At 39.1% G+C, this 249477-nt stretch overlaps 3 protein-coding genes across 3 annotated transcripts; 1 reads left to right on the top strand and 2 right to left on the bottom strand.

Annotated features, from left to right (window-relative positions):
- Nucleotides 1-15411: 15411 nt before the first annotated feature.
- GPD1L (glycerol-3-phosphate dehydrogenase 1 like) lies at nucleotides 15412-40687 on the bottom strand. Its single transcript, XM_058033391.1, has 8 exons — nucleotides 40619-40687; nucleotides 35794-35971; nucleotides 34922-35062; nucleotides 31101-31239; nucleotides 29806-29918; nucleotides 21733-21966; nucleotides 21252-21358; nucleotides 15412-18381 (listed from the first exon to the last, which is right to left on the bottom strand). Exons 1-8 carry the CDS (start codon nucleotides 40669-40671, stop codon nucleotides 18285-18287), a joined length of 1062 nt encoding a protein of 353 aa, XP_057889374.1. The 5' UTR covers nucleotides 40672-40687; the 3' UTR covers nucleotides 15412-18284.
- Nucleotides 40688-64386: 23699 nt separating this feature from the next.
- On the top strand, nucleotides 64387-177811 carry OSBPL10 (oxysterol binding protein like 10). Its single transcript, XM_058035797.1, has 12 exons — nucleotides 64387-64682; nucleotides 95098-95279; nucleotides 96994-97073; nucleotides 108155-108346; nucleotides 127584-127794; nucleotides 136214-136374; nucleotides 154521-154667; nucleotides 161185-161668; nucleotides 170236-170422; nucleotides 171846-172028; nucleotides 174188-174341; nucleotides 175046-177811. Exons 1-12 carry the CDS (start codon nucleotides 64387-64389, stop codon nucleotides 175088-175090), a joined length of 2322 nt encoding a protein of 773 aa, XP_057891780.1. The 3' UTR covers nucleotides 175091-177811.
- Nucleotides 177812-179969: 2158 nt separating this feature from the next.
- STT3B (STT3 oligosaccharyltransferase complex catalytic subunit B) lies at nucleotides 179970-231023 on the bottom strand. Its single transcript, XM_058032208.1, has 16 exons — nucleotides 230776-231023; nucleotides 208644-208752; nucleotides 206633-206920; nucleotides 204851-204916; nucleotides 201175-201274; nucleotides 196607-196705; nucleotides 194949-195095; nucleotides 193005-193053; nucleotides 191157-191311; nucleotides 189317-189528; nucleotides 189039-189226; nucleotides 188372-188543; nucleotides 185864-186037; nucleotides 184785-184898; nucleotides 183567-183779; nucleotides 179970-181620 (listed from the first exon to the last, which is right to left on the bottom strand). The coding sequence occupies exons 1-16, from the start codon at nucleotides 231006-231008 to the stop codon at nucleotides 181540-181542; spliced, it is 2400 nt and encodes a 799-aa protein (XP_057888191.1). The 5' UTR covers nucleotides 231009-231023; the 3' UTR covers nucleotides 179970-181539.
- Between the last annotated feature and the right edge of the window lie 18454 nt (nucleotides 231024-249477).

Genomic DNA, 249477 nt, shown 5'->3' with positions numbered 1-249477 from the left:
GTGCTGTGTCGCAGGTGGCTGTCACCCCTGGCTGGTGGCACAGGTGGCTGTCACCCCTGGCTCCAAAGGCCCCAAAGGCCCCAAAGGCTCCAAAGGCCCCAAAGGCTGGCAGGGGCCGTGCTGTGCTGCAGGGGGCTGTCACCCCTGGCTGGTGCCACAGGTGGCTGTCACTCCTGGCTCCAAAGGCCCCAAAGGCTCCAAAGGCCCCAAAGGCTGGCAGGGCCGTGCTGTGCTGCAGGGGGCTGTCACCCCTGGCTGGTGGCACAGGTGGCTGTCCCCGCTGGCTGGTGCCGCAGGTGGCTGTCCCCGCTGGCTGCCATCGCCTGCGAGAGGAGAGGAACAGCCGCAAAGTGCCGCGGGCGGGGAACAGGAGTCTAGGAGCTAACACAGCCCTCCCAGAGCTGTAAATGGGGGTTGGCTGGGGTCCACCAAATAACCAAGAGACTAAACAGAGCAAAAGACTTTTAAAAGCTATAAAATCACTGGAAATGTAAAGTATGAAGTCATTATTGACCCATGGCAATGCTGAGCTGTCCCTTAACCTGTATTTTTCAGTACTCCAGTCTGAAGTGTCATTAAAAAAACCAAATCCGAACACTTCTGGATCTTTTAAAAGCTTCTAAAGAGATCTTCCATTCCACAAAAACCATGGGGTTTCAACAATAAGCAAGCAGGTTATAGTTATTTTCAACGTTCAGGAACTGTAATTAGCGAAGGATTTTGTGTCCATTCAGTAAAAATGAAGTGTTTTCCACATGTCTGGAGGCTATTGTCCTTGAATTGTTTACTGCTGCTCTCCCACTGGATAACAAAGGCTGGATTTTGTGGTATTACCTTTCAGCAAGGGACTGAAGCAGCTGGGGAGGGAGGAGGAGAAGTATGGGCGAGTTTCTCCCAGAAATACAGGAAACATGAATTACCCAGAGGAACTGTTCTTGTGCGTTATTGTGCCTCCACTCACAGTGTGTGTCTGTCACAGTACAGGCTCCATGGGCTCCTTGGAACGTGTATCTTGGCTCAGGCTCTGTGGAGCCTTCGTGCCCTCTACACTCTGACTAGGAAGAGAAGTATTCTCTGATTAGGTCAAAATATGCAATTTGGTGAAGCCTTTCAATGTAAATGTTTTAGACGCTGGTGACTTTTTAATTTAAGATGGCAGAAGAAACGTGGCAGAGTTTTGCAAACATGAACTGCAGGTCATCATAGCACGATGCCTGTCACTTGACACGATAAGATATACAGATAGCATCTTTTTTCTTTTGTTTTTCTTTTTTTTTTTAAGGAAAAAAAGAGACCATTAATACACACTCAAACCACTGAACACAACTCCTTAATCATGAAACAAGGAATTTTATAGTTTTTGGCAAAACGGGTTATTTTTGGTGACATTAACAGGATTATGGGCTTTTTTGTGTTGCTATTTTATCTCTTTCTTTTATATAAGAGTTGATATTTAAAGGAACAGAACACACCTGTGCACTGGTCTGTCTGGAGGCCTGCTTCAACTGGCTTGCAAGTAAAAAATGCTTTATCTGATTGTTCAGCACTGCCAAGGTTCCTTTCAATGCCAGAGCTGCTTTGCCATACCCCTGTTGCTGGTTGTGAGGATCCATTGTAACTGCATCGATTTTCCTCTCTGAGAGATTCCTGTTTTTCAGTTTTCCATCTAGAAGATCAGTAAGCAAAAGGGAGGAAATGTGGGGCTAAAATTCATGCTGCTATCAAAATTAACACGAATTTCAGAGTTGTTTGAGTCATTCACATAACTTTCCTTTTGAGAGCTGTTTATTTTACACTGGATGTATATTCTCACCATGTTTCCAGGATGTGATGAACTGGTCTCAGTGTTCATGCATAATTCTACAACTCATTATTTATACCCTAAACTCTCGGGGGTCAGCGTTGGTTTTCTTTCAGCCATCAGAATCAGAGCAGTAAATTTCATTGCTTTTTGGTCTGCACATCTGTTGTTTGAGCATCCCACCTCCTGTAGGGGAGAAAAAAAAGTAAAATAAAAACACAGATAGGGAATCAATTGTTTTCTGCTTCAGCTCTATTAATATACTGTACACTTTCAATGTCTGTTGTAGAGGTCTAGTATCATGATTAATTCAACAAGAACTGGAGGGCTACACTTGTGGGCAATTTCTCTGAACACTGGCTGCCACTCTGACTTCCCTGGTTAGCTTATTTTTCTCCAGCAAACATATTCAAAGAATGAGTTTCATTAAAAAATGAGTAAACACTCCAGAAGCTTTTCTGTATCTGATATTCCTGGAAGCAAATTTCATTCTTTAACTTGACAACATAATACTTGACATTTTGAATGTTAATTGTGAGCCTCTAATTTTTTTGTTTTGCATCCTTGCACTGAGGGCTAGAACTGGAAAGCCTTCAGGGACCAGCTAAGCCTAGCTCGATTTTTTTACATGTAGATAGCATCAGAAACAGAATAATTGAATGCTGCTGCTTGAACAATCAACCTTTTATTACAGAACTACCAAGAGAGAATAAGGTGGCCCATTTTCTTTATTTTAAATTTACCTTTCAAAGGTTAGGATCGGCAAGGCTTTTAAACACCAGTCAAGACTGTAACCTCTTATTTGTCAACTGCTATAAGGAAGTGAACTCTGATCAGGAAAAAATATGCAATTTGGTGAATGCAAATGTTTTAGTAAAAGCAGAATAGTGGATAAAGGTATTATCAGGTTTCTCAGTAAAGGGATTATTCCTGAATGTCTCATTATCTAATTAACAGAGTCTTCCATTTAAGCTGGCTTTGTTCTCAGATCCTGAGGTATCAACATTTTTAACACTACTGATCAAGCTCTCTAAAACTACTTTCTTAGCAACAATCTGGCCAGCTGGAAGTGCTAATTAAAGTAGACTCACAGGCCCAAGGAGTGGAGCTGACTGGAATTTCCTGAACTGTTTTTCTGGTTTTGAAATAGAGCTTCCCTTCCCCCTTCCTAAATCCTAGAATTTTCAAATGTCAAAATCATTCTGACTATTTTTTAGGTAAGTAAAACATGTTAACATATAAAAGATGAGTGAGATTTTTCAGTGGTTATCAGCAGGTTTCAGCCCAAACAAAAAATTTACTGTATTTAAACCACCTAAGTGAGCTAAGAAAGCTAAGGAAACTTAATCTGAAGAGAGCAAGAAAGGAACTGTACTTTCCATGAAGCCCAGGTCTCGCACAAGGAATGGGGATTTATGTCACATGTCCAGGATAAATACTATCACCCTTGACATCCTACTGTGCAAATAATCTGAGGATGAGATATTTTTAGTTTGCATTAAATCAAGAAATGATTGGAAATTTCCTGATGGCTTTTCAGAATTAGCAAAAGTGTAGGCTTTGAGCTACAAAAGTATTCAAGTAAATAATTTATAACATATTTTACCCTTCAGCAGCTTACAACCGTATGGAAAAGCTGATTTATACTAACCCAAACCAGAAATACTTGATTTGTACTTTGGTAGTAACATGTGCCATAGGCACATGATCAATCAGGGCAAATGTCTCTGTGTAGGAATCCATATTTCACAAAGAAAAGATGGTTTTCATGACTGAGATACCTGGATTTTCCAATGCTGCTGCAACAGAGAGAGAATAGGTGAGATGCTCGTATTTTCGAAACGGCCATTATTTGGTGAATCCACAGAGAATCCTTGTGGTACATGGGGTTACTGAACACAAGGCTTGTTTTGTTTTGCAGCTTGGGTGCCTAAAATTAAAGAACATAAAATCAATACCAATTGAAGCAATAATCAAAGTAATGACAGTGCATGAGATTTTATCAGCAGGTGTTTGTTACTACCCCAGTGCTGGAAAAGGCAGGACTTAGCTGTATATGTTCTGTACTCCTCTTATCACAAATATTGCTTTTTTTACGTGAAGTTTACTTGAATTATATGCACAAAGTCCTGACTGTAGACACACAGTCATTTTACCTGCCAGAAAGCTGTCTTACAACATATTTTGCCATACAGATAATTAACTCTGTGCTGGGAACAGTAACATACTGACTTTAGATTTTATTTTTCAGTTTTGAAACCCATGACACTAAGTAAACTGTGTGGTGATAGAGACTGTGCTAAGAAAAGAAAGCACAGAGACCATAAACCTTGTATTTTCTTTGCATTAGGCTTTCACCAGCTGTTTTATCTGCTCTGGGAATCTAAAGATCTCTCCCAGCCCTGCAACACAACTATGTCACAGATATTGTACTGAGGAAAAATTGCTTACTTCTTTCAGAGCTGGCTTGTACTTAGAACACACTGTCCCTAAACACTGAATATATGTGCTTAACTTCAGGGCAGAGAGCACATCTACTCAAATTAAAAAGAGTTTGTACTGAGTAGTGGGAAGTCTACATACAAATCTCAGAACAGGAATTGTGGTTTTCATCTTTAGGGGTCTCAGCTCTGTAATGCACCTGCTAGAGATGTCTGCATTTCATTTCCCAGGCTGCTTCCCAGCTGCTCTCAGCTGTCCTGCTCTCCAGCGAGCCCGCAAGCACAGCTCCAAGCACAGCTGCTGGCTGTGCCTTCTCACACCTGCAAATCAGAGGCCACCCCAACACTCGGGAGTGTCTGGTGTCGTGTTGTGTGAGGAAGGAGCTGATTCTGCCCCTGAGCACGTCCAGGCAGGCTGTCCCTGAGGCACACTCATAAATACTTTCATTAGGGTCAGCAGTCCAGACCTTAAAATATTATTATGTCCAGCCACAGACCTTTAAATATTATTATGGAGCAAACACATACTAGTGATTGCATCATTGAGAATATAAACACTTCCACTGAAGACATGTGCATTTTCTACCTGCTAAGGGTGGTGCTTGCCTAAGTGTTTATGTAAATCACAGCAGGTAATGTTTATACAGCACCCAATCCCAGTGCAAAACAGCTGGAGGAAAATACCACCTTCAACAATTGTCAATGCCATATTTGTTTTTAGATAATTAATGAAAGACTGTATAATTCTACTGTGGTTTCATCACAGCACCATCCAAGTTTAAGGAGAGAGTTCACAGCCAACTCAGTTTGCTTGAAGGCTTAAATAAAAGATTAAACAGTCAGCTATGTTGCTTTGCTTTGGTTAATACAACACCATGACAGAGGCCTGAGACTTAAAGCATCCCTCATCTCAAATTATGAGGAGGCCACTTGAGCTTGCTGTGTGTGTATGTACACTAAGAGAAGACATGGATGGCTGGTAAAAACCTAACCAAATACTATGGCTAAAAGCTGAAACTAGACAAATTCAGACTGAAAAGAAATTGGTTTTGTTGTTGGGGCTTTTTGATTGTATTTTTTTTTCACATAGCATGATTAGCTATTTGAAGGATTTATTAAATAAAACATTAAACTCTCCATCATTTTATAGCTATAATTCCAAGCTATAGGTTTATTTGAAATGTACCCTTTACCAGACTTACATTGACAAATTTGGTGGTCTTTATTATACAGAACATGACAAGAGATGACCCAAATGATTTGAGAAACCACAGAAATTAATTCCAATTATTTCCATAAAGTATCAGTCTTGTTAACACTCTAGTAACCCAGCTGTACAGTACACATGCAGTACCAATGCCTGACACATCTCCTGCAGTGGCAGCAGAATAAAGGATCTCATGAATCTTGCTCTGTCTGGACAATGAAAACTGGTGATGAAACTGCTGTACACGGAGAATCAATTTTATGCAGATGGACTGCAAGGTTTAAGGATGGAAAAATTCTCATCCAGAGAAAGTTAAAAAGCCAGTGGGCTGACTGCAGGACCTGCAGAGAAAGGAGCCAGCTGACTGGGGAGAGCTGCCAGAGGGTACATGCTCTGTCATAGGGGGCTGAAGGGCAGGAGAAGAGAACTGAGCCTGGCAGGCACTGACCTAAATCTTGGGGAACACAACAGTGGAAGAAAGCATAGGAGTGCAGGAAGATGTTTTACTGCTCCTCATCCTGGTTGGCACAGTCTTTCTGTTAGTATGGAGTACAGACATTTGACATTTATCCATTAACAGGAGAGGAAAATGTTAACAGAGGACACAGTACACCACGTAGTGGCCTGAAATCTGCAAGCAGCTGAGCAATGTAGCATTGGTATTTTCAAATCAGCACTTTATCTCTGCATTTAGACAAGTGCCAAAAGACTTCTGAGCAACAAAAACCAAAATGACCCTGATGTTTGTATTTACAGAGCAGTCTTAGCCCTGAAACAAAACAAAAGCAAATAAACAATTCTCCCTAGTACAAAACACAGTCAAGTTCAATTCAAAGCAGGGCACAGAGGTGCAGGCACCAGTGTTTTAGGATATACAGGATACTGCTCATGACTGTAAATCATTGGATGCTTTCAGAGCATTAGTGTTACAGATATGCAAAGAACCAGCATGCAAAGCTCCTGATACCTGGTAGGGCTTGTGTCAGTGCACCAAAAAACCCCTGCAGTGATGCAAGGCACTTAATGAATCCTCCAGTTCTAGCTTCCAAAAACATCCTTTGCAAGACAAGTGGGAGTTTGAAGAAACAGGGGAGAGAAAAATGTTTCTGTTATGACTGCATGTAGTTATGGGGAACAGAGTGAGTGTGTTTTCTGCTGCTGGCCTAATAAAACCTGCTGGGATTTTTAAATGAATCAGAAAGACAAATTTAGTTAAATTTCTCAATTCATTTAGTTTTCTACGAAAATTGCAGGCTTTGGGCTGTGTGAGAACAGTGCATGGTGTGAGACTATAGGACTCAGGGGGTGGATGATGGGCTGCCTTTTGGAGGGATTGGGATTTCCTCAGAACAAAGGCTTATTCCATTTATGCCATGTCTTGAGAAAGCTTATCCTGTCAAGTCATTTATCACCCTGTTAACTAGCTACTGAGCCTGGATAATGCTTCTTCCCTAGATCAGTGAAGGAAAAGAGAATTTTAGAAGAAAGGAAAGTTTTCATTTGGGGATTTTAGGAGATTGGGAGAAGAGCTGATAGGAGTTAGGATATCTAAGCTCTTTGAACGATGAGAAAAACATACCAGGAAGGATTTTTCTAACAGCTCATAGTGCAGCTAAAATAGTCTTTTTACTGAGGGCATCCCTGGTATTTAAACTATGTGAACTGGCACAGCCCTGTGCTTTGCAGTACTAGATTTGGAGTAAGTAGAGGATGCTCTGTGATGGATGTGGCTCTAATTACAGATATCGAGGTGAATGAAATCCATTTGCAAATGTCTGGCTTAATGCTAAATATGAGACAATTATGATGTGGGATTTTTAATTATACAGATGTCCCCATACAACCCTACGATGAAAAAGCTTATTTTCCTATAAACTTTGAGGTTGGCTCACCTTAATGATCAAACAAAGTACAGACCCCATTGGTTGTGCTGGCTGCAGTGGGGATATTTGTAAGAGCAATCTATTCCACATAGATTTTTTTACAGAGAGCATATCCTCAGTTATCCATGTTCTTGGCATTTACAAGAATTTGATGTCTTCTGGTAATCTTCCTCTGTTCACCTGGAATTGACTGATCAGTTGACACTATGAAGATGAGGCTGTGACAGCTTCATCTCCTCAGAATATCAGAAGTCTGATTTTTTAGAAAAATAGATATACACACACAGATGCATACAAAAGCATGTTTCATAGATCCAGACAATTATTTTAAAAAAACAATAGTGGTCACTAAATATATCAAATCTGTGATGTTACAAAAGCAGTATGATTCTCTGAATATACCAATCAAGTAATTACTCACTTGCCATCCTCACAAGGATTCAATCAGGGGCCCAGGAAACAAGCTGCATCAGTGTGTGCAAATGGAGGTCATGCATCAAACTGCTGGGCTTTCTTTTTAAATGATGCTATGATTGCTGTTTCAGTGAAGGAATAATCAGGGAGGTCATCATTTCATGATTCATTGTTCCAGCAGGCAGTGCAACAAAAAATATTTAAGTTAGCAATGATGTATTTAAACCAGGTATTACTTTGATGAAATCTCATTTACTCCAAGGGAAGTTAAGATTTGATATTAGAAAACATTTCTTCACTGAAAGAGTGGTCAGGCATTGGAACAAGCTGTCCAGGGAAATGGTGGAATCACCATCCTTGGAAATGTTCCAAAAAACATGTGGCTATGGCACTTGGGGGCACAGTTTCATCGTGAAGATGGCAGTGCTGGGTTAACAGGTGGACTCAATGATCTTAGAGATCTTGTCAAAACTAAATCATCTATGATTTCTTGCATGCAAATATCCTTCTTGTGCTAGAATACTTCTTTTATGGGCTGTCTGAAATTACTAGTGCAGGTTTTCTTCATGTAATTCACAAGTAAGGGAAATATGAGTGAGTGGATTACATCAGTTCATCAGTGCTGAAATGTAGGATGTAACAAATTATCTTCATCAACAGCAATGAACAACACTGGGGTACCTTAATGGGTATTTCAAGGTATCTATCTAACCAGCAGCTGATTTATAGGTGACATCCTCCAGCCTGCAAAAATACTCTAATAAAGCAAACCAGTGTAAGGCAACCAGTGATAAGAAAAACATACACATAGAAAAGGGAAAAAAAATGCTGGTGAAGACACCTGTACTACAAGGACAAGTATTCCACAGTGTTTGTATAAGGGCACAGAAAGGGAGCCATGAAAGGGGGGCCTCTGTAGGAGAAGGGAATGGAGGGTTTGCAGATCCTCAGTCTCCCTCATTTGCAGATCCTCCCTTCCTACAGTTCAAGTCCACCTCTGAATCTGGGGAAATGAAGAAGAAGCAGGACTTGAAGTACTACACCCCTCCATATACTTGCTCTCTGTGGATCCCTGTCTTGAAAAAGAAGCCATTATTTCCCAGTTCTTCTTTGATATGATTGAAAATAAATTTTTAAGATGAGTGACAAAGAGAGGCATAGAATCTCCACGATCACTACACAGAGGAACTACCTTTACCCTGTGTGTTGGTGGTAGTGAATTCCCTGACTTAAGTTGTTCCAAAAAAAGCTACCAGTTCATTATAATCAGTCAATAATATTGGATTAAAGCAGATGCAGGAAGTGTTGTTCATTCAAAGGCAGCACAGAAAATAAAAAAATTGCCAACCCAAATCACCAGCAACCCCAAACACTCTGAATCTGTATTAAATTGAAGATCAGGTATTTCTTGAGATTTGCCTACTGGATTTCAAGATATTTTACTAATCATCTCAAAATAGATAATTCCTTTAAAAGCAAAATAATCTTTCCAAAGCTCTGTCTAGTTACACAGATACTCGGAAATAGGTATGCCCAAGAAAACTGCATTGAACAGAGATAAATCATATGATAAGACTAATACTACAAGCCTGAAAGCAGACTTGAAAATTAAATATTTTTCCTGTTCAAGTGCTGTCTGTGCATGAATTTCCTTCTTAAAAATATGAATTTAACACACATAAGCAGGTAGACAGCAAGCAGTCCCAGGGAATGATGTCACTGGTTCCTTAAGGTATGTCCAGCAAGGTCAGCAATCCAAGGAACTGCCTTCTATCAGTCCAGTTGAAATGCTTTTATCCTGACTCAAGCAGGTTGCCTTGAATAGTTTAGATTCCCTAACTAGTTATATTCACCATATAACCCCTGTAACAATAAACCACATTCCCATTTTTAGTGATGCATTCAAGGACTCGTGTGAAGCCTGGTTACCTGGTGCAGAATTCCCAGTCATTATAACACAATGAGTTTTAAATCAGTCTAGTTTAACTCAGTAATTAACACAAGGTACCTTGGGCTGAGTTTCTCAAGTGTTCCCATTGTGTTTCCTGAAATCTGCCTGTCCATTAGACTCTGGGCCTAATTACTGTCCCAACATTACAAGAACAGAGATGTTCAAACCTCCCAGTATTTGCTCACTGCTCCTTGGATGCTCTCCTGATCCAGCGCACATGCTGACATGACAGGTTCTAGCTAAACGTGGTCATTTCCCACTAATGCCTCTTCAAATGTCATGTAACCACATCCACTACTCTTCACTTTAGGTTTGATTACTGTAGCAATTAAAAAGAAAAAAAAAGCCCAAACCAGTGATGCTGGCTTTGTGCTAGGGAAGAGAGCTTGGGTACAACATGCAAGTTCTCAGATGGAAGCAACCAGGAAGATTTCTAGCCCACCTATATTAGATAAATGAAATCACATCTGGAGTCAGGAGTGTCCCTGGAGTGCTCTTGCTCCATTATTTTCATTTAACCTCAGCCTCTGGTGACAATAGGGCAGAGCTGCTGTCAGCATTATGCTTATTTGGTTTTAAGATTACAGAAGAACGTTAATAGCCAGGGTTATGGCTACCTTGCCATTACCTAGGGCTCCTGCTCCTAGCTCTGAATCTGCAATTGCAAGAGAGAAGGAAGATAATTCCCTCAGAAACTCAGGAAGAGCATCTTGAGGAGCTTTGCTTTGAGGGCTTATCTCTAACTACTTAGTCAGACCTAATCCTGCTTAGCTTAGCTCTGAGAAAAATCGCAAACTGATGAGGAGGTAACCAACACTTCTGATTACTTCTCACTTGTTAAATACAGTAAATGCAGCCCCGAGGAAGTTGCAGCTTTTTCTCTTGCCAGCTTTTCTCATGACCATCAATCACATTTTCATGAACTCTCATGATCCCACAGCAAAGAGAGTGAAGTGCCTGTTTCCTCTGTATAAGTTGTCTATAACACATGAACAGCATATTTTTCTCATCTTAGTTTTCTTGCTTGTAGAAACAATACATGGAATAGAAAGTGAACTTCAACAGCAATGGTTTTATCTCTATGCATTTTGATAACACCAAGTGTGCTTGTGAAATCTCTCTTCTACTTCAGCAATTGTTAAGTCCTCTGAGGAGACATTTTCCAGGTTTTGGTTTTGAAAGGAATGCTGCTGCACTAAACTGTTACCATGAAGCCATGCCTGGTACAGACTGACAGGCCAAAAGGGGCTTCAATCAACTCTCAACAGTTTTGTCTTCACTCTTTCTGTATTGCAGGGCATGTTCTTGTATTACCATTTCTTGCACTGGTTAAAACTGACTAAGGCTCATTCCTAATGTTCCAACAAATGCATTACCTTGCATTCTGTCCCCTCTCTTCTCCACACTTAGTACATACAAGTTAACACTTAAAGCAATTTACCTGTAGGGTTTGCAGTGCAATCCCATTCCACTCTAATCTGATTGCTTTCAGAAAGCTAATTGTGCCTGCTAGCAAACACCTCTGCTGCTCTAGCCTTGCCCAGCCTTGTCAAGGCAACCACATTGTATTTTGGAAGAAAAGCCACACCTGGAAATTGTCATACCTGGAAACTGTACATTCCTCTGTCAAATGGTTTCAAAGAGTTGAATTACCAGTTTTTTAATGCATCTGTGAATAATGTATAGTCATTCATAATGGAGATAACACTTCTGAGGGGGAAAAATTATGTGAGTATAGTAAGTAGGTAGACTACACCTAAGTGTAGGATACTCTGGCTCCAGAGCAGGAATATATTAGAATCAACATAAGCAGCTTTTGTCACAAAGCTTAAGCAGTGATGGGTTAAAGATCATTGCTAGCTACCAAGATCTTGGTGTGATAACCTACTCTAGAGACTTAAAGCAGACTGAGCAACTGCACCAGGAAACACCACTAAGAAACAACTTCAGCTTCTGCTATTTTAAAACAGTCAATATATGAATAAATATGGGAGTGACATAAGGATTAAACCCAAGAGTATGAAAGCTTGTAAGACCTTATTCCACTTAACCTCCCTGCTGGGCATCAAACATAAGACAAGGCTAAATGCACATGGCAGCATGCTGATCCTTTTTTTCCATGCTGGCTAAAGCTCTGGGAGTAATGAAAGGTATTCCTTATCTGTAGTAGCCTACAGCCTGAAAAAATGCAGATAAAGAAAACAGGAGGGTAAGACTAAACAAAGACAAGGGGAGAGTGGCACGACCAAGCGCTGCTGCAATCACCACCTGGCTTGAAGCTTGAAGAGAATGATGTTGATGACACCTACTTTAAATTTTATAAAAGCCCAGAAACAACAAAATACCCAAAGCATCTCTGTCACATTCCATTGCAAATCTGCACGGTAAGTGGGAATTAGAAAAAAATATAAATTTGGTTTAAAAATACCACTCAAAATAGTTCTATAAAACCTGGGCTTTAATCCAAAGCACAAGCACAGCCAAGGCTGGCTCTGCTCAGCAATCACAGTATAGAGCAGCTTGCTTTGTGCTCACTTTGCTTTCAAGTATTTTGAGCTTCCTAAAGCACGGATCACAATACATGTAGGTTTATTTCCTGATGAAACAATAAAGGAAGTGGGTACCATAAAAAAAGAACAGCATGTTTAAAAGAAAAAAAGCCTCACAGTCCTGAGAAGCTGTGATGCTAGTGCTTGTGTTTGACTTTGCATTTCAAATGCTAGTATTTAAAATGATGTAGATCAGGAACCCAGCCAGTGCTTGCTAACAGATTTGGCTTGCTTTCCAGCTCTCTCCAGCCTTTAAATAGCAAAAGAGCAAACTGAAAATCCCCAAGGCTGTACTTTCTGAGCCTACCACATGCCTGTGCTCAGTAATCATCAAACTGAAAGATACTCACCAGGTCCTCAAAAACACAAATCATACAGAAAAAATCTATCATGCTGAGACCTGAAGTATGGTCCTATGACAAGAATTCAGTTTATAATAAACCTGGATTTGGAGAAAGAAAGGGCAAACTAGTTCAATTAATGTCACTATTACTTTCACCTCAATGTGAAATATGCACTATTCTCTACAAACATGGCATTTCAGAGCTTCAGGGACTGGCAGCATGGATGTGATACTGCTCCCCTGAAACAGTAGCAATGTTTTCAATTACCCCAACCTGACTTATTGCCATCACAAGCACCGAGGACAGGCTGAAAGAAATCCATGCACTAGCTTCACAGCCAGACAGCTTTAAATGGATAGACAGACATTAGCTAGTGCAAAGGCAGCTGAACATTAATCCTCTTGGTAGCCTTGCTAAAATCCTGTGCAAAATTCCCAGCACCTTACACAGCTTATTTGTGCACACAAACATTCAAAAGCAAGGTAAGTAGGGGTTTACCTGTGTAGATGAGCACGTGTGAGCATGTACACACGTCCACCTTCTGATATGAGGAACTCTTCTTAAGGGTCACTACAAAAGGAGCACACACAGGTGCAGCTACACAGAGATGAGAAGGAAGCTGGAACAGGCACGAAGAAAAGCTGTAGGGTGAAGGACACTACATCACTCTCATCCAGGTGAGAAAAGGAAACGTGCACTGTAGCAACAAACAGCAACACTAAGATCAGAGGGCAATGTGGATTAGACTGAGCAGGCTCTGGCAGCGACATCCACCTAAATGATCAGGACTGCTCACACAGGTCAGAGCAGTACTTTATTTATCATTCACTGATTCCTCCAGCATAACTTCCAGGAAGAGCATACTTTTAAAATAGTAATTCACACAGAAAATCAGAAATTCACACAGTAATTTACAGAAATAACCAACAAATGGTTCCCAATGCCCCTACAATTACCCTTCACTAAACCTAAAACAGATACTGTTAAGTAACAGATAAATATAATAGGTAAATTCAGTTTAGACATGGGGAACTCTTGACAGAGGTACCATTATTCTGGGTGCCACCCTATTGTACTCTTCTTAAAATCAAGTTCTGCAATTGTTTTCAGTAAGAGCAGGATTAGACTGACAGATCAAAAGTCCTTACCCAAAGCAGGGATCTAAAATCAAGTTAGAACAGACGGAGAGAGAACCATATTTCATTTAACCTGAATGCCAAACACTCTCCTTTGCACATGTTGGGATTGAAGGCAGATGCTCTTCTCATCCATTATTCAAAATAGAAATGTTACCTTTTAGTGCTCAGATTTCTATCAGCTCATGGCAAATCACAGGAGAAAAATCCATGCAGCCAGGAGACAGGCAGAAACTAAACAGTTTTATACTTTCTAATAATATGACGTGCCATGTGTTCCAGGACATTTTATTTCAACTTTATCAAATTTCACTGCTGTGAAATCTATGTAATTCATTCATATGACTCCAGGCTTACAATGAAGTCCAGCTTGGGAGCATTATGAAGAACTCTCAGCACAGACTGGCTTCTTGTCTGCTGTGTTTCTTGTACAGCCTGGCTGTTATTTGCAGTCCGACAACGAGAGACACCCAGCCTGTTTGCACTGATTTAGTGAGAAAGCACCCCCTTAAGAAGATACATAAAACAAGGGTGTCCATCCTAATTCTCTTGTGATGGCTTTTTACTTTGCTGCTGACTCAGGCTAATTAGAATTTAAGCCCTTTTGGATGGTATATTTGAGACACATATTTATTCTATTGATTGATTTCATGTACTCTTAAAATAAACATAACTTTGAGGTAAAAGTACCACAAGAAATGACCTAATGGCTAAAATTCTGTCTTAAAATTAGGAATAAAATGCAACCAGGTACAGATTTGCTGGGCAACCATCTTTGCTCCTCTCAGTATTCCTATGTGTAAAGGATGGATTCAGACATTGCTTTCATTTTATTAACTGCTCTGAGGCTTTCAGTAGACAATGCATTATTCTGGTCAGCAAGAAAACCATACTTGTTTTACAGTATGATGTCCCACACTAAGTAGCAGCCCTTTCTTTCTCTGGATAAACACTTGTGACACCTCCCACCCCTTTGGCTGAAGTACAAACTGACAAACCTGAGCACAATGCGCTCTTGTTACTTCCCAAAGTCTTTCAACTTCAACACCCAAGAGAAACAAACATTGTTGGGTACACAGTTCAGGAACCCCAGTGATACTGGAGGATCTCACTGACCATGCTGTCCAGCAGTTCAGGTAGTGGCTGTTGCCCTGTACTTGGGAGGGTCTCCGATGACAGGCAAGGCAGTGCCTTGGGTGGAGGTTATAACACGTTGGGCATTTTGTACCAAGCTCCTTCCCTCAATCCCAGTGGTCTACAACACATGCATCTGGTGCTGAACTACAACCATCTCCTAAATACAAAGAACACACTGTAAGACAGGTGCAGTCATAGAGGAGCCTCGGGAAATTCAGAAATGGTCAGAACAGTCATTCCACAACAGGTGGAATCAGCCACTTAGCGACCAGTGCCCTCCAGTGGCTCCCAGAGCAACTGAAGGAACTGAAGACAAGAACCTGTTTTCAGAGGTCAAAGACAGTACAACTGAATCACTAATGGAAAAAAAGAAAATCCTGACAATCTGGATGCCAAATAGCTCTTTTTAAAATTTATGTTCTTGCATGGCAACTTCCCATCTGCTGTCATTACATACCACAACCAGAAAAACCTACATTCCATCAAGAGAATAAAATATTAATTGCAAGCCTTGTAAAATGAGACAAACAGAACAGAAACCAAAGTGATTCCCAAGACAAAAATGTTTATTTTTGTACTAACTTTTCAAACAGGTATACATTCAACATCTCTAAACAAAATCAGTACATACGATGAGGGCAAGTTGAGTAGGTATCATTAGAATGTAATACCTTCCTTAGCAAGTAAAGTTCATAACCCAAGAATTAGTTACAAATTTATGACCCCCTTACACAGGGGTAATGATTTCAGTAAGACTATCCCAGTACCAGGCAAAACAGAGTGTTTGCAGAGCAGGCTCATTCAGTTCCAGTACCATGTCACAGTCTTTTAATGAGCAGTAAATAGTGGGGGAAAAAATACATAGTGCCAAGCTGAGTGTTCTCCAGCACTGAAAAGCAAATGTAAATAGTGAACTATCAATAGAATTTAAATAAACTATTTTAGTTATTTTAGTTACTGAAACCTCAATTTTTGTCTGAAAAAAAGAATATCATAACAGACTGGCGAAACGAATTCCATAAAAACCTTTTCTCTGGATTTGCCTTAGAATATAAGCTTCTCTAAAAAATAAGAACAATGAAGATTTGAGACTTTCAGTGGTAGAAGTAGTATTGGAATAATAAAGAAATAATTTAAAAAATATATATTAATTTACCACATTTAGCTCATATAGCCCTTTATGTATCTTACAAAAAATGCTACTGTCCTACATACTACATGTAAAAAAAAAAGTTTATATATATAATGTATATGTACACATACAAAGCGAAAGCCACCAATTTGGTATTAAAAAAACAGAACAAAACAAAGCATAAGCAAACACACTGGAAGTTATGCAGTAATGAGGAGTGTATGCTCCATGTGTGCGTTAGCGTAACAGTGCTTCCAACCTTAAAACACCCTCTTAAATGTCTAAGCAGAGTGCTTGCTCCAAGTCAGCTCTACCAGTGATGCTCCCAATTGCCACAAATGTCTGATGTCACTTAACTTCTGGCCATCTCCCATGTTTAGCACTAAATCAGAAGTAAGGCAAAATAACTTTTCACATCCCTGGATATCTAAGGACATTCATGAGATCTTCCAAATATTAATTCAAAATAATACAGGAGCACAAAAAAATGGTACCCCTAAGTGGAAGGGTCTTCCTGTCTACACAAAGTTGCCCCAAAGCTTCCCTATTTCAGAGTAATCCAGGTTAGGTAAGTATGATAATTATTCCCAGGCATCCTCTTTGTTTTAGCAACTTTTGAATGACAACCTGAAGTTTCAGGATGGGTGTGTGCTCATGATTCCTGGTCTAAAACCACCACTGAGAACAGTGAACAACAGTTCTGATACTGCTCAGATGTTAGGTGTGGATATTCAGAGCAGATGGACAGTCTTGTTCTATAAATTCTAATGCCAACCCTTGTCTCCCAGTTGGAAGAAGGAGTCCACCCTTAATGTGCCTAGCATATATTTCACAAAAAAATCCCCACACTTAAGTATACAAGAAAAGCAAAACAGATTTTACTCATCTATCTTCTCTTGCATCAATCTTAAAAAAAAAATCTAAAAAGACCAACCAAACCAACCACCCCCTGCCCCCCGCCTTAAACTTCATAAAATCACAAATTTTCCAATAACAAATAAAATTAACCTCCCTGATAAAACCAAGGTTCCTGGAAAAAACCTAGTTGACACCCTGGGGAATAAAAGAGATGGATGCCTTTGAGAAGCTTTCTGGGAGATGAGTTGTAAAGGATTTGATTCAGCACCCATAAAAGTTTTGTCCAGTGAAAGAGTAACTCCAGAGCTGGGAAGGCTGGACCAGGACTACAGCCCAGTGGACGTGCCAGTGACTGGCAGGCACTGAAATGAATGCAGTCATCGTACTGGCAAACAACCCTGCTGATGACACAAGTGTGTTGCACCAGGGAATTCCCCTGACATTCCTTGGAGTGTTGTGTGGAGCTCAACACATTGCAGCTAAGCTAAAATCACAGCAGAACAACTTGGAGCAGTGGATACCCAAGGCTATTCTTCATCAAACAAGCAACAACAGCAGTGAAGAACAACCACAGGTAAAACAATAAAATGAACTGTAGGCTCAAGGGCTCAGAACCCCCAGGTGAACACCTCTGGCTTGCTTTGGGGAATGGGATTCTAGAAGAGCCTAACAAAGAGGAACAGTAAGGGAGAAATGGAGAAATACAAAAATGCAAGGATTAAAAAACAGAAGGGGAGGCAATGATCCCCCTCTAGAATATTCCCTTTAAAACAGTGTAATTAAAAACTTTAAATTCATTTAGAAATTGGTTTCAAAGTAGCTTGACAATTTCAACAACTTTCAAAAATCAAAATATTCTTCACTAGAGTTCATTGAAATATCCCTGCAGCCCCTTGAATAACTGCTACAACTTGTTTTGCATTAACATTGCTTAAATTAATATAGTCATAAGCATGCAAAATGTTAACATTTAATTGCGCATACAGAATAAAACAAAGTTCGAACAGATTCCTAGTATTTCAAGGTTACACGCTTGATTCAGCCTCTGATCAAAACCACTGGGATTCTTCCCAGAGTGCCAGCAGATTGTGGACCAGGCTTGAATAGAAGACAACAAAGCATTGTGTTTTATGGTGCAGGAGCAAACTCAAAGTACACTTGTGTATACATAGCAGGAAGGCAGTGCAACTTTTGTATTGCGGATCTTAGAGGAGTTGCATGTTAGCCAGTAAAAGGACAATCACTGAGCCAACACGGCGTGCTGTGTCACACAGGCTGGGGACAGACACCGACAGCCGCTCACAGACACTCGTGGTGCTCCTGGAGCCTAAGAGCAGCTCTGAACAAAGCTCAATGACAGCTACATCCACTGGAACCCGGACACGAATTGGAAAGGCAGAAAGCTGCGTTAGTACAACAGCCTGATGGATTTTACTTGTGCTGTGGATGATTCTGAAGGCAGGATACTATGTCTGCAACAGGTCTCCCTTCATAGCAGATTTCATACACAGCAGTGAAGAGTGGAAACCTGAGGAAAGAGGGTGGGGAAAGTGAACACAGTGTAAATTTATTCTGTAACATTTTATTAAATGAAAGAAATATAAAGGGATGAGGAGAGGGAGGGGGGAAATGGAGAGATGGAAAAAATTATTTCTTTTTTCTATTTGCCAGGTGCAAATGCTAGGCTGAAAAGCAGGGCATTAACTACAGAACCTGCACGCATCTCTGAAATAGAGTGACTCTCAGAAGCCTAGCTATAATGGAGCCTGAGACATTCATTATGCATGGCACAACCATAAAGTGTTCTAAAAAATAAATTTAAAACATTTTTCCTGGCTGTTCTCACAGCAGTACCCATCTGTGGTTAAAAAGGATGACTGGCACATCTGTTACGCAGTACTTCTCAGCAATAACTTGATAATAAAGTATATGACCAAAAAAGACCCAGGAAAACATTGAAGGTCAAGTTTTTTAATGAGAATTGAAAAATAGACCTGGATTTTGAAAGACAAAATTCCACATCTGCTTTTTTTTGCCTTTTTTTTTTTAGATTGGCCACATCTCCAACAACTTTCAAATTAGTCAGGCTTCTCTGATAATCTGAAGGTTTGTTACAGCCAAGATACTTTACAAAATTTGTATTTGCTTTCTGTCCATCCCAAACAGTAACAGCCAGACAAGTTCAATTTTCATACAAAGCCTGGTAAATTTTGGGGGTTGATTTGTTCATCAAGTACATATACCCTTTCAGCATGGCTTTTTATTCTGCTGCATTTTAACCAATGGAAATAAAAAACAAGGGTCATTGGAGATGGAGAAATAGTTAATTTCTGAGTGATTCAGAATACATCTGTATTAGGACTTTCTCCTTAGGAAATGTGTCCCAGCAGTCACTCTAAAGCTTTATGGGCTCTAATGCCCATTTCAGAGTTGAGCAGCCCTGAGCACCATGTATGATGGCCTATACATTCTGCTGTCACTATTACATTGCAGTAATGCTATCAGCACATCACCCTGAACTAGACCGACCTGAGTTTTGTTTCTACTTCATTGGTGGAAAAAAAAATTACCACACAGCCACACAGCTGCTCTCTCAAATCCAATGCTAAACTCCTCAGATGGCAAAACCCTTACTGGGAAATCGGCAGAAGGAATTTATACAATGACTTCCGCATTTCTAAATGAACCTCACTCACCTTGTATGATGTACTAGGCTGAAGGGGGTTACATTTGCTGTTGCCATAAAAGCTTTTGTTAGCGTAGGCACTAACAAAATTTGCTGTGACTGTGTGAGAGGTGGCCACAAAACAGATGAACCTCTCAGAGCAAAAGCAGGTGTCCCACAGGTTTAGGTACAATACTGGCAGGTACTGCTCAGTGAAGAAGCACCACTACTACAAGCCACAGCCTGATACCTAAGTCCTGCTGCTTATCCCAGAGAACATTACTGTGCACAGGTCTGCCACACTTCATGTGGAGAAACCTGTACCAAGGGTGACTGCAGGCTCAGGGCCAGCAAACTCCAGCTGTATCTCAGGCCTGAGCACATAAAGACAGCAAAGACTACAACAAAAATTGCACCATGAGTATCAACAGGAATCAGCCCTGCTACCAAGGCTCTTCTGAACTTTGACTTTTGCACATTTCTACATAGCCTTGGGAATAGTTTTGCAAGACCAGAGTATGAAATTCTACCCTTATGAGACTCTTTCCTCTTCACTTTGAAACCATGGCTGCTTCACTGTGTTTTATGTTTTAAAGCAGTAGTTTTTTCAAAACACTTTGAAAGTTGTCTTCAATAGTCTTGTTGAATGAGACCTTTTAGGAAGAACTGACATATATATGTTGGCATGCCAAAAGGAAATTAGCGACACTGTTTTCATGTCTTTTATTAAAAGCACAACCCAAAGTCATCTCTAATGCACTTAATTTGCTGTAAGATAGAACAGGATACAAAACAACCCTCAAACACAGCATCCTGTTTCATTTAGGGAATCATAAACAGTAAAGAATGAAGCCAACATTTTAATTAATTTTTTCTGCAGTTAGCTTAATTACTGTATAGTAAGGAGACAAACTTAGGTACCTTAGATCCAAAGATAATATTAAAACATTAATCATTTAATGCAGCTGATGCATTAAAACTGAACTTTAAAAAATGCTTTTGAAAAAAAAAAAGTAACAAGGGTTGGTCTTTTGCCTGGCAGTTTTTAAATTTCTGATTTTTCCTCTTTAACGAACAGCAACAGATAAATGTATCCCTTAATTTTGTTAGAAGACAACTGTGTGTGTGGCTATAGGAATCATTCATGTTCTGACTTGAATACAAGTGAACCAAGCCAGGACAATCTGCTTAATGTCATACCACAAAAAACCACTCTGACCTACAGAGGCAGATGGGAGGTTTTAACCTACAGCAAACTGGAAGTCACATTAAGAAGGAGAACTGCAGTATCTAAGCTAGTATCCATGTGGTGGAGGCAGTCACTCTATACAGATGATCACCAAGCTCCTCTCCTTAGAGGTAAGTAATGAATTTACTACAATGAAATGAGATGTAGCAACTTTTCACAGTCTCTTTAAGAAGCTCTACTTTCATGCATTTTTTTCTTTCCACATATTAAAACACACTTGCTGTGCTTTTCTGTAGTAGCAGAAGGCAACAAAACACTCTGCAAATAGGACATTAACAAATGTAACGTCACACTAATAGCTCTATCTACACCAATATTATTTTCAGGTTCTATTCACTTCTCTTTGATTTTAACTTCTAATCTACTGTTATTACAGTGATTTTCTTTTTGGCTATTACTTTTATGAAGATATCAAAACCAAATATGCAGAAAGAATTATGGAGATAAAAAAGGGGTATGTGGAAATTGTTTCATCTGTTCTTACTTGTCCAGTATTTCTTGCTTCTTCAGGATCTGATGCACTTCTGCAGAAGTCTGTGGCCCTTGGAGTTTCTGACCACGCAACATTTCTTTCTCTAATTCTTCAAGAGACTAAGCAGCAGAGGAAAAAAAAAAGAAAGCAAAGGAGAGGTATGATAAACTTTTCAGAAGCTTGACAACATAATATGGATGAAAAAAAATAAAGGTTACTGAGAGTTTTTTTCTTTTTGAAAAGTAGTCTTGAGTGAGCATATAGAATATTCTCCCATATTCTTGTTTGTAGGTATTCTCTTATCTCTCAATCTTTTTTTTTAAATCACCACCCGCCCACCTTTTAATACCTTTACACTCATTCTAGCCAACAGACTCAGAAAACACGAGGAAAGAGAAGGGTGCTACCATGACTCAGCTAACTCTACTGTTACTCCAGCAACTGAGGAGTGGCAGTACTCATAGGAACAGATTCCAGCCAGAGAATGAGGTACCTTTCCAGATGTAGCGAATGCTTCTGCTACACGTCGATTCCGGCCAGCGTAACACGTTGTGATGAGATCAGCAATGCCACAGCTCTCCAGGAAAGTGGCAACAGAAACCTGTCCCGTGCAAAAAATTTTGGCGAAGGCGATCATCTCCATTAGGCCAAGGCGAATAACAGCAGCTTTGGTATTGTCACCGTAGCCAAGGCCATCACAGAAACCAGCTCCCACTGCTACTACATTCTAGTAGGAAGAGAAATGGGAAATGACTCAATTACTGCTTACAGTTGTCCTCAAGAACAGCAAACACTTTACTACTGAAAGACTAGGTTGCTAGTTTGGGTTATTTTGGTTTGGCAATTTTGATGTCTATGGGATAACCTAAAAAAAAAAAGAAGAAATATAAGGCAAAACATTTCCAAGGATAAAAGCATAGTTAAAACTCTGACATAAGTTGCCCCTGAGGCTGTGGAGCTATTATTATTGACCATCTTTAAGGACAAACAGGTTGCACTACACCCAAACAAAGTTTTAGCTAGACTGAGCTACTCCTGCCCTGAGGTAAGGGTGAAGTTAGACTGACATCCTACAGTCCCTTTATTCAGATTTTCTTGATGATTAAAGCACCAATACAGCTAAAAAGCATTTAATGACGTCTATGATGGCATGCTACAGGACCAAATTCAGCCAAGCCAATAGTACCCAGCCCTTTTAAGTGTGCAGAGTTTCTATGACCATCATAGTTCATAAAGGATTCCTAAAAGGTTCAAGATACAGGAAGACATCCCTTAGCAAAAAAATGGTTTGCTTTTTCCTTAGACCTGGTGATGACCTTCTACAAAGAATGTGCTGTTAACATTCAGCTACATGGTCCCTGCTTTGGTTACAGAACATAGACATTTGATGGGACACAATTGAGTGAAGCAACTATAAAAACTATTTTCTGGCTTGGGAGTCAGAGCAGGCACTAGCCCCGGTTCCACTATCCCCACTAAAACAATCCATCTTACACAAAAAAAACCCACAAAAAGATGACATCCTGACATATAGATAAAGAAAGCAAGGAAATAATGAATGTTAATATCTTCCTGCATGAAACAGCAGCAGCAGCAGTGATTCAACAGAATGCACAGGAGAGCCAACATTATGACTCCTAATGTAGCATCTGATGTAGGGAAAAAATAAAATTAAAAAACCAACTTTAACTGTTGATGAAGAAAGATCTATAATCAGAAGATGCTACTGAAAACAACCACTGATTAACAGCTGGTTTGGTTTTGGACTGTAAGAACCACAAATGCCAGGCAGCTGTAGAGCTGTGTGGCTAGTAATGGCTAGGTGACTCTGAATCACATGAGGCCAGAGGATCAGTCATTGCTTTTTGAGCAGCTAGATGAGGTCTAAGGTGATCCTAAAAATTGCAGACAGATATCCCAACATTAGACCTGAAGCAGCCCAAGGCAGTCAGCTTTAAAATTTGGTTGTTTAAATCATCTTGGCTTAGATCTTAGCTGTGGTGATTCAGTCAAGGTACACTTCCATCAGGCACCTCTTGCAGAGCAACCTTTAATATTTTTTCATTTGATGCCAAAGCAAGAGGAAGTCAAACAGATATTTAAGAAGTTTTCAGATGGGATAACCCATTCAAATGGATTTTACATGTATGGGAAATCTCTAAGTATTTATCACTCATCTAAAAACACAAACATGACTGAGCAACCTTTGGGTTTTTTCCATATACTTCTTGAACACTCCCATACTAAAGCTTCCCCTTCCCTCCAGTTTTGTCTGCTTGACTTTCCACTTTGAAGCAGTCTGCTTGATCATAATTTACAATACATTTTGGCCTAAAGTATTTTGTTGTCTATTTGTACCTTTTGCAGTGTTTGTCTTTGGAGCAACAGAAATAGCCTTTTAAGTAAGTCATACCAAAACTATTTACATCTGAGGAAATGGGCTAGGGAACAAGGGAAGTAGTGAGCCCAACTCTAAAACATGAGCTCCTCATTTGTACAATGTTCCCATTGAATATTCTTACACAGTTTGCAAATAATGAGGAAACAAGACAACAAATTATGCTCTAGAACACACTCCTGTGCCTAGGAGACTGTTATGTGCTGGCACACATATCCCTCAAGCCACAGCTATTAATTTACAAGGTCTACCATCTGGTTTTATTTAAATCCTTGAAGAATCTCTGACAACTGTCTGGTACCTAATATACTGTAGAGAACTAATTATACACATTGAAAATTATACCTTACTCAAAGATGAGCCACCCCTTTAAAAACAACAACAATGACAAAAAAATCTCCCCAAACTTACAACCCAGTTATCTTTCAGTCCCAAACAAGATCAAAACAGTTAGTTTGTTACTTGAAGTCTCAGGCTGTAGGCACTAAGCTGAGCTTGTTTCAGGGAGATGCACAAGCAGAACACAAACTGACACACAAGAGCCTAGTGGCACTATCACTATCGTGAGATTGTGATATTGTATGAGAAGTACATAAGGCAGGAAGTGTGACTGACCTGGCAAAAACATCCTTCTGTATTTCATATGGTTGATTTTGAATGTTGCCACTGACAAAGACTACACCCGAAGTGTCCTGGTTTCAGTTAACTTCCTTCTTAGTAGCTGGTACAGTGCTGTGGTTTGAGTTCAGTAGGAGAATAATGTTGATAACACACTGGTGTTTTGGTGGTTTGCTAAGTACTGCTTACTTCAAGAAAGGAACTTTTTAGGGTCTCATGCTCTGCCAGTGAGGAGGTGAACAAGAGTCTGGGGAGGGAGCAACACAGCCAGGAGAGCTGATCCAAACTGGCCAAAGGGATACTCCATACCATAGAATGCCATGCCCAGTAAACAAACTGGAGGCATTGGCTGGGAGCCATCAGTCACTGCCTGGGGACAGGCTGGGCACTGGGCAGTGGGTGCTGAGCAACTGCAGTGTGCATCACTTGTTCTTCTTGGGTTTTCACTCTGTCCTTTGTTACAATTTCTATTACTACTGCTGATCTTGTTGCTGTATTTTCCTTGATTTCAATTGTTAAACTGTTTGTATTTCAACCCTTGAGTTTTACTTTTTTCCACTTATTCTCCTTCCCATCCCTGACAGGGGGTAGGGGTTTTGTGAGCGAGCAGCTGCACAATATGCAGTTGCCAGCTGGGATTAAACCACAGCTTGAAGTTACAGGAATTCCTGCAAATACCCACATACAAAGAGCCCACATTTCCATGAGATTAGAAACTGACTGCATTTGCATGCACACATGGGAGTCTGAGAGGCCAATAAGCAAGTGCCTACTGACAAACACGTTCCACAGGTTCAAAGATACTGTCACAATAACCCCAAAAGGACTGCAACACAATGTTCCTCTTGGCCTGAGGCATTCAGAGCTCTCAAAATCACTACATGCTTAAGCAAACACACTTCCCTATCTTGGCATTAACAGCTTTTTGCATGAAAGCACACATCCTGACCATGATTTATAGTGTGGTTTCATATTGCACTTGATTTTAAGCTACTAAAATACTTTGCCCTAACAGACGAGCTGTTCTGCTATCCTGGTGTTAGTCCTGGTTATTCTAGAACATGAACAAGGAATGGATTTAGTTATTTTTTCGCTGGGCTAGTGAAGCTATGCTCCAGAAAAGAAATGCTGATCTCAGGCAGTGCTCACAGTGTGTGTCAGAACAAATGAGAGAAAGTGTCCTTTACTTGTACACAACCTGCTGCAAACATGCAAGAGGTCACAAATGCAAGGACAACAGATGACCAAGAAAACAAGGACAACAAGTCTGCAGACTTTGCTGACAGATTGTTCTCCTACAGAGTCAGTCCTCAGAAGTATCCAATATCCAGTGTACAGCATGTTTGTGGAGTGCCCATGCAGACAGCTTCAGCAGCCATTTCTGAGGCAACCATTACTTCTCCATAATTAAATGGATCATATTATTTCACCTTCCTTGAGGCAGTGTCACAGCTCAGCACAGCCTGCTTTCTCTCTGTTTACACATGAACCTGGAGAAGCTCATTGCTTCCCCTGATGGCTGAGAAGAGGTCAAATGAAAAGACTCAAAAAATCAAACACAGTATCAGCAGGACTGTCAGAGAGGTTAAGTATAAACTGTTTGCTTGCTCCTGGTGAACTTGAATTTCATTTCCACTCAATCTCAGGAAGAAGAAAAAACCTCTCACAATCAACTTCTAGAGTACCTACACTGACTATTCAACACTGACTGCCCTAAACACACTTTGCAAGTAACAATGCTGAGTTACATAACCTGGTAAACAATAAATCCTCACCATACTTCTTTATTAAAGGCTTAGCTGAAGCTGGAAGGTTTAGATGAGCCTGAAGCAACCCGAAAGGCAACCCCAGCTGCTGCTTGCTGCTGCTGCTTCCTACAGTAACTCACATCTGTCCTTGGCTGCTGCCACTTGAGGGTTTTTAACTCTCTGGATCCCTGATCATCAGGCAGCTGGAGCATGGCTGTTTTTCCATATCCAGAGGTTAGATTCTCAATCCTCCTCCTCTCAGGCACCCCTTGCACTGCTGCACTGGGTAAGTGAGCTAAACTGGGGTATGGTTTACCCCCGAGACTGCAACTACAAGCATCTAAATGGCCTCTCAAGGATGTGGCCAGGTTCATACCCCAGCTCAGTCTGGCCTCACATCTGTGCTGCTTCTAGCTCCACACTGGCACACGTGGTGAGGACTCTAAGAACACCTCTGAGGTGACAACCTTGCGTCCATGCTGCTCTGCACAATCACATCCATCAGTATCCAACAGCACCTCCATATGTGAGCATAGCTGCACATACTATTTTTAGGTGACATAAACTTTAAGCATTTTCTAGGAAGGCCCATTCATCATCTGATAAATGGCAGGTGTACTTGTAGGTGGCCTTGAGTCATGCTGCCTGTAAAGCCAACTGGGCATCTTGAAACAACTATCCAAATTTCAACTTCGTCAGTTTCTGTCCCCAACTCCTAGAAAAGGTCAACAGACAAATGTGAAATGTTCATCAGCCCTCAAAAGAAAAAAAATATCCTCACGAAGAACATGCCAAGCACTTTTGTTCCAACAGCCAGGTTACAGTAGAAAGCTGTTCCTCCTCAGTACCATCAGATTTTGTAAAGTCACTGCCACTGTCTATTCAGTCAGTGTCCAAGCTGGCACAAGACTGCTTTTTCATGGCACTGATTTCTGCACTTCACTTTATCTCCACCAGCCCATTGTCACAAATCTAAATACAGTAAATGAAGTGGATATTCTATACATATCCATATATAAATAGCAATCAAACACATGTTTTCCTATGATCACCCAGCTGCACTACCTAATATTACAGTCTGAACTCAAATAGGCTTCCAAAACCAAATTTCAAACCTGTAATTATCATTGTAAGGGAAAGCTGTGCTCAGAGCATTCTTTGTTACCCTTCTGTATTTTTCCCAAGCTTTAGGCAACCACCCACGCTGAAAATCTTCCCTGCATAGAAAGGCTTGCAGAAATAAAAAGAGAGGTAGAGTACAGGCTTTTAACAGCTAGTCCATTATGCCAGTAATAACAGGAAAGTCTCCTTTTCCTAAGCTGGTATTTGCAGGAAAGTGCAGAAGCTGGAAAAATGTAGTTTTCCATAGTGTACTCTTTCTCATCCTTCAAACACCAACACAGGAACTGGTTTTACTATTTCCACATCTAAAAAGACAGTCTGGAGTGACATTTTGAATTGGCACTGCTATAGAAAGAGGGTAGAGCCTCTCTTTTCATGCCAATGTCTCCATGCAACATGACAGTGTCACCTTCTGAAATTGGAACTTCCTCCTTCCAGGAAGTTAAACAAAGCTAATATTTACTATTTTTTACTGAAGTAACTTCCCAAGTTTAACAAACTGTCAGCTGACTGAAGCTACACATTAGATTTTACTCTGAAAAAAAAAGTCTACTTTTCAAATTTTTATTACAAAGACTATCAGATGAATGATAAGAAAGCAAAGCTCTTTTAGAAAATATGTACAGCTTCTAAGAAAAAACACTATTCATATCTGAGTTTTGCATTTTGCTTTGCACTATGGTAATAAAACCTTATCCACAGGTTTAATTTTAGCTTCTTTATTTTCTTTCAGAGCCAGACATGTTCCCAATGCATTAATAAAAATTTTCAATCTTTGAGAGTAAAACACCTGAGGACATTATTTACATGCTGCCACCACAAGATTTAGGATAAACTAGAAAGGGTTTTAAATTAAAAACTACTTTAAAATACCATTTTATTAATATTTTCTTTTAGATTAAGACAGACTTGTATGATTAAAGACATCGCCCATACTAGAATGATGGGTCTATGCCATCAGTTTTGCCTTTTAATTATGCAAGAAATCCACAGTACTTTTAAACCAGTTAATCTATCTTTAATTCACTTTTTGTTTAGACCTTATACCATGCATTTTTTGGAAATTTCAATTCAATTATAAAATATACTGCAATCAATATGAAATTACTAGAGCACACAGAATATAAACACCTTTTCAGAAATACAACTAGACAGTTCAGTCTGCAGGATGCATGACGAATAATGAAGCAGAAGAGAGCAATAAAGCAAGGTTACAAAAATCCCCTAAAGTCTCACCTTAGTATCTTTCCAGGTCAAGAATAACAATCTATTTAAATTCTACTGCAGTTCCAAAGAAATATTGGTATCTTGCCTGACTTAGACCTTTTCAGTGGAGTTCTGAGTGTGTGCTGACTACCTGCCCAGTTTGACGGGCATGCTCATCTCTAATGCCCTTTCACAAGATTTGTGTGAATGAAAATTTCCTGGGACAGAACTCCTCTATCAGACAAGGATTTAAGCTAGTCAGAAAACATCCTGCTGAGCAGGTTTCAAAGAAAAATAAATCTGCAAAACTTTTTCAAGGGTCAGGGATTTCTTTTCTGGTAACCTTCCCACATCACCCACATCATTTTAAAGCAATGGCTGTGGAGCTGAATTACAAGCTCCATAATTTCAAGAAATTTCTCTCTGTACAGTAACTCCAAAGCATGCTGCGACAAAACACCTAATCCCATCAGTGCACAGACCCATTACCTCCTCTTTCTCAGGCCTTCCAGTATGACAGCTGTCAAGACAAAATTAAGGAAATTAATATGCCAAAAAATGCTATTATATCTATCCAGCTACTTTCACTAAGCAGGAATCAGAGTTCCTTATCTTAAGACATCATTGCTTGGTGTGGTAGCTTTGCAAGCCAGTTAATTTAGTTCAGACAAAATTTCAACAGCAAAACCAAAGGCAGACAAAATAATTATTCAAAACACCAAAAATAAATAAGTAAGCCAAAATAATTATTAAACCACTACACCCATCAGAAATTATTCAGGATAGGTATCAGATAATGTGAGTTACTGTACTGTTTGCTATGGTGCCAAACAATTAATGCCTCCCTTTACATATGGCCTGTAAATGACCTGAAAAAATAGCCATTAAAAATGTTTAAGTTAGCCTTTGCTTCCTGTTGGCATCAATTTTGTTATGAAAAAATTTTGGATGAATTACTGTCCAAAATAACTTTTTTCCTATTCAGGTAATTTCTGCATGTGATTATCCACACAAACCTTATGTAGTATACGTCCATAAAACATGAGTGCTCACATTGCTTCAGTCAATGAAGAGGGAGACATTTTTGTCAACAGATACGAAGCATTAATGCTAATTTCTTTCTCCCTTTCTATTGGTGAACACATTGTTGCAAAAAGAAAAAGGGAACTAAAATAGACTTAGAAATATATCAGCCAGTTAGATGAAATCAATACTTGCTTCATGACTGTGTGTAAGTTAAGTGGAAGATGTAGAAAGAGAACCTGGCAGATGGTGAGACACAGATCTAAAAGCCAGCTCTCAGAAAACGCTGCTCCCTCATTTCCCCTCTGGCTCTTCTGGAAATGTTGTGTTGCAGTTTTACATATTATAAAAAATACAATGAACTTTATTTTTAAAATGGAAATACCCTCATTTCTTTTCTAACAAGGATCACTATTTCATCTGTGTGTCACCTGCAGCCTGTTAATCTTACCTTCAGAGCACCACACACCTCAACTGCATCTGCATCATCTACTACAGTTATTCGGAAGTTTGGAGTCTGCAGGAGTTCTTTGAAGAGAAGGCCATTTTCCAAAACTTTGCAGCCTATTGAGAGAGAGAAAGGAAAGCTAAAAAAAAGGAATAATTTATCTGTATGTTTTTTAGCCTTTCCTGTGCAAGCCAAAATGCCTAAAAGCAGAGATAAGGTCATTTTATTTCAATCCTAAATAGAAACCCTGTTCTAAAGGACCAATCATGGTGACATCGCACTTAAAAGCTCTGCACTGAGTTATTGAGGACTTTCACCAATTTATTGTCTGCTCAGCAACAGGTTCTAAATAACAATTCCATTAACTCACTGTCCATTTTTTGATCACTATCTTTAATAAGAACAGCAAATAATAAAACAGAGATGAATTAAGAAGGAGCAATTCTACCAATTATTTCAAAGCGAGCACGCCACAAAAATACCTACTGATAAAGGTATGTCAAAGCTGCTTTATTAATCAAGCATGCTGCCCCTGACAATTGTTTTTGAACACTAAGATGCTGTTCAACCATTCAAAATTAAGTTCAATGCAAAAGCTGTGAATGAGATGTTACAAAGCTAGCAGTGCACAACACTCTAAAAATTAACACTGAAGAAAACCATAATATGAACTCTGTGCCATAAAGTGTGAGTATGTGTAAGTACCTGTATACATATACACACACACATGCCTTTCTAGGAACCGTAAAATCCAAGACTAGGCACATCCTCATGCTGCAAAGGTGTGCAAACATCAACACAGAAGTAAAACAATTACTAGTTCTTGTGGGAACAAAGTATTTTGAGGAATTAAAAGAAGATACCTTAAAAAAACAAACAAAAAAGTCAAACCAAAACAAACACATGAAGGTACTATCTTTGACAATAGCACCTGAGCTGGAGTACAGAATTTATAATTGTTTATCCATGTAAAGCCATTCAGACCCAAGAAAAAATCTTAAACAAAGTAATAAAATGAAGCAGTTTGTTATATGAAGGGTGATAAAAAACATGCTTGTATTTCACATACTAAGGTAATAACCCTGGTAAGAATAGGTAAAATTGTGGTCTTCTCTCTCCCTCTATTCCCAGTATTGTCCTAGTACTTTTGGAAGCATAAACATTCTAGGAAATCCAACCAACAGCTTCTGGTAACAGTCAGCTAATGTCGAAAACAGTGACATTCGAGCTATTTGGTGAGCGCCTGTGAGGACAGGTGCATGTTTATTTTTAAATATTCTTACAACTTGGAACAGTACCTATTGTGGTTTCACAGAATTTGTCTGCTGCCACCTCATTGGCAATGTTAGCTCCCATCAGCACACTGATGTCTATTCCCATCTTCTCTCGAATAATGTCAGAGATCAGTTTGAGTCCCTCCGGGCCTTGATCTATTCCCTGCAGCCAACATTAAATGGAATTACTAAACAGTCATTCATTAGGCACAGTAGAGATGCAAGCAGAACACAATTAGTCTTGTCCACAGGTGAGAAGTGAAACAAGGACTATTCAGAGACTAAAGATGACAGGTGTACTACCACAGGCACTTATGCTATTTTGACCTCTCCAAGATGTCTTAGAATTGTAGGAGGCAGCACCTTAAGACTTAGGACTAAACTCTAGATGATGAAACCAGTTTTTATTCCATCCTCAAAGATCTGATTCTAAGAAGTGCTGAACATTCTGCTTTTTTAGTTCAGAAATCAAGGGCTTATTATCAGTATATCCTTAATCAGTGAAGCATAACCAATCCATGAGTTATGAACCAGACCTGAACTTGGATTTGAAATTACACTGAAACTCACAAAATGGCATCTGAATAATTTGTTTTGTGAAGAGATATCTGAACTGAAATATCAGAGGCAGGTTCCCCAGTGTATAACCAACAACAGTTTAGTAGTAGAAATACAAAAGGAACAGCCATTCACAGATAAGTAGAAAGCTGAACAACTGAGAATAATTTAACTTTTAAGGATATTTTTAATCTGTATTTATAATGCACTCTTTACAAAGTGTGAAAAAAGGGCAGAAATAGGGCCTTAGAAAAGATCACCCCACATATTAATGCTGCAGAGAAGAGAGTCTGGTACCCTGAACTGCCTGAACTAGAACTTCAAATAAGATCACCTTCTTCCCATAAAACTCTTTTCTCCCAGCCTGCTAAATGCAGAATCCTTTTCAGCTTTTATTACAGGGGTATGCAGACCAGCTATTGAAATAGCCATTCTTTCCCACAATATACCACAATACTTTATTTTAAGGCTGAGGATTTGATACTTTTGGAATTAGTAATTTTGAGTTATGATTTATAGACAAAAAGTGTGATCCTGTATTACTTCCATATATACATATACATACACACTTGTATGCTGCCAGTAGTGACATTTCAGGCAGGCAGTAGTTTCCACAGGTTAAAGGTGCTGCTCCTTAAATAACATGGTGCAATGAAAAGACATGCAGAAATGCCTGTATAAAACCTGCCAATTAAACTAATGCTTGCATTTCTGCATTATTTTTCAATTTGTATTGCTTAATGCACAGCTCTGCTTTCTCATCTTTAATGAGCCATACAGAAACAACCTGAAAGCAAGCATACAATACATGTTGCATTTTTCCCCCAGAGTGCCAAAAATGTCCCCACAAAATAACTGTAAGGCCCCTCTTCCTAAGCAGGCAAATAATAAACAGAAAAGCATGCACACATTGGGAACAGCTCCAAAAATGTAAACACCTACACAACAATTATTCATGCAAGTGAAAGGAGACCAGAAAGGCTTAGGTGCCAGATTTTGCTCCATTGTGAAACAGACATAACTCCTGACAAAGTCCAGGAGAGCTGCACCTGTTTCTTGTAGCATTAAATCCAATACTGAATGACAGAATAAAAACCAAACACCCCTTCCTCCCTGCAAAAACAAGGCTCCACCATTTTCACCGGGCAGCAATGGTCTGCAGGCAAAGCAAGCAACCTTACTGCTTGCATCCTAACACGCCTGTCAGAGCAATCCCTGGAGCCAGTTACAGGGAAATGGAAATGAGACTGATGTTGATGTTGCCTGAAGAGTATTTTGAATGACTTTCAGCTAGCCTGCAACTTATGCTCACTGCTGTACTGCACTCCAAGTTTTATATGGTTCCTCACCCCACAGCCACACAGTCACTTGTAAGGTTTCCATCGACAAAGAGCTAATGTAAAACAACACAGATGCAAATGTTTCAACAGAAACTACTATTAACCAGCAGATAAATGTCTTTATTTCCCAAAGACTCAGTTTTATTGTCAGACATTAGGCTCTGCATGAAGATTAGACTGTCAGAAAGAAAAAAAAAAAAAAAAAAAAAAAGAGACTAAAAGATGACACGCTAACTTGACAGCCAATTTAGAAAGCACAGAAATGAGATGTCCCACGAATAATAGTTTGCAGAGCAGAACTGCACTTTAACTATCAAAGTTAACACAAGCCACTTTAACAGCATTAGCATTGAGCATGAGACTCAAAAATTATGACACTGATGAAAACAGCATGCCTAAAGAATATGTAAAAGTGGAGGAAAGAATGTGGTGTTAAATCTCTACCCTTTCTTCTCAAATGACACTTTTAATGATGCTATGTTATGCCTTTTTAGTTGCGCCTTTTCATAAATACTGGCACGTACTTCGCATTCTCCTGCAAAACATTAAGGGGCCTCACAGCATTTCTTTGGAAAGGCTGCCTATGGATGCAGTGCTGCAAAGTGACAGTGGGAAGCTGCCCAGTAACCAACCCTGCACTGCATGGCAAGTGCCACAATTTCATTTCCATCACTACACTATGCGTGGACTTTTTGTTTTGCTGGGGGTTTCTGTCTGTTTGGAGTTTAGCTTTTTTTTTAGTGTAAGGATTTCTTCCCCTTCCACACCCTCCCTTTTTTTCTTTTTTGTTTTTGTTTTGCCAAATATAGCCATTAATCAACACTCCATTAGAGAACTAGTGATTAGTATCCAGAACTAATTCCAAGGGAAAATAGGCCCAGGGCCTATTTTCTTCACATATGCTGACTTAAACCTCATTTAATCCAGCAATTTCATTAGTTATATTAGGAGAATATAAATCACATTTAGCAAATTAAAGGAGAATAAATATCTTCAGTATTTTTAACAGTGCCTTATTTTACCTTTCTACGTTTAAAGAGTTTTTCTACAATTTGGAGCAAGAACACTTTGGAAGCATTACTTTTTCATACCTCAGAGCAATATACCAGTCAGCACTGACAAAACAATAGATTTTGTGGGCTTTGTTAGCCAAACTAAAGAGACAAGCTTGCAGCATGCAGTGATTGAGGATTTTTCTTGTTTTTTTTGAGCACAGATCCATATATGTATGATTTTTCAGAGATGACAGGAAACAAGGGAATGTGTGCCAAGAAAATGGCCTACAAAGCCACAACAAACCACAATCTTCCAAACCTCTTGGGAATTGCTTATTATTTCCAGAGGAAAAAAGCCCACCCACCCAAAAACAATCCCAAAAATAAGCTAATCCACATTTTTAAATTTTTCTGCCAGCAAAACTACAAACACTCCAATGAAATGCCTCCCACACCTCTGCCCTTTCCTATTTCCTATGCTCGAACTGTCTTTGGGCGATGCTGAACAGACTCTCCTGTTGCAACATAATATTTGACATGAACAAGAGCACTATCCTCTCAATCACATGAAATTCTCTCAGCAGTTCTTGAAATGATCAACTCAGCATGTGGGATGTGCATTAACAATCACAGCATTATGCTTGTGCTCTGCTCTTCATCTAATGCTGCTTTTGGAAACAACAAATAAAAGCCTGGAAAGCTTAGCGGTGCAAAACATATCATCTCCCTCTTTCTTTCTAGAAGTCTTGTGAAGAGCCTCATTTTCCCCTTCCTGCAAGCCTTGCGTAACAATCCACTAATGACCAAGACAAATTCTAATCTTACATCTAGAAAGGTTTAATGGACCAATCAAGCGAATAATGCACCGAGACTTTGCATATCAAAATATCAAGTCACCTTGTCTCAGCTCCATGACACATTCTCAGTTATTAATGCAGGGTATTTATTGTACCTTTATGAGACTTATGCCGAGGGCTGTACTGGGTACGTGTCCTGTGATTTCATCGCAGACCTGCTGGATGAACTGATGAGGAATGACAAAAACCAGCAAGTCTGCATCCTGTACCGCTTCACGAAGGTCTGGAATAGCAACCTGTGTAGTTATGGGAGAGAAAGGCTGCATAACTTCTCAAAATTAACACTACACACAAGTGGTATCTAATAAAACTAAAATCACAGAATCAATTAGCTTGGAAAAGACCTCTGAGATTATTGAGTCCAACCTTGGAACAAACACCACCCAGTCCACTGGGCCGCAGCACTGAGTGCCACATCTGGTCCTTTCTCAAACACCTCCAGGGATGGTGACTCCACCACTTCCCTGGGCACCCCATTCTAATGTTTAGTCACTCCTTCTGGGAAAAAATCCCTCTTAATTCCCAAAATGAACCTCCCAGTTGGGTCTTGAACCCGAGCAGTTTGGTCTCATGCTGAATGCCATAAACTACTGCATTTTGTCACTGAAAATAAGCAGTAGCATAGACTTCCCAGACCAACAGCTCCAATCCAAGGTTGAGGCCAATTTTTTTTTTATGGGTATAGTCAAAGCTATTAATCTTGCTCTTGTTCTCACACTTGCTTTCTTGTACAGAAATTGAAATAATATAAAAACCAATAGTGATAGGAAGAAAGAGTACATTGGATTTACTTAACTGCAAAATTACGTAATTTTACTCGTTTAAATTTTTGATGTCATCAGTAAAATAGCATAGTCTGAAATATTATAGACCCTAGAGGTGTTAACAAAACAAATTTCTAGCTCCTTTTACAGCATAAGCAATATTTCCTCTGCTCCATAACTACAATTTAGCTTTTGAGCCTTACCACATTATCAGGCAGCTTGCATCCAGGGAGATACTTTACATTTTCATGGTCAGTATTTATGATTTCTGTCAGTTTTCTCCCATTAATATCCTCCTCGAAGACCCACATGTTCACTGTGGGATCAAACTTCTGCAAATGTTTTACATTATTACCTATTATTCTGGCAACTGCAGAACCCCTGCACAAAAGAAAACAAAATCAGTTTTAAAAAATTATGATTTCGCTGTAGGAAAAAGAAGACTTTATTTTTCAAACAATCACAAATTCACACATTATTTGACTAGCTACCATAAAACATTCTGATCTGGTAAAATAAGTGGAAAAATACACTAGTCATTCACATCTGCTGCCTTCTCTCAACTACAGCTAAAGTAGGTTGGACTGAAGCATTTACTGAAACATCCTTACTTATTTTGTTTTCTTGTTGGCTATCCACTGAGAGTTTAGGTTACTGTACTTCCCCAAATCAAATTAACTGTGTCTTCAAAGCCGAGGTAAAAGTGACATATTAAATTTTATTAAATGTGTCACTTTCACCTCTAAAAGAGATGAGAAGCTTCTTTGCTGAGATGACTGACTCATAAGTTCTTGTACAATACCAATAGGCATTGAAAGCCAAGAATCATTTACATGTTGCAGAAGTTGTGAGCTTCATGGCTGTGCAGCCAACCTCACAGACCTGAACTATTGGAACAGCATCCTCTGAAACTGCATGGAGACAAGTCCATTACTGTTATCCTCATATTCTCCCCAAGAACAGCATACAGTGAGATCTGCATTACAGTGATCAATTTTAATTCTGAAATCTCTAAGCAGTAACAAAATTAATCACAATTACAAGAGGAGGAACAAACACAATCTTCCCTTTCATCGTTTTATTAAACCTGTTAACCTAAGTTCCTTTCCTGGGATAGGAGGTAATTTCATAATTACTGATAACCTACTAAGGAGACACAAAAAATTTTAAGAGATGTGATAAAAATACAGAGTAATGATCTAAAGCTTACATATATGTGTGTGTGTGTGTGTGTGTGTGTGTGTGTGTGTGTGTGTAAACCACACACTTTATTAGGAGGTAAGAACACTAACTTTTCCAATCTAGTTATACTCACACGATCCCCAAATTTATATTGCACATTGCTTATAATAAACCCATAGCTGGCAACTGAACAAAGTGGGTTCATTCTGCCTCAAGATCTTATGATATGGCACAACTCATTGGGCTATATTAAAGATGTGTGCTAGCACTTGCCTAAGGTCACTTTCTAAGTAGCAGCAGAAAAAGAATTTAGTACCCTAAGGAGACCTTTCATAGTCAAACCATAAAACTGTGTGTCAAAAAGACTGGAATTTACTTCTCCAATAGCACTTCACACACTAAAAATGCCCCCAGGTTCAGGAGGTGATACAGAAGACAATTGCAAACCATCTCTATCAAGCTTGACCAACGTGGTTTCTGCTGCACTGGTACACAGCTCACCAGCTCAGCCTCCAAATGTCAGATCCATACACACAGCAGAGCTCACATTCAACACAGCTCAGGTACGTGTTCTTCAGACAGTGCTTTGAGTTCCTTGAACAAAAGCACATTTACTCCTACAGATTTATATACAAAGTTGGGATCCTGGCAAACCCACTGCCTTCTGTTTTCAACTTCACTGCATATTCTCTGTGCTTGCTGGTGACAGAGCAAGACAGAAATAACTGATTCAGCAACTCTCTGACTGGGATTTTCAGTCTGCCAACAGGTCTGGCAGTGTGTACTACTTATGTGAGACATTAATTCTATTACTATTTAACACTTAAATGCCTGAGCTGTCTTTTTTTTTTCACCCTTTGAATGCAGTATTAGGAAAGGTGGAGATTTGCCTAGTCTTAGTTTCTGAATTCAAGAGACAAGAAGATTCTCCTGACTGGCATCTCTGGTTCATCATTTCCCATGATGTTGCAATCACTCTTTCAGTACCATTTCACAGTTGGCCTGCTGTCCCCTCACCACTTTTTAACTAAAGCACAAAGCCAAAAAGCTCCTTAACTTGCCCTGATAACAGCAGCAGTGGAGGTCACAACATGCAAGCGCAAATGATATAATTATCTTGCTCTACCACTGTCCCTGTAAAATCACCTCAGTTAAACCACAGTTCCTCCCAGTTTTCCACAAGCTCCTAGCTGCATAAACCCCTCTGTCCAGTAACTTCCCATCTCCTCCCAAATTTTACAGTTTCTGTTCAACTTTGGCAATCAGGTTACCTAAAGACTGGTTCCAAGAAAATGATGAGGGATAAATTGTGGCTGTGCACACCTCATTAACTTGCCCTGGGAGTGTTATCAGAACAGGCTACAGAACATGATCAAGGCAGGCTTGCAGTGCTTTAAATGACTCTGGGCACTGTCCTGGAATCCCAGGACTCCAAGGTGTACTCTCTCAACACTCCAGACACCTTACTTTATTCCCTGTCTTAAAAGATGCTAACAGAATCACTGATCCAGCCGCTGAGCAACCCTAAAAGGGCAAGGCCAGCAGACAGCACAGCTCCTGCTCTCCAGGCTGAGCCATCTGTCCTGTCCCGTGATCTTCCATCAGGTGTCAAGTGACCCCTGCCAAGTCAACTTCATTGTTAAGGTGACCTTCCATTGTTAAGGTAGCAAACCAGCCAAACAGGTCTGACTGGAAGCAGTCAATCAACCAAGGCAACTGGCTTAACCCTTCTAAAGCTACTGTCCTGCCAAGCTCCTGCAGGGCGTTTTTCATCCCAGATATAGGTTACAGGGCTATGAGAAGAATTGTCTGACGGAATCACCTCACACAGAACTCCAAAACCCACTGTCTCCAAACTGCTCAAGAGGCCAAACCCCACTCAGATCAACTACTTACATGCCTACAATTTAGGCACCACCAATCACACACTCTTATAACTCAGGCTTCAAAAGTAGATAATGCCAAATATCAATGATCAGATATTTACAAATGCTTCAATTTCTTTCTAGTTACCTGCTTTAAAGCATTAAATACTAATATTTTAATTAAGTATTTTAGGACTGCAGGCCCCATATCAAAAGGCGCTTTCAAGGTTTACAAATTCAGTCCAATTTAGTTCAATGATTACACATACACAGTGCTCATACACAGAATCACAGTGCTCTTTGCAGTCAGGGTCTAGTGTCTGTCATCCCATGGACTTTGAGGAAGAAACCACCGACCTCTCCAAAAATTACTATTTTCAATTTTTGATTACTTTGGTTTCTGCTTTACTCACATGAAATTACATGTGAAAGAAGCTGTAAGTTATTTACATACATTTATCCCCAAAAGGAAGAGCGAATGCTGCTACCAGGCAGCAGCTTTTTTCTTTCTCTCAGCACAGGAGATATGGGCATTTTGCCACCAACTCATCCCATTAGGCAGGAACTTTTCTTATTTATTAAGCTGATCCAGTGAGGTGTAAACAAAACACACTTGCTTATGGTTATTGCTAGTAGGTAATATCTCCAAATCTTTTGCTTCTGTAAGAGTTTCACAGTGAATCAAATACAAATGGAGTCAAACTTCCCGTGAAACTTTTTCCAGACTTCAACTATAGAACAACAGCCACCATATTCCTAAAAAACAAGCTCCAACTGCGTAAATTCCTTGTGATATAAAATGCAATGCACACATTTTACAAGCTGGTGCAAGGAAAGCAAGAGATGCTGCACTGAAACATCAGCCATTCCCTCAAAAAGGGGATCACAAAGAAAAATAAAACTTGGCAGCTGCTGGTGTTTTTAATAGCAGCAAAAGCCAACTGCATGGAGTGGGCAGGCAGGGGATGAGCAACATGTCTAAGATCATCCTGACAAAAGACAGGCAAATTTGGTTTAATAAAACACAGTGGCTTGCTCTGCACGGAATTCTTTTGAGTTTAATGTCTTAAAAGCCAATGGTACCTGAATAATTTTTAATTAATTTTAATTTAATTCCAAGTAATTGGAAGTGACAAACTGTGAAGCCCTATTTCTATAACACATTGTACTTAATTTATTCACTGTAAAGAGGGATCTGGTGTAAGAAAGAGAAGTAACTAAAGAAGACAAAGGGTTATTAACACGATACTCCTCTGGAAGAATGATGTCAAGTAAGTCTATTGCTTTCAGTGGATGAAGAAGCAAGTTTATTTAAGTCTAATTATAAACTAGAGAGAGGGACAGCAATAAAACCTAGTCTCAAGCTCTCAGTGTGCTTCAGCATAATCATTTTGGAGGGAAAAGAAAACGAAGGTATTTCGAATAACCCAGTGTCTCGCAATTCTTTTTTGAACTGTCTTTGGCAATAGGCATATAAGAACACAGAAAACCCCGAACAACACTTTTGTAGACAAGTGAGGTTGTTAGTGAAGCTCTACAAGCAGGGAGTAAGTTGGGGAAAAAAATTTAAAATGTACAGCATCTTTAATGTCTACGTCATCTGCTATCGGACAATGCGCCCAACAAATACCAGGTTAAAAATATCCTAGAACAACTTCTTCGCAGGACACGCGGGTGTTTACAGGCACTAAAACCGCGGGCTCCATTCTGCCGCTTCTTCCTCCGAGTAGGTCACGGCAGCACCTCTGCTCCGAGGGAGCCCCGAGGGGCAGGGCAGGACGAGCCGTCCCGCATGGAACCAGCGCGACCCAGAGCCCGCCACGGTCCGGCCGCCGGCACCGGGTGGCCTCACGGTCGCCACCCGAGGGGAGCGCGGCCGCGGCGCCGGGCGGGAACCGACAGCAAGGCCCGGGCGCCTCCGGGAAAGCCGGGCCGCGGCGGCCGCCGAGGTGCCCGCCTTGCCAGGGGCCGCCGCACTCACCAGTTGCCCGAGCCCACGATGCAGACCTTGAGGGGGCCGGCGGAGAGCGCCATGGCAGCGCCGCCCGCCCCCCGCCACAGCGGCCAGAGCTCCGTGAGGCGCCCGCCCCCCGCTCCCGCCTCCGCCGTCAGGGCATGGCCCGCTCTCCCTCCGCCCCTGCGGCGTGACGGGAACTGTAGTTCCGCCCCCCGGCCGCCCGGACCGCGGTGGCTGAGGGCGAGGGGGCCCTCGAACAAAGCAGGCGCTGTGGCGTATCGCAGAGCCACGGAATCATTTAGGTTCGAAAAGACTTCTGAGAGCATCGAATCCAACCTATGCCGAGCACTACAACCAGACCATGGCACTGAGTGGCCATGTCCAGTCTTTCCTTAAACACCTCCACCGACGGTGACTCCACCCCATCCCTGGACAGTCCATTGCAATATCTAATCACCCTTTCTGTGAAGAAATTCCTCCTAATGTCCAACCTGAACCTGGCATAGCTTAAGACTGTGTCCTCTTGTTTCACTTGTGACTTGGGAGAAGAGGCTGGTCTTCACCTGGGTACAACCTCCTTTCAGGTAATTCTAGACATCAATAAAGTCTCCTCTGAGCCTCCTTTCCTAGGCTAAACAACCCCAGCTCCCTCAGCCACTCCTCACAGGACTTGTGCTCCTGACCCTTCACCAGCCATGCTGCCCTTTTCTGCACACACTTAATGTCCTTCCTGAATTGAGGGGTCCAGAACTGGACACAGCACTCAAGTTGTGGCCTCACCACTGCCAAGTGCAGCAGAAGAATCCGTATTGTCACTATTATCTGCTGAACTAATATACATTTCAGCCATATATGTAACAGCAAAACTTCTGCTCTCTCCTATGTAGCTTTGGAGTAAGTCTGTGATCACTAAGTCGGCTCTCAGTTGTGGAGGAACCGACGTATCAGGTAATAAAGCATGTTAGGCCTGGAGAGATCTTAGAAACAGAAATATGATTGTTTCCAAATACTCCTTTGCCCTCAGCCTTTAGCCAAAATCATATTGTTCTCTATCCCACATGCTTCTCCAGGGGGAAAAAAAGTGGATGTGTTGTTGGTCTGATAGATGGGTGTGAGTCATCTGTGATAAACTTTTCCCTCATATGTGTATTTCTACTGACTCTTTTAGCTGTATTTAATAATAAATTACCAAGGAAAGACTGAGAACCGATCTCATCATGGTCGGCAACTTCCTGAGGAGGGCAAGTAGAGGGGCAGTATTGATCTCTTGTCTCTGACGTCCAGTGATAGGACCCAAGCAAACAGTGGGAAGCTGGGGTGGGGGTTTAGGTTGGGTATTAGAAAGAGTACTTCACCCAGAGAGTTGCTGGGCATTGGAACAGGCTTCCTAGGGAAGTGGTCACAGCACCAAGCCTACCAAAGTTCAAGAAGCATTGGGATAAAGCACATAGTGTGACTTTTGGGGCTGTCCTGTGCAGGGCCAGGAGTTGGACTTAGTGAGTCCCTTCCAACTCAGCATATTCTAAGATTCTATGACAATGCTCTTGTCCGTGTACCAGAACAGCATCCCCCTCTCTTTATTAAAATCAACCATGTATCAAGACCTTTTGAGCTTTTCATTACAGCACATTTCTTCGTTTGTACCTCTTCCAAATTGCTTGCTGGGGGTTAGCTGTCAATGAAATTCTCTTTCAATTAGAGGATATAAAAGAAGAAAAGTTGGATCAGCTCTGTTGCCTTTTGAGCTATCATTGCTGAAGCAGTGTGAATTGCTACCTGCTGTTTTCCTTTTAGTTTAAAAGCATGGTTTTCATTTACTCCACTGCCAGTTTGCTATCAAATTAAATCATAACAAAAGGGAAAAAAGCCCCAAAACAACAACCAAAACCAACATGTCTAAAATCTAATCTGCTGGCACTAGTATTTATTTCTACTGCTAGCACTTCCTAAGGTGGAGAAAGCCCTCATCTCATTGTTTGAGCCCAGTGAGAAGGTGTATTGTTTATACTTGCTTTAGGCATTCAGAGACCAGGGTTGATAATATTTGGCCTAAGTTTTGAGGGGTTGAGGAGAGGATAGTTCTATAAAATTGAGTGATGAGTGACTGGAATCTAAATGCTTAATGAAATAAGGAACTGAATATTATGTAAAATGTACATCATGAATATGAACACTTAGTATAATTTTGAGAGTCTGGACAGAAAGGTTAAGGTCTTTATTAGGCTTAATGTAAAATATTAAAAAAATGCAGATAAATTATAATTTCTATAGATTTTCTCAAAAAGCTGACAGTTCTTCAACAGTCTAGAAGGCTATGGTCCATCAGTCTGCAGCATATTGTGAGGCTGTGTGTGTACTTCTGTATTTTACAGAATTATAGAATTGCCATTGTCTCACTGGCAGCCCCTGCAACCTGAAATTTAACATACATTTACACCATGAACTAAACTGTACTCTCCTTAGACAGATCAAGTTTACACAAACTTGAAAAAAAGCCAGAATACAAACACATATTCATCCTGAAGAATCCTCAGATGCATTGCAGAAGTACATTTTGCAGGTCTACCATGCCACTTTAAATTTTACAGAATAGAATAAAGTAAAAAAGACTATTTCAGTTGGAAGGGAACTACAACAACCATCTAGTCCAACTGCCTGATGAATTTAGGGCTGATTAATTGAAACTGCTTCTGAAGTAAGAAATGACCAATCATTTAAATAAAAACATTGCAGACAATGGAGAAGAAAGGGCAAGAAAGAACTTTTCTACTGTTAAAACAAGTGCTACCAGATGATTAATGTTAGCAAGAATACAGGATTTTCTTTTATGCCTCGTCTGCAGACTCAGACAGCTGTGTTCAGGCAATCTAGTTATACTAACAGAAGGTACTGTCCTCCTATCCTGGTGGGCCAAACTGACCCCAGATGGAGATTTTAATCTTTTCCTCAAGGCTGGCAGAAGAAATTACATGTCAGTGGTTTGAGTTCAGAGTCTGACATCTCACTGTAAATTGCTAATGAGAAGAGGCAGGAGCAAAGGCAATCTGAAAGGTAATCTCAGGGAAATCAGACTTGCAGCATCTTTCATAAAAAACTGCATCCTGATGGTGTAGCTGTGACCGTCCAGGTATAATCAATTAACTGAAGTCACAGATACTCACATCCATATTCCATTCTGCTAAGCCTTGTAGAGCAACCAGGCAAAGGGAAGTGACAGACAGCTGGGTTCTAATAGATAAGTCAAACAACTGTTTGCCTGAGTTATGGGTTTTAAGGCCTTTGGATTCTGGGCTTTGTATGGGAGCAGCTGCAGCAGGAGCACATGTCCCTTATGCCAGCCTTGCTATGGCAACAGTAGGAGCTCCTCTGACAGGTGAAGCAGGCAGCTGCATTTGTTAAATCACCACTAAGATTTGACACATTGGATCTGTCAACAATCCCAAAATACTAAGTCAATATTAACTTTATTTAGTGCATATCAGAAAGCAGCTAGTGTGGTACCCATAATTCCATTACAGAAAAAGAATAAAAATAAGGAAGTTTGTTAACATAAAAATACATTTTGTTTGGGGGAGGAAGTAATACACACTGTTCTTGTTCTCCAGTTTTCCTCTGCATCTAAGTGGTTTGTAGCTCCAGTGTCAATGGACATAAATTTATTTCTTATCTTCTGTGCCTCATTTGACTTCACACATGGTGATGAAAAAGACAGCATGGATTGAGCAATCATTAAGAAGAAAAAAGAACAACTCATGAAAGGGCAGCAAAAATCTCTGATACTCTCTAGTTGCATGTTCTGGACTACTTACAGGCAGAGTCTCTGTGCTTACAGCTTAATGTATTGATCTATTTTAATTATTCTAGATATTGTTGGGATGCCTGTTCCTCTTTTTCTCAGGAGTTCTCTATTTGGCTGATGATCCAAGCATTTATCAAAACCTGACAAGCTCCTTCCAAAACTCAGTACCCGGAGATAATATGTGAGTGCTAATCTACAACTGCAAAGAGTCCTGTACAAAGCAGAAACATCTGGCAAGTGCAAAATACAGAAGAGCTACAGTAATATAAAATATTTGGCTTCAATTGCAAGTTTCTGAAAAGAGTCCTGATTACATACTTGGAAATTTTCCCTTTAATAGGCTGATTTTCTTGTTGAATGTATTAGAAAGAGAAGTTTTCTTAGGATATAATTAAATGCATTAAATAGCAGTTTTCTTTTAGTTTATTCTTAGTATTCTGCACAAAATACAAGAATCTGAGTTATATGTAATTAGATAATTCTTTCACCAGAACATGTTAACCTCTTGAAACATATTTTGAGTCATTCTAAATTCTGGTGATATTCCAGGAATTTCTTTTATGTACATGCTGTTGTGAGAGTGTGGGACTTATAAAATTCTGTGACTCCTTTAGTACTGTGAACTCCTGTCTATGGATATGGATTAGGCAACATAGCTTAGCCTCTCTGAGTAGGTGACCTCAAGGGGAAGCAGATTAAGATATGATAATTAATACTTTCTTAAGGCACCTCAGTTTCTAAAGTATCTCAAATACAGACCTGAAGAGGAGGTCCTGCCTAAATTAAAAAAAACATAGATGTAACTGAATAATTTAATTAAGAAAGTCACAGTCTTTGACTCTTGAAGGTGTACAGGATGAGAAGGAGTTAGGTTTGACTTTTAGCTTTTGGGATTTTATTCCCAGTGACTGCTGGGTAACTTTGAAGTCCTGCAAAAAGAAGTGTAGATGAAGGCCAGGAAATGGTGAGAAGCACAAACATTTTACCTTCCCTCCCCTTCACATCCACTCCCTATTCATCCTTTCTTCACATAGCCTGTTTTCCCACTTCTTATCTGTGCTTATTTTGTCATGTCTCCTCAAGTTTATTAAAAGGTTTCTCTTTCCAGTCCTGTTCTATTTTGATTGCCAAATCTGCATTTTTGAGGATAAAAAGTTAATGAGGAAAGAAAGGCAATTTGTGGGTTAAAAAGCCATTTTGTTTTTCCTTACATTGCTTTATGTTTAGAGAACTACCCACCTCATTCAAGCACCTTCAAAATAAGTCAGTCTTCTGAACAGATTATACCTCTTTGCTCAAAGAAGAAAGAATGTTTTCAGCTCTATCATATTGCATTTTGGCAGACCTTAAATACAATTTTAATCGAGCTGTGAACCTAGGTCAAGCACAGATTATAAAGCTTAAAAAATAAGGAGAAATCTGGAAAAGAAATATCTGATTTCAGCTTCAGAAAGACCTGTCTGTATCTTACATGTTATACTGCTGCTGTTTTTTCCTGCACAACTTCTTTCAGGTAATTTGTTGCAGGTTGCTACATTAAATTTCTGTGTAACATCTCTATTAATTGAGGTCATAGCATGATAAACATTTTGTGTCAATTAAAAGGCTGACAGTTGTCAGCCTCCCTCAATTGTCCATTCCCCTTTCTGCACTTTCTTCCCCCACCTTGTGCTAATACAAAAGTTGTCATTTCTGCTGTCCATGCAGAAAATCAGAAAGGAGAATCAGCTGTTTTTCAAACTTAAACTGTTGAACGACTGTCTTGGCCCATAGTAAGAAGTCAAATATCTGACTAAGCAATTTAGTGCTATTAGATTTGTATTCTGGAATACAGAGTCTAAATATAAAATGGAGACAGAATTATGTGGGCTGAGGGCAAACACAAAAATGATCTTTGCAAATACGGGTGTCTGCCAGGAAAGTGTTTCTTGCCTACAATCATTAGGCAGTGGAGAACTATTTTTAGAAGATTTGCTTGTGATTGCTCTGTACTATATATAAACAGCATTAAAGTCTATTCCTTACAAAACAAAAGATAAAGGCAAGTTTTGCTCTAGAGGTGTGGATTTTTCTCCTATTCTTTGAAGATTACCTCAAATTATTCCTTTTTTTCTTTTCTGCCTTCCATTCCTCTTGAAATTGTACTAGCCATCTCACCTTTCTCACTGAACCACTCGATGGCATGCAGAGAATGCTTTCTTTCTAACCTTTCCTCAGCAAAGCACACAATAACAAGCTTTGTCTTTGAAAGCCAGGAAAATGGTGTAGGAATGATGATGTAGGAATGTTAGTCTAGTTCCCTGCTGTTTAACAGTCAGCTTTAATAAAGCCTTAAATTTGCAATGCATAGATCAGCATTTCTGATGTGACCCTTATATCTGCTAGAGATTAGCTAGTGCCTCGACTCTGGTGCTTGTTCCAGCTATGTCCTGCTCTCCTTATTGGGTTCTGCTTCGTGGATAACTCTTGCTCAGTAGTTTCTCTGCCTTCCAGATAGTGCAATGAGAAGATTTCTTACAAAACTCTAAAATGAGCCTCCCACTCCTGTGCAGCCTCAATCCATGGAACTGTGTTCCTGTAGCTGCACAGAGCTATTATCAGGCATGTACAGTGTATAAATGAGGTTCAAGATGAGTAAATTGAAATAATTCACAGTTTATCATTTTTATTAGTCAAAAAGGTTTTAATCATGTGGCATTTTTTCCCCTGTTGTCTGCAAAGGGATTATTGAGGGAAGAAAAAAGACAAATTAATTACAATCTGGTTCTTTAGGTAAACTGCACTGGCTAATGTCCATGTAGTATAACTGTTCTCATCTGTCTTTGTGTATCATTAACCATAGAATGCTGCAAATAGGAAAACTCTGCTTTAACTTTAGTGGAAGTTTTGTACTTCTTTGTTTATGACTGTGGCGCCACAGATGGCTGCAGATCTTCTGCACATTCACTGGCATCATTGCCTCCACTTTTTAGTGTAAGAGAGTTGTAAGTGGGCTTGCAATCTCCTAACAAGCAGTAGCCAGATTAACTACTACAGGTTTCTTGGATTGCTGAGTGCAGTGCTGTGCCCTATCATCATGCTGACTCTGGGCAGCTCTGGAGGGGCACTTGGCACCAGCACATTGTTACAGTGAAGGATCTGAGAGTGAAGTATCTGGACTTGAAGTGAAAACTGCTTCTAGCTGGTCAAGATGTAAAGTGTCTGACTGGTCAGTTGAATCAGGGAGTCATAAGTTCGTGGATGTCAGTGACATTCACAAGATGGGAAGCACAGCTAAGTGCACGGTTCTCTCAGCCATAATGTAATCTGATGTGCTGTCCAGTGATCTGGAATCAGGACAGATCACTTAGATTCTCTCTCTACTATTCTCCAGTGACTGTTAGTACATCTAGAATGAATTTTAACTGGCATGCAACTAGACTTCCAGGTTTCTGAAAAGACAGTACCAGTTCTCTCCAAGTTTTTAGTAACATAAGATGGGAAGTTTGGAACTCCCAAAATAAGGATTGAGACAGTAAAGGCATTTCCATTAACATAGGGAATGCTGAGTTATATATGTATGCCCTCATTTTTCTTCATGTAGCACTTATTCAGCCTTATGTAGCCTGAAGAAAACATTTAGATAAAGTTATTGTAGGAAGATGTATTGACTGATTTTTTTAGAATTGTGCCCAGCAGTCGCTGCTAGTCAATAATGGGCTTAGCTGATGCTCTCAATAACTGTCTCTGAAAGTTAGTTTGTTGCTGCTTAATAGCTTTTATTGACATAGACTATGTGAAATTGTATGCAGTTCCAAAATTGATTTTTTTTTTTGTTGCATTCAAATTTGGTTATATGCCATAGTAATTTTTTTGGAGCAAATTAGTGAACTGTCATGTCTATCAAGAGAGACTGAACTGAGAACAATGGAATGTGTTTTTCATCATGTAAACACTGTGCAACAATAAAAAATAGGAATTCACTATGAAGCAGTCAGTGTAAAGTACTAAAATCAGAAAATAACTTCGTTCATTTTAAGCAAAATTACAGCCTCGGTGTGCATGGACTGGTGAATATTTGATGTAGCAAGGAGAAAAAAGTATAAAAAGGGTACTCCATTTTTAAATGGAAATGAGTAACTAGAAAAGTCTTTCCAGAACATTTAAACTCAGCTGCTGTCAGGGCCCTCAGTGGACCCACAGGTTTCAGTTATCTTGACCGATCTGAAACCATCATGTTCCATGAGCCTTCTCTGGAATGTCCTCCCCATGTCCCAGGCTTTGGCTGCCTCTGTTGGCAGGTAGCTGTGGTGTGGCACAGCTGTGCAATGTTGGCTCAGGCTGCTCAGCTGTAAACAGCTAGGTCTGGAGCCAGCTGTGAGCAGCCTCAGATGGGACCAGGATGCACATTTCCATCCTTGCACGTGCCACCCGTTCTCTCAGGAGCTGCATTTCAGCTCAGCCCTCGCTGTTATGTGCATGCATCTGTGCTGATCCTGCATCACTGAGAGAGGAGTGAGACTAGCAACAGGACAATGATCAGCTGCACAGAAAGGCAGTTTATTTGTATTTCTAACTGTCTTTATTTGTTTAAGCAACCACAGAGACAGTTTATTTGAGTAAAATTATGCAGGATTAGGCATCAGGGGCATATGAAGTAACAATGAGTACATGACTCATTCATGCAAGGAAGGTACGTAAAAAGTGTAAATTATTCCTGATTACAAAACTATTTAAGGCTGGAAGTGAAAATACCTTCTTATTCCCTTGTACTATGATTATGTAAGATTAAATTGAAAGTAAGTCAGGTAGGATAAACAAGATCTATATCCTTTCTGTTGTATATAGTATTTAGTAAAAAGCAGCTTGCCAACAATTTACATAAGATGTAAAAACTCCAGTAACTACACCAACCAGTGTTTTGTTAGCCACAAAATACCTAACAGATATTGAAATCTATTTCCAATAGCCTTAAGAGATTCTGGGGAGACTTAAGAGGATCACCTTATCCCATGGCTCCACCTGGGCAGTCAGGCTGGTTACTTGGTTAAATCTCAGTTAACCCTCTCATGATGCGTGCTTTTTTCATGGCAGGAAAGAAGTCTGTGAGCCTTTGAGCTGACTACCAAGCCAGGATGGTTGATGAACAGCAGGTTGTGGACTATCAGCTGTGTAAAGCCAGAGAGTCTGCAGTAGTTCTACTATGTGGGACTCACAGGGTATCAGTAATCCCAGGGTAAAAAAAAAAAAAAAGGCTGCAGGAGTAAGAAAGCTAAGTTGCACTTGGCTCTTGCACTGGGATAGACATGTCATTTCATGGCCCCACTGTCTGCATCCCTTCTATTTGTTCTGTAGAGATCCTAATGCTCTGAATGCTGACTTAGTGTTATTTTAGCTGATTCACTGTACAGAACTCTGCACCCTGCAGCACACAGAGACAGATGTTGCTGCTCTTGATCTGTACAGGATATTGCCCCAAGCTTCTCTGCTTTGTAAGTGGTCACCACATACACTACAGGAGGGACAGCTTGTACCTCAGCTTCTGACCCAAAGACAGCTGGGCAGCTGCTTGTTTCCTGTGTTCATCTTTTTCCATATAGTAGGTCATGGTAAGTGACCCTGTAAAGGTCTAAAACCTCATCTTTGGACATCAGGTCATGATCTAATTTTGGATTATTGTAATGGCAGTTTCTAGTGAGATCTTTCCTATAAGCCCCATCTCCTATTCTTTTCCACCTTTCTTTTGCAACTTAGCAAAGGATGGAGGGCAGATCTAGCATTGCAGGCTAGTCCCCCCCTCTGTGATGGAGGCAGGACAGCTTCCCTGCAGGACACCTTTAATGAGGTGTAACCTTATTTCTTCCCAGCACTCTGCTGGTTTTTTGCCTTAACCACTTAGTTTCGTGCTGTTCCATTGCTGTGCCTCAGAAAACAAAGCAAGCTGTGCAATCCTAATGTACACAAAGCTTCTCTGCATTGAGTGTGACAACTCCAGTAACCCTTGTATCCAGAATGTGCAGTCTGACAGTACCAGCAGTGTGCAAACTCCCTTATCAGCACACCAAGCCAGCATGGAATGCCCCCAGTGGAACTGATCTGCAGCAGCTAGTTTGTAACTCAAGGGCATAGGAGTTTTATTTATCTTATCTTCAGAGGATACAAACTCCCATAAGGCTTGCAACTTTCTGCTTTGTTATTCTGTGGTAGATTCCATGCATATTAACCTGCTGAGTATCAACACCTAGGACAAATTTAGCATCCAGAGTAACTGTGACTGATTTCAATGTGGTGGTTTGCTTGGAAATCATATACTTGCCGTAAGTTGTAAAAGCCACGGGGTTCTGAAACAGTTTTCAAAGATGGCAGAGAGCCAGCTTTTTGTGCCAGTCTGATAGGGCTTGAGCCTGTAAACCAAAGCTTTGCAGTGTGCTTAACATCATGTGTTTCAAGAAAAAAATCATCAATGTCCAAGTGTGTCCTAATTTGCAAACACAGAAGTTATTTTTGTTTCTATTAAATTTTAGTTCCTGTTAACACTTATGTCAGCAGATACAACAAAACACACTAACAGGAAAAAGACTTTTGAATGCTACTTTTTAATAAGATCAGAACATTAATTAGCAATTAATGACTTTCACAGGAGATTAATTTAGTGTGCTGTAAGGGAGGAAGCACCTTTGGCACTAGAGGGAGTTGCTGTTTTCTGGCAATAAACCTGTCCCATGCAGCTGAAGTTCAAACATATGGGGACTTTATTGGATTACAGAGTTTGTATGCCAACTGACAGAGCAAAAGACAAGGTAGAGACAAAAGAAGCATTAGACCAAATGTTTCTGAACAAGATGTGCTACAAAGTGAAGTTTACAGCCAGTGAATATGTCACCTTTTATTGTGATTTTTAAAGTTAATGAATGAGTTGAACGAATATCCCACTTTGGATTTAATTTGGACTTAATTTAATTTGAGTCTCCAACTTTTATGTTCAAGAAAGACTGGGACATCCTTCATTAGCAAAATCTAAAATCTAAAAATCTGTAGTTTATTGATAGCTTCACAGGTTTTAGCAGCCAACTTAGGTCCCTGCTCAACAGAGATATTTCCAAAAGAGCTCTGAACTCCAAATTCCTGAGTGATGCCTTAGTTGGCTACTTGGGTGCAGGAGGAGCAACAGATACCCACAAGTGCTTGGAAAAATAAAGATGAACTATGTTGAAGTTAACAATTTCATCACTAGTTTTGATTTTAATAGAAGCATATAATCATAATAGAATCATGCAATCATCCATGCAATCTTAGAGGTCTGGAAAAGGCCTTCATTCACTCAGTACTGCTAAGCCCACCACTGAACCATGTCCCTAAAGAGCACATCTATAGGCCTGTTATGTAACTCCAGGGAAGGGCACTCAGCCACTCACCTGGGCAGTTTGTTCTTTAATTTTAGATAGAAATCTATTTTCTATCTATTTTCTATGAAGAAAAACTTCATTTTTTGTAGTGTTTATGTATACAAATGTGATTTTCAGACTTAAAATAATGTTCTAGAACTCAAAGTATTCATCTCCAAAGCTCATGCAGCTTATCTGTTGCAGATAGGGCTGTGGAGGCATAAAGGATGGGCTTATAAGATGTAATCATTTTGATTAATAAAAAGGGTGAGGAAGGGCTGAGTTTTGGCACCACTGATAAACCCAGTAAATATCAGTAGACTGATATAAATAGATAACACTAGATATCAATGAATACCAGTGGATATCTTCAGTAGAAGATAAGGGATAAATCCACTTTAATTTACATAAATCCACTTTGTGAATCAATAGCATGCCACGAAGTAATGTCTCAAAAGAATATAGCTATGATTTTATGTAGAGGACAGGCTTTCTCACTGTTTAATAGCCTAATTTGTATCCATTAGTTGAAAAAAGAAAATTCTTCTCAATTATTAGCACAAAGCGATTATCCTCTCTATGGTTATCCTCATCTCTGCAAACTTGTCTCCTCTGCTTTGATATTCTAGTTTATACCTAATACATAAGAATGGATAACAAAATGGTGTAGAAAACATTTGTATTGAAAAATAGATTAACTCAGGAGATAATGAAACCTCTTGTTATTTGTATTTATTTTCTTAACTGCTATATAACTTGCTGCATCTCTCAGAAGAAATGTTATCAGTTTTCTTGGACATTCAGATCCTCATATTTGCTGCTAGTAGAGATGATGCATTGTCAGTTTTTTGTCTGTGCACCCATAAACTCCATGGCATGACTAATTAATCTGCTGTAATAACAGTGTATGTAGTAGTTTATGGCTTAACTTTCACGTTTGCAAGAGTATTTGAATGTTTTAAACTGTTTAGTGTGTTGGCCTTGAGGGCAGTAAAATGTGCACAGCACACACAAGCTTTGACCATTCAACATTTATCATCAGTAACACAATTAGAAGTCTTCTCAAGTGTGTGAGCTGTCCAAATAATAATGTAATGGAAAGTTGACTTTCTAGTCATTAATTACCACATTAACTGGGCAGTTTCTTGCACCTTTAAACCTTGGAAATTTAATTAGAATATTGGATTAAAGAAAAATATTATTTAGCCTTTAATCACAGGGAAGAGTGAAATATATAAGCTTTGTACGATGGGCTATTGCAGATGTATACAGGCAATTTTGAGAATGCATTCAGTGAAGAAAAATCCTTGGCATCAGCCACATTCCCTGAGTGTTCTTCCCTTTTGAGGAAATGGAACATGTTTCTCTTTTAAATATTTACTGAATTCTTTGGAATCCATGCCTAAGTGGAATTTTTTTTTTCAATGATGCTGAAATGTTTTTGCTTTTTTGGTTCTTCTGATTGCTCTGTGGCTCCCAAAATAATACATTTGGGGTCTCTTCTCATGCTGTGGTAGGTCAAGGGGAACTTTTCTGGAGGCCTGAAATCTGAAGTTCTTGAACTTTTCCAGCTCTTTTCAATACTCTGTCAAGATTTTTATACTTACCCAGGAAGATGTCTTCATAATAATCTGAATTACTTTGCTTTGCCTTTTGCATCTGAGCTTGACCTCCTTAGTAAGACCAAGGATATGAATTACTTTTAATCCAAAAGTGGCTTTTTGGTCGGGACTTTTCTTTCCTTTGGCACTGCTATAATTTATAGAAATATAACCTAATTAATGTATTATGTCTGTGGGGAGAGTTAACCACTGTGAAGTCTAGGTCCTATTGCTTAACTTCTATGATTAGTGGCTTTTTATTAGAATCTCTGCAGTTCTGGCAATACATTGGTTTTAAGCTGGACACTGGTGCACAAAGCAATACATTTCCCATTTGCTTTCTAGCTGGCAGTCCATTCATCTCCTGGTAGAACTCCTGTGAGGAATTAATTAGGTTTAATGAGGCCCTCATTGTCTCCTTTTTGGTGTTGTGCACTCTGCTGGTACACACTTGCAAAATGACAAAATGTATTAGATGTTTTGCTTTTTCTACATGCATTGTATGACATGTTTTCCTAGATTGTGCTGACTATCACAGAATGCAAGGCTTCATGTGGTATTTGCTTGACTTTGATTTTGAGCTTTGTAAGCATATTCCTTAGTACCCTGCGGAACTGAGCTTCATTCCCGAGCCGTCCCTTTTACTGACATTTTGAATTTTCAGTCATGTCTGCTGAGTTAGATTGCCATCCATCTGCTAGAAGCCTTGCTCTGGACTGAGTAGATCTTGAGCTAAGTCTAAATAATGTGCCCAGATTTAATTCTAAACCTGCCAGTCTTTTAAGCCCTTTCTGAAGCTTTTCAGTTGTGCCCTGCATTTCAATATTCTTTTCCTTCATGAGAAAACAAGTTTGATTCTCCCATTTTCATTCAGCCACAGATAATCTAATGCACCTTGTACCATAGATAAAACCACAATTTTACTTCTTACATTTCTGTGCTGCAGTTTCCCTGCCTCCTTTGATCTGTATTAACAAGAGGTGCCTAAGTGTACCTTGTATATCAGCACCAGCCGCTGTAAAAAGGTGACCTTCTCAACGTCATTTTTACTTTCAACAGCACCTATTGCTTTTGTGTAAACTGTATAACAGTGTTTGAACTTCCTGCCATTGTCTGCTGGATTTCTGGAGAGTGAGAGCTGTGATTAAACCTTGAAAAGATGTATTTTAATTTTATTTATGACGCTATGTGACATTAGGTAGACTCTGGCAAACAGGATGCATAGCAGAGATCAACTACATTAAGTACTTTGATTCTAGTTGGGTTTGAATTTCTTTATCTTCTACATTATGTAGCACAAAATTTTCAGAGGCCCAGCTCTTCCCAAAGGGTGCCACTAACACTAAAGTTAATGCACAGGAAGTTCATTAACCAGTGAATCAGGAAGCTGTGTGCTTCCTGGTCAGTCCTTCCAGGAGTGTATTCCTGGATAGCTAAGGGCAGAGAAAAATAGAACTTTATTCTCTTTATTTCCAGGGAGAAACATTAATAGTGTTTTGTTACAGAGTGTAAATGAAAAATGTACTGCCTTGGTTTTATGTTACAAATGGAGATTCACCCTTTTCTGTGAATTTACACTGTTTATTTCTATCGCCCCAGTCTTGGTTGAAGCAAACTGCTCTTGGCCAAATAAGAAGCTGGTAACCTTTGACTTGAACTAAAGTGGAGAATTTTCCTGAGAAAGAGGCTGATACAAGAGTATTTTCCTACCTTTCCTTCACTTTTATTTTTTTTCTTTTATCAAGACTCAAGCCTGAAGGATACATACTGCATTTAATCAACTTCATAGAGTTATGCTTGTTCCATGTTAGGGACATGTTAGGAAAAAACAAAGTGGAAAGAAATTATTTCGTAGATTTTTTTCCTATATGTATTAATTAATAAGGCCATAGTAGCTCTGAAAACACTCCTCCTATCCTCTGTGAAGAAAATTTACTTGAGTACAAGGAATGTGTCAGAATCGTTATGCATAAAATTTGTGTTTGTGCAAAAAAAATAGGAGTGGTATTTTTCTTCAAAACTACTAAACTAAAGAAAAATAATCTTAAAACCTGTGCCATCAGCTCATCAGTTTACTTTCATGCAGAGAATACTCCCTTTTTCCCTTAAAACCTTCTCTTTCTTGTGTGTTGTCTTGGGTTGGCTTACTTACGTATGTTCCCCTTTGTAATATTTTCCTAAGATTCAAATTACTCTGAAACACTTGCCTTTGGGTGATGGCCTCTGACTTATTTCTGATCCACTGCATCATCACACAACATCAGTTTTCCTCCTGAAACTCTAGTTAAGTGCCAGGACTTTGACACGTTTGGTCGGTGTGTAGCCTCTGAAGACTTCATCTAACCGAGCCTTTTTTGGCAAACTCCCCATGACACTCTCAGGCTGACACTGGAGCAGCTCCACCTCCGCTGGGATTTCTAAAGCCGACCAGCCGCCTTTGTTGCTATCACAAGTGTTGTCTAAACTTGGTTAGGACAGAACTTGCTGGCAAAAATAAGGCCATAGCAACTGCCAAAGACATTGCTGGTGCTCTGGATGGGGTGTGGCAGACCTCAGTGTTGTTAGCAAAAATACATGAATATCCAAACCTCTTTCCAACTGACTGATTCTTGTCTTTGTTTGTGCCCATAAACCCCATTTTTCCCAGACAGAAATACAATTCTAAGCCCTTCTCTGCAAAAAGCAGTGCGAATTTTATTTTTGACATGCAGGAATCTGGGAACAGATTAAATTAGTATGAGCTGTGTTTTCCCATAATAAGATCCTATTCTAGTTTATGAAGCACATGCTGAGTATGAGCTTATTTATAGCTTTTAGATGATGATTTTGTTCAAGGAGTTTTCTAAAAAAAAGAAAAAAAAAAAGCAGTGCATGATCTTTTGAAGACCTTTCCTGTCCCATTTGATATTTATACTAAAACCTCAGATCCTTTCTACTTGTTTTTCATTAAGTGTTTTGAATTGAAAAGTCTGAAGAACATATTTGAACAGGGAAAGTTTTTATTGAGACCATTCAAAGCTTTGTTATATTGTTTGTTTAAATTTTCATTTCTGACGACAGTTTAAAATATTTCTGAGATATCTTAGAGATCCAATGCCTGTCCTCGCAGTCAGGGATTGACCTCTCTTGATCAGGATTTCAAGGTCCCCCAGAATTGTTTCCCATTTTTCCCCAATAGCATAGTAAGATTAAATATTTGTCCTTTATTTCATAGAAATAGGATGTCAGAAAAATAAAACTAATTTCTCCAGCCTCCTGTGTAGCTTATAAAGTAGGAAGAAAATTGTCTGCATGTGAAAACTCTTAGATTCTTCTTCTCATTGTCATTTCAGGTTACTAGCATCTGGAATCTGTTTTATCAACTTTCATAGCATTAATGCTACCTCATTTTCTGAAAGTGTAGCCCTATTTTTTGGCTGTAACACAGTATTGTAGGGAGAATTATGATTGATTGAAGCTGGCAGAGCTCAGAGTTTAGAATTTGTGTCTGGATTTGTGGAACTGCAGCTAAGGAGTGCCTGTTCCAGGCATCCTCTATGGAAAAGGCCAAGGTCAGGAAAAGTTAAACTGAAAAATGGCTGCTGCCTGAACTTTTACTGTGCTTATTCTAAAAATTTGTTTCTACCTTTGAAATAATGGCAAATACTCATATCAAGCCATGTATGAATGCACATTCTATTTTTCAGAACAGGCTCTCAAAAGTCAAAGATCAAAGCTGACAGCTGAGTTTTAGAAACCAGAGGGACAGAATCATAATTCAGCTCTTTGCATATTTGAGGTTATCTCCACTGGATACTTCTGTCAAGGTTGATATGAGTATGATATGAGAGAGTAAGCATTACAAACAAATTCACCAGAGAAGAGGGAGAAAAAAATATGCCTGTCTTTTTCTGTCCAGCAACCAGAAGATGATTGGATAAATGATCTTGTCAGGCTTTTATAAACCTCAGTTTATACTGTTCTTCAGAATTAGGGAAGATAACAGTGTGTGCTGTGGGATCCTGTTGAACATAATTCTGCCTATCTGTTATATTAGCTTTAAACCTGCAGACCACATTTGCATGAGGTGGGCAATATGCAGCACATCCCTTTTTTGTTTTGTTTTGTTTGGGTTTTTTTAAAGCTAATCTTAGTTATTGTAATATGTAAGAAAATTTTGGTTCATGTGTTTTTCACAAACTATTATTATTTGTCTGTTATCAGCCAAACTTAAAATCACTTTGTGGAGAACCTTGGTAAAAAAAGATGTTATCCACAGCTTGGGATAATTACACACCTCACATATTCTACAGTTAATTAAAGTATGACCCCCAAAATTATAAACCCCCAAACGGTAACAAACCCCCAAGCTTTACTGCCTTTTACTCCCTTTTACGTGCTTATTGACTGATTTTTATTGGTAGGAGCTAAAATTTAGAACTGAGTGATAAAATACATTTCAGTAGTTTATTGAATTTACATGAGATTTATTTTGATAGTAAAAAGCAGTTAAAATATAGGTGTCATGACTTGCTCTAAAGGTCTTACTTTTTTGTGTATTTACAGTACTCATAAAGAACTAGGAAATCTATACAAGTCTGCATAGCTTCCAAAATATTGCCTGAAAAATGGAGTGAACATTATGCATGGTTTATTATGAGGTTCTGCAGCTTCAGGAAGTGTCTCAAACATACTCTGTCATTTGCCATGTCTATATATTTTAATCCCACATATTGAAATAAATGAATGTTCTTAATTCAGATTTGTGAGTAAAAAAGGAGGCAGTTATGTTGCATTAGAAACTTGTATTTGTTTTAATTAGGTTCTGTAGATGAATCTGCTTGCAGAATGGCAACTGAAATGATCAAAAGTAGTTTCTGCATAAATAGTTGTTGGAAAATTTTATTGACTGAACTTTTCCTCCTTTGCTCAGTGCCAAAAAATCTTAAATGTTTGTGTTTTGCTTTTGATTTCTAGTGCATAGTTCTTGCCTTTTATTTTTTTAACTGTCATCCTATTGTGTGCTGGATTCTTACATTATCTAAAGAGTAGTTTTAAAGATGATGTGAGTGAAATAGAACTCAGCTATAAGTGACAGGCTTAGAGACCAGGTCAATTTGAATGAGACTTGTTTTTAATCTGTAAGATGCTGCTTGCTGATATCAAACTACTACAAAAATTGCTGTTGGTGGAGTGTGAGACGAGAACCCAAGTGTCATAAACTAGCATTATTTTATCAATAAATACACACTTTGCAGCATAAATGCTCTATAGCAATACTCTTTGGATGTGCAAATGGTTTTGCAGCTTGGGCATAAGATTACAGGTGCAGAGATATCTCATTTAGAAAGCTGGATTTTATAACGCTGATATACGGCCTCATGCCTTACGAATAATAAAACTGAAATATGGCAGATCCCCTTGGAACCACTCAGCTCTCAAAAAAAGTGGGATAAAAGAGAGCTTTAGCACTGGTTTGAGATATGAGAGCAACACTGAGTACCCTCAGTTTGGTCTTGGATCTGAATTTGACCTTTACTGGGCTAGTATACTTTTCAAATCCCTAAATGTTTAATCACAGAGCTAGAAAAACAGGCAGTAAAAATGCTGCAGACTCTTTAAGATTTGGAATATTGACAATTATCTGTAATCCAACCTCAAACCAAAAAGGGTTTCTGTTATCCAGCTGGTTATGCTGGATAATCGCAGTGTTCTCTTCTGGCCTCAGTGTATGAATGAATTTATGTTGAAGAACTGTATTTGTGACTGCCTATAAAAACTGTTCAAAGAGGAGCTGGCACAGAATAAAGCTGTTCTCACTAGCTAAAATACACAATATATAGTGTAAGTGATATTGTGCTCACTTAGTTTTTTATGCTCACTTAGTATCTTTATGTACTGGCTTCCTATTTGTTTCCCGTTGCAGTTCAAAGGGTTGATTCTAACCATGCAGAAAATGCCTTTCGTCATGGTTGTCATGCACATCACTTCCTCATGCACTTTTAATGACATCCAATGCAAATATATACATAGCATGCCTAACATAAACTAGCATTTTCTCCAGCTAACCATCCCAAATTTTTTATTCCAGAGGATCAGCCATTTTGATCAAGTTTTGTTTCAACTGGTCTAACGTGCAAATTATAGAGCAGTGCACTGTAGCTGAGTAAACAAGCTGTGAGAGCCTAGCTGTGACAGCAGAAGCCTCAGCCCACATGCAATGCCTTGTGGTTGAGATATTAACCTGCAGGCAAGCCTGCCTCCCAGGCTCGATGTCCCTGGCAGCAAAGGTAGTTTGGGTGCTCTTTGCCACATGCTGTGTCTCTCTTGGCTGCTTCCCTCTTCACCAGCTTTGAGCTGAGTGAGGCTTAGATGGGTGGTTATGCTGGTGGATGAGAAGCTGCTGACAACAGGATGAAGTGTGGCAAAGCAGCATGTTTGGCATACATTGCAGGCTTACATGCACCATGGAGGGAGGATAAGATGGATACTGGCTCAGCAAAGCTAAAGCTAAAGTTGGCAGACTGCAGAGTTAGTGGTGTTTCTCTGTTCTCAAAATCGTCGGGTGAGAAGCCTGACCATCCAAGCTACTCTTGGATGATGTGGTGGTTAATTCTAAGCAAAGCAATTATATAAATGAGAATATCACAACTGTTGTACTGTGTTATTTAAAAGGTCTGATTAGAGTCACTGCTTCTTTTAAACCCTCAAACCCAGGAACCTATGACACTGAATCTAAGGACTGAAGGACATGCTGGTGCACACTGTTCCATCTGTGACATTCACTCCCTTCCACTTGCTGTGGACAATTGGGAAGCCTTAGTGACAGTAGGCTTGGTGCAGGTGTTACCATGGCATGAGATGAACTTCAGGGATAATGTCCCAGTCATTCTGGTGCTGACACCTATAGACAGCAGGGAAAGAAGTGCACATTGATATGCCTTTACCATAAATATTGCCTACAGTTTAGTGACAGATGGAATTATCTCCAAAGCTGATGTGAAATGAAGCAGTGTCTCAGGAGGACTTTGTAGGGCAAGAAAGAAGAGATGGTACAGCTGAGCAAGCCTTGGGGCATTTCCATGGAATGTATTCAATACTTGAATGTAGGCTGGGCAGAAATTGTTTCTGTAGACCATACAGCTAAATTCCTCCATACAATTGTGATGGTGGGAAGTTGTGTGGAAATTTGGTGGTGGAAGGAGATAAAAATAAACTGGAAAGTAATTTAAGAAAACTGTTTACTAGGAGAGTGTTAAAATGATAGAGAAACCCAAACCAACGTGCCCAGGAAACATAAATTAGAAAATGGATTATGAGCTGACCTCATTCTAGAAGCTAAAACTGTAGTTTAGCAAAGGACAGAGAAAGGTCTCTGTTTCCTGATAAGAGCAAAAAGCACTGAATTTGTTGTCTTAATGGATGTTTTGCCTTCTAAAAGGTGGGATAAATAATGAGTTATTTTGATTCTTTTGGAGTCTTAATAAAAGAAGCAAAATTTTGGTTTGGTCAGAGAGTGAAAGTAATGTTTTAAAGGAGGACTGTAACATAGCAGCTCTGTTACCTTGGAAACAGTGTGAACCTTCATCATGCAGGTTGCATTAATAAATAGGTAATTAAGAATACTTGTAACAAAGCATACATCATGTGGTATTGCATCAGAATAAGTCAGTGTGTATTACTCTGAACTCTAGCTCTACTGGGACAAACCATTAGCTAGTAAAATAAATACAGGTTCAGTCATTTTTAAGACCATTAATAACTTAAAGCAAATGAGGTTAGGAGCTCACTCATATCAAGATTGCTGTAAAAGGTTGTCCAGCTCTGCTAGGCTGCAGTATGTACAAATTAGGAAAGGAAAGGGGATGAGAAGAATGACACATTCTTTTGCTTCAATGCCGTATAAAAGTCGCAAACTGTGTCAATGTTTGACTCAACCATACTGGTTGACCAAGAAGGAGGAATCCTTAGTACATGAAAAGCTATACAATAGGTTAAGCCAAAGGTCTTTCTAGTCCAGCATTTAGTTCCTTCCACAAGTAGGTGTTTAGAGAAAGCCCAAGAACAGGGGAGGGATTAATTAATCAATAATGTAAAAACAGTCTTTGAGGAGTCAGAAGTTTAGAGCCTTTCTGAACTTCAAATATACCCAAAATACTTTGCTCAACCTTGTTAAAAGGTTTTTCAAGAACAATTGCTTTTTTAATCTTTCTAGATATTTAGCATCCAAACCCATCTCCATAAGAATGAGTTTCATGAGTAAATCATGTGAGAAAGTAGTTTCTTGTGCTTGTTTTAAACCAGTTGCCCCCATAGTTCTTGTTTCATGAGAAACGGTGAAGAATAACTTCTGTTAACCTGAATATTACTTTATACATTGGTTGTTTGTTTTTCAACTGAAAACCCTCCTCAGTGAGCTCTCTTCATATAAAAGCTGGGATTTACACTTTTCTCTTTCTACTCTGTCCTTTTTGAAAGAATATTATAAATGCAGGGTTGTATAGATACTGGCTGTACTGTGGATTTATATAGCAGCAAGCTGTTATTTCTGTTTTTCCTAATGAGCTTATCACAGCTGTTTGTTTGATTACCCTTGAACACTGACTGAGATGGAATTTTCAGAGGACTATTTAAAATGTCTCCAAGATCTCTTGCTTGAGAGGCTATAGCTAATTTATATATCATCATGCCTGCATAGTAAAAGTTATTTTCTCACCATGTGCTTTACTTTGGCTGTTGGCAAGATTAAATTTCAGGTGCCATTTTATCAGTGATTTAGTTACTACTTTGATATCCTTCTGCTATTTTTTCACATTTGATTCTAGTTTTAACTATAAGAACAAATGAAGAGATTTTTATTTAAGAAGATACTGAACAACACAGAACCCAACTCATAATAGTCGGGTTCCCAACCTACAAGAGGACTTCTTATATTACCACATCCCAGCACACCTTCCAGCAGCAGTGAACCATGTTTTATGATTTGGCAGAACTCTCTGGGGGCATAATATACTTACAGCCTGTTACCCCTTTTATTTCAGAAACCTCCTGATAAGTGCACCCTTGCTACTTGAATTTTATTGTACAGAAATGTATGGAGAGGCTTCTCTGTTCTTTTGTATGGTCACTTTCTTTTCCTGACGAATTTCTGAAGAATTGTGTTCCAATGAATTCTGTGGAAGGCAGAAAATATTACATTCACTACCTATAATGTAGAACATACACATGAAAGGTGTTGAAGTGGCTGATGTGGTGGCACAGTTTATTAAAACATTGTTCCACAATTTTGGCCCATCATTGGAACATTATGAAGACAAGTGAAGGGGTCTTATCTTTATCTCCACCAAGCAGGATCTGAGCTTGCCAAAGGAGCATTCCTTGTTCATTTAAATGTTTCCTAAAAACTCTGGTCATCAAAAGTAGAGTTGAGCCTAAGAATGAGGATTTTCATGTTTTGGTAATAGAGTTTCTTTCCATAGTGAACAATGATTTGGGAATTTTACACGAACATCTCAAGTAACAGATGCAGAAAAATAGTTACTCTAAAATATATTATCTTTGAAAATAATTAAGTTCTTAATCTTTGTCTGTTTTGCAAGAGTTGAACGTTATATGTCCAACCCATGAAGTATTAAAATTCAAGTTTCCAGACTGCAGTGCCATGAGAAGTCTAACCACCCAAAATTCAGGATCAGGTTGCCCAACATTTCAGTTACCCAACCACAACACATATGGTAGGATTTTCCAGAGAGAAAACTGGGAGAATCTAAGTTAGGATCCCTCCTCTCTGTGCTGATTTATATGGGGAATGTACATATCTGACTGTGTGTGGATTTGGATAGTTTGAGTATCTTCTGAGGTGCAGAACAGAAGGCACATGTGATACTCTACACTCAAAATATCACTAGTACAAAGGATTGTTAAAACTTTCCACAGGGTTGAAGAACAAAAGCTAGGGTTCAGTTTATACTTTGCAAGGACTCTCGAGTCTCCTCTACATTTCAGGTCTACAATTATAAACTGACAAGAGGAATAGTTACATCTCTGGTATGCTGGGAAGATACACATTGTAACATAACTGAGGCACTTGTCTAACGCAGCAAGGATGGCCGCAGAAGTGATTCGTGGGTCTGGGCTGACTGTACAGGAGCTGCTTAGCTTGTTATGGTGATATTGAGGTTACATCCTCTCCTTTCAGGAGGTGTGGACTTGTAGTATTTTTTTGTAAAGTCTGGATGAATGACATGACTCATGTGGTATGTTCATACACACTGCCTGCTGTGCTGCTGTGGGTTGAGCAAGAATATTGTGTTCCTGAGTGCTGGGCACAGCACCCAGCTCACGAGTGCGGGCACGACCGTGCTGCTGGTGTACTGTACCCCGGACAGTCCCCTCCTCGGCGGTGTCGGGGCACGGCTTGTGCAAGCGTCAGGCGCACGCTGTGTGGCTCGGGCATCCCGCTGCCCGCCGCTGTCCCGGCGCACATCCCGCCGCTCTCGGGTGAGTGCCTGTCATGTGGCGGGCGCGTCACGGGGGGCGCGGTGCGGCCGCCGGGGCCGGAGGCGGTCTCGGTGTGCGCTCTGCCCCCGCCACACGCGTGGGTCTGCACGCCCGCCCCACACCCGGCCACCGCGTCCTTCGGGGTCGCTCCCCGTGTCGCACGGCGTGTGCGTGCGTGTGCCGGGCACCATGCAGTCCGTGTGCGTGCTGTGCCTCTCCCCGTTCGCCCTGTGCCTCCGCGTGTGCGTGTGCGGCCCCCGCCCCTGCGCGGCCCCCGCCGCAGCGGCGCCCTGCCCCCGGCTCGGGCGGGCGGGTCGCCCGGGGGGGCGGCGGGCGGGACCCCGCGGAGCCTCGGGGCACGGACCGCCGCCCAGCTCCCCGCAACGCCTGGCGAGGAGGAGGCGGCGCGGCGGTTCACTCGCCCGCCGCGGCCCAGCCCCTTCTCCCCCGGGCGCCGCCCCTCTCCGCGCCGCCTGTGAGTCAGGGCTTTGCCGGGCACGGGCGGCAGCCGGGGCCGGAACGGACGGGCAGCCTCCGCCGCGGGGCTCCATGGAGAAAGCGGCGGGCGAAGGCGGCGGCAGCAACAGCAGCAGCCGCAGCAGCAGCCGCCCCACGTCGGCGGGCTCGTCCCCCTCGTCCTCCTCCGCCAGCCGCGGGCTCCCGGGCCGGGCGGCGGCCGCGGGCAGGCTGGATGGAGGCGGGGGCGGCGGCAGCAGCAGCCCCGGCTCGGCGGCGGCCAGCCCGGGGGGCGCGCAGGCGCCCGGCGGCGGCGGCAGGCGGCGGGAGCCGGTGCTGGAAGGGACGCTCAGCAAATACACGAACCTCCTGCAGGGCTGGCAGAGCAGGTAAAGCGCCGGGCCGGCCCCCGGCGGCGCTGCGGGGCCGCGTCCTCGCCCCCGGCAGCCCCCAAGATGGTGCCCGGGCAACCGGCGCTGCCGCCCGAGCCGACCCCAACCCTCGCCGGCCGCCGCGTCCCGAGGCCGGGCTCCGCTCCCCTCTGCGCCCGCTCTCCTTCCTTTTGCTGGACTTGTTTATTTCCCCGGCCGAGTTTGGCATCGGGGCGGGCGAGGACGTGGCCCGGCGCAGGGTCGGAGCGCTGGCCCCCGGCGCGGCCGCCGCAGGTGCGGGCGGGGGCAGGGGAGGGCTGAGGCTGCACATACTGCTGTCCCTGCATGACAGGGCTCCGCTTTTAAGCTCCTTTTTCTGTCAACGTTAGTATCCATCTCCTGTGAAGTTAGCTTGGATAACTCAAGAATGAAAAACTGAGAGCCTCCCAAAATAAAGGGGGAAGATGTCATGCTTGTGATTATTACTATTGTTTTTGTCGCTATGAGGTGGGGCAGCGGAAACAGTTACCTTTGCGTTCAATAAAATAACTTCTGTTGCTATGTCCTACCTGTTTGACAAGCCCTAATTTATGCTGATATGGTGACAGGCCCCGGTCCTGCAATTTGTTGGGTGTGGACAGGCTGACTTGCATCTGTGGAAGTCCCGAGGAGGGTCTGGTTTTGGTCTAGTTGTAGTGTAAAATTTTTACAGAGTTGGAGCCAGACTGTGGAGTTAATAGGGCTGTGTTGGGATCTGTTGAAAGCAAAAGAGATTTCCTGTGGTGTTTCACCTTTTGTTGTTTAACTTTGTCATCATAATGGATGGACAAAGATGGGTGTCCTAAACGCAACTTCTCAATATAAAGCAACACTGTGGTGATTTTAAAGAGAAGATGCTATAGAGAGAACAAGTATTGACTAGTTATAAAGCTCTGTACAGACCTTTCAGGAAACAAACAAAAAGACTAAAACCTGCTGTTGCTTATATTAGGTGATCACAAGCAATAAGAATGTGGGAATGGCTGGGATCTTGATGTTCTGACAGTAAATTTAAAGCATTTATAAGTGACAGAGTTGCATAAATGCCAGTGATGCTCTGGTGCTGAATTGTGTGTGGCTAAATCAGTGCTATGACTACTGCATCTGTACTTCCTGGAGAATTTCAGGAGCTGGTCTAATTCCACACACTGGAGGCCATGCGTAGGTGTACCAGCTATAAATTAAAAAGCTTGGTATGAACTGGAGACATGCATTTCCATTAAGCTTGACTGCTTCAGCAGAGACATAGACATAGGCCTTTTTTGCTGTCATTTGGTTACAGTAGTTCTGTTCTAGATGCACATTAGACTTTTATCTATTTGTTGGTTTATATGGTCCTCCTGTAGTTTTGTTTAAGAACAAACACATTTTGATACCTAAAATGTAGGACTGAAATCCATGATGCAAAATTTAAAGCTTTCTTACCCCCTTTTTTCCCCTGACACTTCCATCTCTTTTTATGGAGACAGTAGCTTCTTTTACTGTGTGTGATTTTAAGGGTTGTCATCTGAAATTGCAAAAGAGAAGTAATTGCTCATAAATCTTTGGGTCTAAAGCTGCCTGTTTTTTGTATTTGGAAACATTAAATATTTGATAAGGCTAATAGCTGGAAATAGTGTGCATAATCTGTGCATGCCCAAGAAATTTTACCTGAAAGCATGATGGAAAAAAGACAAATGTCACTTAAACAGTTCTACCACAGCACTTGGAAATTAACGATAGTTTACTTCCAGCAGTCTTTTTAAATACTGCTTTATTGTGCTTTGTCAATTGCCAGTTTTATTTTCTATAAGTCTGGCTTTTGGAGCAAGTGGTTTATCATGAGACAGCTTTTAGGATAAGTAACTTTTTTAGTTTGCTTACTTAGTCTATTCTGTTGATACGTGTCGCTGTGGTTTGGGATTTGGAATCTGATACAAGTTCTAAACAGATCAGTTGAAACTTGAGGCTCACAGAAGTTGATCTTATTATATAATGTTCAATAAATGAATAGTGATCCATGGTTTTGAGCATGGTTGTCCTTTTGGCCTTCTGTTATTCCATTTGTTATGGAATGTGTTTACTGTGAATTGGAGCTCATTCTGTAACAGTCTGTAGCTGGCACTTGCAGCGTGTTTGTTAGCAGACAAATTAGTTTTGCATTTACTTCATTTGAAAAAACACAAGATTGTTCAACTGCATGATCAATACAACCAGATGGCATGAACATAAATAAAATGGGAAAATAAAGTGAAAACTGACAGAGTTCACTTATTGTGGATTTGGAATGTTCTTCTTTAAAGCTCCTTATCCATTAGCCTGAATAATTTAAATGTAGTTAATGTTAGCTCTTGCCGTGTGCTATTGAAATTGAAAGGCTTTCCTAGGTTATCCAACACTTAGTGTGCAGAGTAGCCTTTACAAGTCTGAAGCAATTACTGTAATTTGAATTATAATAAAGTAGTGTCACTTCTGAATAAATGTTCCTTTAGCAGGCATATGCAAGATAATCTGATTGTGGATGAGGGAACTGCATATGATTACTGAAGCATAGCGCTTCATTTATAAGTATTAACTGAAGTAATTGAAGGCCTCAGAATCAGTCAATCTGGATAGCTGCATTACTTCTTATTTTGAGAATTTCCAAGTGTTTTTTGTTTTTTACTTAAGAAATACATTTGTTCTGCTCTAGCAGGTCAGGAACAACCTGATCTGGAAATTAGTGAGTTGATTCCTCACCTTTATGACAAACAGAAGGAAACGGTGGTTTTTGTTTCGTTGTTTTGAGGCAGTTTGTTGTGTGAGAAAGGTGTCAAGGGGCCTGGGCGTTAGCCGTGTCTCCACTTGAGTCTGTAACTTTCTGTGGGTTTATTCAGGTATGGATACAGGGAATGGAGCTTAATCTGAAAGAGGTTCTTTGACATACGAACACTTGTGTCTGGTCTGAGACAGTCGGGCATCTGGCTGTCTTTACTATGAAATTACAAGTAATTGTGTTCTCAATTGAAGTACTGTTACAGATAATTTCTATTGGGATTTGCTTGTTACATGTGTATGGGAGGGTAGAGCTTGTATTTTAAGCAGGAGTTATGTCGATTTGATGGGCAAATATGTCTCTGTAGTGTCATCTCATATCATGCAAGACCTATTTTTTATAAATTAATTTGAAATTGTTGAAATACTTATTGCTTGTGATGTTACTGTCCTGTCTTTTGAGTAGACTGGCAAAATGTAAAAAATCTTAAAACCCCCTTTTGCGAAGGTAACGGGAAATTCACGGTGTCTGCATCCCCCTCTCCGCTTTTTCCCTAAAAATACTTTGTGCTTGCACTTGTAGGGTTTTATCCTGCAAGCGTGTATAAAGTCCTGGGTCATCTGCATTTGGGCTGGGACTTAAATCTGGGTTTGTAACAACAATAAATGGAGCCCTGGCTGATGGATGTTGTCCCTTTTTGGAGCTGAACTGCTTTGTGTAAGTTGCTCTGTAGCCCAGGTGTTTTTTTAGACATTATTTTGGCCTACTCCTGTTTCCTCTCTCAGTTGGGAAATGTATTGTGTTACCAGCCTGCATGAATCATGCCTGACTTCTTGTGCTTGGGCAGACTTCTTTTGGGGATTAGCTGCATTCCCTGTAGGTCAACAAAAAGTGTACTTTGGGGCAGTCTGGGGATTTTTTGCACTCAGGATCTTTATCAGGCTCTCCAGTGCAGTGGTGTAATCTCTTTTCTTGTGTAGTTGCACAGAGCAGTTGCAGTTTGACTCCTGCCACAAGAGAAAAACCCTTTCTTATTACCAGTGTCCCAAGCAGGAGGTAGCTATCAGAGTTGAGTGCCACTCTAAGAGCTGATTTCACTGGCTCCCAGAGCTTGTGCTGCTCTGACTGCAACTCTTATGGGAGGGTTTTTTACATATGCTGACAAAATGTGTCAACAGTGTATTGTGCTGTAGCACAAAAATCTGTGTGGAACATTTTTATTACTATTATTTTTAAAAAATTATATGTATATTCTGGAAAAATAGATTGTGACCTAGAAGAATTGACAAAGGTATCTTCAAACATAGTAATAACCTCCCTCTCCCTCTTTCTGAATCAGCTAACTAGTCTTTCACAGGGTTTTGTGATTGACACATCTGCTTGTGGAGTTTTGGGGTAGTTAGCACCTCTGGTATCCTTAATATTCTTCAGTATAGTATATACTATATATAATACTAATATAGTATTCTTTAATGGTAGTCAAGTTGTTTGAGCAATGAATTGGGGCATTTTTCCAGTATAAAAAACCAGTATATGGTTACTGAACAATCTATATGACTGTGGTAGACCTGTATAGCTGCTGAGAGGGAAATCTGTCCTAGAGAAATAAACTGGGTTTTTTTAGTATAAAAATAAGCCACACTCCTAATAAGCCATTTTAGCCATATTAAATAGCCTAACAGTAGACTGTATCTGAGAAGGAGAAAATAGCCACACAATTAATTTAATGTTTGTGAAGTTTGCTGAAATGGGAATTTTTTGTGTTCTTACTGCAATTAGATTAACACCAATTCCTCTACTGCGTATTTTTTCATCTTAGTGTGATTCTGTGCATGTCTATCCAGGGCTTTGTGTAGTGTTGTAACACCCTCCAGGATTTATTTGCAGAGTCTGTGAACAGGGAGACTCCCTTTTAAGGAGCTGGAGATACAATATATTCTGTTTCTTCTATTGTGCTGCATCTCCTGCTTGAATTTTGGAGCCTTGCTTATAATTTGTTAGCAATTGTGTAAACCTTAAAATTGTCAAGGTGTTTTTATCCTATAGTGCTAACATTTGATTAAAAATTTTACTTGCAAAATAGATTTTACTGGAGACTGTGTTGTCCCTTCATTTGTAGAAGGAGGCAATGTGAAAAGAAAGAAACCTACTTAAACCCAACTTATTTTAGTTCTCTGGAGCAAATGATGTTTCCTGTGCTAAACACTCAGTAGCTGCATATTTTACAATATTTAAATCAAGATGTATGCCATTAGTCTTAAATAAACTTGGCATTTAAAATGCCAAAAAGTCAGTTATTAGTAAATTCTGTTTTGGATTAAGGCACTAATCTGTTTTCTTAATCCTAAAATCTATGTAGCAAAAATAATCACATTGAAATGTAGCCTTTCTTTTTTCTTCCTCTCCTTCTTTCACTTTTTGCTGCTGGAACTTTTCCCCCTTAAAAGGATCATTAATGCTCGCTTAAAAAACAAATGAAATGAAAAAGAAATAAATAAACCTTTAAAAATGTATATCCCTAGTTTCTTTGTAGGAAGATTTAAGTTTAGGTGTACCTTCTCTTTATTTAGTTACTGGCTGATTAAACCTAACTGGTTTAATGACAGGCTGGTTGATTAGTTTGAATAGCTTTTGCTGTTGCCTCTAAACCATCTCTGTTGGGAGAATGGAGAAGGCATTTCCAGCAGCAACGTCAGAGAAAGAATTTTAACAAGGTAAGAGAGAGGCTGAGAAATCCATCATTCTCTGCCCTTCAGTAGTGCTTGCAGGGAACATTTGGAAGAAGGCAACTTGGAACCTCAGGCTAGAATTGAAAAGGAGGGCCTTGTGGTTTGCATTGAGGGGGTGTGGATTCTGGTTGGAGAACTGCCATGGACATTTCTCTTGTCCCCAGGCAGGTAACCCAAGCTCTTTGTTCCTCAGCTGCTTGTATCACATGGTGCTGGGGCTGCTTATGCCTATGCAGAGGATAAATTCATATCATGGATAAGAACCTAATGCAGAAGATGCTTGATGATAATGTAGGAAAAGTCTGTTCGAAACAGATGAGACTCGGGCATTTTCACTCAGGCAGTATATTTGGGATTTGTGAGTGCACTTCAGAGCTGAGCAGCAGTCTCCTACCAGAGGGAATGAAGTGACAGTCTAAATAGAGTGTGGTCTTCCTTTCACCCAGATGTCACACTTAGCTCTCAGGCAGTGCAGAGAGGTGGCAGTTGGCACTGGCACTGAAGCAGGCACTTGCCCTTCTCTGGGTTTTGTCATCACTGGCTCATTTTGCTGCTAGCTTTTTTCAGTGGTGATTTCTGTGCTTAGCAAGGCAATGATAAGTGTGGTTAGAGGGAGCACACATGCACTTGCTGGCTCATTTATAAAGCCCCACTGATTTATGAATATGGATTTTGTTAATGTAGGAGAAGTGACAGTAGGTTAAACTAAGTAATGTGCCTGGAATAACTTTATGAGTATATAACTATTCAAAAGTTTTCCCCAGTCATTTTATATTTGAAACCAGTTGTTCAGTAAGAGTCTATTTGGTCCTTAGATTCACTTAATACTCTTTGTTCTTTATTATATATTTAAAAGACTGAACTTTCTAAGTGAAAAAGTTGCTAAAAATTGCCATGATAATGGCTATTTAATGTACAACTATATTTGTTAAATATGTATTAAAATGAATGATGAAACAAAAATAGTGAACTTGGTTCATTGAAAAATGCAGTTTGTTTCCATGTAATAAACTAATGCAACTGTTTTTACAAGTATCTTGACACTATGCTTTAGATCTTGGAGGGTTTTGTGGATATCTTCCTGAGATGTTTGATTACTTTTTGGAATGCAATCCAGAGAGACAAAGTTTTCTTAGTACTTAACTGTTGCATATAAAAGCGTTGCTGTAAATGCTGTCTAAATGCTGCTGCTATCTGTCCAAGATAGCATTTAATTTGTAGGTAATTTAAAGCTGAAGGTAGAGATTCTTTACTACTCAGTTGTATAGCGCAAGCCATAGTATTTGCCATGGTTTCTGTTGCATCTAGGCTTGTGTTTCTCTTTGGATATTGATCTGGGGATTTATCTTCTGGTGATAAAGGAGGATTCTTCATCACAGCCATGGGAACAATTAGCCCAGAGTTAATTACTACTTACACACTAAGTACAACAGGCAGTTTTTTATCAGCCATTAACTCTTCACTGAAGCTCATGATGCTGGACTGAAGATACCTTGTATCATATTTGGGCTCTACATTCATTATTTTTGGGCAGACTAAGTGGTTATCTTTTGTCTGAGTTTGGAGTATGTAGACCAATGGAGTTTTCTTGCTGCTCTTCCAGTCACTCAGTTACAGTCCCAGTCACAAGTCAGCTCTCCCAGTAACTGCAGTAATTTATGATAGTCCTGATGGTTATTCAGTGTTTCAAAGTTTTTTTTTACATGGGACACCAGAACTGTGTACGCATTCAGTTGTAGTTGCACTTGGGATCAAATACAAGGATAATGCTTTCTGTTTGCTCCAACTCAATATTTATTCCCTGCTTAACAAGTTCAAGGACCATTAGCTTTTTTGATCTTTTGTTGGTTATTTTTTAAAAATTAGGTGGTTAGTTTTGCCTCTTAAGTTTTATTGTTAGTCTGATTACAGGCAACACTGAGACCTCATGTTCCCTGGTGCTGCTTGGGTTCTCCTGACAGATATCTCCATACCCACACTCGTGCTATTTTCTATTTACTGAAGCTGCAGCATCCTGGTGCTTGTTATGCCATTTTCTCCTGGTATCCAGTACACTACTTGATCCAGGAACATATGGTATAGTACTACTCAAGTGAGTGCCAGAAGTGTCAGAATGATGGGTAGCACTTCACTACCCTTTTTTTGTTTGTCTGGGAAGGTGTTGGGGAGGATTGCTGTGGGAGCTGTCAACCTGCAGACTGCTCTCTCCACAGTTAGCATGTCCTTGCATATCCCCAGTGATCTTTCTTGGGCTTTCTCATGGTGCATGCAGGCCCTGTTTTTTGAGGGGGGAAAATAGCAGTTAATATTTGTTTAGGAAGACAATAATTTTAAAATAGAGTTGAGGAAAGTTATTATTAGTTGGAAGAATTATTTGACCAAAATAATCAGTAGGTTTTCCTTACCCTGAATTTTTATGAGTCATTTCTTTTCCAGGTGAATCCTGTATCTTGTAATTATGACTTTTTTTGTCACTAGATATATAATTTTATTTTGACAGTATTGGAAAGCATGATGTTGGCTGATGATAGCCTATTTTCATATCATCAGCAATCTTTATGGAAATTTTTCCTCCCATGTAGGTCATTGCTAAGCACTCCAAAGCCAAGTACTGATTGCCAGAATACCCTATTAGAAATACATTCACTCAAATAACCTCATTTAGTTATATTTTGAGGCTAACTCCCATCTTTTGACTGTTTTTCAGTGTATTTAATGTGTAATTTTCCATGGTTTGGGTGCTTTCCCATTGTTTTTGATGAAGAGCATCTGGATGCACCAAGTATTGATGAACCTTAACCTTTTTTTGTCATTCACTACATGCGTGGTGTAACCTAACAGTTTTGTTGGTGGTGTTTTTTTGTTAAAATTGCAGTGAGATGTGGAGTATGAGTCTTCAAAATAAAAGACAGGGATGTGTAGTACTAATTGCTAAATGCTTGGTGCTTGTTTAGGACCTTCCTGCAGGCTAAGTGTGATTGCTGTTGGATATCAGCATTTGTAGGTTCCTGAAGAAGTCCTTGACTGAAAAGATCTTAGGCTGTCAGTTGGGTGGTTCTAAGTTGAAATATCTAAATTACTATTTTTTATTGTGGTTTTCAGTAAGTTACTACTACAAGTTCATGTATCAAGTACATATTTCTCAGTGACTGAGGAAATGGCTTTTTTCAACTGCACAGCCTTTCGGGGGTTATCTGTTACAGGGCTAAGGGCTGTGCCTTGTATAGTGTGCCTCCAGTCTGGATTACAAGATTTTTTATGCAATAAATTGATGTTTATTTGATTTGCTTGAGAATGGACTTGAAACACAGTCAAGAATAGTGGTGAGGCAGGAAGTACATAAATGTAGGGTGGGGCTGTGTGTTGATAGAGCTTCAGTGTTTATCTTACATACAGAATTGTGAACCACACTCCACTTGCAGCTGCGTTGGATGCTACATCTTTCATTGAGGTAGGGCACACACACTGTGAGAAAATCTGCACGCTGCAGTCAGAGTAGTGTTTTTAACCTCAGCTGGAGAAAGGTGTGTGTGTTTTTCCAGCCTTGGAATATGGAGGAACTCTTCCCAATAAAAGAAGACTTGTTTAAGCAAATGCAGGCAAGACCAGGCATTCTGTTATTTGTGTGCTTGAATTTATTAAATAAAAAAAAAAAAAAAGAGGAGGGAAGAAGAGAGGAAAAGGTCATTTTCTTCTCTGTTGCCATTATTTGGAGTTGTGTCAAGTTTCTGTGTAGTGCTTTTATCATGGTGATAGGAGGAAAATAATGAACTTAATAATGAAGAAGATCCCAAGGTGTAGGCAAATTAACTTTATCCCAGCCCAAACCAGCACAGTGGAGGAGCAAACAGGCTATTTACTGCTGCAAACATCAAGCATTTGGCATTTTTGGTTGGTTGGTTTGGTTTTGGTGTTTTTATTTTGGTTGTTTTTTTAGCTGAAAGGTTTGCCTTCCACATCATAAAGGGTAGTGTGGGTTTTGTCTCTACTTTCTTTGCTTCTCTGCTTTTCTCCTGTTTTATCTTACCAACTTAGTGAGCTTTGTTTTACATTGTGTTAGTGTGTGAAATTCATCCTATTTTTATTATGTGAGTAGAAGAAAGGGATAGTTTGGCAATAGAACAAGGGAAGAAAGAAAAGAGTAGAATGGCTGGAGAGTTTTAGAAAAGAGGTTAAAGCATTTGGAGGATGATGAAGGCAAAGCACACTGTAGTGACAGGACGAGAGGAAAGAGTTTCACACTGAAAGAGGACAGGTTTAGATGAGATGTTGGGAAGAAATTCTTTACTGTGAGAGTGGCAAGGCACTGGCACAGGTTACCCAGGGAAGTTGTGGATGCCTCATCCCTGGAAATGTTCAAGGCCAGGCTGGATGGGGCTTTGAACAACCTGCTCTAGTGAAAGGTGTCCCCCACAATGGCAGGGGGGTTGGAACTGGATGATCTTTAAGGTCCCTTCCAACCCAAATCATTCTCTGATTCTGTGTAAGGGAAGAAACAGGGCTGAGACAGAAGTAGATGCTCAGCTGAGGACAGCACAAGGCTAGACCTTTACTTCTTTAAAAATAAAGTCGGAAAGTTGTATAACATGAATTCAGAATGAAGTCTTGAAAACCCAGGTGAGAGAATTTGCTCTTATTTATACATTTTAATACTGCCATTAAGAATGGCACACAAGAAGTAGTGAGGAAAGTAGTGTTTTTTAAATTGCAGAGTGTGTAGTGAGGATTTTTCTGATTTTGCTTTCTTCCCTTTGCCACCTCCATAGCAGAGCTAATTTCAGATAAGTAGAGGACTGATGTGAATAGCAGTCAGAAGAAGCTGCTGACAGTATCCACCTGGATATATATTAACGTGCCAGACTTACCTTTGCCCTTTTAAACACGGTATTGATTATGTGGGAATTCAGGCATCTGTGATGATTATTTTCTTGCTAAAGGTTATAAGTATTGTTTTTTTCATTTTTGATTGGAACACTGATGATCTGGATTTTTGGGGAACAGTATTTCTAGAAATATCTATATATTATATTATATGTGTGTACAAAGCAGCAGCCTAATGTATAAAGGTCTTCAGAAATCATTTTTGCTTACCAATCTAAATACTCTTTCTTCAGAAGGATCAAGGCTAATGCTCTGCATATCTTGCAACATGTTAATGAAACCACCCTCTTATGGGTTCTGTGAACTGCATACATAGGTTTCTAAGAGGCAGTGTTGACAAGATATTTGTTAAAGATTGCTGCATGTCAGCTGACAGGATAAACACCAAACATGGAAAATTAAACTTCTCATTTCAGCCAATGATTTCTGCAAAGCTTTGTTTGAGCAAGCTGGGTGCAGAAGAGCTGGAAGGAAACTAGCATGCTGATCTTGTTATCAAGATTCTTACTTTGTATATTGTATTTTCTCCCATATGATGTGTAAAGAAAATGCTGCATCGAATATGTTCATTCTTCCCAACTGAGACCTTTTTACATTGTGGATAAAAAGAAAAATTTCAAATGCTAGGAAGAATGAACAGAAGGGAAGACATAAAATTGAGGACTTAAGAAATTGCCAAAGTAAGACCTTACCTTGCCTTTGCTTTTTTTTCTTCTGTGTTCCTCTCCCTAAATATAAGAAGTATATGCATTTCACAGAAATGGCATTAATATAACATAGGTGAGTTCTCAGCCCCTTGTATATGGCAGTGAAATGAATATTTCTTGTTCAACAGGTTTTGCAAGTGAAATAATATTTTCAGTGTAACTTACAGTTGGGAGAAATGCCAACATTCATGTGGTTCAAGTTTGAGAATCTAGATGTTAAATTATCTGCATTTTGAAAGTGAAAATAACAGCTCCTATAACCAGCGCAGTAAAAAACAGAACAAATTTAAAACCAGATGTTTTATTCCATCAACTTGCACAAAAATTATTGTTGAAATAGATGTATTCAGAAGCAGTTTGCCTGCTAGAAAGTATCTGGTATTTTATGTATTCACTTAGAATGTGTGATAATACTTTGTGTCTAGAACAGCTATAGAGAATATACCCTCAATTAATTATATAAGAAGTACAGAGTGGAATGGAGGAATGCAGAACTGGCTTGAGGACTGGTGTCTCCTGGCATCAGGTATGTATCTTTTTCTCCTGGAAATGACCTCTAAAATTTTTCCCTTTTGCTGGTTTCCCTTTTGCTGGTGGTAATCAGATTTTATTACTATGAATACCTTGCACATAAATTACATGAGTAATGTAGATATGTCCACAAGCCAAAAATAGCTAAATGAATGTGAGGCAGGTATCAGAAAGCCAGATTCTTGAATACAGGAGCTTTGTATAGGTATTATAACTGGTGACCTAGACTGATGAAGATAAGTACTCTTCTAATAAAAGGTGTTTCAAACTATTTCTTGTTCTGTTTTATTAGAAATGGTAAAGGAAAAAAAACTTGCACCCATGAGCTTACGTTTTTGTCGGTATTGCAGTGCATTGCTCAATAAAAATAAAATACTTAATAAAACTGGTTTGTAGCACAACTGTTCTATTCTTTAAACTTTTAACACCATATTTTGGGGTGATAGTGTTTTCTTAAGAAACCCAAAGGTTTTTTTTTAAAGTTTTTATATTTCATCTGAAAATACCACAGGTCCTTCACAAAATTTGAAGCATCAGATGTGATGCTTAACATTCCTGAGGTTAGAGTAAGAAATGCTGGATCTCTAACTGACCACATCTTTCCTCATTAAACGATTGCTAGATTATAAATATATAGTGTTTTTCTTTTCCTGGTGTAATGGCGAGGTCTAAAAATGACTCTCATTGATTGATTGCAAGATGGTTTTCAAATCTAAACATTAATTTTTTAGTTTACAGGAAGGTTATTATTTCTTGAGGTTTTTTATTTCTTGATGTTTTTAGCTGCAGTCTAGAAAGTAACAGTGAGGAGTTTCTATCTCCTGGCAATGATTCTTGCTGAGGACAGGGCATTGCAAAGCAAGGATGAACTCTGAAGGTCTGGCAGAGAAGTCGGTGAACTGCGATACAACCTCAGTAGAACTCTGCTGACTCAAGGCAGCTAATTGAAAATGTATACAATAATATCCATGGATAGGATGTGGTTATGCTTCGAACCTCATTGCATTGCATTATTGTAATACAGTACAGTCAGTATCTTTCTTTGACAGGATCTTATTCTTAAAAAGTTGACTTCAACAAAGTCGCTTCTGAATATTGTAAAGATGTCAAATTGAAATCTAATGGACCTGAAAACAAACTAGGAGTAGTCTAGAATATATTTGAAACTTTTTCTGTCATTTAAAAACATAAATGAAGTGCTTACCAGTTCTTAACATAACATGTACTGAGAAAAAAAAGAAGAATCTTACATAGTATGGCAATCTTTATTAATACAGTTACTTCCTTTTGTAGATCACTATGTAAAATTCAATTAAAAAAAATTAACTGTGTAATCATGCTATACTTCTCTACCTACCCTTCTGTTGCCAGTACCTGTGTTCTCTTTTGTTTTTTTCAAGCTGTTTTGAACATCCTGAGTCCTGTCTGTGATTCCATATTCTGTTTGTAAAAACTACATTTATAATTGAGGCTGATGCAAGTCCTGTCCAGTTAAGTCTGTGTATACATTTAATACTTACCAGGCATCGTGCAGTGTATCTGCAATTGTTCCCCACCCAGTATGGAATGCACTTTACTGTGCCAAGTGAAGTCATCATCAGGGAGATAGTACAAGGGATCTGGAGGCTGCTGATAAAATGTGTAGTTCATATTTTTCTTTTCTGTTCCTTCTTTTCTCTCTGGGAGGCCACTTTAATCCAAACATGCTATTGAGGTTTATTTCAGAATTATCTCTTCTCCTCCCAAGTCCCAAATTGCACTGGTTAGGGGAAAATGGATAATTTTCCCTAGAAGTGAAAGCTGGGGCACCTGCTCTGGGAGTAGTTCTGTCTAGTTGGGTCTCTGCTCCTGGATGAGAAAAACACATCCAGAGACTGGAACACCAGAAACTTCTAATTCCTTGTTTTTCTTCTGTCATTAAATATCTTGCTAACAGGACTGCCAGTTTTCCCCCCAGTTGTTACACGTTGATAGTAAAAACCCTAGTGAAAATGTAATTATGCTGGGAAAAGCTCTGGTGCACTTATCCTTCTTTTCTAATTAAGATACTAATTTAGAGTTGATAGTCATAGGAAGCTGTGAGAACAGCCAGGATGTTAAAGCAGAGCTCACAAACGTGAGGATGGGTTGCAGTGAGCAGTTGATAGATAACCTGTGGGCTGTGACAGCCACCTTCAGCTGCTGTGTCCTTGCCAGGGGGTCAGGGGCTCAAACTGCTAATTTGGTTCTGCAGCTTTCCTGTGCTTTCCCAGCCTTTATGCCCATGCCCTGTGCTGCTTAGGGGGTGTGGGTGGGTGATGCCCACATTCCCCATGCTCAGGAGTGTTTTGCTGTGGTGGTTTGTGCCGGCTGTTCTGGCGCGCTCAGCACTGCCTGGCCTGGGGTGCATCTGTGCCTCTGAGCTCACTGCTGAGAGCTTTCAGCTGTACTGAGCTGATTCACAGCCCCTGGGCCCAAAGGGTAGATGGCAGGCATGGCATGGCTTGCTTCATTCAGTGCTTTAAATGCTGTTGGCCAAAGGAAATCCTGTGACAGATACTGTAGTTTTGCTGTGCTCTGAACCAAAAGGCTGGCAGATTATTCAAATGTATCTCAGGGTTTCCTGTAGCACACTGTGCTCCTGTCTGTGAGGGAGAAGTATTGGAAGTGTCTCCCTGGGCTTTGACTCCTTTTTTAGAGGGGTCAGATGGCTGTGAAAACTGGTGGGAGGCTTAGGTGGCTGCTCCTTGGGCATGGGGTTTCTAGTGGGAATCCCTGAGTTGAGAGATGAGCTGCAGAAAATAGCTGGGCTGTCTAAGCAGACTGGAGCAGCTTACAACTGCTCATCACTTAGGTTCTTATCTTTCCTCTATGCTAGTTTTTAAATGGAGGAATTAAAGCCTTGAGGAGAAGAGCTGAGCAGCTGCCAGCTGCAGTCTTGCTCCTTGAGCTGAACAAACAGGTTGGCAGTGCAATATTAAGCTTTTCTGCAGGATCAGATAAATTATATTAATCTCTCTGTCCTCCTTTCCATGTTCTGAGGATCTCTCTCTTTCCCATTTATTTGATCTTGCTTTTTGATACTGTGACAGCAAGTATGGGGGGAGTAGTGCTATAGGAGATGGACTGAGGAGAAGAAAACATTTGAAAGTAAGGAGATCAGATACGAAAATATTACAGGTGCTAAAAATTAGAGGTAGATGAGCTGTGACCTTAGGTTCCAGAGAGGTGGCTAATGACATGATGCTTTTTGTAGGTTTTATTCCCCCTAAAAATTGATTTTTCGAAAGTGGCACTTGAACAGATTGAGCACAAGAGGCGGAAATGGGTGTCTCCACTGAGGGAGCTGGAAAGCTTAGTGGAACTGTCTCTGGTAATAGAGAAAGCAGCTGGTATAGGCAAAAATATGGTGCAGTTTCTCACAGATATTTTTTACTTGTGATGGTGTCAGGACACCAGGAACAGATGTCTGAGAGACTGAAAATACCTACTCTGAACTCTCATGTTGAGTTTTATCTTTCATTGAATAATTCCCTCAACTGGATTTAATTATTAGAATGCTGAATTGCCTACTTTTTAACAGAAAATGAATAGAATTATAAAATTAACTTGGTTCTGGAAATGTGAAAACGATTTCTGTTCTGGCTATTTATTTATTTATTACCTCTGTTTGTTTTGTGCTTACATTCTGGTTTGCTGGTGGTGTTTTCTTCTGTTAGGTACTTGGATTCTTGGATGGATCTCTTCTGTTTAAAGGAGTATTTTACACTTGTGAGTTGGTTACTGCAGTCCCCTTGTACCTCCTTTCCGTACACGTGCCAGCAGTGGGTTCAAAGGTTCACTTAAATTGTGTCCTGGTTATACTGTTGAAGGAAAAAAAATCAAACTACCTTTTGTCTTTTCCTTCACAGAAAATGTTCAGCTTCTTGAAATCCCTGCCATAGAATTTTTTTCCTGAAATTCTTTTTGTGTGTTATCTGCTTTTTCATTCTTTCCAATACTGCATAGGAGGCAAGCTGGCTACTGCAGCTCTAACAGCAAGCATGAGGTTTACTCTTAGAGGAGTTTAAGAATTTGCCTAAAAGTGTTGCTGGTGTTTTAGTCTGCTGTTAAGTCTTTCCTCCAACTAATTTGTGGGTGTTTTCGTGTTTGATTGTGGTTTTTTGGTTTTTTGTGTGTGGTTTGTTTTGTTTTGGTTATTTTTTTTTTGGTTTTTTTTTTTTTTTTTTACACTGTTCTTTTATCATGCTGTCTGCTTCTCAGTGCTCAAAATGAAATGAAAAGCAGAGAAAGGTACCTTGTCAAATGCTGCAGTGCAGGATCAGTGTGAGTACTGAGGAGTGTGGTGAAGGCAGGTAGTAGGGTACCAAAGAGCACTGCAGAGCAGGGGTCACCTTCAAATGTCAAATCTCTGGTAAGAAAGAGACTTAACAGCTTGTGCTCCATAAAGTGAATGAATGCTGCTTTACAATGTTTTATTTTGAGAAATAGTAAGTTTTTGAAATGGCTGTTAAAAACAATGCATCTCTCTGTAGTTTGAATTTTCAGTTGAAATGCTTCTTTTTGGACTTCTCCCCATTCTCTTTTTTTGTTTTCTACCCTACCCTTTTTACCCTACCCTTTTTTTAATTGAGCATTTCTGATTATAATCTGGATATTTCAGATACAGTGAGCAAGAGGAGGTTTTTTTTGGGGGTTGAAGGAAGAAGTGGAAATAAATCATATGTTGTCTGTTTGTGGTGTCAGGTAAGAGAAACCATCAGCTAAGGAGCAACATCTATTAAGACTATTTGCAAACAGTTGATAACATTTGATAAGCTAAAAAAGGCTACAGACAAGTGGAGAAGTAGAGAAGTACTTAACACACCATTGATTTTTTAATCATAATTAGGGACAAGGAAAAAAGCTGGATGGAAGAAGTCTTTAAACCACACTTGCAGGAAAGACATTGAAATAAATTCTAGGTCATTACTGAAGAGAACTTAGTGTGGTTGAGTAATTTTACTTGCTTCTTTTTTTTAAAGCTGTGGACTTCTGGTAACTGAAGGGAAACATACAGCTTATGTCTGCTAGTTGAGGAAATGGTTATGCTATAGTAACTTTCCTTCTTCCAAATCTCCCTGTAGCATTTCATTACTATAATTGTGGAGTTTTGTGAAAAAGTTTGAAATGTAACCTAAATGTTCAGGCACTAAAAGTAAGATTTGGGGTTTCAGCTGTTACTAGAACCATTAAACTTCAAGTCTAATAGATATCTCACAACTTGATGTTACTTCTGTCATGTGGAAAAAAGCCTGATGTTCTGCTATATTTAAGCAAGGTTTTTACCTTTACCTAAAGGGGAGAGCACGAGCCTGACCTGAGAGACTATAAACACCTGAAGCTGAACTAGAAGTAGACTCTAAGAGATGTTTTATTTGTCTCATTAAGTTAGTTCATTGTTCCATAGTTTTATCTTTTCCAGGCTGTTCATTCTGCCTTATGCCACTGATAAGCAGAGACATTGTCAGCATGTTTAAAATAATTTGATTTTGCTATAATATTGTCATTAGTGGCCTAATTTCTTCAACACCCATGTACTATTTTATTTCAAAAGGGAAGAATTTAAACTTTCCTTTTGAAGCTGTTGGTTCATAGCTGTTCATAGCTCAAAAGTTCATAGTTTCAGTTATGACAAAGGAGTTATTTTTGTGTGGGAGGGTGGATTAGATCAGAAATTCCCAAATTGTTTTTAATAGTAGCGTGATCGGAACCATAGGAATGACAGCAGAAATTGTTAAGCTTTAAAAATGTTACTAGTGAGTTTGACCTTTGCAGAACAGACTGATTGCTTTTGTATTAAGAATGGCATCAAAGTTTATTTGAAAGTACCTGCCAGCTGATCAGCCACTATGTCTCTTCTCAGTCATTCAGTAAGATGCAACAAGAGATTTGACAGAAACATATGTAGTGTAATGTAGGAGGCTCCTGAAAAAAGGAGTTTTGTAATTTTAAAATGTGAGCACAGCAGAAATTATTTTGGCAGGACTGAGTGGTGTAAATTGTTCTTACTATCAGGTTTTTTGACTAAGATTCTTAGTGAAGTAGTTGTTATTGTGGGGCAGGCTCTGTTTTCAGCCTGGGAAAAAGTAGTTGCACATAATTGAGTAAAAGCTTTCTTGCCAGGAGTTTTGGGTAGTTGAAAGTTGGTAATGGGGCAGCAAGTGAGTTTCTCTGTGCTGTCAAGTCAGGGCTGCTCTGTACAATCACAAATGCATGTGACCTTGTTGTGGGTGAGTAGAATATGCACCTCATTCAAAAGAGAGAAGCAGCAATATGTTTAACTGAGGCAAAATAATAAATTGACAGAGTTAAATGAATTTGATGGAATTAAAAAAGGTTTGGCAATGGTTTGACAAGGTTCAATAAGCTTGATGGCAAATTTCATCTTATTAATTACTGAATGGAAGAAATATACACAGGAAAGTTGAAATAGAATCAAGTTGGAATGATTGACATGTAGACCAGAGATGCAAAGAGAAATGAGGACCCTCATGTTATGTCACAGCATTCAGAGAGAACCCCTTTGCTTTCTTAACTCCTTATGGAGAATATGTGGAGCTGGATCCAATCTTGGTCTCAGACTTGGACAAAAATTGATCTGTAATGGAATTATCTGTACAGTATCTATAATAATATTAGGCAGCTATGTGACTTGGCAATGTTTCATTACAGTTAACTCAGCATGCTATCATTCTGTCTCCAAGAATCTGTCACACGTAAGGGATGTCTCTGCTTTGTGTAAGGACAGATCTCTTGGTCAAGTAAGGAATCTTAAACCTTGAGAGGCATCCCTGCTCAAGGGGAGAGGGACAGCTTCAGTTGGATCCATCCTCATAGGAATATTTATGCAGTGAAGTTGTTGGCTGCTTGGCAATAGTCTAAACCAGATGGGTGTCTTCATTTTAGCTGTTGTTATGTACTTTGATTCTTTGCATTTTTGGTTTTTGATCCACCTTCAGAAATACTTTTCCCGAGGCACCTTCACTCACTCATACCTGAGCCAGGAGCTTTCCAGCTCACAGGTTCACCACCGGGCATGAGACCTGTGGCTACTTAGTTAGCCTGTACCAAATTACGGCCTGGGATCAAGTATCCACACAGACCTACAGCTGAAAATACTGACAATACAATGGTTTCCATGTGATTTTGTAGTTGCAGAGGAATTGTGGTTGGTTTTTTTTTTATTTCCTTCCCTGCTGTATGCATGACTCTGCAAGGTTTCACTTCTACCCAAAGACTGACCTGGCTGTGTTATTCTGAATCCAGCTCTCATTCCTGGGTTGGTGCTGTCCTGGGATGTGTTGCTGTGGGCTGCTGCTGGGCAGTGATGGGGACAGAGCAGGGAAGGTGACAGAGCAGGAGCTCTGCATGACATCAGATAGGAGAGGCTGGTTCAGCTAAACTAGGTTTTTAAAGAGCAAGCCAGTAATTTTTCCTTGAGGAGGGAGAGAGAGAATTTACAACTGATTTCACTTGTGCTTTTTCACTTTGCCCAATTATGTGATGTAACACTTCATTGAGATTTTTGAGGAATGGTTGCTGTTTATTTTGCACCATTGCTGTGGACTGTGGTGTAAACATGTTTCAGCCTAAATTAAGTGTTTGGAGTTTGGAGATATAAGTTGGACTCATATCTTAAGTTTAACTTTCTTTTTCACCCCTTCATTTTAGTTATATTGAGAAATACCAAATCTACTTCACGTATTTTCTTCAGTAAAGTAGTTTTGGAATGGAATTGTTCACCTAGAATGGAAGCAATGATAAGAGGATGTCTGTGCTGATTTCCTAAGTCTTCATCCATGGAGATTATAGAAAATGTAAATAAGATTAAATATAGTTTTTGAAAGGGTTTTAGTTTCCAGGGGAGTGTCACATTCTTTAGAATTTCATATCAGTAACTTGAACAGAATTAAATAGCTCTGAAATTGGTGGGAAGTAGCAAAAGCCCTCAATTTTCACTAACCTAATAATTAGCCTAATGTACATATAATCTGGTGCAGAAGAGTGTTTTGCTCTGAATGGTGGTTGGAAGTCTAGCTATTGAAGTGCTTTTTTAGACTGCAGTGTCAAATGATTCTTCAGATTTCTGTTTATTTAGCTTTAGGTAGATTTAATGAAAACCTTTTGGCACATGCCATTGCCAAACTGTTCTGCTTGTCTGCTCCTTCATCCCTCCACTTCATTGCCTCTCTAGATTGTTTCTTGCTCGTTGGCAGCAGAGTGGTTGTAGTAAAACTGATGTTCTGTCTCAATGAATCATGACATGTGACTGTTCTAATTAATTTTCAGCAACATGTTTCTGTTGAAAACTTGTAGGTTGGTGACATCTTTTTATTAAGACTGTTTATGAATCCTATCTAAACCTTATATTTCATGTTCAAAAATAAAAAATGAGGGCAAAGAGAAGTAATGGTGAAGATAGTTCAATGATTTAGCTATTTAGTTCAATAATTACTATGTACAAAATAGTGCAGTTAGAATAGAATTTTTAGTAGAGTTGCATGTCTTTCCTCTGAGGTTTTGCATTGTGTGTAAAAGCAACCTTGGTTTCCAGTAAGCAGTAAAAATGAATTTGAAAGAACTCCAATGGCCATTTTGCTTGCATTGACATTAAGTCCTTTTTATTTATGTGCAGGTCAACTCCCTGAAGATTCCAAACTTAGCACTACAGGCTGTTATTGTTGAGTATGGGACTATATTTACCTGTGAGGAACATTAGAGTTTACCTACATAGATAATTTCCCTGGCTTTTAACGCTGAGGCCAAATAGTTAGGGCTGAGATAACAGACTCCTTTTGTCTCTGTAATTGGCTTAAGACACAACTTGAATGATACTCCTAATTTCTGTACTCTCATTGTTAAATTGAACAAACAGCAGTACTTGAAAGTAGCTGAACTACTCGGCAGCTACTCTAATTGAAGCTAGAGTAGTCTTGTAATTTGAGCTACTTCTATTTGCAGTCTTTGCTGTCTGTTTTGTGTCCTGATTACCTGAATAGTTTGCTTGATATTCATGCCTGGAGGTGTTAGGCCATCTCCTGGTTTGTCATCCTGTCCTTGTCTCCTTCTCAGTGTCAGCATTTGTGCTGTTGTCCAGTCACTCCTTGTGCCTTTATTGTTTGTTTCATAAATATTTCAGTCCCTAAAAGTATTTTATCTCCAGGTGAAATCCTAACTAACATCGGGTCTGGCATAAAAAGTTGGGGTCATGCAGGATTTTTGTAGCTGAGTGCTTTTCTATATACAGTCTGTCATTTTTGGCAGCAGAAGAGAGCTCCAAAAATCTACAGATGTATTAAGGTGCTTCTCCTAGATGGGACATAATATTCAATAACAGTAGTTGTTGGAGAAGAGAGGGGGCGAGTTGGGAGGTGCAAGTCAGGGGAACATAAACCAACTTCACCTCTGCAATAAGGGTTCAATTCATCACTGGTACGTCATGAGAGGGAAGTGATAATAAAGCTTAGGATCAGTGGAAGATAGTGTGTGTTGGACACAGGGTGTGTGACTCTGTGAGGTTTTACTGCTTCCTTCATGCATTTTATGACCTGCTAGTAAAGTAGTTCAGAGGGCAAGCTCTAGTTGCTGAGGTGAAGGAGAGGGTTGTAGGTATATTTCAACCGAATATAAGTTTTCTGTTCAACAGCCTTTTTCAGGGGTGTTTGTGTTTGGGATTGCTAAAATTCAGTACCTGCAAATTGTAGAGAAATTGGATTACAGATGATAGTATTCTGAGATGGAACTGTGATTTAGACCCGGCTGACTCACATCAATTCAGTGGGATGTGGTTTTCTTTAAACTCTAATTTTAATCTGATCTAATCTAAATCTAATTTTTAATCTGATAATTCCAGACCCTGAGACTGTGTGTTATGGGGACATTATGTTAGGTGACTGAATATGCTGCAAGTCTCTCATTATATTTCATGAGAACCAAGCTGTCAAATAAATATATTTGAGTCATTTGTGGATACTGTAAAAGCAAGTAGCAGAAAGACCAAGCAAAGGTCACATCTTCTCTAGTCAATCTGTGAAGTCTCCTCCAGGATGTGACAGGTAGCAGACAGAAATCTCCATAAAATACTGCCCTTGGTCAAATATCACTTCATTATTGATTTGTCTTCATATATTGCCATCTTCGAAGTGTGTTCTCTGTGTGTGCATATCCCTACTTAAAGGAGAGAATGTTGAAAGAATAATACATGGTAGTGTCAGTCACTGTTGGACCCATTAGTGCTCTAAGCAGCTGCCTTCCCAGTGGCTGCCTTCAGTGCTGCCTTCTTTTTGATTACTTTCCTTCAGATTTGGTATTTAGTTTATTGGAGAATTGTATTTTTTGGTATGTCAGGCCAACTTCTAAGCTGTTTATTTAATTCTGTATTTTTTATAAGTATTTAATGAAAGATGAATGGATGCTAGGCAGCAGGCGATTTTTGATGTGAAGTGTGCTTGCCAAACCTGTCAGATCTTTTGAAACGTTATTACAGAATGTGCCAAGCAAAAAAGTGACATGTTTTTTCAGAAGGTCGAATATTTCTGTATTGCTTGCAAATATTGGTGAGGTTTTGTGTTACAGAAAGAAAAAGACAATAAGATTCCTTCCATAGCTGGTGTAATTTTGGGAGGTGTTTGGAGCTGTGTGGTAATGCAGCTGTTTGCTCAGCAGCAGTTTTGGTAACTGCTAATGTGACTAGAGGGATTTACAAATATTAGTATGTAAAAGCTTCTTTCACAAGCTAGGTATAATTGATTGTCTCATTACATATACATGTTTTTGTTTATTTTGGGGGAGAAACTCAGATTTTTTTTCCCTGATTTTTAGTGTGTTGCCCTTACCCCTAGTATTTAGGTTTGTATGTTTTTGCTTTTGGATTTTCTTAGTGATATGTTACAAAAATGAAAGCAAATTATTTTTTTGTCATTTACTTACTGACTCTCACAAAGTTTGCTCATAAGGTCCTCTAACAGTTGTTTCTCTGGGTATTCTTAAGGTACTTTGCAACTAGAATATTCCTTGACTAACTACTTGCATTCTACTTCTTTGCATCCTCTTAAGGATGACTAGGTGAAAGCTAAACATCTGAATGTAAAACCCAATTTAGCTAGATTTAGGGAAAACAGAAGAAAGTTGATTTCTGATAGCTGCCTTGTTTACTGGTGGGATTTTTATTGCTAGTTGTGACAGAACAATACTGCACTTAGACTTGGAGCAGAGAAGCAGTTGTCCATACAGGCTGCAAAGTAGGTTTCTGTAATTTTCCTTTCTCAAAGGAGCAAAGCCTTGCTCCTGGATAAAGTGGAAAGGTGGGACTGGGAGAAGATGGACCAGACAGCTTCCTTCCTTTTAGTGTCCAGGTGATTGCAGACAGCTCCTGTGGGCTTGGCTTCAGTGAGAACCAATTTAGCTACTGAGCTTTGTGTCACACAGAGCGCTGCCTTCCCCTCTGATGGGGAATGAAGTTGGTGTGTGTACAACTATTTTTCTCATGTATGTTTCCTTGATCTTGTTTTAGAATCTCATAGAATTGTGTCTTTTTAAAGGTTACCATCCTTTCATTACATGCAGATCATTAGAAGTGACATGTAAGTACTTGGTTCTTGTTTTGGTTTGGGTCTTCATTGTTTTTCCTATGAAGGAAAGCATATTTTCCTGCCTGGAAGCTCTGTTTTCAATCTGTGACCTGAATCAAGCTGGGTAATAACATTTCCAGAATTCAAATTACAGCAGCCTGTTTATTCTCCCAGTTATATCTCTTTTCTCTTGACCTGCAATATGAGAATTTCAATCTGCTTAATTGTTAAGTAGTAGTGAATTTGGAACAAGGAAAAGGAAGGTGGCAAGGATTACTGGTAGCCAGCCAGTGTGATGAGCTGCGAGCGGTAGGTGCTGTTAATGGTGTCAAACTCAACTGTGTACCTTTTGTTTATGTTTGTCCCAAAATTGCAATTGCAACCCCTCAGCATGGCCATGTTGTACTGAAGCATGGATTAGTACGATGAATGTACTTCTCCACAATTCTCTATGAATTCAAAGCCTGATGGGTACAAATGGATGTGTTATTTTTAGGCCTATTCTTCCTCCCTCTTTCCTAAAAAGCAACCCCTAAGCAATTTTTAATGTTTATCTTTACTGTAGTCTCTTTTTCTGTAAAATCTGGGCAACATATCCATTTGTCACTACAGAGGAGTTCAGACAGTTGAAAATAATTGGCATTGCAAGCAGAGGTTGATGACCTGATGAGCTGGTCAGTAGCAGTTGTTTCTTCACTGAGAAAGAAGTGACATTCTGGTTCATAAAGAGGGCTTGCTGGGGCTTGACAAGACAGGAAAGGAGATTTCTCTTAATATTTTATTTGTGTGAGAATTCTGCAGATGTTAAAATCATGAAGGGCCTGATCAGCAAAAATGAGCCATTCATCTGTTAGCTGTGGATAATACGTCCTCTATTTCCTAACTGCATTTTAGATGCAGAACACCTCTAAAAGTATCAAGCAAATTGTAGTTCATTGTGACTGAATTCCAGTAATGCTGAAGAATTACTGTTCTAAAAATTCAGATTTCATATAGAGATGCTTGAAGTCAGTAAAGGTTTTAATGAATACTTACACTTTCCTATGTTAAAAAATGATAAATTGAGGAACCTCAGTGCAGACAGGGTGGTAGAACTACTGAAATGTAAGCATGTTCTCCTGATTATCAGTCTTTAAATGACAACTATGGAGATAAATTTTAATAATTAAGTCCTTGGCTGTGGAGTGTGTGCTTCCTATGCTTTATCTTTACGGGCTTGAATAATTCCATTAGTTTTATGGATCAAGGTAAAAATGGAAAAAAAAAAGCTCTTGTATGAATATGGTGTACAGGATGTCCTAATAAGATACAGTTTCCTAAAAATGAAACATTTCTGTGTGACATCTTATTCAGTCACAGGAGCCATAAAGTTTGCTTTTGTTTGACACAGTAATTTACTTTATATCCTACAGTTCTTATGTATTTTTAAACTACTTCTAAAAAAGGAAGGCAATTATAGAATAGTTTGATTCCTTATTCTTGAAAATCTTCCTTTAGAGGGTTATGGAATCGGTGAAGAATATGTGTTGGTAGTGACTGAGGGGAGATTGGAATGGAGTGAAAGGAAAACATGTTTGGAAACTCAGAAATGTTAAGAACAGTGGTTGAAGAAGAAGGTAGTGAAATTCCTCTGTTGTGAGCTGCTTCTGTTCTTGAGTTAATTTGGTGCTGAAGTATTGAGTAGATCATAGTATTTGTCACATTGTCTGGAATGATGAGTTCAGTAGTCTGAGAAGGGAAAATGCATGAATTGTTACTATTCCAGTGTGTGCCTGTCAGGGTCTTTTAAGTCTGAGTGAATACTGTCCTGTTTCAAATAAATGTATTTTATTTAAACAATTTGCATTTTTATGGCTAAAGCAAAATAAAAAGCAGATCATAAAGTATGTATTGTGAGATTGGTTTAGGAGAAAAGATGTCTGCAGAAGACCTAAAGTGTTGTTTTAGAAAGAAAAGTTCCTCTATGCATCAGTGAGTTAAGTAACTGGGGAAAAAATCTCCAAAAAGCAACCCAGCAGCCCTCTCCATCTAGAAGTACTTGCTGTGTTAGGTCATGATATAATGAAAACAATTTTGTTTTGGAAATGATGGAAAATTGGAAGATTTTTGTAGTCAGTCAGCAGGATTTGCCTGTGCTAGTGTGCAGTATTTGGACATCCATACAATTTTCAACATAAAGCCTGGGATTAGACAGGGTCCAGCTATGAAGCATGGACTCCAGCACTGGCTACCTTTATGAGCCCGAGGACATGATTAATACAAAGCTGCTTTCCAAAAGAGTTGAGGTTCTTCCAGAAGATTGTGTCAGAAATTGAAGATTTGACTGGGACTGTAGTTGTCCAGCTGTAAATGTCTATTAAAAACCTCCGTCACATTATGGATTCAAAGTGGAAGTTGTACAAAATCTGGTCCAGAAAACTGACTTAAGTGGGAAAGAAGAGTGTAAGGAATATTCAAATTGCTAGGAATGCATTACACAATGGAAAGATTTAGCAATCCTACACTGAAAATTTATTTGGATTACAAAGTAGTGAAAACATGGGTTCAGATAGTTGGTTTGGGATGTGTTCAGAATAAGGGAAGAAAAGGAGAAACTTGTTTTGAGGTGTTTTGTTCTGTTGGGAGCATAATTTTGGGTGCGTTGCAGGTTTGCATCCAAATGGCAGCTTCAAGGAGCAGTGCACCTTGTTATGATGTGTAATTAAATGATGAAATGCATAGAATGCATTTATTTTTTATTATTTACTTACTAAAGTATTCATTTCCACTGGAGAATAAGGAAGTTATTAATTTGCCTTGAAATGGGAAAATAAAAATTCTTTAATCCAGTGAGGTGAGCAAATTATGTGAGAAATGTTTGTATAATTATGTGTGGCTTTTAAAATTTTTTTAAAAAAATTTATTGCCTCAAATCTGTTAGACTGGTGAAATCTCAGTTTTTCTCATGGAAGACCTGTTAAGCTGCTGTTGTTTGTTGACAAGCTCTAGAGGTAGAGCATTTTCATGTCCTGCTATACTACCAGCATTTTATCACTCTTTAAAGCATAGTCACTGCTTTTTCTTAAAGTCTTTTTGAATAGGGAACTAATAATACATTATTGTAATACTCTGTAATTATATGAACATGTTATATTTATTAGAGTAATAAATGCTCTTATTAGTGGAAGCAAACCCAGTTGAAATACTTTATTAGTACAGGGTTTGAGCCTTCCCTTCTAAGAATTCAGAAGGCAACATGTTCCACTTCCTAGCATATCATACTTGTTCTGCTTGACATTTTAAAATTTTTTTAAATTACTATAAATGAATGAGTGAGTGGATGAAGGGCATGGTGAAACATAACTTTAATTAAGACAGTTGTAGAATTTATAAGACTTAGGACTTATGCAGAGAGGGCATTAATTTTGAAATATGGGAAGTAAAAGAGAAAGAAACTGTCATTGGGCCATATTGACAAACTCCTGAGTGACTTAAAGTAGCAATTCTGGTCATGTCAGACGTCAGTTCTGCAGAGTGTGGTGAATGTTTTCTCTTGTAATTCTTGTCAGTTGGTAATGGCTCTGCACTTGGTTGGAATGGCATAGGGGGAGTATCCCGATGGACCTCAGGAGCTTAAGGGAAGCTGGGCCAGAGGAAGCTTTTAGTTTCTGAATGGATTTGAATCTGAAGTGAGAAATCCATTGGCTCTTCATTTGTGAAGCCTGCATTTTCTTGCCTGTAATTTTGCCTGTCCATTTTGAACTGTGCTTAAGCAGTTAAAACTGCTTAAAATATGCTTAAGTGGTGATTTTCTACCTTTCCTCTAGATGATTTTCTACCTTTCCTCTTTTAAAGACTATTAATTTAAAAAAAAATATTCTGGTTTAGAATAACAGAAAAATCCAGCTGTCCTTTGGAAGTGTCTTTCAGTAACAGTTGTTTCAGAATTTCTCTGTAGCACTGATTTTTCGTGTGAGAAGTATGACATAACTGGGCTCTGCCACCTTCTGCCTGACTGTTCTCTGAAGAGTATGTTTATTTTCATCACTGGTATCTGAGATTTAATTACAGAAATATGACATCATGGGTAAATGTGAGCAAGGCCAGTAGAGCAGTAAGGATGAGGTGGCCAGATGAATCAGTTGTAGAGAGGTTAGTGCTGTTATTTCCCTGGTAGGCAGAACAAATGGCTTTTAGAAGTTAAAAGAGATCTCTGTCCTTTTGATTTAGCTGCACAGTGCTTCTAAAATGGGACATGTACCCTGCTCTTCTACTTTATATGTGTAATGCTTTTCCATCCTCAGTTAATGAAAGACTCTGGTCTTCATTTCTTGTGTGTTTTTGTGATGGTCTGAACTGGGTCATCATTTGGTCTGTGATGCGAGAAAATGTTTTTGAAAGGTGCTCCTGTTTTTCCTATCTCTTTGTGTTCCTCTCTCCTCCACCTCCTTTGTATGAAACCTTGCACTGCTTGATTTGACATTTAATTCCTTATTCCTTCTCCTGGCTCTTTCTATCCTTTTAGCAGTTTTCAAAGTGTGTTATCCCCCTGCTTCTTTGTGAGGCTATAGTTGTCTGTGCAGTTCATTCTTGTCTTTTTCTGTGATACCACTGTGTGAAAGGTGAAGAGGGGAGTTGCACATCAAACCATAATCTTTGGAAAGGAAATGCTTGATTCTGTGTGATGTGAACAGTGTCATGGCCAAAGTGCTTGTGAAAAGTTCCTCATTCTTTTGGGACAAGAAAGAAGGCAGGATACTTGAGGGTGATGTGAAGACTTCTGAAAACTGGTTACCTTTTTCTTTCTTAAAAATATTGCTTGATTTCTAAATTGCTTGTTTTTGCAGGCTTCTAAGACATCATCACAAAAAACTTAAGGTACAAGGTCAGTGGTGATGTTCTGATTTTCTGAGACTGTACATAAAACAGGTTGTGGTTGGCTAGAGATCCAGTTAGCACTACTGCTGTAGCAGTGATAACAAGATGTGGAAGGATGCAGTCTCTGCATTTGGGAATTTGCAGAAGTTGCTGCTGACTGATGTCATTATGCTGGTGAAGGTATTATTCTGTACTGGAATGGCTGGTTTGCTTCCCTGGGGTAGCTTTAAGCCAATGCAAAGTCCATTTTTGTGGAACTTACAGTCATTCTGGGAGTGCTTGGCTGGTCCAGCATGCAGAAGTTTCTGAGCTGAAGTGCTCGTAGTGTTTATGTAACTTAATAGATTCTGTTCTAATAGACTCAGAGGAACTTTTTTCTCCAAATCCTTTGGTCTTAATAGGAGAAGAAGTTACTTTTTTCTTACCCCTCTTTTTCTTTCTTTTTTTTTTCTCCTCTAGCTGTTGTTCCTCCTTTTGTTAATTGTAGAGCTGCACTTTAGTAACCACAATGGTGATTTCCAAGGTAGTAATCGATTAAAAAATGGCCAAATAACCAAGGCTGAAATAAATTATTTGTACCTGAACAATAAAAGGACAATGAAATTATAATGAGGATGGCATGGGCTCAGAATGAACATCACTGCATATAAAGTCTAAGCTTGTTTGCTGAGCTCAGAGATGATGGGGAGAAGCATTAGCTCTAGGGTCAAGCTACTGTGTCATTTTCTCAGGGGTGTGGCATCACTTCTGTCTAGTGCTCTGCTTTTTCTCTTGAGTATGTAACAGATGTTCCCAGAATATCTGGGAAAATGAGAAGGAGCAAAATTAAAATTTACTATGAAATATGCAAGTCTGACTTAAAAAAAAAAAAGTTTTCCAATTCTGCTGTTTTTCCCTGCAGTTAAGTGCATCGTTATCTCCTACTAATCAATCTGGAGAGAAAAAGTGCTTATTAAGGGGAATAGTAGTATTGTAAAATCATTTAAAAATCAAACACAACAGGAAGGTTATGAACTGGTACAATACAAGTCAGTAAGGTAACAGCAAATTCTGGTAGTTTCCTTTTAGGTCATCCTTATTTCTAACACTACTATTGAAAATTGAAAATTCAACTTCCATTCCTCTAGTCCTTCTTTGTGTTGAAGATAACCTGCAGAGGGAAGGTGTTGTGCTGCTACATGATTACAAAAGGGAGGCTTTCCATTTGTTTCTTGAGGAAAAGGATGCAGAAGGGCTTGTGGGAGATGGAGTCAGGGCAGAAGTGAAGGGTGTGGTGGTGCACTAGTTTAAAATTCTTTGGGACAACATTCTCTGTTAATCTGTAGCAATTGAACGAGAATTTGATCTTTGCTCAGATGTGAAGGCAGTGGCAGGAGAGAGTTAGGCATAACTGCAGCAAAGGAAGGAGTCCCAAGCAAAATGTCTGAAACTCTGTAAGTCTTAGGCAATAACTGCTTGCATCATGTCCAGGCTTATTTGGCATGAATAAAGAGAAGAGCCGACCACCACCAGTAACTGCAGGCTGTGAAGATAATCCTGGAAATGTTCTGTGATGGGCAAGGTTAGTTGGAGATGTTCTCCATATGGGGATATGGTGAAGACAAAATGTGGTAACTTGAGCAAACTTGGGATAGACAAAGCAACAGAAGTCTAAATAACCACAGTTTTTGGAATATTTTACTCAAATTCATATGACCTGTGGTAATGTTATCTTAGAGGAACAGTAACAAATATTGTGTGTTACAAATGCCCATGTTGGTGGGATTAGCCAGATTGTTAGGGGTGGTTTTTTAGAAGCAGCTAAGGGGAGTTACCTGCATTTGTGTGATCTTTGGTCTAGTCTGTTGAGGATTGTAGTAGACCGACCCTCATGTGAGCCAGGAGGCTGCTATCTGTTCTCTCTTGGCCAAGGGTTAGTGTTAAATAATTGTTCTGTGTGATAGCATAAAAGATGTCCAGAGGGAAATGAAATTTAGGATCTGTGGTGTTGTGAAAGAAGGGTTCATTTGTGGGAAAAAAGAAATGTTTTCAACTCTTGAGGCTGACACACCAACTTTGAAATGCCTTCACTTTCATTTAGTGCGCTTGGACAACCCAGTTAGTTTATTTTTTGTTTGTATGGTCTTTCAGTCTTAGGTGTTGGTTTATTGTGAAATGGCTTGTGTTATGAATAAAGGAATAGATCATCTACCCCTGAAAACCCAAACCTAATAACAGTACCTTATAAAATTGTAATTACAAAAATTACTTTAACCTCCTATGTATATTTATGATCTTGATTTAAGATCAATCTGTGCCCTTTGTTGGGTAAATGCATGAAAAGCTTCTGTGGAAATACTGTATGCTTGTAATTTCTTTCAACAGGTACTTTGTGCTGGACTTTGAGACGGGGATTCTGCAGTATTTCATGAATGAACAAACGAAAAACCAGAGCCCAAAGCCACGAGGAGCCTTGTCTTTAGCTGGAGCTATCATATCGCCCAGTGATGAAGTGCCACACATGATGGTGGTCTACTCTGCTAATGGAGAGATGTACAAGCTGAGAGGTACAGTGCTGCTCACAGTGCCTACTCAGTTGTTCTTCTCTTCCACTCCCACTTCTGCATCTCTTCTCTCATGTCTCATTTCCCTGTGCTGGCAGAAAGAGGTGGCTATCCAGCTCTGTTATTACACAGTATATTTTAAAACATGATGGAGGAGTAATCTGGAGTTAAGTACATGTGACTTTAAAACGTATAGACTTTCAGGGCTGGAAGGTACCTCAAGGTGGCTTCTGTAATCTGTTACTCTGGCATTTTCATTGAATGCTATCTTATTTGCTTCCAAAGAATGAAAAAGGTGCTTTCATTGCTTCCACAGCATAACATTTGTTTTCTAGTACTGTTCTTCCCTGCCACCATCCTGCAGATAATGTGCAGTAATGAATCTGATGATGGGTCAGAGAAGGGAAAAATGCCAGTGAGGGGTTGCTGAGATATTATGTTCTTATCAGTCTTGGAGTAATTGAATGCTCCTGTGACATAAAATGTTCTCTTCCCTTGCTCCCAAGTATAAGACAGACATTACAGGGTATATATGAGTTACTTTGGAATATTTACAAAAAGGAAGAAAAAAAAAATGGCAGTGTTCTGATTTTAAGGTATTTTCAGTATGGCTGATTGATCATGATGCTTCCAGGTCAAGCTTATTTATAAAAACCCCCTGTTATCTAAAAGAAAAGATAGACAATGCAGTGTAACAGAAGTATTCTTAGTTTTATTCTGACCACAGTTTACCAGTTGTCCAGCAGCACTGAGCATGCAGGAGTCCCCTGTGCTACATTGTGTTGCTCTTTCATATGCAGAACTGAATTCAGAAACAACCAGGGACAATTTCTGATAAAATGCTTTGAAAGTTGCACAGCTAGAAATCATGAGCACTTGTGTTTCATTATGCTTTTCCAATCACTTGAAATTATCAAATGCTTACAATATGCTACTTTTAATTTAATGATGTCTGTGAATTTGATTAAAATCAGTAAACAATTTTTATGCTGAGTCAATAACCATTAAGATACTCAATAGCAGAGGAAGTAAGAGAAAATATTTACTGAAATTATTGACTCTGTATTGCTGTTCTTAATGAGGTTTCCTATAGTAGTAGTTTAGGGAAAAACAAAAGCCTTTCTCCTAAACAGACTTGGTATATTACACAGGAGCCATCTGAGAGGAGACAAACTCCTCAATAATTTTTAAAGCTGGTTTTTAAAGATGTGTGGGGGAAATTCCTATGTCTTTAAGTTGCATGTGAATGACATGGGTTTAGAGAGAGATATAGTTGAACTCTATTACAAGAGAAGCACTTAAGTATCTGGGGAACTGGTAGCTTGTCTGGTAGCTGATTGACAGCCTGAGTGTAGAGCTTTTATGGATTTAAATGCTGTGGTGTGTCCTTCACAAAGACAGACAAATAACACAAAAGTGGCTGAAAATTTTTGAACAAAGTAGTCTTGTTGAGGTAGGTAATTCTGCCTTTGCTGACATGTGGAAGAGATAACTATGAAGAAGACTCATAAGCTTATTTCTTCCAACTGGCCTCTTAAGTACAGGTTTAGATGTGTGGCACTGAAAAACTGAAGTGTTTTTATGTAACATAAATTAGGATTTATTCTGCATCCTAATCAATAATTAATCTTTCCCCCTCTGCCCTGCTCTGTCACCTCTTGGGCAAAAGAGTATTGATTTATGTGTGATTGCCTGCATTTTCTTGTTTCTGTTCTAGCTGCTGATGCAAAGGAGAAACAGTACTGGATAACTCAGCTTCGATCCTGTGCCAAACATCACAAGGAAAGTGATTCTAAGGTAAATAATTAAGAGTGAGAAGTAACTATTATGATTTAAGTGGAGTAGGTGAAGAACAGCATAGCCTGGATGATTGACTGCTGTAATTAGTGGGTTGATGTTCAGAGGGTTTTGAGTAAAAGCAGCAAGTTGTCATTTGTCAGTAATGGAGCAGGATAAGTCAGTTTGGGTGATCCTAATAAATAAACATTTTCCTGTTTATGACAAATTAGTAAAGTGCATAGTTAATTGAGTGGCTGAATCAACCATTTATTAATAAATACATTTATTATTAAATATTTAAAAGTTAACTAATACAGTTTTACTTAATTTTATGCAATTTAGTGACTTTTGTTATAAGAAGCTTTAGATAGATGTTAGCAGCAGTCAGTCTTCATCTTCTTCACTAAATTGGAAAGAGCTCATAGTAAGAAGAGTTATGTTATTTACTTCTCTTTGGAACTAATTGTCCACAATTTTTGTCCTCAAACAGCTAAATATTTTGGGCAGGTAGAAAGACCAACTGTGTAGAATGTGAAGGATAGCAAAATGATGGATTGAGGCTGTCTCCAACCTCCAAGTAAAAATTGTATGAATTGTGGTACAAATAAAACCCTTTTCGAAGAAGAATTAAGTAGCTGGAATATTTCAGTACTTTAAAAATTCTTACACATTGGAATTCAAAATAGTTTTTATATGGATGTGGCCCAGTACTACACAGAAAGGTGCAACTCTGCTTGATCAGGGTACTCTTACAGTTGCTGCTGATTTGCAGCACCTGTGCCAGATAATGATGCCAACTTTTTATACTCAATTGCCAGCAAGGAGTTATTCCTCAGTATGTTTTCTGGTCACTTCTTAAATGCATTTAGATGTTTAGCATCTATAATTTAACTGTGATGGTGGTAAAAGCTGCTGTTCAGTATGTATGATATTGGAGACTTGTGCAATGGCATACTGATTCTTATGCTTCTACACTCTATTAATTTTCATTATATTTCTTAATACTGGTTTTATTTTTATGCTTTTCCTGCTTGTGATAAATTATTCTATTTTAATAGCAAAATCTCATTTAGAATAGCAGTAATTTAGTTGAAGCTGATCTTTGTGGAACTGAAGTTGGGTTCATATTTTTTCTTTAGGTAAAAACTGTTACCTGTTACACTTGGTAGTAATTTCTGTTCAGACTATCTTTCCATGTTGAGCTCCTTCAACATGAGTAGTATCTGCATATTTAGTCCTGAATTAATTCATGTGTCAAGAGAAAAACCTTGGTGTTGCAACAGTGAAAGTAAACAGCAATTAGTAGTGGTCCAAAGAAAGCAAACAAAATTTCAGAAATTATCAGGAAAAAGAAGAATAGCAAGAATACTTAGCTTGCTCTAACTCTGTCAAATACTTGTAATGAATCCTTTTATCATTCCCCCTCCATTTCTGAAATGAAAAATTGGAGTGGGGATAATGAAGTACTTTTCATTATATTTGTTATTCTTCTGTACAGGATGAACTCTGTGTGATGAAATTTGACTTCATTGTAGTCTTTTTTTTCTGGTGATGAGGATGGAAGGTGCAAATCAGTATAGTAAGTGCTCTGCAGTGGCTGAATAGGAAGTATTTGCTTAGCTGTTAATAATAATGTTGGTATGGGGAGCCTCAAAGAAAAAGGAGTTGAAAACAGGCAAAACAAAAAACCCAAAAAAAAGGCACCAAAAGGACATGCATAGAAAGTGGAGAATATGTTGGAATGTTTTGGATGCCAGAAGTGTTCAGGGATTTGAAAAGCATTTGAAAAGCAAAATTTTATTAGAAAGTCTTGACTAAATGAGTGGGAGGCTGGTAAATACACAGCCAATTTCTGCCACAGAAGATCTAAGGCACAACTTTTGGTAACAGGAAGGCTTTAGAATAGGGAGCATCTCACTGGTCCACTTGTATTCTTGCATAGTGACCAACAATGCTGTGGTTTGCTCCTTGTTCCTATGCTCATCGTGCAAGAAAATAAAAGTATTTCCTTAACTGTGGGATGGTGGACATGTGTAGCAGAGGAACTAAATAGAGGAATATTTCAGATAGTAGGAAGAGGGTTATTGCATTTTTCTTTAAGACTGGTAAGTTACAGAAACTTGGCATAGGAAGTTGGGAGTATAGATGTATTTTGGAATAGATATGCTTTAGTCTGTTGAGTGTAAAGCAGAAATGCTGAAGAAAAGTATACTTCTTAGTTCTGTGTTACAAATCAGGCTAGATCACTTTTCACTTGAAATGTTTGTTACTGAAGCACTTTAAGTTCTCTGCTTTTGTAAGCCACAGAGCAAATAGAGAATAACTATCTTCTGTATTTTTAAACTTAACAGTTCCAGAAAATAAAATGTCCAGAATTTATGTGCTTCAGATGACACCACTGATGACTCTGCTTCTTATTCAAGAAGTGGACTGTACTTGAACCAATTCTGTGCTTACCTGTTCCTAGAAACTTTTCTTGTGACAAGATTTATCTCTTGTTTTTAATATGCCTTTTTCCTTTTCCTCCTCCTGTCTTCTCAGTATTAGAGTATTAATTGAGAAGAATATTTTAACTGGCTTTAGTATTGCATATAGTGTGAACTTGAATTTCTTCTATAAGAAAGATTTTAAATTTCTCTCTGCTTTTCTTAAGAAAAGGAAGGGATCAAAAGCTTAAATGCTGCAATAATTCGACTTTGGAGATCAGATATCATTTGCAAGGTAACAATTCTTCACAGAAATTCCAGAAACTAGGGGAAAATAAGACATTTATGTTCTTTTAATTTCTTTTTCTTCAAGTTTCTTTCTTCATATTCACTGCCTGGTAGGTGATAAGAGAAGCAAGAACTGCTTCATTTCATTGTATTGTTTTTTTTCTTTCTCTTGTAGATGATGGTACTTTATACTAAATGATTATTAGCACGGGAGTGGAAACATGCTCTTTAAAGTGTTTTAAATTTACATAAAATAGCATTCTGCTATTTTTAGCCACCTTACTGTTTCAGCTTAGGGTCTGGATTTACAAAGAAAGGTCTGTAATGACACAGAGATGGGTATATGCTTGACTTACTTTTGCATAATCGAGGACTTCACAAAAATCTGTGTTTTTGGGTTTTGTTAAAATAACTGTACCATTGATAGGATTGTCATGATGTGATTTGTTTTTCTGCTGTCAGCAAGGTTGGATCTCTTTATTCCTCCCTCTCTGCATACTTTATACTCTGTAGTAAGTGGAAAGTGCCAGTTATCTGTCTCTCATCATGCTGTTATGAACAGGCAGATACTCATGTGTTCTGGACTTCTGGAGTTTGAACAGAATCCAAGCTCTGTCTCTGCTGGGAACAGCATCTGGCAAGTTGGAGTCTGAGTGTTTGCTCCCAGCTTCTTCTGCAGCTTAAATTCACCTTTTTCATAGGAATACTGAGATGCAGAAATTTCTAGCTGTTCTTGAGGAGTCATACACTTGAATGAGGTAGAATGGGAAGTGAAAAATATGCAGTGAGTGGTATATTTTCTGTTATGCAAGTGGGATATAGTTTAAATGTGAAAAATACCCAATAATGGGATAACCAGGCAAGCAGTGGGAGGCTTCCCAAGAATACCAGCAAAGTAACTTGGTGACAGGTTATTCATACTGGAGAGAGAACACTTTAAAAATCTTGAATAGGTATTATTGGAAGGGAATTTGTAGAAAAACATGATAATTTGGAGGATGTGTTTCAAAGCTGAAGCTGTGTCACTGTTTCTGTGAAATACTCAGAGAAGAGCATTCCTTCTGGCTGCACTGGATCTAGATCAGACTTAGTTTACTTTCTTTTTTTCAGCTACTGCCTGCTTCAAAATGCTACTGATGACTGTTTTTAAAGCTTCAGCTGGGGATTGGAGTGGTGGAGGAAATTAAATAGAGAAGTGATTGAAAAAAGAAAGAGAAGGTTGTATACTAAACACTAAATTTAGTTATGTCCTAATGAATGGTCCAAAGGTGAGTGGTACAGTTAATGAGTGGATGTAACATAAGCTAAGTCTCTGGCTTTGTTTTAATTAAATTTTACATGGTAATGATAAAAAAAAAAGCAGTAAAAGAAAAGTGTTCACTGGCAAATAATTCCCATGCTGTCACATAGTCTTAATGTTCTTGGTATTCCCATACAAGTCTCATTTCACTTAATTACAGATTGTTCAACCTCCATAAGTGACAAATCAATTGTATTGGAAGAAATGTTCTATATCTGGATAGGATTGCTGGTTCTTTTAGACTATTCTAAGTGAATATTTTGTATAAGCTTTAATTAAAACATTAGTCAAATTTGCATTCAGTGGTATAAAGTGCTTTCAAGAAAGAGTAGGCATATGAGTAATTTTTTTGGTAACTTCCAAGAATAATTTTGTATCCAGAAATTGTCACAAGCTTTTTAGTTCTTCTGTTTCATCTTCCTTTTTTTCTTGTCTGTTTAATGATGGTGGCTGTAAAAGTACTCCTGAAAACAAGCGCAGGTTTTTAAACCAGCTCTTAATGCCAGTGTGTGGACTGGTTGCTGGATTTGCATATAGCCCTTGTATATCTCAGTGTGTCTGTATCAGGAATGTGACAGGGAGCAGAACCTTTATCTTGAGAAGTCACTTCTGTGCTCATATGGTAACTTTCAGCTTAGGTCTATGTTAGAATAAGGAGACAGACTCTCTGTTGTTTTAGCTTTTTGGTTTTGAGCTGCACAGTGAGCTAGTTACTTAAAATTGGATGATGTGGATTCATCTTTAAGCTGAACTAATTTGCTGATTCCTTGCAGCTGTGGATTGCAATCCAATTCCCTTCCTTCTGCTGCCACCTTTTGTGTGGGTTTTGTCATGTTTCCAGTTCTGTATTAACCTGGGCATCAAAAGTAGAAAAAATGGCATCCTACTAAAAAGAGCTTAGCCCTCTCACCAGCTCTCTGTGGAATGTGTGTCTCTGGCTCTGGTTCTCTACTGGCTTCCCTCCCTGGAGTAATGGTGGGGAAAAAAGTCCAAACCTGCCCCTGTCAAGTATCAGCTGCAGTAGCAGTTTGGCTATAATGTGAAACAGCACCTGCAGTAATGCCTCAAACTTAGCACTTCTGTCATATCGTTAAGAGGCAGAGGTGTAATTATTCTCCACAGCTGGAAGAATGACTGTCATGGATCTTTGGTTTTATCAGGTTTCTTTTTGCTTTAGTAATGAATGGCCACAGAGATACCTTTACATTTTAAAGTGGATCATTGCCTGAGTATATTTAACACCTGCATGGTAACTTTACGTAAAGCCAAACTGGTGAAAATTTCAGGTCCTTTTCAGTGTGGTTTCGGTTCTTCTGTGCATGTCAAATTGCTTTGCCTTCTGAGCTTTAAGTGTTCCCTCTGTTGGTATGCTTGTCTGCTTCCTCTGCTCATCCCTGACCTATGGAAGTCAACTAAAGAATGACATTTCTAATTAAATGCAATCCTTACAGTAGTGGGGCTGAGAGGGAAGCGGTGCTTGGCTGTTGATAGTTTTGTGTTTGACATCTTTTTTCCTCCCTTTGGAACCTTCATGAAAATAAGAGTTGTTCACTGTTTCTAAAATCTTTCTACAGAAATGGAAGAAAATCAGTTTAGGATTGAACGTGCTCAAATGATTCTTGATGAATAAAAGATTTTATGATAGATTGATTATCATAGTCTCTTGCTTAAAAAAAGACATATATTGCCTTACTGAAGATGATGAAACAGTATGATATTCAATCAGAAATGTTAGTTCTATAGAGTGGTGCTTGACAAGAATATGCAAAACATCATAAACTAGTCCCTGTGTAGTGTTGAAGTTTGGATGTTATGTAGATTCTGTCATTTGCATTTTAATATTTGTGAATGATTATAATGTAAATGAAGCAGCACTGTGTCTAGGTTTATCTTTTATCAGTGTTTGTTTACTTAGGATGCATTGGAAAAGAAGTAGATGGGAATTAAAACACTGAATGGTGGTATCTCAAAATTGTAATTACTTTCTGATAGTGTGTGACTTCCCATAACTCTCAAGCTGCATGCAGGGATTGGTTTTCTGTGCTGTATATGTGCAGAGGAGTAAAGCAGTGTCATTTTGGTAATTATTATTCAGAGAAAAACATCTGTGGCACAGTGCCTGTGAAAATGATGATTATCAACCATAAGCAGATATGACAATCACTTCAGAAATTATTTTATTGATCTCTGGAAAATTGCATTTACTTTCAAAAATAAACAAAATTGTTTGCTTCTGGTAAATGGTGAAAAACACTTCAGCTTCTTTGTGAACAGGAACGGCAATCTCCTGGGAGAATGAGTCATGAAAACATTAGTATAGTTTGAACTTACTGTTCTGCAATTCCATTATTTTAATTGTTAGGATTTTTGATATCCAAATGGAAGCATTCATTATACTGCTTTTTTATCTTGGGGATGGACAGGCTATTAAAATAAAAATCTTAACCCAAATCTGTTTTAGCTAAGCATACTTTAGCTAGCTTTAGGTCATAAAACCCATATGAATGCAAGTTACAAATTAATCTTTTATTAGCTTCTTTATTATTCTTTTATTGGTTTCATTTTATTAGCAGATGAAATGTTGGTGCAATGGTAAGGTGTAGCCTCAGGAAAGAAAATTTTCAGTCCTTTTGGGATGCTTCAGCCTGTGGATTCCTTGACTCATTATTGGCACTGTGCATTACTAATGTTGAAGAGCTTACATTTTCCTTTCATCAGACTTTTCACTCTCTTTTTATTTATTTAGTTGCAAGCCAGAAAGCAGCGAGACCAAAGAAAATGAGGTATGATAATAATTAGAGGGGCAGATCAGTCATAGGAGCAGTGCTGGGGGAAGATTAGGCATGGGGATAGGCTGAAGGGGATTAGGCATAAAGGCCCATCAGTTACTGTCATTGCTTTGATTTCCTTTGAGAGTGACTGTAATGGCTGTTGTAATATGATTTATAATTAGAGTGCTTTTAGCAGTGGAAAACTTCACATAGATTTTCACATTTTAATAGAAATGGAAAATTCAGATTTTTGCACAGCTGTGTGTCAATGCAAAAAGGATGCTTGTCATTCCCAGTGTTGAATCTCAAGAAATTCTGCAAAAGAGGAGTCAAGTATTTGGCTGGGACATAGGTGTTGACAGTGTACTGTAAAATTCAGAAGTGCCTGAGGGGCTGAGTGTGCAGTTCCTGGAGAGTCTTCTGGCAGTGACAGGAAGAAGCTGTCAGAAGGAATTGGATGCTTCCCCCATTTTCTTGGATGCAGCAGGCACAGTACTCTGCTGCTGCTCTCTGTGGCAGGGGAGTCCAACTTGAAAAGGTTTTGACTGGTTCCAAAAACTGCCTCCTGCAGACATTCACATGCATACTGGCTGTGACTGATTTTGCAAGTTTTAAGTTGCAAATTTTTATGTTTGTGATGGAGCCTTGCCTAGAGATAGCTTCATGGGTAGCTGGAGGTCCTGGTGCTGAGCTCATTTAAAGTTTTTATGTTACAGATGCCCTCTAAGGAATAATACCAAATTTAGGTGCTGGAGTATTTCTGTTGTGGGCTGGTGAAATTTTCTAACGTGTTGTTTGGAAATACTGAGTCACTATAGATGGATGAAGGATGTAAAGGGACAGAAAACAAAGACATGAGGAGAGCTTGCTTCTAGACCGGTAGGAGCTGATCATGGACCTGTAGGAGCTGATCATGGACCAATATATTTAGCTCTGATACTTTGCACAGACCATGTATATGTGAATTCCAGATTACCAGTCTCCCTGACTGGATGAGCTCTATAGGACTGGTGACTCTTTTGTGTTGCAAGGGGAAGCACAGGGCTCTAGGAACCTCACTGGCAGAGGTGGTATCTCCCTGGAGATTACAAAGCTCCATGCCTTGCCCTACAACATGCCGAGGTCTCTGGTGTTGAGATGACCCCAAGGTGTTAGAAAGTCTCTTTTTCCCAGCCCTGGACCAAAGAAGAAGATGGGATTCCTCAGTTCTGGTTCTCAAGGTTGTTTATTTTCTCTTATCTAATACATTGTATTTCTGACCCACTGAGGTCTGTCTGGCAGGTTGGGTTGAGGCACAGTGACTGCCTTGGGGTGGTGTTATCTTTTTATACTAAAAACTATGTGTACTTTATTTACAATAAATATTTACAAAAATAATTTTCCAATACCTATCACCTATGTTAGACAGTTTGTCTCTACTCTAAACCAATCCAAAAGTGTCACCATCACAGCAGAAGATGGAGGGCAAGAAGAAGGAGGAGAGGACACACCCAGATTCCTCCATCTTGCCTCTTGAACCCCCGTTCTAAAACCCCAAAATTCTTCATTTTCACCCTGTGATAAATTCACTAACATTTTACTCAAACTCTTGTGGCTTGTAAATCTTCTCACAAAGTTGGTAATTGTTTCCATGGGCTGAGATAGAAGGCACAGGTGTGTTTGACTCCATGCCAAGGTCTCTGAGCCCCCTGCCAGGGTCTCGAATCACCCAGGGCAGCCAGAGGAATGTCCTGGGTTCTGACACAACAGAGCTGAGCGTGAGGCACACCAGGCAGTGGATCCATGGGCAGCCCTTGCCAGGCTGTGTGCTTGTCTATGTAGGGACTTGGGTTTACCTTGTGTCCTTATAGCAGGACAGCCTTCTTGAGCACCACCCACTACTGAAACTAGAGATGGGCTGTTTTTTCTGATTTTTCTCTCCTGCTCCACTGATCCCCAAACTCCATGCCCTAAATGACTGTTCACCAGAAGTTGCTGTGAGCTGCTACATTCTTTGACAAAACTTAGGAAAAGCCATCTTAAATGCAATTGTGGTCCCACAGTCTGAACCAGTGCATGGGATTTTCCATATATGTTTTGTGTTAACTTTTTTTACGTGCAGCTATATAGCTCTCCCTCAAGAAAATCAAAACATAGTAAAACTTTACCTCTCATAGAATATTGGGTTTTTTTATTTTTTTAAAGTTAATCTAATGGGAAAACTCAGTTTTACATGGCTGCTGTTAGTCTGAACAGCAGACAAACTTTGTTTGATCTGTTAGGATCTGTTTAGCTATATGAAAGTAGCAGCTATGTATTTTTATTATTGGGATACTATGATACTAAAATGTCAGCGAATCTCAAAAGATTTCATTCTAAAACAAAATCAACTTTTATTAACCTAAAAGAGAAGTTGATTTTTCAATGAAAAAAAAAAATATCGTGTCTACCTCTACACCCTAACTTTAGTTTAGATGGTATTCTGATACTAGTCAGTTTGAAGAACAAACATTAGTGAAATGTTTCACTTCACTTATATACTCAGAACACTTTTTCTGTGGAATATATGTTTGAAAAAGGAAAGTCAGTTTCCCTCATCCCCCTATGTCTCCCAAATACCTTTTCCTCTGGCTCTTATTTTAATTGTAGTTAACATCTAAGCTCTTTCAAATGGAAGATGAATTATAAACCTAGCAACCTTCTGTGCCCTTCTGAAAAATTACACCTCGTGCTGCTTTTTTGCCTTAGAGTCAAATCCAGTTTTAATACAATTGTGATTTATCAGCCAGGGTGGATAATTTTTAAAAATATGCTTCTTATTGTAATCTTATTTGCCATGGTAGAAAAGAATATATTCATTTCAAAAACAGTCAGACCATCATTCTTGGAAGCATTTGTAAATGTTAAATCTAGACCAACGGAATAATAATTATTTCTATGAGATTAGCAGCTCTTTGCATACTGGCAATGTGATAAACCATTTTTTAAACTTTCAAAAAGTCTAAAGTCTAGTTTTGTGTGGTGGTGGCAATGGGATTGTGTTACTTGTTTCACTCCTCCTCCTTGGCAGTGCCAAATAATCTGCCTTGTCCTTTACAGTCAGTGTGGTGCTAACATGGGGCCTGACTTCAATTGCAGTGCTAGTTGGACCCTGTTCACCTTGGTTTGAGGATTACCACAAAATTGTAAAAAGTGACATGGAAGGTATAAGAAGAGAGATTATACCCAAGGAATACTTTTGTGTAGGAATACTTTTGTGTAGCAGGCTCAAGAGAAGTACCTTGTGTTGATGGTGACTGTCTTAGCAATGTTGTAGGCTGCCATTGTTATCTGTGCAGGTTTTGAAGGAGAGGTGGAAAGGTGTTTTGCTCATGGGGCTGTGTTATTTTCTTCACTGTCTTGAAGTGCTACTTAATGTTACTCTCTGAATTGGTTTGTTTCATGAGGTAAAAGTTACTCTGTTTCAGTTTTAACCTTAGAGATGCAATCAGTTCAAACAGAGGGGAAAAAACTTGTTTATATTGGACTTGTATATATCATGTCCCATGGTGATCTGGTGCCCATCTGAGCTTGACTGAGAATTGGTGTCCTGTAGACCTCCAGGATAACTTGTGGGTGAGGTCTGTGGAGAGCAAACTGAGACAGCAACACTGACTGATCATTAGATAAAAACTGAATGTCCTGACTGATTTTATAGGTTGTATGCTAAAAGTATTCATACTGCAGATACTGTTGGAGATTTATTTCTGGCCTTTTTTGTATATTTGGTTTATCCCAAGCTTACTCCAAAATGCATGGATTTCTTTAAGTCAAATTTTGTTTCAAGTGTTAATATTTAATTAGTGTGTGGATTGGCCTTGCCAAAATTGAATCTCCTCTGATGTTGAGAACAATACTACGCTGTTTCAGAAGTTCCTCAAATGAAAGGGTTAGTATTTTTTTCTTCCTTGCTGTTCTCACCAGTTTGGTGAATTGTAGGTCAATGTTTTAATGAAAAATATTTGTATTGGCATTGTTGTTATTCTGTCTGCAAAATCTTTCCTATGCTTTCCTAAAAAGTAGGATTGTAAGAACTAAGCAGCATATTATTATGTAAGAATTTGTGAAGATATTTGCAAAGACCAATTATACAGGCACACCAAGAAACAAAAGTAATAGCTCTAATGTTTCCAAGAGCATCTCCTGAGCTGTGCATATGGTTCAGAAGGAATAAATCAGTTACAACTCCAGATTTAGGTTTGTGAGAAAAGTAGAACAATACAAATGTTTAGCCTGAATTGTGAATTTTTGCTTGTGTAAAGGTTGCTAATATCACAATCCTATTGCATGTTCTAGAGCATCTCATCCTCACGAAGTAGAAGCTCATCTCTGCTGCCACCTGGGACAGCTAATTCTGCATCTCCCAGTGGCCAGAAACACATGAATCAAAGTGGGCCAACTGTTGTAACCATCACACATCACAAATCACCTGCAGCTGCTCGAAGAGCCAAGAGCCAGAGATCTGGTCAGCTCCATGAAGTCCGAGAGGTAAGAGAGAAACATCTGCTGGTTTGCTATAGCTTGGAAGTGCTTATTTTGCTTCACAAAAAGCAATTGAATCTGACAAGTTAACAATTTTTTTTTTCCTACTTTATGACTGCTTTGTTTTGATCCTCTTGCTGAGCAAGAGGTGGGCTTTAGTTCTGGTTCAGCTTCAGGTCAGGTGTATACAGATTTTTTTATGCTGATGTTAAAATTGGTGTGTGCACATGCTTGAAAGTGAAATAGATAGGCAGCAGCTCCCAGGCTTTGCAGTGGTATTGCAGGACTGGAGGAAAATCTCTTTGAAGCTGTGTGCAGCAATACTTTTCAGATTGGAAAGTGGGCCCTGAAGCATTTAAATAGCTGGAAAAGAGCTACTTGAATAATTCTGATGAAAGTGTGAATGAAGGCGTAGCTCCCCGCACTCAGCAGTTTGTTGCTATGCTGTTGTAGTCTTAACTTTGTGTCAAGTTTATATTGCTGGCCTTGTAGAGGAAAAATGGTTCATCTGTATCAAATGCATGAAAAACAAAGCAGAAAGCTTATTTCTTTTAAAGACTGTTAGTACCAGTGTTTAAGAAATTTAACTCATACCGATTTAACTCTGTCTTTCAGACAACAAAAATAGTGCAGAGATTTAAGCTTAAATAGTATGGCAGATTTTCGCAGAACACACTTTCATCTTTCATCTCTTACTCTTTTTCGCTTTGTCTTTCATGTTAAGAATTTGAATAAATGCTTGGGATGTGCTCTGAATGAAGGCTGAAATTGCACATCCTGAGGAGGAATGCTTGTTTTTCTTCTAGTAAACATTAGAAATGAAGAACTGGCTGTCTGAATGTCACCCACATTTTCTTTACATTAGAGAAAACATACATCTGTCTATTTTTTATAGAAATACCCTGTCTTTGTCTACCAATCATTTCCCCCAGGTTACTCCTAGCATGCTAAATGTATTTCCTCTCATACATTGAATTCAGAGTGCACCTTAAACCTATTAATAAAATCAACAGTGGGAGTGGTTGCAATTTTGTCAAATGCAGCTGAGTACGGCTGAAAGCGATTTGAAAGGGAGTATTAGTGTATGTGCTGATCATAATAAGTTGGGAAGAGGAAAAGCCATCAGTTGCAAAGAATACACCTGGAAGAAATAAATACTAACCTATAGTAAAACAATGAGAAACAGTTCAGGTATCATCCCTGCAGAAAAGGCCATTGAATTGCTGACTCACTTGTTTGTGGTGCATTGCAATGTGGTGTCATTCCAAAAAAGGTAACTATTGCAGGACTTCAGTCTATAATGATGGAAGGTAATTATTTTGTTTTGCTTGATGTGAATGGTACCTTTTAGAGGTCTGCAATAGTAATGAAAGAAACCCCTCAGACATTGAAGGTACAATAATGGCTGAAAGAAATGAATGCTTTTCAGGGAGAGAAAATGGTACTAAAATGAATGATGCGTAAGCAAAATTTCATAAGACAGTGTGTGAAGTTTACCCTTTTATGTGTTGGATATTTTGTGTGTGTGTGCTGCTTCCTAAAGAACAGCAAACAGTGGAGAAATCAGACCTTCTGCCCTCTTTCCCAATCTTGTGTAAAAAGTGGCTGCTTAACTGATGTTGTTTCCATCTTGTGAAAGGCTAAGTCTGTTTTTTCCAGATTAAGGAAGTACATTTTATTTCAACAGTATGCTCTGTGCACTTCCTTCTCCCCCATTTTCCAGAGTGAATGAAATAGACTTGGGTATATGATACCTGTGTTCCCAGGAAATATCTTTGTTCCATGTATGAGTCAAGCAGTGACTGTTAGATCCACCCTCCTTTATGAAATTTATCAATGAAGAGATATGTCCAGAGCCCCTCACAAAAGTGCCATTAAATCTGTTCTAGTCCTGTTTTTTAATCTGAAACAATGAAAAATAGGAGCTAAAAGTACAGTGAGAGAGAGAGAGAGTTAATCCTTTCCTCAATGCCCAAATCTTTACTTTTTATATGACATTTGTTTGGTATGATCTGGATGAAGGGAAGAGACTTCAAAAGGATTATAGATAAATTTTAGTGTTCCCCTGATTGAATGATGCCATTGAAGCTTTGACATGCAAATAAGTTTTTCTAAATTGTTCCATAAATAGAACTGCATTAGCTAATTTTGCATCCTATAAATACAGTAGTTGAGTCAATGTAAAATGTTGATCTGCTTCTGGAAAATGAGAGGAAGCATGTGTGTTTTAAATTTCACAGCAATGTTATGCTGTGGTAGTGCTACCATGTTATATGTGAGATCTTTGAAAAACAGGAATGATGCAAAGAGGAGTATCCTTCACTTGGCACGTGTGCTAGCTGGGACAGTGTTTGCTAGCTGGGACAGTGTTCCTGAGAAAGCAACTCAAAATTGCTTCTCAATTCTGAACTTTCTTGGTTTGGCCATATTATCTGGAAAAAAATGAGGTGTATCTCCACCTTGCAAATAGGGCAGAATATACTCCTATACTTTAGATAATGCGAGATGTTTGGTAATACTTGATTGTACTTTCCCCCTTCTTTTCACTTCATAATAAGAATAAACAAAACAGTAAGAATAAACAACAGTGTTTCCTTCTGTGGTTTGTTCTGGTTGATTTAGTTTGATTTTTAATAGGCTAGAGAATTTTAGCATGAAACTAATTGTAGCAAAGAGGTCTATTTAGCACCAAACTGACAAGCAAAATCATATGAATGTAGCAGATGCAACTGTCTAGGTCTGCAAAATGACACATGTAATAAGTGTTTCCATTGTGAAATGGGAATTTCACCTATTTTCCAAATTTTTGTAAGTTAAAATTGAGCGTAAGTATGGAGTTTTTAACTGCTATAAAAAATTTATGTTTTAATACTTGCCCTACTTTTGTATAGTGTTGAATGGAAAAGGAGCTCAGGAGCATTGCTTTTCATCATAATGCAATTTTTTATTCTGTTTAATATCTCTTAAATCAGATTTTTGCTTATATTAACTTGGTGTTAATAGTACGGTCCACACTGATTTATGGAATGTTACATCAAAACTAAAATTAACTGTACATTAACTTGTGAGAAATTATCTGCATCGTGTTGCACTTCATGCAGAATTATTAGAGATCTTACCTCTTTATTTGAACCATAACTTAGCATTAAAGCACTACTTTGAGCTAATCTTTTAGTAAGTGATTTTATGGCAAACTAAGTGTCTGTGGTCTTGAAATTTAAATCTGTTTTTAAAACTGTGTATATTATTATCCTGTTAGAAATTTATGATCAGAGTTATGCTTTCAGATTTCTTTACTGTAGGTGGTTAAAATCAACTGGAAAATTAAGCCAAGTGGCCACATTACACTTCATATTAAATTTTAGCTGTCACTGAACTAAATAATAGTGACAAAATGGTCAGAACTGTGTTTATTTTGGCTGAGAGTGTCTGATTCTTGTACAACCTCTGCCAGTGTCACAATTGTTGTTAAAGAACCAAGTGTGTGAAGGTTTTGTAGTAATTGATTTTAGTTATTTGCAGACATTTAGAGAAATTAAACTAAAAGAAGTCCAGATAAATATTTCTTCCCACAATTTAAAAAAGCCAATGTAGAATTTTCTGATCACTTTGAAATGTGTTTCTTACAACTTTTGGTACCGTGACTAGTCATCAGTATGGATTTCTGAACATTTGGTACAGGGAGATCCAGATTTCACAGGGCCTCTACCAGTGTAACATCTCTTTTGTGTGCCAGTTGGCAGTCCCAGAACTTGGAAAGGAGTGCTTTTCAATGAGATGACAGTCCTAGTGCTTCTTGCACATCCTTTTCCATATATAAACAGTTATTATTTGATTCCTGCAGGAATTACACAGCTAAGTGACAGTTCTTTGCTTCCTTCCTTACAATATGGGGAAGTCTAGGACTTGCACATAGGGCTTCATGGAGTGAAGTTTAACAGCAATTTTGTGAGGCAACAATTTTATGTGGTTTTTGGGAAAAAGAGATGATTCTAAAACACTTTTGAGGATTTTTCAAGTGAGAAATGAATGTCTTCGGGTCGCTGTAATATTTGGATAGCAAAGTTAGGAACTGTGACTCGCTACTGTTAGCAAAAAGGATGCTGTTGTGTGTGGAGATGTGTTTGTTATGTCACAGAATTATAGTGCTGCACAGGCAGCATTGTAGGTGACAAAGGAGATGTGGTACTTAAACCACTTGGGGTAGCATTAAGAGTTGCAGGACTTTCACAGGTGTGAACTTTATGTGAAGATGTACACTAAGCTGTGTGTTGGTGTTAAAGCTTTGTAGTAAATGCTTAAGCTAGTAGGGAGGGAAATCTTGATGGTTTTTGACCTATGCCAAATTTTACTTTGCAGCTTTGAAAAAGTCAGGTTTTGCTTTTTATTTCAGGTTTTTTTTGGCCTCCTTTTTTTTCTCTGAAAACATGTACTTGGAAAGGTCAGTGGATAAGGAATAATGTGAGTCCTTACAAAAAAGAATGCTGTAGCTCTAGATATTTGGCATAGTGTTGAGGTTCTGTGGGGTTTTGCAATAAGGGTGCATGGAAAAAAAAAAAGGATTCAGCTCCTTGAACGGGACATCATGCTTAGTGTGAAGTATGCACAAAGACCATTTAAAAATCCTCTTAATAATTTAAGTGGTTTTGAACTTATGTGCCTAATTTTGTATAAAATTACTTTGTATAAGTGGGGAGAAATGCTCTATATTAGATCATTACTTTCACTGCAGTTCTCACCTTGATTTTGGAGTGCAGGAAGATGAGAGCTAGCTTTTTAACAAAGATGACCTTTAGGTCTGCATGAGTAATAAATCAAATATTTGCTTTTAGGAGATGAAAATGATCTCATATTCACCTAAGGTATGGAGGTAGGGTAGGCTGCTAAACTGTGCTAACTTCAGTTTTTCTGGCCTAGTAATGTGGGTGCTTTATTGGGGGAGAGCTGGTAACCGTGGACTGCAGCTACAGTAGCACTGCTCAGGTCTCTGTTGCTGTGCCTTTGCTTGTCAGGTATAAAACTAGTTATCTAAAATCACGTCCATTTTTCTTCCTAAATACGTTTTAGTATAAAAAGGTACGTTGTGATGTTTTCTTTGTGGCAGTTTGTGGTTGATTCTTTTAACTAGAGACTTCTTGCATTTCAAAACTAGTGTAGTAAATACACTCTAGTCTGACCAGGGCATTTCGTCTGTCATAGATACTGTAGAAAGTGTTTATACTGTTTCAGTTTTGAAATCCAAGTGTCCTGTGTTCTGTTCATTTTAGGAAATAATACAGTGGTACAGTGAGTGGCAATTTTGGCAAAGGAAGGGAGAATACAGAGAGGAGCAGCCTTTGTGAGTTACAGCTTTCCAGTTTTTCCTGAACTTGTATTTAAAATATCTTCCTCCAATCTCCCACTATACATAAGAAATTAGTAAAGGCTCATCCTATTGATCATCTTCTATCAAGTACATCATAACATATACAAGATAATTAGCCCTTAACTGTAGATGGATGCTAATCAGAAAATGAGATATGTTACTGAGGAGGTTACATCCTCATGACACTGCATCTATATTTTATATGGATTGTATGTATTACACTTCCGTTTGTCTGCAAACTCACTTTTGGAAAATTTTCACTTTAATTATCTGGGTGGGAAAAACAGCAGAATGTCTCCACTCTGAAACAGGTAAGGTAAAAGTGCTTGGAAAAGAACTCAAACCAAAACCAGCTATTTCCCAGAAAGCAGTGGATACTTGGCTTGAAGAAACCTTTTTGTCACTTTTGTGTCTGTTGAAGTCAATACAAAGTGAATGGGGCCTTAAGCCTTAATTCAGTAAATTCATATTTATGTGGTGCAGAATATGGTAGTAAGTTATTCTTCAGCTACTACTGTTTAACTGTGCTTAGACACACTTTGTGAATTGAGAAGTCTTGTAATACAAATTTGTATTACAGGTACATCTAACAGCTCAGTTGCAGCTGAGCTCCTTGATACCAAAAGGATTGCTTCCAGCAGGGTTTTAACAGGAGCCATTATCATTTGTTTAGAGGCATTAAATCTGTAACAGTATAAACAAGTTTGAAACATAACATGAGGTCTAAAAGGGGCAGCTGCAGGTGTTACCTCTGCACTTTCTTCTGAATTGGTGTTGGACCCTGTTCCAGAAACCTGCTATACTTGAACAGTGTGAAAATAGCAGTGTGAGCACACAGAAATGTTCTTCTGGCCATACAGCAATGTTTGTGTGATTGCCTGCCCTTCATCTCCTTAGAGAAAAAAGCAGAACTGAGAGCATGTAGAACAGATGCAGTTATTTGGTGCCTTCTGTGGCACTTTCTTTGGAAACTGTTTGCCTTGTCTATAGACATCTCTTCTCCCGTGTCTGCTTATTCTATCTCAGGTTAGTCCTGCTAAGATGAATAGAAACATGTCTCCGAGGGGAGTAAATGGGATGCTTAAATCTCTGAGTGTCAGTCTAGTACCTCCCAGAGGAGTAAATGTACATGTGCTTCTAAAAGTTATTCAGTAAGTAGCATTAACTGTCTCACTTTGGGGATGAGGAGATGGAAATTATTCTAATACTATAAACTAGCTGTTACCATTACATAAACATGACCTGGATACTTCTCTGATCTCTGAACCTTTGCCTTGAGTTTGCAATATGTTTGAGGTCACTAAGAGTGCATATAAGTAGCATCCTCTTAAACTGCACTTTGTTCTGTGCATTTGATTTTGTATTCATGTGAAGGTTGAGTCATCCTGGGTTCCAGATACCCAGGCAGGGAGAATTAAGGTTGCTATGGGAATCGTAGAGCAAATGTTCTACTAAAATTACACTGTTTGTCCCTATGGGTTATGTCAAGAATGAACCTGGCTCATTATTTTTGATATTTCCTTCTACTAGCCCCCCCTTCAAACCTGAAAAATATGAGTTACACAAACATGGCTTCTTTTCATAATTTTTTTTCGGCCTGTAGTTTAGCAGTAATTGAGCATGTGCAAAGATGATAATTTTCTGTCATTTAATAAATGGCAGTTAATAAATTAGGGATAATACAGTACATATGATAACTACTTTCAGAGATTGCTGCAGCATTCATTTTCTTAAGCAGTTGCAGAGAAGCCAAGATTATTCTTTACAGTTGTTAAAACATTTAATTACATTTCAAGTAAATGGTGGGTTCCCAAGGGATCCTGAGAGAAGTTACATTTGAAGGGAATTCAGTCTCCAGTTTCTGTATGCCTTCAAAACTGCCGCTTAATTCTGCTTTATGTACAAAATTCAACTATTTTATCTGCACATATAAAACAACATAGCCTATCATACACATGCATGCATTTTTTGAAAACTACAGGATTGTTTTCTTTCACAGCTATAGCACAAATACTGCAGTAGTTTAAAAACAGAGTTCTTGGTTTGAAAATGAAGCTTTAAAAAAAACTAATATAAAAATATAAAGAAAAAATAACATAATTCAGCAAATCTTTGCTTGGATGAGGATATCACATCTCATGGTCTTGTTTTCAGTGCAGGTTTCTGGGTGGCTGGCTGATGCAACAGTGATTTTCACTGCAAACTGAACAAAGGTGACAAGGGGCACCTTCTACAACTCTGTAATGCAAATTACTGCTTGGAAGATATATGGGCCATTGTGTTTACCCACACTTACATGCTATTTTTATTGAATTAAGTAGAAGGTATTTTGAATGTTCTCAGTGGTAATATATGACAATGTTATATTAGGTGGCTAGCAAGGTTTCAAATACTAAGTACAGAAAGTACTTCTATAAATGCCCTCAAGAAGAAAGTAACCATAGAAATGGCTCATATATTTTAAGCATAGCATTAAGTTTACATTATTATACACGTTTATTGAGGGCTTGCTGTAATCTTCAGCTCCTTGTGTACTGAATGCTACTCTAAGAAACACAGGAAGCATTCTAAGTTTACAACAAATCTGAATATTAAGCCCTGTAATTCTTAGTTATTTAACAAAGACCTGATCTCTGATGGCTTCTGCTGCATGTTCTTACTGTAATGCTTCTCTTGCAGGTGTTGAATGCTTTGCAAACTGTGCTACAAGAGTGCTTTTCAGCAGCTGCTTACCTGCTTACCTGCTTCTTGGCTGCAATTCTGATTTCTGACAGTATGCTTTTAAAAAATGGCCCATAAGACAATAGCTAGCAACATCTCATCCAACAAGCAAACCCGAACTACATCTGCCTAATCTGACGTATGCTTTAAAGTAGCATTTGAGGATATAATGATAATAGTAATAGTAATAATATAATAATAATAATAATTTTTTAATATATGGAGCTCTTTTTCCCAGCACCAGGTGTTCTGACAGAAACTTGTGAATCCTTGAAGCTACTCATGTTGAAATGTGTAATTTATGTTCAACATGGCCTTTTCTCTTCTGAAGACTAATTTCACTTGAAGTCGAAACCCCACCTTTTATCAATTGTGTCCTATGTTGCAGTAAACTGATAGAATTTTCCTGTGATTGCTTATGTTGACCTAATGGCTGGCAGCAACATTTTCTGAGCTCTTTGGTATGCTTGAAATTCACAAACGAGCCTAAATTCCTGATAACCAAAATATGCTTTCCAGATCAGGGCTATAGCTGTTAACTTCAGCAAAATGATCCTTCTGAAGTATAAGGAAAACTGCTACTCAGGGGAGCCCATAGAATAACATCTGCCTATGAGTAATGTTTAATGACAAAAATAATGACTTTGCAAGGTAATTTTTATAGTAAAATTGCATAAGTATAAATTCCCACAAAGTTCTTTTTATAAACTGCTCTCAATGCTGCATTCTGCGGTTTAAAATAGAACTGTGTGCTTCCTGCTTGGCTAGATGGCAGCCAGCTGCCATCCAAGATTTACTTGAATTTGTGCATGCCTTCCTTTTGCTTCTCTAATTTTTTGGATTGCTGAAATAAACTTGAGGTGGGGGAAACAACCTTGGGAGCTGCTTCTTCTCTTCCCTGTGGTTTTTCCTTGAGATCCCAACTCTCTGGTTCCATTGAGTTGTGTTTGAAAATAAAAGCAAAGTCTCAATAGATGGCTTTTAGTAGGATATGGTTAGTAGAAAATACTCAAGAAAAGGGATCATGGTGAGGGAACCCAACAACTTCTTAGTTGTTTTTGTACAAAATGTCATGTGTTACCCAGATACATGGAGTATTCACAGGGAGCTCTAGCACAACAGACAAAAAAGGAAAACTGTCATGTCTCCTGCAACAGGCCCTGATGCCCTGACCCATCCCTCCAGAAACAAAGTGACCAGTGCTGTGTAGGTACTGATCAGTCATTTTGCAGAAAATTAGCTTACTCTGATTTCTGGGAAAACGCAGTGGCCATTGATACAATTTGTCTGAATCACATGATTTCACTTGAGTACTTCTTATGGCAGCCAGCTCTTTCTAAAATATTTCACTTCTCACCTAAAGACTTGTGGAGTGATTCCATGAAACACTCCAAGACAGCTGACACTATCAGAGGAATGAATTTTATTTTTCTCTAGTGTTTTAGTACTTTGGTTTGTTAGTAAATCTTCTTCTTCCACAGGGAAAACAACATGCAGCTGACGTTGTTTTGTGAGGGAGAAGTATTCTCCTTCAGATTTAGGCAGCAAGAAGCTATTCTCAGAATAATTAAAAGATGTTGGGAGAACAACCGGAAAAGCTTCCCTCCTCTCCCTCCTGTATAATGAAGCCACTAATGGAAAGCTGAATATATATTAGAGTACTGATTAAGACTAAAAACATCCTCTGGTTTAGAAAATCCAAGATTCTGTCTGCTTAAATATTCTCTGAATGTGAATTTTTTTGTCCTAGTCTGTCTGCATGGACACAAGGTCTTTTCCTCAGCCCTGCCCCAGTTGCCTTTCTATCATTCAGTAGCTATTTTCTCAGGTGAGGAGGACAGATTGAATACATAAAACATGCATTTAACCTTGTGTCTGGGGTTGTTATGTCTGGTAAGGAGGTAGCAAAGGGAGGCAGTCATTTTGTTTTGGCCTGACATAGGTGGGCTGTTTTTGCTGAGATTTCTGGAGGCACTCTCAGGGGTCCTGCCAGAGCTGCTCTGATCCTCTTTACTTTAACCATTTCTGTTGCAGGGGCTGTGAAGCTCTCTCTGGTGTCTCTCTGCTTCCCAGGTTTAAAACCGGACCTCCTTAAAGACTCAGAACACTCAGATTGTCCTTGGGTGGGTCTTGCATCCAAATAAAATATCTTCATGAAGTCCCAGAGGACACTGACAATTACAGATATTATATACTTTTTGGTGTTTGGAGATGGATCTGTTAAATATATCCTGTCTTTCATTCTTCTGAACAGAATGATACTTTTGTAAAACAGGTAGTTAAGGTAGATCAGCTCCCTTTCTTGCTGAGCTTCTGCCTATTTTAGAGGGAGGAGCTTCCTCTCATGTACCTGTGCTGCAGCCAACTGAGAATTTCTTGGGAGGGTAGATTAATTTTCCTTCTCTGCCACTGCATGGAATGTATAAGGCTTCCAGACCATTCAGCAAAAAAGACCTGTGTCCCCCTTTTCCTCTATCCCTCAAATCTGGTAATTTCATGGACTAAAGCAATAGGATTCAGACCTACAAAATACAAAGTCTTACTATTGTAGCTCTGCAGCTAATAACAAGGGAGCTTGCAGGTGGGATTAATAAGCTACTGGATAGTAGGCCAGTAAGAAGACATTTGTAGTTCATCAAATGGTTAATGAATATTGTCTGTGCAAAATAGAATTATATTGTATTGTAAGGATATTCAGTAAGTGACCGGGTTGTAGAATTTGAAGATACAAAATAGGAATTGCATGTGTAAAACAAGGAGCATAGTTTTGTGTTTAGTATATGAAAAAATTAACTAGCCAATTCAAAATTTTCCTGACAGATGTAGGTAAATAAGAGCTGCTCTCTGGAGAGTAAACTCTGTGCTGAGGTCTGTGGAGAGCTTATCGCCCCAGGAGGTGCTGATGGCAAACAGTGGGACAGCAGCAGATTGGTAAGAGTAGCTGAGAGCAGGAAACAATTGAGCCAGCCTGCCTCCTCCACTCCCTGTTCTTCTGGTTGTCTTAGACTTGGCTTTTAGACTCAGTCCTGATGACATTTGATGTTTGCTCTGTAAGGTTTTCCTCACAAGGAACCACCCTGTGGAGTGTGTGGTGAGAAGACTGAGCACAAAAAGCCAAAACAAAAGCCCAAAGGAAATAATGTTTTGTTAGCTGAGACAATGAAGATATGTAGCAACTGACTTTTCAGTTTTTCCCCTAACAGATTGTGGGTTCCTGGTTAGGGAAAAGATAACAAAATAACAAATGGGGGTGGAGAGAGCTTGTTTTCATTCTCCTTTGAGGGGAAAAATTGAATCGTGACAGCAGAGGCAAGGACTGAAGAGAAGAAGAAATGCCTTGGTGATTAGTTCCATCCTGATTGTCAGAGGTATAGTTCTGTTTGTTCTGTTACTTATTGTGTCTCTGTCTGCAAATTACATGCCAAATGAAAATTAACTTGCTCCTTTGAAGCTTTGTTGATAGGATGTATGTGTCTGAGCCTTAATAACTATTATATAACAAGTCAGTCCAATTTTAATGTTCATTGTTTGCATTGTTAAAATAATTGAGGTCAAGCTGGCTGCCACCCTGAGGTGATGATAATGGAGAATTTTGTGCTTATTCCCGGTAATGGGAGGGAAGCAGTAATCAGGAAAGGACAGCTGATACGGATGTCATTATCTGCTTCCATCTTTCCAAGGCGCTTTCAGAGTATCTCACTTGGTGTTCTAGGATCTTTCCTTAAAACATTTTTTGCCATTAGCATAGTAATGTTTGCAGAGGCTGCTGTGGGTCTTATTCCAGATTGAATATTTGTGGGTAGAATTCTTTCCTGTTTGCAGTTTGAGGTTCTTTCTGGTCTGAAGGTCAGGTTTTATTGCAGGCAGAGTGTACAGATATGTTACTGGTGGTCCTGGTCCTGTACCTGTTCCTACACTAGACACTTTAAAAGCTGAAGTGCAAAATTATCTTGATAAGATTTCTGTTGGCTATTGGAGTACTTCCAGCAGCAACCTCTATTCTTAGTTATTTCATCTTAGTTATATATTAAGCTGTGATTTTTGTCTTCCTGGCTTGCATGCTATAGATGGAATCCCATTGCAAAATCTGTTATGTGACGCTACTGAAGAAAAAAGTGAAGTCTGTAAATCCTTGTAAATCCTTGTCAGAAAATGTCTTTTGTCAAGTAAGATGGACATAGCAAGTAAACTTGAGTAGTCTGAGAACTCAATTAAATTACTTCTCAGTAATTTAAGTCAAGGCAAAAGTTCACTTCCTCTGCTTTGGTTATGCTTAACTCAAAACAACAGAGCATTACATTTGAAAAAGACCCCCACTTTTACTGTATTTTTAAGAGTTACCTTCATTTGCCAGACATCTCAATTGGTGAGGTATTCATTCTGAGCTGATGATTAACAGTATTTACAGTAGTCTTGCATGTGTGTTGGTGCTCTTTCCTTTTTCAGAATAAATAGTGGAAAGTGGGCAAGTTTAATGGAAATAGTATTGGATTTGTGGATATGAGCTGAATTGGTAGCTAGTGTGTCCAGTTAGTGACTGGTGTGATTGCTTTAGTGACATGAGTTCCAGATATCAGTATCTTGCATTTTGATGTATTCTTGATAGATGCATGTGTATATATATACACATATATTCTACTTATATTGGCTGTGTTAGCTTTTGATTTTTGCATACGAGCGTTTGTGGTGTTGATGAAATACAGATCAAGATTGCAGGAGGAGTCCTTGCTCAAGGTCAGAATTGATGACTGTGTTAGGTTCATGCGGCAACACAATATATCACATTTACAGTGGCTTAAAAGGCTTTTGTTTCTTGTGTGTGGACTCTTCTGTTTTGCATTTGCTTTTAAGAAAAAAGGTGTTTTCTATGAAATAAAAGAAAAAAATCCAAACTCTTGTGAAATCTGCTCATTTAACAATGGTTAAATGTCCTCACTCATATATCACTTTTGACTTATGCTAGAGTAGTTTGAAAAACTGGTCCCACCTCCTGTCCTTTCCTGGTGTTTTTCTGAAAAGTTATTTTTCTGGTACTATTTTCTAAAAAGCAAAAATCCTGGTGTTTCCAGAAGGTGTGTGTGTGCATGTGTCAGAGAGAAAGATTGTGTTTTCATATTAGAAAAATCCACCCCAAATGAGGCACCAACCTATGAAATCTTGCCAAAAAAATAATGCAGCAGGAAGCTGGCTCTTTCCCAGTCTTTAAAAGCAGTAAACTTCTCACAACGACAGCTTGACTTGGAGTTTTAAGGAAGTGATGCATGTTGCATTTCTATTACTATTAAGGTGTCTAAAGATTTTTCTACACAACTGTTTATTTTTACAGATGCTCTATTTTTTGTATAAGCACTTTTTATTGTGTTGTTTATTTTGCCATGTTTTTAATAACTGTTTTCAACTTGCATGCAGTCAATAATGGAAAGGATTTAAAAATAAAAATGACTGCATTAAATCTTTCAGAGGAATTGCCTACAGATAAGTTGCCAGACCACGTGCTGCTGGTGATGGTGCACAGAGATTACTACAGCAGAGAAAAAGAGTTATTAACTGATGGAGCAGAATTTCTCTTTCATGAATGATTTCTGGCATGTCACAGATGAGATTGATGATATAGGATTTCTTTTTTCAGTGCTAAAAGAATGTTTTCTTTTTTCTCTGGCGTGTTTTGGATTTTTCCTCATGCATGAGTAGGCATATCTTAATATTGACTGTAAAGGATTCAATTATGTTATCAACACTATTTTAACAACATTTAAACTAAATTTAAACTAAAATTGAAATTGCTCATGTGTGTATCAGATTGTGGTTGGCACAGTCTGAAGAATCTCTCTCATGTTTTATATTCTAGAAGGAGGGTAGAATGACCTGAAGCGTTTAAATCATTATGTAGAAAGACGGGATTGGTGATGCTACTTGTTTTCGTGGCTGGCTCCACGTGGCCCCTGTGACAAAGGGAGAGTGTCTGCTTGCCCTCTGAGGTCATGAGGCTGATGTCATTCTTCCTTTGAGGAACCTGAAGTCACTGTCCTGGGAGGTGCCCCTGCCCCTGTGGCAGCTGTGGATTGAGAAGTTTTACAGATGGCGTAAAGCTGGTGTTTGATTTAGGTTGTCGTGATACACTGTGTTAATTGGGTAAAATCCTGGAGGATCAATAATTCTAGAAAGTAAGATGTCTGATCATACACATCTGTCCTAGACTAACAGACTTATGCCTCTTAGTCCTGGAGTCTGGATAACAAAAGCATTTAAAATAAAATTATGTCAAAAGCAGTCATATGCTCTTACAGTTAGGTGTGGCTATTCAGTTTTCTGTGTTTGAAGTTTCTGTTTATTTTTGTTGTCAGACAGGAGGAAAAATCTTGAATAGAGATTATTTGTTATTGTACTTAATAATTTGGAATCTCTCCCTTTCTCTTTCTAGTTTCAGAAACCAATTTAAGTCTTAAATCAAAAATGGCATTCAGATTTTTTAAAATTATTTCTCTGCATGGGAAAGAATAGTGTATCATCTAGTATTTTATCCAAATGTTCAATTCCTGTATTTTTTCTTTTAGCATGGAAAATAGCACTTCAATTTTTCATTTTTATTTCCTAATTTAATTTTTAATAACTAATTTTAGCTTATTTACCACATGAAAAGAATGTTCTTTCATCTTATTATGTCTGAAGTAAATTTCTTTGCAAACCTAGGGGTATATCATGGCTTTTTCTGTTTATCTTCCTCATACTGTGGAAATAACACTGAGAATTAGTCATTTCTACTTACCATTTGTTTGGATTCTCATCACATAAGTGTTTGGTCTCCTGCATTGTGGTTGTCCATGTGTTCAGAGAAGGAGGGGCAGTTCCAGCTGTGAAGGAGTGGGTAGCAGTTGCTGGGGCTGGGTTAAGTAGGGGAAGTGATCACGCAGCCCTGAAGAGGAGGGAGCAGGCAGCAACCAAAGCTGTGGATTGTCTTGTTTTGGAGCAGGTGGTAGGGAGGGCATGACCTAGAGAGGAAAGCATCACATCATTTCCTGTTGCATTCTGGCATTCATGAGAGGGTCACTGGATGGCAGGTTTCTTGGAGTGTAGTTTTACTCAGGAGAATTTGTTGGCTTTGCCTGGCAAGGCTTTGGCATGAGAAGGGCACAGACATGGCTTCTGTGAGAAGCTGCCAGAAGCTTCCCCATGTCTGACAGAGCCAAGGCCAGCTGGCTCCAAGATGGACCCCCAGTTGGCCAAGCCCATCGGCCATGGTGGTAGAGCCTCTGGGATAACAGATTTAAGGAGGGAGGAAAAACTGCTGCTGGCAGAGGAGAGGAGTGAGAAAATGTGAGAGGAGCAACTGCAGACACCAAGGCCAGTGACAAAGGAGGGGGAAGGTGGTGCTCCAGGCACTGGAAGAGGGATTTCCCTGGAGCCTGTGGTGCAGCCCAAGGTGGAGCAGGATGTCCTACAGCCCATGGAGTCCATGGTGAGCAGAGATCCACCTGGGGCCTGTGTAGGACCCCACCAGAACAGAAGGATGTCTGAAAGAGGCTGTGGGAAGCTCGGGCTGAAGCATTTACTGGCAGGACTTGTGACCCTGTGAAAGACCTGCTGTGGGAAGCTCGGGCTGAAGCATTTACTGGCAGGACTTGTGACCCTGTGAAAGACCTGCACTGGAGCAGTTTGTGCAGGACTGATTGCCATGCTGGATCGGGTGAAGAGAGCAAGGAGCATGGAGTGGCAGAGACAATGTGTCATGATTAGGCTGTAACTCCTTCTAACTGTCCCATTGTGCTGCTCTGGGGAAGGAGGTAGTGAAACTTGGAATGAAGTTAAGCCTGGGAAGAGGGGAGGGTGGAGGAAAAGTAAGATTTGGTTTTATTTTCTTGTTGTCTTACTTTGATTGGTACTAATTAAACTGATTTCCCTGAGTCAAGTCTGTTTTACTTGTGATGGTAATTGGATGACCTCCCTGAACATCTTGACCTCCCCAAACCTTTTGTTGTTCAGCCATGGAGGGGAAGCAGTGGGCACTGGGTAACCACTACAAGAACACAGGCAATACCTGAGAGTTTCTGACAGGCTAAAAGTCTGAATCTCCTTCATGCTTCAGGAGCAGCTGTTAATTGGGAACACTTGTCATCTGCTTGTTCTCCTGAATCAGAAAATGGAGAAAGAAGCAAACCATGCATTTCAGCTGGTGTCTTCCTAGGATGGGGTTTCCTCTTACTGAATATTTTGCAGTTAAGTAAATGCAGACCTTATAATTCCTGATATTTACACACATGTAATTCCTTTTAATACGTGTAGTCCTGGTGGTTCTTTCAGTTGTTTTATTGTACGTCTATCATAAAATTGTATGTTTGAAGTTTCAGTGCTTTTCTGAGAATGTGCAATTGTTTTGTGATATTATGAGAAGAATATATAGGTGGAGTTGTCAAATCCAAAAAATAGTGGAAAGAGAAATAGGTTAATATTTGTTGAGGAGTCAGGGGAAAATACCCTTTGTTGTTGTTATAAGTAGAGAACTGCTACCTTGAGCTGTCTGTATTTGCAAATGGGAAGGATGGAGAATTGTAAGGTGCTGAAACCAACCCCATGTAAGAGCAAAGTCATTCAAAATTAGGCAAGTTATTTTATTTGTGAAAGAAAAGTTAGAAACTTCCCTTTTTCAAAATCAAAGCTTTTCATTTTGAAACAAGCTTAGAGTGCTAGTAAGTCAAGCATTTTGCCTCTCCTCTCTTGGGAGAAAGCAAAAAACAGACCTACCAGTAAGACAGAGGATGATGCTATAACTGCATGACTTAGTGGCTGTCCTGTTAAGGGTTAATGTGTTTAATGAGTTTCATCCTGTATCGTTTGGTGTTTTTGTGCTAGCTCCTCCTTGATTTGCTCTCTGTAGAACAACTACACTTCAGCTCTTCTGAAATCTTTTGTCAAGGTCTTTAAAAAAATTTGGCAAACATATAAAAAAAGTTCAGTCATTTCAATAATATATGTAATTTCCTTATGCTTTTTGCCATTGAGTTTATCTGTCACTTTACAATAGGGAGGGGTTCTGCATCTTTGTTCTGGGCATTCAACACCTTAAGCAGTGTGGTTTTGATCGGTGTTTGAGCAGTCAAAGTTCAGCACGTTCTAGTACTTTGAATCCTACACAGAAGTTGCAGTTCCAGATGTCTTCTGCTGTGTCAGGTCTGTAGACCAGCTGCTGGTATCACAACTAGGTAGCAAGTAAAAGCTGGATCAAAAGGCTGCTGTAAATCTGTCTTAGGTCAGCTAGAAAACAGTAAGACTTGGACCAACACCTTGTTTTGGACAAAGGTAGAATAAATCTTAGATTTTATTGAAATTTCTCCTAATCTAGGAAGAATACAACTGACAAAAGCCTGTAAACTTTTGGGCTGGCTGATAGCTGCAAACATTCAGTTAATTTTCCAAATGTTTTCTGAACTCCCTGATCAGTTTATCTTGTGGTCCTGTCTAATCTGCGAATGTGTCCTTTATTAAGGGGGAGGGAAAAATTAATATGTTTGAAGTTTTCAAAATTTTATTTTTTTATGGAACTAAATCTTGGATTTGTAAGCTGTCATTTCCCCCCTGCCCCCCTCCCCCCCCAAAAAAAAAAGAGAAGAAAAAAAAAGTAGGAAAATAGTCACTTGGAAATGAAAATAGAACATTTCTGTCACTGTGAAGTATGAGAAAGTCAGGTTTTCAATTTCACACTCTTCTGCAGGATAGGAAAAGGAGAGGAGCAGTTTTCCATACAATTATATTGTTTAGTCTTCCAGGGAGATGGTCATCTTTTTTTCTCCTGGCTGTTCCTTCTGTTTGCCTCCTTGTGCTCTTTCCATGAAGGAGGAATATTGCATTGCCTGGGATTGATTCTGTGGTTCCCTAAAGCTGCATATTGGAGAGGTCTGTGTCCCCTTCTGACAGGTCTTGTTTTCTGCCAAAGGGAATTAAAATTGTCTGTGGCTTTTACTGAAGTTTTGGCCTCTGTTTTAAATGTTGATTATTAAAATGTCATGTTAACCTTCAGCAAGGCATTTGGCTAAATTTGTGAACTGCAACATCATCATCTTGTGTAATTCTAGTCGTTTTTTGCAAGAGTGGTTATTTCATCTCTGAGTTCAGTTCCTTTCTAGCTTTTCAGTGCACTCAACATATATTTTTTAATCAGTCAATTTACAATAATGTAGGAGGGCTGCAGGAAACACACAATACTTGAAAATATAATAATGATAATAAAAACCCCATGAAGTTTATAATACATTTTTACAGTACAGTAGTGTGGACAAATGGAGCTTGAATCTTTGTTTATTATGATGTCTTCAGATAGATTTTTCTGAAAACTTTGGATATCTCAAGTGTAGACCTGTAAATTTTTGCAGCAAGTTTTTTGCAAGGTAAGTGGAAGAGGCTTGTCTTATGCATATATGATTTCCTACAGGCTGCAAAAATGGAGAGAGAAATTTTGAATATATTCTTTTTCTTTTGGCTTTAGGATTTTGAAATCTTGCCAATTTGCTTAAAGAGCAGCCTGCTGAAATACTGCTGTATTTTTGCCTGCTATACAAGCACCCCTTTCATCTTCATCTGGATGGTCCAAACCTAGAAAGAGGTTAACTTTCTGCCTGACAGCTTGTATTCATATTGGATATGAAATAAGTACTCTAAGTTGCTTCCTATGCTGATGTCTGTGAAGTTAAAAATTACTGCATTTTGTAAAAACAGGTCCTTAGTTTGAGAAATGGGTAATGCCTGTTCTTAAACTGTGATGAGATACATATGTAGGAAAGAAGGAGGGACAGTGTCACTTCCTTGGGCGTCTCAGATCACATACAAAAGCAAGAAAATCTAAGCCTAAATCAATAATGGAGAAGGAAGTAGAATTTTCATACTTTTCCTTACAAAGACTTGCAGAAAGTATGACTCACTATTAAACCTACTGTGAACCTACTATTTTAAGAGACTATTTTCTCTAACATAGTCTTGACATTTTTACAGGCCTTTGGTAGTCTCAAGCCCTTCGTTTTTGTAGGTGAGTATATGGTGTGTTTGGATCAGAACATTAACATCCATTTGTGGTAGTTCTTCACATTTAGTCACTATTTCAATCCATAAGAATTTAACAGCTACATAGTGATATTTCCTATGACAGCAGATGTTTTTGGACCTTTACAGGTCATGAGCCAAGCTGAAGGACAGCAGAAGAATCTTGTACAAGCCATTGAATCTCTCCCAAATTCTGGACCTCTTACTGCCTTGGATCAGGACTTGCTACTTTTAAAAGCTACCTCTGCTGCCACCCTGAGCTGCCTTGGAGAATGCCTGAGTCTCCTACAGCAAAGCATCCATCAAGTGGGCCAACAGCATAACAGGACACTGTCATCAGGTGAGCACAGGCTCCCTTGGGTATTGTTTCATGTACTTTGGAGTGTTTTATTATGATATGAAGCAGGAAAAATGAACCATTCTCAGAGAGGCAAGTTGGGATGAGCTGCTTGTGAGCTTCTGCAACCTCAAACACTGTAATTCTTTACCTAAAAAAAAAAGATGCAAAATGGATTGCAGTCAGAAGAGAGGAGAAAAAGAGGTGGTCTGTCCTGAGTTTTCTCAGAGAAATTGGTCCTGAAGACAGCTACACAAAAAAAATGGGGTGTGGGGAAAAGGTGTATATAAACGTACATTCTTAATGGTGGTGTGGAACCAGCTTGCTTGTTTTGGTTTGCTCCCCCTCCTTTGTTTTTCTTCTTTAATAGATTTCAATCTCAGTACAGATTTGTTTGATAAAAATAATTTTATGCAGTGCTACAGTGAAAATAATATTTATAGTTTTCTACATGGAAGGATGCTGCTGAGGTGGATTTATTTTGGTCTGTGGTTTTCTTTGAGTCGGGAAAGAGTTCTCCATGCTTTAAGAAAAGAAGAAATGTGGCAAGTTTTATGAGCATAAAATGTCAGTGTGATACTACAGTGAGCTCTGCAGGCATGAGCAGAGCTTTCAGTCTCTATGTACCTCAGTTTTTCCAGTTCACCCAGTTCTGGATCTGTCCATAATATTGGAAGTTGGACTTTGAGCTGTCTAGAAGGGTGGTTAGCATTTTCCCATGCATAAACTGCATTTCCAAGTCTTAAGAACAAGAGGAAGTGTTGATGTAAGAGAAGCAGCAGCCTCAGAACTCTGGGTAAGAGGTTGCTTTTTGTGTTTTCTTTGGGTGCTTCCAAAACAATCCCTCTCAACCTGCCCTTACTTGCAGTAGGTTCACTGCAGGGCAGGACATGGCCTCAAGGCTGCTGAGATGGCACAGAGGGAATGCTGTGAATCATTCCCATTGTGAGGAGAACAGAAATGGGAGAGGGTTAGTTGGGAAGCAGGAAAATGGTATGAAAGTGATTCTTGGAAAAAACAATATTAAACCTTTTGACACCTGTCCTATGGTATGTGCTGACTTTCCCATATCCAGAAGCTGATTGGTTTCATAAAGGAGCATGAGTTTTAAAAAATTGCCATTTTCTTGTAGAAAATGCAAACCTCCCTTGCACTTACCTAAGTAGTAATGATAAAGTGCATTAAATTAAATTATTTGATATAACTTTATTTCAGAAAATTATGGTTTGAAACACAGATGAAAAGCATCCTTTGAAGAAAAGTTACTTTCTAGTTGCAAGGTCCCTAAAAGTTCTTTTTCATCCTGATGTGATCTTAGTGAACTGTCAAGAGATAGATGCCTTGAGGTGTGCATGTCCTTGACTCTGTGTCCACATAATCTTCTGTTAAATCAGTCTTTATTTTGACTTGATAATGGTTTTTGAGGATCTATGGACAGGAAGAGAGAAAAGCAAGCAAAGCATTAGTAATTGTTTAAAAGGAATCATTTTTTTTATTTAAAGGAAAGTCGTGACTATGAAATACTGAATTATAAAATATAATAATTGTTTTATTTGTTCTTCCTAAGACTGTAAACTTGCATGAAAATCCTTTCAGGAATCAGAATTCTGTAGCACTGGTTCAAACCAGCATCTTTGGTGGAACTGTGAGAACTTGAATACAAGCGTTAATTCTTCAGTGTGTGGGTGGGTTTATTCTTTGGTATGGAAGTAAAAAAAAAAAAGAGCTAAGAAGGGAACTAAAAGCTGCTGAAATATTTAGTCTCTTCTCTCTGACTGAAATGATTTTTTTTCCCCTAGGCCTTATTATGCAACACAGTTGCCTGAAAGAACCTGGCCTACAAGTCTTGATTACTGATTTTCCTACACACTTAATCTTTCCAGTCCTACTTTGATAGACTTAATGTTTGTGCTGAGTCGGTAGAGTTTCAGAGTCATCAAAGCTGCATAAGCTCATACCTATTCAGAATAAAGCCTTTAAGTAATCCCCTAGCAAACTAATTCTGAGAGATGATCTAGTTCATTTTGATTGTGTCCTCCAGGTGAATTCTTTTAATTTTATACCCAGCAGGTACGATAGAAGATGACCTTTTCTATCACTGTCAGGTGAAAATGACTCTGGTTAGTTTAAAAACCATGTGCTCCTGTGGTAGGAATTCTCAAACACCTTGCTTGTGAGATGTCCTGTGCAATTTATTGCTGAATGCTTCCCTCCCAGTGCTGTCTCATTACCTGCTGTGTGGTGTAAAGATGCTAGTGGGCATTGTGGGGCAGAATGCATAGATAGAGACAAGGCAGGAATTTGATAATTTATTTTCTTGATTCTAGCCTACAGTTCATGAAAACAATCCAGTCCAGGCAGGCAACAGTCTTGTGTGAGTGTGAGAAATACTCAATTGCTTAGCTTGGGTAACTTGAACCTACCCCCGAGTTTGCTTTCCTTCAGCATCCAAGCTTTCACTATTATGCCATAAAGAGAGAGAACTGCCTTAAAAGTAGATACATATCTACTTAATCTATACCTTTCCTTGTGTCCTTGAGGTCTTTATACCTGATTGTGCAAGTTCTGTGACTTCCCTGGAGGTCTTGCAGTCTTACTGCCTCTAAAGCAAAGACTTAAAAGTGGCTGAGAGTTTCTGACCTAGTACTTATGGAATGGTCTCATGAAGATTATAATGAAATAGTTACTATTCTAAACAGACATTGACATTTATTGTTTTAGACAAGAAAAAAAAGTGTCTTCTCTGTTTTGATGTAAATATTGTTGTTGCTTTGTTTTCCAGTAATTAGAATACAAAGAAATCAGCATTCACTTTAATGGAATCTTGTCCAGAATTTAAAATTATCTTGGCTGTGACTTAAAATATTTTTATGGCATCCTTTCTAATGGAATAGGTTAAGGATGACATGATTTTTCCATTTAATGTTTCTCACGAATTGTCAGTCTAAGACCTCAAGCCTACAAGCAGACATGAAGATTGAACTGAAGTCTTCAATCTTGTCTTGATAGCTAGTCAATGATTTTTTTTTTATTTCTACTCTGAAGCTTTATGGAAGGGTTTTTGTGATTGTCTATTTTTGTGAAGTAAATCAACAAGAACAGTCAGTGAAGCAAAATCCTGTCTGTGTTTCTGCTTTTAAGTAAAATTAATGCAAAAATAATTTCTAGCTGTCATTATTAACGGTATGTGCTTTGATCACTGGCTAAATTTTTGTAATTTTTATTTTCTTTAATTGAAAAATATGCCAGAGAAGGGTATTATTAGCTGATAGTGTTGGTTATATTTAGTGTGAATTGAGGATGAGAGATTGTATCTTTACAAGCTTCTTTGTGTTTGGGAATTACTTTTTTTTTTTTTTTTTTTTTTTTTTTTGTAGGATGGTGGAAAATGTCAAGGCCTTTCTTTTTGGCTGGGAATGTCACCACTTAGGTACATCAAAAGTGCTTCTGACAGGCTTGAGTTTATTTGGCGTGCAGACAAGGAGCAGGCACCTTTGAAAATAAAAATGTGCAGAAGGAACTTTTGTCTTCATTTCTAACTTTAGAAGTTCTAGTGTTATTTTTTTCCAGCTCTGTTTCAGCGTTTGGCAGAGGAGTACCTCCAGAGCCTGTTGACTGCAGTTGTTAACATTCTTCTCTCCCTGACTGTGAACAGAGCAAACTTGAATGTTTGTTTTAATTTAGCTCTACCAGCGTATGTTGTGTTTTAGATCTGGGGTTTTTTTTTAATTTATTCGGGTGTTTTGGCAGACAGAATCCTCTCCTGTAGTAGCAACCCTCACAGATCAATCCGTTCATTTAATCTGCATTTCCCTTTGGCCATTCATTACTGAATAAAGCATCTTCCCAATAGGAATTCCCTCCTATATTTTTCTGTCTCTCCCTTGCCCACTTTTCCAAACTACAGAATGTTTCATTTTTCTTAAGATGCTTTAAAAACAAAAACCAAGCTCATCCTTACTATGGATTTTCTGCAGTTCATTTTAATTTGCAAACGCTGCTGATTTTGGGTCCCATGGAAACAAATGGATCAGAGATTATTCTGGAGTTGGGGGCAGGATATAGTTGAGCTTTTTATTCTCTATTGTCTCCTTTTTGGAGAAAATAAATGGATAGGAAGGACAAAATCTAGATGCTTTCAATTTGTTGACAAATGACTGCTAGGAATTCTCTTGCAGCTGATGACAAGAGAGAAAAATGAGTAGAAAAGTAAGTCCTTGTGCTTAAATGCATATGGAGAGGGAGGAGTGAGGAAAGAAAACTGGAGTACAAATTCTTTGTTACCAGTGTACTTTACTAAAGTTGGCTTGGTCAGTCTGTTTTCCCTTAATTGCACCATCCCCAGCCTTGCTTCTGTCAAGAATAACCAGAACACTTTGCTGTTCTGTGTAAAGGCTAATACATTATTCCTTACATGTTCTTCTTTCATTGGAAGATAACATTATTTTCTAGTCTCCACACAACATTGGCAAATGCAATCTCATGTGAAAAGCAGATGTGCAGCTGCCATTTGCTGTTGCTCGTTCAGTGTGCTGTAGGGATTCAGCAGAGACACCAAGCTGTGGCATCCATCCCTGGCAGGGGAAGGAATCCAAGTCTAATATTGGTTTCTCCTCAAGGCCTTCCACTGCACTGTTAGGGGATATTTGTTGGAGTATATTTACTCCTGAGATATTTAAAATATGTCATGAAAATGTTATAAATAAATGTTAGTTTACAATTGTGCCAGGGAAAAAAGGCAGAGTTTTTGTTTGTAGTCTCCCAGGCAAGACCAGAGGACTTCAAATTAGAAACGTTTTTGTTACAGATTTGAAATATGTTAAGCATATTTCATGCATCAATTATCATGCAAAAGTGAGTTTGAAGGTACATCAGGTACCCAGAAAATCGAAACCAACAAAAGAAAATGATCAACATTGCTTAACTAAAAAATCTCCTGTAAACCTGTTTGGAGAGAACTCCCCCCACTCCTGCAGTGTGTACCTGTAGAAGGGAAAGATGTTTCTCCTGAGGGCATTTGTGTGATACAACCTATTGTGCCCTCTAAAATAGATGTTTGTGAACTGCAGCATTGCTGTAGGGAAAGGATAAATTGGTTGTGTCTGGATGCTGTGCTTAGGTACAGATGTTCTCATGTGCCTTGCTGTATTTGTCTGCTGCACATTCATCACAGTGGAAGCTGCTGTTGAGGGGAAGTGGGAAGGAAGCTAATTTTTGGGTATGTTCTAGAAGAATTCCTGTTTTGTGTATACATTTGCTCTGAAGTTTCAGAGGAATCAGACTTAAGTTTTCACTCCTGGAACGACAGAACCGACACAGTACAAGTAGAAGGGATCTGGCTGATTTTGCTAGTTGTGTATTTGGTATGTCCTTTCTTCTTTTTACATCGTTTACTGCAGAAACAGATGTTTTGTTTTAATTAGTGTAGTGCTTGGCATAGTCTTAAAGCAAGTAGTAAAGTAGTTACGTAGCTGTCAATACTTTTATATAATTTGTGACTGCCTTTCTGGAGAATCCCTTTAGAGTTCTGCAATGTATCAAAATAGATTAGAATTTACCTTTCTGTCAGCTGTCTTTGGCTGTGACAGAACAGAGAAAAAAATGTGGCTTAAGAAAACCCAAACCAATGACAGCAGTTTTTTTCCTATTCTTATAAGCCCAGAAGATAAACTTTCTAATATTATGTTTAATTTTTATATTTATTTATTTATTTATATATTTAAAGTGTTTATAAGAACAAGGGTTGAACTAGTGACAGAAATTTTGCAGTCCCATAAAGTGACAAAGATGTGGCAGCTCCATTAGAGTAGATCAAATGATTTACAGATGGCAGCTCAATCTGTGGAGAGTAAATTCCAGTCAAACAACTGGATTAGATATGGCACAGACAACAGCTATACCTGTACTATTCTGTGATAAGAGTAATTTGTAGTAGTGCAGATGCGAACATTTTGGGTGTACGAAAAACTGAAGAAAACTCTGAAAAACTGTCCTGAAAAGTTTTGGAAAACTGATAATATGAGTAAAGTAGGAGCCCTATTGTTGTGGCCTTTCACGTTCTACATAGAGATTGTATTCTAGTCTGAGCTGATTTTAAGATAATTTCTGGTGAGTTCTCTTATCAGAGATTGTTTTTGCCTGAAACATGAGCTGCTGTATTAGATACATGGCAAGTCCCTTGGGATGATGTGAGAATACTGATATCTCAGAGTAAGATTTGTAGATTCAAGGTCATCATAGGTTCCCTAATGGCATTTTGAAAGGTGGGAATTTTTTTTCAATTTCTTCAGAGAGATACTCTTTATTTGTTTAGATTTCTGTTCTCTGTGACTTAGTATTTTTCCCTGCATATTTCTCTTTGGCAAAGTACTCTTATTCCAGATGCACAGTTTAACAAAACAATTTTTCTTATATGCAAAAGTGTTGAGGAAATTAATGTGCTTTAATATCTTTTGGACTGTAACTCTTGGCATCCTGTTGGTGTTGGCTTGGTCATAATGTATTTTTAAGATCTGTTTAAAATTTGATTAGGCAGACAAGATTTGTTCTTTTTTGAGAGTAGCATTGCCCTTGATACAGGAGAGAAAACATGCTTGCCTGGTTCTAACAGTTTCTATTTCTCTTAGAGACTGTAAAATGTGCAGAGAAGTACAAAGGTCTTTTTACAATGTGTTTGCACTGAAGAGGAAAACTAGTATAGTTCTTTCAAAAAGATGTTTGTGATGATGAAGTAACTGTTCACATTTTAAAATTTCCCCTGAAGTGAGGTACTTCTTCATGTGGGAGTTTTTTATTGTGCTTAATTACATAAACTAGATGTAAAAAAATCAAAAATTACTGTTTACAGTGAAGGCCAAATAGATTGTTTGTGCAGGGAGAAAATGGATAGCCCAAGGAAATGATGGGATGACATATTTTTAAAGATTGGCATAAATGTAGGTTCAATTTTTTTTTAGTGTCTCTGTAATAGGAAAATAGCAACAGCAATCCATTTTTCAGCTTCTTTGACAGAGAGAAACAGAAAACTCGATCAAGATGTGTAATTGCAAAATAATCAAGACTGAGAAATAATTTGACAGCAGAGCCACGGAAATGTTCTTCCTTTGGCAAGAGGGATTTTGTGTAATTGTATGAAATACACATTTAAAAAAAAAAAGCTGGATTTTTTTTTCCTGTTTGTTACTCAGATATTTGAAAATCATTGTTTTTAAGCTACTTGCTTATGCTTTCCTGACAATTTCTTCAGCAAAAGATGGCGCCACAAAAGCACCGTAAGCCAAGTACATCTGAACTCCTGCCATGTCTTCATAACTTAGTGCTGTTTTAGATGAGAGGAATGTTCTGAAACTGTTTTGTCTCTAGCATTTGGTAAGAGCTCAGTCAGCTATGGGATCTGTGGCCCATTTTTTAATAATGGAAGTGCTGCTGTAACGCTATGCAGCATAGCCTCTCCAGATCTAAGCATTTACTTCACTTAGGAGGCAATCTCTGGTAACCCTGGTCATGTGGAGAGGAGAAAGTGCATGTTCTTTAATGTACTTTGTGTTGCTGTGCATCACCTTAAAAATTTGTCAGTGCTGAGAGGAAATCCTCCCTGTGGCACTAATTGTATACTCATATATAAATTATGGTAATGAGTGAAGAACTGTGATTTTCTTATCCATATCTCTATGTTTTACAGCAGTATGTAATTAATGGCTGAAATTTTAAATCCTGTGCTGAGGGCTAGTAATTTGACTGTTGAGACTAAGTTTTAGAGCACTTAGGGAGGAAAATCTGTGCACTTGTCTTAGCTGATTGTACTTTATGTCATGGCATCCTTAAATACAGACCCATCCAGGCAATCAAGTGCCCCCAGAAATAAAGGTTGTTCTGATGCCAAGTTTCGTTTGATTCATATTTAATGTGTATCTTTCTAATGAGACCTCTTTTAAACTGTGGTCTTGGTACCAGTAAAGCATTTTAGAAGAAACTTTTAGTAGTACAGGCAGAAATAAAATACAGCTGCTAGGTTTAAAACTTTGATTTCAGGCAGAAGAAATGGAGGGTTTAGTTGGATAACTTCATAGCTATGAAAATAATGGGTAGAGAATTCTTGCCTAATTTCCAAGGTATGCCAGAGAGAATCATACATTCAGGTGGTAGGGCTAACATTCATTGACTTAAAAAAATATCACAGATAAGTTTGCCTATAAGATGCTTACTCTGGTTATTTAGGGTGTTTCTTGCTTCCAAAGGCAGGGATATCATTTGAGATACTGCATAAGCTAGTTCAGAAAGTACAAGATCATTTTTTACTGAAATAAAGCTGTACATGGAAGCAGAGAAGAGATACAACTCATTTAGATCAGTAGAATGGTGAGGTGAATGGAGGAAATCTGTAATCTTTCTTTTGTAAGCTGATACCTATTTTCTGCTTCAGATGGTATCCTGGGATGGCCTGGCCCCAAGTCACACTCCACAGAGGAACTGAAAAACGGTGCCCTCAGCTCCTTATCATCTGCTAGTGCCAACATTACCTGGGCAAGTACCATAGTACCATCTGCAGCCCAGGATGCACAGGCACTACAGCCAAACGCTGAGGTAAGAGTGCTTGGTCTCTGCAGAGACCTCTGCTGGTTAGATGCAAACCATGTGTGATGGTGGATACTTTCATTGATAAATAATTGTATTTTGTCTGGATAATGTGCTCTTTGAAGTTACTTGTGAAAATGCTAAGTTTCATGCAACAGTGCACTCCAAAAACTTGAAAAATTTGTTGATGATATTGTTCTGTGCTCTTCTCTGAGGTGCTCAGGTCAGCAGACTTTGGCAAGTGTACAATGTCTTTCCTAATCTTAAAAGCAATCAACAGATTGTCAATACATATTTCTGTCCTCTGATGCAAATAAAAGCTATTTATTTATTTTTTGTTCTGGCTTGAGGTAGACAGGAGACACTACTTGCTTGCTACTTGCTCTTCCATGTTGCTGTTTCCTCTTGGGCATCTCTTGAGTATAGCCGACTGTTCTTTGATTTGAAAAATGATGTTATTTCCTGATCCCTTTTCCTGTTAAGTGATTATGGGCAGAACTTGTCCACATCATCCTGCATCAGCCAGCTGATTTGTGCTTTTGTGGCATTTGCTTGGTGAAGGGCAGTTCTGAAGCATCCACTCTTTGAGGAGACTCACAGCTGCGTATCAGATCACATATCATGCACTGAAAATCTCTCATCATGACAAACTTCTGCAGCTTCTGCTGTCTGCTTCAGTAACCAGTCCTGCCCACAAGGAAAACACTTCACTCTGAGACCCTAGAGATTATAGGGCACCTGGAGCATGTGAGACTTGGAGAACTGGAACAAAGATTTTGAAAGAACTGAAGAAACTAGTGAATGCTCTGGGCAATTGTAATGGCTTAAATTAAATGACATCACTTTAAACAAAATATGTAATGGCTGGAGACATCAATAAAGCTGTTTTTCCTGTTCTTTTGAAGTGTGTTGAATTGAATGTCGTTCAAAAAAAAAATTCACAGATAAATCAGGTTTTTTTTTAACAGGTCCTTTGTCCTTAGAAAGGAATTTTGAATTCTGTTACAACTAGTGTCCATTTACCAAAATGTTGAAATTACCTGTAATTACTTTTTATTAGGAAGTTGTGTAATTTCTTTTTTCAGATAAGTCAAGCGTACTTTTTACAGTGTGTTTTTAAGACAAGAGGCTATTTAAGAGTGTTGTTTTGGGAGTTACTACTTACTTGAACCACTGAAATCTATTTCATTAGGATTTTTTTAGTTTTTGTAGGTATTCTTTTTTATTCTTGATCATCCACTAAAGCCAAATGGGATGTGGAAGCATGAGCTTTGCAGCAAGAACATAAAGAGCAGCAGCTGATTTTACTCACATTGAGATATCATTTTGCAGTTGAGTTGAGACATTTATGACCTGTTTAAATTACAATATTTTTTAGGAGTCCAATCCCTTCCTGTTCATTTGCTGACAAGAGACACTGAGTTGTGTGTGTGGCTTGACATGCTGCTTTGCTTGTGGAACTCATGATTTATTGAGAAGGGAGTACCCTTGAAGAGGGGAATGGAAACAAGTTAAGTGTAGCACTGTTTCTAGTGCTGAATCCTCAGTGCTTTGTGGGCAATCTTCCTGAAGGCAGCAACCTGCATTTGGAGGCCCTGAGGCATTAGCCATTAAAAAAGAAGAAAAAGAGGTGGGAGCAGAAAGAGTAAGATTTTTAAGTTACAAAAAGGTCAGCTCAAGATGGTGTTTTTGGTAGAAACAGTAAGTAGAAGTTTGTGGATTGGTGGAGCAACAAGAAGCAGATGGAATCAGGCATGCAATTTTTGTAATGTAGTAGTACAGTTTAATGAGCAGAATTTGGTTTTGCTCCGAGGAAGTGGCTTAAAGCAGGATTCATTCCTGGAAGTTCTTTGGAAACCTGTGTCTTCTCTTACACAGTCTGTGTGTGTGATGCTGAGATTGATACTGTTGGCTGTGAATTTGAAGGTTTTTTAAAAATGTAGCTGATATACTTTTCAGTTTTGATCATTTTGATGAATTTTTTTCTGAGAAACTTAGCAGTTACTCTGGTAAGAATGCTATCTGAGCCAGGTAGTCACCCAGGAGATGATGTCTGACCTGCCCTAAGTTACAAATATGTTTGATTTGCCACAGTTTAAAAGTTCTGTGTGCAAGATGCAATAATATCTTTAAATATATTGTGGCTTTGTGTGTCGAAGGCAAGTGCCTAGATCTGGCACTGAGTGGGCGCTTTAATTTCAAAGGTATAAAAGCACTGACTGTGCTAATTACTTAGAATGTATAATAACACATAAAAGCAAATGAAAATCATCACTTGTTTGTAGTCTGGATACTTTGTTGTTAGTAACAGTGGTGACATTAGCAGAGAATGAGAAAATGCTTTTAGATGCCATTAGTTGACATTTTGTTGGCACTGAATGCCCTGATTTCTTTTTTTTTATTTATCTGATAGCTTCTTTTAGAAGAGAAGAGGAATCCATAAGTGTCATTCAAATAAAGCTTATTTCTCTTAATGATTTTCTTTTTAAGAAAACCCAGCTAAGGCACTAGATAATCTTGGTTTCTTGAAGAAGCTGCTGGGATATTAATGGGGCTCAACTTTCCAAATATACCTGCCAGAAGAAATAAGCCTTGCTTTTACAGAAGTTATGAGATGAGAGTGCTAGTTCCTGTATCAGTGTTATCAAAATTAATTCCACTCTCTTCTTTGACTGGTCTAGATTTAAAAAAAAATTCTGTAATTTCATGGTATAACCTCTATCTGTTAGTCAGAAGCTATACCCCAAAGAAATAGAAAAGAGCTTTTTGACTAACTCTGTGTAATACAGTAGATGGACCAACCAAAAAATTGTGAATTGACCTCTGGTCTGAAATAGAAAATGCCATTAAATGGCTAACCTTGAGGAGCAGCAGACTCAGCTGCTTATATTATGGAATGTTATTTATAAGGCAAAGGTAATTTTAGGAATGTGGATGAGCAGTGATTTTAAGAAGAGAACAGAGATGTTGTGTTGGGGCAGAGGGGGTTGTGGGTGAGTGCTGAGGAATCTCTCCCATCCAGCTGCCTGCCAGTGGCAGCATGACCGAGTGGCTGAATGTGTTTAGTGATAACTGTGCTAATTCTCAGCACAGCATTCAGACACTTTGCAGCTGTGCATCAAGTGGCATCATTAAAATAATTATTTTAGGGACAGGTTTTTATCTGTTTATGAAGAAGTGTGTGGATCTTTACAATTCTTTGGAACAACAATGTTCATCTAATGCAATTTTCTTTGAGTACTTAAGCAGTCTTGAGGAATGTAGAAAGTTCTGGAGCTAAGTTTTGACACCATAGGTAACTAAAGTAAAGCTTCTCTTTTTGGTCTGTTGTACTATCAGGGTTTCAGGAATGCAGAATTTCTTATCTGGTGAAATAAGGTAGAAGTTAAAGATTATCCTCTTTAGATAATATGCTGATGTTTACTTGCTTTGGTTTATTTAGGGTGTTTCCTGCTTCTAAATGCAGGGGTATAATTTGAGATACTGCTTAAACTAGTTCAGAAAAGAAAAGATTTTGTGACAGAGATTATTTTCTTGTGTCTTCCTTGCCTATTATTCTTTTAGAGTTGTGATATAGGACAGCATGAAGTTAAAGGATATTATCTTTACTGAAAGAAATAACCTCTGAGAGTGAATTCCCAGATCAAGCAATTTTGTGTCTTATTTGCCTTATTGTTTTTAATGTTTTATAAGTCTCTAACTTTTAGTTAGTGGTTTTGTTTTTTTTTTTTTTTTTTTTTTTTTTTTTTTTTTTTTTTCTGTCTACCTGAAACATCAGATGGAAGGGATGAGGGTTGTGCTGCACAGAACTATCCTCCATCTAATGATAATTGATGTAAAATGCTCCTGTGCATCCCCCAGTGAAGAACTTTATGGCAAAAGTTGTGTTATAATTTCAAGGTAATTTTTAGAATTTTTTCGTTAAAGCAGAACAGAACCAATCTGGTATGAAATGTACCAGAGTTACACTCTTCAGACCTCTGATGTGAACTTGGTCTCTGGCCAGGCTGCCATAAATGGGACCCTGCTTTCTTCATTTAAGGCTTAAAAATTTTGAAATTCTTTTCAAGAAATACTGACATTAATTGGTTTGAATTTCATAGTAAATTCAGTTGTAATAAACTCGATGCCAAAGTAGAATGAAGGTGTGAATCACTTTCATGGGTGAACTATTCCAGTTCAACTAATTGTCATTTTAGGTGTCAGAATTCCTCTTCTGAGCTGACAAAGAGTGACTGCAGACCAAATACTTCCCCTGACAGCTAAATAGAAATAGGTAACAGGCTGTTTTCTTTGTGGGGTCTGAAAGGGAAGGAATAATTTTCTTTGGATCTAATAGTTCTGTTAAGAATTACTAAAAAAAATGTTCTGTAGCTAGATCTGCAATATAGTCCTCTTCATGTGATTTTTATGCCTTAAAGTGCCATGCCAGCTGATTCTTCCCATCCTATGGATCTGCTATCTGTGCTGTTTCTCTGCTTTCCTATCCCTAACTTTCCCTTGCCTGTGAGCATGAGCAGCTGTACGCCTGCTCCAAATGGAAGTGTCTTTTTAATGGGATTGAAGTTTGAGCTCTGTAGGATTGAGCCTTTAGCTCTGATTATCTAACTGCTAAAGCAGGTTTTAATTGTGATAGTGATTGCAAGGGCAGTCAAGTCCAGGTTATTAAAGATATTTTGGTCCCCTGGATGATCTGAACCTTGTTTTCAACTGTAACAGGGAACTGTTCTATTTGGAAGAGTTACTGAATTGTTTAATGTTATAAGTTGATGTATTTTTTTTCCCCTTTTCTTCAGGTGATAGTTTTTTTCAAGCTGTAATTTGTTTTTTATTTGTATGTAAGTATATATCCTAATATGACTTTAGAGCTATTACAGAATGTATTAGAGATACTATGAAATAATTTAAAAGATGCTCATGCAATTTTAGACACTCAGCTGGATAAAAGAAATGATTTCTAATTCAATATTACCTTTATTTATCTGTGTCTCAGCAGATGTGTCCAGGTCTGTGGATTGTTTCCTGGTATAATTTGTTTCTAGTGTTTCCTAATTCCTTTTTGTACTTGACAGAAATGTGTATAATTGATGTTGGGACATGAGCTTAGCCATGAACATACAGTGCTAGCCACAAGTGCAGTAATGGAAGAACAACAGATCAAGAGGGGAAAGTAATGTTTGCATTATTACTGATGGTTCCTTTTCACTGTTTGGTACAGACATTACAGGGTTTCTCAGTGTGCTCTGCTCTTTGTCCTCTGCATGATTAAGTACTTTTCAGGCTGAAGAGCACCGTGAATGGCCTGTAATGATTTAGCTAAATTAATCTCTAGGCAAAAATGGTACCAGTTAATCCATTCACTATGCAGACCATCTAAAAAATGAGATCTGAGATAATCAATTGAAGGTATATTTAAGGATAATCAAGGGAATGTATATTTAAGGATTAAATGTACAATTAGACTAAAAGTAGAATTAAATGACCCTAAGCCTGCTACAGCAGCACTGACAATGACTAAGATAATCTAGCCAATTTTGATTTTTTTTTTTTGCTAGCTTTCTGGAATTGCTACTGTGTCAGCAGGCAGTCCTCCAGTAAAACTGTTTATGCAAATAATACAAATTTTATCACCAGCCAAACCCACTGCTTATTATTGAATCAGTTCCACCTCCAAAATGCATGTGTTCCAGCTGCTATCTATATAATTGAGAGTAATACTCTGTGTAAAAAAACCTCTTATTCCAAATCTGCTTCTAATTTGAATAAACATGAGGTTCTGATTCATGTGACATTCCATAATTACTAGTGAAAAGTCAGCGAAATCTAATCACTGGAGTATAAAGAACTTGGGTTCCCTTGCAGTAAGACTTAAAAATTACCTTTAAGTGGATCAGTTGCATACTTTATTCAGTATAAAACCTCTGCCCCTTGCTAAAGGAGCTCCGAAGTCAATGGTAATTTTATTTCAGGATTGTGTGCTGATTTGTTATGTGCCAGTTAATTTGCTTTGTGTTATCAGTTTTATTTCTTAGTATGTGTGTATATGTGGGCTTGGTGATACTGCCCATTAGAAATCTTACCCATCTCATTAAGACTGTCAGTTCCTTAACTAGACCTTACTAAGTTAAGCTCAGCTTTCTTACAGGGTTTGTCTTAGGTTGACATTTCTTTATCTTGCTTAGTGAATCATCCAGACAGGCTTCAGCTGTTCTGTCTGGTCTTGCTAGAAAAAAAGAACTGGGCTTTTCAGCTTGTGGTGATGAACTGTAGTGGTTCTTTATTTGAAAAGCCCAGAATGTGGAAATAAATCCCAGCTGTGATAGCAGAATTGAATTCTAAAATTTGTCCCAGAGGAGGAGTTGGAAGGAGCAGGTGAAAAAGGCAGAACTCTTCTACATTAACAGAGAGTTTTCATTTTGAGACGGACCAAGTGATTGATTCATCAGACTGAGAACAATTGCTAGAAGCTTTTCAAGCAGAGTTCCACTGGCCTCAAGGAGTTAGACATATTAAAGAAGACAATCTTCTAGGCCTAATTTGTTTCACATACACATTGAATGTTCTCCTGCGCGATTTATAATTGTTCAGTTTTCTTTTGAAAGACTTAAGGATTTTTGTTTGGGTTTTTTGAGTTGTGTGTGTTTATCAATAATGTGAATGTGTATGGTGGATGAGCAATGAAATTGCAGGAAGAGTCAGGGTGGTTTAATAAATGTGTTGTCTTGGGGCAAGACTGTTAATACTGCTTGGATTAACATGTCTTTACCATTTCTGTCCTTTTACAAATATGCTGACGTGTGATACTGCGCACAAGGAATAGCACTGTGAGAACTGGATTTACATATAGATTGGTATTGCAGGACCAGATGATTGTAAAGGTTAAATTTGTAGTTGTCCATCTTTTTGTGCCCTCTTTGCATATGTGAGTGGTGTATTATTGACTAATGTGGCAGTATTTTTCTGCAGTAAATTTGCTTAGCCAGCATACAAAGCGACATAAAAGAGAATTACAGCTGGCTAAATGACTTCAGCTCTGTTACTTCCTAACTTTTCAGTTACTGGGCATTGCAGGCAGAATCATAATGGAATCACAGGGTACTCTGGCTTGAAAGGGGCCTCCAGAGGTCCTGCAGCTCAGCACTGTGACAGCAATGCTAATCAGGTCAGCTTGTCCAGTCCTGAGCACCGCCCACAGTGGGGGTCCCGCAGCCTCTCCGCAGAAAATCTTGCAATTCTCTAGGGAATTATGTCAATGGGAGCTAAGGGTTGTTTGCTAAGGAAAGGCATCATACTCAATGTGCTGTACTGTCTGGTGAGCAGCTAAAAGGGACCTGCCTGCTGGGGCCCTTTCCAGAACGTGTTTGTCCTCCTGTTCTTCACGGGAATATGAGGCCTGAAGAACCCACTGCTTCGGGTTTCTCCCCAAGGATCTCATTCTAGAGAGGATGCCTTGTAGTACAGGCAAGTGTCTGGAGTGCAGCTTTCTGCCAGCCTTTCCCCCCAGGCTACTCTCCTGCACTGACCTGCAATCAGTGCAGTCTTTTGTCTTCACCTCCCCAAAAGTTATAACCATGTGACTTTCATGCCCCTTGCAGTGTCTGAAGTGCTGCCTGGCAGTGGCTGGAATCTGTCCTGCTGCACTCTGTCGTTTGTAAGCTTTGTACACTTACTTTGGATACTCTGTTTGTTTCCATTTACTTCTAAGAAATTTAATTAGTAAAATAAAACTGAATATGTTTAAGGAAATTGTTCTTCACTAGTATCTGCATTGCATTAGGTATAGGGCACATAAACAATTTTTTAAAAATTGTTTGTGCTGTGATACTCTCTATCTTACAATTGTGATTTATGCCAGCCTTCAAAGGTTTTTTTTGCTTTAATTTAGGACAAGTCCATGGGGCTTTTCTCTTCATGCATTTTGTTTCATAGTCTCATGTTACTATTTCTTTCTTATGATACCAGTGATGAAATATATTTATTCCCAGTTCTTACTGAATTTATGCAATACTGCAAAGTCCTCTTGTATTTTAGGATTCAGATTAAACAATTCTGTACTTCAGTGGCCCTCATTTCATGAAAGGTGCTCACAAGCATGTGTGGACTGGTACTGATACTTAATCTTCCCTGTGGAGTCTGTGCTTGGGAATTAGCTGCTTTTCAGCCTATTTTCAGAACTGACTACCTTAGGTTTATGAAAATTGATTTTTGCAAGAGGAATTGTCTTATGAAGAAAATAAGAACATGTGGGGCAGAAGTTGTCCAATAAACATTATTTGGTGCATAACAGGATTACAGTGCTGAAGGTAACCCAAATGAGGAACTCTGTTTAACAGGATGTCTAGTCACTGATAGATTCTTTATTTTTAAACATAATCACTTTCAAAGTTAGCTTTGAGTATTTTTTCTGAATGATTGCACAGGCTATACTGCAACATAAACATAGATGTTCTTTGTTTCATGTTACATGCACTAGCTCCTATTCTTTAAGCAAGAAACCAGTCCTTTTTCTTCTGAAATCTCTTATTGTCTGGTCCTCATCACTGCTACATTATGTTCAGCCCTAAATATAGTCAGAGGTCATAGTAAAACACATCTGCAGTGTGGGAAAAGGAAGCTTTCTGAGCTTGTTCTTTACTGATGGAAAGACTTCTGTTCCCAGAGATACTCCTGCAAAACATTAACAAAAAGGCATTAGTACAGTTCTCTAAGTGGATAGTATCTGGATAATGTGCTTGTCTCCAGATGCCTGGCAGATTGTTTTTGTTGAGAAGGGAAAAGATTGCAGACCTATTTGTCACCTAAGGTAGAGGTTTTGTGATCATTTTCTTTGGTTGCATTGTCTGTGTGTCAGCCTGTCTGTGCAGTGTTAGTGTCAAGATTCATTTCTGCTTTGCTTGCTTGCTTTGCAGTGAGGAGATATCTCCTGAAGAAGGATAGGTTTCTCTTGGTTCAGTAGATGTCTCTGCTATTACATGTTGTATCCAATTAATCTTGTGTGATAGACAGATTGCCACACTTTGATCCTTGCACTTGTCCCTAGCTGAGAGATTTTCTGAACATCAAGTGTGTTTAGCATATTCAATGAAAAACAACCCCAAGCAACAAACCACAAAATGTATACAAATTATCCATACACACAAAAAAGAGATGTTTTAATCATTGATGGTCCTAGTTTGAAGAATTTTATTTTCTCTGAAGACCTGAAATACCAAACACGAATAACAAATATGGCAAGAAATTAATTTCTAGGCACTCTGTAGACATTCTTCCCTGATGTAAGCTTTTTCTACCAAATAAAACCTGGTTTGACCTATTAGTGCTGAATGATGTATCCACAGTTACATAAATGCTTTGGCCTCACGCTGTCAGAACACAAACTCAGATACAGCAGTTACTTACCTATTCAGATAGATATGCCTAGATTATTTATCTTGGCATGCATAGCTTAAGGTAAGTAGAAAATCTGCCTGTTATACAATTTTTCCTTTGTTATATGAAGGAGAAAGTAACTGTCTTGCTGATTGGTTCTCTATGTAGATGACAAAAAGGGAGTGGTATTTTTGCTAGCCATGGTGGTGTTGTGTGTAAGTTATAGTGTATTCACTTTTTTATTGTAAAGTCCTTCTCATTTGATTCTCATCCTCTATCGCTTCAGTATTTTGAAAGTTAACGTTAATTTTGGTTCATCATTATTAGAGCTAAGCTCTAATGGCAGAATGCTAGAAGTGTGACTGTGGGTGTGTGATTTGGGGTTTGAAGGGGATGGATTCCCCCTTGAGGTCATACACTTTTTCTGCATTAGAGGAAACAGTTTCTATGAAATACTCTGAGTAAATTTAAAAAAATGCAGCTGAACTGAACCTGCCTATTTTGCTACCTTTAAGATACCTTTATCAGGATAAAATGAAGTTTTGCTCACTAAATTCTCCATTTAAGATCTGCTTTTCTTCTGGCTCATTGTGTGGCTTTGAAAACATCAAACCTGAACACTGGACAGCCTTAAGTCTTTTTGAAAGTCACTGTAACTTTGGTGTCCAGGTGCCAGCATTACAGTGGGCATATGGGATGTCAGTGTATTTGAGGTTTTATCTTTGATCTACTCATTCTTTGCAATGATTAGTCACAGATGCCACCAGAAGCAAAGCATAAATAAGACTACAGTAAGATGGAGGGAGGCCAGGGCTCAAGCAATGACCTGACTTCACCACCACTTCTTCAGCTCAATTTTTCACCTTCCTCTGCTTACATTGTATAGTGGTAAACATTGAGAATAGTATTTTCAAAATTGTTTTATTTGAACTGCTCTTGAAGAGTAAACAATTTTATATAAAGAGATCAGGAATTTGTTGGATATTAAAACATTTTACTGTCTTATAGTTAAGATTAGGCTTGATAATCTGTAAATGACAATGCATTTGGAAGTTAGGGAAAAAGTGAGTGGATGAGGATGGTTTCAGGAGTCAGTCTTCACAGTGGGCAGTAAATGTGTTTCAAGACTTTGTTTTGTTTCAAGATTTAGGTTTCATTTCTGTTAAATTCAGTTTTCTGTATGGGAATGATTCCTCCTTTCAAAACCCATAGTAGGTTTATGTGGCAAGATTTTGGTATTGGGGGCCTACAGAGGTGGTTTCTGTGAGAAGCTGCTGGAAGCTTCCTCTGTGTTGGACAGAGCCAATGCCAGCTGGCTCCAGGAATCACCTGCTGCTGGCTGAGGCTGAGCCCATCAGTGGTGGTCGTAGTGCCTCTGGGGTAACTGACTTATGAAGGGAGAAAAAAAGGGAGCCCTGCAGAGCAGCAGCAGAGAGAGGAGTGAGGATGTGAGAGAAGCAGCTGCAGACACCACAATCAGTGCAGAAGGAGGGGAAGGACATGAAACAGTCCAGCTGCCAGAGCAGACATTCTTCTGCAGCCCATGGTGCGGACCATGGTGGGTCAGGCTCTCCCTCTGCGGCCCATGGAGGACACAGTGAAGCAGATACCTGCCCACAGCCCCTGGAGAAGCCTGTGCTGGCTGGGGCAGGGACCCTGTGGAAGCTTATGCTGGAGCAGATTCCTTGTAGGATCTGGATTTATGGATCCATGCAGAGAGAAGGCCAATCCTACCAGAGCAGGTTTTGTGGTAGGATTTGTGGCACTATGGGGGACCCATGCTGGAGCAGGCTGTACCTGAAGGACTGTACCTTGTGGGAGGCACCTGTGGACGTGAAGTTTGTGAAGAACTGCAGCCCGTGGGAAGGACTCACATTGGTGAAGTTTGTGGCTGACTGTCCCCTTTGGGAGGGAGTCTGTGCTGGAGCAAGGGAAGAGTCTGGATCACAGTTCCCTTCAGGCAAGGTGTGAAGTACTGACTGCAGCTGCCATTCCCTGTCCCCCTGTGCCACTGTGGGGAAGTTGGTAGGAAGTAGTGAAGTTAAGTGTAGGAGGAAATGGTGGGAGGATGGTGTTCAAGATTTGTTTTTATTTTCTCATTATCCTACTCTTACTTGATTGATAATAAATTGAACTAATTTTCCTAATTCAAGTCTGTGTTAGCCATGAGGTAATGGGTGAGTGATTTCTTCCTGTCCTTAACTCAACCCATGAGCCTTCTATGATATTTTCTCTCTCCTGCACAGCTGAGAAAGGGAGTGAAGGCGTGCCTTTGGTGGGCACATGGCTCCTAGCCAGGGACAGCCCATGACAACCAGTAGCAGGACAATATGCTAGTCTGTATGTAAAATACTTTAATAAGTTCAACTTACTGCACAAGCTACATTTGATCACTGCTAATGAGGGATGGGTACAGTAAGCTTGCATGCCTTTTCTGCCAAGTGAATGCTACAGTAAGTGCAGTTAAATGTGTGGTGCCCAGTGGAAGAAGACAGGTGGCACATGCAAGTAAGTGCAGTTTTGTCACTTCTGATCCAGTGACAAGCCCTGCAAGAAGCTAACAGCTCATTATATGCTACTACTTTGGGGTGTTCTTACTGTATGTGCTATACAAAAAGAATTCTAACTTTAGTATTGAAACCGGTGAAAATCTTATGAGGCCCATTTCTGGCATTAGTGTAGATGTGCTAAAGCTCCCTGACCTTACAGAGCTATATTTAATGTTACACCCACAGAAAACCTGCTTGCAAGCTCTTGAGTTACACAAATGGAAGTGTAAATGATGCTTGCAAACCTATGCTGTTTCTGAAGGCAATCTGAAAATCAAAATGAGGCCTTTGACTTTTATATCCAGTAATAGGGACCAAAGATAATTAGAGGACTAGGTGGAAAATCCGACAATCCTTGTCTAGTTTGAGAATGTTAGTTCTCTTTAATATTTCTTCTAACTTACTCTGTCTTCCTTTTGACGCAGACGTGTTTTGTAAATAGGTTTTTTTTTACAATCTTTTGCATTTTTTTGAACATAGAAGGACTTAAAGAATACTTCCCTTGGAATATTACAAAATGGTATGTTTTTATCTGGAAGATTCATCTTCTTGCTCCTGACTACAGTCCTTTTTATAGCACATAAAAATGTTTTCATGCCTAAATGAAGATTCTTAGAATGCTTTTTTGTAATTATAGGAAGAATATGAGGTCCTCAGTGTGTCCCTGAGATACGTGTCCCTGATATCTCAGGATATATACCTAAGTCTCTGCTTACTGTCATGGTGGAGAAAAGGCTGAGTTACTCTATGCCTTCTTTACCTTGGCCTTTACTGGTAACAGACTTTGAGATCAGAAGGAAAGTCTGGAGGCAGATTTGACCCTTGGTGGAGGGGGAACAGGTTAGGCTGTACTTAAGCTGCACATATACAGCTCCAGGGTCTCTAACAGGTTATGGAATTTGGGAGAGGTTTGTGTAGACTAGAGGAAAGTGAATGTCATTAATTTTTTTAAAAAGGACAAGAAGGGACTCTGAGTGTTCTGGTAGCATCTGGGGACCTGCAGGTTTGTCAGTCTTTCCTCAGGCCTTGGAAAGGTTGTGGAGCAACTAACCCTGGAAGGTATCTCCAAACACATAAAGGACAAGAACACAATTAGAAGTAGTCTTAATGGACTTACAAAGGGAAAATCATGCTTAACCAGCATGATACCCCTCACAATGGTAGTGACTAGCTTGGTGCTTATGGGGAGAGCAGTGGATGTTGTTTGCTTTAATGTTGGTAAGGCTTTTGACCCTGTCTTCTCTAACATCCTCACACAGCAACCCAGCCCAGAGGGTTGTGATCAGTGGTACAAGGTCCAGTTGGAGGCCAGTCACTAGTGGTGTACCTCAGGGGTCCATACTGGGACTGGCACTGTTCCACATCTTCATTAATGACCTGGATGATGATGCAGAGTGCACTGCTGAGAAGTTTGTAGGTGATGAAAAACCTGGGAGGAGTGGCTGATGAGCCAGGGGGTTGTGCTGCCATAGAGAGAGAGAACATGGCAGTCTGGACACAGAGGAATCTCTTAAGGATAACCTCAGGGAAGTGCCAATTCGTGTTATCTGGAGGATATTTGAGGATATAACTCTTGCACCAGTGTAGGCTGGAGGCCATCTGGTTGGAAAGTAGTTCTCCGGAGATCTTGGGGGACAGCTGACCATGAACCAGCAAAAATGTTTTTGTGCCCAGCAGCTTCCTGGGCTGCATTAGGAAGAATGTTGCCATGAGGTTGAGATCCTTCCCCTCTTCTTGGCAGAGGTGAGGCCACATCTGCAGTGTTGTGCTCAGTTCTGGGCTCCCCAGTGCAAGAGGGGTGTGGAGTTACTGGGGTAAGGCCAGCACAGACCCCAGAGATGAGGAGAGTTCTGGAGCATCCTTCCCATGAGGAGGATCTGAGGGAGCTAGGATGTCCAGCCTGGAGAAGAGGAGGCTCAAGTGTATCTTATCAATGTACATAAATACCTCATGGGAGTGAAGAACAGGGAGACAGACTTTTCTCAATAGTGCCCAGTGACAAAACAAGAGGCAGTGGGCACTTGGAAGTGAATTTGAACACCAGCAAATGCACTTCTGCTGCGGAGAACATTGAACACTGGCATGGGTTGCCCAGAGAAGTTGTGGAGTCTCCATCCTTGGAGATAATCAAAACTTAGCTGGGCATGCTCCTGGGCAGCTGGTTTTACATGCACCTGCTTGAGCAGGGTAAGGGACAAGAAGATACCAAGATGTCTGTTCTAACCTAAATGAGACTCTGATTCTGTGTGTTCCTTTCCTCCCCTCAAAAAACTAACCAAGATGAGACCCAGGTCATTCTTGAATTGTTGCATTGTATGGTTCGTGAAGTGTGTTGGAAAATGAAACTCTGAGCTGTATATCTGTATTAATTACCTAACAGTTAATTTCCAGTACAGCAGTTAATTTGAAAAATTAACTTGTGGAAGAAGCTGTAGAAGGACAGAGACATATTTGCCCTTTCAGAGAAGTATAGATTTTGACTCTGTGATTCTATCCCAGGCATGTCAGTGTGTTTTTTCCTAAAAGCATTTTTTTAAAATGCAGAATGTTCCTTCAGAAACAATTTTTTACCCTTACAGATTTCATCTGTTAAAAAAGAATCAGCATGTTTTCTGTTGGAGACTGCTGACTAGAACATCCATTTTGTGTCCCTGCAGATGACCTCTCTAAATTAATCGATCTCAGTTCTAATGAGGTGACCTGTTTAAAATAGCTCTCTGCCGGTGTGTATTTTCATGTCTTTGTCATTTAAACTTTGAAGTGCATCTATTACTGCGATTTTTAGAAATTATCTTTTATTTCCTCTTCAGATTTTTCTGAAAAATGCTGGTGCTTCAGCCCAGTATTGGAAACCAATTTTGATTAGAATGATTTTAAATATAAGCCCCTTTTTTGTGGTTGTTTGTAACTGGTTCAGTATTGGATTTCTCAGGGTCAGCACCTACGCCAGGCTGTGCTGTTCATTCCCCAGCTGGGCAGTGCACAGCTCAATAGCTTTTACATTATGCTCTGACCACGCAGGGGTGGAGCAGATCCCTGCTTTCCTAGGTCAGTTGTGCAGTTACGTTTTACAGGACGAGGTAAAAAAAAAGTCTGTGTCTGATAATTCAGAAAAGCTGCCGTTAAAGGATAATCAGTCCACATAATCCTTTGCATTCTGCTGAATGCTTACGCCCTGGATGCTACTAAACTGCACGCTATTTTCATGGATGGAAAAAAGAATTAAATAATGGTTGAACTTTTATGACACTTTAAAGATGCACTAGCTCTGTATTGTGACTGTGTGTGTCCGCTCACACTGTGTGGTGCTTACAGGTTGGTTTAAGAAAATGTGTTAGTTAAAGAAATATGTGTTAGTTAAAGTTAGTTTATGTGCTCCTAAAAATTTAGGAGCCTATTAATAGTTATGTAGAACAGCTAATGAGGAGAGAGGGAACTATAGAAAGGATATTGCTTTCTGAAGATGACTGCTCTTCAGTTCCTGTAGCATAAATTGTAAACTGCTTCCTTAAATTCTCTTCCTTGGAAAGTGAGAAAAGCGCAGTTGTCTGCATGTCATTCACTGAAGGTCGCTAGTGTGTTGATGACTGTAATAGCTGAGTTGTGGGGTTTTTTTGGTGACCTTGCACAAGTCCTTAGAATAGGGAAAGTTAAGGTAATTAAGATTTTAGTCTTTACAGTGTGCTCATTAAACACAATTGATCTTAATGTTACATTGTGCTCATTCTCCCTGATGAGCAGAAAGGCTTTTATTTAGAACAATGCAAATGCTACTTTAGTGAGCACCCCAGGTGTCCATAGGGTGGCTTGCTCTGACCGAGGATGCTTTGCAGGTAGTATAGAGGGGTAATTTCACAGAATATTCTGCGTTGCTTGCTATTTTGTTAGGAACAGTTAAGAGTCAAGGAAAGCCTAACATCTATTTCATCAAGAAAGAAGGAAAGAAGCATTTTCTGGCCCTGGGTAAATGTGCACTCTTTGGGAGAAAAAGAAAATTCTTAGTATGTCATTTAGTCTGCAGACTGGTAATGGGTAATTTGTTTGTTTTCTGATGCTGTTAGCAACTTAAGGCTATGCAGCTGTTACACGTTCATGTAAAGAGGACAGAAAGAGAACCTGCTAGCATGTTCTCTTTCTGTCGTCTTTCTGTCTCCCTTGTGCACACTCACACAAATTTGTGCCCCTTCCCCTCCCTCCTGGAGAAGCGCCGATCAGGATATCCTCTGGGAACAGCAGCACCATTTCCCAGTTGGAGCTGCGTGCATTTAAGCTCCCTGATCTCAATGCCATGTGACTGGAAACGCAAGGAGCAGATTGCCATCCGGTGCACACTCCCCAACCCCTCAAATAGCAAAAAAAAAAAAAAAAAAAAAAAAAAAAAAGAAAAAAGAAAGAGAGAGAAAAAAAAAAAAAGAGGGGGTGGGAGTGAGGAGGGGAGGTTCCCTTGCTTTTTTTGTAGCGCTGTTAATTCCTGCTGGAGCTTGTTTGCCGCAAGCTCGGTTCATGGCAGTAACAGAGGCAGCGGAGCCTATTCGGTAGCTCAGTGCTCTCAATGAGGTCAAGCTGCATCAAAGGGAAGCCTCCTGTGGAAGCATCTCCTGTAAGTTCTGATACTGCTTTTTCCCTGCTACCTCCAAATAAATCATAGCCTGTATGACTCTGCCGGGCTTCAGTGCTTTATCCCTCCCCGACTGATAATTTTGTGTGAGGTTGTCAGGTTTTATGTTAATTGAACTTGTCAGTGAGGCATCAGTTGGGTAATAATGCTGTGCATTTTGGGAGAAAGGGGCTTATCTTCTCTCCTTTTATTTTCCAAGGGAGTGGGAAGAAGAAAGTGTGGTTTTGTCCTTTTGAAAAGCTCCAAGCTGTTGAGGTTACAGCTCACCAGATTCTGTTTTATGTAATCTACATATTCTACTTTCTAAATAAAGCAACTGTAAAGTGTATTGCAGATGTCATTGGGTTTCACCAAAGAGCTATTATTCTAGGAATAGCTACCTAAACATTTAAGTAATTAAAAAAAAAATAGAGAAAGTACTTTATTCAGATCTTGGAAACCTCTGTAGTAACTTAATTTCAAAGAAACTCTCCTTACACAAGCTGCAGTTCACTGGAGGGGTCTCTAATGTGATCATTCAAAAATATTCCTTTGAAACCTAATTCTGGATATTAGCTGGTTTTAGTGAAACTTTTCAGTTGCGTAGGCTTCCACACTGAGATGAAAAATTTCTTGTTTTATGTAATGAGCTAGCTGTTCCTGCAGAAATGCAATTTAGCATGAAAGAATGCTAACTTTTACAGGGAGTGTTGTCTCATTTATAGCATGGACTCTTTGGGCAATAATGACATGCTGGGCTGTAATTTTTCATCTACATAACCCAGTTTTTTTTCCCTTGAAGTACAAAAAGCTTACTTGAATACATATCTGGAAGGCTTGCAGAGTGGTTTCAATGGCTTGAACAAAGTAACTACCACCTGTTTGGATTATTGTTAGTTATACATTGTAAACCCTGAGGAAAAATAAAATATCACAAGTCATTATCCCTTTTGCTGTAAAGTTCCTCTTGAAGGGACTGGCATGGTGCCTGTCTATTGATATTCAGCTTGTATTTTTGGAAACTCAGCAGCACAGGCGTTGTTCTGTAAGGTGATGAAGTGTTGAAATAGTTATAAAGAGTTATGGCACTGCTGTACTTCCCAAAATCCAATGTCTTTGGGTCTTTTCAGAGGTATGTTCTTTAATTATAGTTGTCTTTTTACCTTCTTTAGTTAATATCTTGACTTTCTTAAATATCTAACTTTGAAAGTGGATAGAGAAAGGAAAAAAACCCGTGAAATCAGGTCATGCAGCATCTATGTACGACATGAATATTTGCTGGGGAGATTTATGAAGCAAATTTGAAGACTCATTTTCAACTGCATGTTTCTATTTAATGATGACTTGTTACTTAAATATGCTATGAGATTTATCTGACATGACTGCAGTATAAATATGAGAAGAGAATGTGCAAATTAGCATCTCATACTTAGTACTCTCATTCTGAGGAAAGGATCAGAAATGCTTCATGAACCCATCACTGGATTTTTTAATTTAATTTGACTTTGTATCTTTTGTTGGCTTTGACAGAGGCTGTCTTCAGTTCCATCAAGACAGCTCCATTTTTAAACATATATAGTGGTGGAAAATACCCATTCTGTATCTTTTTGTCCAGATGGTGACGCTTCTTTTCATTTCAGCATTCAACTTCTGAGTTGATCCTAGTTGAAGATGAAATGACAGATACTGAAGATAACGAAGAGGAGGATTTAGGAGTCATGGATGATCAACGCAGTGTAATTCTCCATCTCATCTCTCAGCTCAAACTTGGCATGGACCTTACCAGGGTATGAACACTGTATCTCTTTTATATTTGTTCACTGTTGTTTTTATTTCTCATCCTTCTGTGTGTTTATGTGCACAGCCAGTTATTGTGAGTGTGTTTTGCCCCTGTGGACAGTGAAGTTTTCTTTTTTATAAAAATGTGGTCCCAGAGAGCTGTAGAGTGCTGTCTCTTGCTAGGCAGGCTTTCACATGAAGTGACCATGTCAGATATTTTAGAGATGGAGGGGGAGGGAAGGAAAAAAAAAGAAGAAGAAAAAAATCCTTCAGAACTCTTGCTTATTTTTTTGCAAGTCTTTCAGAGAGTTACTTTCAGAGTAACCATATGTTGTGTATGGAACCCACAAGTATGTCAGGGTGCACTGGGGGTTGGGGGAACAATAATGGCAATTGTATGGATGAAGGATATACATGTTCACATAACTGCTTTGTGGATTGGATTCCATTTAATTGCAAATCAGCTTCAAAAAACCCTATGATGGTCAAGAAATTACAGTCTTCAGTGTATCAGTTCTTGTCAGCGTTGAGCAGCTCACCAGTTTAACCTTCTGTGCATTCTTCTGGTCCTAGAACCAGTATTGTCACAAGCTTATCCATACTGATACAAGCAAAGAAATTACAGTGTCTGAGAAATTTTCCTTTAAGTCCTTGGAGTTTTGGAAATGAGGTAGATGTTAAGGAAGCAAGGAGTGCTTCTTTTTTGAATAGTCTTGTATTCCAGTGAAACCTTCTCATGGGGCTTAATAAATAATCAAGGAGATTTTTGTAAATATATGGAATATCCTTTCCTTGCACAAGGGTTTTCTACTTGAAAATCCCCCAAATAAAACTCCTTTTGTCCACTTTTCACAAATAAGAGCTCATTCTGACACTGTCCACAAGTAACACAAAGTTTGGAAGGACCAGAGAATTTCTCTGGCACATGAAGTAGTTTTGCAGGAAGTTATTTTCATGGGAATTTTGATATTCTGAAGAGTTTGTCTGCTTTTCTTTTTTTAACATGTTAATCAAAAACTATAAATTTTTTACAAAATAAAGTTTTCTCAGTATAGTTTTTTGTGCTTCCTCTGGAACAATTTTCAGTGTTTTAAAATAATTACAATATTAAGACTGAGCGATTCTGTGTTCTGTTGCTGAGTAGCTGCACAGAAATGAATGTTTTATTCTAAATAAAATGAAAGTTTCATAATTTCATTTTGAATAATTTATACCTCTCACTTTTTAGTATGTCTGGGGTTATACAGTTCATTTTTGGTTTTATTTTTCTTACATTCTCACTTTTTCTTAGCTCTTCCTCTTTTTTCTCTTGCTTTTCTAAGGCTGTCTTGAGTCCATAATGTTCAAACTAGGCTAAGATTTCTTATCCGTGGTTCTTGTGTCTTCAAAACATTTTGTCTTTGTCTAAAGACAAGGTTTTTCTTTCCTGATTTTCACCATCATCTTGTCATGGCAGAGTAGGCAAAACCCAAAGACACACAGTTAATGTAAGTAAGAGAAATTCCTGTAAGTAAGAGAAAAGTAGACACTTATAAGAAAAATATGAAGGTAAATACATATATGATGACCTGTTTCTTATATAGTGTTCTTAGAGCACAGTTTTTATAGATAATGATAAATGTTGAAATGAGAAGAGCTACAGGCATATGGCAGAGTTAGATCTGTTTGTAGTCTGTGTGATGCATGAATACACATATGATAAGTATTAATGAGACATGCCACATGTGCACATCACTTTACATGTGCCCATTTTGAGGATTAAAAAAAAATACAGGACAGCTGGCTGCTTTTTTTATCAACTTTGCTTACTGACATGAGGCCCTCAGGGCCGCTGACATGTGACAATAAAGCTGGGTTTGTTGGCTGCACTTCTTTCCATTTTTCATTATTGTTCTAAAAGTCAGATTTCAGAGCACTTTGATGCTCATCACCTTCTGCTGGAAGTGGTTGTGGCACAGTTGTTGCTGATATCAGAGAAAATGTTTCCATTTCCTGTGCCTTCTTCCCTCGGGCTGTGTCTTTGGTTCATTCTGAGAGCTGTGGATTGTTGCGTGATACTCACGTGAACAAACAGCTTTTTCTGAGCCCTTGGTGGTTTTGGGTTCTGGATGCATGAGCATTGCCTTCACATTCCATATCATAGGAAACAGCATCTTATCCTTATGTTAGCCATGGCCTTGCCTGTGCTGACAGCAGTTTCCCACAGTGAAGATAGCCACGTTAATGTTGTGGAGGTGCCTCACTTCTGGAATGTGTCATACTGCTTTGCCTTTTAGTGAGGAGTTAAGGAGTAAAAACTGCTGTGAAGGAGAACACCTGCAGTGAAGTATCAAATCTGTGTGGGGATTTGCTACAATGGTCTAAACTTCATGGTGGCCAAATAGACTTCAACAGCTGCTGGAGAGAGTTGGGTGGGGAGCAGTTCACAGCAGCAGAATGTGGTGCACATCTGATGCTTCAGACTGGGATAGGACTTTCAGCCTCATTTAAAACTAGAATTGCTGGGGAAGAAAAGCAAGTTTCTAAATTGTTTGTTCTTCAGACTTTTAAAAAATGAGAAATGGGGCCAAAACCCACTAACAGTCTTTGTTGGCAAATGGCATCTAATGGATTGCAGTTAATGCTAACAGCTTGTACAGATGGGTGATCACTCCCCTGCATTCCCTTACCTTCCTTTGCACAATTAATATGTGCTAAAAATAAAGGGCTGCCATTCTTTGTAAAGAGCTGCCAGTAATTCTGCTGAATGTCAGCCTGTTGTAAATTAACATTGTGGTGTGTTCATGATGTCATAAGTTTTTACTTTGCTTGCCAATATTCTTTTACCCTGCAATTTTAAAATGTAAGTGGCATGGAAATAGCTTGTTTTATTCCCACAATGGCACAGATGACAGTGGAAAGAAAGCTTTTACACCTCTAAGAGAAGGATATCTCAGTATGAGGTAGCTTGGCTGGATTTCTGAAGAAATTAGGGAATGATGCTAACACCCATGTTTTTCCTCACTGTAAATAATAGTGGGAATAAATATCTCAATTCTTAAGACATTGTGCTCATTTTTCTCAGTTGCATTCAGATCTAATTAAGTGAATTCAAACCTAGGAAGTTATAATAAAGTTTTCAACCAGTATAGTCTTTTTAACCTCAATGAAAATGGAAGAATGCCTCTTAAACTGCTTTCTTTTCATCTGAAGCCTGAGAGAGAGTAAGAATAGATTGTTCTAACGTTTTAGAATGAGGTGAGGTGATTTTTTTGCTTCAGACTTCAGCAACTTGGTATTTCTTCCAGAGTGTTTCTTTTGTCCAAATGGTTGTCATGCTGGCATTTTCTCAGAGGAAAAAATTAGTTTTGACTTCTTATGCAATTAAAAAAAAAGAAAAATTCGTAGTCCTGCCCAAAGCCAGTATAAAGAACATAGGTCCTAAGTGTATTTTTCTGGACGCTTCATTCTGTCTGGTTGAAAACCTCATTCCTTTAAAAGCTGGAGTGCTAGCACAGGTGCTGAACAGCCTGGTGTTAGCAAGAAGAAAGCTGTACAGTTGCAAATTTATTTATGTCTATTTTTCTTATTTCTGCAGAAATCAAGATAGGGCCAATTAAAAAAATTATTGGTGTGATTTTTTTTTTCCTTTTTGCTATGTTAGTGTGTGGTGTTGCATATTGAAACTTTGAGGCTGTGAGATTATTTGATAAAAGGCAATGTTCTGTAGGCATATTTTGTAATACTGCAGTTGTGTAAGCTTTAAAAGTCAAATATTTTTATTTCATAGTTCTGCCTCCTTGTGTGGAAACAATTCAGTTATTCAGTGGATCTGTTCCTGCCACAATTGAGGATTTAATTTCCAGCTTAGTTAGGCTTTTAAAGCAAGATCATTTGAGCTGGAGTTCAGGCCTGACTCAGATTTAAAATTGATTCTTGAAACTCAATAGTTAGAGTCAGTGATTCATCACATCTCACCTGGTGGCAGTGCTGCTGTAGCTGTGTTGAGCAAAGCACCCGTCTGGGACTTAAGGGAGGAGATACCAAGACTCTGTGACCATGACAATGGGATGAAACCACGGCAGTCTTAGTGTTGTACCATAAAATCTGCATCATCTGAAGGATGGTCTGCAGTTTTCCTCTCCTCTGTTTGTGCTAATAAAGGTCACTGTCTTTAGAGAGAGGCTCTTGGACATAGTGAGATGCAGAGTGCTGTTTATTCAAATGAGTTTGCCCTTTCAAGTCTCTGCAGTGAACTCACAAAGGCACTACTGGTATTTCTAGACAGAAAATATGGGAGATTTTTTTGAATGTTTTGCTGTCACTTTCCCATCCTGTAACCTGATCTTTTAGTGTATAATTTATATTAAAATGAGATCCTGAATTGAGGATTTCAACTGCTGAATTGTGTTTTCCTAAAGATGATATTGGATAATGAATAATGGTCAGAATGAGAATGCTGCAAATAAGATGGAATTGTTTAAAGAGCTAAAGATAATAATAAAAAAACCTCTACTGGCTTTCTGCTTTGCCTTCAAAGTTTTGGATTTCATTTTGAAAACCAATCTCCTCAGCCTGCCACTGTCACACCACCAGGACTGTAGGCTGTCATTAGCACTCAGTCTGCCACACATAGTGTAAAATTAAAGTCCTCCATCATTCAGGGCCTCAATAGGTTGGTAGCAGAAATCATGTGGAGTCCTCGAGGCTTAGAGAGTAGAGTCAGAGAAATATTACAGATGGAACTTTGCTTGATTTATATCTAAACTTGTAAAAATTATTAGCCTATAAAGGGCTGTATGTGTGTAAATATAAAATACAGAAGGAGAGAGCCAATAAGCAGATAAGTTTCCAGACACAGCAGTTCTCTCTTTTTGCAGAGAGTTGCTGTGACTTGCTGTGTAGCTGTAAAGACTCTGTTCGAGCTGCTGTGACTGGAATTCTTGTTCCTGTTTACAAGTTCTCTTTGAGAAGGGCTGAATGATTAATAAAAAATTGAAAGCTTCTATTTCATTATCCATGGGATCCAAAAGGGCTGGTCTATGCTTTGGTCCCACTTAGAATAGCAAGCTGGACCAGCAGGGGGAAAGCAAATGGGTTTGTGACAAACAGTGGCTCCCTGCCTGCTGTAAATAACCCTTGCTTTTGGGAAAGGGAAAAAGGAAAAATTTAAAGTGAAAATGCAGTGAAAATTTAAAGAGGAAAGTAGAAGAGTTGCTGTAATAGAGGACAGCAGGTTTGCATCTGGCATCATTGAGCCACTTGGATTCACATAAGATAAATTTGTGTGTGCCAGAAATTCCTTTTGGTCATGTGAGAGCAACCCGTGAGCTCCCCTGCGACAGACCTGCACAAAGTGGGGAGCATGGGGGCAAAGAAGGGAGAGAAATAAATGATGGTCCTTAGCCCTTGTTTGCCTTGCAGTACCCTCCAGGATCCTTCCGTGGAAAATTCCAACAAAATGTTACTGTGAAGTGAGTGACCTTGGCAACATCTGCGTTGCTGGAGAAGGCCCTTGAGACTGTATCCAAGTCACCTGGGGCTGGCTCCCTCCAGCGCAGACTGCCTAGAGCTCAGCCCCAGGTTTTTTCTGGGCCCATGGGAGCCTCTCTATTCCCATGACATGAATGTAGTGGTTTGTGCAGTTTGTGTTCCAACTCGTCTGAAATAAAGCGAAGCCATGCAGGGGCCCACCATAGTGACATGATACCGTCTGAAACTGGAGGGTGTGCCATGGGCTTGGGGGACACAGGAGATCTTAGGGATGGCAGGGGATTTGGCTTGGGAATTGTGGGGGGACATGACATATAAGGACACTCTAGGGCAGATGGGGACTGCTTTCTTACCTACAGCCTCTTGGGAAGGCTCCTTGGGATGATTTTATACTTGGAAATAAACTTGATATTTGGTTGTGGTTGGATATCCTTGGGCTGGTTTGTTAGAGGCTGGAAGGGACGTAATCCATGTAGAGTGGGTAGTCAGGGGCCCAGGAGTGAAATATGGGACAGAGATGTTTGACAGAAGTGATGGATGCACCCCTTACATTCTCCACCACTTAGAGGTTGGTGATGGGTGCATTCATATAAAATACTCATCTTCTGGTGTTTTGGGAGGGTGTGCCCCTCCCATTTTGGAGGGTTATGATTAGTTTGGTTTGTTGACATTTGGTGTACATTAGTTTATATCAAAGTATGTTTTTGTGTCCTGTAAACAAAGAAAACAATGGCTGGTTTGTTAACTGAGAGGAGAGGAAAAGGTGGATTTCCATGTGCGTGGAACAGCCCATCCCTGTTGTGTGAGCTGCTCGTGAAAGTCATGATGATCTCAGGAAGCAGCCTGCATGGGTATCAAGGCCACTGCTTTTTCCTTCACTCATTATTTACACTGCAAAGAATATTAAATTGTTGTGGCATGGGAGGGAAATATGCTATCCCAAAATTTGGCAGGGTCAGAATTACAGCTGTCCTAACTGTTCCCTCTCCCCCTTTCCCCTCAGTAGTGTGATCACAGGGAAATCATATATGCCTTTGTCTGCTTTACATACAGGTAGTGCTTCCAACATTTATTTTGGAGAAAAGATCCCTGCTGGAGATGTATGCAAATTTCATGGCCCATCCAGACCTGTTTTTGTCAATTGCAGCTGGAGCCACTCCCGAGGAAAGGATTATCTGCTTTGTGGAGTATTATCTCACAGCTTTTCACGAAGGCCGAAAGGGAGCAGTTGCCAAGAAGCCCTATAACCCTATAATTGGTGAAACCTTTCACTGCTCGTGGGATGTGCCTAGAGATAAAGTGAAAGCATTCAGAACTAATGGTGCCTCCACGGTTTCTAAGGACTCAGCCAAGGAGCTTGGCCAGGACCAGTCCTCATGCTACAAGCTGAGGTTTGTAGCTGAACAAGTGTCTCATCATCCGCCAGTATCTTGCTTTTACTGTGAGTGCAAAGAGAAGAAAATGTGTGTGAACGCTCACGTATGGACCAAAAGCAAGTTCATGGGCATGTCAATAGGTGTTTCTATGGTAGGTGAAGGTAAGAAATGTGCTTTTATTCTGCTTTCTTTTAGCTAATATTTCTGGGTGTCAACAGAAATCCAAATGTTTTCCTACTTGGTCTCCCTCTGACCTTTCCTTTGAACCTTATGACTGTTTGCTTTTGTGAAGTTTGGAATTAAAACTGTAGGATTCATATAACCTTTTGCTGTCCAGACAGAATGTGAAATACACATTGCATATATAAATGTGTGCTTATATTGATGAGACTGGTAATTTATGTGGCCAGACTTCAGAAATAATTAAGTCATAAGAGCAAATGACAAATTATGGCATATTCTGTGAGATCATTTTTGGTCACTTTCAAAGTAATATGGGATTTGGTGTTCGTTATTGGAACAAAGCAGTGAGAAGAAACTCATTTTTGCATAAACTTGACATTTGTTTTTCATAGTTTCTGCAAAGAATCATGATTTCTGTAGTGTTTGAAAGTTAGTGTATTTTCATAAGCTTTCTAGAATGTCACATAGTAGAGGTGTGAATCCTGATTTTCCATATCATGCACATGCAGTCTGCATTGTGATAAATCATTGCCCAACTTGAGTTCAGAAATAAAGGGAGTTATAACAAATCCTTAATGGATGATCTGAACTGATGCACCACTTGTACCAGTGTTGTCACTGACTGTTCATGCATTGAGATAAGTGTGTTTGTAAGCAATTTAGTCCCTTTGGCCATTTGAGGGTAAGATGCTATGTATGGATTTTAGTGTTTTGTCTTAAATAGTTTTTGGACTGTAGTCTCAGAAGTATGAAGACAACTTGCTTCTTTTTGTCACCATTATGTTAAATACTATGGTATTAAAGGCAGTAAAAAAGTGGAGTAGGAAATGCAGTGGTTTGGCTTTGCTTTTTAATAGCAACGAAATAACTATGGTGAAAAAATACAGGTATATTCTACTATTTCCACTATCTAAAACTAAAGACCATGAAAAGGACTACAGTTGCTCCTTCTCTGATGGCAATTTATTCCTTTTTTTAATAGAAGAGGCATGAAACCTCCTTACTACTGGTTTTGATACCCTTGTGATAAAGTCTGTGTTAGCATTTGTGTTTCCTTCTTCCTGTGGCTTAGGTATTTTGCTTTGAATACGGAGTTAAGGAAGTTGGGAAGGGAGTGTCAGAATGGAAATTGGTCTGTCTGTCTGTCCCCTGCCTGTACTAGTCACAGGCTTAACATTCTGCATTTTTCTGGTACATGTTCGTTTCTAGTACTCTTTTGCTGAGTGAAGGGAACTATTTAATGGAAATAAAATTAAACACAAAGTCACTTATGATTATGTAGGAGTAGGGAAATTTCTTTCTCTTGCTGCTAGCGCACACAGTTCCCTGAAGTTGAGGGTGTCTACTGTGGGGATTATTTAAGACTTCAAAGTCCTGATGTGTCCCAGTTTTGAGAGAGAAAGGGTCTAAGACTGCTTACTCACTCACCCCAAGGACTGTTTCATGTGTGCATGTGGGAATCAGTTCCTCCCTGTGCTCTTTCTTTTTTTCATGATCCTGGAGACGTCCCAGGAGTGGAGGCAGGCTCTGGGGAACATCTGCAGTAGCAAACTCTTTAATTCCAAGGTTTGCTGCTGGCTCTGTGATGTGCATGCTGGGAGAAAGTCTGGGTTCACCAGTTCATAGTTACTATTCATCTTTTTGTTCATGTAAGCAGTGCAGGAGCAGGGACATTCACAGTGACAGCATTTCTGGGAAGTGATGGAGATACTTCAGTGCAGCCCAAGCATTTTTGTTCCATGTTGAGGACTGGCAATGAGCAGCAAGAAGTTTTACCACTGAGGCCTTTCTGTCATCTGAAAACAGCAAGCCTAAGCCTGGCAGCCTCAGTTTAAAATGCCAGCTTTGCAGTGCAGTTCCTTCACTTGAAACTGCACTTTCTTAAATTTTTTTTTGTTTATTTATTTTAGGTCCAGGGAAGTCTTCCTGATTAAGTTGGTGTGTGAATTTGTCAAGCTGTGCAAAAGTTAGAATCTACTGCAGATGCTTCTTTCTTATGTGCTGCATAAGTATAAATTCTGTAGTAGATTGAGGTCAGTGTGAGTACCAGGGAATAGATTGCTGAACTGACAAAAAGGAGCTGTTGGACTAAAAGTGTGGAAAATCTAAGCCTGTGTTTTTGTGCCTAGTAGTGCAGGGCCTAATAATTTTAGTAATGTGAAATTTAATTTGACATTTTTTTGTGTTTAGGGACATATTAGAGATGCAACATTTCATATGGGGTGAATTAGCCTAGCAAAGTTAGTGAGTTGGGCTGTGGAAAGGTGCTAATAGTCAGAAGGCACATGAAGCTACTTAAGGTAGGTAGAAACTAAAGTTAGCTCCTTGGAGAGAACTGCGCACACCAAGGTTGGCTGGTAAGGTTGTAGAATTTTATTTTAATCTTTTAAAAGCAGATTGAGTTTATGGGGAATGAAATATCATTCTGCTTTTGATGAGATCCTACTTTTGATGAGAGACAAAGTAACATCTCATGGATCCTCAAAATCTCTGGGTTTTAATTGTTGTGGGGTTTTTTTGCTACTGTGCATTGGATGACCAAACTAATTATGTGCTATTGTTGGAATTTTGTCTTGTGTCTGACTCCTTTTTTTTTTTTTTTCCTAAATTCCCCCTCATTATGAACATTCAGCACTTTCTTTTGCCTGTTGCTGGAGTTAAATTACATACATGTGTGGGTCTTTGACTCTTTGCAAGAGCAGAAAGGATTTTAGATGTGACATCATGTTACTTGAAAGACAGTTTCCTCGATGCCTCTAAAATACCTGTGTCTGTTTTGAGTCTTAGGTTAAATAATTCTGCTGTTGGTTCAATATTAGGTTCATTATACTACAGATTAAATCAGTACTAATTGATACGGGAGAGGGGGAAAACATCCTTCCAGACAGAGTGCTAGAGAACTGTAATTAATGCTTTGGATAATTTAGTGATAGTGAGTGACCATCTTGTTCTAGTCAGATATGTATCACAACAGTTCTGTCTGAGCAGGCTGACCAGAGAAGTTGTGGATGCTCTGTCCTTGGAGGTTCCCAAGGCCAGGTTGGATGGGGCTGTAAGCAGCCTGGTCTGGTGGAAGGTGTCCCTGCCCACAGCAGAGGGTATGGAACAGGAGGACTTTTAAGGTCCCTTCCAACCCGGGCCATTCTATGATTCTGTGACAATGACCAGAAACTTCATTGTAGCCTAATGTTGCATACAAGCAACTGGGGTGTGTTTTGAACAATCCAATGTGTCCCTCCAATAGTTCAGTGGAGCTTTTTCTACTGCAGTTGGCTATTTGCAGAAATAGAGTAGTACTGAATTTTTGGACCTACAGTGTGTGAAGAATATGGTAATGGTAACGTGTCTGTGGAGGCTTTGAATCATATTTTTATAGCAAGTCCTTAGATGTATAGAGCACATTGCTTTTTATGTTTTTTATTAGAAGCTGATATAGAGTGTCATGAAGGGTTTATAAAGGAATTTATAGGATTAGGGGAGTTAAGGATGGTATGGTCTTGGCACACAAAGGCTACAGCTCAGTGTCTCAGTGGTTTGATTTTTTGTGTGTGTCACACCTCAAAGTGAGTAAGATTTTTTTTTTCTGTCTGTGGTTTTTGTTTGTTGATTCAAAGTAAGTATCAGATGCAGAGATGCAGAACAATTGGGAGAGCACTGCTGGAAATCCATGTGGGGAGCTGTTTTATATGCTAGCCTTTCTTCATCTCTGGTTATGAGTGCTCTAAATCTGGCTTGCTAATGAAACCTTGCAACTTTTCTTTGCTGTATGACAAAACCCCCATTCTTCAGAGTAGTCAGCACTGAGTTTCCTCATGAGAAAGCCACCTGGAATAGAAAAGAGGTTATTTTGCATAAAAGAACTGAGGTTGCATGTGCAGTCCCTAATTCTGGTTAATGTTAATTATGTACTAATGAAAGAGTGAGGGAGGAGATGAGGCTCTAATGAACAGGGTCACATTAAGATTTAAATTAGCAAAGGATGAGAAAGTCAGTATAAATATTAAATGGTTTTTATGTGGTTCATAGAATCTTTAAAAGGATACTGGTTTGAGGTAAGGGTGCTGTGGTGACCACACCTCAGTGTCAGCTGTGCCTGTTCCTTTTCTGCTCTTGGATTTTGGTTCAGAACAGCAAAAGCCAACCAAAAGTGTCATCTTTGATTTATGGGTTAATTTTGCAGAGAGCATAAAGTACATTTCAATGGATTGCTCTGTATTGTCAAGTGGCTAGTTACATTTGATGTTTTCACTTCTGCTATTTTAAATGTTTTTAAAAATAGTGAGGTATGGGCTTCCAAAAATTATTTTTTCTCAAATGAAATCAACTAGAAAAGATCTGATAGGTGGGTAAAAGTTTCAGTGCTCTTTCAGGGTAAATTTAAAAGAAAGCAATGAATGTTTTTTCCTCCTTTTTTTTCTTCTGTTCAAATACATGTATGTGTGTGTATGTATTAATAGATGTACAGATCTATAATTTCTAGTACTGAGAAATGAGTGACTTAAAATTTATCAGTCCCAAAGTTTGATTGCTCCATGCAATTAGAGCTACCTAAGTATTTCCCTAAGTACTCATTTTTCTTTAGTATTTTTAGCCCAGTGTTTTTAGAACCATTTTCATATAGCATGGCACTCGTTACCTAATTTAGCAAATGATTCCAGTCTTTGAAAAATGAGCAGTGCTCAGCACAGCTGCCTGGAAGGTTTGAGACAATAAGAGCCCAGTTCTGGCATTTCCTGTTTTCCTGTGGGGATCTGGGCAGTTGGTGATGCACGACACCCATGTAGGGCTCATCCTACACGTAACTTGCTCCTCTTTGTGTGTTACCAGAAACACAGACAGGGTGAAGAGCTGCTTAAATGGGAAAGCTGCCCCAGGCCCCTGGTGTCCCACGTGCCATTTGTTGTTCAGATTGATCTCCATGCAGGCAGTGGGAAGCATTAAATCCCACATGTCTCTTCTGCAGCCTATTGATCCAGAGCCTCCTCTGGGGTTTTTTGCCAATATGTGTTACTGGGAAATCAATGCACAAAGCCGCAGCATCAGTGAGGGACGTGTAAGAGTCAAACTGGGAGAGTGATGTGCCAGGCCATGGCTTCCTTTAGTGCAGGCTCAGGGGTCATGGATAGGGGTGTGACTCTGAATACATTGCTGGAGTCAAAAGGAGGAGTAAATGGTGTTGAGGACATTTCAAGGAGGAATTTCAATATCCTGCAATGGTTTTTAACAAATTCAGCCTTCTATGTAGCATTTTTTCCTAACAAACCAGATTACTAAATCCACTGCTCCTCCCAGAGTATTGGTCTGGTGTATTCTTCCTTGTGTAATTGTTGCCCATAAATACTTTAGATTTTTTTTTAAGTAATTGGAAGTTTTTGAAAGAACTCTTAGATATGAGAGGAAAAAACTAAAAATGGGAGAATATTTTACAGCTTTACATGTGTTTTATTTTACATGTGTATTTACTTATAGCCATTTTCGAACTAAACTTGAATCATCCCTTACAGCAAGGAAGCAAAGGAAGAAAAATGGCTTGTGTATTTTCCAGCAGTTGTTTTTAAAGCTCAGTTGCAATGTAATGATTATGAGCAGATGTAAAAATGACACATTGTAAAGTAACTGTTAGCTTTCAGTTAATTGGCTTTTGATTTCTCAAGATTGACACTTTGCAGGGTGGGGAGTTACTTCAAATTGTGGTACCTGTTACAAATGTTGAATCTCAGTGCAATTTTTGGCTTCCTCTCCCCTAAGGGAGCACAGGTCTCTCTTCAATGTGGTGCTGCAGCCACAGTGTTTGTGGTGCTTCATTTAAACAAAGTTTTGCATGTGAGCTCTGTGAACAATGGAATGCAAAGCAGTCAAGTTAATATTAAAGTATTATCAAGTCATGGGTATTTCAGATCTGCCCTTTAATCTCTTTTAGACTGTAATTATAGAGCTGGAGTCACATTTCAAGTGAGATAGCGCTTCATTAAAAAATGTATTTATTCAGGTGTTCAAGGAATTCAGAAAATATGCTACCGGGTGCTAAAAATACTGCCAAGAGAGCTGGGTTCAGTTTTTAATATCTAACCTGCTGTGGTGGTTAAATATTTACATTGAAGGTCACTGCTGCTGTTTGCTCTGCACTTTAAATGTGCTTGGCAGCGCTGCAGCTCTGAGCCCCTCCCATCTGACTAGGGAGAAAAAGCTCTTGATCCCATCGGGGGACAGAGGCAAACCTATGCTGACCCATAAAGAAATTGTGTTTATCATACCAGTTTCCTCTCACATGAGGAACATCACATACAGTGATGGTCAGAGGAGGATGGGAGAGGGAGGGAGACTGTTTACAAGGGCATGTAACTACAGGAAAAGGGGGAATGGCTTTAAAATGAGAGTAGGTTTAGGTTAGATATTAGGAAAGAATTCTTTACTGTTGGGGTATTGAGGTGCTGGAACAGGCTGCCCAAAGAAATTGTGGGTGCCCCATCCCTGGAAGTGTTCAAGGCCAGGTTGGATAGGGCTCTGAGCAGCCAGGTCTGGTGGAAGGTGTCCCTGCCCATGGCAGGGGGATTGAAACTCAATGATCTATAAGGTCCCTTCTAACCCAGGCCATTCTGTGATCCTACAATTGTTTTTTATTAACTTAATGCTATTGTAGCATCCATTTAATAAGTCTGATAGCCAGAGTAGTTTTTTGAGTATGAGTTATTCCTGTCTGCATGTCCAGGGTGGGCTGGGTAGTTCAGCCTCCCTGCAGTGTGTTCAGCTGGGGTGTCTGTGCAGGTGTGAAGCCGAGGAAGCTGGAGGCAAAATGTGTCTCTGTGTTGTGGCTGTGTCCTCCTGGCCTGTCCCTGCTGCTGAGGGCTCAGCACGTGACACAAGGAACTTGTGGCTTGCCAAGACTGAATGATTAAAGTCCCTTTGAGACATGGCTTTTCTGTGTGCTTTTGCACTCCCAGCTCCTTGTGTCAGAGCTGACGAAGGGAACATGCCGCCTGTGTCACTGCTGGGAGGCTGAGGTTGCAGAGGTTCTGAGAACAACTGCATGGAGCTGGTCTGGTTTGCAGATCTTTTCCTGTGAAATAGTTCAGAAGGCAGAAGTGACGAATTGCAGTTTCCTGTGCTTGTATTTAGTTTTGTTAGCTGGAGCCAATATTCAAGATCAGGGCTCTCTTAGAGCTCTGTGCGTTTAATTTGGAGTGTGTCTTAATTTAAATTTAGGTTTCCATGCAGTGTTAAAGGCATATTTTCATATTGACAGCAGTAGTGTTGTGCTCCTATTTAATGCTTTTTCTTCATTAAATGTGAGACCACTTTGAAAAAGTAGTGTCAGTTTTCCCTTAAACAGATAGATTAATCAATACCACTAACAGTGTGTTCTTCCCCTGCCTGCCCCAGGGTGAAGGCAAATGGGCTCAAGCTTATCTTGCTACTAAACCAATACTATTACTGTGTCAAAATAACTTTCCTTTTTTTTTTTTTTCAAAATATTTCTGGGTTGTGAGTTCTTCCTGTAATAGGTTATTTTCAGTCCCTGTTGTGAAAAAATATTTTCAAAGCTGTCATTTTTGCCTTTAGGCAGTTAGTAAATGGGACACAAAAGACTGTAAAACTCTGGTAAAAAATACGCTGCAGACATTTGGCATGATCTAATTCTGCGTGCAAGGTTTATGGTGCTCTTTTCCTGGGCTTATGTCCTGTTATCCTGAAGACCAAACTGCAGTTTTTATGGGGATAGAGTTGTATCCTTGGCCCCAGGGGAAGCTGCAAAGGTCTGATCAGGAAAGCAACTTTCTTTGTGCAACTTCCAAGTAATGTTGAAAAACTGCTGCTGTTGTGTGTTGTTTTTAGTTACAGCCTTATGGTGCTGAGGGTGGAGGAACCTTTACAGAAAGAGATGGAATTACCAGTAATTTTCTCTGCCTGGTAGGGACATTGGACTTGGTACTGATAGAGCAGTGGCCCTGCTGGGCACCTCTTTGATTATGCAAGATTTTTTCAAAGCCTATGTGAGAAACCAGCCATTTGGAAATTAAAGAGCAAAGTTAATAGGAAATTTGTAGTTGCCATGTTTTCTTGTTGTAGCCACAGAGACTTAGAGCCTTTCACAACATCAAGAGGGAATTAGTGGAGGACATGGCTGTTTCTAACTGAATGGAGAAGTGAACAGTTCTTTGGCCATGCCCATATTTTTTCTGGAGGGAGATTATGATACAACACTGACAGAGCACCTGAATTTTCAGTATGGCTTTTTAGGTGGACATTCTATGTTTATCCAGCTTTTAACACTAATGCAAAGTAAGGAATCCAGTCAGATTTTCTGAAAAGTTGTTTGGCAGCACTCAGTATGTCAGGGTGCACAGTCAAATGGGATGCTTTTGAAAATGCTTGTTGGAAGAAACTTGTTCTAGAAAGCAGAGTTTCTTAGCAGAGAGTGCTCTCCTTCAAGGAGGGCTGCACGTGCTCTCCATGGATGTGCATTTTGATGGTGCTAATTAGTCAGCGACCATCAGGTCTTATCACAGAACCTTTTCTCACCTCACTTTCTCCTCTTCCTGCACAGGTGTCCTTCACTTGCTGGAGCATGAAGAGGAGTATGTCTTCACCCTGCCCAGTGCCTATGCTCGCTCTATCCTCACCATCCCCTGGGTGGAGCTTGGAGGGAAAGTCAACATCAGCTGTGCCAGAACGGGCTATTCTGCCACGGTCACGTTCCACACCAAGCCCTTCTATGGAGGGAAGGTCCACAGGTACAGCAATCACTGCCTTACTCTTGTTTACCTGCTGCTGCATTTCAGGGGAAGGGCTCTGGGGCATCTGTTCAGTTCTCCTGTTGCAGTATTCCATAGACAGATAGCTGAAGTTCTTTTCCTTTTAGTGCTGGAGATGACTTAAAGCTCGAGGGCAGTTTATTGTAGCAATACATATGATGTTGTTTAACTGAATTGGATGTATTTATCTCATTAAAATAAAGAGAATGTATATCTCCAGGCTTTGTTGTTTGTAAAAGTTGCTGTAAGTGTAGGATCAGAAAAATGTACATGGAAAAGGCAGTATTTCTGCTACCCCAGCTTCTGCTTCTGTGTGAGTCTTGTAGATGAACTAGTGTTCCAGGTTGAGCTCCTGAAAAGTGTCACTGCCCATTGTGGTACCTCCCTACTGGGGACTCCCATCTCTGCACTGAAATTCCAGATGGTGAAAATGTTGTTTACCTTCTTTGGTTCCCCTTTACTAAGGGTGCAAAGAGGCACTGTGCAGGACAGCCTCCTGTCTTGCTTCCATGCTCAGGGTGATGTTCCAGGCATTAACATCAGATCCCTTTCTTGTTCTGCCATGGACTGTTGCAGTGTCCAGAGGAGACTGTGCTTTGCATGGTTGCCTCTGTTTCATTTCAGATGGTGTAACTATTCTTCCATATGTGTATGTGTCAACCATTTCAATGTTGTGTTCAGGTAAATGTCCACATGAGACTGTTTTGACAGGGCTTTTCTTTACAAGCTTTAAATTAACAATTGGTGCCATCAGGGTGAGTAAAATTTTGGGGAAGTTGTGCTGTATTACTTTAGTAATTAAAAAATTGAGTTTACACATTACTTTACATGGCTTTCTAAAGCACATGTATGCATGCTCATGGACACGTTCACAAAACTTCTCCCTGCATTTCAGTTTTCCAGTCCTACCTGTCTATTTTGCTCACTCTCAGACCAGTTGACTGGTGAGGTGGCTTTAATCATTGCTTCTCAACAGCTGAGAAGTGAACATGCAGAGCTAAAGAAGAAAACAAAGATACCCAAAGTTTTTGACGTGGGTCTCTGAGCAGCATTATGTTCAGGCATGAAAGTATCATGTATTGAAAATGTCACATGAATGTCAGGGATTGTTTTTCAGGCTGCTGAGGTAACCATTTGGTCTGGGCTTGAGCCAGGTACCACAGTTTTAAGTTGGATTACTCCTGTGTTTATTTAGAATGTCATCCCCAAGTTGTTGCTGTGTTAGAAGATCTTTCCTGGAATGAGTCTGTCTTTTTTGGAGGCAGTATCAGTACTTTGCTTGAATAATTGATTTGTGGAGGTAGAAAGCTGCTTGCACCCTTAGCAAGGTTGTGCTTTATGTGTTGATAATAAATGGTACCAGTTATGTCTGTGGTCTGTTTTTCCTTACCCCTTGAATCAGGGTTACGGCTGAGGTGAAGCACAATCCAACGAACACCATTGTGTGCAAGGCACAGGGAGAATGGAATGGCACCCTGGAATTCACTTACAGCAATGGAGACACCAAAGTGATTGACACCACCAAACTGCCTGTGATCAGGAAAAAGATCAGGCCCATAGCAAACCAAGGGCCACTGGAATCAAGGTAAGTGTGTTGGCGTTCTCAGGGATCCCAGGATGAGGGAAGAGATGAGAATGTTGACTCCATGTTTCAGAAGGCTGATTTATTATTTTGTGATCTGTATTATATTAAAGAAAATGATGTATTAAAATTATACTAAAAGAATAGAAGAAAGGATTTAATCAGGAGGCTAGCAAGGAATAGAAAGGAATGATAATAAACTTGTGACTGACCAGAGTCCAAGACAGCTGGACTGTGATTGGCCATTAATTAAAAACAACTAAATGTGACCAATCAAAGATGCACCTGTTGCATTCCACAGCAGCAGATAATTATTGGAGGCCTCTCAGCTTCTCAGGAGAAAAAATCCTAAGGAAGGGATTTTTCATAAAATACGTCTGTGGCAGGTAAGGGCAGAGGCTTTGCAGTGCTGTCCTGAACTTTGGGTGGGAACAGAGCAGGGAAGCCAACTGCAGCTCTGAGTGCTGTGGTTCAAAAATTCCTTGCTTCCCACAGCACAGAAATCTGGGCACAGAGAGCTGAGGCTGTGTATTGGTTCCTTGGAGCATAAATTACGCTGTAGTGATGAGTACATCAATTTTGTAGATGGGGGAAAGGCCTGTATTTGTTTTAATGAGCATCTGGAAGATGGTAATGCAGTGTTTTCACCTGCTTCTTGGAGTGATTGCAACATGGTAGGCAAATCAGCTTGTTGCAAGCAATTCAAACTGGTACATATATTATATATTGCATATCATTGAAACTGGTGCTTCATGTTTTATATATTTTAGAATATGTATTTGTATAAACATATATAAAATGCGAGGCAATATGAGATATAAAGACACACATACAGGTGGTTTTGAGGCACTTGGCACCTACATCATGTGCCTAACTTGGACTAGGTACATTAGAAAAACCTGATCTGTATTCACTGTCAATAACTGTTCATGTTTATCTTCAGAAAAATCAATACCTTAATTGAATTTAGGAACATTTTATTGAAGGATTTAAAAATATGAGTTAAACTACATTTTATTATCTGTAAACGTCTTTTTATTTTACAAAGGTGTCTTGAGTCATTGTGCGGGATCAGATACAATTTGTCTACTTTCTGGACCACTTGCTTATCCACAAACTCATTTTTCCCCTGTAGTGTGGAACATAAAGATTGTAGTAAATAAGGAAACCAGTAGCTTTTCAGTGTATTTATTGTGTTTTTTAGATACTAGTCAGCAAATTGCATCCATCCAGTGGCTCTGCAGGATCTGCAGTTTATCACATTGTGAACACAATCTCATTTAAACAGCCCTGGACATATGTGAAAGCTATGGTTGGTTTCAGACAGAGAGCAGTTTGGATTAGATATTAGGAAGAAGTTCTTTAGTGTGAGGGTGGTGAGGCACTGGAACAGGCTGCCCAGAGGGTGTGGATGCCCCATCCCTGGCAGTGTTCAAGGCCAGGTTGGATGGAGCTTGGAGCAGAGTGGTCTAGTGAGAGATGTCCCTACCCATGGCAGGGAGGGAGGAACTAGAGGATCTACCTTCCAACCCAAACCATTCTATGAGGATTTTTCTCAGTGCTTTTCTGGGCAAAGCTTCTGCTAGGCTGATATAAGGCATGATCAGCTATGTGAGAAATGTGTAGCTCTGTGCTGGTAGATATTGTAACTGGGAATATGGAGCACAGACCTAGAGCGGCTCCCTAGAATCAGTTCCTCTGCTAGTGACCTTGTTGGACCAGTCAGTGTCCCAGTTCAATGCACTCTTGGGTTTTGGCTGGCACTCCCTTATAATTCAAAAATTTACCTGCAAGAATTAAACTCCTGTTATTTGGAGGGTGGAGGAACATCAGTAAGGAATGTGAACTGGAAATGGTAGAAATAAATCCACCTGCTTTGAGAAAAAAAGCTCACTTGGTGACGAGAACATAAACAGAGCCTGCTGAGAAAATTGCACTGCAAAATACTGGGTGAATCTGAAAATCTGAGTGAATCTGAATCTGAAAATCTGGTCCACAAATGTGCTGAATATCCTAGGAGTGTGATGGTTCCCATGCTGTGGGACTTGGAAAACCAGCGTGGATAGCATGGCCTCAGCCTGCTGCCCAGCAGTGTGGTGCCCAGCAGCAGGGGCAGTGTCAGAGCTGTTGTCACCCTGGCCTGTGCTCTTGTCCCTGGGCAGGCGCCTGTGGCAGCACGTCACCAACTCTCTGAAGGAGGGGAACATCGATGCCGCCACGGAGCACAAGCACCGCCTGGAAGAGAGGCAGCGAGCGGAGGAGAGGCAGCGGGTGGCGCTCACAACTCCCTGGAAACCCAAATACTTTGCCAAAGAGGTACTCAGAGTCTCTTGGTTTAGAGACCTTTAGCAAGTTCCTGCACAGGGGATGAGTGAATGTGGATTTTGTCATGGATGGGTGTTGTTGTGTACCACTGATTGCTTAAATTTTCTTTTTTGACAGAGTCTGGCTCTTGAATGAGAGCAGTGGGCTTTTCCATCTCTAGTGGACTTGTTCACTTTACTTCAGTTAGATTGATTTTGATCTGGGTTTTTGGTGCCTAATGTTAGGCACATAAAGTGATGTGTTTTTCTGTAAAATCCAGCCCTTACTTCTCAAATTCTGCATACTCACTTCCCCCATAATCTTAGCATACTAAAATGAGCACAATGTAGGGAGATATATCCAGTGTAAGTAAGCATTGACATCCTAAACACAGTCTTGGGTTTCATCTGTGTGAAAGGAAATGAATTTTAACAAGTTCATCTTTCTCCTTTCTTGGAGGAAAGGTGGAGGGAAAATGAGACTGACTGTGGGAATTGTTCCATTAGCTGCTAATTAAATTTGCATCTCTTCTTATTGCATCTCTTCCCCTTTGTAATATTTTCCCTCCTACCAACATTACTTGTCAATTATTTAAACATAGAATTTTCAGGTGACAGGGATGGCTTCTTGTTTAATCTTATTTTAGCTTTTGTGTGGACGTACATGGATCTGGTATTTGTAAATCTTGTTTGTAAAACTGCTTAATTTTCTTACAGGGCGACGGTTGGCTGTACGTGAATCCTCTCTGGAAGGCCCATTGACAGGAGAGAGCAGTTGCCTCCTAAGTTTACCTGAAAGGCATTAAAATGATACAGTATGTAACTTCAGGATGTCCTTGGATAGGTCCTGTTCCCAGAAGATCCCCATGGGAAGCTATGTACTGTGAATGATACATCTCACAAAAAGTACGAGCTCGAGTTTATTCAGGAGCCATTTTGTGTGTGCAGATCCACAGGCACACAGGCACAGGTCCCTCAGTACCACGGTGTGCATGTGTTGTGTGTGTTATTTACACTACATGTAAACAGTACCAACACCAATAGCGGCTCAAAGACCTTTTCCTCCAAGTGTTTCAAGTGTTAGGGCACAGAACCCTGGCTGGACTCGGCCGGGGTTCCCTGAGTTGTGTGCTTGCAGGATCAGGCCCTGTGCTAGTATTTAAGAAAATACTTTTTTATTAGTACTGGTTAAGGTTTTTCTATTTTTCACTTTTGCCAAAAATGTTTTGCACTTAAAACGTGACGTGTCTGTTAATGGCAGTCGATCTGTCTGAGCAGTCAGCGAGTAACTCACGTGGGTGTAAGAGTGATCCACCGGCTGTGCTCGCTCTGGGTTGCCCAGGTCAGGGCGTTTCCTGTCACTGATGAGTGTGAATTTTCTGCCACCCTCTAAGAAGTAGCAATACCTTCTCCAGAACTTTGTTCTTCACCCTAACCCGTTGTGTCCTCGCTGCTTTGTCTGTTTGCGCTCCAGCTGTTCAGTCAGTCTCTGGTCACCACCCCTGAGCCAGCTGCTCTGGTAACTTTGATCTTGCTGTGTAATGTTCTCTGGCTGCTGGCATGCCAACACTTCTGGCTTACATGTTCCACTAAATGGGATTGCTTCTGATAAAACATCTGGATGAGTAGAGGTGATATAACTAGCCTTCCCAGAAAAATTATTCCCTGATGTAAAAGTAACAATTTAGTAAATTATTACACCGGAATAATAACTTTATGAATGAAACAAATGAAATGGGATACAATTTGTTTTGTAGTGTTAAAAAGAAAAATTAAAGAAAATCCTGTCACTTGATCTTGCTATGTAAGGTACCCACTGTGACACTGACAAAGTGGATTCTAGAAGTGTGTTAAGGTTTTGTCGCTTTTTAGTTTGTATTTGTTGGAAATGAAGATGTTTTTGAGAGAGGTGGCAGCAAAAGGCACATGTAAAATGTCCCCAGTGCTCCTTTCCACAGTGCCCCTTAACAAAACCACTGTATTTCTAACACACAGTAGCATGGATGCCCATCTGTAGAGCTGAGTAATTTTGTGCCTTTTGTCTGCTCTGTTCATACACTGACTTAGGCTCATACTGCAGAGATATCCAGGTCACAGCACTGCTCACATCTGTCCTTGTGCATCCTGCATTTTGTGTTTTTGGTAGATGTTAAAATCTCTTGAGCAGCTCAGAAGGCTGAGTGGAGGAGGTGTGTGCACAAGGAAACATTCCATTAGTTGTTCCTTTGGATTTCAACTTCAGATCTCTATTTAATGAAGGTGTGGCTACTTTTTCCTCCTAAATCTATTTTGTCCTCTTGTCTGTCTCTTTTTTTTTTTTTTTTTTTTTTTTTTTTGCACATTAGGAAGATTTGTGTTCTAAATGATTTAAATCCTATTTTTTAAAAAAAGTGGATTGTATGAGCTTGGTTTTGTAACTGACACTTTTTTTTAAGAGGAAAAAAATCTTATTTTTTAGGAACAGTTGATGTAACAGTTTTCTGTAACAAAACCAAAATGATGCTGTTGCAGTCATCACTGAACTGCTACTGAGTATCATCAGGAACACTTGTACTTTATCACCTGCAAGAATTCACTTTATAATGGATCCACTCTTGTTCTAGAGATTAGTCTAAGTACCTAAGAGTATTCCTACAGTTTGTAGTGTCATCACAAAGAACAATGGAAAAAGCAGAGTTAAACATGGAACATCCTCCCAGAACTCTCACACACCAAAGAACAAGACACATACTCACTAAATAGCCATTGCAAACCTCTGTGTCTCAGGCATGCAGGCCTGGGCCCCTGAAGGAGTAGACCTCTTTCAGCTGGGATGGTGTGACTGTCAAGGCTACAGAGATGCTGTAGCTGTTCTTTTGAGGAGAAATTTGAAAAATTTTCTGCTTGTAATTTATTGAAGATTTTCTGTCTGCATGGTTGGTTGTTTCTGCATGCCGAGGACATTCCACTTGTGCTCTGGCCAATGTTTTGTTCTGTTCTGATGCTATGAAGAATCCCCTGATGCCATTATCACTGCTTCTTTCCCAAATTATCTTGGGAGACACGAACAGAAAAAGTTCTTTCAGAAAAGATCCCATCAGCGAGAGATTCCAGGACAAGATTCACAAGTGTCATGTTATTTTTCTGATAGTATGTGTTCAGTATATTTTGCAGGACTGAAAAGTAAATATTCATAAGCCTTATTCTGTAGGTTGTTCCAGTAGCTGTCTTGGAATTGCAAGTAAATACTTTCCTTTTCAAGTAGCTGATGTACACTGAATTGTAATGTAAAAACTTCCATGTACTTAAATTTTATTTTTTTTTGTGCACACCTGTAGAAAGCCTATGCAACCTTTTTCTTTCTTAAATTAGAAATGTTCAGAAAGAAAATTTATACCTTTATCATTTAAAAGATGCTCTGGCAGTCTCTTCTGATTTGCCTTCCTTTCATAACTTGTGAATTTAAAATGAGAATGCTCATGAATAAAAGATTTGTTTCATTTAGCAGTGGGATGCCCTTTCTCTTTCCATGGAAGCCTTAGTTCAGTGGTGTCAGTCACTGACTGTCCAGGAGCTGTCTATGACACCTGAGCATGGTTCCCATGGAAGTGATTTGCTAGGTTAATCTGGGTTTGCTGTGACGCTTTTCCACCCTGCTTATTCTCCTTATTCTCCCAGACACTCTGAAGGTAAGTTTTTTGGTTGAACTGGATAGCTCTGCCCAGGGAAAATGGGGCTGGGCAGCGACAAGAGCTTTAGGAAAGGCTGGGGAACATCTGCTTCATTTTGGCAAGTCAAAAGGAAATAGGTAACGGTGTACCCTTGCTTCCAAAAATCCCATTTCATTTAATCTTCATCACCAACAGGGATTCTTGATTAGAACCTCTTAAAACACAACTCTACATTATTACAGCATTGGGCACTTGTGTGAGGAGAAAAAAATGTTCTTAGAGGAATCACACAGATTGTGGTCAGCATTTTTCAAGTGTTAGATAATGCCCTTCTGGTTTTCTTTAAACATTCATCCACAGTGCTGGAAACAATCTTGCTGGAACACTTTGTTTTTCTGCACAACGGAAAACAACACTGCCTGTAAAGAGGGCAGGAAACACTGCCCAGCCCTGTTCCTTGCCTTCCATGGCACTGCTTCAAGGCCCCATCTTGGAGCAGTTTATCCACTTGGGATAATGATGTGAGAGCGTTTTAGTCACAGCCAAATATTCTTTTTTTTCAGTTTTTACTCCTGATGAGACTGGTATGTACAAGGAGCTCTGTCAAAGCATTCAGCTGCTTTTTCAAGAGTAAATCTATCAAGATATTTAATTAACAACTTTTCTCCTTGTTATGAAATTACTTCTGCAAGTCAAAATATTTCTTCTGGGATTACCAACAGCACTGCCTGTCTCACTGCTCCCACCACTAATGATTAAGAGATACAGAACCTAGGCAGTATTATTGAATTCTAGACACTTGCAGCTTTAGTTCCTTAGCAACTGCTGACCTGAGCCTGGCTCACGTGTCTTTTGTTGTGTTTTGTTTTATTGTTTTGATGTTTTTTGGGGTTTTTTTACTGTTTTGTGGCAATTATGCTTCAAAATTTGACATAGTAGAACAACAAAAGGAAAAAGGATGGCTGGAGCTAAGGAAATAAACTAGTCTGGGAAGCGTGTGTGATGAAGAGGGAAGAGGCTGACAGTCTTTGCTGGTAGAAGCTCTGTGCAGTTCTCCCAAAGAGGCAGGAGTTAGTTCAGCTGTGTGATTCCAGGATCCAGCTGTAAACATACCCAGTGTGCAGATTCCTGAGGAACCAAGGTGAGACAGTGCCAGGTCTTCTTTGTAATGTTGCTTTTTCTAAGTGGATACCTCAATGACTCCCAACTTTTTATTTAATTTTAACCGCAGAACATTGGCAGAACGCTTTAAGTCATGTTAGATTTAGGAAAAAAGTAAAGCTCAGGTAAGTAGGAGGCAACTTTAGGCCCAGGTTGGCTGGGATCCCTGCAGTTGGCTTATTTTTATTTCACATGCCTCAGATTCACTTGTTTCTGCTGTTAAAGAGAACACTGCTACCTAAGGCTGAAGACAGTCTGTCCAAATGTAAAGGTACAAATCTGGTACAAGTCTGTCCAAATGTAAAGGTACCTGAAGAGGGGAGGGCAATCTTGTATTTCCTTTTTTGAAACAAGGCTGAGTTACTGCCAAGCCCCAGACTGACTGGCAGCCTCTGTCCTGCTGCCTTTCAGGTGATCTTCCAAATGCTAGATCCCTTGTTTCTCACCCAGGGTCAGGATGCAGAGGGGCTTGGAAGCAGCACAGCACTGGGAATCGTGCATCACATCATCACTCAGCCCTTCTGCTGGTGGGTGAGCAGCTGTAGCAGCTTGGGGAGCTCCAGATGCTGCAAGGAGTTGCTGCAATGTGTGGTTGGGAAGGCAGGCTGCTCTTCCCTGGAAATATGACAGCCACCTTCATTTCATCACAGCAGAGGCCCTGGATTTGGCTTAGTTTAAGCTGGAGGGAGTTAAGAAGATGCTGTGGCTTCACTACAGCAGCTTGGTGAAGGCAGGAGATTTGCAATATGGAATTCCAATGTCTTAATTTATGACTAGGATTACAAACAACATGTTGCCAAGATAATCACAACAAAACTGACACAACAGCCTTAACACAAAACTTGAATTAACTTTATTTTCCCCTACAGTTGACAACTGGTCTGCATTGAGCTTTAAAGCAACAAAATAAAATGAAATCTCCAAACGACAGGGGCCAGAAATCCAGATTTAATTACCTTTGTGAAAATGTTGCAGCTGTAATATTGGTCTGTATAAACCACTGAAGTCAAAAATGAGTTCATAAATCAAAAAAATATTCTACACCTTGGAAAGAAGTCAGCAGTAACATTCTCACAGAACACTGTAAATTTACATTTTCTTCATGAAAGGTACATACTATTCTGCATTTTACATCAAGTTATTGATGCAAGATTTGTTTCTATAAAAAGTTACAACCTGTGGCAGGAAAACAAACTGCAAAAAAACCCTTTCATTTTAATTAAAGAAAAATTTCAAGTCTGTATAAAGTTTCCTTATGTCTGGAAAGTGAACACGTTCAGTCTCCATTTATATTTTAGTGCATTTAATCTGACAGTTTTCACCACTTAAAAAAAAACCCAAACTGAACCAGTATAAAAGACAGACAAAGCAAATAGCACTAGAGCAAGAATTTCTTCAGTTGATTTAAGCACTCCAAATAAAATGCAGAGAAACAGATTTCCAGAAAAACTTCCACCCTCACCAGAAAGGCAGTGAGGGCTGAAGAGGTTTGCAAATCTTCTACCTTTGATAGCTACAGAAAAGGGGTTTGTATACCTGTCAACCTTCTTTTCCCCAGTAACCAGGCTATACTTGTTTTACCAATGTAAACATTCACCTAAAAGTTTAATTTCTGTTCTGAAGCACCAGCAGCTCCATGGTGCTCAGCTGTATGTTGTTATAGCATTCATTACTGTCGTTTCAGATCTTTCAGGAGGTTACAAATTTAGCCCTTGTATCTACAGTGTGCAAGATTTGCCTTGTCTACCTTGTGAAATGACAGTGTAAGGCAGCAATACTGCAATCCCATGTTGAACAAAAGCAGCTTGTCCAATTCATCTGTCCTGTCACCTCTTGTGAAAACTGCAGCTTTGCTTCTTACACTCCAGCTCAAAATAGCCTGCAGCAAGAGTAAAAGGACATTGAAAGAAACCATAGAAAAATAATCATGGGAGTAACTTGTTTTGAAAGCTGAATTTGAGAGAGCTCTGCCATCTCTTTCTTGTTGAAAAAGAGTCATTTTCAGATGTCACCATTCCAGTTTTCATACTGCTGCTATTCAGCTGAACAGTGTTCTCCAGAAAAGATTGACAAGTAATGCATGTGCCAAGGACCAAATTACAGGGTTCTTTGGTAAAGTCAGTCCAAATTTTCAACAGATTTGAAGGATAATATGTACCAATAAAAAAAATGCTGCTAGACTTGGATAGCAGCTCTGTCTTGCTTCACATTACAAATCTAAAACAGCTGTTCTCAATAAGCCAATATTTTTAATCAGACATTGCCTGAAAATTTTGTACAATAATCTGGACCAATGATGGTTCTGTACCCTCATGTTGCTGTGAAACATGATTTGAGCTAAAGGCAAAGACTGGTTATCTCAAGGACAACTGCTTCGTATTAGCAATCAGAACAGTGTGTTTAAACTGTCTTCCTGTTGGGTCTCTTGCCTTTCTTTAAAATTAGTTTATTCTTAATGTAGCCACGCTTCCTTTTGGAGGTCTAAAAAGAAAAACAGAACAGGTATTAGTTAATGATTTATCTTGACCACGATTTCATGATGTGCATTCAATGCCTGAGCTTTAGACTGATTTTAAAGAGCTTAAATGCTAAACCCTCAACTAGGCATTTTCCAGTTATTATTTTTAATGTTGGATTGTTAATTCCTGCCTAACAGTTGCTTTTGCACAAGATGTGCTTTTGTAACCCTGTCTACTAGATCTGTAGCATTCTTTTTAAAGCATGTGCTGAGGCAGAATTAATAATTAACCAACATGATAAAATTCTAATATGCCCAAAGAGCAATAAGTCTTAGTTTTGTTTGGAAATACCTTCTTGCATCTTTTGCACTATTTTATCTTCTTAAAAGTTAGGTAGAAGTATTTGCTCAAAGCAGCATTTTTCAAAAGAAAAAAGCCTGAATAATCCCATTTTAGTCTTCTAAACTCTGCTGTTGGTCTGTAGATTGCTTAGTTAGCACTTCCTGCACATTCCTTTATCAGCCTGTTTTAGATTTTTTTTTTAGATAGTAATGAGGGGGATCCATTAATGTTGGTCAAAGGTAAAATTAACTTCAAATTTGTGTACATAGATTGTGGCAGGTGGAACTGTACATTCAACACACCTGCCAGGAGGCAGCTCCCAGCCTTGCTGCACTGTGCTGTGCTTACCAGCAGGGTCTATTATTATTTTAAAAAACTGCATTTAATCAACATGACACCAACAACATGTTTACAATAAAGTGGGATAGATACAAACTAATATGTAATATTCAGATACACTGAATCTCTGAGGTTCAGCAATGTCATTCCTAACATGACAGGAGATGGACTGAATTTCCAGTTAGGAAGCAACTGCTGAAAAACTGTGGCTACCGAGGAGCCCTCAGACTGTATTTAAGAAATCCTAGTTTGTATTTAAGAAATCCCATGCTCTCCCTGGTTCTCTGATTTCTTAAGGGGAAGTGCAGCCTGTTTGTACTGCAGCCTTCAGAAACTGCATCAGCTTCTAGACAGAAAACTTACACATCTAAGGCTCAAGGGTCAGCACATCTATCATAGATAAATACAGCCTTGCTTGTCATTAAAGATCAAAAGTTACAATGTTAAGTGTATGACAGGCATAATAAAGCTTATCATTTCAAGACATGTCTAGCAGCAGTGGCAACTCCCAAATGCTTTATTTTATGTACTTCCCATCAAATCACAGAGATAAGCATCCTTACATTTAACATTCCCTACTTGCAGAGAATGTTCTTTACTTGTATTTCCATGACACAGTTTAAGTCTACTGCCTATACCAGTTTGTTAGACAGGGCTCTGGAGCTCCTTTTGCAAGATCTATTTGAATATATAGAAAACAGATGTTGTGAAGGAGAGGGCTGCTAACAGTCTCCCCAACTCCCCTGGGAACAGGCCTTTCTTAACAGGCTGAAGGAGGGCAGCACAACAAACACTTTAAAACCATGAAGATGACTTCAAGCAGTAAGCAGACAGACACTAAAGTTCCATCAACAAAAGTTTCATATTTAATTTATTTCATACAAAATTGCCATTTGTAAACTTCTAGGCATCACTACTTTCAAACAAAGTCAGAAAGCAACTTCCACATTTACTTAGTGAGCCATAGTTACTGAAACATGAATTGATGTACTTTAGAGATTATACTTCCAGTTACATGAAGACTTAAGAGTTGTAACAGCCAGTGACACACTCTATGTCGAGTCAGCATTCTGCCTAAAAAAAATCTAGCCTTGTGTCTTGACATGCTTTTAAGTTAAGCAGACAGTAAATTAACAATTATTACCAGCAGGCAGGTCTGATATTGGACACTAACATGAACAGTATCCATAACATTCTGGCTAGTGGAAATATATAATTCACCAGCTATGTGATTCACAGTTAAAAATAAACTCCTGACCCCTTTCAGTTACTTCACTGGGAACCCACCTTCTTTGACAAATACTTCTGTTTCGGTACAATGTTGGTTACTCTAGGTTTGTGATCCAGTGTCTCTCTGTTGTCTAGTTGTTTGACCTTGTATATTCTAACAAGCCAGTGCTCTGAGGTAAAGGCTTCCTCCAGATGTTTAAATTTAATGTCTTTGTTGCCTATCTCCGCGTTGCGTGTACGGTCGAATCCTGGGGGTGTCCGAAAATCCAGCTATAAAAATTAAAGCTGCATGTTAGTTTGAGACAAAACCCAGAACACCAATCACTGCAAACTGTGAAACTTCATAGATAAGGCAATGTTTTCAGCTGGCCCGAGTCAAAGGGCAACACTTCTCTTGCACTGATTACTCTACTACACAGAAAAACCTTTGAGATCCTAAGGGACAAATTCATTCTTACTCCTACAGCTGTCACAGGAGACAATACTTAATGTCTCAGCAAAACCACCCTGTCTGCATTCAGAGATGAAACAACTCAACAGTCTGAGCTGCAGCAGCCTGTGGTGTTTTTTCAGCAGAGCTGCTGCCTTTGTGCTCTTGCCTATACTGCAATTATTTGCACTTCCACAGTTTTCCATATAATCCAGAAGTAGTTCACAATTATCAGTTAAATTTGGCCCCACTGTGTTACAAGTAAATCCACTGAAAAAAGAATTCTTGTGCCAAAACCTCAGAAGGAAGGGCCTCTGGTGGGGGCAACAAGGGAGGAAAAGGAAAGGAAAAAAACAAACAGGTTTAGCTCCATCCATGTGTTTGGTGCTCCCAAAGGGGAGTGACAGCTGCTGCCCTTACTCCACAGTGTAGTGTTGTTTTATGCACTGCTGTGACTTGGATGGAAATCATGTTGTTTCTGACACACTTCAAACAGTCAATAGTTCACTTACATGTTGCTATTACAACAAATGTCTCTAAAGCTCTCCACAATGTCACAGCTGATGCTTTAGTGAACACACAGCACAGTGCAATCAAGATACCCATCTGGGGCAATATGAAGGACACCAAAAAATGAAGTACAAGTGTGGGTTAACAGCAGAAATGCTTTTTGCTAAAGGTTATAAACAGCAGACCATGACTGGATGTATTTTAATTTGTAAAGCTCACTCAGTACAGATTCTGGTACTACAAGCAATGCTAAATTTAAAATATAGGAAATACATCAAAATAATATTTGTTTTCTCACATTTCAGTTAAGATTCAGAAGAAGTTGTAGCACTTACCTGCATCTCTCCAAATCTGTAATAGGACATTTTATACATGAGGCAGTTCAGCAAAGTTGGAGAGCCTGCCTTGTCTACCCGGAATTCTCCCTGAGGGGTAAAGTAATCACTTTCCTTTAAAGAGAAAAGAAGACACAAAGAGTCAATGCAAACTCAAATCTTAAGGGAATTTCTCATTCCTTTCCCCACAGAAAGACACCTGAGAATCTCAACTGGCCATTACAGTTTAAAAGCTGATTTAAGGTAACCTTAAAATGAAAGAAATGGTGCTCATTAAAGGTGAAATAGTTGCAAACTACCTGCTTGTAAGCCAGACCCCAATGGATCAGTTTTCCTAAATCTATAGTTTGTGCTGTTAGAAGTTTTGTCACATCACTGTAAGTGGCTCTGGAAAAGTTACCTCAAACTGTAAAATTTAGTTGGGCATCTATTCTTCAGAAAGGCAAGGAACACTGTATTGTCAATACACGAGATCTGCAGGGTCACTATAAACTTCATATATTCTCCATGTTTAAACAAACAATTTCTGCCATTTTCATCTCAGGTACAAGATGAAAGCACGCACATGGGCTACTCCCTTAAGCCTGTGCTCAATATCTAGGAGTTTTTGTTAGGCTTAAGAAAATATTACTACAGACTTCTGCAATCTCAGAGGTGTTTGAACAGCTTAAACTCTACATAAGTCAATATTAACACTTTCACTTGTCTCCTGCTATTACAGAGTTTGAAGAAATTTGTAATGCTGTTTAAACAGTCTAAACATTCCTACTTTTTTCAAGCTTGTGATGATGCACAGAGACATACAAGAATTACAGAAAAAAATCCTACTTTTAGTATCATGCATAAACGTGAAAAGCTTTTGAGGCTACTGACCTTTCAGAATCAAAACCATTGAAAGAAACTGGGCTACAGGCCCCTGCACTCCTACTATTCTAGAAAAACAACCCCAGCACATGTTTCAAATAAAATGGCAATTAAGTAGAAGAGATTTCCCTCCACTGTAGTGACCACTCCCAGACAAGTGATAACATAAATAAAAGGGTTTTTTTTAAAAAACAGAAAGTAGAGGTTGCACTTACCCGTATATCTTTGGGATGCTCCCCCTCTGCTATTCTCACCATCCACAAGAATTTATTAATATCATCACCAGAGTAGCCAATCACACCACCAAAAATAATCAACACATAATCCACATCCAGGCTTCTCATGATCTCATACGCTGCAGACTCATTTGATGACATTGCCTTTCCCACCTGTATAATTGCAAAAATATCCTAAATTTCTGCATAGCTGCCTATGGAACAGCTCCACAGATCAATACAGCCAGGCCAAAGCCCAGGAATCCTGTGCCACGTGCTCTGGGATGGCCCTGCTTGAGCAGGGAGGCTGGACCAGTGACCCACTGCACTCCCTTCCAGCCTGTAGTTCTGTGATTCTCTAATGCCTGCTTGTCAACCAAAGCCAACATTCTCATTCTAGATAAAGAAGACCCACGGTGAATATTTAGAACCACAAAAGCCCAGCCTAAACTGAAATATTTTCTCCTCTGTAAGAAGAGTGCTGCCTGTTGATAGGAGTGTTTTGAGTATGAAAAGTAGCAACAAGGGTTTTCCTTTTGTGGCACCTACATATTTTTCAAATCATAACTGTATTACCAAAAACTTAGGTGTTACAGAAAATACCTAATTACAAATTATTTTCAAAGCTTTAGACACAACCCAAAATTATTTGAAATGTGTTTTTTTTTGTCTTGAGCTCTGTCCCTCACTAATGAAGCAGCCATTGTGCATTTCACTAAGTAGCACACAGGCACCCTCAGCACTGAATTCAAGGTAAATCTACACAGAGAAAATATCAGAATAAAACCTTTTAGAGCTCTATCCAGCACCTCTTGTATCCTGGTCACTTCCCACACTTAAAAGAATTTGGTCAGTAACTGGCATGCAGTTCAGCAGTTTTGTTTGCTCTTGAAGCTCTTGTCCTTAAGGCACAGTAAGGTATTGCTGTAGTCCAAGGGAGTAACTACAATGTACATAATATTGCACCTGACTTGGTAACTAACATTCAGCTAAGAATGTAATTAGAGAGCACTAAGCTTAGGCAGCAAGCTGTCATAAGACCAAGAACCTCAGCTTCTCTGGCCATTATCCTAATTAATGTGAGGTTATTTGCCAGATTTCCATCTCTGTGCAGGAGAAAATCATCTGGACACATCTCCAGGGCATGCCTTGTTTACAGCACAAGTGCAGGTATTGACCACAACACACATTTATTGCTTGGGTCCCCCTTTATGGAGTCTTCATGCCAAAATGGAACTTGACAATGCAGCACTCATACTCAAAAGAATTCTTTCCTGAAAGCCATTACGGGCAGTTGCTGCAATGTGTGTGCTTACTGTGCCTAGGCAACACAGATGACTTCCACAGTCTCTATTCACACGATGCACCTTGTCCTGCAAGAAGCTCTGAGTTTGGATGCAGTATCTGCATTTCTACCTCTTGTAGCAGAGGGAGGCACACAGAGATAGCAAAGCTGAGTGTCCATTAAAGCACACCCAATGCTGTCAGGTCACCAACCAAATTAGAAGTGCCTCAGAGTACATGGCAATGCATATTGACTGACATTAGACTGACATTAACACCATTAGTACAATTTCTCAAGTTTGCTTCTAGCTGAATGTGAGTTTCCTGCCCTGTAAAAATTGTGGATGTGTGATCTCTCTTCCCCCAACACACATTTTTTGGGACTCTGCTCAAAGCACTGCTTCATTAATTTGTTGGCTTTGTACACTGCTTTTTGGCAGATCTGGCCCACAGCTGTACTCACTACTGACCCAAGACAGGAAGAATACAAAAAAGTATCCTAATTATCCTAATTTCTTGAGCCCTTCCCCCATCCTGCCCTAGTAGCAAAACATTCTGGGAAGAAATGTGATTGATGAGGAGTCATTGCATAGCACAAGTTGCCCAAGGTGATGCCCTGTAACGACAGGCAACACTAACACCCTGCCTTAAGCACATGTGCAAAGGTTAAACTTACTCCTCAGAAGTGAAAGAAATTAAAGGTGCAGTCATTTTGTCTATCTGCAAATCTGAGAAGACAGAATTGCATTAAGTCTGCTTCACTTCCACAGCTAGTCATAAATAATCACTTCCTGTGATTTCCCAGATTTCCCAGTCTGAAAATTTGTCAAATCCTGTGGCCAGTTTTCACATGCCATTCAGAAATCCACTCAGCAGTGACACTGCTGAAATGCAAGGATCCTCACTTTGATAGCAGCGGTACCAGCTGTTACAGCATTAATCCCAAGGGGAATGGTTACCTTAGGTCTTGTCTATCCTCCCCCAAAGAAAAGAGAAAGCGAAGTGGAAGTAAAGTTTTGGAAACTCCAAGTAAACAAAACAAAAACTCTAAAGCAAAATTGATCCCTATACGTGAGTTTTAATACATGAAAGAAATGTGTCCCTTCCACACTTGTGTTTCTGACTCCATGCAATCAATCACCCTAAGAGACATCGGCAATTTCATGTTGGAGTGCAGTGTAAACATTTTGGTATTTCTGCTCCCTAGAAAACTGCCACCCTTACCAAGGCGATGTGGCTGTTGTTCCAAGTGTTGTTATCCACCAGGGTTGTCCTGTTGGCCATTCCTGCTATCTGGTAGCCATAGTCCCACCACGACATCACCCTGGCGTGCTCGTCCGTGTTCTGCCTGAGCCAGTAATAGGCTTCTCTGAAGTCATCCAGGATGTTCCGAGTGCTGCAAAACAGTTCCCTTCATTTGCATCTGTACAGATACTACCAACAAATTAACTGCCCCATGGTAAGTCTGGGTTCACAAATAAGGGTTTTCTTAGGAGCTCAGCTCCCTTTGAGGGATTTTGTCACCAGCAGTCATAAGTTTGAACTCTCTGACAGCTGAACGTCCAGAAGCTGAACTGCTCTGAACACATGACTGCTTTTGAAGACATGACTAAATGCAGTCAAATATATATTCTTAAACAAGTTTTCCCAGTTCACTCAAAGGCTTTTTTAACCATCATTTTTATTGGCTTTGGGTAGGATTATGTTCATATATTTAATTAAATATTTCAGAAAAAGTTGTATCTTTTTGAAAACTAGAGTATGAATAATTTATTATTCTGGTCACAAGTCCTTTCTATAATAAAGAGTGATTTAAAGAAGGCAAAGCAAATTGGTAATGCAATGGCAGTAAAAAAGGCTTTAATCACTTCAGACTGTAGACCTTACTTACCCATCATGGTTATAGGAGGCGAGAACCACGCTGGGGCTGGAGTATGCATTGCTGGTTACCCAGGTACAGTGAACAGCAAACATCATTAACAACATCAGCATCAGCATCGTCACAATATTTTTGATATTGGGGCCCAGCCCTTCTTCTGTTTTTTCCTGCTCAGACACATGTTTCCTCACTTTGCCTGCCTAAACAAACACAAATGTACCTGTTATGGCAACTTCTATCATCCTTGACATTGGAAACCAAATTTTCTAACTCTTGCTTCCTCCCCTCACCTTATCATACAGGTTACCAGGGTTCCTTTTGTCATCCTCATCACTGCTGTCTTCTATTGGTGGATTTTCCCTCTTCATATCATCACCCAAATAACGCTCAAAGACATTGGAGAAGGCAATTGCTGACAGCATACAGACCACTGGAGTCAGAGTGAGCATCAGGCGGACCATCACTCCAGCAAAGTAAACAGCGCTGATTGCATACAGAGCAACTGCAGGGAAACACAGCTAATGGTGACACTTGGAAAATAACACTCACTCTGACTGCACACGTACATGCTTCTCCATAAAACTGCTTCTGGAAGTGGGTTGAGCATCTGTGTGTATAAAGGCTTGAGTGTGCATCTTGCATTTCATTGCTTTTTAATGTACAGACATACGGCTGAATTAACGTTTATCCCTTTGAAGCCTCAAACCCTTCCTGAGATTCATCTCTACAACTGTTAACAATAACACAACCCCATTTTCAACATTCATTAGTAATGTGTCAGAAGATACATTATTAGTGAAATTTAATATTACACACCAACAATGCTACTGGAATAATAGGTAATTTCATTTGATTAAAAAAAATCAAACAGCTCTAGACCAAACAAGTTATTAGAACTGAAAAAGCAAAAGGAAGTGTTACAATTTAATGTGAATATTAAATTTTGATTTAAGTTAGAGGTATCTCTGGACGAATTGGGGGCTTGTCTACATTATAATTCTATACAGATGAATAACATGATATTGAGAGCCCTATTCTGAAGTAAGTATTCCTGAGCAGTATTACCTCCACTTTGTCTTCCACAAAATATAAACCAAGATTTTCAGAATACTACAAAACATTAAGAACACATTTATTAGAAAGAAAAAAACCCAAACAATCCTGTAAACACTCATAGGGAATATCCAACAATGAATTCCTTGTGGTAGACTCATCTGCTACAGTTTAACAATATCCTCTTGTGAAAGATTTGCCACAGAGATCAAGGGACACTGATTTATAAGATTACATCATGTAAATATTTTCTACATTGTGATGAGGCAGTATGGCTCTCCATCCTCACTCATAGGTCTCTTTAAGCTGTGTTAAATGGAAGGTGCAGCCTCCAGTAGAAGGCTGAAAGCAAGCTGATAAACATTCATTGTAAACATTCATACTGCCCACAAGTCTTAGGTTGCCTAAGAGGCAGCTATATTAGCCTGGAGCCTCCTGCCCCTGTAAAAGTCCAAGACCTGACTGATCTTCACTCCTCCATATGGGTTACAAGCCTCACTCAAAATCAGAAGCTGGCTTTCACAATACAGTTTTGCATTAAAAAAAAAAAAAAAAAAAAAAAAAAAAAAAGAAAAAAAGTTGTCACTGACATAGGGAGACCCCACACTTCCATTTTGGCTTGTGTCTTATCTAGCACTTCTTCCAAAGCAAAAGATTCTGTTCCCCAAAAGAACAGAAAACCTGGAAAGCAAGGGCATTTTGTATAATATGTGATGGGATGAGTGCCAGATGTCCAAAGTAGGGACCCTGCCTTTGCACACTGTTCTCCTGGCTAACCTGTACTGTGGAACTGCATCCCACCAGAATGTGCAACTCCAGCTGCAGAATGAACACATCAAATGACTGCATCCCACCTCCTGGAACTACACTCCATCACCATTTCAGCAACCTCTGCACTTTTATAAACCACTTTAAAGACTGCTGGGTGCAGGCAACTCTTAATAATCACCTTTAAACATATCACTTTTAAACCATATTTTAGAACAAGCCACATATCACCTTTGAGCAAACAAAACCAAAGTAAAATGTAGTTGAAGGCAAACTTTTTCAAAATAATTTAAAAATATTTTCTCTTACCAAAGACTCTTTCATCATTGATGTTTTTGATACAGAACCACAGCCCTGCTGGGAAAGTACACACGAGAATATGCAGATCAAAAAAGAAGGAAACCCATGTTGTAGGCTGATGCTCAGACACAGAGGCAATGATCGGGATGTGAATTTTCGCATACCTTTTTTAAAAAAAATTCAGTTCAAATTATTTTGAAAAGATAAAATTATTAAAACCTGTAAACATTAGGAATTCTGAAATTCATCTCAAAGGAAGCATTTCAATTTTAAATGGCAAGTGCCCTAATCAGCAGTAATCTGATTAATTCTTATACCAAAGAAATCCCCAGGCCTTACTGGATCTAGGAAGCATTTAGGGTATAGTTATTTAAAACAACAATTATTTCCATAATAATTAAGACAATTAAAATTATAGATGTTTCATTTGTTCATGGCTAAATATGAAGCCAAATTCACCAAAATGGAAACACACAGCTATGGAAGCACCTTTACTACATTTTTGAATCATCAATGCTAGTAAATCTCCTAAATTTTCAACATTGTATTTCAAAACCTCTACACAGAATATCTTCATTTTCTTAGTAAAGAAAGTTAGAGTATTAAATACCAGATCAGTTACTGATGCACCCATATTCTTTCAGATACTGAAGAAAACAGGCCTTGTCTACACTTGGAAACACGTCATCTAAACAACATGTCAAACACTCAGTGCAGACAAGGACAAAACTGTGCTCTATGTTACAGACAACTACACATATGGACCTAATCTAGGGTGCTACCATGATTGAATGGTGAGGTATCAAACATATGTCCTTTTCTTCACTGAGATCTAGTTCTCATTCAAAACTGTATTGTGTGTTTTAACACAATATGTTTTTCTAATGTAGACAAGCCCTCAAAAGTTTAATGCTCTGAATATACATATATTTTTATATATGTGTATATATATATATATAGACAGGCAAAGAACAAAATCTATATATTGCTCAAGTAAATCTGAGGCTTCTTTACTAACATTTGTTTTACCACATTTATTATAGAGTTGGGACAGAGTCCTGTATGAGCTGGATTTTGGAGCCTGAAAAAAAGTTTGAACTGCACAAAGTTTGAAGTTGCTCTATCCTTGCTTTAAATCTTAACAAAAATTTAGCAACTGAATTTCACTTTAAAACATTTATCTGAGAAAAATACTCTCCTTTTTATTCCTTTTCTCTGGGCTGACTAAAGAATCCAACATAGTATTTTCAAAGGTTAACTAAAACAAAAGATTAACAAGATTTTTACCTGAGAAAACACACATTAATAAAACAATTGTTCAGAGTGGACATCTGTATATAAAAAACAGATGCATGAATGTAATATAGAGGCAACATGAAAGATCATATGTGCAACATTTTGGTGATTTCGTGCAATATTGCACAATGAAAATAGTCGAAGGCTCTTAGTAATTTTTAAATGTCTACTCAAGTGTTGGCACAGCTTGCAGTTATTTCATGCTGACATACATACTACAGCTTCATATAGAAAAAACATATATTACATATTCAAAGATTTGCAAAGAAGCAAGAATTTTCAGAGACAAATCAGTGAAGTGGTTGTAAAGACCATGAAATAGCTACTCTAAACACTTTCTTTGGATAACTTGTTGCAGTGTGATGTCATAGCCCGTCTCAGTTATCCCAGTTCCTTCCCCAGGTGTGCCAATCACCACTCCTTTCCCCCTCCCTTGCCCCTGCTGAGTGCTCTTGATTCTCCTTGACTGAAATACTAAATGGATTTGGGGATGAGGAGAGGAAATGATTATTAGTTTTCAGTAAAATGCTACCGATATCTAAATCTTATATGCTTACTTACCCAGTGTCCCACAGTGAATAAAATCTACCACTCCAAGGAGCAATATAACCTGAAAAAGGAGGAAGAAAAACCTTTTTGCTGCCTAGGTTTTAAAATGAAATAATTTTCCTACTCCCTCAAGTTATAACACAAACCCAAAGAAATTTTCATTGAACTTGTAATATATGTGAACCATACCTCCTGCATTAGGCAGGCTATAAAATCCACCAACCATGAAGCAAACTGGTTTTAGAACACACTTACAGGATCACATTGTACTTGTTAAGTACAATCTGAGTATCAAGACACGCACACTTCCAAAATAATATGACAGATAGCAAATATACTCTGTGAAGGAGTATGAGAAAAAGAAAACATAATTGATAAGAAAGTATTTCATTTTTCTGAAATGTCACAGCAGGAAACTGGGAGCACTCTATAGCCAAAAAACAAACACTAAATGAAATGCTGGTTTCCTTTTATTTCTCTCCTGGTGAATCTACTTGTAGCATGGAATATAAAAGCTGCTATTAGACATGCTGATAAGCTTTACATATTATTTGATAAAACAGGGCTTTTAGGTAAGTTGAATATGATAAGATGAAAAGAAACAGTATAATTATTAGATGAAAGATAAAAATTATTATTAAAAGTTTTAAGATGATTCTTAAATTTTTATTTATGCTTTCTTTGCAATTGTTTCAGCTCCTCCTGAAGACAGATACAGACAAGGAGAAATAAGAGAAGGTTAAATCCTTTAATTATTACCCAAGTTTTTGTGTGTGACTCAGTAAGTCTTTCCTCTATCTTATATTCAAAATGAGTATAATCTGACTGAAGGGTTACTTCAGTATCTAATTTAGACATTTAAATATTGTGGTTAACTTTCTAATACAAGACATATTTTTCCCTTCAGTCTCCAGATGAAAAGATTGCTGCCAATCCACTATGTGCACATGAAGAAGGAGCTGTCAGCACACAGGACACTACTGGTTATGATCTTCTCTGGATGCAGACAGCCTTCACCTGAGGGTGCTGGAAGAGTTGGCCAACATGAGAGCTACCCAGCATCTTCCCCTGGGTGATGAGGGTGCCTGGGCACTGGCTACTGCTGCACCTCTAGGCAGGGCAGCAAGCTGTATGTGGGAACCTAAGGGCAGGAAGCTGAGCTGCTGAAAAACCATGGAACAGCTTCCTGAAATACATTGATAAATGTTTTCTTCATTGCTCATTAATAGCTGAAGAAGAATGGACAGGACAAAAAGACCATTTGACTGGTTGAAAACTGGCTGTCCTGACAAGCTCAAGGTAGTACACAGTGGGCTGGGGTCCAACCACTGGCTCACAGAAAGTAAAAATATCCCACAGGCCAAAAGGAACTGTGCTAAATTGAAAAGAGTGGCTGATATGCCTTGTGGCAGGCAGGATTTCAGTCCAAAACCTGAAGCTCATTCTTCCCCATGCTGGGCTAAAGGGTCCAGATATGGGCACCCTCTTGTGCAAGAGGAGTATTAAGAAAATCTAGAGAGGTCAGAGTGCTGTGAGGTGTCAGGAGCCCAGATCACACAGCCTGTCAGAAGCTGGGGGAACAAGGCCTGTTCCAGCTGATGAAGCAGGGATACTGATCAGTGAATTTCAGAAGATGAAATCAACACTTCCCAAGAACTGCAACTGAATACATATTTGGCTGCATGCTGAGATTAGAAGGCAATTTTTGTTTTGATATGCCAGTCTGAAAACTTTGCTAACTTATGCATGGAAAAGCAAATCAAACCACCATGTTTTAGAAGACTTCGAAACAAACAGAGATGCTAAAAATACTTTTGGAACTATGATATCATAAGTAACAAAAATAAAACTGCTACTAAATAGTCCAAAATGTTGAAACAACTACTTTAGGCTAAACCAAAGGTTGATCATCTGGCTTACAAGCTGTGAAGGTAAATAAGTTTCACATTTATTTACCTGTGTATGTCAAATAGATGACACTCAGGAATACAGTACCAGCAGCTAGTGAGACGCCCAAGAAGAACAATGTCTGAAATTCTTGCTTTGTTAATCTGTCTCTCAGATACTGCAAAAATGCATAAGCCTGCAGCAGTGCAAAAACACCTATGGAAAGAGGAAAGTTCTTGTTTAAATGCTCAAAAGCAGTACACCTGTTAAAGCAACCAGCATATTTGACAATATCTGAATTGGAAAAATAAACATAGGGTACACCCTAACATCTAGAAACTAGTATAACATCACTTTCTGACAAATAACCTTTAATACTTAACAGGCAGGACACTTGCAAAACCAGAAGCTTCCAATGAGATAAAATATTCTAAAGGAGAGAATCTCCTGAAAAGCAGATTGCATTGATTGACAGGAATACAGGTTAACATACCTAGCTAGATGTGGTAAAAAATTAAGAGACAGACTTCAGGCAACACACAATGCTAATACAGAAATGTATGCAAACTAAGTTACTGAATAAAACGGGAGTAACCAAGTAAGTATTAAGTCAACTGAATTATATAAAGTTCGTGTTGAAACACCAGTATTCAATGGTGAAGCACCCAACATACTCAAAAAGGCTGTTCAGAGTTTAACATTAAACCTAGAACTTGGACATGGTATTTCAGTTATTATTCATTTCACGGTATGTAGTCAGATCAATCCACTGATGAATCCTTTCATCAAAAGTGAAAATTCAATGCTGGCTGGCAGAGGAACAAAATAAAACAGAAGTGTATCATCTTTCTTCAAATTAACAAAGAATTCAAGGTACACGATGAAATTCACTAGGTCTGAGCTCATAGCGAAAGACAAAAATTCTATTCACTAAATAAATGTAAAAAATCTTCAGAATCTGAATATGGCTAGGTAATTTTTTTCTTTTTCCATTATATTCAGATTGTTGCAAGTCTCCATTTTGAAAGTATTTTTGGGTTAAATTTTAATAATGTCCCATTACTCTGCCAAATACATTCTGGTAAGTGACTAAATGTAAAAAAAACCCCTTGGGGAATCTAACAAACTGGACTCTATCACACAAACAGTGCATGTAGTTAAACTCACTGTTAGCAGAGGTTATTGCTGTCAAGAAATCAAGATGTCTGACTGCCAACAACTATGGAAAAATCAACTTAAAGAAATCAAAAAAACCTCCAAACAATATTGAAAACAGTTATTTTAAAAAATCACCCTCCTGATTAGTAATTTGTATTTAGCCTGCATTGAAAAATTACAGAAGATTATCGACTCTAAAACCAAACGGCTCAGTAAAAACTGTGTTACCAATGTTTCTACTGTACATTGGAATATTTCAATTGTACACCGTGTGAAGGCAACATTGTATTGCAAACCCGCAGAGATTATCAATGTGTAAAGTAAGTGCTTGTCAGAATGCTAACTGATCCAGTCTTATGGAAGCATTTTACCTCCGTTAGCTCACACAAAAAGAGGATATTGTGTCAATTGGAAAGAAAACTTCCCAAAAGACACTAAATTGTACCTCTTTCTTTAACAATTTGTTTAATTAGCTGGTGTTTTTTCTAATACAAGGAAATAAAGCTGCAAGTGTTTGAGGTTTTCCAGTGCTAAGGAGGCTGTTGGATGCAGAAGCTTCATTTTCTTACCTGCAGCTGCCATGTGTTCACTTGTTCTAATTGGCTGAAATCCCACAAAAGGTATCTGCATGGATAATATTAACCCCACAATGTAGAAAGTGCTATATGCTAGGAGAGAAAAATGTGAGGAGAGGGGAAGAGAAAGATGGGAACAGAATTAATACACATTTGAAAAAGCATTGGCTCCATCGTCAGAGAGGAGTCCACCTTCTCTCCTAACTCCACTGACAGCAAAACAGAACTGTAGTATGCTAAATATTTCAGCCATCTGAATTTCTTTTTTTCTTCACTGACTAGAATAAAGCTGTCCATTGAAACCCATTTTAGTGGATGTAGCAGCATACTGTTCTTTCAAATTGCACTGTTTTGTCTCCTCCTAGGAAAATAAGCCATTTACCTAAGATTCTTCAGCTTGTAAAAAGTTTTCTCTTCCCATCTTGGTTTTGAGAGTCATGGATATAGAAAGACCTCTCAAAAAACAAGTGACATATAGGAAGCTTTCTATATGAGGAGAAATTGAAGGGATCAGACCTCAAAAAAGCAAAACCTTTAAGAGTCCACTACTTCTTTAGAAAATGCAAACAGGCACCATTGTTCTTTATTTAACACAAGAGCAGAAGGAAGGCAAGAAATTGAACAACAATAGAATTAAAAATTAATATTAAGCATATGTATTGATAGATCTGTATAAACCCTGGGGATTTATAATCCCCCAGAAAACAGAGGCCAAGAGCATCATTAATTACTATTATTAATATGAATTCTTATTGAACATGCATTAACATTCATATACTTTATTTTGAAAGGGTTTTGGTCCTCAATATTACAAGGTGAAGAAGAGATGGAAGGGGAAGGTAAGAATACCAAATCTGAAAAGCCATGAGGCCGATTACATTTGAAGTAACCAGCCAATCTGAAGTCCATTCCTTCAGTGGAAAACAGCACTAATTCACCTGTCATATTTTTACACTCCTACAGATCCTAAACCACTATCTGGCTGTAGATAACCTGGATCTTACCAAGAGATCCCTGTTCTCATGGAGCCCTTCAGTAACTCCATGAGGTCAGTTCTGAGAAGTGCATCACTGAGCAGTGGTGTCATTGCCATAGCACCTATGTGGTCTCACTGAGGGATTATGCTCCCAGGGCACTGTCTGAGTTCCAAACCAGTCCGAAGGGATGGTTTATTCTTTCAAGCACCTCTACTGCACAGCTTGGCCTAGCTACTCACCTATGCCCTCTTAAGTCACTGAAATGTGTTTTTCCTGCAGGAAGCTCAATTTTTGAAGAATTCACTACAACATAAATAATTTACTGTACCATGCAACTGTTACAACACTGCCATCCTGTGGAAGTTCAATGGTTGGCATAAATCACTACATTTCACATTTGTTAGACCACTGTAAATCACCATTTTTAAGCCCAGTCCTGCAACTGGTATACTTGCTATGTGCACTGCCCAGCCCCATCCCAATCCCTTACTCCCACTTCTTTCAAAAAGGTACATACTGCCTGGTACTGAAAAGATTTTAAAAAAAGATAATTTACACAACATGACAATTTTTCTAGGAAGTTAGAAACATCAGGGCAATTTATCATCACTAACTTTTAATATTCTTTTATATTCTACAGTTCGCACAGTCTTTGCAAAAATAAGGAGTTAATTTTGATTCTTGCATGCTGTTCTTATGGCTATAACTTTGATCAACTCCAGAACAAAATCATTCTGACCTACTGTGGATAAAGTCATTTTACAAAGAATTTAATTTGCAGTACACCACACAAACACAGGAAAGACCTACTTAAAAGCTTCTCTGGAGAGTATAATCATATACTGGAGACATTCTTTCAATTAATGGATTACAAAAAACACTCAATCTGAAATTTTAGAACACTGAAGTAATTGATATAAATATATGCCTGTTTTAATGATAAAATACAAGACATATAGCAAGGGATTATTGAAATGAAGTTTTAAATTCTGGAAGATCCTCACGTGTTTTATTAAATATATTCTGATAATTATACAGAACTTATTCCAATACAGAACCTAAAAAAATTGTATGAAAAATTATAAAATTGAAGTGTGCAAATATAACACAAATCTATACCCTTCCAAGTGTACAACCATTTATTTTTTAAACATATGAGAAACTAAAGAGAGACTACAGTGATAGAATATAGTATCAGTGGTTGCTGTATCTGAATAAAGAAGTTATTCACTGCTCTGTTAATACACTGGAATTGTAAGCTTGTTCATAATGATTAAACTAGAGTTTCTGAATGAAAGGCACTGGCCATTGTCAAGATGAAAAAATAATAAAAGCACAGCTTGAGCTTTCAGATGGAGGTAGCATCATCACTATTGATGCCAAATGGGTCAGAAGCTATCTGGCTAATAAAGTCATCTGCCTTCCAGCCCTAAAATATTTTAAAATTGGCAAACCCTTCACATTCTGGAAATTTTTACTCATTACATGATTCTGAGTTACATTCCCAGATATATCAATTATGTCCCACTAACCTTTTCCTTCGTGTATGAACACTCTTATGAGAAATATATACCAGGAATCCACCACTATTTTAAAAAATTTGGATCTGACAAATATTGTTCTCTACATTTATGTTATGTTGGATTAAACTTAACACAAAGAGCCTTTATAAAATGGCTCATGCTAGCTTGAAATAAATGTAAACAACTGATCTAGAGATTAAAACCCCCAAAATTCTCCATAACAGTAAAAAGTATGTAGCTTTTGTTATCAATTGTCAGCTGACAATAGTTTTCAAAAGTTTTAGCTGCACGTGGTAAGTTTTTTCAGAATGGTAAGACTGTTGCAGGCGCAGTAGCAATTGCAACAGAAACTCCCCCAATATCTTTATTCTCCCTGCTTCAAGGAGCTTTTGTGAACTCTTCTCCCTGTCTGAATAGTTTGGAGGTGAAGCACACTTGAATTTCCTCTCAGAAGTGCTTGAACATTCTTACCTGTTTTACAAAAACATCCGGTTAAACAAAGCTAGAAATGACATAATAATGTGAGCTGTACAGACTTCTCTAGGGCCTCCCATGAAAGCTTAAATTAAGACAGCAGTTGCAATGAAACAGAGAGCACGGATCACATTTTCATTCTGACAGCTTCATGGCAGCACATATCCCTCACTGCTGAAGGGCAATAACATCTCAAAACACTGCAGCTATTTGCAAAACAAACATCTGCCAAACCCTTTAATTCCTATGAACTTGCAGTACTATTTTTCCCACATGAGTTCAAAGACTAGTTAATTTAAAGCTGAAAAAGCAAGAGCATTTATTCCTTATTGTTTCTGGCTATCATATTGCTAATTAGTTGATCTAATTTTCTCTTGCCTAATTCAGAGAAATCAGAAAATGAAAATATTCAGTAAAACAATTTTAAACAAGAAAACAAGATAAATTACTTTCCCCTTAAGTTAGGAAGAAGTAGTTAATGAAGAAGTTAACTAATACTAACAAATCTAAGATGGGTTAGAGATTCTTCTTTCTCTCTTTTTAAAATTTTAATCAATTTCCAATTCTTACTTACATAGAGTAGCATAGTAGTATGGAAGTAATATTTATAGTTTTGATAACAAAAATTCAAAACTGAACTTGAGTAAATTAAGCAATTGTGATACATAGTGGTTCACATATATGTACTTGAAGTAATTTCTCTAGCAGGGACTAAAAAAGCATTAAAATAACTGAAAATACAAAGATAAAACAGTACTAAAAAGAGGAATACAAATATATTTACAAATATGAAATGCTTTGTGATTACGCTTCAGCACACATTAGGTTCTCCATATACCTATGGTAAAGGCTTCACATTAAAAGTGTTCCAGCTAACTTCTAAATCTCTGAATACCTGAATTGCTTACTAAATATTCCATTCACACACCTACATCATGGCCAACTGATTTTATTGGTAAAGTGTCAGTAAAAACAGTTTACACAGTATTTAAATGTCAGGTAAATCAATAAAAAAGTTAGGCTCCCAGGATCCCTATTCATACATTCCTGAAACTGGAAGGAAGGCTGACCAATTAATCCAATAAAATTTTAAGGATTCCCATGGAGTGGGCAGACTCTTACTGTGCAAGCCTTTTCTCAGTGATCTAAAACTTACATGGCTGCGCAAAATTTCTTATCTAGATGTCTTTATCTAGATGTTTGCATAATTTCTGCCATATAACTTTTAAGAATACCAATTGTTGGAAAAAAAAATAGAAAACATTATTAAAGGCACACATGTAATGCATATTTACAAGATATTAATTGGGTTCTTTTACATCAAACCATCCATTTTTCTTTCCCATGCACTAGAAAGGAACAAATTAATTAGTAGCAATATATATGAAATTTTGGAAGTGTGAGTATGCTTCAACTCCTTATTTCCACGTTGTAGAAAATAACTGACTATAAGCAGTAATCAAATTAAAACAACTCAATCTGATATGCAATTACTTAACACCCACTTGATACAAAACACATCAGTACAATCATTTTGTATCTCATGTTTTAAGTATCTGAGAATGACTTTGCAGTGAACAGAACTTACCAATGTAGACTCTCCTGCTGTATCTCTGCATCAGCAACAGAACAAACACATGCAGTGGAATAAGGTTGATGATGAAAACATAACCACCCCATGCAGAGACCTAAGACAAATGGAACAGGAGATTAGACCTGAAAATATCTGCAAATTCTTAGGACAGCCCATGGTGGATTTATACATTTTGATGGTCTAACAAGAAAACACACAGCCCATCTACACAAGCAGTCAGAACTACTACTAATACCACCAGAATCCTCCTCAATATATATTATAAAAGAAAACCACAACAAAGCCCACATATCAGAGGTGTTTGAAATGGGCTGATGGATTTCCTAGGCTACCCTTCCCTGGATGTCCTCCTTCCAAGCTAATCTGGCCATACTGGCAAACGAATGTTATGCTGGAGGCCTTTCCCCATGGTGAAGGCTGCAGCTCAAGGCAGTGGAAGGATCTGCAGGGCCATGAGCTGGGCTTTGATGATCCTTGGGGTCCCTTCCAACTCAGGATATTCTATGATCTCATGTAGGATGCAAAACTTTCTTTGACAAATTTAGCACCATGCACTTTTTGCCGAGGACAAGTAACATTATCTCCAGCTAGAGAGGGAAAGGGAGCAAGGTGCACCTCCAGGAGCACAACTCTGGGACCAGAGCAGCCAGTGCAGGTTGCAGTGTAGGGAAATGAACAAAGGGAAGAGTATGGAAGCACATGAAATCAGGACTGAGCACTGTGGAATGATATACAACAATATTATAGACATTGCAAACCTGGGGCAACAAGAGCTGTTGAGAAGCTGTTGGTGTACTTAGAATTGAAACACTCCAGAGTTATTAACAGATTGCTGGTTTCAGTGAGGATTTAATGAGCTATCATTACAATGTGCTATCTAAATTTCTAACATATTTAGAAAAGCTCATATTGACTAGACAATCTGTATTTTAACATGTCCTCTTGTCATATTACAGTCTAGACTTCCCCATATGCACCATGCCTAACCTAGATCTTCATTTTTAGCATGCAGTAGCTAATGTGGTTTTCACTTTAATTGTACTTTAGGGTTTAGATTCATGTAGCTATTTTTAAAGCCCTAGAATCCAAAAAGAAACCCAAATTACTATGTTCTATAGAACAAATTCTAAAAAAACCATGAGGCCAAGATTACTGTCTTTTGACACTAATACTACAAACCCCAGCATTTCAAAATTTATGGTAAGCAATTCAGACAATATAAAACAAGTAGAATAAAATAATCAAAGTTCTCTAATAACTCATTCCAGATTATCAAAATCCTAGTGCCTAATTACTTGGATGAAGTATCATGTTTTACACAGCTAAATTTATTTAATGGGAGAAAACATGTACCTGAAGACAGGTAAGACAGAATAGAGTTCAAACATGCAAATAGAACACTCTCAAATTCAGGGAAAGGTTTGAATGAAGGAGGTCACAGCTTGCATGGACCAGAGACCTGCATCCCTAATTATCAAAATTTGAACCCAAATCTAGGCACTGAAAATTATACTGAAGATGCACTTTGGAACTTTTCAAACAAAACTGAGGCATCCTCACAGACTGGCAAAGAGTGGAGACATGCTATTACTCCTACAGGATTGCTTCAATGTAAAGCTTTCTTTTATTTTACCTCCTTGCCAAGAAAATATGAAGCAGAAGCTGATGAAGTAAAACAAAGGCTAAAAATATAAATCCAAGGAGAAAACACCCTTCTCTATATTGAGTCCAATGCAAGGCTATGAGTCAAATTACCCCAGTGAGTTAGGTATATATTCTAAGGCAGATTTAGTTATCAGGAAAGATTTGTCAGTTCATGCAATATCCCTCTGCCTTTCAAGCTGTTGTCCAAACTTCCCTTCCCATTGAAGGACTTAACTCTTACTACCTCAAAACTCTAATTTAACTTCCAACTTACACTGAAAATTACTAACTCCACCAGAGAAAGACAAATTATTACAATGTAACAAATAGAAAATTATGTTTTGTCCTAAAAATATACTTAAGCAAAATATCTAGAAGGGCAACTCCACAAAATTCTTTCCAAAAGGTAAATACAATATAGAGAAGGCCATCATATGTGGGATGATGCAGATACAAGCAATAAAGTTCTAACATCTATTCACTGAGATGTGAAGCTAAGCTACAGATGAATCTGAACCTTTCATGAGCTGACAGAACTTGAAAGGAAAATAACAGCACCCCCCATTTATATATAAGGATTGACTGTCATGATTACATTGATTCTTAAGTTCAGATAGCATGTGCACACATGATCACATACTCTTACATACAATCCCACACACCAAGATGCTAAGAACCTGTTATTATGTGATTTTTAGCAGTGAAATTGTGAAAGTATTGTATTTTTTATTTGTGTGTTTATGAAGGCACTTTGAGAGGATCTTACCAATAAATTGGCACAATATAAAAAATACTGTGCTATACAAATATTACAACTCAAAAATTTACTTGCAGCTTTTATACTGGACTTAAACATGTACCAAAGCTACAGGACCTTTTCACTATAAAGCTATATAAACAGCAATGCTGTGTATAAAGAAGTGGCTCTCTATTAAGCAATGTGGCAAAAAGGAGGAGAAATGGAATGAATAAATGTACTTAACAAGAAATAGCTATCTTAGTATCTTTGGTGACAAACACAAGGCTATTATTTCCTATATTAACTGCAAAAGTCTCCCAGAAAACCAAATGGACATTAAAGCTAGAGGAAAACTAGACAGCATTCAGACAACCTTTGAATCAACCTTGACTTTAAGGTACATAAACCAATCCAGAAACTCCTTGTTTTTGCAAACTCAGTTACCTGATGATAGGAAAGCATTATTGAGACCTCAATCTTAACTGTCACCAAGCAATTAGCCTGACTGTCCTAGCACTGGCTGTTTTGAGGGTAATTTATTTTTCATACAGCCACAAAAAGTTTATCAGTTAGGGGAAAAAAACCCCACGTTTGACTCAAACAAGAGAATTCTTAGTGTAATGTTTTAGAAGATGGAGGAGGAGGAAAACCAATTCCTTCAATTTTTCTATTAGTTTTATCTCCTCATGTTTACTACTAGTGTTTTCCCCCTATGTTAGCCCTTAGGAAAATCTCTGCAATAGCTTTCATTTTCATAGATCAAGAATGAAAAGGGCATTTATGATCATTTATTATGACACTGAAGTAATTCATCGGTTCTAGTGGTAAGCTTTACTTCATGGCATAATTATACCCATAGAAATAGCTTTCAAAATTACAAAAATGTAACTTTGTCCTCACATTCTAAATATTCTGATTATTATTGTATTATGGAAATGACACACAGACACATAAACATTAAAATTATACCTTAATTTACCTGTACTCAAATAAAAATCCAACTGAATCAGAGCACCTATTCACAGCATGGGAAAAATTGGCAAGTGAAGTTATTATATTTTCATTTTTTCCCCCAATCAATCATGTTTAACCATGTTGATTTAAATACTTTACCTTTACATACTATGTAGTTTAGTCATATAATTAAGGTTTTAATAACAATACAAAGCAAGAATTTTATATTCTGGCTCCAACAAAGATGAAAATAGCCTTATTCTCTTCTTTGTCAACATATGAATTATGTAAGTTACTCAAATAGTTTAGCTATTATATATACAAAAACCTTACCATGTAAAAGTAGGATAGACAGCAGCAGATTGTCCAAAAGACTGACCCAGTTTTCACAGACTTCACCTGGAAAAATAACCAAGTATTTATGAATGACAAATCCTGAACAATACTCTAAAGTTTCATCCCAAAACAATTGTTGAGAGAACTTTAGCCTGCATCAAGTGGTATTTGATGCTTCTGAACTGATGTCCATAAAATTGTAACACAAATGCAATTCTTTCACACAGAAAAGGTTAGATGTATTTCTCTAGCAAAAGCATTCAATCCAACTCTCTGCCTTATGATCTGATGTAGAAATGTAGTTGCAATGGCTCTGTGCTACTTTCTCTGAGATGTTAGAGCACTTTATAATTCTAAGGGAAGACCATCCATGCCTCAATTTGTCTGGCATCTGACCCAACTCTGCCATTACAGACAAAATAGCTATTCCAAAAAAATTCACTTAAGGTTAACAAGAGCATCCAGATACTACTAAAGGTTTAGCAGGATCCAGAAACTGCCCCAGGAATATGAATTTGTCTGAAACTGATGGGGGTGACTATGGTAAGGGAGAACAGGAACGAAGAACAGACATTAAAAACACTAGAAAGTTGTCTATAAAACATATTTGATTCTACAAGAGCTCATGCAAACATTATTGCACTGTGCAGTTTAGTTAAATATGAATTCCATAAGAACAGATAACTGCTATCATATCTCAGTTACTCTAAAGTAACAACACAGATTGATTCTATTATTGTTATCAAACACAGCACACCTTCCCAGCTGCAGCTTATTCTAAAACTAGATTAAAAAATACTGCATTTAAGTAACACCAGTCACTCAGTCATGAAAAATTCAGTTCTCCTCCATTATATTCCTACCAAATATATCCCAAAGTCTGAAATACTCTAAAGCTAAAACATCTGTGGATATGCATCTGCTTATGAAAACCAGAACTCTTGACAAAATTATGGAGAAAGCTGTAGTGACCAGGTATTATATGGAGCCCTCTAAATGAAAAGTGCAGGCATTCCAGAATACACAAGAGACAGTGCCCTACAGCGTCTGTGCTGAATTAACAATATAGTTATGCTATTTTTGTTATTTCCAAAGTAGGTTCAACAGCCCAGAAATACAACAGCCCAGCTTTCCTAAATTCCTTCCTGCAAAACTACCTTATGGATGCAATTCCACACAGATAAAGGAGAGGCAGACATGTTGCTTCAGCAAGCAGGCAAATGAAAAGACATAAGACTGGTTTTCTAAGCACACAAGAAACACTAATATCTGACTCTAGACAGCTTTGACCATTTAATTCGGATACTGAACTCAAAGCCCAGACACTGCATACAGTCAAAAGTCTTTAGAGAAGACAATTTAAAGCACTTCATATTCACAGTCTTCTCTGAATATGCTATATTAGCTTATTATCTATATAGCTTTTCACAGCTATATAAGGAGGCTAACATTTGATGCACAGAACACTAACACCTCCAAACCAAAAAACAAACAACCCCTCTGTTTGCTTTAAATTTCTAGACTCATCATCATTTTTATTACTACTACAGGACACACATACTTCAGTGGAACTGTGCTTTTACACAGCAAACTGAAGAGCATGATTATGGAGTGGTTCAGATCATGTGACTTCTCAGTACTTGCCTAATCAAGAGCCAAGGGGAAGAGAGATGAGAGGGAGGAAAATCAGAATTCAATGGATTCTAAGAAAAATCAGTCATTTGGTTGGAGGAGGAACCAAAAAACCTTTCCAAAGCAAAAGACTCAGCAATTACTTACCCATAAATAGTATGTGAACTGCAGTGCAAAAATAGCTATGCCTTCATTGTCAAAAGATCCTGCTACTGATCGGGATATGTAACCTGGAACTATGGCAATAAAACAGGCAGCTAAAAGCCCTGCTCCCTGGTTCCACAGTTCTCTGGTGAGCAGGAAAGTAGAAATAGCTGTAAGGCCGCTAAAAACTGGTGCTAGAAACACACAGACATCTCTTATATGGACTGTCACATTTAGCATATTTAGAATCCAATGTATAAGGCCTGCTGTCACCATCAGTCCTGGGTATACCTACATGGAGATAAAAACCAAAACAAACCAGAACACTAGGTTATTACAGAAAACTGTCATGGTATGCATGTTTACACAGAACTTGCAATTAAACAATAATTTTTAAGCTGATATAAGCAGTGAGTATTAGCATAAGCTAATAGAATTATTTTAGTACTACTTTAATCATGTTTTGACAACAACACTGAATACCCTAGGCTCTTTTAATTTTATCCAAATGCTAACAATAACATATAATCTACTTCATAAATGAATGAGCAGCATACAGATAACATCCCATCTCGCTTGACATTTATCATATAATGAAAACAATTTGTCATTAAGGTATGGAAGCAGAAACCAAAATTTGAAACAGAATTTCAAGACAGCTACCAGTTTTAAGGAAATAAAAAAACAAGCCCCAAAAGCCTAAGACATCAAGAAGAAAGCCAAAATTTCCCAGTCATATCCATTTTCCTTTAAATGTACCATGCTATTCTTTCATTTCTTGGTGGCAACAGGGAGAGAAAATGTACTTCAATAAGAGTTAATTTTTTAAAGATGAAAAGTTTATGGTCAGTCAGTTGAATACTACATTTTTACAAGGTATCTGTAGACATCTTTGGATACGACAGATTAAAACAAAGTCCTCTAAAAATTGAATTAATATGTGCACCAGGAAAGGTAGCATAGACTTACACAAATCTATTGAATCCACGATAGAATACTGGAGAACTTTAGAATATTCTTAATAGGAATTCTACCCTCCCACATTTATCAACATTAGAAAAATCAATACATCCTAGGCAAGTTAATATGTACTTCACCTGCCTTAGTTTCTTTCAAAAACTAAGAAGGACATTGTACTAAATTAAATTAACAGATGACTGAACATTCCCCTGCATATATTTCAATTCTTTTTCTCAAGAGGTTTTATTTTGTATAAGATAGGTGTGAAAAACATGCACTTAAATGTTGCATAAAGAGTGTCCAGTATCTCTAAGATACTAAAACAATGGTGATCTAACGGCTACAAGAAACTTATAAATGCCTTTAAGTGGTATATACAGGCATTAAAAAGCTTTAATGAACTTTCACACATTAAGAAACACGTGGCTGCATTACTTAGTGTTACTAAAGCTATTCCAATGAGTGATATTTGCATTTTGACTCGGTAACATTGTTTTGTACACCTTTCCTGTCTTGTGACTTGCACTGATACCAATCTTAACTAGTCCTGATGTTTTGTACAGGTGCCACACTGATCTAATTTCACATGGTCTTCTCCCAGTGAAATCCTAACTTTTTTCCATACACACATGCAGTCTACTCAGCATACATAATTGGATTAAAACTTGTACCTTAAGAGATTTAGATAATGATTTTTAAATTTTTTTTTCAAAGTTTTTCCTGTTTTGATTTCATATAGTGGAATTGTAGGAGCCATAATACCCTGGTTTGTTACTTATTAGAATTTCATATGTAAGGAAGTTCTGTATTTCTTGGTCACAGTGTACTATTGAATAAGACATGTTGACTTAGTTTCTGCAGCTAAAAATGAAAAACATCTCGATATTCCTTCTGCAGCAATTTGACAATTAAAAGCAAATTTTATTAAGATTCTCCTTTTATCAACATCATATTTGTATTGAAAGTTCAAAAAACTTCCTAAAAAGTCACCTTTCATTATTTTTTACTTATTAAATTGATTTTTTAAAAAGAAATGTATTATTACAATACTTACAGTTCCACCTACTATTCTTCCTAGTGGATACCATGCTCTTTCATCAAACCAATTTAAAAATTCATAAAAGCCATGAGATGCAAGATGATGCGTTGATCTATAGTTAAACCTAGAAAGAAACAGAAGGATAAGATAAAATCAAGAGCTTTAGCACCTCATTTACTATGTAAGTACAATGGTCCTCTCTCAACCTTCAGTGTTTTGAAGTACATTACTAAGTTCTCAGCTACTCACTACTATATTTTCTTCACTTCTACAGCAAGTGCATATACTACAGGTGACAGTTTACAGTTTTTGGTGACTTCATTTTTGTGCGTAAACTTTAAAATGTTTTCTTTCACTCTGATACAGTACTCTGGTTATTTTTGTTATTCCTTTCTAAAACTATTCATTTTCAACTACAGTCTATCACATGCAGTCAAGGCAAGACTCCATTCTGAGACAGGACAGCTACACGTGCAGCTGCCCTACTTCATGTAAAATCGGCAGGTGTCTCATTCAATAACAGGCAACAGGAATCAGTCTGTTTGTTCACACTATCAAACCAGTGGCCTTCTTTCAAGCAGTAAGAATTTACACAATGTAGAACCTCTGTAGATGAAGTTTCAAAGTTTGTACATATTCTGCTGCAGAGAATTTCTTGTACAACAAAGGGTCTCTCATGCACACCTTCAGTTCAGCCTTCCACACTGTATAAAAACCATTAAAAGACACCAACAGACCGCTATTAAGGCATTCATCTTCCACCTTCCTGGCACAAAATATCTCAAACATTTGATAACAAAACTTTTAAACTATTAAAATGTCCATTAGTTTTTGAAATTAAGTATCAGGCTGCAAGAAGCACTACAGTGCATGTCACCCTAAAACAGCAACTCTTTAATGATCACTCATTCAAAGGCGAAACTAAAAAGGCTACAGATATTGAGAATGTGAAGCTTTGTAGAGAAAGTTTAGGTAGAGAAAAGCCTGGGTGAACACAGCTTCTAAAACAAGCATCATTCACAAAGCCAACTCTTCTAATAGATATTCTAATTGAATTTCAGTTAACCATGTGAAATTCATTGGTTAAAGAAGTATTAAAGATTTTATTCATCAGTTAAGTAGAAGTTCAGGTGACTAAATGGAATACTACAACAGACAAAAGGTTAGATGGGCAAACTACTACATAAGACTTCCAAAGACACTGCTAAATTCAAGCCTAGAAAAGACTGTGTGTGTTTTTCTTTTTATCTATTTTATGGAAGAATTCCCTTATATCAGAAATATGCATCCCTTCTGACAAAAAATTTAAAACTAATTCAAATTCTTTTGCATATCTAGGATTCCCAAAATATCACAAGTTTACAATTAATTTCCACAGAATAAAGCTAAGGTCATTTAAGACTGCAAACCCCATCAAATTCCTAATTGTTTAATCAGTACAAGTAGTATCTGAAACAAAACCACATTGAGGTCATGAGCAGATTCTTCATCTACACAGTGGAAGAACAAAAAGAACTGAAATTCAGGTTCAGATGTCAGCAAATTTGCATGCTTCAAGTGTCTGAACTGTCGCAGCATTAGTCAAATTATATTAAAAATAGGTAAATAACAGAGTGAAGTACTTTCAGGAACACTCTCATATCTTATATCTGTTAAATAAGCATTTATATAGGATATATTAACTGATAAAATTGTGGGCTTTCAGAAGTCATTAGTCATGTTTATATAAGAAAATTCACATGAACATCAGTCATTCTGACCTAGAAATCTTTGATTCAAACAGCAATGTGACATTGGTTTCTAATAAGCCTACAACTATTCCCGTTTGACTAGATTTCTAAATATTAATTAATTCTCCAGTTCTGAACTGTCAACTCTAATGTGATTTCTGAAATGCTGTACCTGTAAAATTAGCCTCTTATCTTAGGACAGCAAGGTCTATTGTTAATTTGTTTAGTGCCAAGTGCCTGCAGTATGGTATGTAACAAATCAGAAGTTTCATACTGCACAGGACACACGGAATCCATCCAGTTACAGACAGGACTGAAAACACTGAAAACCCACCGAACATTGTTATCCTAGAACTTCAAAAAGGGAACAAGTAAGATATTTACTAAAACGAATTACTTTCGAATTTTTAAATCATGATTCAAACTCACAGAGGCTACAAAAGTACGACTAATGTTTACTTTTACAGCATCAAAAGATTAGTTAAACAAACGAAATAGGCAAGAAGAATACATATTGACATTCTCCTCATGTTTCCAATTAGCAAAGCTTTGCAACTGACTTCAGAAGGATGCGAACAACTGTCTTGAGCTTTGGCAGCATCCCATTAAGTCTTTAATAAGAATGAATTACCACTCAAAATTGAAATGCAACGTAACAGCATTTTACTTCTACCACTTCAGAGGTAAGAATTTAATCTTCCCTCCTAATATATTCTTAGACAGACACAAATCTATTAGCCCTTCTTTCAAAAAAGTGATTCTTTCGCCACAAATGAAAGCATGCAGTGACAGCTCCACATGTCTTTGCAGCAGGAATTACTGGCAACACTACAGTGTATTGTGAGAAGACCTGCAAGAACAAGAAACAACCTTCTAGACAAAAAAATAAAACTAAAAATATTTAGCAACTTTATTCAACACCTCATTTTGACTTCAAAAAAAAGTGTCCACTTCACCTCCCACTGCAAACAAAAATAAGTTAAAATGTCAACATAAACCTATGCACACAGCAGGAAAAGGTTGCTGTGATGCTGCATATCAAAGCCAGCTTCAGGCACGGACAAACTGGCAGCGATGGACAGTGCACCAGACAAAAGCCTACTCTGGCACTCATACGATGATGCCAGTATTAGGCTCTGGTATCACTTAGCCTTTCAGAGCACTTTTTTAGGGACAAGCCTGAACCTTGTGAAATTGTTTCCCTTTAAGCTTGGACAGAGAGTGCTGCTAACAAACAGCGAGCATCACAACCAGTCACACCTCCTTACTATCTTGGTACTTTTCAAACTGTGCTTCAAATGCAGCACAGTGGCATTGTATTTCTACTGCAATGCTATCACAGTACCTGCAACTATCTATAGGTTCCACAGGGGTGTAAAACAACCCTAGAAAATATCACAAAAAATGCCATCTTTGCCTACTCCTGCATCTGGGAGATTCAGGAGCTGCAGCTGAGGAAGGAACCAGAACGGAGGCAAGAACAGCCACTGCTGGGTAGGGGCTGCACGTCAGGTTTGGGGGTCACTGCCTGCCCCAGTTCTTCAACTTGCAGCAGCAGCAAGAAGAGGTGGTATTTAGGGTTTTTATCCAGCCCTCCTTCTGACCTACTCTATCTAATTCAAGGAGACACTGGAAATGAAGTACACTGCTGGTTGCACTGACTAAACAGTATGCAGCATGATGTGACAGAACCAGAGCAAAGGACAGGATCCCTTTTCTGCCACCCTCAACCCTCACATCCACCTGATCTTGAGGTATGGAAATAGATTACCCATTTCCCAAGATTCCTTCTCATCCTCCCTCACCCCCCTTGAGGAAAGTCGATTTGAAACAGACCTGAGAAGAATAAAGAACAAAATCACGTGAAGCACATTTTAATTAAATACTTAGCTAGAAAACCTGAGTGAAATATTCAAGTTCTCAGTCCTGCTGTAAAGAATATTCACACTTGCTAAGATTCAGCTAAGGGCCTGACACCAGGAAGCACTGACTTATTTCAGTCGACGTTCTAGGGGAAAAAGTGATGTTCTGCTGTTCTCCTTGCCTCTTTCTGTCATGTCTGTAGTTTGAATTATTTCCTCCTCCAAGCTAAGCTTTAAAGGAATAAACAATCCTAAGTCTTTGTACATTTCAGAATTTAAAGTCCCAACCACAAACCAGGCTGGTATTGTAGCTTGAACCTTGAGGGGGATGCTCTAATGATCACCTAAGTGCTCTGTGTATGGTACCATTAATTTTGTGGCACTGTTGGAGATACCTCCATTACAGCTGGTTCACTAGACAACTGGAGGTAAGTTAATAAAAATACAGTTCTCATTTCATATATTTTAACATAGAACAGAGTATAAGCAGCAACTGCAAAATAACTGAAACAGAGGCATAATCTTTTTTTTAGTAGCAACATTAATTTAGAAAGCTTAACTAGGCAGCTTGCAAAGCAAAGCCTGTGAAGTTTTCACTTATATTTTATGCACTGTTAATACATAATCTTAACTATCTGTTCATGCTTAGGTTTGATTTTTATTCCTTGCTATGAACTGCCTTTTTGATGACACGAGGCAATACTGTAGGATAATTACTTAATGCTAGTCACAGCAATCACTCTCTATCCAGGAGCTACAGAATTCTCCAGCACTTCACAGCAACAATTACTGCTATATTTATAAAGAGACGTCTTTGACGTTCCTAGGTTTAGTATTTCCTTCACAAAGTACTATTTAAGGTGAGTATTAAAATAAAATTCAGCCTACTGAGAAATAAGAACATATAGAAAAGAACAGCACATGTATGACAGTGAAGTTACTTCATCCACATCTTAACAACACTTAAGGCAAATTACACTGACAGCAATGGAATTCATTTGACCCCTTGATTCCAAGAGAGTGCAAGATCAGTGCGTTGCTTCTTGTGGGAATGGTGACTGTCTAAACCCCAATCAATTTCATGCTATTATTGCCCCATCATCTAGACTTTTTATCCAGCATTTTACAGCCATCTGAGAATATGTAATCTCCTTACAAGCAGAATCTGTTGAAAATTTTCTAAGCCTTCAATTATAAAGGCTTCTGTGCTTTAAAAGTCTTCAGCTGCAGATGCACAAAATTTTCACATCTGCAAACTCAGAAAAATGACAAGATACAAACTGTGAACATTACAAGCTATAGGAGTAATTCTAGGAGTCAGTTTTTAATGCAAATGTAGATTACAGAATCAATTTGGCCATACAGAATCTAATTAGAGATGGCAAGTGTAGATTCTTGAAAAAGATAGTTGCAGATTGACTCCATATCCGACATATTCTTTGCATCTAAAGGAAGAATACATTCAGCAGCACTTTATGGAAAATCTAATGAGAAACTTCAGTAACTTCCATTGAAACAAAGAAACATATATATACAGTATTTCAAATTAAATTTTAAAACACCTGCTTGCCCACAGACTATACTACAAGCATAAGATCCTGCAAGTCTCATTCTGAGCTCTGTATCTGCAAATGAGCAATTAACACACTGAGTTCTGCATAAGGTTTTTAAAATGGAAGTGTAGAACCAATCAATCACATAATGAATTCAAGGCACTAAGGAAGTGTTTCTCATCAGGAAAATTCTTATTTGTGTTGTGTTTATAACCTTGGTAAATACGTGTGGACATTTAAGCCATTTTCAAATAATCAAGATTAGAACTTTGGAGCAGCAATACCTACAGGATAAAATACTTATGACACAAAGAGCCTTTCCTAGTGCCCACAACCCAAACCTAAGGTGTTACGCCTCACAGTAAGACTGAAGAAAACATACACCAAGCTCTACCTCTCTCATGTGTAAGAACCCATGAGATAGAGGCTGGTCCTTTGTTAACCTGAGCCAAAATGGACAACTCTGCAGAACAGAAGAACCACCAGGCAATTTTATTTCAGAAAAATCTAACATTCCTTTGTTTTTAACTTACATTCATTCATGTCAGTGGAATGGTTTTATTAGATCCTAAGTCTAATACATACGCTATACAATTAATCCCTAATTAGCACATTATACATATTTTTTTTTTTTTTTTAAGTCCTTATGTGACCACAAATCTTTTTTTTCTGGAATTTCTCTGGATAGATACCTACCATGTCTTTATGGGGAAACTGTTCTCACTTTGCACACCCAAGCTTCTGAACCTCACCAGACAACAACCACCCAGGGAGTCATGAGCACATGAACTCTCCCCCATCTTTCACAAGGAACACAGAACAGGTTTGCACAGTTCTTGTGAAACTTGATTGAAAGATGATTGCTAAGGCAAGTCCACCAGAAAGAAAAAATAAAAGCTTTGACTGATGCAAAGTTTAATATAATTCTAATTCTGATGGTTTTAGGGGGTTAAATATGCAATTTTTGATTGTTTAGTCTTTACATTTTATATATAAAATATCTGAGTATGTAATTAATCTTAGCATTCTGAGACAATATCAAGTATTTGTGATGGCTACTGAGACTGCCCTACACTTAGATAGGCTCAAATGATCTGTAGGGGTTTTGATGCAAGTAAGGCCGTCTGAAAAGAGAAATACATGTCCTTCAAGCTGACTATTAATCACAAACCTTAGAAAAAAGAATTGCCAGCAGTACTGCCATTCTGAGCTTCCTCAGGTTCAAAGTTGGCCAAGGACCTGCTTCTGATTTCAGATTTCACCCCCTCAGAAAAATGTGGCAGAGGCTCCCTTGTCAAACTAAGCTTAGTAAGAATGATGATGTAACCAAATGGCAGGATGCTTTGCAGGATGGGGCCACCTAACTTCAAAAACAACGGAAATTTTGAGTCAAAGGAGGAAGAAATTTCTGTCCCTGGCATCCAGCTGAGAAACAAAACTTCTCCTTTTTGTAATATCTTTAGAATAATCCCTGAAGGTAAACCAGGAGAAAGCCAAGTCAGAAAAAAAGGTGGATGACACAATCAGCACGGCACACATTTTTTCAGGCCCAACACTCAACTAAGCTCAATGGAAATCCCTAAGAATACCAGAATGTTTATAGAATAACCATTAAGAATTACCATTAAGAATATCAGAATGTCCCCAATGTGTTTAAGAAGGATTACAGCCTTCCTACTGCCACTACTTGGCATGGTATTTTCCCTGCCTGCAATAGGATGTTACGCTTAGCAAGTGCTAAAATCAGGAACTGCATGCTACCAGTAGCTTAATGATAAAAAATTCTACAAGGAGCATACAGTCACTCAGCTTCTTCAGAGAACCCAGGGCACCTCCAGTATTTTTGCTAACAAACTGTGAGCTTTTGAGAGCACTCCATGATCACAATTTGTATTTTTTCACACAATATATCACCATCTGAAACCACGATATGGTTCCCATCACCACTGTAGTGGGCGTATATCTGTCTACAACTTCAGACACTTCCCCTGATGCCTATTAGGTTTTTTATTACTTTTTCTCTGTCTTGCTTTTGAACTATTTTATATCTCAAGGCAAATTATTATGAAAAGCATTGGTTTTATCAATATTAAAAGGCATACTTTGCCAGTGAATTCTGCCATTCATAACATGTAACAACATTTTAGACCTAAGAAGAAAGTGATGATGACATTTTTCTTGGGATAGTCAAAATTCCCAAGAGGTTTCAAAGACAAGATGGAAACAGAATAATTTGAAATTTTTACAGGCAAAAATGGAATGCTTGTTTTCTTTTTTATGGATGGACATACACTGTACCCCAGATACCACACTACAACTGGCATCCAATTGATGACAATGTTGGTTCTGACAGCATCAGCTTCTTGACCTTTTGACAGCATCAGCTTCTTGAGAGGCACCAATTCTCTCCTCAATACAGTATTACCTACCACAAACTCAAAAAACCCTATAGTGCTATGTTTGTTTCTTTCTAAATGCTCTTGGGCTACTCTGTGGCACAATAAGCCTTGTATGATGCAACTGTGGAAGCTTTGCACCAAATTCAAGAATATGTTCAAGAGGGTGTTTTTCCAGATCAAATTTGTGCTGTACTTGTGTTAAACATGACGGAAACAGCTTAACTCCATGGTCTTCTAAGTTAAAGGCTGATACATGAGGATCTGCTTGGCAGGAAGGAATTAGAAGGCTATTAGCTGAACAATATATTTTAAGAGCAAAATATCCTTTCTGTGAAAAATCTGGTACTAAAAATCAGTGAGGTGAACACGACTGCTTCATGAGAAGTAACAGGGAACAGAGGACAGCTAGCTCCAAGTCACTTTTTTCACAATCTCCTAGTATAGAAAAGCAACCTGTAACTCCTAAATAACTACACTGGAGTCCTATTAAACCGATCTCAAAAACACCTGCTATCTTGTAGCAAGATCTAGTATGTCAGCAGAAGCGAACAGCAACTTTTGTGATAGTCTGAAATACAGAGTACAAAAAAGGAAATTCACTGTTCATTACAGGTACTTTAATTATATTTTAACTTCTTGGAAGTATGTGGCACAGCTTTCATCTCTATTACATAATAAAGTCACCTATATGCTGCAACACTGTGGCAATTGAGAAAGTACCAGTTACACCCAAAATGCATTTGAACCAACTTCACTTCCCATTTAGTGAAATGTAAGAAATCAGTCTGGATGCAAGATGGCCTGGCAGACTGCTTCTACCCTGTAAAATACAAGACATGGTAAAAAGTAAACAGGACCCTTAGAAAGGCTCCAGATCCCTCACATCACAGATGATATTTAAGCATTGACAATCTAATTTCTGGCAGAACATTTAAACAGCTATAGCACTACAGAAGAGCTTTAGCAGAAATTATTTTGTACAACCCTCAACTGTCAAGAGTCTGTTACTTGAACTTTGTAACATGACAAAGGGTAAATCCAACCAGACTCAGACATTAGACATCAAATCACTCTGTACAAATTATGGCAACATAAGGTTCTTTATCTCACAAGAATTAAAAGTATCTACAGTGTTGTGGCTGCACATCTAAGTCAGTTTAGCAAGTTAAAATAAGGTAGATTTTCATCCAAAAATCCTTACATAGTTGCTCTTCAGTACATTTCTAAATGCATCTGCTATTCTTCATATTCTTCCTGCATCTAGGTCAATCTACCTTGCCTGAATTCTCTGACTGTACTTTCTTTCCATTGGTCTCTTGGCAGATAGATCATGTTTAGTCCAAGAATCTGGATCTCTCATAGAGCACCTGTTGAACTCCATCTGTTGCCGTATTGACTTACTGACTTTTTAATACAATAACTGCTGAGAAAATAAAAATTGTGTCAGAGTGGATAATACAAGCATCAACAGAGAAGAACAGACACAGTCTAACTTGAAGAATTTCTGTCCTGTGATTAACACCAGGTTGAAGACCCAATTTTATCTAACTTGGATATGTCTGCTCAAATTCTGCTTAACCCTTGAGTAACCTGGCATAAATAGATACCAACATTGCATTCCTAAGGACTATAGAACCAATGAGAGAATTTTCACCTGTGGGTATGTATGTATATAGACAGAACTACCTGCAGAACAAACCAAACAATACACACAGGGTTTACAGGAACCTAGAGACAGATCTAATTACGCCCTAAACAAATAAAGCTGAAAAGACAAACGCATGAATAAAGCCCAAAGTGGAAAGGCAGAAGGGTAAAAAAAAAGTATTCCCAACTCTAGGATGCCTTGTACTAAATTATACATGCAAATTTAGCTGTGGCAGTTGCCCTTCAACTAACCTTTGCTAGCTAAAAGGAATGCAGAAGTGCTCCTAATCCGCTTCTGTCCGCAAATCGGACAAATTAGCTTGAATCACAGCTAAAAAGCAAACCACTCTAAAGACGCCATAAAAGACAACAAAAAATGCTTCTATAAATACATCAGCAACAAAGGGAGGGCTAAGGAGAAACTCCAGGCTTTGTTGGATATGGAAGGAAACAGTGACAAAAGATGAAGTACCTAATGCTTCTTTGCCTCTGTCTTTTACAGTAAGACCAGCAGTTCGAGTACCCAGCTCCCTGAGCTGGAAGACTGGGAGGAGCAGCAGAATGAAGCCCCCATACTCCAAGGGGAAATGGTCAGCAACCACTCAAACACACACAAAGCTGCATGAGGTCCACCCAAAGGTACTAAGGGAGCTGGCAGAAGTGTTCACTAAGCTATTTTCAACCATTTCCCAGCAGTCCTGACTAACCAGAGAGATCCCGACAGACCAAAGCCGGCAAATGTGATGTCCACCTACAAGAAGGGTGTGAAGGAGGGTCCAGGAAACTCCGGGCCTGTCAACCTCACCTTGCTGCCAGGGAAGGTTATGGGGCATATCATCTTCATACGGGAGAACCAGCATCAGGCACATTCAGGATGGGTTTATGAGGGGCAGGTACCTCTTGACCAACCTGATCTCCTCCTATGACAAGGTGACACTCAGTGGATGAGGGGAAGACTGTGTATGTTGTTTATGTAGACTTTACTGCAGCCTTTGACACCATTCCCATAAATTGTGGAGAAATTGGCTGCTTGTGGCTTGGACAGGTACACTCTCTGCTGGATGGCCAAGCCCAAAGAGTGGTGGTGGATGGAGTTGCATCCAGTTGGCAGCTGGCCACAAATGGTGTTCCCCAGGGATCAGTGTTGGGGCCAGGCCAGTTCAATTTCTTTATCAATTTTTTTTTCTTTATCAATTATTTGGATGACAGATTAAGTGCACCCTTAATCAGTTTGCAGATGTTGGGTGGGAGTGTTGATCTGCTGCATGGCAGGAAGGCTCTGCAGAGGCATCTGGACAGGGTGGAATGATGGGCCAAGGCCACTTTTATGAGGTTCAACAAGGTGAAGTGCTGGGTCCTGCACTTGCATCACAACAACCCCACTAAACACTGCAGGCTTGGACAAGAGCGGCTGGAAAGCTGAACGGCGGAAAAGGACCAGGTTCAACAGCAGCTAACATGAGCCAGTCTGTGCCCAGGTGGCCAAGAAGGCTAATGGCAACCTGGCCTGTATCAGCAATGGTGTGGCCAGCAGGACCAGGGCAGTGATTGCCACCCCACGCTCAGCACTGGTGAGGCCACACCTCAAATCCTGTGTTCAGTTTTGGGACAAAAAAGAACACTGTGATGCGCTGAAGCAAGTCCAGGGAAGGGCAGTGAAGCTGGTGAAGGGCCTGGAGCACAAGTCCTAGGAGGATCAGCTGAAAGAGCTGGGTTTGTTCAGCCTGGAGAAAAAGAGGCTTATGGGGAACCTTATCACTCCCTGCAATCACTGAAAAGAGGTTGTAGCCAGGTGGGGGTCAGCCTCTTCTCCCAGGTAACAAGGAAGACAACAAGAAGAAATGTCAAGTTGCACCAGAGGAGATTTACATGAGGTATTTGGAAAAATTTCATCACTAAAGGGTTGTTAAGCAGTGGACAGGCTGCCCAGGAAGTGGTTGACTCACCAACCCTTGAAGTGTTTAAAAGACGTGGGACATGCTAGTGCCAGGTTAAGGGTTGGACCCATTGCTCAAAGAGGTCTTTTTCAACTTAAATGATTCTATGACCTCAACTATTTTAACTGAATTTATTCTGAAGCAGATGGAAAGTATCCACATCTATTAATACAATCCAACAGAAGGGATGATGGCCCCTAGCTAAGGGCAAAAAGAGTTCCAGATGCTTGCAAAGTGACTGTATATTCTCACACTGGAGCAAATCAGTGTGGAATAGGATGTCACCAATAGAGACCAGGAAAGTAGCTGAAAACTGAAAGTGGCCTTCATCCTTCCTCATAATTCACAGAGTGGAGTTTATCTTTCTAACCATATTTTGCATTCAGATGCTTTCAGTGTCTGATTTCGTATCAAGTATGTATGGCAAGCAGAATTTTAAAAAGAGTTATGAACTACGATTTTGTATCTTTCATACTGCTTCAAGTAAGCCTAAATTACAAAGAAACCCAAAGTTTTCACTGAATTTAATGTAACCTGCTAAGAATTGTACTTTATGGTTACCAGTATTTCTTTAAAGGCTATGCACAGGAAACACAAGTGTAATAACAAAATGTTATTTGCTTCTTAGGTATTCTCACAGAAATGCTAAAGATTAAGTGTACTGTGATGACTGCAGTGCTCAGCATTTAAGACAGTATTTATAATTAATATTAAATTCCTGCCATGTACAATGTGAAATTGAAGTTACATGTTCATTTTCTCATTACGTGATAAAACTCCTAGTATTGCTCAGTCTATTCTACTGTAGATATTGAACTATTTCACTGTACTTCTCTGTCATTTCAGTAAAATCCCATGAATGCTTAGAAATGAACTTAAAATGTGAAGGTGGGGGAACACTTCAACCATGAGCTAAGCTTGCTATTACACACATGCTTTGAAGCTGTCACAAATGTTAGTACAGAAATATTCAGAGACTACACCCACCATTGCCTCCTCTATCCTCTGTCCAAGAACATGCCCTTTCAAAAGCAAACCACCTCTTTGACCAGCCAGCTACACTGGTATATACAGTTTGGTAGCTACAGCCCCTCTGTCTTAGAACATTAAAAGGAGGAGTTTCATTTCCAAAGCCATTTTATTAAATCAAAGTGCATCCTTTTGCTGCTGCTCCACTGTGACATAAAATGAATGTGTGGCCGCCCATGGAAACGGGGAAAGGAGGAGGCTAGAGCAAGAGGTTCAGTTTCAATTCAGGTGGGGTTCAAAAGTCATGTACTGCAGGGCTATGTGAGAGTGGTTGGGAAGGACCTGGTGTAAGTTCTCAAGGGACAGTTCTTAGGTCACATAATCCTAAATCTTCTCTCTTCTTGCTCTCCAAACATGAATTAAGCTGGTCTGTTCCAGGACCTTTCATGCTTCAATCCCCACCAGACCATATGCCCTCTCAACTCTCTCTCCACAAATGCGCTGTTCTGCAGCCTTTTCTTCTTGAAGGTAGCCCTGAAAGAAGACAGCAGATGGCACCGTGTGGAACACACACTCACAAAGCAAAACCATGATGTGCATAGCTAAGAATGTTTTGTTGAAACCAGAGTGCAATGGAAGCAAAAAGAAAAAAGAACACTGAAGTTGACTTACAAAAGCAAAAGCCAGAAAATAAAGTGATGGAACAATTACAACCATGACACATTTCAAACAAAACACATCCAAGCTTGTGCCTAGCAAAAACTGGGCTTTATTGTGGGAGAGTGGGGCTAATGTTGGTGAAGTAAAGCTGGAATACAAAATTAAAACACTAAACTTTCCTTGGCTACCATTTAGCCATAGGAGAATAATTACAGTTGTCATTACTAGCTGACCTGAGACATCACAAATTAAGATACTGTTGCTAATGTTTTAAGGTAGTCTCTCCAGTGTCAAGATCCATTTCCTATTTCGTGAATGAAAGATTAAAACTGTTACAGAGTAAAATTAATTGTGAGACACATGCAATAGCTTTTCAACCGTTACTTCAGACATCTGACAATAGATGAATCATTCTAGTCACCTGAGTAAGATAAAAGTCAAAACACAGTAGCATTACCCAGCTTCTTGGAAAACTCAAACACTGCACTGGCTTTCACGACTCTCATTCTACAACAGTGAGTCAAGGAGACATCCATTTACTGTCCTTGTTACCACTGACAAAATGCCAAAGCTCCAATTTTGTTTTACTGACTTTCTAAATCAGAAGAATTGCAACTTTAAGGCATTTTATCTATTACCAGAGAAAGAATTAAAGACGTTTTAAAGACCTTTAACACCCAAATCATCAAATATTTCAACCATGAAGATGACATCACCTTTGTCCAAGATAAATGTTTCAAAAATATTTATGAAATTCTAAGTTATTTAACCGAACTTCCAAATGCTATTTGGGCTAAGTTTAGGACAAGGAGTTAGCACATGCAATGTATGCAACAGATAGATAGATAGATAGATAGATAGATAGATAGATAGATAGATAGATAGATAGATAGATAGATAGATAGATGTAAAGTTAGGTAAGTGCTCAGGACAGGAAAGCTTGTTTTGTTATGTTTTGCTTCTGCATCACTCTATTGTCAAATCCTCTGGCTATAGCACACACATTCTTTTAAATGTGCTCCTCTCAATCAGCTGCATCCTCTAAGAGGTACTTTCCATGCCTAGACTTTCTTAACATATCAATCTATTGTGAAGATAGGAATAAAAATAAATAAAATCACACTTCTTGAATTTAAAAAAGTTGGCTATCATTTATAGCATAGTAATTGTAAAAAAGAGAATACAGAGACTGAAGAGACTGAAACAATAAAGAACTGAAAAAATGTAGTTACATGTATGCTAGAACAGTTTAAAATTACACAATTACATGTTATTTCCCCCTTCTGCAAAATCCATATTAAACCAACAGGATATAGAGTGCCCATTCACACAGTGAGCCACTATTTTAAACAAATGTAAATAATACTTTGTAACACAGTCTGAAGGAAAATAGGTATCCCACTAAGATAACCATCAAAAATAATAATCAAGCCAAACTCACATCCTCCATTGCAATGTCGTTTCCCAAGGAATTTGTTTGTTTAAGTAAGGGAAGTTTTGAAAAGGTGTTTTGCAATTCCTCATGGATTATCAGCTGAAGAGAACTTGAACATGCTCTTTTACCTAACAAACTAACATAACCCATCACTTGACTGCCACAGAAAATTATATGATAAGCATTGTAACACCTGGAAGATATTATCATTTACAGTTATTTATGTTAGATGGGCTCTGAAAAAGTAACATTTGATACTGGACTCGGGTCCCCCACAGCAGAGAGACATTTTAAATACCATTTCCTGCTCTTAAAGCACTCATGTACAAATACTCAGTTATTCCTTGTTTAAAACAGAGCATTTCTTTTTCTAAAGCACAGGAATATTGCCTCACATAATAGCAAGCACTTTTGAAGTATAGCAACTATTTAATTCTCTAAAACGCCAAAGGAGCTTTTACTCGGGCAAAGCAGCAGTAAGTTGGGAAATACAGAAGCTGATCTATTTTATTCGTATTTATATCCTTAAATTCATTCCCCAGGCTGCTTCAGCTTATGTAAGGTGTGGTGCAGCATTAGGGTCAATTTCATGGTACCCCTCCAGCCCAGGCCTAGCAGTTATCCACATTATAAACACCTCTGTTTGATGCCCAGACACAGCTCAGATGAAGACCACAAGCTCTGCTCAGCTATGTGGCCGGAAATGCACTCTGTGTGCTGGACATACTATAAAAAGGCCAGAGCAATACATATCCTAAGTTCACTTTGCTCTCCAAGCAACTAGTGAGACTGATGGCTCCAAGTTTTGCTAAAGGAGTTAATAATAATAATAAAAACATTGTCACACATCCTGCTACAGGGTGCAGGCTCCACAGGCCCCAAAAGGAGCAGCTTTAACAGCTTTCCTAAGTAGAAAGAAGCCCTCAGGAGTAGCCCTAAATGTCAGTAAAATTACATTTCAAGAATGGAATTTTCAAAAATTCAGGAGGAAACTCTGCAACACATGCACAGTTAGACATGAAATGGAAAATAATCTGACTAAATTAGAGGAGATTCTTGTGGAACAGCAAAGACACCTCCCTAAACATAGTGTTCCCTCAATTCATTAAAACTTAGTTCCTACAGGATTTTGAATTTGCTTGCTAACTATACTAGCTAAAATTTTTATTCTCCCCTTCCCCTATCAGATCAACATGAGGCAGGTTCAAAAACATGAGTATTAGGATTACAGGCTGCCAGGACTAGAGACTATTAGAGAGAGTTATGATAGGAAGCAAAGCTAACTTTTATAAACCACTCTAACCCTACGTAATCAAATCAAATTTCTGTTTTAAAAACTGATCATATTAAGCTGTTCAAATAATAGGATATCTGCCAAAAAAAGTCCATTCAAGGATTTTAATTGTAGCATTTGCTATAGTTAGTCAAGTGTTTGTAGTGTTCGCTGAAGACCACTTAAAAAAAAATCATGGCATTAAAAACTAAACTTGATGGTTCAGTTGACCCAGCCTACATAAAACATTTGGATATGTTTTCTTTTTCATGTTTCATTCTGCTATCCATAAATCCATAAACGGGTCAACACTTTGCAAGCATTCTATCTCACCTCATATGTTTTCCACCAGAAGTCTGTAGGGAGTCTCTGCACATGTTTTATGAACACTGCCCCTCCTACCTATCATGCATAAGCCCATTACTGCACCCACATGAAATCTGATGAGGTGCTCACCCCAATTACAAGTAGTGCAAGTGAGGAGAGGAGCCCTACGTGCTAAGTAAAGATAGTAGTAGACAATAGTAGATACAGAGCAGGGATTTGATTCTTGCATGACTGCTATTTTATGAGACCACACAGTGAATTGCTTTTCAGCTGCATCACTCTGACTGAACAAATCTAGCCTGAGGTCTCCCCACTCACAAAGCAGTTTCTGCTACGCCTTCAACTCTGTCCAATGTTCTTTTACCAAATTATCCTTCTTCCATTACATTTCTAATATTTACCTATTTCTATTTTTGCAATTTCTCAAGCGCTAGAGAAAAGCAGTACAGTCAAGTGCACATCGTCTTGACTTTACCACCATATCAACCTTACAGAAAAATTTACTTTTCAAAACAGCTCCCTCCAAGTAGGTCAACAATACCTTATAATGGGGAGACCCCAAAAGCCAGGCTAACCTGTGCTAACAGTTTCTCAGCCCATGCCACACTGCAATAGAAGTGGTCAAAAAGATGCCTGGTTTGCATCCTCCTCATTAAAGGGTAGGTGGAGGTGCAGTGGCAAAGCCTGGAAGACTATTTCCACATAAAAGTCTCTAACCTTTCCCTTCATGAGCACACAGTCCCCAATGAATCAGATCTGGACTCTATGCTAGCATAATTTTCCTACTATAATAAAATGGCAGAAATGAGTTTGAGTTACCTGAAATTCTGTTAAAATTATTAGTATTACTAGAGTATAAAAACTCATTTCAAATGTTAACAGTAAATATAATATTAAAAACTATATTTCAATAAAATAGAAATAGACTACTTCTCACTTCACAGAATCAAAACACTTGTGAGCGAAGAACATGTAGTAAGTTCTTAATATGAATCTCATGAAATTTGCAACATCTCAAAATTAATTCAAAGTGATTATATTCAAACTGAATTGGAATCAAATTCTTTCCTAGAGGTCTGGAAGTTGTCTAAGATTATAAACAAAAGGAATTGTTTTGGGAAAAAACCCTAAAGTCTGTGAGAAATGTTTCCTAAACAGATCCACATTTATGCACTTTACTTGTACAGGACTGTGTACTGGGTTGAAAGGCTCCAGAAAGACAGATCCAGTTTGGAGACCAAAGTGCCTGTCAACTCTCAAGAATTCTTTTAGTGCACAATCTGCTATTTTCCCAGCAAGAGGCACTAGCAGGGAAGCAGTGGCCAGATGAACTACCTGGGTGGGCAGTGGTAATTGGTATTATCGACACTATCCTCTTTACGCAATTTTTTCTCTTCTCCTTATGAACACCAACTTAACATGCTCTTATTCACTTCTTCTTTCATCACCTGCTGCTCCAGTGTCTCAACCTGCTCTGGTTTTATTTGTATATGCCTTCCCTCTGTCACTCAATCTCAGTTTATCCCCTAACATCAGTCACTATTTACGTTCCCTCCTGATGTTCATACTCTTCCTCAAAAATAAGAGATTAAACTGTAATATAAAAACTGGTAGCAAACCAGCTCAGGAAACTAAAATGCTATAGCATTACAACAATTTACCTCACTGAATTTACTATGACTGCTTTAGAACAAGCGAGAAGAAGAAAACCAGACTGCACATTGGGCAACAGAGGAGAACTACTCCAGAAGTCAACTATCAAATCAGGTAACTACAACACAAACCCACAATTACCAATGACTGATCAATTCCATACATCATTTTTTCTGTTCATTTCAGTCACACTTGGAATTTTAAGGAAGGTTTCATGTCATATTTATAGATGCTAAATTATGTTTTCATTAATGAAACAAGTTTACAACAGCTCAAGGATCCATCTGGCAAACATGATTGATTTGAACATAGCAAAACTTGTATATTTGACTGTGCCTGAGATAAAAATCTCAACTTCCTTTAAACCTGCCTGTCTGTGAAACTCAAGCAATGACATTGACCTCAGGTTTATTTTCATCACTTCATCCCCACTCACCAAACGCCACTAACACTAGATTATGGCATCAGTGATGAGGAAGTGAATTGCTATTATATCTATAAGCCATATTTGCTACCAGGACAATTATGTTACCTCAGAACGAGGTCCAATAAACAACGGCCACCTCTAATGGCAGGTAAAAAGATGGTAGTTGGAGAAATCAATGCTGCTGGTTTGGAAGAGCCCAAAAATGTGTATGAGATTGTGGTAGTGCTCTTCATTACCAAGAGCTGGCAGGGATGTAGAAGACAACATTCCCAGCAGGAGCAGGTAGGCAAATGGAACTGACAAAGCTTACTCTGGTGCATCATCCTGCACGTGCAAACTGGTAGGGAGAGGGTCTCATGCTCACACATAAGAGCTTTGGTATTCCAGCCTAAGAAGAAAGCTTTCACTAAGGTAACTGGTATTAATCTGGCTTTTAGCAAGATGTTAAAATTCTCAGGGGAAAGAGAAGTTTGATCTCGTGTCATGGGATATGATTAATGAGTCAGATACAGTTCTCACACGTGTGACTTAATGGTAAGAACTGCACAAACACAATGAATGTACTATTTTGACAGTGCTCCCTGAAGACTATTGATGTACCAAAAGTTGTTATCATTTCACTTGGTAGCAGTATCAGAATGCAACAGTTTTGCTATATCTATCTATCTTATATGCATTCATATGCACACATACAAATTATTTTTTATACACACACACATATATATATACGATGCAAGCAGCCAAAAGAAGTAGCATATGGACATGCTGGAGCTGTACTTCAGAACACCAGTGCATAGAAAGGAGCCTCTGTTCAAGGGCTCCATGATTTTGGTTGCCTTGGTTCTGCAGCCAGGTTGGCATTTAAGGCAACATCTGACAGTAAGAATGCCCTCACTTGACAAATGAGTTAAATGTGCTGTTGTACTTTCATGTGCAGCTTTCACTCTGCACTTGCGTGTACACAGCACCAAAATTAAGCTCCTGGTCCACCCAGCTGCCAAACCAGACATGAAATCTGTCCATTCCAATGTACCATCACTATCCATGTTTCAAGTTCTTGGCCTTAGAGTAAAATCCTGGAATTAAATGCTGGAGGCCTGTCAATGGCACATGTTAATGAGCTGCCTGACTTCACGTACCAGCTCACCTGACCTAGAAGCTGCCAAGAAGTACACACATTTCTCAAAGTCTCTGGACCAGGTCAAGTATGGAGAGTAAACATGACATGAGAAATAAATCAAAAAGTGAAAATACTGCATAAAATAGGTAGTCAGTGTGAAAAAAAAACCCAGTAAACTGAGTCATAATGTACAGGTCACAAGTTCTTAAGTGACAGCATGGTGACCTCAAAATACCAGTTTGGTTTTACCTTGCACTGGCATTGTATTTCAATGGAGATCAAAAATCAAACACCATCCACCCTTTACTGCCTTGGCCTATCGTACTACATTTGGGTCACTTCTGGAAGAAATGCCAACACAAGTGAGTCTCAGTGGCTGATTTTACAAAAGCAGCAAATCTCCTTTCTATGCCAAATCAAAACCTAGGTTTTACTGTCAGAAAGGCAGGTCGAAAGGGATGTTAGGAACAAAAAAGTGGAATTTGATTCAACTAATATGTAGAAAACCCAAGGCAATTCTGCCTGTCTTCCTATCCTTGGTGGTTCCATATGTCCATACCAGAAAATAGGATTCCTAAGTAAATGGGAAAGCTTTCTACACTTTAGAGGCAATGATATTTTTCAATTCAAAAGAATAAGTGATTTGTCTAATGCTCCTCATTTTGTCAGATATACCTCAGTTTCCTCTCTGGAGCACAAAACAAATACTAGAGAATAGGTGACTGACTTAACAACACACTGCAAGATATCCTACGCAAGCTTGACAGGAAAAGCCAAAAGAATTGAGAAAAATATCAAACTGTTTCACAGCAAAGTCTACAGCCACTGTCCTGGAAAAAAAAAATTCAGTTTACCTGGAGAAGCTGCTAAAGAAGTGGTTTAAAAACATTAGAAACAAAGCACTGCTACAAGTCTTTTCATAAGCTCCTTTCCCATATTACATTCAGACTTGTAAGACCCTTGCAACTGTGAAAAACCATTCCCCATCTAGCTACTCCACACTGTTTAACAGAACAACATAAGTTTTTATTCTTTCCAACAATTTTGCTGCTGCAATAGAGAAAGTCCTTTGTTTTCACTCAGTTTCTACCATTTTAGGTCTCTTTCCTACTAATTAACTTAAGTGCATTTGCCTCTACCATTTCTGGCTTGCAGCAACACGACACTGGCATGATTCTTGACATTTCAACTGCTTCTCACAGACCTGCATTAAAATCAATGAGTTTTGTCAACTTCATCTATTCCCTAATTAACAAGGGTACATCCAGCAGCACAGGCAGCAATGCCTTCTGTTTGTGTACTCAGGAAGATGACTTTGCATCAATTTACACGTTGCTTTAAACAGGAGTTTATCTTTACAGCGAGATCATTACTATGAACTTAACTCCCATAGCACCATTTTAGTGTCCTTCAGGGCTTAGTAAGAAGTTACGCAACTCAGCACTGTAAAATTTTCGTTTATCCAACAAGGATGAGTCTTGATTATAAAAATCAGATAAAAGTGGCACAAAAAATGTAGGTTGCATGCCTAAAAGTCTCCTCCATAACAGAAAGGAAAGCCTTTATGCTTAAATTTAGATTAGAAGGTAACTACTTCACAGGATACAAACTCAGGTCCATAGTCTCACTGTAGATGTGTTTAAACTATGCTTCCCCTCATTCTTAACTTTATTAGTTGGAAGTCTGCACTTCTTCCATTCATTTGTGTCTACAGAAAAACACTTAAATCACAGGCAATTACTTGACATTTTGAAGATATTTTGAGATACTTGGCTTTCACATCACAAAGGTTTATTACTTCACACAGCATTTAAAAACAAAGCCATTCCTTGTTCTCTATCCACTATTCTGAGCCACGATTTGTGAATGGATTACATTTGCGGGTGGGGGGGAGAGAAGTGAGGGGGGAAAAGCCAACTAGAAAAGAGGAAGTTGTGCTTTTGAAAGTATCAAAGTGGAGTGCACGCTTTGCAGAGAAGTACAATTTCAGCAACAATTTTAGGTGAAATTTAACACAGAATATCTAGCGTGCATTTCAAAACGAAGCATCTCCTTCCTTTGTGCAATTAACAGTGAGACCCAAGACATAAAATTTTAAATTAAAATCTGATAATTCACTACTCTTAAGTCATCTGCCACTTACCCTACTTAAAGTTCTAAAAAACCCACGGATTCCCAGGACGAAGTAACCAGCAATATAAAAATTCATTGTCACGTTTTTGCATTACAACAACCCTGCCCCACAAGTCTTGTCATCTTTCACTTCGCCTTGCTGCAAGGAACGAGTGCAGCATTTCTTCATCTCATCCATAAAATGGTTTCGGTCCCCTCCAAGAGGGAAAAAGAACAGACGGCTTCTATAGGAGGGAAAGCAATCTTTGGAAAAATCAAGATGTGTGGGAAACAGCAAAAGTCCTTGGGCTCAGAAACGCAGCTTCGAAACACCTGGCAGTAAATCAATGTCACCCATTTCGCCGTAATCCCTCAAGTCACTTTTATGAAGATTACTTCCTGCAGTGCATTCCTCGCCCTGCTCCCTCCCCGGCCGACAAGGACTCCAGCACAGAGCACTCCGGGAAGCCGCACCGCGCACACGGCACCGGCGCCGCGACAGGGGGAGCGGACCGGGGCGCGGGTCACGCCTGGCACAACTGTTTCGCTACCAGCCCTGACTCCGGCCCCGCTCCCGATTCCCTGCCAGCGCCACAACTTTCTTTCCCCGTGCCCCTCGGAGAGTCCTGTCGCAACTCCGAGGGATGCGGGGGGACTGCCGCCGCCCCGTTCCCGAGGTCTCCGCCGCAGGGGACACCCCAGCGCCGGCACCGCCGCTCGCTCCCGGCGTTTCCCTTCTCCCGCGCCGCGGTGGCGACCCCTCACGCTCCCTCCGACCTGCCACAGCGTGTCCCGTCCGCACCGCCTCCCTCTCTCTCCGCCTGCCTCCCTGCTCGGCTCCCGGGGCGGCCGCGGCTGCCGGCTCCCTGCGGGGAACAGCCAGGGGCGCAACTTCGCGGAGTGGCGGAGCAGGGGGCGGGCGGCGGGGCCCTCCCGCCGTCCCCGCGGCCAGGGCGCAGGGAACCCGCGGGTCTCCCCCGCCGCGGCTCATGGCGCGGCGCTTTCCCGCCTCCCCGTCCCGCCCGGCGGCGGCGGCGACTGACCAGGGGTCGAACTCGTGGATGATGCTCTCGAAGCGGATGACGGCGAAGAGCCGGGAGCTGAATCCAGCCAGCCAGGCCAGGAAGAGGATGGTGAAAGAGAGCAGGGACTGCCAGCCCGCCGGCTGCGACAGGCCCCCCGACAGGCCGCCGCCCGCCCCGGCGCGGCTGTGGAGCGGCGCCGCGGAGTTGGCGGCGGGTCTGTGCTTGTGGTCGGGGGCCGAGTGCTCCGCCATGTTGTACCCGGGGCTCCCTCGCAGCCTCTCCCTCCGCCCGGCGCGTGCGGGGAGGAGGAGGCGGAGGAGGGGAGGAGAGGAGGGAGGAAGGGCAGGGGGCGGGGGGCTCGGCAAGGGGCGGGGCGGAGCCCGCCCGCTCTTGCTCGGCGCTCCTCGCTGTCTCCCCGCCGCCTCCTGGCGCACTCGGGCTCTGCCGCTGCCTCCTCCTCCCGCGGCCGCCGTCACCGTCCCCCGGTGCGGGGGGGAGAACGGCGCGGCGCGCGCCAGCCCGGGGGGCGGGGCCATCGACGGCACGGGGGCGGGGTCAGGGAGCCGGAGGGGCGGGGCTGGAGACGGCCCGGGGCGCGCGCGCGGCTCCGAGGGGCAGCGCCGGGGTGGGGAGGGAGCTTTGCCGGCAGGGGGCTGCGGACGGGACCCGGGCGGGAGGGACAGGGGCGGATCGCGGCTCCCGCCCTCCCTTCTTCCCGAGCGGGCCGTTTGACATTGCCGCCCCTCCGGAGCGGGAGGAGCTACCGGGGGAGGGCGGGGCTCCCAGGAGAAGGCGAGGGGGCGTGACCGATCCCCTCGGGTAGCGCCCTCCTAACAGGAACTCCGCTGACGGCCTGTCACGGAGCGACAGGTATTTAAAAGGGGCGGGTCATCCCCGAGTAGCCAATCGGAGCGGCACGGCTCCGCGCGCAGGGGGACGTCCCTCGCGGCGCCAGCCGTTGGGGCAGTTGACTGGCAGTCGTTTGGTCCAGTCGGAGCGCGGCGTGCGAGTCACGTGGGCGCCCCCGGCGCCGTGCCCGGGCGCTGCGGTGCGTGTGGGCCGGCGGGTGGCGCCGCTCCCGGCGTGCTCCGGAGGGGCGCGGAGCGGAGCATGCCGGGAGTTGTAGTCCGCCTTGCGGGGGCGCGGCGAGCCCGGTAACTCCGTTTGCTAGGAATGTTTATTTGTCCCGGTGGAAACTGCGATGGCTGGCGCTGAGGGATGTGGGAGAGCTTCGCCCTCATGCAGTTGAGAGGAATAGCTTAGGGCAAGGTCAGGGAGAGCCCTGTGTGTGCCACGTGCCTCAGCTGGAAGCACTTTTACGGAATCCATCAGTGCATTAGGTTGGAAGAGACCATGGAGGTCATCGAGTCCAACCTATGGCCGAACACCACCATGTCAACTCCGCCATGGCACATGGAGCCAGATCCAGCCTTTCCTAAACACTCTTCATTCCAGGGATGATGACTCTACCAGGCGCAGTGACCAGCAAATGGACACCTTGGCTTTTTTGGGTGGGAGGGATTGTTCGGGTTTTTAAAGTTGTCTTTTTGGAGTTTTCCCATTGAAATGGTATTTGAGAGCCTTTTAAACTCCCTCAAATATTTTGCAAAACATGTGGCTATAAGGAGAAGGTGGAGAAGACTGAAGGCTTCCAGGGTTGCACATGCCTCATCAGCTTGAGGCATGCTGGCCTTTTTTCTACTCTGAGATGGCAGGGGACAGCCTGCTTTTAGAAAAAGTGTGATATTAAACACAGGCAGAATAAAAAACTACATGGCTCTTTGCATTGATCACACAAACAACATATGTTTTATGGTTTTTATGCAGGGCTTCAGTTTTGAAATTAAATAGCTTATGTTTGTTGTCTGAGGTCTGGGCATTCCCTTTGATGCACAAATGTGGCTCTTCAAAGGTCCTGAAGACTTGCAGTTCAATTTCAGCAGTATGGATGGGCACCATACTGGGTCTTAGTTGACTAATACAATTCTAATTAGACCTTGCTGTTGTCTCTAGCTTTGTTTGTTCAGCAGAGGAAGAAAACAGTAGGTTTCTTTCTATGCGCAGTGGAAACCTTCCTATTACAGAATCCTAGAATGGTTTGGGTTGGAAGACACCTCAAAGATTATCTACTTCCAGTCTCCCTTCTGTGAACTTCTTCCACTTAACCAGGTTACTCAAAGCCTCATCCAACCTGGCCTTGAACACTCCCAGGAATGGGGTATCCTTCAGCTTCTCAGGGCAACCTATTCCAGTGGCTCACCACCCTCACAGTAAAGAATTTCTTTCTAACATACAATGTAGGCCTACTTCCTACTTCCTCTCAGTTTAAAGCAATTCCCCCTTATCCTGTCAATACCTGCCCTTGTAAAAAGTCCCTCTCCAGATCTCTTCTAGGAGCCCCTCAGGTACAGGAAGGTGCTCTGAGATCTCCCTGGAGACTCCTCTCCTCCAGGCTGAAAAGCCCCAACTCTCTCAGCCTGTCTCCATAGGAGAAGTGTTCCAGCCCTCTGATTATTTCTGTGAGCCTCCTCTGGACTCATTCCAACAGGTCCATGGCACTGCTGTGCTGGAGACCCCAGAGCTGGATGCAGCCCTCCATTGAAGTGGAAAGCTCTGTTCAACAATCCTTAGAGAATGCAGCAATTTTTCCTCAATGCCTGCATTATCCAAGGGGAGTGACTTGGTCACTGCATTTGGAAGCAGAGGAACTGTATTGTCAGGTGTGTCATGTGTAGGTTTTGATCTGAGCATTTTGATATGCTGTTGCTCCTAGAGGACTCCCATTTCACACAGCCACATAATGAGGCTAAGGAAAACTTCTGGAAGATTTTGAGTTTCAGTTTTGCTGGATCTGGCTTTTAAAAGGCTAAATTTTTGTGAGGTAGGGATTTTTTGTTTGTGTTGGTTGTGATTTGTTTGTCATTGCTTTTTTACACACTGTATTCTTTCTTGCTTAAGTAGGCCAATAATATGTTAGAGATAGACATTTGCCCCTTTTCTGGTGTTGTCAGTGAGGCTTTTTTAATGAGCTGACCAGCTGGCATTTCAAGTGAAGGATTTTTTTTTTTTAATTGGTTCATGAGCGCAGAGCTAACGCGAGCAGAAATTTGCAACTATCAAGTGTTTTCTAAAAGGTACTGGCTGATTTTACAACAGGCTCAGTCCTGATCTACTTTTCTGGATTTCTATTCTGTCAGTTGGCATCCTGCTTTTGGTAACAGCAGTTCAGGCTTAACGATGCAGCAGAGGAGCTGTTTCAAATGGCAGTGTTGGACGCTGAGAGAATACCTTTGTGTTTTCTTTCCTTCCTGACCGTTTTTCTCGATGTTAAGGAGCCAAAAAGGACCCATGATTCATATTAGCTGGGGAAAAAATGTGTATATCAGAGCTTTTTTTTATGTGTAATTTACTACCAATGTTAACTTTCCTTGATTTGGAATCTGATTTATTTAAAAATTATTGCAGATCATGGTGTGGGTAAGGTTATGTGATGTTTACTTTAAATTTCAGTGCTATAACTTTTACTTGCAACAGGGAGGTTATATCATTCTGAGTGTACTGTCAGAGTTAGATCAGACAATTTTTTGAGCATAGACAAGCCCAGACAATGTGATTTATTTGAATGCTGACTAATGGTAAAGTGTTTCTTTGTTATTGGTAACAAATTACATTGTTGCCTATTTATTTTCAAACTGTTCAAAAGGCTGTACTCTTGAATATCTCAGAGCTCGGGCAATGAAATTTAATGGCAGCAAAAGCTCAGTTCTAGTAAAAGCTTTTATTAATGCTTCTGTAAATTTATTGTTTGAATTGAAATAAGGCTTAATAGTCTCATGATAAAATCAATCAAACAAATGCAGACAGATGGAAATTAAAAGACTCATAGGTAGATGGAAAGACTCAGTGGGTTTGGTACTCCATGGCCATGACAGCAATGGAAAGGACATTTCTGTAGAGGAGATGCAAAAGGTGCCTACTGGAAACTGCATTCAACCCACACTCATAGCTTGATAGGCAGGGACATTTTCCATTTCTCTCTTTTTATTTTATCTTATTTTATTTTTACTTCCTCCATCCCCCCACCCCATCCTCTTGTGTTCTTTGATTTGTTTCAAGGTAATTTGGTTTGATTTGTTCCACTGTGTGTGGTGGTGCATTCTGTGAACACAAAACCCCACAAAAATGTCCACATTAGTGACTGAGAAGTTGACTTTGCATAGTGATTATGAACCATTTTGTGTATAGAAAATCAGTTTCCTATTCTGAGCGTGTAAAATAATGGCCAAATGCCTTAAGGAAAGAAAAAAGTCTTTCATTTCCAAGTTTCCTTAATAGTGGAATTATTCAGTGGATAATGCCAAATGCAGAATTCATATTATGGTTGTACAAACTAGAAAATCTTGAAAGCTGTGGATCTGCATATAGGAAAATGTCAAATGAGAGCTTTTCATTCCTCAACAAGAGCTACCATGTGTCAGTACTGCTGAAAGAATGACAGCAAAATTCCTGCAGAAAAAACTCCACATGGACACATCCAGGAAATCAGTTATTAATCAGAAGTACACAGACTCATGGTTCATATTCTCACCAAACTTCATTAGCAACAATTCAGCAGTGTTTAGTAACAGGAGTAGACACTGTAGTTTAGAAAGCCATTTGAAGAGCTGTTCAGGTTTGAAGTGAGTAAACAAATCTCTTTGTGTTCCTGCAGCTGAACAAGTTGTTAAGCTTGATATTAAGATATTTTGAGGATGACTTTAGAAATTAATGACACAATATCTCCTGAAATGAAAAATATTAAAATAGTACACTTAAGCATAATTTGGTGTGGTGGAAGATACTTGATTTCAGCTATGTGCTCAGATGGTCATTGATTTAAAAATGTTCACATGAGAGAAAACATAACCCTATTGCCTGAAATTATCTTTGGGAACCTGAAGTTTAATACACTTAAAAAATCACCATCTATTAGTCTCCATATAGACAAAAATGACGTGAGTTTACTCTAATTGTAAAATGGATTTTACTCAGCAGCTGCGACCCTTTGTGGATATGTGTAAATCACTTAAGCAGTGATACAAGATGGTCTGTAAAGAGTTTTGCACCTGTGTAACTATAATGAGGTTTGTAATTGATTTGAGCAGAAATTGCATAACTGGTGTGTTTAGACAAGGCCTTCATCTGGGATTTAATTCAATAACAGGAGAATCTCAAACTGTACAGAGTTTTATTAGCGATTTCTTATTTTTTTTCCAATAGTTTAAATGTGTTGATATTGCTCCTCTGCTTCTTCTGTCTTAATTATCCTGCTTAATTTGCCTTTCCCATGACCTATACTGTGGCAAAAATCACTCCAGTCTGCATGCACAGATCTGCTTTTTGCTCTCCCTAGCCAATCCCTGACATAATCATCTGCCACCATAACCTTTTGCATCAACCTGCCTTTACTTGTGAAAAAAATGGGGCTTTTCTATCTGCTGGGCTGGTGCCAGCCCTGCTAAATCTTCATCCCTTGTTAAAAAAACTGAAGGAGAGACACACACTGGGCCTTTCTTTGAATAAATAAAAAATGCCATACTCAACGTTCTACATGTGTATTTTCTCACCCACATACAAAAATGCTGTGCAACATTTAAAACCTGTGGACCTCTGAAGTACCTATCTTGAAACATGTTTTGTCATCTGTAGTGTTTGCAAGCACCTTAACCAGAATTTCATTGTTCTTGGCAAATCCTGCACTCAAGTGTTTTTACAAAACTTTCATTTTATTCTTTCTGTTAAGAAGGAGAGTACAGCCTTGGGGATGATCAAAAAGAAGTTTTAAAAAAGGCCATTTTCTTCAGGGACATCACTAAATGGCTCATCTGAAGAGTGATGTTTAACATGTAAATACTAGGTACCTAGGTGTTGTAGATAGTGGGTCTTATTAAAATATTTTGTTAGAACAGCAAAGCTGCTCAGGGAACCAGGCTGGAGGGTAAAGCCAACCTCTGGGGAGTGGAGTAAAAGTTATATTCAGTTTAAGAATATGAGATCTCTCTTTGTTTATTCACAATTAAGGTGAAATTTGTTGAAGTGAGAGGGGAGAAAAGAGTATAGGAGAGGCATTCTGCTGTTTGCTGTAACACCAGCTGCTGTTACAGCATCAGGGTAAGATGTGTGAAAACAGCAAAAAACAGAGGGGCAGAGAGGAAAAAAATTTTTTTAAAGTCATTTAAAGCCTGTTTAAATCAATGGGAGATTTTTCTTGGTAGCATGTTGATCATCCCTGACTTGAATTTTTCTTCCTTGCCTCCCTCACCAGAAAATTCCACATAGTTTCTGATAGAAATTGAATGCAGGGGAAGGGGGAAGAGATTTTATTTGCACATTGTCTGTGAACTGTTGCCATAATTCATTAAAGCTTAGCTCTTCTGATTTTAGTTTGGCTGATAAATTTGAGCAAGTTGTTTAAGTTGGAAAATTCTTCTGCAGTATCAAAGAATACTTCAGTAGGTGGTAAAAAAGAAAATCGCATAGTAAAATATCAGCAAAGAATTCCCCATCCCTGGAAGTTTCACTGTGAGTATTGTGCAGTATTTTTCCATAATTGGGTTTATAGTCTAAATGTGCACAGCCTTGAGGAAAGAAAATTTTAAAGATTGTTTCTAGTGCTTTTCTCTTGGTAGCAATTCAGACTAATTGTCTCCTTGCTGTTTTCTAGACTACTTGTAGGTATTTTTCTGGTCAACTGCTGCATTAATAACTGCATTAAAATTGTAAAAGAATTTAAGTCACATTGTTGTGGAATAAACTGTGCCAAAATGCACTATGCAATACAAAATAGGAGCTTATGGGTGCTTTGGGATAATGTAATTTCAAACTTTCCTTGCATGTAGATCTGAATTGAGGACTCCATCATTGTCAAGAAGAGAACTCAGCAATGACTACTTTGACTTTATATCACTTGAATTTCTTTGGCTTCCCCAGTGGCATCAAATGATTAGAGGATTCAGAAGTGAAAAACTGATGTACTGAGGTGAAGTTACTCTGAGGTTTTTACTGCCTTCTGTCCACATATGAACGGAGACAGCACATTCTGTGATATATAATCTGTAGGCTTCAGGTCCCCAGCAATCTCTTTTTGCAAATGACTCTAGTGCCTGAATCCTAGATTTACTGTTATCCAGTTGAATTTCTGGGGTTTTTTGTTGTTTTTTTACCACTCTTATCATATGTGTTCTGAAACAATGAATCTTAATGTTTAAAATCCTATCCTGGGGAAACTGACCCCACAGTAATTAATCTAATCCTTACTGCTAAACTCTCTTCTTGTGCCTTCTTTTCTTACATATTGTTCCCCTTTATACATCTTAGAACATTGTAATCCCTATTGATACTCTAGCGATTTCCTTATACATCCTCCCAGTTTATGATACTTGCTCTCAGACATAAAAAAATCATAGTATCTCCAATTAATTTGTTTAGAATGGATTTCCAGTTTTTACAGGAATGCAGCCAAGTAAATTTGGTGCAAAAATAAGGATCCTTTTGTTATTTGACTGTAGCAGAAGTACTGATGCAAAAACAGGACCAGGGGACAGACTCTTCTGCCAAAGCAGCCAAGACACTGTTCAAGGCAGGGTTCATTCTCCTCCTTTGACGTGGCAATCAGCAAGTAATACAGCATTAATGTAACAAGCCATGTCATACCTTTTAAAAGCCTCTTTGTTGTCTTCTGGTGTGAATTCTGTCCTCTAAAATTCTTCCTGGTTTTTGGTGTTGTGCTCTCTGTACTTCTGCATTTAGAGATTGGGAGGGAGGAGGAGTTGCATGAAGTTGCCTTAAACACAAAGATACAAAATTGACTTACAAATGCTGATTTAGTAACTCTGCTGCCCTGACACATGCATTCAGCCTCCCTGGTCTCTCCCTTCTCCCATCTTGTTTGATATTGTGCCATTTATTTTTACATGGAACCAGTGTTGCTTGAGATCACCAAAATTGCCAAGACAGGTGTAATAACTCTAATTTCAGTACTTTTCCTTTTGAGCTAGAACAGATGCACTTTGGTTTTGCATGAAGGACTACACTCAGTATTGCTTTGGCTTCTTTATGCCATGGATTTTGTGCCAAATTACTGACCTTCAAAATTGTAAGGGTGAGAGATTGGAAAAATCTTCCAGCTGTTCCCTGTACATATGCCTCAAGTGTGGACCTTTATGTACAGTATTTGAGATTCAATGTGAGATCCTTTCCAATCCCATAAGCTACTGCAGGGATATCTGTCGTGGAGCACTTCTTCCCCTTCCTTCTCCTTGGAACTTGGTGTTCCCTCTGTTGTTTCTAACTCTTTTCTAACTCTTACTCCTCCTCTCTCTAGCTGATGCCTTGTTGTATTTCTTGGATATATTTCAACTTGGCTGTTGGGCTCAGCCTTGATCTTTAGTGGATCCACTGTAAAGCTTTCTGGAGCCACAAGTGTCTGGCACAGACCCTGACCTCTTCCCACAGGTTTCCAAGTCCACGTAGGCAAGCTGGATAGGGAATGTGACCAAGCTATCTGCATCATGATATCTTTTAGCTGGTTACCAGGACTTTTTTTTACTTTACTCAAATGTCTTTTTGTTACATACTGTTCTGTTTATACAATGTCATGTATTGAATATTGTGTTTGGAGGCTGTATGTAATTCTGGAGTCATACAGCTTTTGAAAAGATCCTATTTCTTAATATTGAAAATAAATTCAGGAATTTCTAAGGTAATGGCCTCTTTTTTAAGGAAAATACCCCTGTTATCTTACAAGGTTCTTTAATTTGCTGAATTAGTTCTACTTACATCTCCTTCATGCAACTTCCACCTGAAGCAGAGATATACTTCATGATTTTTATTGCAGGCAGATGGTAAGATTTGTGTGGAGATTCTAGACAATTTTTATTGGGCTGTTAATTACTAGCATTTGAATTATTAGTATAGAATTATGCTACTACTTTGTTATTTCTGCAACAGTTATCCTTCTTCTGGAGAGAAACGTGACTTGTGACTTTCTTGTTTTCGTCATTAGCTCATTGTGGTAGGTAACAACAAAGAGAAGACAGTGTTCAAATGCTCTTTCAAAGGCAGTAGAGTAATTCTGCCAGGCTTAGAAAAAATGCAGTGTCATTTCACTGCAGTCCCACCACCCTACTGTCACCTGTGGCTTAATGTGCACTGTCCTAACCTGGACTGTCAAGTATAAGTTGTATATAGTTTCTTCTAATGTGATAGGAGAAAAATTTTATTAATACAGGCAGCACCGCTTCTCACAGCTAGAGACTAGAAAAGCTGTGAATATTCAGTACTAAGACTGACCATCTTTTACTTAATTCTCTGTTTTAGTTGAGAATGAGATATGCCTCTGAAGATCAGCCAGGTCCTCCAGAGTATTATAAGCCCTGTCTGTCAGCTTATATATTATGCAATTATAATACAATATACATATACAATACATTTTTGTTTTGGAGTCCTATAGAGGCTCCTAAAAATCCATAAATGCAAGGTCTAACCCTGAGTGCTTTTAGGCCTACAAACCTGACTTATATAAAATTTTGATCATAAAAAGTTTTCTCTCTCTGTTACATATTAGAACAATCTAAAGAATGACAGATCCCCAGCAGGATGAAAAGATGAAATATCAATATTTTAGTTACTCTGCCTCCATATGGTATTATTATCCTTTTACTCATACACCCAACATTATGGCAGCTAGTTTCTTGAAAAGGAAGCAGAAGCAATCTGCTTCCTAAGCACTAGTGTGAGGTAGGTCTGTAAGAAATGCCTATGCTAAAGGAAGAGAGATATAATCATGGCTTGTTCTAGCCATCCATGCTTGAGAAATTAATACCTCTCAAAGCAGGTTTTTAATTTGGTAATTAGATATTCTTGTGCTTGATCTTAAGTTAATTTTGGAAGTAGTACTCTTGTAATTTCTAACCATCACTTTTTATTAACTCTTGGGAAGCCACACTTTTGTGTATTGGGAGATTAAGTGTAATCAGATTCCATCTCACTAAAGCACTGCTGTGTAAACCACTTCACCTTCTGTTTAACTGAGAAACTGAACATGGAGAGGCTTTATGTTAACAAGGAAAGGATGAATATTTAAATTGGCCAGAATGGTATTATGGCTCTTCTGAGCCTCTTAGTACATAGTTACTGGCATTGCCTCGTTGCCTATGCTTATGTTGTCCTTATTTTCAGGCATTTGCAAGGATTGAGAAATGCTCTGGAGTTATGAATAATACACCAGTAGAAGGGTTGGGATGCTAAGTGTTCAAAACAAGCTCATCAGGGTGTGTGTGTCATGAGCAAACAAACGCTGCGTTTCTGCCCACCTTTCTAGTCAACTCTGAATTTTTGGAAAATACAGTTTCTGAGGCCTAAGTTACCTGTGGCAGAGCCTTTTCCCACTGGAGGAATAGAGACAAGTTCTTTTGGTAACAATTCTGTTTACAATTTTCAGACTGGTCAGTGGACCCTCATAACGGCTGCCTACAAGGAGTTTGCCAAGCACCCACTCCCAAGGACCTTTGACTGGACAAACTGCTCTTTATTGGAAAATGAAAAGTGAAAAGAGCTGAAGACTGTTATTCTGTTGCAATGATTATGCTCTTGGTCTAGTGCAGAGTATCCTCCTGTAAGCAAGGAGCTGCCCAAGTCATGTGTGCTGATGAACAGAATTTACACTTAGAGTAAAAGAACTGTAAAGATGTGGTAGTGTATTTTGCATTTTAGACTCTGTTTTAAATGTCTGTCCTGAAACCTAATAACATCTAGTTTTGTAGGGCTCTGAAGAACAGTAGTACAAATTGGCAGATGTTTTGATCTGATGGGAGCTGAAATTTTATTCTTAAACCATTAATACTAAATAGACCTAAATTTCCTGCACTTCAGCTGTGTTGCAAGAGAATTGATTGTGATATTTGAGACAGAAAAGAAAAAAAACTATGATGGTAGTTGTTGAAGATTTACTTCAGTTTTAGAGAAATGTAAGAAATATTTTATACCAAAACTACTCTCTTATGCTCGTGGTGGAGTGAAAAGAAAAATGCCTGTGCCTTAAGGAGCACATGTGAGATTATCAGCAGGAACATTCTTGGTGCTTAGTTACTTGGTTAATCTAAGAACTTGCCCACTGTAACAGAGTTAAACGTTTCTTGCAGTGAGTTTTCAAATTCTTTTGAAGATAGAGTTGCTTGGATTCTGATCAGACTGAATCCGTGGTAAAAGAACTGGAACTATGAGATGAGAAAAATTTGTAGATTTTCCTATAAGAATTTCTATCTACGTGCTGTGAATTGTTGCCAGAGCACACTTATGGCGATGTATCTGTTGGACTTGTGTCTTTTATGTCATGTCCTTCCTAGAAGCCAGGAAGATGCTGCTGCTACTGACTGTTAGTCAGGATCAGAGTGATAGCCTCTTGCAGAAGCACTTTGGCTTAGTTACTGAATCAAAAACCATCTTTCTTGGCAGTGTTATTGGCAGTTTTCGAGGTATATTTTTAAAATATCTTTTTTTCCCCTCTAAGATAGTTAATGGATGATCTCTGAAAAAAATTGCTCTGCTTCCTCTAGAGATCAGGATGTCTTGGACATTTGTGTTTTGGTTATTTATCAGGGTACAATTTCTCTCTAGAAATGGATGAGGTGAGAATACCTGCAGATTTTGGGTGATAGGGAAAAGTTGCCAATGAATTGGGAATATTTTTATCAGATCTATTTTATAAAATCTATTTTTTATGTTTTATTTGAAGACAGTAATTTTAAAGTCATTGAAATGTGTAATTCTTAAGTTCAGCACTTGAGCCTGTATTTCTCTTTGAGCATGTGAATAACCCAAATAAAGTGCACAGAGATAATCTTATGCTGAAGTATTTTTGCTGAATCATGTCCCTAGAAAATTTGATACATGCAAATAAAAACATATCTAAATATATGAGCATTGTTCTCAGATTTGGTAGAAATATTTCTGCTTTCTATATGTACTTCTTATTATAAGTTTCCCTTGAATGCAGTTTGAATATAATTTTGCTGTTCAGCAATCCAGATGCAAGAAACATGCCATAAATATCTTGTCCTTCTCTCCCTCCCCCGAAGTTGCATTTGGCAAGTGTATCATGCTATATATTGATGTTACTATTTTATAAAGAATTTATAAAATCTTGGACAGTAATGACATTTTTGCACTGTTCCATAAGCACAGAGAAAGTGCAAGACCACTTACTCTCCTACTCCAATCCAATATAATATTAATCATTACGTCCAAGAAACTCTATCATCACTCTGGAAACAGGATTAAACCATCCTTGTCCCTAAGAGTTTTTCATAATTCATTTAGGATGAATCAGCCCACAGGAGTGGAGCTCAAATTTTTAGTTTTGGTGACTGGGGTGTATAAGCTCTCAAGAAAGTGAACGGGATATATCCTGAGCGGGGGGTAAGTTTATGAGGAACCTGATGCTGCTCAAGGCTCACCAAGTAGTAATAAAGAGTAGCTGATAGGCATAGGCAATGCACAGCCCAGTTATTACTCTTTCTGTGCAATAGGAATCTCTCTATGGTTCCAGGATATGACCCTTTTATTCCCTGTGGAGAGGAGGAAGCCAGAGCTGGATCCGCATATCACAGCTCTCTGCTGTAAGAGTTGAGTAGCTGGGGTCATGCAGAGCAGTGTCTGCTAATATTTCCATGGGAAGATTTGAAACTGGGATCCCAGGAGTCCTTTTGAGACAGGGATCAATGACTGAGACTCCCTGTTCAGTCTGTTTTCCTTGTGGTTGTAGGGGCCAGAACTGCACGGCGGAGCAGCTCTCTTGTGAATGGTTGTAGGTGGAGCTCCAGGTGACAGTGTTAAATTTAGGTATTTTGGTCAACATCCCAAGTGAGGCTGGAAAGACTCCAGGCCATTGTGTCATTTCAGGAATTCTCACTGATGTTATCAATCACTGATGTGATTGCTCTAAACACACCAGTAGATTTACACTCCAATTTGGCTTGAATACCTGTTGTGTACCCTTGGTTTACCTGTGTGTCTTTGCTCTGGGCATTCACAGCAAGTTGTGTTGGACCATGACCAAATACAAACGTGTCAGAGTCATATTTTAGAAGTATAATTATGATACCGTACTTGTGAAATGGCACTTAATTATAAATAATTAGTTTTATTTTGTTGCAATTTTAGAATCGTTAATGGACTAGTCAGAGTTTTCAACCTTAGTGTCTCCTGGAATAAGGAAGGACAGAGTTTTCACAAGATGCTCTTTTTTTTGGTTAAAAAAAATTATCAGTCATCTTCATTTACTGTATGAATAATGGGATCTAGAGATGGGAAAGACTTATTACTTTACGTAGTCCGTTGCCTTCCCCAGGAAAATGGTTTTCTGCCATAAACTTTTCCAGTGCTTTGGGCAATTTAGTTTTAAATATCTTTGCAAATAAACAGCATTTTCACTGCTTCTCTAGGTAAGTTATCGAACACCTTTTTTTTTCCCCAAGCGATTTAATTATATTTTACTTTCTATTTATCATACATATATAGATAGCTAGATGGATGGAGATATCTTTTAAAAGACAGAAATTTGTTATCTGAGATTTTCTTGGTTAGATAGAGAAAAAAAAGTTCTTTCCAGTCCAATGCTGTAGATACCCAATGCCTCAGCAAATGTTGAGGTTTTGCAATTATGTTTTCATATCTATTTTGTTGCAGTAAGGATCCCGTGAAGTCTGAGCGAGGATATGCTATTGAAATAAAAAATATTTCTAATACATCTTGACTGAAAAAAAAAAAGGGTCTCCTATTACCATGACTACTTATCACAGCCATTTTGCATACTGCTCATTGCAATGACAGGTAAGCAAAACGAGATTTGTGAATTACATCTCTGTATTTTAAATTAATGACTACATCTTTGCTACTGTCCTTAGTAAGTTTTGCTCTCAGGCACTGCAGATCTTTGTAGGCATTCCTTCTGAACTAACACTGTTATTGTAGAAACAAATTGCACCTGTCTTCTTTTAATCTCTCTAAAATGTTAAAGATCAAGTAAAGAAAAACATTTTAGAGGCACAAAAATCTAGCATTCACTTTCATTTTGTTTCACCTTTAATCAAACTGTAACTGTTCCTGCTAGAAGTGTTTTTGTAGCACATCTATTTTCCCAGAAATGTAATGATTTGTCACCTCTTTGGGACAACTTATGTGATAACAATGACTTAGTATGTAAGACTCTACAATGAGGGGGTGATAAAAAGGAATTTCAGAACAGAAAATGTTTCTTAAACAGGTCAGTTTAAGAAAATAAGCCTAAACATACAGCCTGCTAAAACAGTTAATATCAAAATAAAGATAGCATCCTCTATTTTAAAATTTATATATCTCTTTAATATTTAAAGTTTTAAAATAATGTTTTTATTAATTTCCTGAATAGCTAGAATACAAATAGATAAAGATCTGCCAATAATTTTATTCTTGGTAATAGAATCATTCATGGTTAAAATTTGGCAGGCTTAAGTTCCTTAATAAATAGTATCTTAATGAAATCACACGTTTGACTGTATAGCTGTAGATCAGTTCATGACCAAAAAAAGGATTTGAAACTGCTATTGCCTTCATCCCTTAATTTCATACAACAAACTTCTGGTGTTTCCCTTCAGAAATGATAAAGTTCTTAAGAAACTGATCTGCTGCCCTCCCTTCCCAAAAATATTGTTGGGACTTATGTGCATGCCAAAATGTTTGAAGTACTTAATGAATTTTAAATAAGTTGTATCTGACTTTTGTATACTTTCTTTTCCAAGGATTTTAGCTTTATCCATAGAATATCTATAGAGATATTTTGCTCAAAATAAAACCAAAAATGAGGTAGAAATGAATCCATAAAGAAGTAGTGCTCCCATCTGAGTTGTCATTTGCTACCTTTGGTTGTCAAAATTGCTGAGCAAAGTATGCAAATGAGCAAGCTTGTTGCCCAGAAAGTTAAAGATAGAAATCTTCAGAATTTGTGCATTCCTGTGAGAAGCCTTTTGGATCAGTTTCTTGTGAGAAATCTTCCCACCAAAGCTTCAGATAGAACTGAGGAAACATAATGTATTTAATTGATTAGGAATTTACTGGATTACCAGTAGTGGTGAGATCTCTAACCACCATGAGTAAATGTGATTAGATGCTAAAAAATTACTAAATTTTCATTAATCAGACTTTACGTCCAAATGCAATTTCCAGAAAGTAAAATCTTATTTCCTTTACAAATTTGTCTTTGTCTCTTTCTGCTCTTATCCTGAGCAATTTTTAATTTCCAAAGCTGATGAATATCTGCAGTCATCTCTCATACCATACATCTACACTCCAGTCTGACAATGTAGCTATAGCTCCTCAGGATACACCTGAGCTGGCTTTAAAACTGCTCTTGTGGGTACCCAGCACAGTGTAGCCAGACAGGGGCTTGGAGTTTCATTTAGACTGTTTGATTTAGGCTTTAACAGTCTGTGCTGAGACTCATCCTGCCTAGGGATGGACTTTTGTCAGTCACTAAATTGGTTAGATAAGTCAGCTTGGATATGTACATTCAAGCTACCCTGCCTAGTGTCATACCAGCACATTCTTCATTCCACTGGAAGTTGTGTAGGGTAAAGAGAGGTCAGTGTGTTCAGACTCCTGTGGAGGGAATAAAGGGATTTGCAACATCTAAGTGGCCTGCAGTAGCTTCAAAGTGAAAAAAAATACCATGCAGGAGTTACATCATTGTCTTGAGTGTTTATAATATTTGATTTCTCTCCCCAGTAGATGTATAAAAGACCAAACTCTGACAAGAGTAATGAATTTGAACAAATCAACCTTAACAGAAAATATTACAGTCTAGAGTATTCAGCCCAATCCCCACGTCATTTAGCATAAAAGCTATCAAGCAAACCAGTACCAATTTCTTGTATTACTCCCACCCTCCTTAGATTACCTGTCTGAGATTTATTTTTGCAAGTTTCCACTTTATAGTATATTTTTATTACCAGTGATAGAAATATATTTATTTTAAAACAGGATGTAACAATATTGCAGTGTGTTGCCCTTTGTTCAATACCATATTTTACTCTTTTCTTCTTAGTAGTAATGATAATACTTAACACTTATAGTATCCCATGTATTGAAAAGACCTTTGCTGCCATCAACTCAGTATCTTGTAGACTAGTTAGAAATTGTATCTCCATTTTAGAAATAATCTGAGACAGGAGATCTTTAACAACCTTTGAAAAGTACTCCTAATTGCCTCTCACTGAGTTCTTGTATGTATAACTCTAGTTTCCAGAGGTTCCTGGCCTCTTCTGTTACCTTCAACAGGGTAATAAACTATTACTCTAAAAAGAGGAGCCCAGGAGGATAGTTGACAGTGTGTCTGCAATTGAATAAGATGCTGTTTCCTCTTATGTGCACTCTTTCCCTCCGTCTCCATGGGTTCCATACCATACCCAGTGTATGCTCCCCCCCTCTTGTAGCCACAGACCCACTGCTGCAGAGCTCAGCAGGCAAACCTCAGGCTCTGGAGACTCTAGAGAGTCTCTAGTTACACTGTTTTTCCTTCTCACTTTCTGTCCATCAATCATCTCAGTACTCCTGCATATTATCTGCTGGTTTATCCATGACTTGCCTCTAATTGTAGTCCCTTCCGACCTTTCTGTTCTTACATTCCTATGCTTGCCTGCAAGTGGCTCAAGAATCTTAGTGGTATAATTGTCATGGATTTACCCATCCAAAGGAATGTTAAAATTAAGAACAGTGTTCCAACATATGTTACACCCCACACTTGCTACCAGCATCTTTTGTATGCAGGGTTCACATTTGGTTCTACTTTCCTTCCCTCCTACACTCACATTTCCTATACACACACAAACATCTGTTTTCCATTCTCCAATCAATAGTATAATTTAGCTGCTTAAATAAAACTATTGGTATATTTGGGGTCTGTAGATGTAACATTCAGAATGAAAATATCATGTATTTTATCTGTCCACAGTAAATTTTGTAAAAGGACCTGCCATGAGAGTATTTCTAGTCCAGGAAGAGAGCAAACGACAGCATGAAAGGCTGTCCTGTGGGACTTTTGGGTCTCTGTACTTGTATTGGTTTAAAGTGTAAGGCTGATGACTTTGATATGTTATATTTAATATGCATTAAAAGTTTATTGTATTTTTAGGATTTTTGCACATGCTGCTTACGTATCAACGTTTTATGTAGGATAGCATATGAAGGTTTTTTATCACTGAGGTTTCATCAAAACTGGACAGAAAATAAAATTGGATAATCCTCTTTTTTCATTTGGGGGGATTTCTTTTTTTAAATAGTTCACCTCTTCCAGTGTTGGTTTAAGAAAAAAAAAACTGATCTGAAATGGGCTTTTGAACAAAGGTCTAATTTAAATATAGATAGAAAAGGGCAACATTTTTTCCTTTACTGCATTTTGTGCATGCCAGCAAAGTCTGCCAGTACATCTTGATGATTATTTACAAATACGTTTCTGTTTCTCTCCCCCAAAATATTTTCCATCTTGAGAATATAGTCTTCTAGTAAAAATTTTATGGTTAAAGTTGTAAACCAATTTTTTATTAAGAGCTTTTAATGCTGACTTTCATAAAGGAAAACTTTTCTCTTTTAAATTTTGAACTGTGATGTGTAGTCAAAAAAGGTACTTGGAAAGGACTCAAGTTTAACTGCACAAGCTGTTTTTTGAGAGGATGGAAATGCAAAGAAATTGTTCTATTTTTTACAGCAAGAAAACCTTTGCTTTTGATAAACCATTGAAAAATGTCTTGTCAGGAGACTCAATATTCTTGACTAGCATGAGAAAGAATTGCATTTTTTATTAAGTAGGCAGGTCTTTCCCTATTAGATTGTGTTCAATTCAGTGGAGGTACTAGAAATGCTTGAACATAAATTAAAAAGAAATGTTTTCTAAACCTTACAAGACCAAACAGCTCTTTTTAGCAGAACTGTACCCCTGGGAAGCAAGGGAAGCGAAAAGGGCAGAGAGGCTTGCTTGTTTTTGTATGTCATACTTGGGTCTTTAAACCAGCAAAGAGATGAGATCTCTGAGCACATCCAATAGTTTGACACTGCTGAAAGGAGGATTTCAGGTTCTGTTATTCCTGCTTCCTCTTTCACTTTTCCTTACTTCTGCCCCAAGGTCCAATTTTTTTTTCACAGCCACTATTACTTGTTCAACCACTCATGAGTGGATCCAGCTCATTAAGTAAGCAGAAACCAGGGTGTTTTTGCTGAACTAAGCAGGCTTTTGCAATTTTACTTGTTATATTTGTCATGAAAAAGTGAGTACACATAACAAACAAACAATCACAGTCCTGAAAAACATACAGTGTTTCATAAACCAGAAGGATTACTTGTGTGCTTAAGCCATTATGAGTTCAAAACCCGAGAATGAAACAATTTATCTTTTCTGATGGAAAATAAAGGCAGGATATTTTATACCAGGACCAAAGAATTTCTGCAGTTGCTATCACCCCAGTGTAATTGAGAAACAAGGTTATTTTTTTCATTTAAAGGTCTGCATGGATGCTAGGATTTCACAAACGCTAAGTCAAGGTTAAACTGGCTTTCTCTTCAGTTTGAAAACTGGCAAACTTTCCTCCTCTGAACGGCTCTGGTTTTAGCCCCTTGTGTTTTCCAGAAAGTTCAGAGACAAATTCCGTTCTTGTT

This window comes from Melospiza georgiana, chromosome 1 (assembly GCF_028018845.1).
Source record: "Melospiza georgiana isolate bMelGeo1 chromosome 1, bMelGeo1.pri, whole genome shotgun sequence".
Lineage (NCBI taxonomy): Eukaryota > Metazoa > Chordata > Aves > Passeriformes > Passerellidae > Melospiza > Melospiza georgiana.
The sequence above is the reverse complement of the archived record's forward strand: the minus strand, read 5'-3'. Positions and strand labels throughout refer to the sequence as shown.

Bases quoted from the DNA above. Each gene is read 5' to 3' on its own strand.
- GPD1L (XM_058033391.1), bottom strand. From the start codon at position 40,671: ATGGCGCTCTCCGCCGGCCCCCTCAAGGTCTGCATCGTGGGCTCGGGC. The intron at 35,063-35,793 runs GTAAGGCTCAAA...ATAACTACACAG, and splicing joins GCAAGCTGCCTGATAATGTG to GTTGCTATTCCAGACCTTCG. The intron at 21,967-29,805 runs GTAAGATTAACA...TCTTCCTACTAG, and splicing joins AGGTGTGTGGTGCTCTGAAG to AATGTAGTAGCAGTGGGAGC.
- OSBPL10 (XM_058035797.1), top strand. From the start codon at position 64,387: ATGGAGAAAGCGGCGGGCGAAGGCGGCGGCAGCAACAGCAGCAGCCGC. The intron at 136,375-154,520 runs GTAAGAGTGCTT...TTTTCATTTCAG, and splicing joins CACTACAGCCAAACGCTGAG to CATTCAACTTCTGAGTTGAT. The intron at 174,342-175,045 runs GTACTCAGAGTC...ATTTTCTTACAG, and splicing joins CCAAATACTTTGCCAAAGAG to GGCGACGGTTGGCTGTACGT.
- STT3B (XM_058032208.1), bottom strand. From the start codon at position 231,008: ATGGCGGAGCACTCGGCCCCCGACCACAAGCACAGACCCGCCGCCAAC. The intron at 191,312-193,004 runs GTAAGTAAGCAT...TTTTTAAAAAAG, and splicing joins TATTCACTGTGGGACACTGG to GTATGCGAAAATTCACATCC. The intron at 188,544-189,038 runs GTAAGTAAGGTC...ACTGTTTTGCAG, and splicing joins GCCTCCTATAACCATGATGG to CACTCGGAACATCCTGGATG.